Genomic DNA, 288358 nt, shown 5'->3' on the forward strand with positions numbered 1-288358 from the left:
CTTGGGAAAACAGCTTCTAAAAATGCACCATTTCATTTTCATAGAAAAGTGAAGGGACAGAATACACAATCACCTTTACAGCAAGCCATCATTGTTAGAACAAAGGAACACAGACTAACAGTATAAATCAAAGAGCAGTAATGGAACAGGAATGCACAGCTTGGCAGGTTAAAGCAATTAGTAAACAACAAAGGTGGCTTTGAGGGTATGAAGCTCACTTTTTGGCTTAGCTGGGTAATATCAGCTGTGGAGTCTTAGTCACGCTTTCAGCTAGAGATATTTATAGGCTGTAACACTGGCTGTAATGCTGAGTATTCTCTTTTGTGGTATACTTGCATTTTCTCTGACTAAAAAGTGGAAAAGTCTTCAAATGAAGATAAACCATGGGCATGGCTATCTTTCAGTAATTTGAGAGCAACCATGCTGTCTTACACATGAATGTGCTGCCAATGTCTATTCCAGTCTCTGGATAGAGTGAATCCTGAAAAAAAAGTTTACTAAACAAATGTATAAATAAAACATAAATAAACAAATGAACAAATGGCCATGTGGGACAGAAAACCAGTCTAGTACTACCATTCAGGAATTTAATAACAGGCTTTCAACATTTTTAGGTCTGTCCATTGGGTTATATCATCACCATTCATTCACCTACTGATTTCATTTCAATAACCATTCCTTGAGTGCCTGCTGTTTGTCAGACATGCCAGATACTATCCTATATACCAGACAAATGGATAAAAATTAATAAAATAGTCCTTAATGAGTTTTTAAAGAATGTTTAAACTATGATACAATATGATAATGACACAGGATTTTTCTCAGCCACTTTGCCAGAGTGGAGACATCCAGCTGGTGATGCCCCTGCCCAAGCCTTGCTTGGGCCCAAGCTTGCTGCAGGATATGCCCCATCTACTTGGCCCACTGGGCTATGTCTGTCTTGCACTGTGGTGCAGATCCCATGGCCACTGTGACTGCACACTCAGCCCCTGCCAGGAAGGGGTGTATGAGCAAGCAAGTCAGGGTCCAGTCCGCCATTCCAAGTGCTGCTGCTCCTTCCCATCATGTGGGGCAGCTGCCTTCCATCTGCAGAGGGTGGAGGGCCACAGTGTTACAGCCTTCTCTGTACCTGCATTTGGTGGGTCCCTAGTTCTTGTCCCAAGCCCAAGAAGAATGAGGTTATGCAACAGTTGAAGGGTGAGGAGGGCAGAGAATAATTTTATTGAGCTACAAAACAGTTCTCAGTGGAAAGGGGATGTGAAGGTGTTTCCCTACCGGAAGTTGGGTGGTCTCTCTCTCAGTGTGGCTGAATCAGGGACTCTTATGGGCTCAAAATGGGGAGTGTGTGCTGATTGGTGTGTGAGTATGCAAAAAAAGGCTAAAGCTAAGACACACTCAAAGGTGAGCATGACAGTGTAAAAAATCAATTAGGGAAGTGTAGACATATGTAAAATAGGTGAAGGGTGTGGATCAATCAGAGGAAATCGCGCCAAAAGGGAAGAGAGGTTCTTAATTTGGCCCATGGTTTTACCAAGGACTTGTAGTTAGGCTTTAAACTGTCTTCAGCTTGAAAGTCAGGATTCACTGTGGAACCGCTCCTGTCTGCCTAGGATTTGTCTGCCTCTTGCCACTATCGTTCTCCCCTCTGAAGAGGTACATCTAACTGCTGTTAGGATAGGGATGATGACCCATCTTGAACTGCTTCCTGCTGACAGGGGATGCTGTTTTGGGAAACGGCAGTCAGATCTCTCTCAGAGGCCTATCTAGGGGTCCCCGGTAAAAGAAAGCCATCATCTGAAGCTCCGGTTGCATGACTGTTTGGAGTGTGATGGACTGGAGGCAAGAAGAAAGAAACCAGGCTATTAGAAGACACATGTCAAAATGAAACAAGGGGGTAAGGACAGCTTAAAAATCCCGAGGCTGCTGACATGCCCAGATAACTGGTAGCTATAAGTATGCCTGCTAAGATTTGGGTGCATGGAGTTTGGCTTTGCTTAGCTCCTTTGGTCTTATTTTCCCAAAAAGAAACCTCTGGGTTATGGGCATCCTATTTACCCCATTATCGGGCAGGATTTTTAGCATAATTGCCCAGAACTAGAATATTGATCCCAATGTTTACAATAATGCCATGACAAAATTTAGCAGAAATTTCTAAGGGTGGTCCAGTGGATGGAACAACAAAATCAGTCATATGAAGAAAGTTTGGCAGAGAAAGTTTTTTGTTTTTGTTTGCTTTTTTAGGTATGTAAGTGTCCTGTATTTGACATGTTTGTCCTAAATATTAAGAGTATTCTGCCTAGAGAACACAGAGTCTGCAATGCCATGGAATCCTCAGAGAACAAAATGCTAGTAACAAATAAGTTCAGAGAACAATGAAAAATTTGAAATATTTACAAAATATCCATTTCTCTCATAAATATCCCCACCCCCACGGGACACACATGAAGAATTAGTGCAGGACCAATGAACAATATGATAGGGATAAATAGCAAAAGCTAATGGATAGAGCTAAGCTGGAGGAGCTTATTAGATTGCTAAAGGTTTTAAAGCTCATAAAGGTGTGCTTACATGGTAGATGACCTCATCTGAGTTAAATAGAAAATGTAGCTTACTGAGTACCCCACTAGGTCATTCTGTTTACAGTTTGGTTTCTTTATCTATTAGCACCTGGTTTCACCCAAGTAGAACCATTTTTTAACCTGTGTGAGAAGGGAGTTTCAAAGTTTCTTTAAACCACAGAGAAGCATTCATTTTTGCTACAAGGAAGACTTTGTATTCTTTCATTTCCAGTGGTGACAAAAACCTCATGTGATAGAATGTGTTGCCTGAGATGCCAATGTCACAAATTCCGCCATCTACCTTTGTCCTGTTGTGACTTTTCTTAAAAGACAAATTTGGAAGTAAAACTCCAGTTTTTACATCTTTTCTATTGGCTAGTGAATCCATATGGAAATGAAGAATTAACAGCCCTGAACCAACCAACTCAAAATCTCAGTGTACCGACTTCAAAAAGAATGCAGACTCAGAACTGACATTGTCTAATGTGCATGAAAAAAAATGCAGCAGTGAGAAAGACAGCATAGTGTCCTTTCTGGCCCTGGCCTGTGGAATCTTTTGGTGGTGTACACTCAACCAATTCCACTATTACACACCTGGTTTCAAGGCTTCTGTTCCCCTTGGAGAATCCGCTCATTAGTTACTACCAAATCCTCTCATCCGATCAGCACTGTGTTGCCTTAGAAGCTTGGAATCTACTGTTCAATTGTGAAAACACCAGACTGTGCACACCAATAGATGGTGCAAATGCCCAACACACTTGTCTGTCTTCTTTCTCTTTATTTTATTTTATCTTATCAAAAATGTTTTAAAATGCAGATTTAAAAACTCTATTGGGCCAATATTCAGAGGGCCATATGTTTCCCCTCTGCCTAGTCTCTAGTGCTGGGTTCGTGCTATTTTTACGTATTTTATGGAAAAGAATAGAAGAATGATAATGGGTGTTGACATCTATACCATGGTGATTTATAAACTGACCCATTTACATTTTGAAAAATAAAGATCCAGCCACACACAGTGGCTCACACCTGTAATCCCAGCACTTTGGGAGGCCAAGGCGGGTGGATCACCTGAGGTCAGGAGTTCGAGACCACCCTGACCAACATGGAAAAACCCCATCTCTACTAAAAATACAAAATTAGCCGGGCATGGTGGTGCATGCCTGTAATCTCAGCTACTCAGGAGGATGAGGCAGGAGAATCACTTGAACCTGGGAGGCAGAGGTTGCAGTGAGCCAAGATCTTGCCACTGTACTACAGCCTGGACAAGAGCAAAACTCCGTCTCAAAAAAAAAAAAAAAAAAAAAAGAAATTAAATAAATAAATAAAATAAAAAATAAAGATCCACCTGTACTGACAAAACGTCAGTAAGAACTTTTTAAGATAAAATTTCATTCCCTTAATGTGTGTTCTTTATGCATTCTTACAAATTCCATTTAGGGCTTTAAAAATAACATAATTTTAACAAAGCATTCTTACAAACAACAGACATGTTTAAGAGCATTTTTCTACTATCTAGTCAATCAATCCCAATCTGTCTGTAAAGTATATTTTTATATTCTTTGCTCTTTTAGGTGTGCAACTTTCAGGAGACACATGAGAATCAGAAACAAACAAACAAAATATAGACAAAGAGTAAAACCAACCTTCCAATGTTTAGGAAGCAAGTTAATGCTAAAATGGAAATTTCTTAGCACACTTTCAGCGTAACAATTTGGGGCATTCAGTCAAAGAAGAATACATTGTTTTTCCCTTCCCTCCTAATCTTAACTGAATAAATTTGGCGTGTGTATGTTCTTTTAGATGTTTTCATTGTCACGTTTGTTTTCAAAATAGAACAGAAATTATAGAAGTACTGTATTTTTTCATATAGTTATTCAGAGTAATTTTGTGGCCTAGTCAAGATTTGTGAAGAGTTGCTCCTCCCCTATCCCTGATTCAACTGCTTCCAAGCTTTTGTTCTGCTAGTGTTGATTTCTGCTTAAACTGGTAGTTATCCAGTGCCCTAATATTTTCTCCTTAGAAATTAAAAAGCTGTCTTCAGGAAAAAGCTGATAACCTCATTTTTTCTAAGGGTATAAACAACCAACAGTTCAAAGCACTATCCTATCAAGGGATATTTAAATTTTAATGATCACAAAAACTCATTCAGACTGAATATTTCTAATGTTGCATTCACAGGCACTGTCAAATGGTAAAGGGAATTTGCATAGAGACTCTTGGGATGTGACTCATTTCAACTCTCCTGTGTGCTATTCTGTCTTCTAGGAAAGACAGTTCTGAGCATGTGTGTGGCCAGCACTATCAGTGCTAGGCATTCAATCTTAATGTTTTCTACATAAGTGTCACCTTAATCTTTTGGAAATAACTAGTGCTATGGATTGAATTGTGTCTCCCTGCCACACACACCCCCGATCCTTCCACCCCCAACACACACAAAAGACATGTTTAAATTTCACCTCTAGTAACTCAGAATGTAACATTATTTTGAAATGGGGCCATTGCTGATAAAATTGGTTAAGGGAAGGTCATACTGGAGTAGGGTGGATCCTTCATCCAATATGACTGATATCCTTATAAGAAGAGGGAATGCGACGTGAAGACACACAGGAAGGACACCCTGTGAAGACTGAGGTGGATTGGAGTAATGTATCTACAAGCCAAGGAGCCCCTGAGGATAACTGAAACTGACAGAGGCAAGGAAAGATCATCCCCCAGAGGCTTCAGAGGAATCATAAACCTGACAATAACTGGAATTTTAGACTTCTGGCTTCCAGAAATGTGAAACAATACATTTATTTTATTTCAAACCACCCAGTTTATGCTACTGTGTTACGATAGTCCTAGGAAACTAATGTAGCTCTTGATTTCACCTTTCTGTTTCCCTTCCCTTCCCCTTCCCCTTCTCCTTCCCCTTCCCTTCTTCCCCTTCCCTCCCCTCCCTTCCCTTCCTCTATCTCTCTCTGTTTTCTTTCTTCCTTCTTTTTTTCTTCCTTTCATTTATTTATTTTTGTCATCATTTATTTGTTTGAGTTTCTCATTGACAAAGACAAGGAAGGAGAACATGAGAAAACAAATCAAATCTCTTTTTCCTTCTACATTAAAACATCAGGAAACTTGCTCTAAGTCATGTCTCCTCTATGGACTTCAACTGTCTGTAAAAATATTTCAAAAATTTTAAGTTTTAATTTTTATATATTTAAAAATGGTAGAATTATTTATTCAAATGACACAGTGCTCTCAGCATGTAAAATAGATTTTGTAATTACCTTTCTGGTTTGAAGTAGAGAAGGGACCTCAAACCATACAATGTAGCCTCCTGTTATCATCATTTTCTATCCTAGGTGATACCAAAAGTACCATCATGGTTTCAGCTATTTTATTTGCATAACGTTTCCAATAATTGATTGGTATATAGTTAAAAACATCTAAAGGAAACTCTCTGAAGAAAGAGAAAAATAAAATATTGGTTATTACTATTTGGTGAACATACCCAATTATGAGCACTGTAAGTGTATGGCTATTTCAACTATGTAACTTGACAAGGAGGAAGAAAAAAAAAGAATCCCTGTTTTTTGCTTAAGTACTCGGTCATTGGGAATAATAGCCAATCTTTCTGCTGAGGAACCAAGTGGGATCATCAAGTCAGGAGAGTCTTTGTTTGTTGTGAGACAGGGTCTTGCTCTGTCACAAAGTTGGAGTGCAGTGGTATGATTACGGCTCACTGCAGCCTCGACCTCCCAGACTCAAGCAATGGTCCCACTTCAGCCTCCCAAGTAGCTGGGACCACAAGTGCATGCCACCATGCATGGCTAAATTTTTTTTTTGGCTTTTTTGTAGAGACAGGGTCTTGCTATGTTGCCCAGGCTGGTCTTGAAGTCCTGGGCTAAAGCAATTCTCCCACATTGGCCTCCCAAAGTGTGGGCATTACAGGCGTGAGCCACTATGCCCAACCCATATATGTTGAATGCTATGAGTATCAGTGCATTACAGGTTCTCATTGAATCCTCTGAGATAGACATTATTCTCCCATTTGACAGAAGTAGTCACTGAGGCTGTGACTCAGATTCAATAGTATGTTCACAATCACCTAGAGAGGCAGAGAGCCAAGATCCAAAGCCAAGTCTGAAGTTCACACATTGCTATACACTGCTCCCACAATGTATGAAAAGTAGAAATCTGATTTTGTGTCATTTACTTCCCTCCCTCTTTTATTCTACTTTTTGTCAGGGTAAGTTCTCTGATAACTATGTTGGGTGAGATAAACCCAGGCAAGAGAGTAATTATGGCTCTTCTGAGACTTTTGCGGGAAACACCAATAGTGGGTCAGAGATATAAACATTACAACAGGTGGGAGATACAGCCACCTGTGTAGTTAGGTTTGGCTGAAGAGATAATCAACTGTACTTTCTCCTTGCTGCAAAAAGAGTTTTGTTTTCACCTCTAATCTATAAGGACAGGCATCATATTCAGAGCATATTACCAATGTGGTGCTAAAACAGCAAGCATTTCCTTCCCTCATTCCATACTTTCACATTCTATATAAAGTTATGCTCACATGGCACTGAAATAGACATTTTTATGTTCTACAAAAATACCACTGCAACATGGCAAAAATGCCATAACTTGAAATAGATTATCTTCTAAGATTAACTTTGCCGAAAGAACAATTTTTTCCCCCACATTCATTCTGTAATCTTTGAGTCCTAGAAAAACTGACACTAATTCCCCACTCCTCTATACATTCTGAGGTACCCTTACTTTGACTGTCTTTTTTAGGAAAGATGTTGACCATGTGAATTCAAAGCAAACCACTTTCTAGCTATGTAAATTTAGAGTATTTACTTAAACTCTCTAAGTCTCAATTACACACCTGTAAAATAGGTATAATAATTTTAAGCGACAGGATCATTGAAAGGACAAAATGCTTCATGTAGTGCTTAGATTTTAAAAAGATCTTATTTCATACTGGGTCTTATTGCTACTTCAATTAAACATTAATTGAACATCTACTATACATGTGCATTGTGCTAGATACTTGGGAACAAAGATTATTAAGGTATTCCCAAGCCACAGAGACCTAACATTCTAATGAGAAGGACAAACAGATAAACAGCAAACCATAATGCATTGTGATAATTCTCCAAAAATATCACTCCTTTGGGATCTCAGAGGAAGAAGTGACTGACTGCTAAGAAGGACAGGGCATGAAGTCTGAGAGTGAGGTGGAGAAGGATTAGACATGGATTTATAGACAAAGTAAGAGCTGCAGAGAGTCTTGAAAATCTCAAGAACTGTGTTTTCTGAAAGGAGAAAAGGGGATGAGACACAGAAGTTGAAACATTACAGTATTTGGGAATAGTGGTGAATAAGCCTGCAAAGCAGTTTAAAATGATCATAGACCTTTTATGGCATTCTTGAGGCCTAGCCTTGGTTTATTCACATAAGTTTTTAAGGAAAGAAAGAAAATGATAAGGCATAGATAGAATAAGTATTAAACTTGTTGAAAAAGCAAAACAGCCTGGCCAACATGCTGAAACTCCGACTCTACTAAAAATACAACAAAAATAGCTCGGTGTGGTGGCACACACCTGTAGTCCCAGCTACTAGGGAGGCTGGGGCAGGAGAATCACTTGAAGCCAGGAGGCGGAGGTTGAAGTGAGCCAAGGTCATGCCACTGCACTCCAGCATGGGTGATAGAGCGAGACTCCGTCTCAAAAAAAAAAAAAAAGGAAAAACAGGCTTACAAGTTTAATGACCTATGTTTGTCTAGCAGTTTTAGGGTCTAGCAATCAGCAGAAATAGTGAGCAGTTTGGATTCTAATACATATGTCAAGTGTTCAATCTTGAATGAGCATGGTATAATTTTAAGTCATAGGTAATTAAGCCATGTCCTCAGCCTATGGAAATAGATAACAATGAACATTTCAAGGAGATTTTTTGCCATTTTCAGAGACCGAAGATACACTGATGATGATTATCAAGTGAGTTGTCACATTTCAAAATTACTCATGGAAATGTTCCTAATTACCTGTCTTAGTGTGCTGCAAATAACAGCCTCTAAATTAGTAATGCTTAGCATGGTTTAACGAGTAGCCTTGACATCTAATTCTCTCATAAGATGTGGATGCAACAGAAAAAAAAGAGATTTTTCATCTTAAAACAGAGGCAGTCCACAGCCTTAGCACTTTGTTCACAAAGGACATACTCTTCTACCTAAGCTTCTTACATGATAAAATGATAAAATTGACTCCTCTGTGAAAGTCTATTCTGAAATGTCTTTGGAAACAACTAACATATCGATGTTCCTCATAATTCAGATTTGAGGTTTTGGCTGCAGAAAAGTTAGAAAAGAAAGTTTGCCCTGTCATTCAATTAAGAATTGCCATTCATTTATTTTGTAAGTTGGCAGATTAGCATCCCGAATATCCAACCTTGAAATAGGAAAGCAAAATGAGTAGGCCTTAGAGAGAAAGGATTTTCAGTTGAGATTACTTTTCCAGGCAAATTGTGATATAGCAGAAGAGAACAGCCTTTCTGGTCTTCTAAGCAGGGACAGTCTCACTTTCAACATTTTCTCTGTGACCTGAGCCCTGTCACCTGTCTTTTCAGACTTTAGTTTTCAAATCTCTAAAATAGGGGACAATATTATCTAGCTACCTATCGTATTATCAGAATTAAATAACATTAGCCAGGTGTGGTGGCTCACACCTGTAATCCCAGTGACCTGTCAGGCTGAGGAGGGAGAATTGCTTGAGGTCAGAAGTTCAAGATTAGCCTGGGAAACAAAGTGAGACTCCATCACTACGAAAAATTTTTAAAAATTAGTCACGCATGGTGGATCTCACCTGTGGTCCCAGCAAGGCTGAGGTGGGAAAATCACTTGAGTCTAAGAGTTCAAGGCTAAAGTAAGTCATGATTGTGCCAGTGCATTCCAGCCTGGGAGACAGAGGGAGGAAAAAAACCAAAAAGAAACCCCCTAAATAAAAAACAAACACCAAAAAAACACAGAGAATTAAATAACATTATATGAAATAACTATACATTTTCAAGTGCTGTAATATTACTATCTCATAATCAGGTAAAAAAATCATCAATCTTGGCTTTATATTTGTCTCATGTCTCTTCCTCAATTTCTTCTACTAATGTATATTTATTGTATTATAATACATTATATCTACTATGTTATATATATTATATATAATACATTATATCTAGTATGTTAATATGTTATATTATACATAAAATATATTCTACCTATATTAACCATAATGTATAATATATATAATATATTATAATATATGTTATATATTATACTCACTACATCTATTGTAATATTGCACACATATACACACACACATAGACATACTTTAAAAATCCTTTAATCAAGCATTTAATTATAATCATGATTCTTTTACTACTTGTCTCACCTCAGGAGAAAAAAACAGACATACACACATAGACACACAACAAATTTAATTTTTCCAAATGTCATTTTATCATTTAAAAATATGAGATTTTGATTAAATATTTTCTAAGATTGTTCAATGCATTAGCTTGTTTTGATTATAATTTGACCACCATCCCTGAACCTATTTTTGTCCAAATACCTAAGAATGTATTTAATTAGCAATATGGAGAAGAAAAAAATAAGATAAATATAAAGGAGAAGCTCTGAAGAAATGGCTACAGAAAGAGAGTTAGAATCCAAATTTCAAAAAAGAATGAAGCTGCAAAAGACAAACTGTTCTTGGTCTCTCCTTCATCAAGTATTTCATCAGACCTCCCTATAATTGCATTAAATAGACTATGCTTGCTTACAGCTGAATCAAGCTAATCACAAATAAACAAGCACTTTCAGGAGGTTGCTCAAAATATGAACCTATTGCCTACAGTAAAAAAGGCATCAAATTACTGAGAATTTAGATTGCACAGCTAGAATATTTGCAAATTGTACTTATTATTTTATTTTTCACTTTCACAGTTCCCAGTTATTTAAGTTGTGCAAACTTAAATATAGGAGCTGTCATGAAAATTAGGTGCTGCAATGAGTAAAACTAAAAACACAAAATTTTAAAACTCCCTGGAACATACATTTTTGGTGGAAGAATCAATATCTAGCTTATGATTCTTCTTTCCACTGTTTATTGTGATATTTGTCAGTGGGACTACATAGAAGACTACTAACAGAGACATAGCAACTCGAAGCACTGAGTTTTGCCAACCCTAAAATTTAAACAGTGCTGGGTATAATATCGTGATGTTACTACCAAGAGCCCCTGAATTAATATCAACTGACTAATGATTCTGTGCTCCAAACCTGTATGACAAATATGGTCAACCTTGTCGGCATTTACTTTGCAATGGCAGGGATCATTTAGGGAGTTGGTTTTGTGCATTGGCAAGTACCATGTTTGTTTATTTTTTAAATTTTTTTCAGTAGCTTTAGGGGTACAGTTGGTTTTTGGTTACATGGATAAATTGTACAGTGGTGAAGTTTGGGATTTTAGTGCATCTGTTACCTGAGCAGTGTACATTGTACCCAATAGTTTTATTCCTCACCTCCCTCCCATCCTTCCCCTTTCTGAGTCTCCAAGTGTTCATTGTAATACTTTGTATGCCTTTGTGTATCCATAGCTCAGCCCCCACATACAAGTGTGAACAACATATTATGTATTTTTATCATCAGAATTAACTCCTTTCTTTACTCTTAACATAGATCTTGAAGCTAAGGCTATTGCTGAGTTTTACATATCTAAAATCCCTTGTAACATGAGAGGAAGAAAAATACAAGTTTGTATAATTTCTTCTGTCTTCTTCTCCAAGACAATATTATGGAAAACAGAAAAGACTCCTAGAGCAGCAATTTGCGGTAGACCATGGAAAGCTACTGGGTGTGTTCAGGATCTATTGTGCTATGGCAAGAACATATTGAGAGCATTATTTATATATGTATTAAATTTCAAGGTTATATGTTATTTCGAATATATTTTAGACTGTAGATATTATATTAGTGTAATCATATAGTTGACCCTTGAATGTTTGAACTGCACTGGTCTACCTATATGTGGATTTTTTTCAATAAATATATTATAAAGTTTTTGGAGACTTGTAACAATTTGAAAAAACTTGCAGATAAACCATGTAGCCTAGAAATATTTTTTAAAATAAAAAAGTTAGGTATGTCGTGAATGCATAAAATAATGTGGCTATTATTTTACCATTTACTACCATAAAATATATACAAATCTATTATAAAAAGTTAAAATTGATCAAAACTTATGCACACATGGCACTATTTTAGTTGAGAGAAATGTAAACAATGTAAAGATGCAGCATTAAATCATAACTGTATAAAATTAACTGTAGTACATACTGTATTATTGTAATTGTTTTGTAGCCACCCCTTTTGCTATTGCAGTGAGCTCAAGTGTTGGGAGTAGCCACTTAAAACACCATGTGATCCTAATTATCTCTATGTGAACAGTTCATCTCTCCAGGAAATTACATATTTCAGTAAAGAATGATCTCTCATGATTCTCACATATTTTTTATTGCCTTTAATACAATACTGTAAACATTGAATAACACCAGAGATTTTATACAAAGTTGCCACTAGTGATGCTGGGAGTGCTCTCCAGAAGCAGAGAAAAGTCATGACATTACAAGAAAAAGTTGAATTGCTTGATATGTACCATAGATTGAGGTTGGCAGCTGTTGGAGACATAAGCTCCAACTGGAAGTTGGAGCTCTAAATGAGGGTTGCCTGACATTTCAAAACTAATTACTCCAGTGTAAGGACCACTGTAAAGAAAGGAAATTTCTGAAGCTGTTGCTACAGTCACACCAGCAGGTGGAAAAACCTTGTACATTTGCAAAATACCTTTTACCTCATATTAAAAATGCAGTTTTTATGTGGATGTAGGATTCCTATAAGAAAAGCATACACATAAACTCTAATATGATTCGAGAAAAAGTGAAGTCATTATAGGACAACTTAAAATATAAGGAAGGTGAAAGATCTAAAGATGGAGAATTTAATGCCAGCAAAGGATGGTTTGATAATTTTAGATAGTGGTTTGGCTTAAAAAATATCAAGAGAACAGAAGAAACAGTTTCTGCGACCCAAGAGGCAGCAGATGAGTTCCTATATGCCATTAAGAAAATCATTGAGGAGAAAGAATATCTTCATGAACAAACTGTTAATGCAAACAGAAGTGCCCTATTCTGGGGAGAAAAAAAGCCACAAAATATATTTATTAGTAAAGAAGAAACATGAGCAACAGATTTTAAGGCAGAGAGAAATAGCCTAACTCTACTATTTTGTGCAAATGCAATGCAGTGAGAATTATGATCATTACTGCCCTTATGTGTAAAGCTGCTACCCTCTGAGCCTCAGAGGGAAAAGATAAATACTAGCTGCCAGTCTTTCAGTTATACAACAAGAAGGCCTGGACAATGCCAGAGAACCCTTTTTCTAAATTTATTCCATTTATGCCTTGTCCCTGAAGTCAGAACATGCCCCTGGCTATCAAGACCCTCTTGAGTTCAATGTCAAAGGCAATGAAGTGGTTTACTTGTCCTAAAACACATCTTGAATTCAGCCTCTAGAACAAGAGGTCATTAGGACTTTTAAGTCCCATTAAACACAGTGTCTATGAAAGGGATTGTGAATGCTATGAAAGAGAATCCCAATGAAGAGAACATGATGAAAGTCTGGAACGATGACACCATTGAAGATGTCATCATTGCTATAGAAAAGCCATGAAATTTATCAAGCTTCAAACAATACATTCCTGCTGGAGAAAACCGTGTTCAGATGCATATGACTTCACAGAATTTACAACAGAGCCAGTCAAAGAAATAATAAAAAGATTGTGGATATGGCAAAAAGGTGGGATGTGGTAGGGTGAAGGGTTTCAAGATACAGATCTTGCAAAAATGCCTGAGCTAATAGACACCACAACAGAGAAATTAAGAGAAGATGACTCAATGGGAATGAGTACTTCTGCACCATCCCCAGATGATGAGGAAGAAGATGTTAAAGAACCAGTGCAAGAAAACAATTGACATTAGACAATCTGGCAGAAGGATTCCAGTTATTCAAGACTGCTTTTGACTTCTTTCATGACATGGACTTGTCTGTGATACAGACACTGAAATGAAAGCAAACAATGAAAGAACGATTGGTACTATATAGAAACATTTGTAGAGAAATGAAAAGGCAAAAATGTTAGACAGAAATTATTACGTGTTTCCATAAAGTAAAAGAGAATGTGCCAGCCTCGCCTGTCTCCTTTTCCACCTCCTCTACCTCTTCCCCTTCTGCTACTCCTGAGACAGCAAATCGACCCCCTTCTCTTCCTCCTCAGCCTACTCAACATGAAGATGAAAATGAAGACCTTTATGATGATCCATTTCTACTTAATGAATAATTAATATATTTTATCTTCCTTATGATTTTCCTAATAACATTTTCTTTTCTCTATCTTATGTTACCATATAAATACAGTATATAATACAGATAGCATACAAACATGTGAATCAACTGCTTATGTTATTGGTAAAGCTTCAGATGAATGAAGGCTTTATTGTAGTCTATTAGTAGGTAAGTTTTAGGGGAGTCAAAAGCTATATGAAAGTTTTTGACTGTGCAGGGGGGTGGTTCCCCTAATCCTCATGTTGTTCAAGGAATAACTAATTATTAATATAATGTATAATAAAGTATACATAAATTGTGGTACATTAATTTTCTTTGTAATTATGCTGACTAATGATGAATGTTCAGGAACCAATGCTCTGCAGCAGTTCTCAGGACTGTGAATCTTTCCTAATAAATATAAAAGTAAAATTAATAGGAATGGATTGGGAAAAACATATTTTCAATATATTTCTTGTCCTAGGTAGCTCAGAATTTATTTATGGTTTTTCTACACTTAAGATCTAGGTAAGATTAGCTGAAATATTGACTTTCCATGTTTTGTGCAAAACCTATTGCCCTTCAGACCTTTCTGAAAATTTGTGAGAGATTTTTACCCATCTGAAACATCCTTCCATGTCCACCAAATTTTAGTAAATCCCCAACTGAAGTCACTGTCTGTAGTGTCTTGCTTTTTCTATACCTTTATCAAATCAGGAATGACCCTGTTAATTGATTTTTTAGTAGTCTTTTGTTTGCCCACACATTTCTTTCCCATTTGAATATCAACACCCTGAGAGGCAAGATAACATCTGTCTTGTGTTCCATAGCACCCTTAGTGACTACAAGAATATTTGGTTCCTTTCATTTTACTGCAAAAGACTAGATGCCTTATCATGGATTGGCAACCTTTTCATAGAAATGGTATTTTGGTCAACATTTTTCTAGAATACAACAGAAGACTGTGGGAACAAAATGCCAACTTAAATGAGCTGCCAATTATTATATTATGAAATGTAGTTAAATTATAGTGTGTATCATAAATAATTTATTAGTAAAAGCAAAAATTCATGAGTGATATTTTAAGGTATAAATTAGAGTTGATTAAATATATATATTTCTAATTTGCATATGAATATCCTTAACTGAGGGTGGAAAAATGATGGTTTTAAGTTAGGATTCCATAACCTCTGAACATTCTTTCATATGCCAATGCAGTCTACATGAGAGCACTATTTTCACTGTGTCTAATAGAAAAAGAATGTATAGTAATCACTATATCAAAGCACCTGCCCACAATAGTAAATACTGTAAATTGCTTTGCTTTAAAATGTGTTAAGATATTATTCCATTTGTGCTGACAGTAGGCTCAATCCTCAGGAAATTGTTTAAGCAAATTAATCTAATATGGATAACTATTATAACTAACATTTTTGTAGTGAGATATTTTACGTAATAAACAGAAAAAATACAACAAAATAAGCTTAAACATGCTCTACAATAGAAACAAAAACCCATAAAATACATAGAAATGGTCTGTAAGAAATAAGCAGAATATACATGATAAAGAATTGTTTTCTAATCTACAGAATGACCTATACAATTAGATAAATTAAGAGATTCTTTTTTTCTCAACCTCTTTCTCTCAGTTGACAACCCAACACACTTCAATGTAATACCAGACAAATTGCGACTGTGAATCTACTGTGTAGCCAAAAAAGTAAAAAGTATATTATACAAATGCTTTTATCTTAAAACCTTTTTAAAATACTAAAACATTTCATATATTTGTGTTTAGACATGACATATATCTTATGTACAATAAAATACTTTAAGATACATGGCAAAAGCTTAAAATATATGTTTTATAAAGTCACATGAATCAATAGAAAAATTATATAAACCCCTCAATAGAACATTAACAAAAGGAATAATAATTTTTAGCAGATATGCAAATGATCAATGCATTTATTAAATGTGGTTGCCCTCATTAATTAAGTATTGCAGATTTAAACAACAACATGATAGACTTACAAAGCAAAGATTAGATTTACAATACTCTATATAGGAAATTATTCTGGTAAATAATCGCTCTCACACTTTGCTGACAGCAGTGTAAATCTGGCCATTTTTACATTTTACTTCTTCCTGTAATACATAAATAGGTGTGCCTACCAGTGATAAAATTCCACTTAAAGAAATTTATTCCAAAGAAATAATTAGACAAATTTGCAAAGATTTCATAAAATGATAATAATGGCTAAAATTTCTTGATCTTACTATATATAAATTATCTAATTTAATCATTAAAAACTCTGGGCGATGTATATCTATGTTATCCCAGTTTTATAACTGAGGAATCTAAAAATGATAGAAGTTCAGTAACTTTCTCAATCTAACAATAATTGTGACATTTAAATCAGGCTGTCTATATCCTTATCAGGTCGTTAAAACCAGGTAATTTTTATGAATATAGTTAACTGGCTTTTAGCCTCCATTCCACCCTTCTTCTGGGACTTTCTGTGCTGTGGAATCAGAGAAGCCTACTGTCTGTACTGTGGAATCAGAGAGTCTATAATTTTATAGATTATAGACTGCCTTGAAGCTAGGATTACGGGTATGATGGGTTCATCTAAGCAGGTGCAGTACCATGACATTTGGAAAACGGGAGTGATCTGGAGACTATGTAATACATATTAGCTCCTTCCATGTTCTGCTGGCAACTACAGTGTAGGAGCATTCGGTTTCTAGTGGCAGCATCCCAGGCACCAATCACTAGTCTCGTGGATGCTGAGAGGCAAGCCCCATGGCCTGTCATTGACAGTGTACATCTTACTGTGTGGCAAAGCTCTGGGTACACCGTTCCTGGCTCAGCAGCTTCCTGATACTTAGATGACAGCTTGGCAAAATTTTCTCGGGACACACAAGTGAGGAGGCAGAAGCACCGTCTTGACTCTGCAGATCATAGCCGAAGTTTTCTAGTTCTCGGGAAAAAATTTCAGTGGGGGCTGCTTCCTGACATATGGATCACAAATAAGGCACTGTCCTCTTGGAATTAACAGACACAAGGACTGCTTCCTGATAGCCAGACTTACAGATTGAGAGAAAAATAGCTATTCTCCTAATGGGCCTATTCCCTGATATTGTCTCAAAATTATTTCTGTAGGATCAGTCTAGAACTCACTTCTGTAGCCATGTTAACAATTTTGATAAAAGCCTAGAGCTTTCTCTTTTCTGAAATTAATCACTGGCTATACAGCTAGCCTGGAACATGCATTGAGTTTAATTGTAATGTTTAATAATTTAAATCATTAAGTTTATGTAATGGGGAATCAGATATACAGATATATTTCTGTACAATGGAATGTAATGCAGTAATTGAAATTAAAGTCTATTAACATGAAAATATATCTAGAACATAGTATTGAGTTTTTAAAACACAAACTATAAAATAGTGGCCATTTATGTACGTTTATATGTTTAGAAAACTATGGCAGGATACATAATAAAATATGAATAATTATCTTTCAGTATTACTATATGGAGTAATTCTCACTACCTTCTTTAAAGTTTTTTTATATTGCTCTAATGTGAATTTTTAATGAGTACAAGTGCTTTAATAATAATAACAAAAATGAAAACTAGTTTCATTTTGGGTGAAAAAAAGAGACGATGTCATTATCCTATCTTGGGTGTGTAGAATAGCTTACTCTCACTATTCTTCTTTCACTATCTCTAATCTTTTTATATATAACTTTATAATAGTTTAATTGTGCAAGCCATACTCAATTCTTTTAAAAGAATATGAGGTTTTAAAAGCCAGGATTAAAACTGAATACTCATTATATACTTGTTTGCAAACTACCTCTTAACATGTGGCATCTGCTTGTCTTAGTATATTCACTCTGCACAGCAATCTTGCCAAGACATTCCACATACATTGAATGTAGAATACCTTTCTACTTAATTGCACAATTACGTGTTCTTGGTATCAAAGTTAGAGTTCAGAGAAGTTTATGAACTTTCAACACTCCCTCCTCCAATTCTTCCATGTGTCTAATATAATCATTTTTTTCCTTTTCTTCACCTACACATTAAGCTCTGGGAAATAAATGTGAAAAACCAAAGCCCTATAATCCGAGCAGATATAAGGAGAAATTGCACACTTGCTGACACTTGAAAATTTCAAGGTTTGGTTGGCATTGCTTATTGATCATGGAAATCATAGCTTCAAATAGAGATATAATTTGTTTCTAGGGCCCGCAGTAGCTGACAGTATAGAAAGGCAATGATGCTCACTTTTTGCAAATATTCCTTTCCATGTTTACTACTACCAAGACTATCAAAATTTTGGGGTTCTTGTCTGAGCTAATAAGAATCAAGGGGAAGCTATAGACACTTAACTTTAGCTCTCACATGTATATATTTTAACCTTTAACCAAGTAACACTAATTCTCAAATTCGTGATTTGGTTTAGTTGTCCTACATTGTACCCATTAGTCCAACTTCCCACTCTCACTTTCTATTATAATAAAAATCCCAAATCAGTGTTTTAGCTCAGTCAGGTAGGATTGCAAAAATACCTGTCTTATGGTATTACCATAAATAGTTAGAACCATTAACTGCTTAAGATATTTCTTCTCCCAAGGAAATATTTCTCAGATTTTTTGAGCTACTAATTCTGTCTCAGACACCCTTTGTCTATTTTTTGAAGCTCTTTAAAATATAGCAGTTATAACCTTTAACTTTATTTTTCTTGTTTATATCCATCACTGATCTGCACACTCCTTGAGTTCAAGGAACATCTTTATGAATCTTTATAGTCCTCACTTTTTATCATTTCCTGGCCAGTAGTTCCTGAAAGTGCATCCGCATTTTAAAAGATTATTTTAACTAAAAAAATGGAATATCACCTGTGTTCTTGTGGTAGCTAATGGTGAAATGTTGGAAGAAAAAGGGATAGGTAAAAATAGTGATTGTTTGAATTAAATGCCTACTTAATACCTAACATTTTCAAATCTCATATTGTACAAAAACAAGTAAAAGACTGGCTGGCTTACAGCTAAATGAAGTCTTTTAGTTCACATTGTTTGTATGTCCTTCAGAAAGATTATGCAAACTTTAGAGAATGATGAGAAAGTAGAGAATATTCAGAAGTAGGTAAAATTGAAGGATAAACCTTTTCCTCATTTTCCTTGTCCCTTATATCTTGGATACATTCTTCCATACTGTCTCAAGCCATCCGAGAATTTGTTCAAAGACAAGGAATTTAACTCACCCCATGTAGGTATTAGTGTGGCAGATGCTACAACCTGCAATTCTACAATGTCTAGTAGAATCTTTTAAATCAAAATGCAGCCAATAATTCTAAGAATGACACATATCTGGTAAAATAGGGAAATCATTCATATATATATATTTTAACATTTAACATATATATATTAACATATATGTATATAAGTACATCTCTCTTGCATGAAAAGAAATCCAGTAAGTATAAGCAGAAGTAATTGAGTGGAACTTCCAGAACTGTACTTTTTTTTTTTTGCCCTTTCCTTTTTTTTTTTTTGTCTTGTGATGGAGTTTCGCTGTTTCACCCAGGCTGGAGTACAATGGCACAATCTCAGCTCACTGCAACCTCCACTTCCCGGGTTCAGGAAATTCTCCTGCTTCAGCCTCCCGAGTAGCTGAGATTACAGGTGCCCACCACCACGTCTGGCTAATTTTTATATTTTTAGTAGAAATGGGGTTTCACCATGTTGGCCAGACTGGTCTCAAACTCCTGACCTCAGGTGATCCTCCTGCCTTGGCCTCCCAAAGTGCTGGGATTACAGGTGTGAGCTACCACACCCAGCCCTCCCCTTCTTACTGACTTCAAAGACAGTCTGGATGGCTATGTGTCTAGCAGGTATTTTGTACCATAAGTTGAACTTCAATATGAAAAATGTACACAAAGCCTTCTATAACAGAAAGATACAAGGAAGCTTTGACTCTTTTGAGCCATCATAGAAGCACTGGACTTATTGTGGAGGTAGAAAAAACAATAAAACCTTTTATTGTTAAAACGTGTTCAGACTTTATTTATTTATTTATTTATTTATTTCAGTGTTGTGGTCTCACAGTGAAACACAGAGGCTAACTGATAAGAGTTCTGACTTCTCTTTTCCTTGTCTATCTTTATTGGAAGCTGAATTTAGCTAGTCCCTGTCATCTGAATTTTAAAGCTACCACATATTTAAGTACTACTGAATCTTCCTATATTTTACTCATTTTATTCTTACGCTTCATCTTTTTCATTTTTTTCCTACCATTACCCAACTTTGTAATAATTTTTGAATCAATTCTGAGTTTTCTACATTCCTTCAATGCAATTGTAATTGTAATGGTAGTGTGCCAAACTATTCTATTGAAATTTTTATTACTTGGTGCCATTTGCTTAAATTTTGTTTTAAAGAATAATGATAAACTGTCCAATAGAAAAAGAGAATAATTTCTCTTGAACTTAACTTTCTGTCTCTTTTTTTTTCCCAAGTAAAACAAAGTTTTTATTCCTATAGAGATGTTCATTCAAAGGCCTCCAAATATCAAATTTTAATTAAGACAACATTGAAAACCTCAATTCACCATCCCATTAATCGATGCATAGCATTGTAAAAGGATTTGCCCAGGGTTATAAAACTTAGCCTCAACTATTGGCTCCATACTAATACACAGGCAACAGCAAAGTCCACAATTCCACATTCTGTGTGAATGCTAAAAGCTTTGTTTTCACCAGTCACTTCTTAGCTAGTATTTAACTCATCACTTTGAAAACCACTTTGATAAGCAGATACCTTAAGCACTGAGGGAGCTGTTAAAAAAAAAAAAGCCTAAATTTCTGTTTCAGCTTTTTAAAATTCCATTACAGAACAGTTACTGAAATGGAAAATATATCAGCTGCTTATATAGAAATTTTCTTAGAGAAAGAGGGGAATAAAATCATGTTTTTCATCTAGATTACTCAGAGAAATACATCCTCTTCGGGAAAGGCAGGGGAGAAAAAAAAAAAAAAGCTAGTGTTGTGGCTATCTGAGCATTCAGATAGCTTTTATTTAATACCCCAGACTCTTATTTAATACCCTCTGTAAATCTTAGTAAGAGATTAAGTACACGCCAAACCCATTTATATGGTTATGGTTATGGTTAAGTAGATTTTAAGACATTAAACTGAGATAGGAAAGTCTCAGGAAGCTGTCTTTATACACACAAGAAATACACATTTTTGTGCACTCACAACAGAAGTTCATGTGCTCACACATTTTAAGAGTTTATCAGAGATGTATCTATTTTTTTCTATGTAAACACATCTCACTTTAAATTACCTAAATTTGATTTCGTTTTCAGTTTTTCATTTACTTTGGTATGTTTACAAATAAGAAATAAATTAATTTCCACTGTTGCCTTCCACGTATGGCCTGTTAGCAAATACATCTGGCTGGTCTATTGATAAAGAAACCAAAATGAAAGCTTACATGTTTTTACCTAAGTTTCTACAGCAATGTGTCAGAAAAACCTACCATATACAGCCTGAAATTCCCAGATCTTTGACATTATGTAGGTCTAAATACGACTTTTTTCTAGATGTCTTAATCACATTCATGGACACCAAGTGTCCTTTAATCCTGATGATGGATGGCGAAGGCTGATATTTGCTTGATGTCACATGTTGCTTATGTTAGCCCATGAATTTAGAGACAACACCTCCTCAAACTACTTGAGGATGGAAAAATACCTGCTACCTATTAGTAGCTGATACTGCAAGTTCTAACAACATTCATCCATTCATTCATTTTTTCAAAATGTGAATTTCAAACTTCTTTTATTTGCCAATTCCTATTCAACATTCTGGGCATACATACATGAAAGATGTCTCCAAATTCAACCTCTCAGAGAGCTCCTTCCAGCTTAAAAATTATATTACTGTACTGTAATTATTCTACCTGAAGTATTGGTCTCACTGCCTTTCTTAGAATAAATTTGTTTCTTTCTAATAGGAGCAATAGCTAGAAAGCTCAAATACACAGAAAAATTGCAATAAGAATGAAAAGAATACCCACATGCTCTTTAGACACAATCATCAATATTTTGCCCCATTTGTCTTTATATATAAACATTTATGTTTATATATATATATATTATTTACGTATATATTCCTAATATACTTATTTTTCTGGAGCTTTTGAGATTGAGTCATATATCATGCCTCTTTACCTTTACTTTAGTGTATAACTCCTTACACTGGGATATTCTCTTATATAAATACAAATGTCAACTTAAATTTAAACAGGATACATTTTACTAATCTACCATTCATTTTCCAATTTTGTTCAATTGAACCACTAAAGTCCTTTATAGTATTTTTTCCCTCCCAGTATAGAAACTGGTCTAAGATTTTATATTGTATTTATTTGTCATGTCTTTTAATCTACTTCAATCTGGAGTATTCCTTCAGCATTTCTTTGTCTTGCATAACATGGACAGTTTCAAATCGGACAGATAGTTCTGAATAATGCAGTAAATATTTTTTGTTTTAACAAAATGCTCTGCATTTTGAGTTTGTCTGATGTTTTCATATGGGTAGGTTCAGGTTATGCATTCTCAGCTGGATTACTACATGTGATATTGGGTCCTTCATAGGGTATCATATCTGAAGGCACACAAGGTCTATCTGCCCTCCTCCACCCCTCTTAAATAAAGTTTTATTTTGGAATTATTCCAAATTTACAGAAAAGTTTATAGAGTTCCCATATACCCTTCTCTCAAATCTAAAACATTAAAATAGGCACATTACAATTAAATAAACTTCAGACTACATTTGGATTTCCCCAGGTTTTCTAGTAATTTTTTTTTTCTGTTCCAGGACCCAATCCAGGATAGCACACTGTGTTTAGTAGCCATGTCTCCTTATGGCTTTCTCCTTTTTACATACATCTCTCCCTGTTAAAACTACATCAGATTCACTGTCTATATCACATTGCCATGATCTCCTATGGTGAGTCTTCACATTCATTGACTAAGTGAACACATAGTTGTGATGTTTCTTTCCATTTCAAATTTCCTCACAAAGTTAGATGATTTTATTGTCCATTAGGAGTCATTCCAAGTTCTAAATACAGTATTTCTTTCTTTCTTTTTTTTTTTTTTTTTTTTTTTGAGATGAAGTCTAGCTCTGCTGCCTAGGAGTACAATGGCATACTGATCTATGTCAGTATCTCAGCCTTTCCTTGTTTGTCATGACTTGGACAGTTTTGACGAGTGTCATTCAGTTATGTTGTAAAACTTCTCAATTTGCATTTTTCTCAGGTAATTTCATTTTTATGTTAATTTTAAATACAAAAGTACCTGATTTATCTACCGCATTGTTGCTATTTCTTTCCTTGATACTAATACAGAGTCTATAGGAAGAGACTTTAAAACCATAAAACTATTCTGCTTCTTATCAAAACCCCTTACCTAAATTCAGCATCCAGTGATGATTCTTGACTGAAGCAGTCTATAAAATGATTGTAAGAAAATAAGACTTCCAACTCCACCATCCCCTCCAAATATATCACTTTTATTTGGCATTCTATTGTAAGAAAGAACCCTCTCTCCTCTCCATCTGGGTGTTTTCTTTATTGTTGTTTTTAACTAATGGATTTACATTTTATGAATGGTTTACATTGTCCCTCATTATTTTGATGCTCAAAGTGTCCAAGGTTTTTCCAGAAGAAGCCCTTTCATGTAGGCTCCCAGGTCCCTGTGACATGGCCCCATCAAATCTACCAACATTACTTTCTGATATAACAAAGCAGTTCCAAGTTCATCATAACCCATTCCTGCCCCAATCCTGAAGTCAGTCATTCTTTAAGAAAAAGCCGTTTCTTAAATCTTTCCTGTAACCTGCAAAACAATGCTTCGTAGTAAAAGCTAAATTAGTGACATCAAATACCTTTTTAGTGGCAACACTTCTGTTAAATTTGACTCGGTCTACTAAATATATACTAGAAATTACATAGACATTTCAAGCTCAGACACTAGTTGGGACCTTCACTCATTTCCACTACATTAAAACAACATTGTATAAAATAAACATTTAGAACCTTGAGGATAGTTAATTATACATTTTCCTGCATCCTATTAACACCAAACTCAACTGAACACACAAATCTTGCAAGTTAACTGTGTTTTCTTGCAGCCATTCCCATATGCTGTCTATCCACATCCCCCACCCACCTCACTCATAATAAATTGTCCCACTCTAACCCCACCCAAAGCATTTCTCTGTGTGTGTCTAAGGTATTCTTATTTCTTCATAGAGCACTTTGCTCCAGTCTACCTTAATGGAAACATCTTTTGTTTTTTTCTAATGGCAGACGCCTATTTTCCCGTTCTCCAAAACTAGTCTCCAAATAAGGGGCACAAAAGCTAAACAATATCATGGCTTCCGATTTCCAATGCTGACATTGCTTTCTCCTTTTTACATACATCTCTCCCTGTTAAAACTACATCAGATTCACTTTCTATATCACATTGCCATGATCTCCTATGGTGAGTCTTCACATTCATTGACTAAGTGAACACATAGTTGTGATGTTTCTTTCCATTTCAAATTTCCTCACAAAGTTAGATGATTTTATTGTCCATTAGGAGTCATTCCAAGTTCTAAATACAGTATTTCTTTCTTTCTTTTTTTTTTTTTTTTTGAGACGAAATCTAGCTCTGCTGCCTAGGAGTACAATGGCATGATCTTGGCTCACTGCAACCTCTGCCTCCCAGGTTCAAGTGATTCTTCTGCCTCAGCCTCCTGAGTAGCTGGGACTACAGGCGCCCACCACTAAGCCTGGGTAATTTTTTGTATTTTTACTAGAGACGGGGTTTCACCATTTTGACCATGCTGGTCTCAAACTCCTGACCTCGTGATCCGCCCGCCTCGGCCTCCCAAAGTGCAGGGATTACAGGCATGAGCCACCATGCCCAGCCCTAAATACAGTATTTCTTGTATCCACAACTACAATCTAAGTAAACTCTACTTCAGTTTACTAATTCTCAACAAAATAAACCTAAGATCTCATATTTAAATTGATTCAGCTATGAAATAAATTCTAATACATATTTTAAAAAATCGTAACTAGTTATTAATCCTTCCATCTCTCTCTCTCTCACTCCTTTCTTTCCTCCCTTCTTTCCTTCCTTCCTTCCCTCTCTCTTTCTCTCTCCTCTTCTTTTAAACTGCTTTTCATCAAACGGACACTCCTTGTTTTCTTCCTTTTCATCAGCACTATTTTCATCTTGCTTCTTCACCTACCCAGCTTTCATCTTAATTTTTATCATTGCCTTAATTTCTTACAGCACTATAATCACTGAATGCCATTGTCTTTCCACCATACCCACACCGGAAATCTCAAACTCTGGTTAAATGCAACTATCTCCCTCACCCTGTCTATTTATGTGGAATGCAAACACATAAAATGGCAAAAGTATGCAGACTGATATCAGATGTTTACAACTTGTAGTATCAGATGTTACTTAGTCCTACCTGGAAATCATTTTACTTGTTGAGAATCAGCTTCATCTCCCAGTTCCTTCAATAACTATTCTAAATTTTTACTAAACTAACTTTGTCATTTTTATAGCATATTAATTATCATTGAAAGTAGAACAAAAATAGACAGTATGAAGCATTACTACCCTTCGCTTTTTTCCTAAGCCTACAAATGTATCTCATCTACACAAATCGTATGCTTTAGCCTCTGCATTAGGTAAGGTCTTCATCCTCCTATGCAAAGCCTTCCCTCTCCCTATGCTCTCGGTCATCACCATGGTCTCTGCTTCGTTTCTCTTCTGCACTTTCAGCTTCTTTCTGTCAACGGGCTCCATCCTTTTTGCCTCTAAAACTGCTAAAGGCTCTTTCATTCTAACAAACAAACAAACAAAATCTCCAAGAAACCTCTGGTCTTTCAAAAGTAGCACTCTCAGTGTTTTATTCCTTTCTAACCATACTTTTTGTGAAAGAAAATATTTTAATCCCCTTTTTCTAACCTTTTAATTCACAGACCTTGTCAATGATTTATGGAGTCTGTATCTACCTCTGAGTTGCAACATTTCTTCATATAGTCACCAATGACCACCTGATTGGAAATGTATTGATCCTGTTCCTTTTTTTTTTTTTTTTTTGAGACGGAGTTTTGCTCTTGTCACCCAGGCTGGAGTGCAGTGGCACGATCTGGGCTCACTGCAACCTCCACCTCCCGGGTTCAAGTGATTCTCCTGCTTCAGCCTCCCAAGTAGCTGGGATTACAGGCACTTGCCACCAGGCCCAGCTAATTTTTTGTATTTTTAGTAGAGACAGGGTTTTGCCATGTTGGGCAGGCTAGTCTCGAACTCCTGACCGCAGGTAATCTGCCCACCTCGGCCTCCCAATGTACTGGGATTACAGGCATGAGCCACCGCACCTGGCCAATCCTTTTCCTTTTTTTATACTTTCTTCCTTCTTCTTTTTTTTTTTTAATCTTCCACCTCTCTCTGACATTTGTGCTGTTGATTGCTCTCTCTTTTCTCTTGTATTTCTTTTTTCCTTTGTAATTTTTCTCTACCTTTCTGGCCACTCTTTGTTTTCCCACTTAACTATCATCTTAATTGTAGAAATACTGTTGTTTATCTTTGAACAATTATTATTCTTTTATCTTCGTAATCTATATTCTCTTGAGTATTTTTATCCAATCACTTTTATAGCTCTAATTACTTCTCTATATTCCTGATCACAAAGTACTTATTTTAGCCTCTGTCCCTCACCCAATATTCAGAAATTTGCATCTTCCGTCTACAAGTGTTATTCATTTAGATGCCCTGATAGGACATGAATCCAAGATTCCTTAACCAGATTATTTTTCCCTCTTCCATTCCCTATTGATTCATTCTTTCATGGACCCTCTTATGGGGAATGGCATCTCCACAGTGGCAAAACGAAATCTTCCCTCTTCCTTAAATTCCCAAATTCAATACTGAATCTCACATAAACTCCTGATATGTCTACTTCTATTTATTAGCATAGTTTCCAATGTCTTAGTTTGTGGTCTTGCCTGTTTACTCATCAGTCCTTCAAACCCGTTTTTTTTTTTTTAAAGGCAATTTCCCTCATCTTTCCAAATATATTGATTAACTCTGTTATCACATCTTGACATGACCACCCAGGCTATGGAAACCAATAGACCTGATTGGGTGCCATCACCTTGGCTCAGGCTCTTTACTTATATAACAAAGGCAGCAGAGCACCAGACTCTTACAGTAGATGACCCATATGTGCAGAAGACCCCATCCAGTCAGCCTAGCACTTACTTAACCCACAAGCCAGGATACCTCCAGCCAATTACCAACACTAAGAGACTTTACTTTCCTAGAATGGAAGCGAGAGAGTGTTTGTAGTCCCCCAAACCTCAGAGTTCAACACTTAGTCTTTTTGCTGGACTGGGTTTATAGCTTAGCAGTGAAATTTGTCCACTCTGCTTAATATTTATTTTATATTTTTCTCCTTAGTGATATTAAAGATTAAATGCTATTGCAGAACATTTATAATTTGGCTTTTGTTTCTCTTTCAAACTTTGTATCTCACAACTACCTTTTACCAAACATTTTCATACTCTGCATTCCCTTTAAAACAGTAGCAGTGATATTTCCCCGCAAGTTGTTTTCCACCTTCATCATGCATGTACCTTTAATTTCCAGGTTTTTACCCATTCTTTACAAACTTATACAAGCATCTACTCTTTCCTGGAGTTTTCTTGTTACCTCTAGGAAGTGCAAACTACTTCTTACTCTGTTCCACCACTCTCTATTATACAAACATTTATTACTTGGCTTCTTGCTTTCTATCGTAATTTACAGTTTTAAGCATGTATACTCTATGAGAACGTAAAATCTTTCATAGCAGGGTACATTTCAATGCAACTCTAAATCACCATCCTTGGCACATGTTGCCTATCCAATAAATGTTTGTTTGATAGCTTTGAATAATCTAATACAACCAGTCAAGATATGCGTAAGGGAAGGAGATTTTTGGCACCAGTAGAACATAGAGAGGCTTGAAGAAAAAGTGGTACAATTGACCCTCATATGTCCTCTTTAATTTCCTATCAGTATTTAGCACAATGTATTATTTAACCACAGAACAGTTTATTGTTCCATTTTATTAAATTTGACTTAATACAGATGAGAAATTTGTGTTTTATTGAAAAAGAAGGAGGACTTTCTGAATATAAATTTACCTAAATGACTCTTTAGTGGTTACATGATATCAGCTTAAGAGGAATTTCAGAATGCTTATATTCCCTTCTCATTTTTCTCATTGTACTCCTTTAACTTCCTTTTTTACTCATATATCCTTTTAATAGTTCTGATTCATCCCTTTTATTCCATATCATCCTTCTTAATAGCAGCGTATCAGGTGAGTCCTTCAAAGATTTTACCAGGAGTTCTCACCTCTAATGTATCAGCTTTCTAATGTTCAGATCAATTAAAGTTATTCCCTTGTTTAACACCTTTAATGTTTTGTCATTACTGATTGAAAAATTCCAAACCCCTTAGCTTTCACCATTCCCTCCATGTTTTTGTCCCTACGCAATTTTTCAACCCCAATTTCCTCAGTTTTCTCCTGCCGTATGTCATGCTCCAGACAACTTTACAGTGGTTTCAGACTTTGATGCTTTAGTATACACAGCTGCCTGTCTCTGAAAAGCCATCCTGCCATTCAGCTTTTCCTGTTTGTCTTAGAAATTAGGCATCATGGTGTGATGGGATGGGGGCTGAGAAACGTTGGCTTTGGAGAGAATCCTGATTTCAAACTCCAGCTTTCTAAAAGGTCAGCTTTGTGGGCTTCAGCAAATTTCTTTTTCACTTCTTTGCATGTTAGTTTACTTATCAGCACAGTTGTGAAAATGTTTAACTGCCAAATATCATGAAGATTAATTCATGTAAAGCATCTTCCACCTTGAAGAAATTCAATGATTGTCTCTCAATACCATCACTTTGCTCAAGTGCTCCTTAATTTTTGAAGTTGTGTCCCACCTGTATTAATCCTTTTCTTCTAGTACCTACCACCATTTTACACTTATCTCAAATTAATTACTGCAATTTCTTGCTAAACTTTTATTTGTCCTGTTATATTGACGGAGGATGTTTGCCTTATTCATCATTGTATTTCCTGAGTTTACCAGAGAGGCTAGCATATTTTAGTGACTCAACAAACAGCTAATGAAATGAAAAAAAATTGTCCTATTAAAATACTTAGTTTAAAACTACAGAGAAGTGCAAATAGATATAAAATAACAAATGCATGTCATTTGAAATGTACCAAAAATATAAACATAATTTATCATTATTTAATTTATCAATATTTTCTTCAATGGCAAATGCAAGTTTAAAATATCTGAGAAGTTCTTAGCATTATAATCTTGGTAATGGTAGTTAACCCTCATTCAAGTCAATACCATTCCCACATTCAAGAAACTGTCTTCTGAATTAGGTGAAATTGCTAATGGGAAAGACATTATTTCAAGACCATTTTCTCAGCACAAGGCTGAAATCGGATGCTCAGTTGGATCAATTATATTCTAATTGCTCATTACCCTTTGAATGCATGAACAGTAATTTGTTTTCAATGAAAATAACACAAGGTTAGTTAAATGAAAAGAGGGCCCAACACACAGAGGCACACACAGTATATGCTGTGATTTAATAATAAACATGTTCATGTAACTGTTTAGAAAATTCAATAAATTCCTTAGCTGTTCAAATATTCTAGATTTTAAAAAGACACTGTTGACTCAAAAACTAAAATAAGTGAAACGTTTAGTATTTTGACAAAATCTTTGGTGGCAGGGAAATGGGTATTTTCCAAAAACTTTAGTATTATTTATAATTTTTTGTTACTATTAGTTTATTTAAATTCCATTTGTCAATAAAATTAAAGTTCTTTATTCTATGTCAGATTTTCTACTTGGCACTGGGGCGGTGTGTTTATGAGTAAAACATTTCTTCCTAAAATGGAACTATTCTGTATTGGCTTTGGTGACATTTGTTTTTAAACATTCATGGACAAAAATAATGTGGAGATTTATATAACAGTTAATAAAAGTGAATCCTTAATCTTATCCTTAAGGAAAAAAAAGATAATATACTTCTCTATAAAACTACTTTTCACTGCCATGTCATGAGCATCTTCACATGTCAGCACATTTTTCTAAGCCAAGACGTGTGTTCTATCTAATAAGGTTGAATGGTCACATGCTTTTTAATGAAACTAACTCTTACTGATATCCATTTAGTTTTATTTGACTTGTTATGCATTTGTTTATTCCAACCTTTTATTATTCTAAATAATCTTATTGCTACAATGACATTCTTTACATACATTTCTTACCTGTCTAATCACTTTTATATCATACATTTGTAGAACCAGAGTTGCTTAAATAGATCACTCTGCAGAAAATTGTATCCTTCATATATATTATATTATGTAACATAATGCCTATAGCTGTTTTAACAAAAAAATATTTTAATCATTTTATTTTAATCATTAGGCTATGAGGTAAAAATGATATCACATTTTAATACTAATATATCATTTTTCATGTCTAGAAAGAAGTTTAATTTCTTTATTTATCTTCCAACTTTAGCTATTATATATTTGCCTTGCAAAATTTTACTCATTTTCTTGTTAAACTGTACATCTTTTTCTTTTTGGCTCTATTTTTATGCTATTCAGGATTGGAAAGTTCTTTCCAAACTCATGATTATGATTATAAAATTATACTTTTTAATTTTTCCATAATTATTTGCATACCTAGGCTCTATCTCTTTATACATCATATTTATAACATATACTTTCTTAGAAAAATATGCATTTCATCCAAATTTTCACACTTATTTGCATATGGAATTAGGGGTGCTGTTCAGTTCTGGATTTCTTTTGGAAATATTAAACTACTCTATTTCTCTGAGAAATAATACATTGATATTTCACCCAATGAGACTTAAGTTTGCTTTCTACTGCATCATAACCTACCCTCTACTGACAGGTACAGAAATTGGTACTGGAGATGAAGAACTACTGTAAAAAAAAAACTCCCAAAATAGAAGGTACTAGTTTAAGAAGCTGAAAGGAGTCAGTGAAGAAATGGTTACTGGAAGCTGGAAGGATGGAATTTCATGTTATCTAATTGTGAAACAGTAAAACCATAACTCACAATAATTTCAAAGGCAGTACTTATAAACTTTAGCTCTAAGATAAGAGAATGGAAAAGAGGATTTTGACAGCATGTGGGGAATGCTGCTGTCTGCATTAGATAAGGTAGTAAATGACCGAAATGTACTGAGAAAATAATAGGTCAATTTGCAAGAAGAAATGAAAGAGAAGAGAAAAGGTCCACAAATAAGAGGAATTTCACAGAATGGAAGAGGCAACTTCTTCTGAACACCAAATAATAAAAGACAAAATTGAGAAATACTTTGAGTGAAAAAAGCTGATAAAAATCCAACCTAGAAATAAAGACGCAATCTAGGCTATGGGCTTTACACCCTCTTTTAGAACCACTAAATAGATTAAAATGCTTCAACTAGACGAAATAATTCAGTAAAAAAGAAACTCAGAATGTCTCTTCCACGAAAGCCAAAAGACCTAAAATTAAGTTGAGAGAGAGAAGACAAATAGAGGTAAAGCATAACTTATGTATTACATATATATTCCATATTACACACACACAGAGAGAGAATCTAAAATACTTGTCTATAAAATAACCGTTGGTATGACTATAATTCCATGGGGATAACAGAAATTTCCTGACAAATTTATATTGGTAAAGTACTGTCAACGTATAGTAAAATATAATGTGATTGTCCAGGAATTAAAATGACAGCTTGGTCACCAAACACTTATGCCACAAGTGAGCTACGAAAATTGCTCCTTCCTCAAATAGGTCATTTTTCCAATGCTCACTTTTCATATGGCTTACAAAAATAAACAAAAAGAAGTTCTGTGAGGTCACAACCAAAGGCCACAGAGAATTAATGGGTAAGCCTCTTCCAGAGAAAATGGGGCCAAATAAAGGATTATTTTCTACTCTAGAGTAAGATGCCCTGGAAAGTCTGCCTAGAACTTACAAGTTACTACAGGCCAATGGATGCTATGTCACCCTTTATTCTCCTTTATAAATGGTAAGCATTATCTATTCCATAGTATATTTTGTTTGTGTGAGTTTCAATTAACTTGCTTTTTTCAGTACATTAATTTCTACATCAAGGTGATTCACAGAAAGTAGTATGACACATCATTCCCATTTAGAGTGAAAACTGTGCACCACCGAGAGATCTTGGACTAATTGATTCTGAGACTGGGTGGGATTTTGTTTTGTGTGTCTTGGTAAGTGGCAGAGTATAAATTGCGGGAAGGAGAACGAGCCACATGTATGTTGATTAGAATAGAGGACTCTGGTAGCCATCAGTGTTCTTCAACAAATATTTTTCACTTCCCTCCTTCCAGGTACCCTTGAAAGTTAGCTGAGGTCTTCTTGTAACTGACTATGGCCAATGCAACATAAGTAGTAGTAATATATAGCACTTTGGGCCAAAGCTTATTATAGCCAATATGCATATCAATGTATATCTTCCCATTGTTTCAGTGATTGGGAAAAAATGAGTTGAAATAAAACCCACAGCCATGTTCCCTTTGTGACAATGATATGTAGATGCTCACAACCGTCTTCCACTGACTCAAACTAGATATGTAGCATGAGCAAGAAAATAAACACTTCCGTTACCTTAATCTACTTAGACTTGGGTGTTTGTCTTCTATTGCTACAACATATTCTATCTCAAGGGACTGAATATCATACAAAGCATTTCTTCTAATTATTTTAATGTCCTCTTCTTCTATGGTTACTTCTAATTACGGAGTATTCCAAAATTTCACTGAAGCATTCACATTTATGTATATTAATGTATGAACTAGCAGTTTCTAGTATAAAACTAAGATTAATTGTATAAAAATTGATTTAAAGCCAAAAAGAAAGCATAATAAACACTTCAGCAAAATTCTATCCCTATCTCTGAGACACTCACTTTATTCACTTTCTCTTCTATGTTTCAGAAATTTGTACAAATTAATTTTGTAGACTTTTTCAACAAGAGAATGAGCAAAAAAGCTCCCGTAATTTTTGTACTAAACTTGAAGTAATATATGTTAACTTCTTCTGGTAATAAATTGCTGTGTTGGCCTATATGTCAGTGAAGCCAGTCCACAGAATAAAGTCAAGTTTCTGTATCTTTTCCTAAATTGATATTTTTGTCATTCCATATAGTGATCCTTGCTACTCTTTTCTTTTTCTCTTCATTTTATTCTAACTTCCTTTTCACTTTTACTACCATCATGCTCAAGTGACTTTTAAATTACTGTTGCTTTTAGTTAAATTGTCCCCAGATTATTTGTTTCAATTAATTTATCAATATACTTATCCAAGATGTAAACCTTATGTTTTAAAAAACACTTAAACATTCATTTGTTGTAAACAATACCAAATATTTCCCATTGAGGGCCAATGTGACTGAAATAATGTATTACTACCAGTTCAGATTAAGAAAGTTTGAAAATGGTGGTCTATTATGCTGTATTTTAATTTTCATATATTATGAAATGAACCAGATATATTTATATATATCATAGATATATTTAATTTTCATATATCTATGAAATAAACCAGAGCGACTCAATGAACAATAGCATTATTCATATGTTTTAAATTTGCATAAATTAAGGCTATAATAGTCAGAAATGTTTTAGTTGCAAATGATCAAAACTCAATTCAAAGTGGCTTTAGTTAAAATGATTATTATTCTTTTTACTCTCATTCAAATCCAAGTGTCCAAAAATACATGAGTAGAAATCAGTCCCTGTCTCTTTCCATGGTTTACTCTGTGTTGACTTCGTTCTCAAGTTAGCTCTTTAGATGTGGTGCCAAAAGTAGCTGACAACAACTACATGACAGTGTGGCTGGTTTCATGTCAAGAGAAGAGGACATCAATGACATCACACTGCTCAGAACAGCACTCAATTAAAACTTAAAAAGTGTTTATTTCTGGAGTTCTCCAATTAATATTTTTGGGCTATGGTGAAACCATGGAAAGTGAAACCACAAATAAGGGAGAACTACTATATGTAATATGCAAAATAAAACCTGCTGCTTTATTAATTGTTAAATTCCTCACAGTATTCAAGAGCAAAAATATGGCTTAAAGCTTCAAAACATTAAAATCGAATTATTCTGACATCAAGTAAGCTTGGGCGGCAAGTTAAAGATTCAAGATGAATTAAAAATATGCTCTACTAAAGTCAGATATAAAACTGGAGTTAGAATAAATAGTGCTTTTTGATATTGAAAAAATAATGAATAAGGAATTAAATGTTATGAAACTAAACTTAACCTGACAGTATTTTCCTTAAAACCTTGTTCTCTGGGATTAAAAGATTTCTAACTAATTTTTAATATTGTATTTACCCGAAGAAAATTATTCTATTTCTTGAAGAAAACTTTATTTTTCAAAATGATTGATAGCAAGTACAAATGTAACCCTATTATTAATGGCTGTGAAAACTGTATATGTGAGATTGACATGATATTGTTCACCTGGATCAGTATCTTCTAATAACCGGTGAAGTACGTAGAAGATAACAAATTACATCTTTTTTTTTTTTTTTTTTTTTTTTTTTGGAGACAGGGTCTTGCTTACTGTAAGCTCAAACTCCCAGGCTCAAGGGATCCTCCTGCCTTGGCCTCCCAAGTGCTGAGATTATAGGGATAAGCCATCATGTCCAGCCATAAATTATATCTTGATAGCTCACCATATATACAGTGGAATGCAAATATTAGAAAAACCAGAATGCTCTTGTCAGCATTTACTTTTTAGGAATATAGATTTATTGTCAATCGAGAGGATTAAGTTTATTTTGTATATCAGTTAGTACTAAGTGCTGCAGCAGAACATATAAATAAATAAACACCAGTATTCCCTTCCTTTTATGAGTTTCTAATCTGATAGACAAGACAAACTCCACATGATAAGACTTGCAAACAAACATTCTAGATAGCAAAGAAAGGAAAGAGTATCATGTTGATAAAATCAGATATTATAAATCAGGAATTTTGGTGAAAGGAGCTGAGTGTGACTTTTATTTTTATACTTTATTTTGTATTTTTATTGGAACATGAACAGAAGGGGAAAAAGAGGTTTTGTTTTACAGGTATTATCACCATTATCAGTGTACCCTCCTTTTTTTCCCTTTACTTCCTTAGCATCTCCATCAATTATGTCACTTATTTAACTTTTCCGTCCCTGTAAAACACACACACACACACACGCACGCACACACATTTTTTAAAGTTTTAATGGAGGGACAACTGTCTCTTTTCTCTTTTACATCAAGCTTCCTGCAGACAAAGTGCTCAATATCTGTGAAAAGATAACAGCATTTAGATGACCAGTGTAAATCAATTTGCATATTTTCTGTCTATCTAAATGGTGGAAATTTTTATCCATGCTAAAATACAGTGGTTTGGGAATAAAGACACAGAGGCCTTACTGTAAGATAGTTAGAAATATAACTTTTGCTGAGAATGATGGTTTCCAGCTTCATCCATGTCCCTGCAAAGGACATGAACTCATCCTTTTTTATGGCTGCATAGTATTCCATGGTGTGTATGTGCCACATTTTCCTTATCCAGTCTATCACTGATGGGCATAGAAAACCAAACACTGCATGTTCTCACCCATAAGTGGAAGTTGAACAATGAGAACATATGGACACAGGGAAGGGAACATCACACACTGGGGCCTGTCGGCGGGGTGAGGGGCTAGGGGAGGGATAGCATTAGGAGAAATACCTAATGTAGATGATGGGTTGATGGGTGCAGCAAACCACCATGGCACATGTATACCTATTTAACAAACCTGTATGTTGTGCACGTGTACCCCAGAACTTAAAGTATAATAATAATAAAAAGAAGAAATATAACTTTTTACAAGCTCTTTAAATGTTTTTGTAAAGACCCAGGTAAGAGTTCAAATAGCCTTACTCATGTATTTCATATATTTATGTGGGAACAGTAAGAATAAATAAATATAATATTTAGTGCTATAATGAGAGCAAATGTCAAAGTTAGTGCTTAAGTTGTGTGTTTACTTTATCTAGGATGTTCAAGAAGGCTTCTGATACAGTTTGGCTGTGTCCGCACCCAAATCTCAACTTGAATTGTATCTCCCAGTATTGCCACATGTTGTGGGAGGGACCCAGGAGGAGGTAATTTAATCATGGGGGCTGGTCTTTCCCATACTATTCTCATGATAGTGAATAGGTCTCACGAGATCTGATCAGTTTATCAAGGGTTTCTGCTTTTGCTTCTTCCTCATTTTCCTCTTGCCACTGCCATGTAAGAATTGCCTCCCGCCATGATTGTGAGGCCTCCCAGGCCATGTGGAACTGTAAGTCCAATTAAACCTCTTTTTGTTCCAAGTTTTTGGTATGTCTTTATCGGTAGCATGATAACGAACTAATACAGTAAATTGGTACCAGTAGAGTGGGGCATTGCTAAAAAGACACCTGAAAATGTGGAAGCAACTTTGGAACTGGGTAATAGGCAGCGGTTGGAACAGTTTGGAGGGCTCAGAAGAAGACAGAAAAATGTGGGAAAGTTTGGAACCTCCTAGAGACTTGTTGAGTGGCTTTGACAAAAATGTTGATAGTGATATGAACAATAAGGTTCGGTCTGGGGTGGTCTCAGATGGAGATGAGGAACATGTTGGGAACTGGAGCAAAGGTGACTCTTGTTATGTTTTAGCAAAGAGACTGGTGGCATTTTGCCCCTGCCCTAGAGATTTGTGGAACTTTGAGAGAGATGATTTAGGGTATCTGGCAGAAAAAATTTCTAAGCAGCAAAGCATTCAAAAGGTTAATTGTGTGCTGTCAAAAGCACTCCATTTTAAAAGGGAAACAGAGCACAAAAGTTCAGAAAATTTGCAGGCTGATGCTGCAGTAGAAAAGAAAAACCCATTTTTTGAGGAGAAATTCAAGGTGGCTGCAGAAATTTATATAAGTAGCAAGGAGTCTAATGTTAATTCCCAAGACCATGGGAAAAATGTCAGAGACCTTGGAGTGGCAGCCCCTCCCATCACAGGTCCAGAGGCCCAGGAGGAAAGAGTGGTTTCGTGGGCTGGGCCCAGGGTCCCTGTGCTGTGTGCAGCCTAGGGACTTGGTGCCCTGTGTCTCAGCCACTCCAGCCATGGCTGAAAGGGACCTATGTAGAGCTCAGGCTGTGGCTTCAGGGGATGGCAGCTCCAAGCCTTGGCAGCTTCCACGTCATGTGGTGTTGAGCTTGCGGGTACACAGAAGTCAAGAATTAAGGTTTGGGAACCCCTGCCTAGATTTCAGAAGATGTATGGAAATGCCTGGATGCCCAGGCAAATGTTTGCTGCAGGGGCAGGGCCCTCATGGAGAACCTCTGCAAGGGCAGTGGGGAAAGGAAATGTGGAGTCAGAGCCTCCACATAGAGTCCCTACTGGGGCACTGCCTAGTGGAGCTGTGAGAAGAGGGTCACCATCCTCCAGACCCCAGAATGGTAGATCCACTGACAGCTTGCACCGTGCACCTGGAAAAGTCACAGACATTCAATGCCAGCCTGTAAAGCAGCCGGGAGGGAGGCTGTACCCTACAAAGCCACAGGCGTGGAGCTGCCCAACACCATGGGAACTCACCTTTTGCATCAGCGTGACCTGGATGTGAGACCCGGAGTCAAAAGAGGTCATTTTGAAGCTTTCAAATTTGACTGCCCCACTGGATTTTGGACTTGCATGCGCCCTGTAACCCCTTTGTTTTGGCCAATTTCTCCCATTTGGAACAGCTGTATATACCAAATACCTGTACCCCCATTGTATCTAGGAAGTAACTAGCTTGTTTTTGATTTTACAGGCTCATAGGCAGAAGAGACTTGCCTTGTCTCAGATGAAACTTCGGATTGTGGACTTTTGTGTAATGCTGAAATGAGTTCAGATTTTGGGGACTGTTGGGAAAGCATGATTGGTTTTGAAATGTGAGGACATGAAATTTAGAGGGGCCAGGGGTGGACTGATATGGTTTGGCTGTGTCTCCACCCAAATCTCAACTTGAATTGTATCTCTTAGAATTACCACGTGTTGTGGGAGGGACTCAAGGAAAGGTAATTGAATCTCGGGGGCCCATCTTTCCCCTGCTAGTCTCATGATAGTGAATAAGCCTCACGAGATCTGATGGATTTATTAGGGGTTTCCACTTTTGCTTCTTCCTTATTTTTCTCTTGCCACTGCCATGTTAAGAAGTGACTTTCACCTCCTGTTATGATTCTGAGGCCTCCCCATCTGTGTAGAACTGTAAGTCCAATTAAACCTCTTTTTGTTCTGAGTTTCAGGTATGTCCTTATCAGCAGCATGAAAACAAACTAATACAGCTTCTATGAGGAGGTAACATTTGACTTGAAACCTGAATAGAAATAAATAATTCAACTGTGCATTATTTGATTATCTGAGCAGGCTCATATTTCATCTTCAACCACTCAATTTATTTCCCAAGCTTCTAACTCTTTCATCCAGATGAAGTCACTCAACTTAGCAGAGAGAACAGATGCTTCTTCTCTTTGCAGTTATTCCATTATTATTCTTTACACACAGAGTTATTATTGCAACTCACTGTCTATTGGACAGATTTCATACTGTAACGGGAACAATAAAATTATGACTTGGTGACAGACCTACTTTATTGCCAAGGTACGTTGTACCTCTCCATTAATTTCATTGTTTCTCTTCTTTCTGTCTGTCATTTTTCAGGAAGCAAACAAAAGTGATGCTTTCAATTGCAAGCAGAAATAAGAAAAATAAAGAAATTCAAAACAACAACAACAACAACAACAAAAAACTGCTTCTCAAAGATCCTTCAAGTCCTGGCAGTCCAAATTGCAAAAACTGTTTAAAGCCTTACCACTCAATATCAAATGAAAGACATGGAATATCAACAATGATTTATCTTGTTTTTAGAATCTTCCAAAATCTGCTCCTCGGGTTATCTCCATTATAATCTTAATCCTAAGAACAGTAAAGTGTGTGTCAATAAACATATCTCTAAATTTTTAAAAAAATGGGAAAACTATTCATGAAGGAAAATAGTACAGTTTTTGTGTGTTTCTTCATAAAAAGTTTGAATGACAAGAGATCAAATAATTACATTGTGGTAGATATTAAGTAGGTCTAACAACACAAATTTTGGGGTTTCTACTTTGTGCATTTTACCTTATAATGAGCAACCTGATATGTTCTTGAGGTGTATAAGCCAGAGGGAAAACAGAAAAGCTCATATAAAATAGAAAAGAAATAATTAGGACAAAAAACAGGAAGGGGAAGAGAAATTATACATGGAAAAAGTTAAAGAAAGGATGCATTTTGAAAATCTGTTCTCTGAAGCATCTAAAAGTGCAATAAAATCATCAAAACTGAGACTAAAAAGAAATATGAGGCCAGGCGCGGTGGGTCAGGCCTGTAATCCCAGCACTTTGGGAGGCCGAGGCAGGCAGATTGCGAGGTCAGGTGATCAAGACCATCCTGGCTAACACAGTGAAACCCTGTCTCTACTAACAATACAAAAAAAAATTAGCCAGGCGTGATGGCACGTGCCCGTAGTCCCAGCTACTCGGGAGGCTGAGGCAGGAGAATCGCTTGAATCGGGGAGGCAGAGGTTGCAGCGAGCTGAGATTGCACCACTGCACTCCAGCCTGGGCGACAGAGTGAGACTCCATCTCAAAAAAAAAAAAAAAAAAAAAAAAGAAATATGGGATGTTTGAAGTCTGCACAATCAAAATGAGAATTAAGATTCATTGAACATATATGCATAATGCCAAGTGAATCTTGTATTATCACTTTCTATGTGCCATGTAATATGCTAGGAACATTCAAATACATACTTAACTAGCACTTAGAACCCCAAGAAATATGAATTATAACTGTGTCTCAGAGAATTTACACGAATTTCTCAAGTACTCAGGTGGTAAGGAGTAGAAGCGAGGTAGAAGAGCAGATCTCTTTATCTCTAGAGTTGATGCTTTTTCTGCTATATCCTGTTGTCTTTTAGTGATACACCCCTCATGCCAAGTACAACCCAAGCCAATTTGAACTGTCAGTCAATTCCTAAGCTTTAACTTGTGCCAGACCCAGTGGTCATCAGGTAAACTGATAAATTTGACCACACAGTCAGTATCTCTCTACACCCCTCATCTAAAATATTCACCTAAAAGTCATATACACTCCCATCAACCAGTGCCTCTGCATAAGGAAACTTCAAAGGGGTGGTAGCAGGGTGAAGGTAAGAGGAATAACCTAAGCTAATGTAATACATACTCTGAGCAAATTATTCAAGAAGAAAAAAACATACTAATAAGTGATTATAAAAAACATGTTGGCTTAAATGATTACATGAGTTTTAGTCCCTCTAAATCCTTAAATCTTTTCTACAATGAGAATAAGAGATTTGGAGAGAATTGCACTTCAACTTAAAACCAAACACCAAAAACAGAAACCTCGGCACATAACTCTTCATATTTGCAATAGGGAAAGCAAATGACATGGACATGTCATTTAAATAGGCAACAATCTAAATATCTGATTAAACATAGAAAAAACAGATCTAATAAGTAATTAGTTAGATCAAGACCACATGTTTGTGTATATGTGTATGTGTGTGTGTATGTGTGTATGGAAGTTCAAATTTGCTACATATGCTATGTGTGTACCTCATTTAATCATTGCTTACTCAAACAGGAATCACACTCTTTTATTTGAATAAAAGCCTTGTAAATGCAATTCTTATCTTCTTAACTCCAAATAAGTATATTTTCATTTACTGTTTTATTTGCGTTAGATCTAAAGGTTTTCACATGGAAAAAGAAGTAATTTAAGAAAGAAAATGTAGCAGTATCAAAAGATGTGTTGCAAATCAGAATTTATGGGTCATAGTTGGTGATACATGCTAAAAATAATATATCAAACAACTAATACACCTGAAAAAAGTATGCAAAACACAAGATTTTGAGGCATGACAGGAGTGAAAATAAACTATTCACAACATAATACTATAGTCTGGTAATTATAGTTTAAATAACTGGAGCAAATTCTTGGCAAGAGCAATAAAATAGATTAAGTAAAATACCTAACAGCATTTATTTTGGGTTATATAATTCTGCCATAGTGTTATAAAGGCTTATTGGGTAATCAAATGTAGCAGTAAAGAGATTCATAGTTCAATTTCCCTGGGAATCACATTTTTTTAAAATTTTGCTTTCTAATCAAAATAATGGTAAATTTTATTTAAATAATGCTCTATGTATACATGCATTATGCTCTAGATAGTAGAGATAATAACTTGTACCAGACCCAGTTTTATATTCTCTATATGTTCTCTCCTACATGACCAAATTATATTTCTTATCCATACATGAACTCAACTGCAAGGATAGACTCAGATGTTGGTAACTGGAAGCTATAACTGGCAAAATACTGAGGTGACTGGGAACCCTGCCATGGACTAAGGGACCTGCTCCTAGGTCTGCATTGAACCTTCGTGTTGGTCACAGTGAAGTTTCTACCCTATAGGGCTACTAACAAACTAGGAAAAACTATAAATAGTGGGCAAATGATGTGTTAAATAATATGTTACTGAAAACAATAAGAAATCTTTGAGATACATTCCACTTTAGGTTTATAAAAATGTCTGAAAGGTGAATTATATTTGTTTCTTTTTCTAGAGCTGAATGGTTAAATCTGGCTATAAAAGTAATTGAATAATTACCTTTGCAAACACTCCCATTGCATGAAGAATAACAATTCATGCTGGATACAAGTAGAGAATATTGGTTTTTATTGCTATCTCTTTCCTTAGAAAGAGAGTGGATGGGGTTATAAAACATTTTGTGGGCTTGTACATTGTACTTTCTTGTGAAATCCCTGTATATTTTGGTCCTATATGAAAAATACATTATATTAAAACTCAGAAAGAAGGCAAATACTCCTTCTAATACTCTTTCCACTTTCTTCAGATCATGAAGAGGATAATGACAATGTCTTACAGACCTTTATTTGATACTTACAGCTATCTAATAAAGTAAGTATGATTTGCATTTCCATATAGAGAAGTATATGCTTGCAGGTGATAAATAACATGTCCAAAGTCATGTGGTTTGAAAATTCCAAAGCCAGATTTTAAACCTATGCCTATTTGATCATAAACACCACAACCATAAACAATATACTGCCTTTAATACTCTATAAACACTATGATCATAAATAATACAATACTGTCTTGAATACCTACGTGCCTCATAAAATTTATCACCCCATTATATGCTCACACTTAGCATTGTGTAAAATAGATGCTCAATGATTGTTTATTAAATTGAGTTTGGGTATGTTGGCTCACAGCTGTAATCCCAGCTACTCAGGAGGCTGAGGCTGAGCCTAGGAGTTCAAGACCATCCTGGGCAACATAGTGAAACCTCATCTCCACAAATTTTTTTTAAAGAAAATGAGCCAGGGTGGTGGCTCCTGTCTGTAGTCCCAGCTCCTGAAGAGGCAGAGGTGGGAGCATTGCTTGAGTCTGGAAAATCAAGGTTGCATTGAGTCATGATCACGCCACTGCACTCCAGCCTGGGCAACAGAGCTGTATGCTGTCCCAAAAAAAAATATATATATATAATGAATGAATGAATGAATGAATAGAGTTTGTTTTGCACATTTGTGTGTTTTTATTAAAGAATTTGATATTTGGTAAAATTTCCTACAGCAGTGCTTTGCCATAGAAAAGATGTTTTAAAAATACTCAGTGAATGAATAAAGGGAAAAAATAAAATGTTTAAAAGGTTTGTGTTGTTTTCATGGCAGCCTTGTTCTTCTCAAGTGTTGGCAGTCAGCTCCCTTCGTTTAGCATTTAGTTTTAACAATTAGGGCACAGGTAGATGCATGTAACAGAATGTCCAAATAGTAATGGCTAAAGTCATGAAGACGTAAGTTTTAGGTAAGCACTCAAAAATGTGTTCAAATGCCCACAGTCTTTCTTTACCCTCTGCCATTGTCAATGTGTTAGCATAGCTACTGTTGTCTGTAAGCTTGTCAGAGCATAGTTAGAATATGGCTGAGAAAGCTCCAAGCATCATTAACCTTATCAACCATGTTCAATATACAAAGAAGGGAATGGTTTTTTTTTCTGAGATTCTTTATATGCAGATAAAAATAACTTTTCATAATTTCCACTTACTGCTGAATACCAAAGATCCCCTCTTACATCAATTGACAAAATCTAGATTCCATACACATTCTAAACCATACATTAGATGCAAGGATTGGGATCACTATGCATGATTAAGAGCAAGCATTATGTTCTGTGACTAGGGGAAAGGGGATTATTTTCTCTAAGATTTTTTTTTGACTGGAAGAAAAGTGGGGCAGAACTAATAAATAATTTTTGGTAGTCAATTATCAAAGTCCATTTCATTTAAAGTTAATTTGTCCATTTCATTTCACAAAGAAATAGGACATTGTTTTGCCAAGCTTACCTAAAGTGCAGTGGTGCCATCTCAGGTCACTGCAACCTCTGCCTCTTGGGTTCAAGCGATTCTCCTGCCTCAGCCTCCAGAGTAGCTGAATTGCCAGTGCGTGCCACCACACCTGGCTAATTTTTGTATTTTTTAGTAGAGACGGGGTTTCGCCATGTTGGCCAGGCTGGTCTCAAACTCCTGACCTCAAATGTTCTGCCCGCCTTGGCCTCCCAAAGTGCTGGGATTACAGGCGTGAGCCACCATGCATGGCCAGTAGTCCCCACTTTAAATTCATTTAAAAAAATACATTATAAACGTGTGAAAGTATTTTCTGCGTCTATTAGATGATCATGTGGATTTTGTTTTTATTTATGTGGTGAATCACATTTATTTATTTGCATATTGTTGGATCCCAGAATAAAGCCTACTGATCATGGTGAATTAACTTTCTGATGTGTTGCTGGATTCAGTTTGCCAGTATTTTGTTGAGAATTTTTGCATCTATGTTCATTACAGATACTGGCTTACAGTTTTCTTTTTTCATCGTGTCTCTGCTGAATTTTGGTATCAGAATGATGCTGGCTTCATAGAACAAGTTAAAGAATACTACGCAGTCATAAAAAACAATTAAAATCATGTTCTTTACAGCAACATTGATGCAGCTGGAGTCCGTTATCCAAAACTAATACAGAAACAAAACCAAATATAGCATATTCTAGCTTATAAGTGGGAGCTAAATTTTGGGTACATCTGGATATAGAGATAGGAGCAATAGACAATGGGGTTTACCAGAGGGGGGAGAAAAGGACAGGGGCAATGGCTGAAAAATTAACTATTGGGCACTATGCTCAATACGTGGGTGATGGGTTCAGTTCTAACCCAAACTTTAGCATCATGTAATATACCTTTGTAACAAACCTGCACATGTATCCCCTGATTGTAAAATAAAAGTTGAAAAAAAAAACCCAGAAATAAATAAATGAATGAAAGATGCAGGTTGAGGCTGTTTTTGTTACTCTACTACATTTAACAACATATCATGTTTTCTCAACATAACTTGTTATGTTAACACAGAACAAATTTAAGTTGTAGATCAGGCAACTGGGCCAAATGAAATTACAAAATACAATTTGTAAAGACAAACAGATACCCACTGACTTCCAAAACTAAATGCTTTTTTGTTCACACTACCCTTAATCCAACAGAAACTTGACAAGGAAATTATTATTATTCAATAATTGTACATGTGAAACCTTGGAGAGGTTAGCTAAGTAAAAATTATCCACCCAGCTGGCTGGTGTTCATGCAGTTATCCTGCTTCCCATGCAACTACATCTAAAGCCCATCCTTTCTCTGCTCTACCGTTCTAGTCATTCACATTGCTAGCCACTATAGACAGCTATCCTGGAATTTATTTTATTTGCAAACTTTCGAATGCCACCTGCTCCTGAAATAGTTATAGCAGAAACTGGCTTAGCTATAATACAGTTTCAGTGTCCAAAGTACTTCCAACTTGTGTCAAAGACAGGGGTGGGGTAAAGTGGGGGCATGGAGCATTAGTCATTTCCATCAATATGACAACGAGGTGACCAAGCGTGGGCTACACAAAACAATTTTATTTCCACAGCTGGACTCCTTGGCAGCATCTTCCCAACACAGTTCCTTGTCACATCAGTTTCCCAGAGCATTCAAACATGTTCACTTTTGCCTTAGGCTGGTGTGCAACTTGCCGCTAGTTTGTCCTTCACTCACATTTCTTTCTCTGAGGGAGACGAGGGATTATTCAAGAAACTGGACTCAAGCTAACCTGGACAAAAGAGTTCTACTTGGATTCTTGGAAAATAAATGATTCCTCCACCTATTTTTTAATCAAAAAGATCATATCATGCTTACATCCAAATTTTGTAGTCCTTATTAAAAAGCTTTTGGAAATGTCTTTTACTTAAGCAACAGAATTGCTTATTCACTATCACAAATCTTTTCAACTGAAAATATATAGAAGACTATTAGGGACAATACATGCACATATAAACAAGATAAAATTAATCATTCCTCAAACAAGAAAGCTTTTCAGAATCTTTCATCTGATTTGTCCTATTTTGAATTCCCCTTGGCTCAGAGGGGGAAAAGTGGGTTAACAGACAAAACAAATCTTTGAAACTGACCCAAAGTGTCACTCCTCTCCACCCCACCTAGAGGTCGCTTTGGAAAATGTACATTTTCAGATGACTGAACGTGATTACAGGATTATCATGTTCTGTCTGCCATAAAGGCTGTTTTATTAATGAATAAATTACAGGTTCTTAAAGATATAAAAGGCTCTGGGTGATACGGCTCTTATATCATGTCCTGCCTAGGTAGTCTCTATATATTTTAGCTATTCCAAACAGCTAGCCATTCCCTGGGAAAGGAACAAAATTTGTATACCCCTAAGCCTTTACATGCCTCCTTCCCTAATCAACTCCTTTCCATAGCTAACTCCATTTCACATAACAACTCTGTAATCGCAGTCAGAAAAATCTTCTTTCATGCCCTTCAGTGAGGAGAAATCATTCCACATTTACATTTCTATAGCACGCTGGTATGGTCTTAAATTCTGTTATTGTGCTTTCCCTACTTGTATGTTTATCTTCCCCACTAGACACTACCTTGAAAACAAAAGCTATTTATTGTCTTTACATGTTCTCATAGTCTAAGGCAGAATCTGGAAGACTACATGCCTATAAATTTTTCTGAAACAATAGTAGATGAAACTAACTCTTGCATTTGTTTATGTGAGAGAAGCAGTTGAAACAGGAAACGCTTGTGCCCATCGATAATCGTGTTTCTCTTGGGCTTCCTGGTAATAAAGCATCTCTATGGGTAATAGGACCTTAGACTAAGTTCAAGCAATACAATCTGCAGCCTGACTCTAAAACCTCTAGCATGATTCTTCTGCTTTTTCTATGCTTATCAGCCAGTTAGAGGCAAATGATCCAGAATCAATGTCAGACATACAAGAAGAAAGAACCATGCTTTTCTGAATGAGTCAGTGTTAACAGTCCAGACTCCAAGGGACTTAGTGGAAGGAGCCTATCTTCCTCAAAGACTTGGCAGAATACAGCCCCATGCTGATTAATTTATTTGGGCCATGATGTGATTAAAACAAACATTCATTATGTTATGATATTGAGACTTGAAATTTGTTTCAGAAGTGAGACTTAAAAATTAATAAAAGATTTTTCAGATACTCTAACAACACAGGCAAGTTAATTTTATGTAACTTACACTACATAAAATTATGTTAATTTACACTACATACATTTATGTTAATTTTATGTAATTTTATACTATAATTTTACCTACATTACATTCCTTGGTCACTTATCCTCACTCTACATTTTAATTTCAAAATTATGTGTTACACCACTGACCTCTCTGTGAAGCGTTTGGCAGATTGAACGGAATCAGGAAACCTCTCCAGCAGCATAGATACAATATTGTTTTATAAGTCTTTGTTCTAATTTATGCTTTAAAATGAGACAGGGAGGCAAAAGGATGCTTGTAGATCACTTATTAATAGCAGTGTTACATTTCTTGCTCCTTTGGGGTAGAGAAATTATATTAAACGAAGAAAAATAAATATACTATTTTAGCTTCTTACCTACAAAATATCTACCTGCTGTACTGCAAAAGAATCACAATGTTTTTCATAGCATTCTTATTTCACTAGCTTTATGTTTACATGTTTTTATGTGGCTTTCTTCTGGGATGTGAGGGCCAGGAAACTGCAGGCAAAGTTTATCTGCTACTCTCAGCAACCTAATTATGTGAGTTCTCTTCATACAACTGCTTTTTTTTGCCTCAAAGGCACTAATGTTTATTTTGTTTTTTCTAAATTTTTGTAAACTGATTTTAGTTTTTTATTTTACAAAAAAGATCTAGCTTGTAGATCATTTAACACATAGTTTCCATCCTCATTCTGGAAGAGTGGGAGGTATTGCTCTCTGGGGACATTCTCCACTTCAATCTCACATCATCCACTCATCTCTCTCCCACAATGGGTGAGATAATCACTTGGAGAGACGCTACTGATTGCATTGTATTGTCTGAACAAACAGCATGGAGGTAGCAAACACTGAGAATTATTGTATCAGCCACTAACATTTCAACACCATGTGAGAAGAAGGAGATAAAAATGGGCCACTCTGTCATCCCAGTACCTTCCAAAACCATCAAGAATGCTTGCTTACTCAAACCACACATAGCATTTTCTTATGTCAGGCTAGGATACAAGCTCTTTCAGAGTTAGACTTTAAGAAACTACTTGTTTAAAGCAGTATGTACCCAAAATAGGCAGTAAAATAAGTTTTAAAAGAGCAGATTGCCAGGCAGAACTAGTTGCTAAGAGAAAGAACAAAAATAGACAGAGGCCATTTACCACCTGTATTATTAGTGGCCTAGTTCAATACATTGATCTAGCTCTCCTCTGTGTGGAAGAAAAAGTCATAGTTTTTTCTTACCCATTGCAAGGTTTATGGTTGGGACTGCTATAATAAAAGACAGATTAACAAGAGAAAAGCAAGAAAAATTGTTTAACATAAATTGTGTGTGACACAAGTGCCTTCAGAACTGAAGACCTAAATAAACAGGGAAAACTGTGTATTTTTGTGATTAAGTTTGATGAAGAGTGGACAATCGTATAGAAGTGTAATTGAACAAGAGAGGGTATAATGTAATAGTAATAAACTTGGGGAATTAGCAAGGCCTGTTTGTTTGCCAAATTCTTTTTTGTGTGTGTCTGTGTTTTTATCTCTTTCCTCTCCGAAATGAGGGTCTTATGACTTACTTAAGAGGAAAGTTAAATAATTATTTTATTATCTGCTTCAGGGGAGAATGACAGGACAAAGTCAAAGAGACTTTCCTGCTTCTGCTGTTTTTCAAATGTCAAGCTGATATATTTTGGGGTAGTGTGTCCTGAACCTTGTCACCTCTATTATTTCAAGTGTCTCCTAACTGGTTTTCCTACTCCTACTCTAGTTTTCTACATTCTATTTTAGAAGCAAATGGGTAGAAAAAATGTCATACCTTTCCTCACTCATCATAAAGGTCACTCATAGCCAACACTTGTAGAAAAAAAGATTAACAGAAGAAAAGCATAACAAATTTATTTAGTCAAAGTTTTATGTGATATGGGAAGCTTCAGAAATGAAGATCCAAAAAATGCAGGGAAAACTCTATTTTTATGCACAGATTGGATGAAGAATGGGCAGCCATGTAGATATGTGCTTGGACAAAGGGTTTGACCTAATGGTAATGAGCTTAGCGGAGGAAACCTAGCTAAGCCTGTTTGTTTAAATTCCTCTTGGCCTCTTTGTACAGCATTCCTTCCTCTGGGTATAGAGGAGGACCCCTATGGAATGAGGGTTTTATGACCTACCATCAGACAAGGTAGAGGAGAAAATTTCTTTATGTTCAGCTCCTCTACAGGAAAGGGTGGAGGGGTGGAATAATATTTATAGGCTTTATGGCTTGCTTTGAGAGAGAGGGCTTATAATTTCTCTGACCTACCTTGTGGAAGACAAATTCTAGTTTCTATGACTCATGCAAGGGAGAAAGAGTGGTGGGAGACAAGAGGGCAGGAAAAGGTCAGAAAGACTTTGCTTCTGAGGCCTTCCAATCTCCTTTAGTTCAAAGGACTCAGCGTGCCAATGCCATACTTTAGAGTATCATTATCTGAGCCCCAACATTTTCAACATAGCAGCCAGAGTGTTCTTGTTAAAATATAAGTTAAATCACACAATTTCTTTGTGCAAAACTCTGCAATTACCTTCTGTATTCGTTTCCTATTGCTGCTATAACACCAGAAACATAATGGCTCAAAGCTACACAAATTAGTTCTATAGTATATTAGTCCATTTTCACATTGCTATAAAGAGCTACCTGAGACTGGGTAATTTATAAAGAATAGAGTTTATTTGGCTCATACTTCCCCAGGCTACAGAGGAAGCATGGCTGGGGAGGCCTCAGGAAATTTACAATGATGGCAGAAGGTGAAGGGGAAGCCAGCGCATCCTATATGGCTGGAGCAGAAGGAAGAAAGTGAAGGAGGAGGTGCTACACTTTTAAGGAACCAGATCTCATGAGAATTCGCTCACTGTTATGAGAACAGCAAGAAGGAAGTCCACCCCCATGATCCAATCACCTCCCACCCCTCCTCCAATATTGAGGATTAAAATTCGACATGAGAGGGTGGGAATACAAATCCAAACCATATAATATAGTCTCAGAATTCTGGAGGCTGAAAGTCTAAAACAAGTTTTATGGAGCAAAAAATCAAGGCGACCACTACACTCCTTCTGGAAGCTAGTGGAGAATACATGTCCTTGCCTTTTCTCTGACCTTCTCCTGTCTCCCCTGCTTCAATCCTGTTCTACCCCATGGCTAGCTACAGGAAGTAGAATCTGTCTTCCCCAAAATGGCTTATAGAAATCAGAACCTCTTTTCTCCAAAGCAAGCCAACAAAAACTAAAAATACTACTCTAACTTTCCTTCTGCCTTTCTGTATAAAAACTGCTCATAAAGAAATTATCAGATATATCCTGTTTCACTGTAGGTCATAAGACCCCTAATTCAGACAAGGCCATGCCCCACACTCAGAAGGAAGGAATGATGCTCAGAGAGGCCAAGGAAAATGTAGACAGACAGGCCTCGATGGGTTTCCCCACTCAGTCTATTAACATTAGATCATGCCCTTTTGGGCCAATCCTATTTCTACATGGCTGTCCATACTTTGTTAAACCTAAGGACAAAAGTAGACAACTTCCTCCTGTGTCTTTGGATCTTCATGGAAGGCTCCCATATATACACATCAAATAAGCTTGTATGCCTTTTTTTCCTATTTAATCAATCTACCTTATCTCAGTGACTGCTCAGTGAACTTTTAGGGCACCAAAGGCCTTGGCGCCTATACTAGCTCATAAGGGCCACTTGCATTTTTTGGCTTGTGGCCCCTTCGTCCATCTTCAAACAAGATTACTCTAATATTTGCTTCCTTAGTCAAATCTTTTACTGACATTGACTGTCTTTTATTTTTATAATAACCCTTGTGATTATATTAGGTCCACTCAGAAAATCCAGGACAATCTCCCATTTCAAGATCCTTAACGTAATAACATTTTCAAATTTCCTTTTCTTATATAAGGTAATCTATTCACAGGTTCCAGAGACTAGACCATGGACATCTTTTGAAACCACTTTCTATATAATATACTTTATCATCTCAGTCAAATTGAAAACGTTAAAACTGTCTTTCAATATTTTTGAGCCTACAATAGTCCTGGCAAATACATGTCTTGACATACTGCTGTGGACACTCTAAAAGGAAAAAGGATAACTATTCAAAAAACCATGCTAGACAAAATATAGAATTAGACTCCTACCTGACGCCATATAAAAGAATCAACTTAGATGGTATAAAAATCGCTTTATAACTCAGGGTAAAGAAGAAAATAATGACAAACCTCAATCTAGGAGAAGATATTTGCAACACAAATAACTGACAAATAATTAGTATCTAGAATGAATAAAAATATCCCTATGGATTAATATAAAAATTGGGCAAAAACCATGAGCAGGTACCTCAGAGAAAAGAAAATAAATAACCAATAGAAATATGAAAAGTTGCAAGATTACAGTAGTAATCAACAGCATTCAAATTTAACTCACATATATTATCCTCTCAAAACAAAAATGAAGAATTCTGATGATATCGGGCATGTTAGAGAATGTGGGACATTAGGAACACCTTGTTATGCTAGTGGGAGCACAATCTTATATATTCACTTTGAAAAAGAAATTAGCAGTGTTTTGTAAAGCTGACCATGGTATGCCAACCAAAAAGAAAATAAACTCTAAGATATATAATAAAAAAACTCTTGCACGTATACCCAAATATGCAAGATTATTCATAGGAGCATTGTTTGTAACAGCAAAAGCAAATAAACCCACAAAACTACAAGTAACCCAGATGCCAATCAACATGATAATACAAACATTAACTATTCAAATATTTACACAATGTAGCATTATACAGCAATAAAATAAACCACAGTTATATTCAACAATGTGGATGAATCTGATGAACATAGTATCACTGAAAAAAGTCATAGAAGACTGAATATTATAGTAATTTTATAATGCTCAAATAAAACTAATGAAATAATATTTATTATGAAAGTATGTATGTATGTTTGTGTGTGTGTTACATATTTTAGAAAACAATGGAATTATAAAATTTAGAATAGTTACCTTTGAGGGCTAGGCAGGCAATGAGGTGAGATTAGGGAGGAGCACAGAGGTGGATTCAATATTACCAGGATATTTCAGTTCTTAGGTTTGAAGGCTGGTACCCAGATATGTGTGTGCGTGTGTGTGTGTGTGTGTGTGTATATATATATATACACACACACACATATATAGACACACATATAGACACACATATTTATATACACATACATACACACACAAATGCATATATATGTATCTTTACATACCTATATACACAAATGCACATATATGTATCTATATATATACACAAATGTATATATGTATCTATACATACATATATACACAAATGCATACATATATATCTATACATACACATATACACATACATATATATGCATATAATGTATGTATTATACGTAATAAACTATTTAAATATATACAAGAACATTCCTGTAGTCATGAGAATTGTTTGGGCATGATAATATTAGTAATAACAAAGTATATCTGAGTGAATATGTTACTGGCGGAAGGTATTCGAGTTACCTGTGGTGAATCAGTACAGGCCTGCAGCCGCCTCAATTCTTACCTCCTCAGAAGAAAGAATTTGACTGAGGGGCATAAGGTAGAAAAAGAAACCAAGGCAAGTTTCAGAGTAGGAGTGGAAGTTTATTTAGAAAGGTTTTAGAACAGGAAAAAAAGGAAAGCACACTTGAAAGAAGATGTATGTGAAGGTCAAGTGTGGTGTTTAACCTTGATCCTAGGGCTTTATAGGCTGGCCCCTTTCCCATGATGCTTCCCCTGGGGTGGGCTGCCCACATATACACTGCCCTCCTTGCCCTTGAGAGGTGAGCACGTAGAGTGTGTTTATGACAGTGCATACATGACCATCGAAAGCTTTCTTCTCTTTTCCAGTGGTGTGCCCCCAGAAGGTCATACTCTACCATTTTGTCTCTTAATGTGCATGCCCAGGAAGTTCCCTCTCTCTGGCATCGGCATTCAATTAACACTTCAGTGCAGCAGGTATGGACCATGAGGGAATGGTCAAACCATCACCCAACATTCCTAGTGAATGGGGGAGAGCCCTCTCCTGCCCTGCTTATGCCTGTCTAACTACCTGTAACAAATACAGTGCTGAAATCTAGGGTAGTGGTAGTGAAATTAAGATGATTAATAGATTTGAGAAATATTTTGGAGATAATATTGTTATGTGGAGATTGAACGCTGAGTTTGATGGTGGGAATATATTTAATTTGGCCTCCAGATTTTTCCTGGAGCAGCTGGTTTTATTAATGAATTAATTTAACTGAGATTTAGTATCATCTGAAATATTTCCTCCACAGAGATATATTTTTTATCCCTATCTAAGGGGACTCTGCCCACCTCTAGGCTCACTTGTTATTTACCTCATCCTGTTTTACTTTCTATACAACACTTATCACTGTTTGAAATCATCTTATTTACTTAGTTGTAAACATGTTTATTGACTTTCACTTCCTGCCTGAATGTAACTTTCCTGACCAGAGGGCCCCTGTTTGTCTTGTTAAATACGATATTACAAGCACCTGACAAAGAGAATGGCCTACAGGAAGAACTCAATAAATCTTTAAATGAAAGCAAGAAAGAAAACAAGATGACTAGTGAGGAAGAAAGAAAAAAAGGGAGGCAGCCAGTGAGGATGGAAGGATGAACCAAAGAAAGGAAGAAATGAAGAAAGGAAGAAATGAAGGAAGGAAGAGAGGCAGGAGAAAGTGAGACTATTACTTACAGTCTAAAAATTAGAGAAAGTTTCAGTGCAAAGACACAAGAGAACTATAATGAGCACAGAGTAATTGCACTACTCTGTTGGAGCTCAAAAACCAATACCCCCAAAATATGGCATTTTGGCATGCCGATCTAAAGAAGTCTCAAGGTCTCTCTGACTTCCCCTGCCTCTACCACACCCATCATCTCTCCCAAAGAGGCCGAAGTTCTTTTATCTGACTAAGATCTAGACCCACATAGGAAAACAATTGTTCTTCCTTCCCCTTTCTGATATCAATTGCAGAGAAAGACCAAGATGCGACCATACCTGAGTAGACCTTTTACAAATATAATGTCCGTCTGGAAGGACCATTTAAATTCCAAAGAAAACCACTTACAAGTTAATCTCTGTTCCCTATCCAATCATTCTACCTAGCAATCATTTATTTCTCCTCAATAGAATTCTTCTTCTCCTCCCTCCCATAATCTGTTTTGCCAGAATCCAAGCAAAATGGTGTCAAAGTCTGGGTAACTCATTGGGAAGTTGGGTCTTCATTCTGAAGGCTGAAAAAAAGTCTGCATACATGTTACATTATACATGTATACACATTAAATAAATTTGTATGGTTTTTGTTCTATTGGTCAATCTGCCTCATGCCAGTGAATTTTCAGTGAACATTTAGGGGGCCAATGGCCATGACCCCCACAATTCCTTAAAGGATTTAAAGTATATTCCATGGTGTGTGTGTTTGTGCATGCAGACACATGTGGATGTAGATGTGTGAATAAATAGTAAAAAACTAATGACATTTTCATAACTTACTTGTATTTGAATCACCCTAACCAATTTTTTAAGTTATATTTATAGGTAAAATATGAATCTACACTGGAATCATGATACAAGTTGACCACAATGATCAAAGCAAAGTCTGGCACTAAAACAAAAGGAGGATTAGTTCATCAAATGAGATTCATGCAAATCAGGGATCTTACCCAGGCTTTACCAATAATTACCAGGATACAAGTAATCATGAGGCATAAGCAAAGCAGGTTTCCTAGATATGACATTAATTGGGAAATTAAGACTCACAATATTTTGTAGCCACAAAGGTAAACATACAACGCCTTCGTTGCATCACATAACTGTGGTAGAGATAATAATGTTTGTTCTACCGCATATCAATTAAAATTACAATAAAACTCTCCATTTCTTCCCAACAGAAATGGCTTTTTGCAGGTATCACATATTCTGAGAGACTGGGTGGTAATTAGGGAATGAATCTTTTGCATATGAAACTGTCATGAGTGGTGCAAGATTAGAGACAACTGGGTCCACACATGTTTGTATCCTTCCACAATGTCAGGCTCTTACTGATGCTATTTCAATCACAAAAGCCATAAGGTACAAGGAGTTAAGGAGGCAATTCTCCTTAGTACTTCCAATTCACTCAGTAGACAGAGCCGCAGGCACGCAGGCTCAAGCCACTCCACAAGTCTGTTAGCAGTGGTGAATATTTACAGGTCTACAGCAACTTGATTCTTGCCTCCTCAGAGGAAGGAATTCATCCGAGGGGCACAAGGCAGAGAGACCAAGGCAAGTTTTAGAGCAGTAGTGAAAGTTTACTCAAAATTTTAGAGCAGGAATGAAAGGAAATAAAATGAATTTGGAAGGGGGACAAGTGGGTAATGTCAGGCCTCTGAGCCCAAGCTAAGCCATCTTATCCCTTGTGACCTGCATGTATACATCCAGATGGCCTGAAGCAACTGAAGATCCACAAAAGAAGTGAAAATAGCCTTAACTGATGACATTCCACCATTGTAATTTGTTTCTGCCCAATCCTAACTGATCAATGTACTTTGTAATCTCCCCCACCCTTAAAAACGTTCTTTGTAATTCTCCCCACCCTTGAGAATGTACTTTGTGAGATCCACCCCCTGCCCACAAAACATTGCTCCTAACTCCACCGCCTATCCCAAAACCTATAACAACTAATGATAATCCACCACCCTTTGCTGACTTTCTTTTTGGACTCAGCCTGCCTGCACCCAGGTGAAATAAACAGCCTTGTTGTTCACATAAAGCCTGTTTGGTGGTCTCTTCACATGGACATGTGAGACATTTGGTGCCAAAGACCCGGGTCAGCAGCACTCCTTCGGGAGACCAGTCCCTATCCTCACCCTCACTCCATGAAGAGATCCACCTATGACCTCAGGTCCTCAGACCAACCAGCCCAAGGAACATCTCACCGATTTTAAATCAGGTAAGCAGCCTCTTTTTACTCTCTTCTCCAACCTCTCTCACTATCCCTCAACCTCTTTCTCCTTTCAATCTTGGTGACATCCTTCAATCTCTCCCTTCTCTTAATTTCAATTCCTTTCATTTTCTGGTAGAGACAAAGGAGACACATTTTATCCATGGACCCAAAACTCCAGTGCTGGTTACAGACCCGGGAAGGCAGCCTTCCCTTGGTGTTTAATCATTGCGGGAACACCTGCCTGATTATTCACTCACATTTCAGAGGTGTCCGACGACGTGGGGACGCCTGCCTTGGTCTTTCACCCTTAGCGGCAAGCACTGCTTTTCTGGGGGGCAAGTACCCCCTGACCCCTTCTCTCCTTGTCTCTACCCCTTTTCCACTTTCCTGGGGGGCAACCACTCCCCACCCCTTCTCCACTTTCCTGGGGGACAAACACCCCCCCACCCCTTCTTTCCATTCCCCACCCGTTCTCCACTTTCCTGGGCGACAAGCACCCCTAACCTCTTCTCTCTGTGTCTCTACCCTTCTCTTTAAACTTGCCTCCTTCACTATGGGCAACCCCTCCCACCCTCCATTCCTCCTTCTTCTCCCTTAGCCTGTGTTCTCAAGAACTTAAAACCTCTTCAACTCTCGCCTGACCTAAAACCTAAACACCTTATTTTCTTCTGCAATGCCGCTTGACCCCAATACAAACTGGACAGTCATTCCAAGTAGTCAGAAAATGGCACTTTCGATTTTTCCATCCTACAAGATCTAAATAATTCTTGTCGTAAAATGGGCAAATGGTCTGAGGTAACTGATATCCAGGCATTCTTTTACACATCGGTCCCTCCCTAGTCTCTCTTTCCAATGTGACTCATCCCAAACCCTCCTTCTTTCCCTCCTGCCTGTCCCCTCAGTCCCAACCCCAAGTGTTGCTGAGTCTTGTGAATCTTCTTTTTCTACTGACCCATCTGACCTCTCACCTCCTCCCCAGACTGCTCCTCCTCAGGTTGCTCCCCGCCAGGCTGAATCAGGCTCCGACTCTTCTTCAGCCTCTGCTCCCCGACCCTATAACCCTTCTATTACCTCCTTTCCCCACACCCGGTATGGTTTACAGTTTCGTTCTGTGACTAGCTCTCCCCCACCTGCCCAAAAATTTCCTCTTAAAGAGGTGGCTGGAGCTGAAGGCACAGTCAGGGTACATGTGCCTTTTTCTTTATCAGACCTTTCCCAAATCAGCCAGCTTTTAGGCTCTTTCTCATCAGACCCCACTAAATTTATACAGGAATTCCAATATCTAACTCTGTCCTACAATTAAACCTGGAGTGACTTAAATGTCATCCTAACTTCTACCCTCTCCCCAGATGAATGGGAAAGAGTTTTTTCTCTAGCCAATCTCATGCTGACAACCACCGGCTCCACGAGCCATACCTCCAGGAAGGCATTAGAGCAGTTCCCCAAGGGGACCCCCAATGGAACTATCAGGCAGATTGCCCAGGTATAGCTAGGCGAGATTACATGATTTCCTGCCTAGTTGAAGGGCTTAAAAAGGCAGCTTACAAAGCTGTTAATTATGACAAGCTTAAAGAAACTACCTAAGGTAAAGATGAAAACCCAGTCCAGTTCAGGGCCCGCTTAGCAGCAACCCTTAGATGCTTTACCGCCCTAGACCCAGAGGGGTCAGAAGGCCACCTTATTCTTAATATGCATTATATCACCCAATCCGTTCCTGACATTAGGAAAAAACTTCAACAATTAGAATCTGGCCCTCAAACCCCACAAGAGGAATTAATCAACCTTGCCTTCAAGCTGTACAATAATAGAGAGGAGGCAGCCAGATGACAACGCATTTCTGAGTTACAATTACTTGCCTCTGCTATGAGACAAAACCCAGCTGCACCTCCAGCACACAAGAACGTCAAAATGCCTAAGCCACACACGCCTAAGCTGCAGCAGTCACACATTCCTACAAGACTTCCTCCATCAGGATCTTGCTTCAAGTGCCAGAAATCTGGCCACTGGGCCAAGGAATACCCACAGCCCACAATTCCTCCCAAGCCATGTCCCATCTGTGCAGGGACCCACTGGAAATCAGACTGCCCAGCTTGCCCAGCAGCCACTCCTAGAGCTCCTAAAGCTCTAGCCCAAGGCTCTCTGACTCCTTCCCAGATCTGCTCAGCTTAGCAGCTGAAGACTGATGCTGCCTGATCGCCTCGGAAGCCCCCTGGACCATCACGGACACTGAGCTTTGGGTAACTCTCACAGTGGAGGGTAAGTCCATCTCCTGTTTAATCGATACGGGGCTACCCACTCCACATTACCTTCTTTTCAAAGGCCTGTTCCTTTGCCCCCATAACTTTTGTGGGTATTGATGGCCAAGCTTCAAAACCCTTAAAACTGCCTCACTCTGGTGCCAACCTGGACAACACTATTTTATGCACTCTTTTTTATTTATCCCTACCTGCCCAGTTCCCTTATTAGGCTGAGGAATTTTAACCAAATTATCTGCTTCCCTGACTATTCCTGGACTACAGCCACATCTCATTGCTGCCCTTCTTCCGACCCAAAGCCTCCTTTGCGTCTTCCTCTCATAGCCCCCTAGCTTAACTCACAAGTATGGGACATCTCTACTCCCTCTCTGGCAACCAATGACATGCCCATTACCATCCCATTAAAACCTAATCACCCTTACCCCACTCAATGCCAATATCCCATCCCACAGCATGCTTTAAAAGGATTAAAGCCTGTTATCACTTGCCTGTTACAACATGGGCTTCTAAAACCTATAAACTCTCCTTACTATTCCCCCATTTTACCTGTCCAAAAACTGGACAAGTCTTACAGGTTAGTTCAGGATCTGCACCTTATCAACCAAATTGTTTTGCCTATCCACCCTGTAGTGCCCAACCTGTACACTCTTTTGCCCTCAATACCTTCCTCCACAACTCACTATTCCGTTCTTGATCTTAAAGATGTTTTTTTCACTATTCCCCTGCACCCCTTGTCCCAGCCTCTCTTTGCTTTTACCTGGACTGACCCTGACACCCATCAGTCCCAGCAGCTTACCTGGGCGGTGCTGCCACAAGGCTTCAGGGATAGCCCTCATTACTTCAGCCAAGCTCTTTCTCATGATTTGCTTTCTTTCCACCCCTCTGCTTCTCACCTTATTCAATATATTGATGACCTACTTTGTAGCTCCTCCTTTGACTCTTCTCAACGAGACACCCTCCTGCTCCTTCAACATTAATTCTCCAAAGGATATTGGGTATCCCCCTCTAAAGCTCAAATTTCTTCTCCATCCATTACCTACCTCGGCATAATTCTTCATAAAAACACATGTGCTCTCCCTGCTGATCATGTCTAACTGATCTCTCAAACCCCAACACCTTCTACAACACAACAACTCCTTTCCTTCCTAGGCATGGTTGGATACTTTCACCTTTGGATACCTGGTTTTGCCATCCTAACAAAACCATTATATAAACTCACAAAAGGAAACCTAGCTGACCCCATAGATCTTAAATCCTTTCCCCACTCCTCTTTCCGTTCCTTAAAGACAGCTTTAGAGACTGCTCCCACACTAGCTCTCCCTGACTCATCCCAACCCTTTTCGTTACACACAGCCGAAGTGCAGGGCTGTGCAGTTGGAATTCTTACACAAGGACTGGGACCACGTCCTGTAGCCTTTTTGTCCAAACAACTTGACCTTACTGTTTTAGGCTGGCCATCATGTCTCCGTGCAGTGGCTGCCATCACCCTAATACTTTTAGAGGCCCTCAAAATCACAAATTATGCTCAACTCACTCTCTACAGCTCTCATAACTTCCAAAATCTATTCCTTCCCCACATCTGACACATATACTTTCTGCTCCCTGGCTCCTTCAGCTATACTCACTCTTTGTTGAGTCTCCCACAGTTACCATTGTTCCTGGCCCGGACTTCAATCCAGCCTCCCACATTATTCTGGATACCACACCTGACCCCAATGACTGTATCTCTCTGATCCACCTGACATTCACCCCATTTCCCCATATTTCCTTCTTCCCTGTTCCTCGCCCTGATCACATTTGGTTTATTGATGGCAGTTCCACCAGGCCTAATCGCCACTCACTAGCAAAGGCAGGCTATGCTACAGTATCTTCCACATCTATCACTGAGGCTACCACTCTGCCCCGCCTCCACCACCTCTCAGCAAGCCAAACTCATTGCCTTAACTTGAGCCCTCACCCTTGCAAAGGGACTATGCATCAATATTTATACTGACTCTAAATTTGCCTTCCATATCCTGCACCACCATGCTGTTAAATGGGCTGAAAGAGGTTTCCTCACTACACAAGGGTCCTCCATCATTAATGCCTCTTCAATAAAAATTCTTCTCAAGGCTGCTTTACTTCCGAAGGAAGCTGGAGTCATACACTGCAAGGGCCACCAAAAGGCATCAGATCCCATTGCTCAGGACAATGCTTATACTGATAAGGTATCTAAAAAAGCAGCTAGTGTTTCAACTTCTATCCCTCACAGCAGTTTTTCTCCTTCTCATCTGGTCACTCCCACCTACTCCCCAAATGAAACTTCCACCTACCGATCTCTTCCCACACAAGGCAAATGGTTCTTGGACCAAGGAAAATATCTCCTGCCAGCCTCACAGGCCCGTTCTATTCTGTTGTCATTTCATAACCTCTTCCATGTAGGTTACAAGATGCTAGCCCACCTCTTAGAACCTCTCATTTCCTTTCCATCGTGGAAATCTATCCTCAGGGAAATCACTTCTCAGTTGTTCCATCTGTTATTCTACTACTCCTCAGGGATTGTTCAGGCCCCCTCCCTTTCCTACACATCAAGCTCAGGGATTTACCCCTGCCCAGGACTGACAAATTGACTTTACTCACATGCCTCAAGTCAGGAAACTAAAATATCTGTTGGCCTGGGTAGACACTTTCACTGGATGGGTAGATGCCTTTTCCACAGGGTCTGAGAAGGCCACCACAGTCATTTCTTCCCTTCTGTCAGACATAATTCCTCGGTTTGGCCTTCCCACCTCTATACAGTCTGATAACGGACCGGCTTTTACTAGTCAAATCACCCATGCAGTTTCTCAGGCTCTTGGTATTCAGTGGCACCTGGTTTTACCTCAAACTGCCACCCTTAAGTCTTTCTATAAGTGGATATAAGATCTTCAGTGACAAAGTACACTCCAATACTTTCACCCTGATGAAGTCCTATTCTTTACTTTTATACTCACTCTTATTCTGTTTCCCCTTCTTATGCCACCCTCTATGTCTTCCCAGCTATCTCCACCACACTATCAATCTCAGTCACTCTCTCCTAGCCATTTCTAATCCTTCTTTAACAAACAATTGCTGGCTTTGCATTTCTCTTTCCTCCAAAATTGCTGAGGCCTTGACTTACTCACTGCTAAAAAAAAAGAGGACTCTGTATATTTTTAAATGAAGAGGGTTGTTTTTACCTAAAATCAATCTGGCCTGTATATGACAACTTAAAAAAACTCAAGGACAGAGCCCCAAAACTCGCCAACCAAGCAAACAATAACGTTGAACCCCCTTGGACAATCTCTAATTGGATGTCCTGGGTACTCCCAATTCTTAGTCCTTTAATACCTGCTTTTCTTCTTCTCTTATTCGGACCTTGTGTCTTTCGTTTAGTTTCTCAAAACTGCATCATACAAAACTGCATCCAGGCCATCAACAATAATTCTATATGACAAATACTCCTTCTAACAACCCCACAATATCACCCCTTACTACAAATCTTCCTTCAGCTTAATGTCTCCCACTCTAGGTTCCCATGCTGCCCCTAATCCCACTTGAAGCAGCCTGAGAAACATCACCCATTATCTCTCCATACCACCCCCAAAAATTTTCACTGCCCCAACACTTTACCACTGTTTCATTTTATTTTTATTATTAATATGAGAAGACAGGAATGTCAGGCCTCTGAGCCCAAGCTAAGCCATCATATCCCTTGTGACCTGCATGTATACATCCAGATGGCCTGAAGCAACTGAAGATCCACAAAAGAAGTGGAAATAGCCTTAACTGATGACATTCCACCATTGTAATTTGTTTCTGCCCAACCGTAACTGATATATGTACTTTATAATCTCCCCCACCCTTAAGAAGGTTCTTTGTAATTCTCCCAATCTTGAGAATGTACTTTGTGAGATCCACTCCCTGCCCACAAAACATTGCTCCTAACTCCACCACCTATCCCAAAACCTACAAAAACTAATGATAATCTACCACTCTTTGCTGACTCTCTTTTTGGACTCAGCCTGCCTGCACCCAGGTGAAATAAATAGCCATGTTGCTCATACAAAGCCTGTTTGGTGGTCTCTTCACACGGACACGTGAGACAGGTAACTAGAGAGATTCAAGCGCCTGGTTTGACCTATGACTTAGGGTTTTATAGGTTGGCATGCTTCTGGGGTATTGAATCTCTCCTCCCTTGATTTTTTTGTTGAGGCAGGCTATCCGCATGCACAGAAGCCTGCCAGCACCTGGGAGGGGCCGCATGCACAATGTGTTTACTGAAGTTGTGTGCATGCATATTTCAGTCATTTTTCTCTTATGAGTCAAGCATTCCTAGAGGAAGGTCATATACCAATTAAACTCCACCATGTTTCCTGTTAGTGTGCATGCTTGAGTCCACTTGACCAACTCCTGAGATCTTATTGGAAAGCTGCTTATCACCAGCTTCAGATGTTGCCTGTCTATTGGGAAAGATAATGCTGGTGAGGATGTGAAGAAAAGGAAACCCTCATACACTGTTGGTAGGAATAGAAATTAGTACAACCACTGTGGAGAACAGTTTGGAGGTCTCTCAAAAAGCTAAAAATGAAGCTACCATATGATATAACAATCCCACTGCTGGGTATACATCCAAAAGATAGGAAATCAGTATATCAAAGAGATACCTGCGCACCTATGTTTGTTTCAGCACTGTTCACAATCTCTAAGATTTGGAAGCAACCTAAGTGTCCATCAGCAGATGAATGAATAAAGAAAATCTGGTCCATATAAACAATGCAGAACTATTCAGCCATAAAAAAAGAATGAGATCCAGTCATTTGTAACAACACCAATGAAGCTGGAAATCATTATGTTAAATGAAATAACCCAGACACAGGAAGACAAACATTGCATGTTCTCACTTATTTGTGGGATCTAAAAATCAAAAGAGTTGAACTCATGAACATAGAGAGTAGAAGGATGGTTATCAGAGGCTGGAAGCGTGGTAGGGGGCTGAAGGGAAGGTGGGGATGGTTAATGGGTACAAAAAATAGTTAGAAAGAGTGAATAATACTTACTATTTGATCCACACAACACGATGACTATAGTCATTAATAACTTAATTGTTGGCTGGGCACAGTGGCTCACACCTGTAATCCCAGCACTTTGTGAGGCCGAGGCGGGAGGATCACATGAGGTCAGGAGTTTGAGACCAGCCTGGCCAACAGGATGAAACCCTGTCTCTACTAAAAATACAAAATTAGCCGGGCATGGTGGCTCATGCCTGTAATTCTAGCTACTCAGGAGGCTGAGGCAGGAGAATTGCTTGAACCCGGAAGGCAGAGTTTGCAGTGAGCCAAGATTGCACCACTGTACTCCAGCCTGGGCAACAAGAACAAAACTCCGTCCCAAAATAATAATAATAATAATAATAACTTAATTGTTCATTTAAAAATAACGAATCTAGTAGAATTGGATTGTTTCTAAAGCAAAGGATAAATGTTTGAGGTAAGGGATACTCCATTCTTCATAATGTGATTATTTCACATTGCATTCCTGTATCAAAACATCTCACGTACTCCACAAATACATACACCTGCTACGTGCCCACAAAAAAATTAAAAAAAACAAGTAAAAAACAAAAACAATACTTGATGAAGAGCATTCAGCAGGATTCCTATATTAAGAATATTGTCAGGGCTCAGATCATAAAGCACCAAAATATGGCACGTTGGCAATCAAAAAAGCTACAGAAGGAGGAAGGCCACTCTGACCTTCCCTGACTCTTCTGTGTGAAGCATGGTCATAGAGAATCCTTCTCTGATATACCTCACCTGAATGTACGGAATAAGACCCTCATTCCAGAGGGGTTTTGCCCCATACTTGCAAGGAAGGAATTCTACATAGGGAGGATAAGAAAAATCTCAATAAACAGGTTTTGCCGAGTTACCCTCAGTTTATTACCATTAGGTCATACCCCCTTTGTTGTCCAATTAATTTCTACAGTTTCTACATGACTGTTCACTATTCATCTAACATAAGCCTAAAAATAGACAGTTTTCCCTGTGATGTTGGGTCTTCAATTGTGAAGTCTTTCATGTCACGTAAAGCTTGGTTAAATACACTTATTAGGCTTTTCTCTTATTAATCTGTGTTTTGTTATATGGGTGTCAGTCATAACTCTCATGATGGGTGAGAAAAACATGTTAATTTTCTCCCCTAAAGTGTCATTTTGCCAAAGCTCAAAGAGCCTTCTTTATCTCTAAGTTGCTTGCTTATTAGCAGGTTCTGTAAGAAATTTTAGGTAATTTTTTTTTACAGTGATGAGGTGTGCTTTTTGGTTGTTCCAGACTGTGAGTTTCAATAAACTGACTAGTTCTAAAATTTTGCACAGACTTATCAACTACTCTCTATTAGCCACATTGGTAATTATAGTCTTACCTCCCTCTGAGAAAGCAACAATCATGTTCTCACTTATGTAGTACACTAACTTGCACTTACTGTGTACGAAGTCCAAGTCCAACCTCACTAGATAATGCAATTTCCTTAAGAAAATAGCACTGTGGCAAATGGTAAAGGCATACTGTGTTTTATTCCACACAAAATGTAAATTGTGCCTGGCTGGACTAATAGATTTGAACTGGAAAGCAGACATTAGTTACCCTACAAACCTCCCTTGGTCTACTATACTGTTATTCTTTCACATTTCAGATACAGCTAAGACATTTGGAGGAATCACTTTGTTTCATCCTTGATCATCTTTTATTGACTCAAGAAAGATTTAGTTTTGTGTGTTGGCTTCAGAAGACTTTTTTTTTTTCAACCTTTATTTTAAGTTCAAGGGTTCATGTGCAGGTTTGTTATATAGGTAAATTCGTGTCATGGGGATTTGTTGTACAGATTATATCATTACCCAGGTATTAAGCCTAATACTCATTAGTTGTTTTTCCTGATCCTCTTCCTCTTCCCACCCTCCACCCTCCAGGAGGTGCCCATGTCTGTTGCTCCCCTCTATGTGTCCATGGTTCTCATCATTTAGCTCCCACTTATAAGTAAGAACATGTGACATTTGTTTTTCTGTTCCTGTGTTAATTTGCTAGGGATAATGGCCTCCAGCTCTATCCACGTTCCTGGAAAAGACACAATCTCATTCTTTTTATGGCTGCATAGTATTCCATGGTGTATATGTACCACATTTTCTCTATCTAGTGTATCATTGTTGGGCATCTAGGTTGATTCCATGTCTTTGCTATTGTGAATAGTGCCACAATGAACATATATTTATGACAGAGTGATTTATATTTCTTTGGGTATATACCTAGTAGTGGGATTGCTAGATCTCATGGTAGTTCTGTTTGTAGGTCTTTGAAGAATCACCACACTGTTTTCCACAATGGTTAAACCAATTTAAACTACCACCAACAGTGGATAAGCATTCCTTTTTCTCCATAACCTCGCCAGCACCTGTTATTTTTTGACTTTTTAATAATAGCCATTCTGACTGGTGTGAGATTGTATCACACTGTGGCTTTGATTTGCATTTCTCTAATGAGCAGTGATATTAGGCTTTTCTTCATGTGCTTACTGGCCACACGTATGTTGTCTTTTGCAAAGAAAGAAACATGCCCACTTTTTAAGTGAGTTGTTTGTTTTTTTCTTGTAGATTTAAGTTCCTAATAGATGCTGGAAATTAGACATTTCTTAGATGCAGTTTGCAAAAATTTTCTTCCATATTTTAGGCTGTCTGTTTACTCTGTTGATAGGTTATTTTGCTGTGCAGAAGTTTTTGCTTTTGTTGCGATTGCTTTTGGTGTGTACAGAATAGTTTTAAAGAGGGAGTTAGTGGAATTAAAAACTTCAGGCTCAACCTTTTTCTCAATCAGAACAATGATTCATTAGTGTGTCCCTGGAATTTTCTGTTGCTTAATGTTTAATATAAAGATGGCTTGGGCAATTCCAAAGCTTCTCATTTAGCATGGCCAGTTAAACTGTACAAAGGATGGAGTTGGCTTATATCCCTGGTGGAAAGGATAAGGGCCACATGTCTATTTGAGCATAATATCCATCTCAATTATACACCCAGGTAAAGGCAAGATCAGAACTGAATAAGCTCTTCAGTCATACTTTCTAATTCCTAACCACACGCCTGCCTTTGTTTCCTCTACCATGATATTTCCACATCTACACTGTTTTGCCTTGGTGTCTATGATAGCATGACTATACCTTTCATACGCATTAAAGCACATTCAGCATCCATATCTATCGATACCAAGAAGTTTTGTATATCTTCTTTGGGCCACTTCTTTGCATATAACTAAGATCTCCTGCCAGGGGTTTCACAGACTATTTAATGGAAAGAATACATTCATCTTTCTGTTTATACACTTTTTATTCTAAATTACAGCACTCATAAGTAGGTACTGATAGAAGAAAGAACAAATTTGCTAAAGCAATTTAAAACGGGGTGGGGAGTGAATCAGGTTCAGTTCACTCAAAATGTTACTGTGTGCTATCAACTTCTTAGTGAAAATCCACCAACTTCTGTGTTTTCATACATTTCTTCTGTTGAGGCTCAGAAGATGACACCCCAAAGTTTCACGTTTGGGCATGCTGAGTATTTTGAACTGAAGGAATGCAGCCTCAGAAGCAAAGTCTTTGTGGCCTTTTCCTGCCCTTTCTCCTGCTTCACTTTCTTTTCCAAGCCAAGCCATAGAAACTAGAGTTCATCTTCCACAAAATGAGCAATAGATACTAGAATCTCTCTTCTCCAAAGCCAGCTACAAAACCTAGAAATATTACTTTAAGCCTTCTTTCCTGTTTTTCTGCGTAGGCGCTGGTCATTAAAAAATTATTTTCCCTATCCTGTCTGATGGTATGTCATAATGTGTCCAGAATTTGTTCCTTCTTGTGCGTTCTTGGTCTCGCTGACTCCAAGAATGAAGCTGCGGACCCTTGTGGTGAATGTTACAGTTCTTAAAGATGGTGTGTCTGGAGTTTGTTCCTTCAGATGTTCAGATGTGTCTGGAGTTTCTTCCGTCCAGTGGGTTCATGGTCTCGCTGACGTCAGGAGTGAAGCCGCAGACCTTCGCAGTGAGAGTTACAGCTCGCAAAGGTAGTGCAGACCCAAAGAGTGAGCAGCAGCAAGATTTATTGTGAAGAGCGAAAGAACAAAGCTTCCACAGCATGGAAGGGGACCCTAGAGGGTTTCGGCTGCTGGCTTGGGTGGCCAGCTTTTATTCCCTTATTTGGCCCCACCCATGTCTTGCTGATTGGTCCATTTTACAGATTGCTGATTGGTCGGTTTTCTGTTTTTACACAGTGCTGATTGGTGTGTTTACAAACCTTTAGCTAGACAGAAAAGTTCTCCAAGTCCCCACCCAACCCAGAAGTCCAGCTGGATTCACCTCTCAATAAGACCCTCAATTCAGAAGGGTCCTGCCCCATACCCAGGAGGAAGAAACGCTACAGAAAGGCCAAAAAGAATATGAACAGATAAGCCTTGCGGCATTTCCCCAGCACAGTCTACTGGCATTAGATCACTCTCTTTTTGTCCAATCAGATTTCCACATGGTTGCTCATGCTTCATGAAACCTAAGCATAAAAATAGACAGTTTTCTGTGGCCGTGGATCTTCACCGTGAAAGCATTCATGTCATGCAAAACTTTGATTAAATCAATTCTTCATGATTTTCACCTGTTAATCTGTCTTTTGTTATAGGAATTTTGGTGATGACCCTTATGATGGGTAAGGAAAGGGATCACATCTTTCTGACCCTACACTTCAAAGCAAAGTCATATAAAACCTTCACTCAGTTGAGCTAGGTGTTTCCCCATCCCCTCACATTGTCAATTCTTTCCTTTTATGCCCTTTTTTGAATTGCTAAAAGAAAAAAAAAAATTGCCCATAGGCATGCAATCAGATTGTCTTGATAATTTCTCTTCTGAGTTGTACTCTCTGTCTATTCATTTAGGCTGAGTTCATGAGTCTAAGTTTATTTCTTCCAAATTCTAATGGTAACACATATCTTCCAATATTTGCTTTAAGTTTTCACCACCTAGTACCTCAAATGGATAGGCTGCCAATTGGCATCAGGTCCTCATGAGATTTTTTCTTTTCTTTTCTTTTTTCTTTTTTTTTTTTTTTTTTTTTTTGACATAGAGTTTCACTCTTGTTGCCCAGGCTGTAGTGCAATGGCACAATCTCGGCTCACCACAACCTCCGCCTCCTAGGTTCAAGCGATTCTCCTGCCTCAGCCTCCCAAGTAGCTGGGATTACAGGCATGTGCCACCATGCCCAGCTAAATTTGTATTTTTAGTAGAGACAGGGTTTCTCCATGTTGGTCAGGCTGGTCTTGAACTCCGGGCCTCAGGTGATCCACCCGCCTTGGCCTCCCAAAGTGCTGGGATTACAGGTATGAGCCACCGTGCCAAGCCGAGACTTTTTTTCTATCCTCCTCCTTTTGTTACCTAAAAAGCACTTTTGTCATCATGACATGTGAAATTGAAAGACACTGTTGCACACAGAACCCATCTGACATAATGCAATGAATCACATTTTCAAATCAGACTCACAAGAATTAGATGTCTTATCCTCTATCAAGACTTACTAATAATTTCAAAGATACAAGTAATTTTGAGGCACAGGCAACGCAGGGAGAAGATTCAATCAACCAGTGCACGTGCAACACCCCAGGCTCTTTCTTACTACATCAAAATGCATTCTGCACCAATTTAGCATGGGAGGTCTCCAAGAAATGTTTGCAATTACATGAATTACAAAGAAAGCCATTTAGGTCATAAAACTTCTCTTGTATCCCCAGATAGTTACATTCTTTAGGGGACATTTGCCAAGGAACCTTGTTTCATAAATTCATAGATTCCATATTTGTTTTCTGTTTACAAAGTTAGACACAGCTGGTACATCTTTTTTTTTTTTTTTTTTTTTTGAGACAGAGTCTTGCTCTGTTGCCCAGGTTGGAGTCCAGTGGCGTGATCTCGGCTCACTGCAAGCTCCACCTCCCAGGTTCACGCCATTCTCCTGCCTCAGCCTCCCGAGTAGCTGGGACTACAGGCACCCACCACCATGCCTAATTTTTTTTTTTTGTATTTTTTTTTAGTAGAGATGGGGTTTCACTGTGTTGGCCAGGATGGTCTCGATCTCCTGACCTTGTGATCCACCCACCTTGGCCTCCCAAAGTGCTGGGACTACAGGCACCCACCACCACGCCTAATTTTTTTTTTGTATTTTTTTTTAGTAGAGATGGGGTTTCACTGTGTTGGCCAGGATGGTCTCGATCTCCTGACCTCGTGATCCACCCACCTTGGCCTCCCAAAGTGCTGGGATTACAGGCGTGAGCCACCGTGCCTGGCCAGTACATCTTTTTAAAGCATCCCATAGGTAAGGATATTCCAGCTAGTACGTACTACGCCACTGAGTTTGTTTGCTAGTAGTTTTATCATTCGTCTGTTCACAGGTATGTTTAACTTAATCACTTGCTGTATTATTATTTCTTTCCAAGGGAGTTAGCAATATCATTCATCTTATAACAGCCAGTGCCCCAAAATATTATTTGTATTTTACCCAAACAGCATGCCAGTAACCTAACAAATGGTGTCTAAAATATTAAATAAAGTATGACTAATGAAAACTAATTTCAAACCACTTGTTGACCAACAGTTGTCTTTGCCCATTATTCTTTGTGATCACCACACAGCTACTGGGCCATTGAGAAAGTTGGACAATTGAACTCAAAATTAGGTTTTTCTTTGGAAAGCTAGCATGTCATTTAAAAGCACATGGAAAATGGGTCACATGTGGACAGCCAACAAAAGCAGATTATAGTGAAGTCAAAACAGACAGTGTCAACTGCTCTTAAGGGCACCTGTCCAAAATGTTACCAGGAATTTGTCAGTGCTCCAAGAACAGTGTCCTTATGTTGACAACTCTCATGTGTTTCTAAAGGATGGAGGTGGTTTGTAAGCATAAGTGTAACAGAAGATCAGGTGAGAAGTTCCAGATAAAGCAAACAGCATTCAGTAAAATGGTCTGCTAAAATGATCTGAAGAATTCATATTTTAGATCCAGTGGTTTAAAATGTGTGTCCGTTGGTTATTTAAACACACTGTATTTGGTTATTTCACCATATTTTGTTACTCATTAGAAAATATGGTATTTAGAGACAGCTTTAGAGTGATTTAAGAGCATATTCTACAATGAGATCAGTGTATTTTATTGCACTTGTACAATTTCAGACAAATGTTTCCACATCAGCATCATATTAGACTCTTTCATCACATTATAAAAAATTTATAAATTTCTTTTGGTGTGTTGTCAGGAAACACAACTAATTTTTACTAATAAAGTAAAAATTTTTTGTATAAGAATTTTATTTTGTACAAGAATTTTTTGTACAAGAAATATACAGCTGTACATTTCTCGAGAACAAACTCTATGTCTGTTTTTATGCATTATTGTATCACCATTGCCTACTACAGGGCCTGGGATATAATGAACAGTCAGTAAATATTTGATTAGTGAATAATTCAATGTTTCATCAATATGATGTAGTTATTTAGAGAGAAAAATCAATTAACTTTTTAGTAGACATTCCTCACTGTAGTTCAAGAAACTTATAGCTTGACATTGACTAATCCCTTCGCTATATTAACTAGCTTTCAAGACATAGTTTCTAGAATGATGCTGCCTAATATGGTAGCCACTAGCTACATGTAACTATTTATATTCTAATTAAGTACAATCAAATGAAATAAAGAGGGAAAATTTTAATTAGGTAATGACATGTGCATGCTATACTGATGTAAGAAAGTAAATAAATACAAATAATACCAAGCTCTGGAGTAATTTTCTAGTTTTCTCTTTAAGTCTCACTTACCTTCAGTTTACCATACTTATTCTCTGAAAAATTAAATGACTTTTTGAAAGTTGAATGCCTAAATTATTTGTAATTATTAGTGGCCAGCATAAAACATTTAGCTTTTCTTATAAAGGTATATTTATTTTACATTTAAGTTGTATTTTTAAGAATGTCAGCTCTATGCTACTTAGGGATTAAATCTGCCCTCCTCACCACTTCATCCTCAGAACAGTGCTTGGCACATAGTATCTGGGAATTTTTCTGTATAAATACATGACACGGTAAAATTATGTGTATATTCTTATAAGACATTGGACATGCTCATAAGAACTATGCTTCTTAATTTTTAAAAATGTATGCTAAGATATATCTGAAAAAGTGAAACAGAAAATTCCATAGTACTGATTCAGTGATATTATTTATTGTTCCCTATATAAATTACCTTAGCAGGTAGGGCAGCACAGTGTCCAGGATGATAGATGGATTTTTCTTTTTAATGTTTGATGTATTCGTGTCAAAGTTGGGCTGTTTAATGTAAATACCTTGACCTTATACACTAATATACTATTCCACTCAGATTTAAAGATCGATCCCCAGATACAGACAAACGGCTTCCTTTCTTGTAAAATTCAGGCAAGAACTTTTGGGGATCTGTTTAACATAGTGCTTTTTGAAGCAATCATAGAGATGTGACACAGACAAGATTTTGCAGACTAATCCAATATCTTCATTTTCATATAGTAAAACAGACGCCCAAAGAGAAGTGATTGATTTTGAAACTGCAAAAATCTCCATAAGAGAGGGTTAGGAGAAACATACCTTGACCTTGGAAAATTACTCACTCCTAAGAATTTATCTTTTTATCATCAGAAATTTGGATTCGTTTTAATACAAAACAATTCTTAAAAATGTAGCCCTTAAATAAAATTCTATCTTAGGGATAATTTGTAAAATTCAATGTAATTTTAAGTTAGTAGATTTTTTTGGACTAACAATGTTAAGTAAAATAAGTATGGTTTCCTCATAGTGATACCTGAAAATGCATCCAAGGAAATTTTTGCCACCACTTAATACAAAATGGCTTATGTGTTCATTTATTTATTTACATATTTTACTTTATTTATGTTTTCCTCTGATAACAATTTCTAAATGGAAATTTAAAAATAAACCTTCTGGCTAGCCATATGTAGAAAGTTGAAACTGGATCCCTTCCTTACACCTTATACAAAAATTAATTCAAGATGGATTAAAGACTTAAATGTTAGACCTAAAACCATAAAAACCCTAGAAGAAAACCTAGGCAATACCACTCAGGACATAGGCATAGGCAAGGACTTCATGTCTAAAACACCAAGAGCAATGGCAACAAAAGCCAAAATTGACAAACGGGATCTAATTAAAGAGCTTCTGCACAGCAAAAGAAACCACCATCAGAGTGAACAGGCAACCTACAGAACGGGAGAAAATTTTTGCAACCTACTTATCTGACAAAGGGCTAATATCCAGAATCTACAATGAACTCAAACAAATTTACAAGAAAAAATCAAACAACCCCATCAAAAAGTGGGCAAAGGATATGAATAGACATTTCTCAAAAGAAGACATTTATGCAGCCAAAAAACACATGAAAAAATGCTCATCATCACTGGCCATCAGATAAACGCAAATCAAAACCACAATGAGATACCATCTCACACCAGTTAGAATGGCGATCAATAAAAAGTCAGGGAACAACAGGTGCTGGAGAGGATGTGGAGAAATAGGAATGCTTTTACACTGTTGGTGGGACTGTAAACTAGTTCAACCATTGTGGAAGTCAGTGTGGCGATTCCTCAGGGATCAAGAACTAGAAATACTATTTGACCTAGCCATCCCATTACTGGGTATACACCCAAAGGATTATAAATCATGCTGCTATAAAGACACATGCACAGGTATGTTTATTGCAGCACTATTCACAATAGCAAAGACTTGGAACCAAGCCAAATGTCCAACAATGATAGACTGGATAAAGAAAATGTGGCACATATACACCATGGAATACTATGCAGCCATAAAAAAGGATGAGTTCATGTCCTTTGTAGGGACATGGATGAAGCTGGAAACGATCCTTCTCAGCAAACTATCGCAAGGACAAAAAACCAAACACCACATGTTCTCACTCATAGGTGGGAATTGAACAATGAGAACACATGGACGTAGGAAGGGGAACATCACACAACGGGGCCCGTTGTGGTGTGGGGAAAGGGGGGAGGGATAGCATTAGGAGATATACCTAATGCTAAATGATGAGTTAATGCGTGTAGCACACCAACATGTCACATGTATACATATGTAACAAACCTGCACGTTGTGCACATGTATCCTGAAACTTAAAGTATAATTTAAAAAAAATTAGTTGGGCATGGTGGTGTGCACCTGTAGTCCTAGCTACTAGGGAGGCTGAGGTGAGATCACTTGAGCCTAGTGGTTGGAGGCTGCAGTGAGCTATGATCATGCCACTGCCCTCCAGCCTGGGTGACCTCACCTCAAAATAAATAAAAGTAAAAAGTAAAAAATAACAATATTGTACATTTCTTTTCTTTTTTTATTTTTACTTTAGATGGAGTCTTGCTCTTTCACCCAGGCTGTAGTGCAGTGGTGCAATTTCAGCTCACTGCAGCCTCCGCCTCCCTGTGTTCAAGTGATTCTCCTGTCTCAGCCTCCCGAGTAGCTGGGACTACAGGCACCTGCCATCATGCCTGGCTAATTTTTTTGTATTTTTGTAGATACAGGGTTTTGCCATGTTGACCAGGCTGGTCTTGACCTCATGACCTCTGGTGATCTGCCTGCCTTGGCCTCCCAAAGTGCTGGGATTATAGGCATGAGCCACTGCGCCTGGCCGTAATATTGTATATTTCAAAATACAGTAGCTAGAAGTGAGGATTTTGAATGTTCTCACCCCCAAAGAAGCCATAAATGTATGAGGGGATGGATATGCTAAGTACCTTGATTTGGTTTTTTTACACAATGTACACAGGTACCAAAACATCACATGGTACCCCATATTTAGGTACAATTATAGGTTGCTGCAAAAGTAATTGCGGTTTTTGCTATTACTTTTAAATGCAAAAACCGTAATAAATTTTACACCAACCTAATACTACATGTCAGTTAAAAACAATTTTTTAAGTGGCTCTGTATTTGGGGGAAAAAAATGTGGGAGCCAAAAAATAAAAAAAAAATAAATAAACTTTCTCTGGCCCAAAAAGTTGTATCAGTTGTGAATTTTAAATCTTTACCTATTATCTCATCTCTACTACTGCAACTTAAAACCAAGCTGCCAACAATATTTACTGCCATATTTCCACTCTCTTAATTGGTCTACCATTTTCATTATTCTACCCTATGATTCTGTCTCCAAATAAAAACATGAGTCATGACAACCCCGCTTAAAATTCCACGATGGTTAGCTGACCTTTCTTCAGTTGTCATACTCTTTCCCACCACTGGGCTTTTTGCATATATTATTCTTTCTTTTTGGAGAAATTCTGCTTTGCATCCTTGCACATGGGTAGCTCCTTTCCACCCTCTAGTCTCTTTTTTATGTCACTTCAATCAAGAAGCCCTCACCTGCATCCGAGGTATATAAAGAGGTTCCACCCAATGGCTCCATGTTCTTTAGCTCAGCCCCCCATGTGTGTTTCCTTCATAACACTTATTGCATGTGCAGCTCTTCTTTTATACATATTGATTGAATGTTTCTATTTTCCTCCCAGCTGTACATTTCTTGAGAACAAACTCTATGTCTGTTTTTATGCATTATTGTATCATCGTTGCCTACTACAGGGCCTGGGATATAATGAACATTCAGTAAATATTTGATTGGTGAATAATTCAATGTTTCATCAATATGATGTAGTTATTTAGAGAGAAAAATCAATTAACTTTTTAGTAGACATTCGTCACTGTAGTTCAAGAAACTTAAAGCTTGACATTGACTAATCCCTTTGCTATATTACTAGCTTTCAAGACATAGTTTCTAGAATGATGCTGCCTAATATGGTAGCCACTAGCTACATGTAACTATTTATATTTTAATTAAGTACAATCAAATGAAATTTAAATATCAGTTCATTAGTTGCACTAGCCACATTTCATGTACTGAAAATCTATCCCACATATGGCTGATGGCTACTGTATTGGACAGCACCGAATATTTGTTATCAAATAAAGACCTATTAAAAAGTTTAGAGACTTCACAATAGTGCTTTAATGTATTGATTTAAAATAAAAAATAAAACTACCACGGATCTTAGGCACTGGAGTATAAGGAGAGTTCTGTGAGAATAACAACTGAGATACTCAATATTTGAGAAGATTCAAAAATACATTTGAGTTCCTATCCATACCAGACTTTATAATAGATGTCAGTGCAAGTGGTAAAATAGTCATGGCCACTGCCCTCATGTGTCTTATAATATATATAAGTAAACAAATTAATACATATACATTGTACCCTATTTTCCTCTTCTTAATAATAATATCTACATTATGGATTTTTTCTAAGGCATTCACTTAAAATGGTGTTTAGCGCACAGTAAGTATTCAATACATATTGGCTATTATTACTTTTAGGGATAAAAGTATTACTATTGTAATGAGAGTGATGAGAGAAACAAAAACAATGAAATTTTAGAGTATAATGGCAGGGCAAGAGGGGAGCTGGGTGAATCTACTGGGCTAGGGTCGTCTGAAACTGTTTCTCTGAAAAGGTGATATTCAAACTATGAGTGATGAGAGGAGGCAGCGTTGAAACAGTGAGGAGAAATATGTTCCAGGTACAAAGAAATTATATATTTTAAAAAAGTAAGAGAGTGTAATTATTTATTTGTTTATTTGGAAGCAAGGTCTCCCTCTGTCACCCAGGCTGGAGTACATTTGTGCAATCACAGCTCACTACAGCCTTGACCTCCTGGGCTCAAGTGATGCTTCCATCTCAGTCTCCTTAGTAGCAGGGACTATAGGCCTGCACTAATATACCTGACTAGTTTTTAAATTTTTTGTAGAGACAGGGTCTTGCTCTGTTGTCCAGGCCAGTCTCAAACTCCTGAGCTCAAGTGATCCTCCTGCTTTGGCCTTCCAAACTTATGGGATTACAAGCGTGAGCCACCATGCCAGGCTGAGAGTATAATATTGTAGGGATTAAAAAGAAGCTAGTGTAGCTGGACCGAAATAACAATAGTGTAGGAAGCCATGAAATGAATCTAGAGAGGTAGAAAGTACTTGATTGTGGAGTCCCTTCTTGAATATGTTTGGGGGTTATGAAACATATTGTTATTTTAAGTGCACTTGGAAGCCATTGGAGGGTTTTACATAGAGGGCAAACATAATGTGATAATGTGCATTAAAACCTACAGGTGGGTTGGGATGCAGTTGCTCATGCCCATAATCCCAACATTTTGGGAGAACAAGACAGGAGGACTGATTGAGCCCAGGAGTTTAAGACCATCCTGGGCAACTAAGTAAAATCCCATCTCCAAAAACTATAATTTAAAAAATTAGCCAGGCGTGGTGACATGCGCCTGTGGACCCGACTACTTAGAAGGCTGAGGTAGGTGAATTGATTGAGCTTTGGTGGTCAACACCACAGTGAGCCATGATTGGGCCACTGCACTCCAGTCTGGGTGACAGAGCAAGAACCTGTCTCTAAATCAATCAATCAATCAATCAAGCTGACTGGGTACAGATGATGGAAAGGTGATTACAAGAAAAGCAGAGACTACATTTATATGTAAATGTATGATAAGTGGGCTCAGTAGACTTAATAGCTGTGAAGGTACATTTGTCAGCTTTGCTGTAATAACAGACAACCCCTGAAAACATAGTGGTTTTTAAAAACAAAAGATTATTTCTACCTCACATTATATATGGGCTGCCTCTTTGCTGTAGCTCCATTAAATTCTAACTGTGGCTCCGTACTAGGCTGTGGATAGGCTGCAGCTTTGTTCCATGTCTTTGCATTTTGGGACCAAAACTTGAAGGAGCAATATCAAATGAGACATGTCCATTCTTAAAGCAGGTGGCAGAAGCAAAAAGGTAATAGAAATATAAAATGACTATAAAAGTTTCTGTGCAAGTTCCCTTAGTTTCTTTCCATTGTTGAAAAGAAGTTACTTGGCTTCTTTTCTTCATAAAAGCCAACATTCGAGAGGTGAGGAGGAACTCTAAATACAGGACGTAGGGACCATAGACTATGCCAATGAAATAAAGTTCCCCAAGAGAATATCAATGCTTTCCCTGTCCTCTGTATGTATACACTTTTTTAAAATAATACATTTTCTTTATTCCTGCTACAGCTTTAAGCAAGAGGTATCATCTCTATTCATAAATTAGCATTTACATGATATGCTTTATAAATATATTTCAAATTCTCATCCTGAGTTGAGAGATATTTCATTGATATTTTTGTGTACTACCAATAAGAAAGAATAACATTAGCAATAATAGGGATGATTTACTGGATGATTACTTTATGCTAATCACTTTACCTACATTACCTTAAATGTATATCAAAACCCTTCAAGGGAGGTATTTTCCTCCTTCTTACACTCACCCCAGAATAAACTGGGGTTTATGGAGTTCAAGTTACTTGCACTAAGTTAAAGGTAGTAACGATTGAGCTGAATCTAATCCTGAATCCAAAGCCTCTTATGTACAGTGTCACTAGCATTTCTTGATCTGTACCTTGATGGAACATGTACATATGCTCTGGAAGAGAAACAGAAGTGTCTCAATGAGTGTGCTGTATAATTAGAGCCAATAAGTATACAAAAACATTTTTCTTGTTAGTATGTTTTTGTTACTTTTAGCAAAGCATAAGTGATAAGGTTTGGCTCTGTGTCCCCACCCAAATCGCTCTTTTTTTTTTTTTTTTTTTTTTGAGGCAGAGTCTCCCTCTGTCACCCAGGCTGGAGTGCAGTGGCACGATCTAAGCTCACTGCAACCTCTGCCTCCTGAGTTCAAATGATTCACCTGCCTTAGCCTCCCAAGTAGCTGGGACTACAGGAGTGCACCACAACACCCGTCTAATTTTTTTTTTCTTTTTGTATTTTTAGTAGAGATGGAGTTTCAACATGTTGGTCAGGTTGGTCATGAACTCCTGACCTCAAATGATCTGCCCATCTCAGCCTCCCAAAGTGCTAGGATTATAGGCATGAGCCACTGCAACTGGCCCCCCAAATCTCATCTTGAATTGTAATCTGGACTGTAACCCCTGGGTCTTGAGGAAGTAACCCCAGGTGGGAGGTGATTAGACCATAGGGGCAGTTTACCCCATGCTATTCTCATGATACAGAGTGAATTCTCATGAGATCTGATGGTTTTATCAATGGCAGTTTCTGCTCTCTCTCTCTCTCTCTCTTCTGCCACAATGTGAGGAAGGTACTTGCTTCTCCTTAGCCTTGTGCCATGATTGTAAGTTTCCTGAGGCCTCTCCAGCCATGTAAAATTGTGAGCCAATTAAGCCCCTTTCCTTTATAAATCACCCAGTCTCAGGTATTTCTTTATAGCAGTGTAAAAATGAAATAATACAGAGAATTGGTACCAGTAGAGAGGGGTAGTGCTATAAAGATAACCACAAAATGTGAAGGCGACTTTGGAACTAGGTAACAGGCAGAGACTGGAACATTTTGGAGGGCTCAGAAGAAGACAGGAAGCTGTGAGAATGTTTGGAACTTCCTAGAGACTTCTTGAATGGTTTTAAACAAAATGCTGATAGTGATATGAATGACGAAGTCCAGGCTGACATGGTCTCAGATGGAGATGAGGAACTTATTGGGAGCTGAAGCAGAGGTCACTCTTGCTATGCTTTAGCAAAGAGACTGGTGGCATTTTCCCCCTCCCCTAGACATCTATGGAACTTTGAACTTGAGAGAGATGATCTGATATTGGAACTTATGTTTAAAAGGCAAGCAAAATATAAAAGTTTGAAAAATTTGCAGCCTGACCATGTTATAGAAAAGAAAAACCCATTTTCCGGGGAGGAATTCAAGTAAGCTGCAGAAATTTGCATATGTAATGAGGAGCTGAATGTTAATAACCAAGACAATGGGGAAAGTGTCTCCAGGGCACATCAGAGCTCTTGGCAGCAGCCCCTCCCATCACAGGTCCAGAGGCCTAGGAAGGAAAAATGATTTTGTGGCAGTGGGGGTCAGTGGGGGGCGCTGTTCTATGCAGCCTCAGGACTTGGTAACTTGGTGCCCTGCATCCCAGCTGCTTCAGCCCCAGGTATAGCTAAAAGGGGCCAAGGTACAGCTCGGGCCAAGCTTTGTTAGCTTCCATTTGGTATTGGGCCTGCAGGTGTGCAGAAGACAAGAGTTGAACTTTGTGAACCTCTGCCTAGATTTCAGAGGATGTACAAAAATGCCAGGATGTCCAGGCAGAGGTCTGCTGCAGAGGCAGAGCCTTCATGGAGAACCTCTACTAGGGCAACGCAGAGGGGAAATATGGGGTTGAAGCCCCTACACAGAGTCCCCACTGAGGCACTTCCTATTGGAGCTGTGAGAAGATGGCCACCATCCTCCAGACCCCAGAATGTTAGATCCACCAACAGCTTGCACCATGCGCAAAGAAAAGTCACAGGCACTCAACACCAGCCTGTGAAAGCAGCAACGGGGGCTGTACCCTGCAGAGCCACAGAAGCTTAGCTGCCCAAGACCGTGGGAGTCTACCTTCTGCATCATCATGCCCTGGATGTGAGACATGGAGTCAAAGGAGATCATTTCAGAGCTTTAAGATTTAATGACTGTCCTGCCAGGTTTTAGACTTGTGTGGGGCCTGTGACCCCTTTGTTTTTGGGCAATTTCTTCTATTTGGGATGGGAGAATTTACCCAATGCCTATATCCCCATCGCATCTTGAATGTAAATAACTTGTTTTTGATTTTACGAACTCATTGATGGAAGATACTTGTCTCAGATGAGACCTTGGACTTGGACTTTTTAGTTAATGATGGAATGAGTTAAGACTTTTGGGGACTGTTGAGAAGGCCTGACTGTGTTTTGAAATGTGAGGATATGAAATTTGGGAGGCATCAGGGGAGGAATAATATGGTTTGGCTGCTTGTCTTCACTCAAATCTCATCTTGAATTCTAATCTGAATTGTAATCCCCAGGTGTTGATGGAGGAACTTGATGGAAGGTGACTGGATTATGTGGATGGTTTTCCCTATGTTGTTCTCATGTTACTGAGTGAACTCTCATAAGATCTGATGGTTTTATCAATGGCAGTTTCCCCCTGCTCTCTCTCTCTCCTGCCACCTTGTGAGGAAGGTACTTGCCTCTCCTTCATCTTCTGCCATCATTGTAAGTTTTCTGAGGCCTCCCCAGCCATGCAGAATTGTGAATCAATTAAACCTCTTTCCTTTAAAAATTACCCAGTCTTGGACATTTCTTTAGAGCAGTGTGGAAATGGTCTAATACAATAAGTATGCCATTTTTGTAATTAAGATGTCCACTATTTAGGGCCGGGCGCAGTGGCTCACACCTGTAATCCCAGCACTTTGGGAGGCTGAGATGGGTGGATCACCTGAGGTCAGGAGTTCGAGACCAGCCTGATCAACATGGTAAAACCCAGTCTCTGCTAAAAAAAAAAAAAAAAATTAGCTGGGTGCACTGGTGTGTGCCTGTAGTCCCAGCTACTCGGGAGGCTGAGGCAGAATTGCTTGAACCTGGGAGGTGGACGTTGCAGTGAGATCACGCCACTGCACTCCAGCCTGGGTGACAGAGCGAGACTCCATCTCAAAAAAAAAAAAAGATGCCTTTTATTCATTGACCATTAATTTCAAGTCCTGAAAAGTCACCAAACATATTTTTTAATATTTAGAATGTGGCAAAAAAGAATATAATTTTGACATAAAAATATATCTGAAATTTGTGGAAGAGAATACTCTGATCTCTTCGCAGATTATGTCCCTAAATTACTCTATAGCTGACAATCTCTAAATTCTAAGATGTAAGTTATATATGATTAATGAATTAAATGAAATGTCTTAAATAATCAATGTTTAGACAATCCAGACCTCTGGCTCTACATGAGAGAATTTCAGATGGTTTAGTAGACCATTTTAGTGATTGCTGTTTATTTTACTGGAGCTTTTACTTCGAACCTGATTTTCTTTTACATTTATACTTCATTTGCTGAAGACGCATGAGAGCTGTCAACATGAGAGCACTGCTCGCGGCTTGCCCATAAATCCCTGGTAACATTTTAGACAGGTGCCCATAAGAGGAGGTGATGCTGTCTGCTTTGACTTCACTATCGCCTGCTTCTGTTGGCTGTTCACATGTGGCCTATCACTCATATGCTCTCAAATAATCTCGGCTTGCTTTCCACAGACGAGTTACCCAACTTTGAGTCCAATAGTTCAAATTTCTCTGTGGCTACTGCCTGCACAAGAAGCAATAATGGACAGAGGCACTGGTTAGTCAGCAAGAGATGTGTTATCTCATTATAATCTTGTGAACAACCCACCGAGGTGTGATTGTACTCAATTTTCAGATGAGAATACTGAAACTCAAGAGAGTTTACACTCCATACTCAAGGCCAATGGACAACAACGACTACCACAGTGGATTGTTCAAAGAATTATAATATGTTAACAAATCTATAAGTGTAAACTGCAGTACTTTGTATATTTACTTCCATTTTCTGAAGAAACTAGAAAGGCTGCCAACAGTCTATTGCTATCTTACCATACTTCACTGCAAATCTAAATACCTTCAACACTGTTTCTTTCCAATTTAGTTATTAACCTAAATATGTTGGCTTACTTGCACATAAAAGATAGCAGTGATAAATATGGAAAACAAGTACAGTTGTAAATACAGTAATTTACCCTGGGAGAAAAAATGGTGGCCATCTTTTTGAGGTCTGCATTCCTAAAAGGATTTTGCATGTTGATAACATCAATTTTAAAGAAATGCATAAAAACCTTACCAAGTCAAAAAAAGACAGATTTATATCAATTTATGTCTATTTCAATCAGTTTTAACTAGGTACAAGACAAGGTTCCTTTAGTCAATATGATGGGAGAGAAAACAACTGAACCCATATTTAAAATGACCTTTGCTAACACTTCTGGATTGTCACAAAACTCCTCTATTTGAATTCTCAATTAACAGTTCACTCTTACTTTCTCGTTGTAGCACTTTTAATATTTTCAGTTACAGTATGAAGAAAAAATTAACAGAATGTATTTTTAATTAAAAATATTAAATTTAGGGCAGAAACCAGTTTTGAGAATCACAGATTATATCTTGCTGTGTACTTATTCTGGGCTGTTATTCACCCCACAGGGGTTGCATATGGAGGGCCTATGAAAAGGCTTCAAAGAGTTCATGAACCCCTGAAATTTTATAAAAATATATTTGCATATTTCTCAGTATGGCTTCATAGCTTTCGTTAGAATCCAGCACGGCTGGAAAATAACCAGACACTTGTTTTCCCTCAGCACCTGTGCTAATTTAAAACTTCAATTAACATTTTTAAGATGCTAAATACAAAATTCAATATCCAAATGTTGGTACCATATCTGGATAGAGCAGAGAGAATGACTGGAAGAAATGTCTTTATAACAAAGAAATTCAGAATTCAAAGAAAGCTTAAGAATAATCTACCACTGTATATAATCTCAACTTGATTTCCCATAACTCATCCGTAGTAGATATTTACTTTATAGAAATCAGTGTACATACTTTGTTTTAAACACTGTAAATATTTTGTTTTAAATGAAATATGTAGTTGCTTATTTAAAAGTTAATATAAATAATAAGCACCATTTGGAGTGACAGCTTCACAAAGAGCAGCCCCAGGAAATGACTCCTCAAAAAGAATAAGTGACTCTTTCGTACCTGCTCAGTTTATTCAAAGGTTGATCATTTCACCAGACAGCAAATTACTGACTGATTTTACCATGCTCTCCTATCACAAGAAATTAGGTACCACATAATATAATCCACCACTTTCAAAATAAAGAAAATAAGTAATATCACATTTGCGTGACTTAGTCATTCAAGTAAAGGCAGAATTTTTATCCTGAAATCTTGAATTTGAAATCATTTGGTGTTTTTATCACACTGACAGACTTTATCAATTACCTTGAATTTTTATACAGTAACTTCTATCTATAAAAAACTCTTCAACCTCTTCCTGGTATACTTAAAATAAAATAATGATAGAAATACATTTTGTTTTCTTTTGTTTTGTTTTTGAGATGAAGTCTCACTCTTGTCGCCCAGGCTGGAGTGCAATGGCGGGATCTCGGCTCACTGCAACCTCGGCCTCCCAGGTTCAAGCGATTCTTCCGCCTCAGCCTCCCATGTAAGTGGGACTACAGACACCTGCCACCATCCCCGGCTAAATTTTGTACTTTTAGTAGAAATGGTGTTTCACCATGTTGGCCAGGCTGGTCTGGAACTCCTGATCTGAGGTGATCCCCCTGCGCCGGCCTCCTAAAGTGCTGGGATTAACAGGCGTGAGGCACCGCGCCTGGCCAGAAATACATTTTTTAAAACTCTAAACTTAACCAAATAGCTGCTGCATAATCAATCACTTTCCACTTCCTCACATTTGTTGCATGCCTCTCTACATGATTACTATTACAGTCCAGCTACATTAGTCTCTTCTAATTCCTCAAATATGACAAACTCTTTTCCTTGAATATCTTGTCTCTTTGTTTTTGAAACACAGTTCTCCTCATGGTCTTAATGTTGCCTCTCTCTCATCATTCATAGTTTGAATGTCAGCTCTTCAGAGAAGCCAAGTCTAGACCATCCTAGCTCAGTGGATTCCCCCATCTCGCTTCCTCTATTGCCATCATGCTCTATTATTTTATTGCTTTTGTTTCTTTCACTATTTTATCACAATTTTAACACACATTCCAAAAGAATAAGTGGCATATATCCACCCTGCCAATTTAGCCATTAGCAGGGAAGAACCTACCATGAGTAGAGAAGTTGACTGAAGCTAAATAAATTCTGTTTAAGGCACAAATATTTATATATCACTCAGGATAAATTGTTTGTAATTTTATAATTCTGAAGTAAATTTAAATAAATACATATACATATATGTGTGTGTGTGTGTGTGTGTGTGTGTGTGTATATATATATATATATATATATCTGAGTGGGGGAAGAAGAGAATACTGCTTAGATAACCTCAAATGAAAATCTTCAGTAGTTTCGGTATTTTATATTTTCAGTTGTAGCATCAGAAACTAGCATAATGTTAAACAAAAAATAATTAAACCATAATACCCTAAACTACCATAGTGACAAATAATGTTTAGTAATATATCCCTAATAATATCCAGGACTCCTGTGGCCTACTATCTGTGAGGTACATTTAAAAGCCAAGAGTAATGGATCATAACTCCATTAATTACCCACACTTTAAAAATGTTTAAATAGTATTTCACAAACATCTTTAAAGCCTTATTCTTTTCCTCTTCAATATTCTCTTTCGAGGCCGGGCGCGGTGGCTCACACCTGTAATCCCAGCACTTTGGGAGGCCGAGGTGGGCGGATCACAAGGTCAGGAGATCAAGACCATCGTGGCTAACATGGTGAAACCCCGTCTCTACTAAAAATACAAAAAATTAGCCAGTAGTCCTGGCGCCTGTAGTCCCAGCTACTCGGGAGGCTGAGGCAGGAGAATGGCGCGAATCCGGGAAGCGTAGCTTGCAGTGAGCCGAGATCGCGCCACTGCACTCCAGCCTGGGCGACAGAGCCAGACTCTGTCTCGAAAAAACAAAAACAAAAACAAAAACAAACAAACAAACAAAAACTCTTTTGACCATCTCACAAACAAAATTCTCAAAACTCCTTCACACAACTAGCCTCGGATCTTTTTGCTTTCTTTCTTTGCCTGAGCTTCTTGTTTTACACATAATTTTAATTTCTAGAGAATGTTTTCTCCCTTTTCTAGTGCTTTCACTCATTATCTTTCTGATCCCATTTTATTCCTGCATCTTTTCCAGGCCCCTAGTTTATCATCATCAAAGTCCAGCAACAGCCTGAAAAGTGATAACTCTTCTCAGAGAGATGAAGAGCAAGGAGGAAGACGAGTCTACTTGGGCACATGCTGAAGGTAAAGGTGTGAAAGTTTTCACAGTGCTTTATTTTATCCCTGCTCCAGAACTCATACTAGAAAGTTATAATGACATCTGTGTATTTGCCAAATGAGTATTTCATTCCATACTACAACCAGCCAGAAGACTTATCTCCTCATTAAGAATCAGTTAAAGACCTGTTTTACTATTTCATTTTTGCTACATGACTATTTACTTACACGCAACTGGAAAAGCAAAAAGACTAAGCAATTATGAAATCAAAACAGGCATAAATGATTCAAGAAAAGTGTAGGTGAAAATTTTTTGGAGTTAAAAAGTATAATTACAAAAAATTTTTTAAATTAAAGGAATAAACCTCAGATGCTATTTCAGAGAAAAATAATAAAGTTGTTGTAGCACTGATTCACCAAGAATGCATTATAGAGAAAAATAAAAAATACAGAAGAAGATTAGACACCAGTGAAAGATAGACCAAAGACTCATGTATATGGACCAATAAAATGAAAAAAAGTGTTGTTAAAATAATCTTGAAGAAACACACAAAAGAATTATCCACGAGTCTTCATACTAAAAGTGAACACTGAACACTGAGCATGAAAAATATTTATTTATACTCATATGTCTCATGGACAAACTTCAGTACATCAAAGATTGAAATAAAATCTTAAAACTAATCGAGAAAAAATCAAATTGCACATGAAGTTGTGACAACTGGCCTGGTACTAGGCTCTTTTTTAAACCATAATATCTTTTAAATGCTGCCGAAAATATCTTCAGAATGCTTGTATCTCTTAGAATCTAGTATTTGATACCAACTGAAACAATTATCCAACTGAGGGCAAAATGAAGATATTTTCGGACATAAAAATGCTAAGAGAGTTCACACTTACCAACTAAATGAACACCCAAAACTAATTCTTCAGAAAATGTGAACACAGAGAGAAGAGGAAGAATATCAACAAAAATTGTGAACATAGAATATATTGACAAATGTAAATTAACTATAGACTGTAAAGTAACTATTTTTTTTGTGTCCAGAAAATAATAAAACTAAACTTTAAACAAAATTTTTTTTATTTAAACAAAACTTTTTATTTTTTCCTAAAGCCTGTTTTTATAGGCTGGGTGTGGTGGCTCACACCAGTAATCCCAGCACTTTGGGAGGCTGAGACGGGAGGATCATTTAAGCCAGGAGTCTCAGACAAGCCTGACCAACATGGTGAAATCCCATCTCTACTAAAAACAGTATCAAATTAGCTGGGTGTGGTGGCAAACTCCTGTAATCTCAGCTACACAGGAGGCTGAGGCAGGAGAATTGCTTGAACCTGGGAGGCGAAGGTCGCAGTGAGCTGAGATCGCGCCACTGAACTCCAGCCTGGGCAACAGAGCAACACTCTATCTCAACATAAATAAATAAATAAATAAATAAATAAATAAATAAATAAATAAAATAAAAACACAGAAAAATTTTGTTTGTATTTAAAATGTGGTGATACACAGACAAATAAATAAAAAATAATTTTAGACTTTTAAAATAAAAAATATATGGTCAGTTATGAATGCTAAATACAAATCTATATAAATATATAGTTTTGAATATACATTATGTATGTAAAAATATAACAATGTGTGTGTGTGCATGTGAAAAGAGAGAGAGTGAATAGAGACACAATCTACAGTTTCAAATTAGCAGAATGATAACCAAAGAGGTGAAGAAAAATAGAGAAAAAGGTAACCAAACTAACAAAACACAGAAAAAAGGAGCAAAAAAGCCAATGTCTAAGACTGATAAGATTGTTGATAAAAGAGAATAAAAGATGCTGATAAATATTATTAAAGAGGAAAGGTATACATAAATACCAAATGGAACAGACCTTAGAAAGAGTTAATACTATGAACAAATTTATGAAATAAATTTATAAAAAGTTAAAAAAAAAACTAAGATAAATCACTGGAAATATTTGGAATTAGCAAATAAACTCTAGCAATAATTAATGACCAAACAGAAATAATTTGAAATTATTTTGTATCAGGAAATCTGTGCATATGGATATGCTGTATACAAAAATAGGCACTCTCAAACAACAAAACAAAGAAAGCCCCTCTGAAAAATGCTGTTGGGTGATTTAGAAATGTTCTCTAATGATAATGATAGCATTAATAGATATATGAGTTTGAATAAAATTATTTTCACTAAATGTAACTGGGAAAAAAGCCATCCCTAAATTAATATGTTATGAAATATTGAATTAAACACATATGCATAACTAATATAATATAGCATGTATTTGTTTTGATTATCTCATGTACATTATTAAACATCCAAATTTACAAGTTAGTAAAAATAGGAAACCTCTTGTTTGCAACTTCATTTTGAAGAAATGTGGGGCCACTTGATATTGAGTTTATTTTGCATTTGTGCATTTAGAGAACTTGTTTATTACTTGTTTTTGATAACTGAGATTTTCTGACATTTAAGATTAAACAGTGACTGATAGGAATGAAAGAAACTTTCTTGAGCAATTTGATGGTATCATCAATTCAGCAAAGATTCTCCTCCTTAGTGAAGCAAAGGTGAGAGTGATAGATTTTCTTAGTGAAATGATTTTCATGCTTATTTTCAAGGATTTCTTGCCTGTTAATTTTACGTAAAATAAATTCCTCAATTATGTATCTAAAGGTATCAGTTAGTATTTTCTCTTCTCTGTGTGCTCCAGAATAGCCAATTTAAACAGGGTTGTTTTTTTAAAAACATGAAGGTTAATATCCAGGAAGTGAATTCTCACCACATATTATTTACTGGTCATTATTTTTAATAGCATTTTATTATTATTGAAAACAAAATTATGATAGGTAGTTCTGCGATAGTTAGCAAAAAAATTTGAATTTCAGGTAAATAATAAATGAAATACACTTCTAAACACATTGCGATGTTGTTATTGATTTTCTAAAATTCAAAGTTAACTGAGTATGTTTATTTTATTTGGCAACCTTAATTATAAATTGCTGCAAACATAATCAGCATACTTCTTTACTCTTTTTGGAGTGCTCACCTGACCATTATACTCTTTTTCATACAGATATACGTTTAGTCTCCTATACAGAAACAGACACACAGACACACAGACACACACACACACACATACACACACACACTAATATTAATAAAATACATCCGGTTGGTAGTTGAGGAAGACCTGAGGCCTAAATGATTTGGACATAAATAAGCAATTGACAACAATGTCATCTTTATTAGTGATACAACTGACACTGGGGAATGTGGTTTAGTTGGACAACAAGAGTGGCTTTTTCAATAGTGAATTTCAGATTTACAAAAACCATCATAAGCAGCCCTGATCAGTCAGAGATTATTCTACATGGCGAACTTAACGCATATGTTTAAAATATGTGATTTTTGGTTAGTACTAAATACATAAGGCTAAAATTATTTTGTGGATGTTTCTGGTGGTACAAGCAACCTAGCTCGGGAAAAGGGAAAGGGATGGCGAACCTTAGTCTCAGATCCTTATTTCCAATCCATCAGTCAGATAGACCCACCATGTCTTTGGGAATATGTGAGATTCTCAGAGGCTTGGAGTAGTTAGGGTAAATTCTGCTTTGAGGTAATTTGCAAAGTAGGAAGGAAAAATCCTCATCAACAAATGCTAATCTTGTTTTCACAGCACTCCTTTGTATACTAAGGTGTATTCATCTATAAATGAGTGGGACAGGCTATATTGATTCCTTTCTGGTTCAATTATTTCATGACTTTAACAAATTTTTTCTCTACCAATCACCCCTGCCATTATCAACATGAGGTGGTCATATGTTTTAATGAGATAAAAAACATTAAATATGTAAATTCTATTTCTATATGAACTGCATGCAGTTGAAAGATATTTCTATAAAAATACATAAAGTGCAGAACGATTACAATTAGATCTTCAAGGAGTATTCTCTACTATTAGCCATTATTCATCTTTGTGTCTTCTGCTAGAGCTAAGTAAAAGTCTAACAAATTTTTGGTGAAAAAAAGAAAATAAGATAGGAGGAAGTGTTTGGTTTTTGGCTGTCATATGACATTTGTAAGTGCATCAAACTTTGAAATGCATAAAATTGCAGAAAGAGTGCAAAGGCTAACATTAGCACCATGTCCCAACATAATATCTCTAAAAATTCATTTCTCATGTAAACCATGACAGTCTGAGTTATATCTCTGCGGATACCTTATTACTGTAAGTGGTAAGTGGATGCAATAAGGAGAAGGCAAAATGAAATAGAAACAGGACCCCCACTGATTCATTATAACAGGTGTTTTTTTCACTTTTTCATGACTCCATTTTGGTGATTCAAAAATTATTGTGCACTTTTCAATGTATCTATAAAAGACCAAGTTCACAGTAAACAACTATATTGATTTCTAAGCATAAAGATCAAAATTAAGGTTTTTTTTTTTCCTTTTTTGTCTTGCCCATGACTCTATAACCAATGTGTAATTTTTACTAATGTTAAATCTAAACTAGTAGCAAAAGTGACTTTGTTATTGTTTTGGTGTGATATTAATATGGACATGAAAAAAGATTACTCAACTCATGTGAGGTTGTAAGTATACCATATTAATTATGATATGATATGAATAACTGAAGAATATTGTCAAGAATTTATGAAATTTAGTGTATGTAATACACATAGTTACATAAATGTCAAATTCAAATATCAGAGGTTAAATACATATCATTTAATCTCTTAGCTTTCAAAAGATACTGTCTTATGATGCAAATGATTACAAAATCAAAATAGTACCTGCCAAGAAAAGTTTATATTTAATTGAAAAAAGGCAACTCTTAGACTAACAGACTTTATCAAAGTTGGTCTTTTTCCCCCTGAAACCATAAGCAAAGAATCCTTTTCTTCTCTTTTCCCCATAGAGGGTTTTAAGTTTTGCCATATGCTCTTTTTACCTGCTCATAGCTTACCCTCTTGTCTCTCTCTCTCTCTTTTTCCATTTCTTTTTTTTAAAAAAAATCCTATAGCTTTGTTGCTTCTCACAAGGTGCCTTTGACTAAAAGCCACTTTCCTAAAAAGTCAACCCATTGCCCTCTTTCAAAATAAATCCAATTTCCTTTATGGAGCTCTATCTGATCAAACTGAAGAAAAGAACCTTTTTTTTCTTCCTGTTCAGAAGACCCCATAAGAAGTTTGCTTTATTCCAGTTTCTGATACAGGCAGAACTTAATTCTATTGAGACAAAATGAAAAGAAAATTAAGGCATTATTAGTTTCTACAAAGGCTATATTGTTTCTCTGATTTATAGATTAAAAATTAGAAATATCACACTTCTATGAAAAAACATATTTTGATCCATTTATGCACTCATTACTTTAAAAAAGATTATTACCATTTTATAGTGGTAGGTGAGAAGTGGAGAGCAGATAGCAGTCAGTTGCCTGTATCATATTAAGTACAACCTTTATATTTTAAATTCTAAATTCAGTTACTCTCATTGCCATACAATATTTCTCTTGTCCCTTATATAGGCATTTTAGACGATAGATTTTGCTTTACATGCTGTAATTGTGTTGTCAATTAATTAAAGACAAAGGACATCTTTGGAAGAAAGCAATATCTTTCATTGGCCAGACCGTAAGAGAAACTACACATCACAGAGGGAACTGATATAACAAAAGCAAAGTCAATAAAAACCTTAAGTAGTTAGAAAAACTAGCTTTGTTCTCTCCACCACAGATGATATGAAAAATATAATGAAGCCTTATTTCAGAAGATGTTACTTTTCGTGTCTTATTATTGCTATGCCTCTTTTTCTGTTATTCATTGAAAGATGCTAATTGTATAGGATAGCGTTTTACTTGTGTAGTGAGCTCATCTTCCAACCTCAAATACATATGCCAATACTAGAAGTTACACCCTGTTGTGTCCCTTTTTTTATAATACCAAGAGCACCTAGCATATTGTCCTAGTGCAGGCATGCCTCAGAGATATGGCAGGTTCAGTTCCAGAACATTCCAATAAAGTCACACTATGGTTTGGTTTCTCAGTGCATACAAGAGCTATGTTTATGCTATAGTCTATTAAGTGTGCCATAGTTATTTTTTAATGTACATCCCTTAATTTCTTTTTATGGCTAAAAAATGCTAACAATCACCTGAGCCTTCAGTAAGTTGTAATCTTTTTGCTGGTGGAGGGTTTTGCCTCTATGTTGACAGCTGCTGACTGATCAGAGTGGTAGCAGCTGAAGGTTTTGTGGCTGTGGCAATTTCTTAAAATAACAATGAAGTTTGTGGCATGGATTTACTCTTTCTTTCATGAAAGATGCCTCTGTAGCATGCCATGCTATTTGATAGCATTTTACCCTCAGTAGAACTTCTTTCAAAATGTTGAGTCAATCCGTGCAGACTCTGCTGCTGCTTCATTAACTAAGTATATGTAATATTCTAAAGCCTTTTTTGTCATTTCAACAATTTACACAGCATCTTCAGCAGGAGTAGATTCCACCTCAAAAAACCACTTTCTTTGCTCATCTCTAAGAAGCAACACCTAATCCATTACTGTTCTATCATGAGACTGCAGCAATCCATTCACATCTTCAGGATCCACTTCTAATTCTAGGTCTCCTGCTATTTTCCCCACATGTGCAGTGACTTCTTCCACTGAAGTCTTGAACCTCTCAAAGTCATTCACGAGGGTTGGAATCAATGTTTTCTAAACTTTTGTTAATGTTGATATTTTGACCTTCTCCCATGAATAACGAATGTTCCTAATGGCATCTAGAACAGTGAATTCTTTCCAGAATTCAATTTACTTTGCCCAGATTCCTCAGAGGACTCTATCTACGGCAGTGAAAGTCCTACAAAATGCATTTCTTAAATAATAAGACTTGAAAGACAAAATTACATTGATTTATGGGCTGCAGAATGGATATTTTGTTAGTAGGCATGAAAACAACATTAATCTTACATATCTCCATCAGAGCTCTTGAGAAATCAAGTGCATTGTCAATGAGCAGTAATATTTTGAAAGCATTTTTTTTCTCTGAGAATAAGGTCTCAACAGTGGGCTTAAAATATTCAGTAAACCATACTATAAACCAACGTGCTGTCGTCCAGGCTTTGTTCTTTTATTAATTAAACACAGGCAGAGTAGATATAACGTAACTCTTGAGGGCTTAGAATTTTTAGAAAGATAAATGAATACTGGTTTCAACTTGAAGTCACCAGCTGCATTAGCCTCTAAAAAGAGAGTCTGCCAGAGGGTGGAGCCAAGATGGCCGAATAGGAACAGCTCCGGTCTACAGCTCCCAGTGTGAGCGACACAGAAGACGGGTGATTTCTGCATTTCCATCTGAGGTACCGGGTTCATCTCACTAGGGAGTGCCAGAAAGTGGGTGCAGGACAGTGGGTGCAGCCCACCATGTGCAAGCTGAAGCAGGGCGAGGCACCGCCTCACTCGGGAAGCGCAAGGGGTCAGGGAGTTCTATTTCCTAGTCAAAGAAAGGGGTGACAGATGGCACCTGGAAAATCGGGTCACTCCCACCCTAATACTGCACTTTTCCAACGGGCTTAAAAAACGGCACACGAAGAGATTATATATCCTGCACCTGGCTCAGAGGGTCCTACGCCCACGGAGTCTCACTGCTAGCACAGCAGTCTGAGATCAAACTGCAAGGCAGCAGCAAGGCTGGGGGAGAGGCGCCTGCCATTGCCCAGGCTTGATTAGGTAAACAAAGCAGCCTGGAAGCTCGAACTGGGTGGAGCCCACCACAGCTCAAGGAGGCCTGCCTGCCTCTGTAGGCTCCACTTCTCGGGGCACGGCACAGACAAACAAAAAGACAGCAGTAACCTCTGCAGACTTAAATGTACCTGTCTGACAGCTTTGAAGAGAGTAGTGGTTCTCCCAGCACGCAGCTGGAGATCTGAGAACCGGCAGACTGCCTCCTCAAGTGGGTCCCTGACCCCCGAGCAGCCTAACTGGGAGGCACCCCCCAGTAGGGGCAGACTGACACCTCACACGGCCGGGTACTCCTCTGAGACAAAACTTCCAGAGGAACGATCACGCAGCAGCATTTGCGGGTCACCAAAATCCACTGTTCTCCAGCCACCGCTGTTCTGCAGCCACCGCTGCTGACACCCAGGCAAAAAGGGTCTGGAGTGTACCTCTGGCAAACTCCAACAGACCTGCAGGTGAGGGTCCTGTCTGTTAGAAGGAAAACTAACAAACAGAAAGGACATCCACACCAAAACCCATCTGTACGTTGCCATCATCAAAGACCAAAAGTAGATGAAACCACAAAGATGGGGAAAAAACGGAGCAGAAAAACTGGAAACTCTAAAAAGCAGAGCGCCTCTCCTCCTCCAAAGGAACACAGTTTCTCACCAGCAATGGAATAAAGCTGGACGGAGAATGACTTTGACAAGTTGAGAGAAGAAGGCTTCAGACAATCAAACAACTCCAAGCTACAGGAGGAAATTCAAACCAATGGCAAAGAAGTTAGAAACCTTGAAAAAAAACTAGACTAATGGATAACTAGAATAACCAATGCAGAGTAGTCCTTAAAGGACCTGATGGAGCTGAAAGCCAAGGCTCCAGAACTATGTGAAGAACACAGAAGCCTCAGGAGACGATGAGATCAACTGGAAGAAAGGGTATCAGTTATGGAAGATGAAATGAAGCGAGAACGGAAGTTTAGAGAAAAAAGAATAAAAAGGAATGAACAAAGCCTCCAAGAAATATGGGACTATGTGAAAAGACCAAATCTATGTCTGATTGCTGTACCTGAAAGTCACGGGGAGAATGGAACCAAGCTGGAAAACACTCTGCCAGTTATTATCCAGGAGAACTTCCCCAATCTAGCAAGGCAGGCAAACACTGAGATTCAGGAAATACAGAGAATGCCACAAAGATACTCCACGAGAAGAACAACTCCAAGACACATAATTGTCAGATTCACCAAAGTTGAAATGAAGGAAAAAATGTTAAGGGCAGCCAGAGAGAAAGGTTGGGTTACCCACAAAGGGAAGCCCATCAGACTAAAAGCGGATCTCTCGGCAGAAACTCTACAAGCCAGAAGAGAGTGGGGGCCAATATTCAACATTCTTAAATAAAAGAATTTTCAACCCAGAATTTCATATCCAGCCAAACTAAGCTTCATAAGTGAAGGAGAAATAAAATCCTTTACAGACAAGCAAATGCTGAGAGATTTTGTCACCACCAGGCCTGCCCTAAAAGAGCTCCTGAAGGAAGCACTAAACATGGAAAGGAACAACTGGTACCAGCCACTGCAAAAACATGCCAAAATGTAAAGACCATCAAGGCTAGGAAGAAATTGCATCAACTAACGAGCAAAATAACCAGCTAACATCATAATGACAGGATCAAATTCACACATAAAAATATTAACTTTAAATGTAAATCGCTAAATGCTCCAATTAAAAGACAGACTGGCAAATTGGATAAAGAGTCAAGACCCATCAGTGTGCTGTATTCAGGAAACTCATCTCACGTGCAGAGACACACATAGGCTCAAAATAAAAGGATGGAGGAAGATCTACCAAGCAAATGGAAAAAAAAAAAGGGAGGGGTTGCAATCCTAGTCTCTGATAAAACAGACTTTAAACCAACAAACATCAAAAGAGACAAAAAAGGCCATTACATAATGGGAAAGGGATCAATTCAACAAGAAGAGCTAACTATCCTAAATATATATGCACCCAATACAGGAGCACCCAGATTCATAAAACAAGTCCTTAGTGACCTACAAAGAGACTTAGACTCCCACACAATAATAATGGGAGACTTTAACACCCTCACTATCAACATTAGACAGATCAATGAGACAGAAAGTTTACAAAGATACCCAGGAATTGAACTCAGCTCTGCACCAAGCGGACCTAATAGACATCTACAGAACTCTCCACCCCAAATCAACAGAATATACATTCTTTTCAGCACCACACCACACCTATTCCAAAATTGACCACATACTTGGAAGTAAAGCACTCCTCAGCAAATGTAAAAGAACAGAAATTATAACAAACTGTCTCTCAGACCACAGTGCAATCAAACTAGAACTCAGGATTAAGAAACTCATTCAAAACCGCTCAACTACATGGAAACTGAACAACCTGCTCCTGAATGACTACTGGGTACATAACGAAATGAAGGCAGAAATAAAGATGTTCTTTGAAACCAACGAGAACAAAGACACAACATACCAGAATCTCTGGGACACGTTCAAAGCAGTGTGTAGAGGGAAATTTATAGCACTAAATGCCCACAAGAGAAAGCAGGCAAGATCTAAAATTAACACCCTAACATCACAATTAAAAGAACTAGAGTAGCAAGAGCAAACACATTCAAAAGCTAGCAGAAGGCAAGAAATAACTAAGATCAGAGCAGAACTGAAGGAAATAGAGACACAAAAAACCCTTCAAAAAATCAATGAATCCAGGAGCTGGTTTTTTGAAAAGATCAACAAAATTGATAGACCACTACCAAGACTAATAAAGAAGAAAAGAGAGAAGAATCAAATAGACACAAGAAAAAATGATAAAGGGGATATCACCACTGATCCCACAGAAATACAAAATACCATCAGAGAATACTACAAACACCTCTACGCAAATAAACTACAAAATCTGGAAGAAATGGATAAATTCCTGGACACATACACCCTCCCAAGACTAAACCAGAAAGAAGTTGAATCCCTGAATAGCCCAATAACAGGCTCTGAAATTGAGGCAATAATTAATAGCTTACTAACCAAAAAAAGTCCAGGACCAGACGGATTCACAGCCGAATTCTACCAGACGTAAAAGGAGAAGCTGGTACCATTCCTTCTGAAATTATTCCAATCAATAGAAAAAGAGGGAATCCTCCCTAACTCATTTTATGAGGCCAGCATCATCCTGATACCAAAGCCTGGCAGAGACACAACAAAAAAAGAGAATTTTAGACCAATATCCTTGATGAACATTGATGCAAAAATCCTCAGTAAAATGCTGGCAAAGTGAATCCAGCAACACATCAAAAAGCTTATCCACCATGATCAAGTGGGCTTCATCCCTGGGATGCAAGGCTGGTTCAACATTCACAAATCAATAAACGTAATCCAGCATATAAACAGAACCAAAGACAAAAACCACACGATTATCTCAATAGATGCAGAAAAGGCCTTTGACAAAATTCAACAACACTGCATGCTAAAAACTCTCAATAAATTAGGTATTGATGGGACGTATCTCAAAATAATAAGAGCTATCTATGACAAACCCACAGCCAATATCATACTGAATGGGCAAAAACTGGAAGCATTCCCTTTGAAAACTGGCACAAGACAGGGATGCCCTCTCTCACCACTCCTATTCAACATAGTGTTGGAAGTTCTGGCCAGGGCAATTAGGCAGGAGAAGGAAATAAAGGGTATTCAATTAGGAAAAGAGGAAGTCAAATTGTCCCTGTTTGCAGATGACATGATTGTATATCTAGAAAACCCCATTGTCTCAGCCCAAAATCTCCTTAAGCTGACAAGCAACTTCAGCAAAGTCTCAGGATACAAAACCAATGTACAAAAATCACAAGCATTCTTATACACCAACAACAGACAAACAGAGAGCCAAATCATGAGTGAACACCCATTCACAATTGCTTCAAAGAGAATAAAATACCTAGGAATCCAACATACAAGGGATGTGAAGGACCTCTTCAAGGAGAACTACAAACCACTGCTCAAGGAAATAAAAGAGGATACAAAGAAATGGAAGAACATTCCATGCTCATGGGTAGGGAGAATCAATATCGTGAAAATGGCCATACTGCCCAAGGTAATTTACAGATTCAATGCAGTCCCCATCAAGCTACCAATGATTTTCTTCACAGAATCAGAAGAAACTACTTTAAAGTTCCTATGGAACCAAAAAAGAGCCCGCATTGCCAAAATAATCCTAAGCCAAAAGAACAAAGCTGGAGGCATCATGCTACCTGACTTCAAACTATACTACAAGTCTACAGTAACCAAAACAGCATGGTACTGGTACCAAAACAGAGATATAGATCAATGGAACAGAACAGAGCCCTCAGAAATAATGCCGCCTATCTACAACCATCTGATCTTTGACAAACCTGAGAAAAACAAGCAATGGGGAAAGGATTCCCTATTTAATAAATGGTGCTGGGAAAACTGGCTAGCCATATGTAGAAAGCTGAAACTGGATCCCTTCCTTACACCTTATACTAAAATTAATTCAAGATGGATTAAAGACTTACATGTTAGACCTAAAACCATAAAAACCCTAGAAGAAAACCTAGGCAATACCATTCAGGACATAGGCATGGGCAAGGACTTCATGTTTAAAACACCAAAAGCAAAGGCAACAAAAGCCAAAATTGACAAATGGGATCTAATTAAACTAAAGAGCTTCTGCACAGCAAAAGAAATCACCATCAGAGTGAACAGGCAACCTACAAAATGGAAGAAAATTTTCGCAACCTACTCATCTGACAAAGGGCTAATATCCAGAATCTACAATGAACTCAAACAAATTTACAAGAAAAAAACAAACAACCCCATCAAAAAGTGGGTGAAAGATAGGAACAGACACTTCTCAAAAGAAGACATTCATGCAGCCAAAAAACACACGAAAAAATGCTCACCATCACTGGCCATCAGAGAAATGCAAATCAAAACCACAATGAGATACCATCTCACACCAGTTAGAATGGCGATCAATAAAAAGTCAGGAAACAACAGGTGCTGGAGAGGATGTGGAGAAATAGGAACACTTTTACACTGTTGGTGGTACTGTAAACTAGTTCAACCTTTGTGGAAGTCAGTGTGGCAATTCCTCAGGGATCTAGAACTAGAAATACCATTTGACCCAGCCATCCTATTATTGGCTATATACCCAAAGGATTATAAATCATGCTGCTATAAAGACACATGCACAGGTATGTTTATTGTGGCACTATTCACAATATCAAAGACTTGGAACCAACCCACATGTCCAACAACGATAGACTGGATTAAGAAAATGTGGCATATATACACCATGGAATGCTATGCAGCCATAAAAAACGATGAGTTCATGTCCTTTGTAGGGACATGGATGAAACTGGAACCCATCATTCTCAGCAAACTATCTCAAGGACAAAAAACCAAACACTGCATGTTCCCACTCATAGGTGGGAATTGAACAATGAGAACACATGGACACAGGAAGGGAAACATCACACTCTGGGGACTGTTGTGGGGTGGGGGAAGGGGGGAGGGATAGCATTAGGAGATATACCTAATGTTAAATGACGAGTTAATGGGTGCAGCACACCAACATGGCACATGTATACATATGTAACAAACCTGCACATTGTGCACATGTACCCTAAAACTTAAAGTGTAATAATAATAAAATTAAAAAAAAAAAGAGAGTCTGCCTATTTTTTGAAGATTTGGAGCCAAGTATTGACTTCTCCTCCCTAGGTATAAAGGTCCTAAATGTCATTTTCTTTCAATAAAAGACTTTTTCATGTAAATTGAAAATCTGTTATTCAGTGTAGCAAGCTTCATTAATTGCCTTACCTATATCTGAATAACTCGCTGCAACTTCTCCATCAGCACTTGCTGCTTCACCTTGAACTTGTATGTTCTTTCATGAAACCTCATGAACCAACTTCTGGTAGTTTTGAACTTTTCTTCTGTAGCTTTCTCATCATTTTCAGCCTTCACATGATTGTAGACAACAGCTAAGTCCTGTTCTGGATTAGGATTGGCTTAAGGGAATGTTGTGGCTAGACTGATCTTTTATCCAGACCGCTAAAGTTTTCTCCCTATCACAATACGCATGTTTCACTTTCTTACTATTTGTGTGTTCAGTGGAGTAGCACTTTTGTTTCTTCAAGAACTTTTTTTGATATATATTCGCAACTTGGCAAACTGTTTGGCACAAGACGCCTACCTTTCAACCTAGTTCAACTTTCCACATGCCCTCCTCACCAAGCTTATTTCAAGCTTTTGATTTAAAGTGAAAGATGTGCAACTCTCCTTTTCACTTGAACACCTAGAAGCCCTCAAAGGATTATTAACTGGCCTAATTTCCATATTGTTGTGTCTTAGGGGAAAGAGAGACCTAAGGAGAGGGAGGGAAATAAGGGAAAGAGCAGTCACTGGAGTAGTCTGAACACAATGACATCTATTGATTAAGTTTGAAGTCTTATATGGGCTCTGTCTGTTGTGCCCCCAAACAATTACAATAGTAACATCAAAGATCACTTGTCACAGATCACTATAACAGATATAATAATAATTTTAATCTTTGAAATATAGTGAGAATTACCAAAATGTGACATGAAGACACAAAGAGTGTACATGCTGTTGGAAAAATGGCACTGATAGACTTGCTTGACACAGGGTTGCCACATGCCTTCAATTTGTAAAATGCAACCTCTGCGAAGCACAATAAAGCAAAGTACAATAAAAAGAATTATTCCTGTATTCATATCCATTCAATAAATATCTGTTAAGTGGATAAATAAAGTGTGTAATGACAAGTACTTACTCAGTATATCTAATATAAAACACAGCTCATAGTAGTTTTTAAATTATAGTCATTTAGTGAGTTTATACCTTAGACTGATCAGGTAAAAATATATATTTACAAATTCAAAACCATAGTTATATGAGACTTTATAAGATTATCTGAAAATACACATCAAAAATGCTACTAAGATACCTTTTTTTAAAAAAGCAGCGAACAAAGGGAAAAAAAGTAAAAAAGGCTCATCCGACCCCAAAAGAATAAAAATCAATGTGAACTGAACTTGTAGGGGGAGGGGGGAGGGATAGCATTGGGAGATATACCTAATGCTAAATGACGAGTTAATGGGTGCAGCACACCAGCATGGCACATGTATACATATGTAACTAACCTGCACATTGTGCACATGTACCCTAAAACTTAAAGTATAATAATAAAAAAATGGCCAAAAATAAATGCAATTCATATTTACACAGGATCTTTTTGAAGTTTCTGTGAACATATTAGTGTTCTTCAGTAAGTAGCAATTTGTTAATCATTCCTTATGCTCATTAAAACACTGTTGGCTTATCTTATGCAGCTCTACTCGTCAAATAAAATTTTACAAAATATATAGGCAAACCAATCAAACAAATAAACAAATAAACAAAAAAGCCAGTGTCCCTGCAGTAAGAATATAATGCTATAATATTCATCTTATACATATATGCCCATATTACTAATAAAGATTGAGAAAAATTTTGACACTAAGACATTCTCAACGTCTTGGAAAATGGATCATCAATAAACACTCATTCAAATCAAAAGTTTATTACTTCTGTAAATTATTAGAAATATTTGTTTAGATTTTTTATGTTTTGGTAGGCTTCTTGACTTGTATTATATTTTTATCGAAAAATATTCCAAGAAATACCCAAGTTCATGCATCTCAGACTCTATAGAGAGATAAGGTATGATATCCTTTAGTGTAAGTAAACTTCTGCAGTATATTTTAACTTAGGGAAACGTTAGAGATTCCCATTTCCAATTATTTTAAAGTTCTAAGATATATAAAAATTAAAAATATTTAATATTTATAATGTTTTTCTAGTAATTAATAGAAAAGCAGAAAGTTTTAAATAAAATTTTTAAAAAAATTTTTTGTTATTGTTAATTTTGGGTGCAGTTGATTCATAACATTATAACGTCACTCCTGGTAATGTCTCCCAAATACATAATTCAAGAGGGTAAAAAAGGCCGGGCGCGGTGGCTCATGCCTGTAATCCCAGCACTTTGGGAGGCTGAGGCAGGCGGATCACAAGGTCAGGAGATCGAGACCATCCTGGCTAACACGGTGAAACCCCGTCTCTACTAAAAATACCAAAAAAATAAGCCAGGCATGGTGGCAGGCGCCTGTGGCGCCTCCCAGCTACTCGGGAGGCTGAGGCAGAAGAATGGCGTGAACCCGGGAGGCGGAGCTTGCAGTGAGCTGAGGTCGCGCCACTGCACTCCAGCCTGGGCAACAGAGCGAGACTCCGCCTCAAAAAAAAAAAAAAAAAAAAAAAGAGAGTAAAAAAGCATTATTTTATAATGTACAGAGTGAATCAGATTATGTCATATAAGATGTCTCCTGCCTTCGAGAGTATAATATAAATTAAAATATGCTAAATATTTGTTGAAATAAACACAATGGAGGTGTGTTTAGAGCATTATAGATAACACAAGCTATAGAAACCAACCTCATTTTAAGTGACAGTGAAACTTGGTGTATATCTTGAAGCATAAGAAAGAGTTGGCTTTGTAGATAATGGCTTAAAAGTCATGCCAGGAAATGAGAAGATGTATACGAAAGCACGAGAGCGTGAATTCTAGAACTGATCTGACTGGGGACAGATAGAAAGATGAGGGCCATACACCAAAGGGCCTTTTACACCATCAAAGTCATCAACTCTCTTCCAAAAATTTATAACGGGATAAAAGCAGGAAAGTAGCCTGAGCAAATTTGCATTTGAGAAAGATGAATGTGGTATCAAAGTAAGGTTACTTTTTATTTTTTTTTTTGAAGAGAGAAATACTGATGAAGGAAAGATGAGTCTAAACCTAGTTAAAAAGAAAAAAAAATGTTTACACAAGGTATAAAAAGGGACTACACTAAGGAATTTTTAGTATGGAAGGGTCAATAAATTTTGAAGATAAGTATAGGGTAAAATGAACTAGAATTGGTAAAAATGTATAAGCTGGAGGTTAATGAAAGGGAAGAAAGGAATAAACAGATGTTTTGGACTTGGGAAATTGCACAGTGTCTCCTGCTATTCACCAAAATGAATAACTCAGGAGAAAATTTCAGATTTACAAGGTGAGGGATCAATAGAGTAAATGACAAGTTCAAGGTTAGAAACAATTAAGTTTAAGGTAGTATGAAGTGCCTATGATTTGTTTCCACAATACTATCACAAATAAAGTTCTGCTGGTCAAAAGATGTTAGGCTAAATTCGACAATCAGTTGTTTCTTCTCATAAGACAGTGGGTTGGCTGAGGCATTCTGCTGATTTGGGCTGGGGCTGGTTGATCTTAGCAAGGTTTTCTCCTGATCTGTGGTCAGCTAGGGACTTGGCTAGGGAATGGCTGAATTTAAAGAATGTTTGCAATTACAACTGCTCACCTCTCCATCTTTGACAATACCTTTGTACCACTTCCAATATCTAGTGTATGGTGAAGATGAGGCACCGGTGTTATGTAGATAAAAAATGTTCAAGTCTGTTTTATTAGCTATCATATCTACTAGACTGTAAAAATCATTTATTGTGATGATAGAAAATTAATATAAAAGGTAACTGGGAGTCAGATGGTAAAATCCTCAATAATTGTGAATTTATTATATAATGTGTACAAATAAAATTAAAAATTAGAATAACAGACTACTATAATTACAATCATGTAAATAAGTACAAAAGCAGCTAAAATTGGACAAAATTTTTAAAAGGAAAGTATCTTTTTGAAGTAAATGTATTAAAATTGTGGGTCAAAATGCTTAATTATTTTAATGTTATGACAACAAAAATATAACCTTAAAAATAATATATGAATTTTTTTTAATATAAAAATTTATGTTAAAAATAAAAATGTAAACTTGGCATAGTTTTACATAGATATAGAAAATTCACTTTATAGGATGCAAACTTAGGTCTTTACATGTAATTAAGAATAGCTGATGAAAAAGTTTATCTCTACAGAGAAATAAATTTTTCACCTTTTTATCTGAGAAAGTGGCTTTTTTAAAATAAAATTAGTTTAAAGCACTTAGAAGACGGGAATAGAGTGTGGGAATTTTAGCTCAAATCATAGATCAAAATCAACCACTAATTCATTTTTATCAAAATTCTTTAGAAGCTAGAGTGACTTCCTCAAACCAATAACATTCACTTTAGATTTTTCAATGCATTTTTAATTTCAGGCCAATATCGTCTACCTAGAAGAATTCTTTGCTCTTAACTTTTGTTTTGAAAATCACCCAAGATCCACTTAAAGAATTATTTATATTAATATCCTGCAAAATCTATTTTTAATATTACTCTCATCAGCAAGATAAGTTATCACTGAGTGTTTTCTATAGCTTTATGCAGGCAAGAGAAAAAGTGAGTGAAAATATTTGAAACACAAAAGAAAGGAACACCCAGTGCTCCATGTGAGCTTCCTACTGACTTTCATTGCATGGTAGAAAAAGCCAAACTGAGGTGACTTTAAAACTTTACTAATAGTCTGATTTTTGACATATCTTTTCATTTTATCGAATAGTGAAAGTGTTCCACAGTAATATTAAAATCTACATTCACAGCGTTTTTGTGAAAATTAAATAAGCATATAGTCTACAACATAGTACAGTTTCTGGCATACAAAAGACATGCATTCAATGGGGTCTTGCCACCACAGGAATCCAATTTAACTGAAATTGGTCTAATGATGTGGTACTAGCGGCATACTTCACCTCCGCTACCATCACCATTGCTGTCCCTACTGACGTCAAGGTCCTTAGCTGATTAGCTACACTGTACTGTGGTAACATCAAATGATCTCCCGCCATATTCTGAGCCCTAGGATTCATTTTCGTTTCCAAGGCAGGAGGTTTAACCAGCACTGTACTAGCTAATTCATCACAAGATATTGTCTTACATGACACATATTATGTTGTAGCCCATTTCCACTACGTCCTATCAATAGAAGCAGTATTCGCCATTACAGGAGGATTTGTCCACTGATTCTCCCTATTTTCAGGTTATACACTTAATCAGACCTATGCTAAAATCTACTTCACCATTATATTCAAAGGTGTTAATTTAACCTTTTTTTCCACAGCACTTCCTTGGCCTATCTGGTATGCCCTGACGTTACTCCTTATCCTGATGCATACAGCCGCATGAAAAATTATCTCATCCATAGGCTCATTTATCTAACAACAATTATACTACTCATCTTTATAATCTGAGAAGCTTTTGCTTCAAAACGGAAAGTGCTAACAATTGAACAATCATCTACTAATTTAGAGTGACTTTATGGCTGTTCACCACTTTACTACACATTCAAACAACCAACCTACATGAAAACCTAAACGAGAAAGGAAGGAATCGAACCTCCAGAAACTGGTTTCAAGCCAATCCCATACCCTCTATGACTCTCTCGATAAGATATTAGTAAAATTATTATATAACTTTGTCAAAGTTAATTTATAGGTTAAATCCTGTATGTCTTAATGGCTCATCCAGTTCAATTAGGCCTTCAAGATGCCACATCCCCTATTAGAGAAGAACTACTCACTTTCCATGGCCATGCTCTCATAATTATTTTCCTAATTGGTTCCCTGGTCCTATACGTTATTTCCCTAATACTCACAACAAAATTAACTCATACTAGCACCATAGATGCCAAGAAATCAAGACTGTCTGAACTATTTTACCTGCAATTATCTTAATTTTAGTTGACATACAGTCATGTGATGTGGATCTTCAGATTTCCCAGTGGTGATATGTGTTTGGAGGCAGGTTTTCCCTCCTCACACTTTGGGAACTCATGGTTTTTCTCCTGTTCCACAAAATTTGCAGTGGTGTGCCACTTTTTTCAAAGTATCTGTGAATTCTTTAGGTTTTCCTGGTATGTGCCTGGGGTGGTTCTTGGAGCAAAAGATCATGGTGTGAGTCTCCACATGCTATTCAGTCCATCCATGTGAGAGCTGCACGTTGGCCCTGTCTCCTATCCACCATGTCTCCTATCCACCATCTTCCTCCTATCTCTATGTATTTATATTTAACACGTTAAACCTAAAAAAAGCATCTGGCCATTTCAGACTGAAAGGTACCTTCATTTAAAGAGGAACCAGTCATAACACTTTCAGCTTCAATTTCAGAGGAGCATATGTTAAGAAACAAGCCTGCTTACACAAAATGTTAATATAAGAATAGAAAATAGGCCATGCACGGTGGCTCATGCCTATAATCCCAGCACTTTGGGAGACCAAGGCAGGCAGATCACAAGGTCAGGAGATCGAGACCATCCTGGCTAACAAGGTGAAACCCTGTCTCTACTAAAAATACAAAAAAATTAGCTGGGTGTGGTGGCGTGCACCTGTAGTCCCAGCTACTCGGGAGGCTGAGGCAGGAGAATGGAGTGAACCCGGGAGGGAAAGCTTGTAGTGAGCCAAGATCACACCACTGCACTCCAGCCTGGGCAACAGAGGGAGACTGTCTCAAAAAAAAAAAAAAAAAAAAAAAAAAGAATAGAAAATAATCTGCATGGATGTAGTATTGAACCAACACTTCTATACATAAACCAAATATTATTCATCATTCATCAGTTTTAGCAATTTTTCTTGCTGACAGTCCAAACATCAGCCAGACCACTACCAGCAAAGACCAATCACTCTGTTTTGACATGTGAGTTTAGATCTATTTGCTATTTTTTGTATACATTCCCTGAATATTTGTCTTCATAATATATGAGAAATATATGATGTCATAATTCCTTTTGGGATTCACTATTTGAGCTCCACTTTTCCATTCAGGAAACTGGAATCATAAATGGAAAAAAAAATTACTATGTAATGAAGCTTCTAGCATGTGCTGGACACTGTCCTAGATACATAATTGTCTCTTCAATCCTGAGAATGAAGCTTTATTGACCTCGCCCACACTGTTGGTTAGTAAGTGTGACATTGATCAAACAATTTTGCAGTTTAAACATTATATATTCGTTCATAAAATAAAAATAAATGAATATATAACATTTGAATTTTCTCAGATTCAAAAGATGGTACAGATAAATTAGGTCTTGAATTCAACTTTGTTGTCCTGATGTTTTTTACATATTCATTTCCATCTATTGCTTTCTAAATAGAATCCCCCTATAAATGTCCAATATCATTACAACTACTGTTATAAACAAAAAGTGAATAAAGAGCAAAGGAAAAATCATATGTTTCAATCATATGGTTAAATGAAAGACAAAAAAACCTCATGTTACAACAACAGTGACTTAGGTGAAACCGAAGCTACACTGAGTAAGTGGTTTAGATTAATGTGTGATATCCCAAATCTAACGCAGATGTTAATAGAATTGTGTGGGTTTTAAAAATTGTTTTATTTAAACAAAAAAGTTCCATGTACAATGTCTACAACAACAAACAATAAAATTTATAAACATGCTAATACTAAACAGAGTCTTTGATTTTTGGAGTTTATTTTGACAGTATTGTTTTAATGGCTTTTCCTAAGTATGCCTCATCTTGTTTGTCTAACATTGCCAGGTTTTGAAAGACTTATCTTTTCTCAGTCCTACCAAGAGTTAAATATTAAGGTTTTCTTCATATATTTTAACTTCATAGAACACTCACTTAAAGGAGAGAGAATGCAAGCTCATTATTATAACATCAGTTAGTTGCTGATATGTCAGATCATTCATATAGTCAACTATGAGTATTACAGGAACACAGCAAACAGGAGTTAACTTATAAATTTTGCATCTGGACATTGTAAAAGAAAAAAACTTGTTTTTGTTTTTTGTTTGTTTTACGTAAATCTCCAGAAGATTCCCAAGGAAAGCAATATTTAAAATAATAGAACTTTCCTTAGCTAATAATCAGATAAAGTATCCAGTTATCAAAAATCGATGTATGCACGTCTCTGCTTTAAAAACAGATTGAAATAAATCATTAAATTTTATTTGAAATTAATTTGGAACACTTCTGTAAATACTGGCAGTTGGATGTGACAGAGTTAGCTGTAACTGCAGATACAGATAGTGGAAAGAATATCATCCTTTTTCCTCAAAAAACATAACAGGAAATAAATTGTTTTGCTAATTTAATTTGGGAGATGTTTAAATGCATAACCTCCAGTGAACTTTGCAATTCAATAAATAAAATAACGTAAAATGATTTACTTGATAGATTAGGATCATCCTGCTTTTTAATTCCTATAATTGATAGATTATAAAGGAGAACCCTTTCTCAACATTTCAAAAACTTACCTTGGACCAATATATGAGGTACTTACAACCAAGTCAACTAAAGTACAAAATCATCTGTAGCTATCTTTATATATATAAAGGGATAAATATATATATATATCTCTTTATATAGATCTGTATATATCTTTATATATATCTATAGCTATAGCTATAATAGATATATATATTTAGATTAGTTCCTAAAAACACTATCCAGTAAGAGGTAGTGGGAATGTTAAATTTTACACATTTTGACAAATTGTTCTATAAAATAATTATAAAAGATTAACTCAACATAGCATACTAAGCATTTGCTAAGCATATTCATCCCACACAGTGTTACTTTAAAATAATTATATTTTAAAATATAATAAATACACAATAGTATTAAAAATAAGAAAGACTCATAATATTGAAGAGATCATCAAAGAGGAATCAGTTCTAGAGGAAAAATAATTAAATGATATCCCAAATTATTTGCAATAGAGAATGCAGTAGTCCATGGCAAAGACAGAGATACTTCAGTTTAAAGTTAATTAATAGTTGTATGATGAGTTGCAGAGGTCCCTGGAGTCAATGTTAGGGCGATTACTTGAAAAATTGCATTGAGAATTAATGCAACTATATTCTGCTGCTTTGTCTCTTGCTGAGAGTATTGTTACATACCAGAGTGAGAAAAACAGGCCAATTTATCTGTAATAACCCATCAGGATGTTGCATACCCGGAAGACAAATGATAGGAATGTTTTATCTGTCCTGACCTCTCTCTATATCAAGTAGTCAAGTCCTAGCAATATATACCTAGGACAAATGATACGAAAACATGAGTACTAAATTTTGGTGATCAATGTAACAAACAAAAGACATAACACCTGAAGAAGCAGGTTTAATAGAACAAAGCACTTAATGTAGAATTAGCGATGTAAATGTTCAAGCCAAAGGTTATGAAAGAATGCAAAATGCAATCTACACTAAAATGTAAGCTCCCCACTAGGACGTAAATTCTATAAAAGCAATTATTTTTCTTGTTTTGCTGACTTGTATTCCCAGAGCTGATACTTAGTAAATTCAATAAATATAAATGTTTATTGAGTGAACATATGTAACATAAAACAAAGGGATGGAATGTAGAAAGAAAAGTTAAAAAAAAATCTACCATTCATCTCCAAGTACTGTTAGAAGGGAAAATGTCCTATTGAACCCCAAAAGACCTCTCAGAACAAAAAAAGGACATAAAATCTTCTGAGGAATATTAACAAGTTTAATCAGTATAAGATGTTTGAGTATTCCGATTAACTCTTTTTAATTATCAGGCAATTCATTTCTATCCAAAAAAACAGGGAGTTCATTTTTTCAAATATTTTTGGATCACTACCCAAATACCACCATGTCACAAATCAGAACCAGAAGATATCAACTGCATGAGTCACACATCCCATGTTATCTGACTAGAATGCAATTAATTAGGAAATGAACAATTAAAAGAGAGCTCGAAATATCCAAACACTTAGAACTACGAATGTCTACATAAATTACTATCTTTATTACAGAGGAAAGCAAACAGTAACTGAAAACTACTTAAAAATAAGCTAAAATGAGAACACTGCATATGAACTATGAAATCTGTCCAAATCAGAACACCTAGGAAAATTTTATGCATACGTTAGGATACAGAAGACTTTAAATTATGTATATTGTCAAGATCCTAGAATAAGAGCAAGAGATGTAGAAGAGTGCTATTAAATGAGATTTTCATTTAACTCATCCAACCATTGAACATGTAACATCTTCCAGACACTAAAAAAATACTGGCTCACAAAATACAATGGCTACCAAAACCAGATACCATTTGTGACCTCAGTCAGCTTAGAGTTGATTAAGGAAAACAGATACTAAAGTGGCAAACAAAAATATACAAGTAAATAAATAAATAATAAAACAAAACAGATATCACAAAGAACATTCCATGGGAGAGTTTCACTTAGTAGAGGAAAGATTTTTCTTAAGAAATTGTGACAAGTCTGAGATCTGAAAAGTGTGTAGGTGTTAATTAAGGGAAGTTGAAGGGACAGGAATGCAGGAAGAAAGGAGCAGTAAGTCCAAAGGCGCTGGGTTGTGGAGGGATGTGACATACTACAGGAACTAAAGGAAGGCCTGTGTTGTTGGAAGACGACATAGCCTAAGGAGAAGCTTTAGAGAAAGTTAAAGAAAAATTACAAGGATTCTTGACTCTAGCAGGGGATCCAAGAAGACTCAGCTTCCACATCAGATATAACTATATCATTTACATTCTTAGGTCTAATCCAATGAGACCAAACACTGACACATCAAGTCATGCCAAGGAAATTTATTACTCACAGAAAGGCAGCAAGGACAAACAGAAGCCTGGGATTCATGGTGAGCAGCTCCCCCAAGGCTCAGGAAAGATCCCCAGTAAAGAGGAAGTCTCATCTGGTAATGCTGCACATCACGCTGCAGCTGAGGGACTCTGAAAGCAACTGGGTTGCTGAACACAGCATCGCAAGACATCCCATTCTGGCAGAAACAAGGACACAGCCTGAGTTGTTTCAGACATTTCCTCCTTATTTCATAATGTAGTATCCTACAGTTATTCTGAGAAACAAGCAGGAGTGGGGCTGAGCCAGATCAGCCAAGGTCATCTTGGAAACCTGCCTTCCTGCACAAGTTCATGTAGTGTCTTTAGTTCATGTTCATGATGGTGATCTTTACCTTAAAAGCAGTGTGAAACCACAGAAATGATGTAAGCCGAGGAAGAGGTATGATGTAGTCAGATCAGAATTTTGAAACAGGTCCTTCTAACTGCATATGGTAAATAGATTGAGGGGTGGGTTAGGTAGACTGAGCATAGAGCCAGTTAGGAAACTACAGTAATCCATGTGAGAAAACACAGGTGCTTTTCTGGAATGACAATGGGGGAGATAAAATGATCCAGGCAAAGTTGAAGGATATTTAACTGTTAAGATCAATAAAAGCACAAGCAATAAAATAAAAATCACAGACAAAAGATTCAATCAAAAGCTCTAAATAATTAGAAATAAGAGATATGTACTTTAATGAGAAACCATTTTCACATGTAAGATTGGCAAGCATTAAATGTTCAATATCAGCTACTGGCAAGTATCTGACATGCTAAGTGAGAATATAAATCAGTACAGATACTCATAGAGAGTAATCTGAAAGCATCAGTTAAAATTTTAAATATGCATTTTCTTATACCCAGCAATTCTATATCATGGTACAACCAATGGATGCATTTGCACATGTGAGAAGGAGCCATGTGTAGAACATTCATTGAAGTATTATTTGTTAATAGCACACACACAAAAACAAATGAAATTAGCTTAAAGTTTCATTAAAAGGAGTTTGGCTAAATAAGAGATAGACACACATAAATTTAATTAGAATCAGGAAATATTTTCACTGGATGGAGAACAGGTTGAGTGCCATAACAATGAGCTGCAAAACATGTGGAGTGTTATAAGCATGAGGCCTAGAATAATCATTTCTGGGTTCTAATTTATTCTCTTTCTTTTTTTCCCCATGATATTCTCTACTTTTCTTTTGTCATGGTAACCAATGTCTAGGTAATTTTTGATATTTGTTTTTCTGTTTAGACTGCAATCTCCAAATAGCAGAAATCCTGTCTTTCACTGTTGCATCCCTACCACCTAGACCTGTACCAGGCACATTATATTTAGTCAATATATGTTAACTATTAAATATATGTAAATGCTTGCATAAATGAACAAATTTATGAATGAATAAATAATCTTACTTTTGCCACTAACTTTCAAGCACACACATTTTTCAAGATTCATTTCTCTCAAGATTCCTCCTATAGAAATAAAGGCATTGGTATTAGATTTCTTAGTGCCTTTTCTACTTTAAAATTTTATAATTCGAAGGTGTTGCTTGTGTTGTCTCAAAAACTTTTTGCGAGGTTTATTTTTTTTATCGTAACATGATTTTAACTCTTTTATATTTCCACAGACAAGATGTAACCTACACAGAATTTCCTATGTTTGAACTTATGCATAAGAATCTATGTTTAAATAAAGCATGCTCAAATGTTGCTATATTACTGCTTCTAATAATATTTTAAATTATTTAATAAACCCATAGGCAAATAAAATCTCATAAGATTTTTAACATAAATGCACAGTGGAATATATAGTAGAGAAGATCTGAAATATCCAAGATGATCAGAGTGAGGATATCTTATTAAAATGGGCAACTGTGGCAAACAGGGACTGAGCAGAAGTTTTGGTTACTTTAGTTTCTGTGTTACTTTATGTTAATATGATCATAAAATAAAATTGGAGAGATGCTCCCAAAAACCTGTTCAATATTTTGGGATTGTGAGAGCCTATGCTTTCTTGTCTAGTTCACCATCCTATAACCTTGTAATCCCATAATACCACTCCAGACCTCCATACATGACATGAGTGAGTGGGAAGCACTTCAAACCAATTATGTAGTATCTTTCAGCTAAATGGCTCACTGGCACAGTCAAATGTCTCATTTTGCACTTCATTACATATTGGCCAACTGGAGCCTGAGAGGAACACTAATTAATGTAAACTTGTTCTCCAAGTCACAAGACTCTGAAGGCTTATTGGTTTATTTCTCTCTAAATACAAATGGAACATAAAGCATTCGGTCTGTCAGTATAGTTTCACATCACATTACACCATGGTGACATCTCAAATCATTCTAACCTTTTCACTGAAATATTTGTTTGCCTCTTCTCTAAAACATTTTGTCAACACATATGAATATACACTCAAATAATTATATACAATATATAGTAAAAATATAAAATCAGAGAAAAATTATTATTTATAAAAAATTAACTTTATTTCTTTATGATGTACTCCTCTCCCCCTCCATATCAGAAGGATTTTATATCCCTACTCCTTTTATTTTTGGGTTGGTTATATGATGATAAGGTTTTACATCCCAAATCCTTTTATTTTGAGGTTGGTTATATGATGATACGGTTTGGCTGTGTACCCACCCAAATCTCATTTTGAATTGTAGTTCCCATAATCCCCACATGTCGTGGGAGGGAACAGATGGAGATAATTGAATCATGGAGGCAGTTTCCCCCATGCTGATTCTTGTGACAGTGAGTGCGTTTTCCAGCAATCTGATGGTTTAATAAGGGTCTTCCCCCTTTGCTGGGCACTCATTCTCTCTCCCGCCACCTTGTGAAGAAGAAAGTGTTTGCTTCCCCTTCTACCGTGATTGTAAGTTTCCTGAGGCCTTCCTAGCCATGCAGAACTGTGAGTCAATTAAACCTCTTTCCTTTATAAATTATCTATTCTCATGTCTTTCTTTATAACAGTGTGAGAAGGGACTGGTACATATGACTTGCTATGTTTAATGCAATGTGAGTGGATGTGATATGTGCCAGCTCCAAGCAGAATTATTCATTGTCATTGAATTGTTGGCCACATTCCCTTTTCCTTCTTCTGCTAATCCATCCTCAAAACTAGAGAGAAAAAGAAGTAGAGTGTAGCCTGAAATCAAAATGTAAGGTGAGAAAAAAAAAAAACTTGTGGTTATAAATCACAGAGGTTCTGGTGTTATTTCTTAGGTAGCTTTGTGTCACAGAAGATAACTAATACAGTGTGTAAATGGAACAAATTATATGAATCAATACATTAGTAAATGTTGTGTTATGGAAATAAAATTTGTAATTGAAGTTTAAGATCTTTAAACCAGCAAATATTATTTTCCTACAGAATTTTGAAAAGAATCCTCCAACATTGATTTGATGAGTTGTTGTTGTTGTTTTAATGGTAAAGACAGCTGGTATTAGGTTTTTAATTAAAATCTTAGTTATATTTGTAAATATAATCACTGATTCATTTATTTTCAATAAATGATTTCCTACTTTGGAGATCATTTTCTTTCTGTGGGTAGATCACAGAGACTGTCACCTTATGTTTCTATAACTGAGCATTTCCAACCCTGAAAGGGATTGGCCAGGAGTTTTCTGAGATCCCAAATACATGTTTAGTTTAAAATTCTCATGTAAGTGAAAAATATAAAAATGGAAGGCAAGAAAAAGTACCTAATATGTCTGTGGCTTTGGCTGAAGAGGTTTCAAAGCAGAATTTAGATAGGTTGAATTATGGTTTATTAGGTGCTCTGAATTAAGTGAGTTTAGAAAATAATTTGGTCTTTTCACAATCAGAGATGAAAGAGAAGACAAAGATAAGAAATTCCATGGTTTTCAGAGTTGAAAGAGGCAACTTTTTGCATTCTCGTTTATAAAAGACTCTTGAGTTAAGACTCAGCCTCTGGGCAAAGAATAAATATGGTATCATTGCATTAAGTTGGGCCCCAATACAGTAAATCCTATCTGTTAGACAAAATGGCTCAGAAAAAGAGATCCAGCATATGGTTAGATGGAAGTCTGATAAGCTCAGAGTACCCTTAATTAAGTCTAGAGAGAGGCATATAGCAAAAAGAATTGGTGTTGCAATTGGCATATGGAACTGACTGGCATCAAGTAGTTTGAATTTTTTGAGGGAGCTCAAACTACTTGGGGGAGAAAATTTTCCTATTATAAAGTAAGGGAAATTATAACATTTTCCCGCAGGATTTCAGAAACAATTAGGACCAGTGACCGTTCTGCCCTCTCCTGCTTCTGCCCTTTTCTGAATGTGAGTATTCATGGGTAATGTTGCTCCCTTTCTACTACTGTATGTCTGTATTTTGAGTATTTTTAACTTACCTATCTGTGGATAACTTGTATTTTCAGTAGATAGATTCCTTGATCAAAAGGAGTTAAATACCAACCTCAGATTGATCATGAGATCTGGGACTTTTAGTCTAATGCGTGATTTAACTTTCTGGGTTTCTTGGAGAAGATACAAGTGTATTTTGTTCACAGGAGGAAAATAAATATTTGAGATAAAAAAGAAGCCAGGGGTAGAGTATATTATTTGTTCACAATCATCTATTTATTTTTCTACCTTACCATGCTGTTATATAAGCAGAATGTATTTTCCTGTTCCTTCACTGGATTTGGCCATGTGACTTGTTTTGGCCAGAAGAATGTGATCAATAATGGGACGCACCTTTCCCTAGCAGAACCTTTAAATGCTCTTGCATGTCATGACTCTGTCCTCTTTTAAACTTCTGTCCTGGACCATAAGAACAGCCAGGGTCACTGTGTACCAAAATAAAAAAGCCAAGCAGAGCAAACCGAAGCCAAGCTTAATCCTAGAACGGCCCAGGAGAACCAAGCAAGAGCCAGTCTGTAGCACTCAGGTCACATAAATAAGTAATATGTGTTATTGTAACAGATTGAGATTGCAGGTGCCTGTGGCCAGAAAGGGAGTTTCATTTACAACTTCTCTCTCTCATCCCTATTCTTTTATCAGCCGCTCAAATTTTATCCTTTCTTTCTCAGTCACTTTGAATGTGTTTTCTTTCTTCCTTGAATGCACTGCCCATATTTTCATCCCACATCCACTTTCCATACAGATTCTTCACCTCTCAAGTCAAAATCCACTTCCTCAGGAAAGCCCTTCTTGATCCTCTGGGTTAGGGTTTTTCCCTGTTACATTTCATCCTGTCACTTATATTTTCTTAAAACTAAACCCAATTTATATTTTTATGTTTTCAGTTATGCAATTATTTGAAAAACACTGGTCTCTCCAACTACACTGTAAACTATGTAAGAGTAGGAATTATGTCTTACACTCAGTCAGCATCTGAAACAGTGTTTGGTAACTAGAAGAAGTTCAGTAAATATTTATCTGAACAAATACATGTTAACAAGTTATATAAATAAATTTAAGCCTCACATTCTATGTAACTACTTATGTCTGGATATTGTTCTTGAGGATATAACTAATTTGTTTCCATTCATTGTGTAAACTTGAAATTAGAAAAGTGATTTACTGATAATTCCCATGAAATACTTCTCCCATTCAACGCTGTGTATGCGCCTGCTACTGCTACTCAACATGCTACTGTTTCTTGATACACAGTTTCCTGTTTCCTGATGCTTAGGACTACCTTGAATAAAGCCTTTGTGACACTAGAATGAATACTGAGATGAAACATAGATGGATCTTTTTGTAGAATTCTGCTCTAATTACCCTGCAAATATTAGAATGTTTGCAGGATAATATTTAAATTAAATTTTACTCTCAAATTATTTCATTTTTCAAAGAAAACCTTTTTCTGTTAAAAGCACACCTGAAATGTTCAAATAAAATCATTTGTGTGGTAAAGCAATTGCCCAGGGCAGTTTCTAAATAGAAGATAAGAAAGCAGTAGTCACTTTACTCTGAAAGGCATGTTCCAGAGATTTGTAAAATTTCTCTCCTCCTCTTTTACTGTGATACACCATAACTAAATTGTTTATCTTTTATGAGCTTCGATTTTCTCTTGACAATATGGTGGTAAGGGGCTTAAACATATGCTTAGTTATCAGAGAGCTATAAGGTTTTTTATTGGTTTCATACAAGTCACCATTATTAGTTGATCTTTAATAAAAATAACAGTAACTATTTCTTGCATTATTTTGAATATTAAATTATGTACCAATACATAGAACATGTAATATTTGCTAACATATAATTTTCTTTCAATGAATATTTTTCTTTATCATTTCCTGGAATCATTAGGATAACTAGATAAGACCCTTTAAACTGTGTCTAATGCAGAATTAATACGCAGTAAGCACTTTTCTCTCTTTTTCTATCAATCCAGTGTTACTTTATGTAAGGGATATTTACTATAAGTTTTATCTTTCTATTCGTTTTTACTTTAATAATTGTTTCATTGCTTATTTTTTAAAGTCTCAGAGAATGAGATTTGGATAATTTTATTTGCCATACAAGTTCAGTTTAAGTGTCTGATTTAAACCTTTTCTGGAAGCACCAGAATAAATCCTACATATGAGCCCTCCCATGTTTTCACACTGAAACATAAATTCCCAGAAGATCAAAATATGGCACATTTATCTTTGCAGACAATCAACATATCAATATGCCTAGAAGCAAAAGATAAATTTTCCCTGTGTTTGATCAATAGAGTAATAACTATAAGTGCTATGAATGAAGATAAAGCTATCTCCTCTATTTTCATATCCAACCACATTATTTGACTTGACCTCATCTGTGTCAGAGTATTCTATTACCTGACTACACATAAAGCAAAGAACATATTTCCTTTCATTGATTCTCAATTTCCTCATCATTAATTTCATTGACTGAGTAGCAGGCTTTGAAATTAAAGAAAAGTAAAGCTTAAACAGTGAACCCCAGTCAGTTTAGTATTCTTATCTTTTAAAAAATTATTTTAGCATTTTTTCATGAAAATGAAAAAGAAGATAAAAGAAAGAAAAGGCAAAACATACCTAATACTGAAATCCTCATTCTTGGAACAGTGCTTGATAATTATCAAATAACCTGTAAATAAGTAAAGTAAGATTTGTAAACAAAGCAATCAATACCCATACGCTATACATTCACCAGAGAGTCAACAGAGAAATAAATATGTGTTGGTGGCCAATTTGTACCAAGACTGCGAAAAATACTGGAGATATCTAGATGAAAAGTCTTTCCCCAAGAAACATGTAACTAAGTGGAGGTAACATGTTAATTATTACAGTGGAGCTACAGTACTGCAATGGAAAGAGTGAGGGGAAAGCAGCTATCTCTGGAGAGGGTAGGAGCTACCTAGAGCTACCTGGAGAATGCAGAGAGTATTTTATTTACTCATTTTCATATTGTTCTTTCTCTTTTATTCTCAAGTCATATTCCATTCATTGTCATATTATTCTAATGGTTAACATTTAAGCTAATTATCTTATTGATAATAGTAATTAAATAATTTTAATAAGGATCACCTTTGACACAGGTTGATAAATCTTTATCCTACCTCTTATATTAGTCCTAATTAGGTTGAGCTTTTTTCTGATTAAATTGTAATTGATTTTATAGCTCATGAATTTATTGAAATGCATGTGTCTGATATTTTAATACTATAGTCTTCATGTTTAGAATAATATTATGTTTAATAAAAATGTGTTGAACAAATCAAAGCACTATATACCTTAAATTTCAGTGGAAGAGGATTTTTTTTAAAGTACAAAAATTGCAAAACACAGTAATAAGCTTGGTGAAAAGTATAAAACAAGGTGATGCAATAGAAAAAGAAAGCGGCTATTTTAAGTAGAGGAAATAAGGAAGGTCCTGAGGAAGTGGCAACTGATACCAGGCATGAACAGCTAGTTGCATGAAAATCTTGAGAAAGAGCCGTGCAAGTTAAAAGAAGAGCCTATTTAAAGGCTCTTAAGTTGGGAATAAACTTGGCAATTTGGAAGCATAGAAAGAAGGTAAGTATGTATGAAAAAGAGTAAGAATAGAAGAATATTATCTAATATAATGTGTGAAAAGTTGAATATGGGTAGATTATTGTAGGGTTTTGTAGGCTCAGATAAAGAGTGTGAAGTTTCTTTTGAATTCAATACAGTGTCTTTGCTGCAATGGTTCTCAGCCAGGTAACAATTTTGCCTCCCAGGGTAAATTTGGCAGTGTGGACACATTTTTAGTTGATATAACTAGGAGGGAAAGGTGCTACTGGCATCTAGTGAATGGAAGCCAGGGATGCTGCTAAATATTTTACAAGACATAGGATCGTTCTTCACAACAAATAATTATCTGGCCTAAAAAGTCAATAGTATTGCGGTTTAGAAACCCTATTTAAGGAGACTGTAAAGAGATAATGATAAAGTAACAGTATCTAACTTACATTTTAATTAATCTGGATACTGGTTGGAAATTAAATTATAGAACACTGCACATCAAACTCGAGTGACAACAGAGCTTTGTAGTGATCAAAGAAAAGAAAATAAGATATAATAGCATTTATATCGATCACATATCTATGTAGTTTTATTTCTGAAAATATGACTTCACCTGTGTTGCACATAAATCCATCTAGTAAGTCATATTCTAAATTCTAATGCATTTATATCCTCTTCACCTCTTACCTCTAAAAGCCTTGCAGCTTCAACAACTTCGACAGTAGAAAAGACAAATCCATCCATCATTAACAGATTATTTAAGATTTCAGTGTAATTTCATATCAACCTTACCCCCAGCCCCAATACTATTTTTTATTTATTTTGTTTTCTTCAGGATCATAATTAATAAAACACGATATTTCTTCCTGTGAGGATTTATATCAGCAGAATGAGAATGAAGTGTGAAAGCCAAACACTCTCCATTAACTATTGTTTATACAGCATTTTTACTTGTCAAATGTTATTCACAGAAGAACAAAATATGATGGGGATATTTTTTCTTCTCCAATTCTAGGCAATTTGATTAAGTTGCTACGCATTCATACATCATTCAGTGAAAAATAGTATTTGAACTAAAGCAAAAAAGACAGAAAATAATTTTGATAGTTCAGAAAACAACAGAGCTTCTAGGAATTGGGAATTTTGAAGGAATTTTCAAATCTGCCATGTTCTTTACTTCTAAAGCCACTGAAAAGTGATAGGGATTCTTTCATTCAAAGACCTGCTAACCTGTGATGATTAATAGAAGTATGTCAGCCTGAATGTTTGCTCCTTTCAAAATCATCAATGAAACCTAATCACTAGTATGATGGCACTAGAAGGTAGAGTCTTTGGAAAGTGACGAGGTCATGAGGGCAGAGTCCTCATGAATTAGATTAGTGCACTTACAAAAGAGGCCCCAAAGAGCTGCCTTGACCCTTCCACCACGTGAGGACACAGCTAGAAGGTGCTATCCATGAACCAGAACGTGGGCCCTGAGCAGACACTGAAACTAACAGCATAATGATCACGGACTCTGCAGGCTCCACAACTATGAAAAATAAATTTCTGTTGTTTATAAGCCTTGTAGTCTATGACAATATGCCATCACAGCCCAGATAGATTAAGAAAACAGGCATTGTAGACGGCTACTCATTTAAATTTCAGTTCTACCATTCATTTGATTTTAAATGAAACACAGGTAAACTTCTTTGAGTCCCAGTTTGCTTTCCTATAAACTGAGAATAATATCCATTATTAAATAAGAAAATCAGACATGCGGTACATGCTGTTACTGTAACACCTAGGAGTTAGAAGATATCTTGTTATTCATATTTCTATTCGAATCATGTGGTCATTGTTGAATGGCCATGTTTTAATGAGTCAGGCACATTTTACTTAGCTAACTCTTCCTAAAATTGGAGCTAAGAACTGATTTGAATGCCGCTCATCTCCTCCCACTTTATTTTTCCAAGTGAAACATAAATTCAGTCATATTTATGAGCCCAACCCTGATCCTCAGGTGCCTTGGGTTACATTACTGGGATCTACCAAATGGTCAGTTTCTATCTGCTCAGTTCACAATCACAGGAAAGAACAAACTCTCTTAGTTATTTGACAATGGCAGAGACCAAAGAGAGATTGGACTTTTGGATATATATGTCTACAAGAAACAACCAAAAGAACAATGTATTCCCAAGAACAAATGACAATCATGTCACATAAATAAGTCAAAAGGAGGAGCTGAAGGGAATAAAATAGAAGGAAAATAAAAGTCAATCTTTATATTACTTATTCTGGGTTAAAAGTGTATGAATCAAAAATGTTTGATACGGTATTTGATTTAGTACTAATGAGTGAAGAGAATATTGTTTTCCCATGTATAGACGAGAAAACTGAGATTATAGAGAGAGGTTAAATAAGTTGCTCACAAGTTTACATGTACAAAATATTAGAGCTTAAATTTTTACCTGTTTTGTCTCCATAAAAAGCCAATGATATCTCTACTAAAGTACATTTTCTTTGCCTTGTAGTGCTATGTGAAATGACTTGTCAGCTAAGCATGGAACTTAATGGTACAATATATATCATCTTCAATTTCAATCAAATACTTGAAATATAAATTTAGACAAGGACAAATAAGGTAATAATGCAGCTTAAACCAAAAGTATGGCCGTATAAATTACACATCAGCAGCCACCAGTTATGATATACAGCAGGTGATTCATTATAATTCAACTCACCCTTAAGATTTTAGGAAGAAGAATAAGGCAAATCTACCCTTAGCCTGTGTGGTACTCATTAAAACCACAACACTATTTCTTCTACAGAATATGTGGTAATGTTTTCTAAGGCTAGTCTGATCAATCTTTGATTTTTCTCTTTAGGAATCTTGGAATTTAAGTAGAGTTATAAATAAGTGAGAGTAGTTCCCTCAGTTCTCAAAGATTCATTGTCTCATTTATAAGGAACATGTTTATTGGATGCTACATTCAACTATGGCTTTTCCTGAACTTTCCCTTTTTGAAAACACAAAAAGCATAAATCTTTGTAAAAAGGAGCAATTAAATTGCTTGAACATATAACATGGCTGAAAAAAATTACAGGAAATACTTTAAAGTACGATTTGTACAATTTGTAATATTTTTAACAGAGTTCTGGTATCTACCAATTTGTCCATAAAGAAGAATTTCAGTGAAATATTTTTACACATCTTGAATACAGACTTCCATTATATATCTTCTGAAACGGATAAGTGGCTTTGAATAATTTAGGGTCATATAATTTCTAGCAATCCTCATCCTTTAGGATATTGAGTTACAAATGAAGGCATACTTATATGCATATATATACATGTATACGTATGTGAAAAGAGCAATCTCCTTCTTACAACTGTATATGTAAGTAGCCTGCAAAGTGTTGGGGTTGAGTCATTGGGGAATTAAGGAAGTAATTCAAACTTTCTTTCTATTTATTTATTTATTTTTTTGAGACGGAGTTTCGCTCTGTCGCCCAGGCTGGAGTACAATGGCACAATCTCAGCTCACTGCAAGCTCCCCCTCCCGGGTTCATGCCATTCTCCTGCTTCAGCCTCCCAAGTAGCTGGGACTACACGCGCCTGCCACCACGCCCAGCTAATTTTTTTTGGATTTTTTTTTAGTAGAGACGGGATGGTCTTGATCTCCTGACCTTGTGATCCACCCACCTCTGCCTCCCGAAGTGCTGGGATTACAGGCGTGAGCCACCACGCCCAGCCAGTAATTCAAACTTTCTAAGTTTCTTTCCCTCACTGTTCATTGTACAAGTTTGACAAGATAATACCCTCTGGCTTCTAACTGTCTGACCTTTAGGGTAGTTTCCTCTGCTGAGTAATTTACTTTGTATAAGCCATCTTAGATCATCTCTATTTCCTAGTGCTCTGGGAAAAACAAGGTAAAAAGGATAAAAAAAATAAGCATATGGAGTAATTTTTCATCCTATGAAGACTAGACCATAGCCAATAACTATTCCCTTGATTCAAAAGAAAATCAAACAGCCCTCTCTTCCTCATCCCCGTGGAAAATTTCACCAGTAGTGTTATGGGATCCTTGGAGGGTCACTTCACCAGCTGGAAACCTCTGTGACCAGTGATGCCTTTGTCCAAGTTTTGCTCTGGCCTGCTGGGCTCATTCTGTCCACTCTGCCTGGCAGGCTTTGGTTGGCTTGCACTACCAGCCTGGATCTCACACCTGCCAAGGGCGAGCCAGGTGGGGAGTGGTGAGAGGTGTGTGAACGAGTGCGGGGTCCAGTCACTGGGCATAGCCAGGCATGCCAGCTGCTGCCATCGAGCAGGCAGCTCCAGATGCCAGCACGGGCACCAGCTCCTGCGAGGCCACAGCTGGGCCAGGCATAGCCAGGAAGCAGGAAGCTTCCACAGCTAGCACCAGGAAGTGTGGTGATGCCTGCAAGCTTGAGGACTCCAGGAACTACACAGCCCCAAAGATGGAGTCACAGCCCTGGCTCATGGAGCTCCCAGGTCTGGGCTCCCAGAAGGGTGGAAGCTCTTCTCTCCTCTTTATCCACAACATGGTGAGCAAGTGGCGTGTTTCAGCCCTGTTTGTGTTACAGCACATTTAGCCTCGCCATTCTGCAGGTCCTGAGTTCTTGTCCTACATCCAGGGAGAAGGTGGTACACAGATGAGTGGAGAGCGAGCAAGACAAAGAGGAGTTTTATTGAGTGATAGAATAGCTCAGAGGAGACCCACAGTGGGTAGCTCCTCTCCCTAGACAGGGTGTTCCAACCAATCAAAGCTACTGATGGCAGTGGCAGCCCATCTAAAGTGGCTGCTGCTGTGGCACCAGCTGCAGTGGGGTACAGGGGCAGGCCGCAGGTCCTCAGGTGCAGACGCCCAGGCGGGCAGTCCCTGGAACCTACCCCTGGGAGCCACCGCTACAGGGCCAGGCTGTGAGAATGTTCAGCTCTTAGCAGAGAGGGTAGCTCAGTTCTTAGCAGAGAGTGTAGTTCCTTTCTGTTAGGCAGGTTGTCTAGATGAGTGTTCAGCTCTCAGCAAAGAGGGTAGCTCCTCTCTGCAGCTGGTGATCCTGTTGTCTCTCCACCCTCTCCTCGATCTGGCTGACTCCAGGGTTTTTATGGGCCTCAGAGAGGAGGAAGTGTGTGCTGATTGGTCCATGGGCTGCCAAGGGCAGGCCCAAGGAAAGCACCACAAGTTCCCCCTCTGGTCAGCTGGACTAGTGGCCCAGCACCCAGGCTTCAGGCCTTCCCCAGCTCGAAGGTAGGACTTCACCAGGAACCCACTCTCTTCAGCCCAGGAGCTTATCTGCCTCCTGTGGCTGTTCATGGTGCCCAGGCTGTTCATGCCAAAGGGTGACTGCAGGCCAGCACTGGGCTGTCCTCAGCACCCCCTTGGCCTCCCTCCTGTGCTTGTTTGTGCCCAAAGTCCAGAGGAGGGCTGAGGTGGCAGGGGGCTGGTGTGTCAGTGCTGCCCTTAGCATGTGCACACATCGTCAGGCTGCAACATCATCCAGGCTCAGCCCTAACTTTGCTTCAAGATCGGAGCAGGCACCAACAGTGGGGAGAAGCCAGGCATTAGGAGCAGGCACTTTCAAACCTGCAGGGGAAAGGGGGGCCTTCCTGGGCCCCGAGAGTGCAGGGATGCCTGGGTCCACAGCAGCAGCTGGCTGGCTGCAGCTGCACCCTGGGAGCTCCTGCCTGGCTAGCTTGGAAGGGGCGGGGCTCTTGCTTGTCTCTAGCTCCCTCTGGCTCACGCACCTGTCCTGGAGATGATCGTGGGCTCCAGGTCCAGCTCTTGGGAATGTCAAACTTAGTGGTCACCATGATGCGGGGTAGATCCTGAGGATACGACCTCAGATGGCCCCACACAGAGCCTCTTTTCAAGGCTCAGGAACTTGGTACCATCAGCCGGGTGGGTGTGGTGGCTGCATTGCTGGCCAGGTCCTCCAAGGAGGTGCCACTCCCACTTCTCCCTGCAGGCACCTCAAGCAAAGCCTCAGCTCCACATCTCTGCCCAGCCCTAGCACTCTGTGTGAAAGCACTGGGCCCTACTCTGCCTCAGAGCCCCTCTGTACCCTCTCCCTCATGCCCAACTGTGCTACACGCCTGCTGGCAGGTGGCTCAGCCTGGCCCCATAGTGGTGGCTCCCAGGGGTAGGTTCCAGGGACTGCCCACCTGGGCACCTGAGGACCCGCGGCCTACCCCTGTACCCCACTGCAGCTGGTGCCACAGCAGCAGCCACTTTAGATGGGCTGCCACTGCCATCAGTAGCTTTGATTGGTAAAGACTCCTTGCCCAAGCTGCAACTTTTAAAAAACTTGCTTCGGCAAAAGAATATTCTAAAACTATTTTCTGAACATATTTTTGAATCAAAAAGTATTAACAGAACAAAGATTTTACATGGAAAATGAAACAAAAATTCCAAATTAATGTAGAAGATTATTAATGAATAAGGATAAATATTTAGAAAATTTTCAAACTGTATTTAAATTACTAAGTTTTGCAAAGGAAAGTTGTTAGATTCAGATCTCCCAGCCCATACCTATTGGCATATAACTTTAAAAAGATTGAACTTTTCTAAAGCTAAATTTTCTCAGTTGTAAAATGGATTAAATAAACATCAATTGATACTATATTTGATGGTTATTTATAAACTGTAATTGCAACATAAGTATTATGAAACTAAATATTATACATATACACATATATAAAATTGGTTGCATTTCTCTAAGTTTTTGAATGACTTATGAAATTGCTTAACTGGCAGTTTTATGACACTTAAAATAGACTTCTCTCATGCAAAAATATGTTTAGTATATTATTGTTTCCTTTTCCTAAATTCACATATATATGTGTGTGTATATATATGTGTGTGTGTATATATATATATATATATATATATATTTTTTTTTTTTTTTTTGAGATGGAGTCTCGCTCTGTCACTCAGGCTGGAGTGCAGTGGCGCGGTCTCGGCTCACTGCCAGCTCCACCTCCCAGGTTCATGCCATTCTCCTGCCTCAGCCTCCCGAGTAGCTGGGATTACAGACACCTGCCACTACACCCGGCTAATTTTTTATATTTTTAGTAGAGATGGGGTTTCACCGTGTTAGCCAGGATAGTCTTGATCTCCTGACTTCGTGATCCGCCCGCCTCAGCCTCCCAAAGTGCTGGGATTACAGGCATGAGCCACCACACCCGGCCCACTTTTACATGTTTTTGTGAAGCCTTCTGATTTCTGAAACAGAGGAAACAAACAAAATACAAAAACACTTTTATTCCATTTTATTGAGGCTTCTTTTTATTTGTGTACTTTTGGGGTTATATGAAAAAAAGCTTCTAATGCTAACATTAAATTTCTTCAGTGTATAAGCATCCCAATGTAAAACTGAACAATGAATACTGCAAGAGGAAATATTGAGGAGATATCACAATATCAAAAGTCTCGCATACCCAGATATCTCTGAGAAAATTATTTTTCTTTTCATGTCTTCTTAACTATTCTTTTTTTTCTAAAGTAGTTCTTTGGTACTTTGCCCTTTGCTTATATGCAAAGGGTAGAATAGTGATTACAGGAAATAAAGACTCCATTAGCTTGAGTGGTGCTCTTTGGCTGATAGGCATAATATTCTTAAACTACAGTAATTCACACTACCAGTCTCTACTAATGGAGAATCACTGCATGCATATCTATGAATGTCCTAAAATACTTTTTCTCTTTATAAAGAATTGGACAGAAGCAGGTAGGATATGAAGAATCATTTAAGTGCAGCAAGAAAGCCATTAGGATGATAATTTCCAAGTATTAAGAAAGAGATAATTAGCCTTGGAGAAGGGTCAACTTACACTTGTATATATGTCATCAGCTTACTTCTAATGGGGAAAAAGAGAGATTAAAATGCTCCAACCGATACCTAAAGAATTTCTTTTGTGGGGAAACACTACCTTCAGAAATAAGGTGGTTGGCAAAGTCTCTCAACCTAGCTAATAACATAAAATTTCAAGTGAGTTTTCCTCTTGTAAAAATGTATTTTTCAGATTTGAATTTTATGGAGTGATGGCTCAATTTTAAAATCCAAAATAGTACAAGCAAAAAAGAGATATTAAATAGAACCAGCAAAAGCATAAATAAAAAAAGTAAAAATATTGTATCTGTGCTTCTTTATACAAATTTTCTGTTTAGGGAATCAGTGAACTCTAAAGTTCCATGAGCACTAATTATTGCATTATCTACCAGCAGTAATTTATTTCTAAAGACCACTCTTACCTTCTTAAAGCAACACAGGATTGATTCAGAGTTTTGTAGACAGGCAGCAGTGATTCTTTTTTTTAATTTTTTTTAGGGGGGCGGGGTGAGACCAATTCTCTCTTTGTTGCTTAGGCTGGAGTGCTGTGGCACGACCTCAGCTCACTGTACAACCTCCACCTCCCGGGTTCAAGCAATTCTCTGCCTCAGCCTCCCTAGTAGCTGGGATCACAGGTGCCCACCACCATGCCCGGCTAATTTTTGTATTTTTAGTAGAGACGGGATTTCACCATCTTGGCCAGGTTGGTCTTGGACTCCTGACCTCGTGATCCACCCGCCTCAGCCTCCCAAAGTGCTGGGATAACAGGCGTGAGCCACCGCGCCCAGCCAGGCAACAGTGATTCTTAATCAAAGTTTACAGCCAAGGAAGCAGAAAAGCAGAAACAAACTGACTTAAATTATGAGCTAACTACATGAATTTAACTCTGCAACTAAGGCTACATCTCCTAAGTTAGATTTAAGCTATGTGAAGTCTAAGCCAGCATCATCATCTACAAGCGCAACATTTTCCACATCAAGAAGGAGAGCACGGACTAGCATCAGCACCAATAACACCCATAGAATTCCAGACTCACTGATGTCACTGGGACTTCAATGTTTCAGTCATTGCTTATGGAAACAACCTCAATGATTACAGAAAATACGTTTCAGTAATTGTGAGAAAAACTCATATATGTAGAAAAAATAGGTACCAATATTTAGGGGTTTAAAAGAACATATGAAGAAAACAATTACTAATACAGGGAGTATCCTTATTACCCTGCAAGAAAAAAGGCAAGGGAGATGGCATGACAATTCAGTGTCTCTAATCTTACTAGAAATCTCAAGCAAAGTTGTCATGGGCTGACTACTCATGGAAATTTCAGATAATAACTATCCCTTGTTTTCTTCAGTTCTTTATGATTTACAGCCATTCACATAGATTATTTCCCTTAAATTTCAAAATCAGGCAGGCAAAATTTGTACATCCATATTCCAATTATATAATTGAATACAAAGAAAGTCAAAATAACTTTCTTAATAGCATACAGATGCAAGTAATATATCTGAGGGACTTAAGCTAAGCTCTTTAGACTCCAAAGTGCTCTTTCCACTACTGCAAAATGTAAAATATTAATTTTACACGTTCTGGAAGCTCAGAGAGTTCATTGTGCATATAACCAATTGTATGTGCCCTGTGGCAAACACACAAAAAAGTAGAAATAGTAGGATTATTTTGCTGTAGTGAAACTTGTGTGTTTAGCAAATAGTAAGGAGGCTTACTATACTTCCTAATAGAAGTATTCATCCCAAAATGGGTTTGTCAGGTAACAAGAAATTGTAGTAGCTGTTAAATATTTGCCACTCTTCTAAAATAAGCGTATGATAGAGCAATTGATTTTTTAAGTTAAAAGGGGATTTATTAACATTCTAATATGAATCCTTTATTTTTACAGAGGAAGAAACAAAATCATAAAAGGATAAAGTGATTTTTCTAACATGTGTATATTTGTAAACTATTGGCAGACAATGCAATAAGGAAGGGGAATTCAAGTCCAGAAAAGATGGATGTATGGTCTGTGGAATTAATATTAATAGTTTAATTAAAAATAATCAGAGTAATATTTCCTGAGGGCTTTTCACGTGACAAAATCTCTGTTATGTTTTTCATGTCTTAGCTAAGAGCAATCATAAAAGGTGATATTATAATATCTAATTTGGAGATAATATCTGATATGGTTTGGCTCTGTGCCCCTAACCAAATCTCATTGTGAACTGTAGCTCCAATAATTCCTACATGTTGTGGGAGAGACCCAGTGAGAGATAAATGAATCATGGGGGTGGTTTCCCTCATACTATTCTCATGGTAGTGAATAAGTCTCATGAGATCTGATGGTTTTATAAGGGGAAACACCCTTCACTTGACTCTCATTCTCTCTCTTGCCTGCTGCCACATAAGACGTGCCTTTCACCTTCTGCCGTGACTGTAATGCCTCCCCAGCCATGTGGAACTGTGAATCCATTAAACCTCTTTTTCTTTGTCAATTACCCAGTCTCAGATATGTCTTTATTAGCAGCCTAAGAACAGACTAATACAATATCACAGACCTAAAATGAATAATATCTTTCCCATTGTCAAAAGATCAGAAATTCAGACCTAGCTTTCTAAAATACCCTTACACTCTGCTACAGTGGTGGAGTCAGCTTATTTCCAATACTCATCTTCAACCACTTCATTTAACACTTGGCCAGCCTGGATAGAGACTATATTTCACAGTTTCCCTAGCATTCGTAGTTAGTTATAGGACTAAAATTTGGCCAGCAGAATGAATGGAAGTGAGGTTTGCAACTTCTGTTTACTAACCTGACAGAAGAGACATGCTCTCTCTATCGCCTTTTCCCTTTCCAGCTGGCAGAATACTGGTAAGGTGGCAAGCTACGTTGAACAATGTGGATTGGACAGCACTCTAGTGATGATCCAGCCACAAGATAGAGGAGTCTAGTTCTCCACCCTGTATTGCCACCAGATTAGACCCAAATTGCTTACCACAGGACTTGAGAAAAATATGTCACAGCCTTGTTATACCACATTTTTTTTTTGACATAGTCTCATTCTGTCGCCCAGGCTGGAGTGCAGTGGTATGATCTTGGCTCACTGCAACCTCTGCCTCCCAGGGTTAAAGCAATTCTCCTGCCTTAGCCACCTGAGTAGCTGAGATTTCAGGTACCCACCACCATGCCTGGCTAATTTTTTTGTATTTTTAGTGGAGACGGGGTTTCACTATGTTGGCCAGCCTGGTCTCAAACTCCTGACCTCAAGTCATCTGCCCACCTTGGCCTCCCAAAGTGCTAGGATTACAGGTGTGAACCACTGCGCCCGGTCTACACCACTATTTTTAATCTTTCTTGGAGATGTAGGTCTGTATTATAAATAACAAAACTGCCTTTTGGTACACAACAGGATGCAATAGATTGTTCAAATCTGTGCAATAGTTTCATGAAACTGATTGAGGTGAACAATCTGACAGTCAATGACACCCAATGCAATGTGATGCCCTAAATCTGGTATTTTAAATCATACATTTATCTAAAGAAAATAACTCAGACACATTATGTGGCCCATTCTGCTTTATCCCTCAAAACTTTTTTTTCTCTTAATTGGCTAATTAACAGTATTTTAATAATAATTTTTAAAAACTTTGGGCATCTCTACCTCCATTCCTTGACTGCTATTCTGAACCCCTTGCCTGTTTAGAGTAATCCTCTGTGGTAACAGAATATTTTATCACACTTATCACCTTAAGTTTTTTGTTTTTGTTTTTGTTTCAATGTCTGTCTGTTTCCTTGCTACTATAAACTCCTTGATGGAGAAATCATCTTATATCCAACTTTGCATTCTAATTTCCTATAAATGTGTCTAACATATTGTGGGCAATTAGTAAATGTTGAGATTACTTGATTCATTTATGAAGAGGCTTTTGACAGGGGTATGTAAAACTAGCACTATACAGAGAAGTGTATGGGATGTTGCAGGTGACACGGACAGATAAAGCTAAATAGTAAACTGAAAAAGTTTAATATAATGATGGTATTAACCTTGAAAGCATTAGTTTCATCAGCAATACAGAAATAAAAAAGGGTTACCACATTCTGTTTTTGTTGTGGAATTATTTCCAATGATGCATTTCTAAGACAGACTGAAAGAAAGTCATTCTAAGAAAAGTATCAACCTAGGAGGATGCTAAAAGTTGTGTGTAGAAACCAAAGTGGTAGAGAGGCCTTTGATCAGAAGCCACACTCCTCATCAAAGCTTACAACGTTCTGCAGAATCCAGGGCTGTTACCTCTCTCCAACATCATCTCATTCATCACTCCTTTGCGTGTGTTCTGGCCACACTGACCTGCTTTCTGTTCTTGCAACACACCAACATTTTGGTGCATTCAGACCTTTGCTCCTGCTACCCTCTCCTCCGGTGAATTTCTTTTTCCAACATTTTGCTAGCTCCTTTTCATCTTTCATATTTTAGCTCAAAGGTCAATCTTCAGAAATGCCTTTCTGAGAAACTATTTAAAGTTTTCACATCCCCTCTCCCTAACCAAAGTTATATTTATAAAATACCATTTATTTCCTTCATAATTATTTTTTACAATTTGACAAATATTTTTATGTATTCCTTTAGTTTCTGTCTCCTGCTAAAATGACTGTAAATTCATATCAGTAGGTGCACTGTCTGTCTGGGAACACTGTAAACACTGTTTACTGTTGCATCCCCATTACCTAGAACCTAACTTGGCAGACAAAATATACTTAATTAGTTCTTGAAATCCATAATAATCAAGACCACGTATTTTGGGTCTGAGGTCTACACCTGACATAAGACTTGGCTGAGCAGTATTTGAGGAATAATGAAAGCAGCATACCGAGAATATGCTGAATGGTTAAGTTCAAAGAAAGAGGCTATAGTGAAAGGTGAGGATTAAGCGGAATGATACTGCGGTATCTGAATAGTGTTGCTAACAGATTTGTGTCACCCCCTCTTCACCCCCAATTCATGTGTTGAAGTCCTAACCCCAGTATTTCAGAATAACACTGCATTTGGAAATGTAATCTTTAAAGAGGTAATTAAGTTAAAGTAAGGTCATTAGATTAGGACAGGTCGTAACCCAACATGACTAGTGTCCCTACAAGAGGAAAGAATTAAGGCACAGACTTGCATAGAGGAAAGACCATGTGAAGACACAAAGAGAAGAAGGCCATCCATAAACCAGGGCGAAAAGTCTCAGAGGAAACCAATCCTGCTGACACCTTGATCTCAGATTTCTAACCTCCAGAACTGTAAGGAAATGAAGTTATGTTGATAAGTCCACAGTCTGTGGTACTTTTTTATGGCAGTCTTAGCAAATAAACACAATTGCCTATTTGAAAAAATTATCAAGAGGAAACAGAGAGTGAAGGAGACACCATGACATAAAACCTAACACTAAGCTAGGAGAGAAGGACCGTATTTAAAGCCATGTTCTTTGTAAACTGACACTAGTGGCAGTGTCTAGAGGGAGAGAAGGGAGGAGAAAGCAAAGGGTAGAAAGGCAAGAAAGGGAAGGGAACATGAAAGAACTTACACAGGAAGTTGATGCACGCTGAACAAAATGCTGGGTGGCCAGTAAGATGATGAGATGAGTGCTAACCCTAGTAAACTGTGCAGTTCATTTACAAAAAGGTAGTCATGATTTCATATTAAATGTAAAGTGAATGCTAACAACGCACTGGCATTATTTTCTCAAGTTATAACGACCACACAGACATTTCAAAGCAAGAGAGGCTGTTTTAAAGCATTTATTCTTAATCAAACACTACTTCCATACTTAGGTTGCAAATTCTCTAGAGTCTAATCACAATAAATATAAAACATCAAGCACCAGGGAATTTTAACTATCTCATCTAACAATGTAAACACCATACTTACAGAGCACTGTGAAAGAAGAAAGTGTTCTCTTTCTAAATCTGTAACCAGATGTGAGATTATTGCCCTTTGTTTCAACCACAATGATGATGGAAAGGAAGAAATTAATTGCAATTTTGATGAATGGAATGCCTGACAAATAATAGTTTTTACCAGATCATTGTTTTCACTTTTTAATTTCTATCCAGCAAAGCTTTATTTCAATGGTACATCATCGTAATTGCCGTTTTTGTAAACATCAAACTGTGCAGGTGCATTAGAAAACTCACGCTCTGCTGTAGATACAATGAACTAAAGAAATGTAGAACAGATAATAAAATTGCAAAATTTCTTTGAGCATATGGTGATATGCAGAATGTCTGCTCTAAAAAAGCCTGAAGTGTGTCTGGGCCTTCCAATCTGGTAACCAGCCTTATGCAAAAGCGCCTTTATGTTTCAATATTTGACCATTTAATAATTCAGCTCCACGCCATTCCCCAGAATTCAGTTCATCCCACCATATGTGCTTTACTTTAATATTAGGCTTAATGTACTTACATCCTTCAAATAAGCACTTAATTAGATATAGTCACTAGATTTCTCATGATTAATGGTTAAATATGAATTCAGGATGGGTTGGTCCATGAATGAAACATCTTGGAATATATCTTGGGATGCTGTGGCAAAATCAGCATAATTAGTGAGCCATGTTATTTCCCAAGAGTTTCTGCCATGAAACTTGAGATTAAACATTAAAATACATTTCTAATTCTTTAAGAGTGCACGTGAGTTCACTTACTCCAGGTCCTGCCCATGTTCCTAGAGATATATTCAATGTAGAAATGTGCATTTTAGGCATTGGGACTTAATCTTTACCTTTATTTCATTAATTCGTATATAAACTTAAAAATCCCTATTCAAGAGTAATATGTTTATTGAGTGTCTGCAAAAAACAAAAGACTGATAATACATGCAAATACTTTAACTTTTTAATAAGTGCATTAGATTAGTGCGTGATTCATGCAACTCAGCATCATCTGTAACAATAAACAAACATTACAAATATAGTGTTAGTTTTTGGTAACCAGAAATATTTTCTACCCAAAATTTGTCCCACTTAACTGTTAAGTTGCTAAACTTTCACTATTATTAGTTCACTCATTTGGGCTTATATTGAATTACTTCTTTGTTCTAAAACAATGGTTCTATCGACATTCAATCATAAAGTTCCTTTTTATGACTTCATACAATCCTAGCACTGGAAATATACTTAGTAGGATGTACTTAGTCAACCAATTGTATGCCTGAACCTCTTCTTCAACCTTTCTGTCAGACTAAAATCTATTCTCTCTTTGAACCTACTGCGTGGTTAAGAAGATACTTCAAATGTCAGATAGCTTTTTTTTTCTAATTTTAGAAAAGGAATTAGAAAAAAAAGAAAAAGAAAAGGAATTAGAAAAACATTTTCTAATTTTAAAAGTAATAGCTAAATTTTGCTATCCTTGCTAGTTTCTGGAGTGAGATACAAGAAATCTATATTTTTCTACATGATCACTTTTTTAATATTTGGAAATGCCTAGCATGTTCCAGTTTCCTTTTCTCTGTTCTGAATCAATATTGTTACTTCTTCAAAGGTTCCTTCATTGACATGGTTTCTTGACTATATATTCAATGAACTGAATAGATAAACTTAGAACGTGGCAGGTACTCTTCCAGGAGTTGGCTATATAGGGGTAAATAAACACAGCTCCTCCAACCATGGCTTATAGAATTTAAGGGAGAGAAAGAGAGCAAAAAACAAACAAACAAAAATGTAAGTAAATGTAAAAGTCAAACTGCCGATAAATGCTATGAAGAAAAAATCTGAGAGTTCAATGATAGAGAGTTAAAGCATCATAACTAGCTGACACATAGCCAGGCATAAAGAAGAAAAGTGGAGTTAAAGGAAGAATTTTGTTCCCAAGAGAGAAGGCACAGACAAATGACAAATTGGGAGAATGTATTGGAAATTTATACTCCAGGAAAACAATCAATATCCCTGATATTTAAACTGCTTTGAAAACCAAAGTGATCCATACAAAATCCTGTTAAAAATAAGATATTAATAGAAAAACTGACGAAATTTGAATATGATATATAGTTTGATAAAGCATTTTTACTGGTTTCAACAGTTGTACTATGGTTATATGATACATTAATATTAGGGGAAAGGTGGATGAAAGGTATACAGCAATACTTTGTATTATTTGTATAACTTTTCTGTAATACTAAAAGTAATAAAAAATAAAAAGAAAAAAATAAAGGGGAAAAGGACCAAAATATCTACCAAGGATGTGATTTTGCAGCAAAAAGTAGGCAAATGCCACTTAAATATGTCAAAAAATAATCAAATTTACTCATAGAAGGAGAACTGTATTAAACCTTCAGTAGGATGCTATTTTACCTTTGGTAACAGCTTGACAAAAATTTTAGAAGAATAATAAACTTCTAGGTAAATTTCTGAAAAACATGTAAATCTTTGAAAATCTATCTTTGTTTTTTAGACTGCAAAATAGTGCAACCACTATTTAGAGAAGGTGATGGATTTCTAGCAAAACTACAAACGTATTTACCTTATAAGAATTGCAATTATGAGAACTTATGAGAACAATATGTTGCACTTCTAAGAAATTATTATGAAGCTACACTTCCAAAAATATGAAACAACATATACACAAGCCTATTTCTTGTGGAATTATTTGGAAAAGCAAACTATTGGAAAACACAGGCATGCCATTTGTAAGAGACTGAGATGAAAAAGGTATAGTGCATTCTGATAAAGGGGTCCAGTGAAACTTAATCTAAATAAAGATCACTACAAACTGACATTAGTGTTTTTCAGTGTATATTGTTAAATAAGAAAGGAAACATATGGAAGAATGCACATAGCAGGCCACTTTTTAGTGAACTAGAAGAGGAAATAAAATATGTATATTCTTTTTTTTATTATTATACTTGAAGTTCTAGGGTACATGTGCACAACGTGCAGGTTTGTTACATATGTATACATGTGCCATGTTGGTGTGCTGCACCCACTAACTCTTCATTTACATTAGGTATATCTCCTAGTGCTATCTCTCCCCCCTTCCCCCACCCCATTACAGGCCCGGTGTGTGATGTTCCCCTTCCTGTGTCCAAGTGTTCTCATTGTTCAATTCCCACCTATGAGTAAGAACATGCGGTGTTTGGTTTTTTGTCCTTGCGATAGTTTGCTGACAATGATGGTTTCCAGCTTCATCCATGTCCCCACAAAGGACATGAACTCATCCTTTTTTATGGCTGCATAGTATTCCATGGTGTATATGTGCCACATTTTCTTATTCCAGTCTATCACTGTTGGACATTTGGGTTGGTTCCAAGTCTTTGCTATTGTGAATAGTGCTGCAATAAACATACGTGTGCATGTGTCTTTATAGCAGCATGATTTATAATCCTTTGGGTATATACCCAGTAATGGAGTGGCTGGGTCAAATGGTATTTCTAGTTCTAGATCCCTGAGGAATCGCCACACTGACTTTCACATTGGTTGAAGTAGTTTACAGTCCCACCAACAGTGTAAAAGTGTTCCTATTTCTCCACATCCTCTCCAGCACCTGTTGTTTCCTGACTTTAATGATCGCCATTCTAACTGGTGTGAGATGGTATCTCATTGTGGTTTTGATCTGCATTTCTCTGATGACCAGTGATGATGAGCATTTTCTTCTGTTGGCTGCATAAATGTCTTCTTTTGAGAAGTGTCTGTTCATGTCCTTCACCCACTTGTTGATGGGGTTGTTTTTTTCTTGTAAATTTGCTGGAGTTCATTGTAGATTCTGGATATTAGCCCTTTGTCAGATGAGTAGATTGCAAACATTTTCTCTCATTCTGTAGGTTGCCTGTTCACTCTGATGGTAGTTTCTTTTGCTGTGCAGAAGCTCTTTAGTTTAATTAGATCCCATTTGTCATTTTGGCTTTTGTTGCCATTGCTTTTGGTGTTTTAGACATGAAGTCCTTGCCCATGCCTATGTTCTGAATGGTATTGCCTAGGTTTTCTTCTAGGGTTTTTATGGTTTTAGGTCTAACATTGAAGTCTTTAATCCATCTTGAATTACTTTTTGTATAAGGTGTAAGGAAGAGACCCAGTTTCAGCTTTCTACATATGGCTAGCCAGTTTTCCCAGCACCATTTATTAAATAGGGAATCTTTTCCCCATTGCTTGTTTTTGTCAGGTTTGTCAAAGATCAGATGGTTGTAGATGTGTGGTATTATTTCTGAGGGCTCTGTTCTGTTCCATTGGTCTATATCTCTGTTTTGGTACCAGTACCATGCTGTTTTGGTTACTGTAGCTTTGTAATATAGTTTGAAGTCAGGGAGTGTGATGCCTCCAGCTTTGTTCTTTTGGCTTAGGATTGATTTGGCAATGCGGGCTCTTTTTTGGTTCCATATGAACTTTAAAGTATTTTTTTCCAATTCTGTGAAGAAAGTCATTGGTAGCTTGATGGGGATGGCATTGAATCTATAAATTACCTTGGGCAGTATGGCCATTTTCACGATATTGATTCTTCCTACCCATGAGCATGGAATGTTCTTCCATTTGTTTGTGTCCTCTTTTATTTCGTGGAGCAGTGGTTTGTAGTTCTCCTTGAACTCCTTGAAGAGGTCCTTCACAACCCTTGTAAGTTGGATTCCTAGGTATCTCAGCAAATGTAAAAGAACAGAAATTATAACAAACTGTCTCTCAGACCAGTCTGATTAATTCAGATTCAGGATTAAGAAACTCATTCAAAACCGCTCAACTACATGGAAACTGAACAACCTGCTCCTGAGTGACTACTGGGTACATAACAAAATGAAGGCAGAAATAAAGATGTTCTTTGAAACCAATGAGAACAAAGACACAACATACCAGAATCTCTGGGACACATTTAAAGCAGTGTGTAGAGGGAAATTTATAGCACTAAATGCCCACAAGAGAAAGCACGAAAGATCTAAAATTGACACCCTAACATCACAATTAAAAGAACTAGAGTAGCAAGAGCAAACACATTCAAAAGCTAGAAGAAGGCAAGAAATAACTAAGATCAGAGCAGAACTGAAGGAGATAGAGACACAAAAAACACTTCAAAAAATCAATGAATCCAGGAGCTAGTTTTTTGAAAAGATCAACAAAATTGGTAGACCGCTACCAAGACTAACAAAGAAGAAAAGAGAGAAGAATCAAATAGACGCAATAAAAAAAAATGACAAAGGGGATATCACCACCGATCCCACAGAAATACAAACTACCATCAGAGAATACTATAAACACCTCTATGCAAATAAACTAGAAAATCTAGAATAAATGGATAAATTACTGGACACATACACACTCCCAAGACTAAACCAGAAAGAAGCTGAATCCCTGCATAGACCAATAACAGGTTCTGAAATTGAGGCAATAATTAAGAGCCTATCCACCAAAAAAAGTCCAGGACCAGATGGATTCACAGCCGAGTTCTACCAGAGGTACAAGGAGGAGCTGGTACCATTCCTTCTGAAACTATTCCAATCAATAGAAAAAGAGGGAATCCTCCCTAACTCATTTTATGAGGCCAGCATCATCCTGATACCAAAGCCTGGCAGAGACACAACAAAAAAAGAGAATTTTAGACTAATATCCCTGATGAACATCGATGCAAAAATCCTCAATAAAATACTGGCAAACCGAATCCAACAGCACATCAAAAAGCTTATCCACCATGATCAAGTGGGCTTCATCCCTGGGATGCAAGGCTGGTTCAACATACGAAAATCAATAAACATAATCCAGCATAGAAACAGAACCAAAGACAAAAACCACATGATTATCTCAATAGATGCAGAAAAGGCCTTTGACAAAATTCAACAGCCCTTCATGCTAAAAACTCTCAATGAATTAGGTATTGATGGGATGTATCTCAAAATAATAAGAGCTATCTATGACAAACCCACAGTCAATATCATACTGAATGGGCAAAAACTGGAAGCATTCCCTTTGAAAACTGGCACAAGACAGGGATGCCCTCTCTCACCACTCCTATTCAGCATAGTATTGGAAGTTCTGGCCAGGGCAATCAGGCAGGAAAAAGAAATAAAGGGTATTCAATTAGGAAAAGAGGAAGTCAAATTGTCCCTGTTTGCAGATGACATGATTGTATATTTAGAAAACCCCATCAACTCAGCCCAAAATCTCCTTAAGCTGATAAGCAAATTCAGCAGTCTCAGGATACAAAACCTATGTGCAAAAATCACAATCATTCTTATACACCAATAACAGACGAAGAGAGAGCGAAATCATGAGTGAACTCCCATTCACAATTGCTTCAAAGAGAAATATGTATATTCTTGTGTGTACGTGCGATATTTATGCTTGTATTTGCAAAAAGAAATAGCAAAGATAAACCAGAAATTAATGAAATATGTTAGTTATAGAGAGTAGATGGACATAGGATGGAAGGACTAGGTATTAGAGTGTAACTTTTGGGTACACTTTTTTAAATGCTTTAAATATTGACTCATTTAAATATTTTGTATATTCAAAATAGAAAATGAACAAAGCAGGAAGAAAAACTAAATCCCCAAATTGACTACAAATAGAAATTATAAAACTTAATTTTATAGCAAATTGGAAATATGAAAACACAGATCAAATAATTATCCTGTATAACTGTTCAACAATTTACATCTCAAGAAATATGTTCTAACTTCAGAAAGGTCTAAAAGAAATATTGAGATTGATTTCTAGGTTTTTTGATATGTAATGAAATTTGTGGTGTGATTCAAAATTATATTTTATGTTTTGCAGAATAAAGCCAATGAGTACATATACAAATACTTTTGGAAACCAAACTTTTAACTGATTAAGAAGGTAAACACAAATGTGGAATGGAGGTGAGAACAAAAAAATGCTGTAAAATCAAATGAGAATGAATATACCAATATGCATTTATAGTTTGTAAAAATATGTTTTCTATATCTATCCACTGAAATGGCTTGGAAACTATGACACACTTGAGTATCAATAAACATATCTAGCCCCCAGATTGTTATTTCTAAATATCATTCCATTAAAAAATAAGAATAAAGAAATCAGGCTCTTTGGCAAAGTGGATAATTCTAGGTTAGGGAGAGAAAATATAAGGTGAGTTTAGAATACCTTGTTCCTGAAAACAAGAACCCAGTAGCTAATGAGATGAAACTTTTATAAACCAAATATGCGACACTTTGAGCAAAAAAATCAGTAATACATAAGGAAAATAAGTCATAACACAGAAAATAAAAATCATTCCACAGATTAATAGTGATGATAATAATAATAATAATAATAATAATAATAGAGAGGGACAGAGAGAGATTAAAATAGAAACATCTCCTTTACAAAAAAAGTTTAGCTAATAAATGTAGAAGAAATAAAAAAAAAAAAAATTGGCCAGGCTTGGTGGCTCACACCTGTACTCCCAGCACTTTGGGAGGCCAAGGCAGGTGGATCACGAGGTCAGGAGTTCGAGACCGGTCTGGCCAACAGAGTGAAACCCCATCTCTACTAAAATTACAAAAAATTTGCCAGGTGTGGTGGTATGTGCCTGTAATCCCAGCAACTCAGGAGGCTGAGGCAAGAGAATCACGTGAACCTGGAAGGCAGAGTTTGCAGTGAGCCGAGATCACGCCACTGCACTCCAGCCCAGGTGACAGAGTGAGACTGTGTCTCAAAAAAAGAAAAAAAGAAAGAAAAGAAAGACATAATAGAAAATCATATTGAAGAACTCAAGATCCACAGAACTACTTTCCAAAAAGAAAAAAAAAAAAGACTACTATGACAATATCTATTGGCCATCATCCTAATTAAGTGATCAAACTTGACATCATGAATATTGGGAGGCTAGATGTTACATGTGTCCAGAATTGATGCAATAAAATATACAAGCATTACCCTCTGCTATGGTTTCAATGTGCTCTCTCCAAAATTCATGTTGAAACTTAATCCCTGCTGTGGTTACATTAAGAGGTGGATTCTTTGGGGAAGCAATCAAACCATGAGGGTCCTGCCCTTATGAATGGGTTCATATCCTTATAAAAGAGGTTTTAGAGACAGTTTGTCCCTTTTTTTTCTTCCCATCCATCCCTTCCAACATGTGAGAACATAGCATTTTTGTCCTCCAGGGGATGTAGCAACACGGTACCATCTTGGAAGCAGAGACTGTGTTTTCACAAGACAACAAATGCCTATACCTTGATCTTGGACTTCGCAGCCTCCAGAACTCTAAGAAGTAAATGTCTGCTTCTTTAAAATAAACTGCTCAGCTGTGGGTTTTTTGTTGTAGCATCACAAATGGACTAAAACATTATTGTAATATTCTTTTCAAAAAGTTTTAATCTGAATCTAGTAGTGATGAAACAAATTAATAAATAGAGAATGTAAGATGTCCTACAAGATAACTGGCATTAACTCCATAAAAAATTATATGTAGTACAACCAAAAAAATGATGAGAGATATCTAGATTTAAAATACCTAATAAAACATACAAATGCATTAACTCTGATTAGATTTCAGATTTTAAAATAATAGGTAAATTTTTGGAAACACTAAATATGGACTATGTATTAAATTGTATTATTGAGTTAATGTTCCTTTTTTCTTTTTTGCTTATAATAGACATATATTAATAGTACATTTACTGGGTAGAGTGTGATATTTCCATACATGTATACAGTATATAATGTTCACATCAGTGTACTTAGCATATCCAACATCTCAAACCTTTTTTATTTCCTTGTTGTGATAACTTTCAAGATCTTTTCTAGATATCTTAAAATATACAATACGTTGTTGTTAGTTATACTTACCGTACTGTGTTATAGAACTCCAGAATGTATTCCTCCAGTTTAACTGTAACTTTGTGTCTATTGACCAACTTCTGTCCATCCCTCTTTCGTCTTCTCTCCCCAGCATCTGGTAACCACTATTCTACTCTCTACTTCTATGAGAACATAACTTTACTTTTTACTAGACGAAAAAGTAGTGCTGTGGTCATAGAGGCAAATATCCTTATTCTTATGAAATCCTCACTAAAGTGTTTTGCAATAAAACATCATAATATCTCAGTTTATTTTTGAAAGGTTAAGGAGAGAGAAAAAGAGAGTGAATGTTAACAGTTGTTTACCCATGTATGTAGGTGTATCAGTCCATTTTCATATGGCTATAAAGAACTGGCTGAGATTGGGTAATTTATAAAGGAAAAAGGTTTAATTGACTCACAGTTCTGCATGGCTGGGTAGGCCTCTGGAAACTTACAATCATGGTGGAAGGCAAAGGGAAAGCAAAGCACCTTCTTCGCAAGGTGGCAGGAAGGAGAAGTGCCGAGCAAAGGGGGAAGAGTCACCTTATAAAACCACCAGATCTCATGAAAATTGACTCAATGTCATGAGAACAGCATGGTGGAAACTGCCCCCCCACTTGATTCAATTACTTCCCATCAGATTTCTCTCCATAAACCATGTGGGGATTATGGGGATTACAATTCAACATGAGTTTTGGGTGGGGACAGAGCAAAACCATATCAGTGGGTGTTAGCTGTAACATTCTTTTCACTACTCTATAGGTTCAAATTTTTTTAAAGTAAAAAATTGGTGTAAAATAAATAAACTAAGCTGAGATTAGGACCACCCTCAACTACTTGGTAGGAGCAAATATACTATGCCTGAATGAAGAGATAAATATATGAAGTACGAAATTACTTCATCTGTATCTCAGCTGTCACTCACAATAGTATTTGATCACATGCATACTGACAGCATTCTGACAATTCTCATTCATTGTAATTTTAAAGTTGAAATAAAGTTTTCAGATCTGTGATATATTTATCAATTTAACTAGTTATCTGTGAAGAACATATGCTGTATTTTTGGATGCATCATTTCTTTTACCTACTACTTCCCCTTTAGGACACTTCCTCAAACTGTTACTCCATGAAGTTCTGGTTTATTACCGATCACAGTTCTCAAATACTCTGATACAAGAGTTCACACTTGATTCAATATGGAAAATTTGTTATATTCAATATTTCTACAGTCCATAGTGATCAGTCAAGTGACAAGCCTATAAAGCTAAACAAATCAGAGTACTTCTCTAAGATTTTATATGAAGCATGAGATTGAGATAATATTTTTTCCTCAAGCATTCCTATACTGTAAAGATGCATACATTCTCTGGATATTATCCCACTACCACTTTTAGATTCCCAAAATACTTGAGGATACCTGAAGTATCACATAACTATATAAAAACATAGTGGCAAGGAACAAATCAGAAGTATTCATCCTAAATATATTATAAAAAGCAGTTTAAATTCAGAAGACCTCTGCTTCTATTCCACGTCCCTATTATAGATAGGGATGGTACTTCCAAGGAGTATTAAATAAATATTACTTCTTTATAAACTCAATATATAATGTTTAACATAACACCTATGTTTAATATAGCCAATTACGCTCCTTATAATGAATGTAAAGATGAATTTGACAGCAGCTAAAGCATTATCGGGCCACAGAGACCAATTTGTTTATTTTGCTATTTTCCATATTTCTGAAGCTCACAAGAACAAAGAACAAGAAACAAAGGCGGCCAGGGAGACTCAGGAATACAGGTAGACAGAGAAACAGAGACAACAAGGCCTAATGACATTGTTTGGCCTTTTTTTCCTCCATTCCATTGGCCAGTGCCATTCCCTGATTGTACAGTTTTCTGAAAATTCTTTTCTTGGCAAAAGCTAGTTGGATTGAGTTTCAATTGTGTACAACTAAAAAAATCATAATACACAATAGAAAGCAGTGAATATTATTCATGTAGTTTCATTACCTCATCCAACATGCTAAATGTTCATCCAATGAACTGAAAAACTCTTTATTAAAATAGGGAAGCAATAATATAATTTCACTAATTCAGATCCAATTAAATTGATATATTTTTTTATTTTCACTAAAGCCAAGTAACACTATCTATTATTGGAGGCTCCAAACATAGACAACACAAATCCATGCATGGATATACCATTTATAATACATTTTATGGCCCACATTTAAATTACAGGACATTGGAGTTATATGGATTTATTTCTAGCCAGTTTATTTTTGTCTTTGTTCTTGTTGTGATCTCATGAAATGTGGAACACCAGGAAAAGAAACAATTTGCTTTATGTATCTAGATGATGCTTTAGCTGCTGTCAAATTTATCTTTGCATTTCTTAAAATGAATGAGGTGAGGGAATGTCAAGTAAATTAAACATCATATATAGATTTTATAAAAAAGTAAATTTCATACTTCTTAGAATTACCATCTACATGTACAATAAGAAAATAGAATATAAGCAGAAGCCCTCTGATTTTAAACTGCTTCTTTCATGTATTTATGACAAATGCTTCTAATCTGTTCCTCACTGATAAATCCTTACATCATGTCGTACTTTAGGTACCCCGAAGTGAATTTAAATACTTGGTAATTCATTGGTGAAGTCGATCAGCACTTATTTAGTGCGTATTGTGATCCATGTAGTATGCTGTCAACTGGAAAATTAAAAAATGAACAAGAGTCTCACTCACACTAAACTAGTGGTATAAACTGGTAAGCATAAGTAAATATAAACTGGAGAATTATAAACAAGCAATATGTCAGATGGAAAATGAGAAAAAACACAAAACATTTGAATTCCTTATGATTTTGCTCTTCAGTGACATTGAATTTTTTTTCCTTTAGTTTGAAGATGGAGAGAAAGTGATATGAGCACCTGGAAGCAATTTGCAGATAAACTCAATCATTTGGGGATGTATTCTTGCATTGTTTGCCCTTTTACGAAGGAGAAAGAAAGACAAAATTATATATAAATTAGGAGGGATGCTAGAAAAGAGCTTCCGAGATACCTAGATGTTAAAATCATTATATCTGCTGGAAATACTAGGCAGTACATAAATGTACATATCTATAATTTCTTCTAACCATTTCAATTTGGGAAATGTGAAGGAAATGTGACCTAAAATTGAATGCTAAAGATGAAATTTAAAATTATGTTTAGGGGACTATTATGGGTTGAATTGTGTCTCTCAAAAGTTCTCTTGAAGTCCTAACATCTAGTACCGGAGAATGTGCTCTTATTTAGTAAGAGTTGATTGAAGTTATGTTGAGATGAGGCAATATGGGAGTAAGGAAGGTCTCCAATCCAATATAACTATTGTCTCTAAAATAAGAGTAGAAGAGACACAGAGACACAGACACACAAGAGGAGAGTGTCATATGACAATGGAGGCCGAGACTGGTAGCTGCAAGTCAAGCCAGGAAATGCCAAGGATTGCTGGAAAACCACTAGCGGCTAGGAATAAGCAAAAAACTATTTCCCCTTACCTGTTTTAGTGACAGCACTCCCCTGCCAACACCTTGACTTCTTTACTTCTAGCCTCCAAAACTGTAAAACAATAAATTTCTGATGTTTTATGTTACCTAGTTTGTAGAATTTTCTAATGCCAAACCTAAGAAAGTAATACAGGCATGTAGTAAGATAAATTCTATGCCCTCTTTTATACATTTATGCAACAAAGAGAACCCAAAACACCATGGGGATGATCTTCTGTAGTATGTCAGATATGTACTCAGAAATTATATTTTGATGCAACCACCAAATACAAATATTGTCTGTAACAATACTTCAAAGTGTTACCTATGAACTTTCTTCTGAAAACTGCCAGAATAAGGAACCAAGTTCCTTACTTTTATGAGACAAGAAAGCTTCAAGGCCTGACAATCCAATGAGTTTTAGCTTTTATCTTTCCTTCATTTTGAATGTGTGAAAAAAATTCTTCAAACAGTTTATGAAATGTTCTCAGACCTTTGTTTAGATGTTAATAATAATTCTAGCACTCATACTGTCTCCCAACCCTAGGTTTTCAAATTTAGACTAAACAGACAGCACAGACACACACAAGTGAATAGTTTGCTAGTTTTGCAGAACTCTGGTTTCAAAAGTATCAATAGAAGACTATGAATTAAACAAGGAAGTTCAATAAAAATCTTTCTGGGGACAGTGATGTCAGCTAGATGGCAGAATAGGAGATCTCTCCAGGTATCTTTCCACAGCAACAATGATTTTCAGCCATCCGTGACAAAAATATCTTTGTAGGTGATTTGGGATTCAGGTATAAGGTTGTGAACCCCTGATGGAGCTCAAGGTCTAGAAGGGCCATTTTAATAGAGCATATCATTACCCAGGTGGCATGCATGCCAATCACAGTCCTGGCTCCAGACCCAAAAATGGCCCTGTTCCCCTGTGTATTTGGCTATAGTCACATTTGGCATTGGCCCTACTAAAAGAACTATCTACTAAGAGACCCAAAATAAGTCAGGCCCACTTGTGCCTCAAATGTCATGCCTGCCTATCTCAGTCCTGACTGTGGAGAACCCCGAAATGGTTCAGTAACTTGGCTCCAGCCCTACTTAGTAGTTCTGTACACACAGGGACTTTCTGAGAGATACACTTGTCTGTGCTGCTGAAACAGATTTGCTGACCTTGATCCCAGCAGATGGCAAAACATTTCTGTTATTCAACTATGGCCTTTCTCAGCTGCCCTCTGAGAGTAGTTCTGCACATCAGGGACCTGAAGGGAGATATGCCAATCTGTATCCCTGCGTACACTCCCAACAACTTTAGTCCCACAGTAGGTCATGAAACAGTTGGATAACTTAGCTCCAGCCCCTCTCATCTATGGACTGAGACATGTTTTCCTGGCCCAGATGCCCAGAGAGAAATACACTAGTCCATGCCCCCAGAGGAAGCCTGCAGATCCAAATATAAGCTGTGGCTGAAGCCGGCTTTTGACTCAGTTCTAGTCCCTCTCATTTGCAGTCTGGGGCTAGTAATACTCACCCAGAAACCCACACAATAACCCAATGGGAGTTCTTCCCGGGATCTAGAGTAAGCCGTATCTGTTCATGCACCTGGTAATAGGCATGCCATTACCAGGGTCAACATTCAGGACCCTGAAGTTGACACTTATCCCACTATATGCCCTACTGACCAAGTTACTGAAGGTAATTCAATCTACTTAGGGATTAGACAGGAACGATGCTCACTTGAGACCCTGGTAATAGGCCTGCCACCAGCAGATCCCACTGAGGACCCAGCAGCAACCATGTGACCCAGCTTCAACCCCACTCAACTGCAATTGCGAACACCATCACAACGTGGGTACCTAACAGGAGAAGGTCTTTACCAACCAAAACTAGTCCATAAAGATGGGAAGAAATGTTTGCTCTTTCATATACACAAATAATACCAATGTGAGTTTTACAGATAACAAAGTATCAAGCCATCATGACACTACCAAAGGAAACTAACACTCCAGCAATCAACTCCTAAGTGATAGAGATCTATGAATTTCTTGAAAAGAAATTCAAGATAACCATCTTGAAGCTCAATGAGATGCAAGAGAACAATAAATAAAAATTAGGAAAACAATGCATGAACCAAATGAAAATTTAATAAATAAAAATAATATTAAAAAATCAAACAGAAATTCTGGAGCTGAAGAAGAAAATGGCAGAAATGAAAAAATTCAATACAAACCTTCAAGAGCAGCCTCAATTATACAAAAGAAGGAATTAGTGTTCTCAAAGACAGGTCATTTGAAACTAAATAATTAGAGGAACAAAAAGAGGGAAAGGATGAAAAGAGTAAAGAAAGGATAAGGACATATGAAACACCACCACACATGCAAATACAGGCATTATGAGTATTCTAGTAAAAGAAGAGAGAAGAAGGAATAGAAAGCTTATTTAAATAAACACTGGCTGAAAACTTTCCAAATATTAGAAGGAATTCAAGAAGCTCAGAGAATCCCAAGCAAGATCAACCAATAGAGGAATACTCAGAGACACATAATCAAATTGTCCAAAGTCAAAGACAAGGAGGAAATCTTGAAAGCAGCGAGAAAAGAGACTCATCACATACAAGATAGTCTTCATATGGTTATCAGTGTATCTATTAGCAGAAACCTTGAAAGCCAGCAGAGAATAAAATGATATATTCAAAGGGCTGAATGAAAAAAAAAAAAAAGCTGCACCCAAGATACTACACTGGGCAAAGCTGTTCTTCAGGAGTAAAGAAGAGAATAGAAACAGCTCCGTTCTGAAGCTCCCAGTAAGACCAATGCAGAAGGTGGGTGATTTCTACATTTCCAACAGAGGTACCAAGTTCATCTCAATGGGACTGGTTAGGAAGTGGGTGCAACCCACGGAGAACAAGCAGAAGCAGAGTGGGGTGTCACTTCACCCAGGAAGTGCAAGGAGCCAGAGGACCTCCCTTCCCTAGCCAAGGCAAGCAGTGAGGGGTTGCGCTACCTGTCCTGGGTACTACACTTTTCCCACAGATTTTTGCAATGTGCAGATCAGGAGATTCCCTCATGAGTCTACACCACCAGGGCTCTGGTTTCAAGCACAAAACTGGGCAGCTGTTTGGGCAGGCATGGAGCTAGCTGCAGGAGTTTTTTTCAGACTCCAGTGGTTCCTGGAACTCCAGCAAGACAGGAGAACAATCCGCTTCCCTGGAAAAGGGCCATGGAGCCAGCAGTCTCACTCAGAGGGTCCCACTCCCATGGAGCCCAGCAAGGTAATAACCACTGGCTTGAAATTCTCACTCTCAGCACAGCAGTCTGGAGGTGATCTGGGACAATCGAGATTGGTGAGAGCAGGAGCATCCACCATTACTGAGGCTTTAGTAGGCAGTTTTCCCCAGATAATGCTAAGGAGACTGGGAGGTTTGGACTGGGCAGAATTCACCAGAGCACAGCAAAGTGGCTGTGGCCAGTTTGCTTCTCTAGATTCCTCCTTACTTGGCAGGCCATTTCATAGGAAATGCAGCAGTCCCAGTCAGGGGCTTACAGATAAAACTCTCATCTCCCTGGGACAGAGCACCTGGTGGGAGGGGCAGCTGTGGTTGCAGCTTCAGCGGACTTAATCTTTCCTGCCTGCCGGCTCTGAAGAGAGAGTGGCAGGCCCTGACAAGGGGGATTCTCCCAGCACAGTGCACTAGGTCTGCTAAGGGACAGAGTGCCTCCTCAAGTGGGTCCCCAGGCCCCTGTGCCTCTTGACTAGGAGAGACCTCCCAACAGGGGTCGACAGATACTTCATACAGGAGAGCTCCAGCTTGAATCAGGCCGGTGCCCCTCTGGGATGAAGCTCCCAGAGGAAGGGGAAAGCAGCACTCTTTGCTATTCTACAGCCTCCAGGTGTACATGGTCTGGAATGGACCTCCAGCAAACTGCAGGAGACCTGCAGAAGAGGGGCCTGAGGGTTAGAAGAAAAACAAACAAACAGAAAGCAACAACAAAAACAACACCAACAAAAAAGATCCCCCACAAATACCCCATCCAAAGGTCATCAGCCTCAAAGATCCAAGTTAGATAAATTCACAAAGATGAGGAAAAAACAGTGGAAAAATGCCGAAAATTCCAAAAGCCAGAATGCCTTTTCTCCTCCAAATAATCACAATTCCTATCCAGCAAGGGCACAAAACTGGATGAGATTGATGAACTGACAGAAGTAGGCCTCAGAAGGTGGGTAATAACAAACTCTTCTGAGCTAAAGGAACATGTTCGAACTCAATGCAAGGAAGCTAAGAACTTGATAAAAGGTTACAGGAACTGCTAATTAGAATAACCAGTTTAGAGAGAACATAAATGACCCAATGGAGCTGAAAAACACAGCACAAGAACTTCATGAAGCATACACAAGTATCAATGGCTGAATCTATCAAACAAAATAAAGGAATTCAGATATTAAAGACTACCTTGCTGAAATAAGGTGTGCAGACAAGATCAGAGAAAAAAGAATGAAAAGGATTGAACAAAGCCCCCAAGAAATATGTATATACTATGTATTTGTAAATACTATGTAAAAAGACCAAACCTATGATTGATTGGTATACCTGAAAGTGAGAGGGAGAATGGAACCAAGTTGGAAAACACACTTCAGGATATTATCCAGGAGAACTTTCCCAACCCAGAAAGACAGGACAACATTCAAATTTAGGAAATACAGAGAATGCCACTAAGATACTCAGTCAGAAAATCAACCCCAAAACACATAAACATCAGATTTTCCAAGGTTGACATGAAGGAAAAAATGTTAAGGGCAACCAGAGAGAAAGGCCAAGTCACCTACAAAGGGAAGCCCATCAGAATAACAGCAGACCTCTCAGTGGAAACCCTTCAAGCCAGAAGAGAGTGGGGGCCAATATTCAACATTCTTAAAGAAAATAATTTTCAACCCAGAATTTCATATCCAGCCAAACTAAGCTTCACAAGTGAAGGAGAAATAAAATCCTTTCCAGACAAGCAAATGCTGAGGGATTTTGTGTCACTGCCAGGCCTGCCTTGCAAGAGATCCTGAAGGAAGCACTGCATATGGAAAGGAAAAACTGGTACCAGCCACTGCAGAAACATACCAAAATATAAAGACCAATGATGCTATGAAGAAACTGCATCAACGAATTGTGCAAAATAACAAGCTAGCATCATGATGACAGGATCAAATTCACACATAACAATTAACCTTAAATGTAAAGGGACTAAATGCCCCAGTTAAAAAACACAGCCTGGCAAATTGGATAAAGAGTCAAGACCCCTTGGTGTGCTGTATTCAGGAGACCCATCTCATGTGCAAAGATACACGTAGGCTAAAAATAAAGGAATAAAGGGATGGAGGAATATTTACCAAGCAAATAGGAAAAAAAAAAAAAGCAGGGGTTGAAATCCTAGTCTCTGATAAAACAGATGTTAAACCAACAAAGATCAAAAAAGACAAAGAAGGGCATTACATAATGGTAAAGGGATCAATACAATGAGAAGAGCTAACTATCCGAAATATGTAGCTGCCCAATACAGGAGCACCCAGATTCATAAAACAAGTTCTTAGAGACTTACAAATACACTTAGACTCCCACACAATAACAGTGGGAGATTTTAACACCCCACTTTTCAATATTAGACAGATCAGTGAGATAGAAAATCAACAGGTATACTGAGGACTTGAACTCAGCTCTGGATCAAGTGGACCTAATAGACATCTATATAATTCTCCACCCCAAGTCAATAGAATATACAGTCTTCTCAGTGCCACATGGCACTTATTTTAAAATTGACTACATAATTGGAAATAAGACACTCAGCAAATGCAAAAGAACGGAAATCATAACAAACTGTCTCAGACCACAGTGCAATCAAATTAGAACTCAGGATTAAGAAACTCACTCAGAACCACACAACTACATGGAAATTGAACAACTTGCTCCTGAATGACTCCTGCATAAATAATGAAATTAAGGCAGGAATCCAGAAGTTCTTTGAAAACAATGAGAACAAACAGACAATGTACCAGAATCTCTAGGGCACAGCTAAAGCAGTGTTAAGAGGGAAATTTATAGCACTAAATGCCCATCAGAAAGCTGGAAAGATCTAAAATCAACACCCTGATATCACAATTAAAAGAACTAGAGAAACAAGAGCAAACAAATTCAAAAGCTAGCAGAAGAGATGAGTAAGATCAGAGCAGAACTGAAAGAGATAGAGGCATGAAGAACTCTTCAAAATAGACCACTAGCTAGACTAATAAAAAAAAACAGAAGAAGCAAATAGACTCAATAAAAAAATGATAAAGGGGATATCACCACTGATCACACAGAAATAAAAATACCACCAGAGAATACTGTAAACACCTCCATGCAAATACACTAGAAAATCTAGAAAAAAGGGATGAATTCCTGGACACATACACCTCCCAAGACTAAACCAGGAAGAAACTGAATCCCTGAATAGATCAATAACAAGTTCTGAAATTGAGGCAGTAATTAGTAGCCTACCAACAAAAAAAAAACCCAGGACCAGATGGATTCCCAGCTGAATTCTACCAGAGGTACAAAGAGTAGGTGGTACTATTTCTTCTGAAACTATTCCAAACAATAGAAAAAGAGGGACTCCTCCCTAATTCATTTTATGAGGCCAGCATCATCCTGATACCAAAACCTGGCAGAGACAATGAAAAAAGAAAACTTCAGGCCAATATCCCTGATGACATCAGTGCAAAAATCTTCAACAAAATACTGGCAAACTGAATCCAGCAGCACATCAAAAAGCTTATCCCCAATGAACAAGTCGGCTTCATCCCTGGGATGCAAGGTGGGTTCAACATATGCAAATCAATAAACGTAATCCAGCACATAAACAAAACCAAAGACAAAAACCACATGATTATCTCAATAGATGCAGAAAAGGCCTTTGACAAAATTCAACAGCCCTTCATGCTAAAAACTCTCAATGAATTAAGTATTGATGGGATGTATCTCAAAATAATAAGGGCTATTTATGACAAACCCACAGCCAATATGATACTGAATGGGCAAAAGCTGGAAGCATTCCCTTCGAAAACCGGCGCAAGACAAGGATGCCTTCTCTCACTACTCCTATTCCACATAGTATTAGAAGTTCTGGCCAGGGCAATCAGGCAAGAGAGAGAAATGAAAGGTATTCAAATAGGAAGAGAGGAAGACAAATTATCTCTGTTTGCAGATGACATTATTCTATCCTTAGAAAACCCCAGTGTCTCAGCCCCAAAACTCCTTAAGCTGATAAGCAACTTCAGCAAAGTCTCAGGATACAAAATCAATGTGCAACAATCCCAAGCATTCCTACACACCAACAATAGACAATGAAAGAGCCAAATCATGAATGAACTCCCATTTACAATTGCTACAAGGAGAATAAAATACCTAGAAATACAGCTTACAAGGGACGTGAAGGATCTCTTCAAAGAGAACTACAAACCACTGCTCAAGGAAATAAGGGAGGACACAAACAAATGGGAAAACACTCCTTGTTTATGGATAGGAAGAATCAATTTTGTGAAAATGGCCATACTGCCCAAATGAATTTGTAGATTCAATGCTATTCCCATCAAACTACCATTCACTTTCTTCATAGAATTAAAAAAAAAAACCACTTCAAATTTCATATGGAACCAAAAAAGAGCCCAGATAGCCAAGATAATCCTAAGCAAAAAGAACAAAGCTGGAGGCTTCATGCTCCCTGGCTTCAAACTATACTACAAGGCTAGAGTAACCAAAACAGCATGGTACCATGTAAGACATGGAGTTAAAAAACATTATTTTGGAGCTTTAAGATTTAATAGCTGCCCTACTGGGTTTCGTATTTGAATGGGGCTTATCCCCTTCTTTTTGGCCAATTTCTCCCTTGTGGAATAGGATCATATCCCATTGCCTGAACCCTCATTGTATCTTGGAAGTAACTAACTTATTTTTTATTTTGCAGTCTCATAGGAAGAAAGGACTTGCTTGCCTCAGATGAGACTTTGGACTTATATTTTTCAGTTGATGTTGGAATAAGTTAAGACTTTGGGGGACTGTAGACTTTGGGGAACTGTTGGAAAGGCATGATTGATTTTGAAATGTGAGAAGGACTTGAGATGTGGGAGGGGTCATGGGAGGAATAATATGGTTTGGCTCTGTGTCCCCATTCAAATCTCATGTTGAATTATAATCCCCAATGCTGGGGGAGGGACCTGGTGGGAGGTGATTGGATCATGGGGGGAAGATTTCTCCCTTGCTGTTCTCATGAGATCTGGTTGTTTAAAAGTGTGTAGCACTCCCCCATTTGCTCTCTCACCTGCCGGCCATGTGAATATTTGCTTGCTTCCCCTTCAACTTTCAACATGATTGTAAGTATCCTGAGGCCTCCCCAGCCATGCTTACTGCATAGCCTGCAGAACTGTGAGTCAATTAAACCTCTTTTCTTCATAAATTACCCAGTCTCAGGTAGTTCTTTATAGCAATGTGAGAACAGACTAATATACCAAGTTCCTGTGAAGCAGTTCATTTGGTCTCACTAGTCACTACCAGCCCTCCTTTGCTCCATCTGAATAGATTTCTTTGAAAAACCTTTACCTAAAAGCTACTCAGCTATGTCTCTTGCCCCAGGAAATCTGCTTAAATTCTAAGGCTGTTCTAGATATAAATTACTGTATAACAAACTACTCATTACTTAGTGGCATAAAATAGAAACCATTTTATTACACTCACAGATTCTGTCGTTCAGGAGTCTGGACATGGCACAGGATTATGGCTTGACTGTGTTCTCCATTGACTGGAGCCTCAGCTGAGAAGACTCAAATAGTTGGATATGACTGATTGGCTGGATACTTAACTCATCTGGAGCAGACTCATTCACAGATCTGACACCTAGGCTGGGATGACTCCTAGGCTGAGCTTGCCTAAGACAGTCTTCTAAATCTATAAATGGTCTTTGTATATGGTTTGGGCTTCCCCACAGCATGGTTGCCTCACAGTAGTTGAAATTCCATTATGGAAGCTCAGGGATCCATGAGACAGAACAAAAGCTGCATGGCTTTATATCTGCTAGCCTCAGAAGTCACAAAGAGTTTTTTGTTACACTCTATCGATAGAAGCAAAAACAAGTCTGTACAGATTAAAAAGGAAAGGACATAAATCTTATCTTTCAATGAAAGGAGCATCAGATAATTTTCGACTACTTTAAAAATCATCTCAGGGTTGCAAAACTTAGTAGATAAAAAGATGACTAATCATTTTGTACTCAATTCTGAATGTTCAAAGAAGAAACTTTATGGGAGGGCCAATGCAATGTGTGAAGAAGAGATGTATTGATCAGTTGGTGAGACCAGTGAGTCTTTCTAGTAACCTAATGACCCAGAAGGACACACGGCCATAAGAGGGCTTACTAGACATACATATTTATCCAAAACAATAGTGAAACTGGTTTTTTGTTTTGTTTGGAGACGGAGTCTCACTCTGTCACCAGGCTGGAGTGCAGTGGCACAATCTTGGCTCACTGCAACCTCCGCCTCCCAGATTCAAGTGATTCTCCTGCCTCAGCTTCCTGAGTTAGCTGGGACTACAGGTGCACGCCACAATGCCCAGCTAATTTTTGTATTTTTAGTAGAGATGGGATTTCACCATGTTGGCCAGGATGGTCTCCATCTCTTGACCTCATGATCCACCCGCCTCTGCCTCCCAAAGTGCTGGGATTACAGGCGTGAACCACCATGCCCGGCCTGATTTATAGCTGTAAATATGCATCAGACAATCTTTGGAAAGAATGAAAATCCTGAAGAGAATTTATTGTGCAGAACATTAAGAATAACACTAAAAATAAATAATCAAAAGTTATCATTTGTTGAAATTTTATTAGTTGTTAGGCACCATACTAATGCTTACCCTATTTTATTATTTTACTATTCCTCAGAACTATTTTGTGAAGTTGTTATAGTGATTCCCATTACATAGATTAAAACAGATCAGCAAGGTTAAGCAATTTGCTCAAAGTCACACAGCTAAATTTGCCACAACAAACATTTGCACTTCTGTTTTTCCAGCACTCAGAACTCTGATTCTAATAAATTGGTTTTGGTTAGAACTGATAAATTCACCTGTTCTAAAAAAGGCATAAGATGACTTTATTTTGAAGAAGGGCTTGTCCTGTAACTGAGGCAGGTAAGGTTAAGAACAAAAGAGAAAATAGTGATTCATGTACTTGGCAAATTGTACCATGGAAGCAGAGTTTGACTGTATTTCAGTCTGCTTTAGGTTAAGAATTCTGTGCTCCATAAACCTGTCTGTTTATAAAGTGCTATAACCTTTTACATTAATTTTGTTTTTTTGTTTTTGTTTTAGATTTTTCTAGAAAAGTTTCATTGAAAAACTCCCAACTTGGGCAACTGAGGGATTGGGAAATTGTGAAATAGCCAGACAGATACCAAGAGAGTTGGGGAGTTCAGAGTGCAAACACAGGCCAGATGGGAGGAGAGAGCAGCAGCCACACCAGCTGGAGATAAAAGCCCGACAGCTTATACAAAGAACAAAGGGTAATAACTTGAGAGCAGGAGAATCTTGATTGCTATGGTTGTGATTCCTCCTGCCTCAGATATTCTTTATACTCACACTGAGCTTCAGTTCTGACATTTATGTTTTGCTCGCTCCATCCCTGTGAAACCAGGACTCACTCTACTTAATTAGAAAAGAAACCTAAGTAAGCACAGGCTTTTATTTTTCCTAAATGGGAAAGGGGATGCCATAGATAACTGTTTTGTCATCAAGGCAAGATCAAATTGCTGACCCTCTAATTATATTGGGCAGAATAACAACGGATCTTACTGATGGCCTTCCTAATTCTGGAGCTCAGAAATCAAATTAAAATGGGAGATATTATGCTTACAAGCTAATTTGCCCAGAGTTCATTATATTGGAGGCTTACAAAAGAGCTTTGTGACTAATTACTTTGCACTGTCTACTTCCTCAATATTAGAGCTGATATCATCTATCTAAATATAATCAAATCAGATCAATGTCAAGTCAATGAGCTGACAGAACCAAGAGTAAATTTAATATATGGTTGAGTCTGAACAAGTTTAAACATGCATATACTTTAAAGTACATATGTGACATGTAGCTTTAAATGAAATGTCTAGTGTTCTGAAATTACAAAGTTATGCATGATACACTGATGTTTGCAGAAAAATAGTTATTTAATCCCAAAAAATCATATACTGTCCTCCTAGGTAACTCCTGCCCCTCATACCAGTATTGGATAAGAAGGAGGAGAAATATCAAAGCTAATTTGTGAGGGGGTTGGACCTGGTTATTTCTGTTAAATTTCATATTTTGAGCAAACTCTTTGAGATTTGTTTCTTTGGCATAAATATCCAAATTTTCAGATCTCTTCCTTTGTCCCTTCTTCACTTCAGGGTAGTATCTGCTGGTATAAGGGGTCTTATTATACACATGCAATCAGATGAAGAGGGACTCAAAACTGCTTTAGGTGTAGTTTGCCATTGTGTAGGCTAATGACTCCTGGAGTGTGACTGGTGATCCCAGGGTACTTGTTGCTATTCATTACTGATGTAACTTGTAATTTTGTTTCTATCAGTTTGGTCAGGGTAGGCATCTCTGTTGACAGGACTCCATATAAGCTCTTTCTCCTGCTCTCCCTTGGCTCTAGGTATGGCAGTGGTGTGCATATTTCCAGTCCAGGCTGACTATTGTTCAAGCCTTTTTGGCCCTCCTGTGATCCTACTCTTGTCCAAAGTCCGAATCTAGAGACATTCAGCTAACTCCCATGCTATTGTCACTCAGTATTAGTCCATTTTCTTTTCTTTTCTTTTTTTTTTTTTTTTTTTTTTTTGAGATGAATTCTCACTCTGTCACCCAGGCTGGAGTACAGTGGTATGATCTCATCTCACTGCAACCTCTGCCTCCCTGGTTCAAGCAATTCTCTGCCTCAGCCTCCCAAGTACCTGGGATTACAGGCACCCCCCACCATGCCAGGCTAATTTTTTGTATTTTTAGTAGAGACAGGGTTTCACCATCTTAGCCAGGATGGTCTTGAACTCCTGACCTCGTGATCCACCCGCCTCAGCCTCCCACAGTGTTAGAATTACAGGCATGAGCCACTGCACCTCGTGGCATTAGTCCATTTTCATATAGCTATGAAGAAATACCCAAGAATGGAAAACGATAAAGAAAAAGAGGTTTAATGGACTCACAGTTCCACATGGCTGGGGAGGCCTCACACTCATGGCGGAAGGCAAAGGAGGAGCAAAGGCACATCTCACATGGTGGCAGTCAAGAGTGTGTGTGCAGGAGAACTCCCTTTTATAAAACCATCAGATCTCGTGAAGCTTATTCACTCTCATAAGCACAGGAAAAACCCACCCCCATGATTTAATTACTTCCCACTGGGTCCCTCCCATGACATATGGGGATTATAGGAGGTACATTCAAAATGAGATTTTGGTGGGGACACAGCCAAACCATATCATTCCACCACTGGCCTCTCCCAGATCTTAGGTCCTCACATTTCAAAACCAATCATGCCTTCCCAACAGTACCCCTAAAGTCTTATCTCATTTCAGCATTAACTCAAAAGTCTACCTTCCAAAGTCTAATCTGAGACAAGGCCAATCCCTTGCACCTATGAACCTGTGACATCAAAAGTGAGTTAGTTACTTCCTAAATTCAACGGGAGTACAGGAGTTGGATAAATACCCCTATTCCAAATGGGAGAAATTGGCCAAAATGAAAGGGCTACAGGCCCCATGCAAGTCCGAAATTCAACAGGACAGTCATTAAACTTTAAAGTTCCAAAATAATCTCCTTTGACTCCATGTCTCACATCCCGGTCATGCTGATGCAAGAGGTGGATTCCCAAGGCCTTGGGCAGCTCTGCCTTTGTGGCTTTGCAGGGTACAGCCCTCCCAGCTGCTTTCACAGGCTAGCGTTGAGTGTCTGTGGCTTTTCCAGGCACACAGTATAATTTCCTAGTAGATACACTATTATGGGGTCTGGAGGATGGTGGCCCTCTTCTCACAGCTTCATGAGGAAGTGCTCCAGTGGAGACTGTGTGTGGGGGCACCAACCCAACATTTCCTTTTTGCATTTCCCTAGCAGAGGTTCTCCAAGAGGGCTTTGCCCCTAGAGCAAACTTCTTCCTGGACATCTAGGCATTTCCATACATCCTCTGAAATCTAAATGGAGGTTCTCAAATCTCAATTCTTGACTTCTGTGCACTCACAGGCCCAACACCACATGTAAGCTGCCAAGGCTAGGGGCTTGCACCCTCTGAAGCAATGGCCTGAGCTATACCTTGGCCCCTCTTAGCCATGGCTGGAGCTGAAGCAACTGGGATGCAGGGCATCAAGTCCCAAGGCTGCACACAGCAGGGAGGCCCTGGACCAGGCTCAGAAGACCATTCCCTGCTCCCCCAGACCTCTGGTCCTGTGGTGGGAGGAGCTACTGTGAAGGTCTCTGACATGCCCTGGAGACATTTTCCCCATTGTCTTGTGATTAACATTTGGCTCCTCAGTTATGCAAATTTCTGCAGCCAGCTTGAATTTCTCCTCACAAAATGGGTTTTCCTTTTCTATCACATCATCAAGCTGCAAATTTTCCAAACTTTTATGCTCTGTTTCCCTTTTAAACATAAGTTCCAATTCCAAAGCATATTTTTGTGAATGAACAAAACTGAATGCTTTTAAGAGCACCCAAGTCACTTCTTGAACAATTTTCTGCTTAGAAATTTCTTCCACCACATACCCTAAATCATCTCTCTAAAGTTCAATGTTCTACAGATCTCTAGGGCAGGGAAAAAATGCCTCCAGTCACTTTGCATAGCAAGAGTAACCTTTATTCCAGTTCCCAACAAGTTCTTTGTCTCCATCTGAAACCACCTGAGCCTGCAATCCATTGTCCATATCACTATCAGCATTTTGGTCAAAGCCATTCAACAAGTCTCTAGGAAGTTCCAAACTTTCCCACATCTTCCTGTCTTTGGCGCCCTCCACAACTCTAGGAAGTTCAAGTTCCAAACTTTCCCACATTTTCCTGTCTTCTTCTGACCCCTCCAAAAGGTTCCAACCTCTGCCTGTTACCCAGTTCCAAAGTCACATCAACATTTTTCAGTATTTTAACAGCAGTACCCCACTCTATCAGTACCAATTTACTGTATTAGTCCATTTTCATACTGCTATAAAGAAATACCCAAGAGTGGGTAATTTATAAAGAAAAAGGGGTTTAATGGACTCAGTTCCACATGGCTTGGGAGGCCTCACAATCATGGCGGAAGGCGAAGGAGGAGCAAAGGCATGTCTTATATAGCAGCAGACAAGAGGGCGTGTGCAAGGGAACTGCCCTTTATAAAACCATCGGATCTTGTGAGGATTATTCACTATCATGAGAACAGCACAGAAAAAACCTGCCCCCCATGATTCAATTACCTCCCACTAGATCCCTCCTACTACATGAGATTGGGGTGGAGACACGGCCAAACCACATCACACTTCTAGAAGAAAACAGATGCATCCACATTATATAGGAATGGGGGCAAGCTAAAATCTGTTTCTCTTTTGACTTAACAATGCTGGACCATGAGTTTACGTTAAAAGATGACTAACACCACTAGCCTCCTTGATGCAATGATATTATCTGTCAGAGTTCTTTGTTAGATAAGGAGAAAAACTGCTGGCCTTCAGTGTTCCCTCCACTTAAGATGCACACATCATTCTCTCTGGTATGAGATTCTAATCCTTTGCTTTTTCATGTTGCCATTTAGTGTGCTAGCCTCATGGCTGAGTAATAAGCAGAGGAGGCTTCTTCTCAGGTATGTCCTATGACCTGAAAACAGAATTGGTTCTTGATGTGCTAAGACAATTTTAAAAATCCTCAATCTTTTCTCAAATCCTGGAATATAAACTCTTCTGTCTTATTGCAAAGTTATTTCTGTGAATTCTGGCAGCTGAAGAGCAGCCCTTTATTACTCTGCATTTTACCATTAACAATTCTGAACATTCCCCACTCTTTCCCTACCTGGACCACTCCTGGTAGTAGAAAGGTGTCTCAAGATGACTAAGGAGAAGGACATGAAGACAAAATAAAAAAACAGAAAGACACATTAACAACTACTAAAATATTCTCCCTTGTGTGGGTTAATTTCCACTTTTCCTCTTACTCTCTCCAAGAAGATCCATTTTTTCCACTTCGCTGCCCTACTCAGGTGACAGATCTCCACAGACTGCTTCATTTACACTCTCTTGCTCTCCACTGATTCTTTAAGCCAATGGGAAATATCAAAGAGATAAGAGAAAGAAAAGGAAGTGATGTCTACTTGTTTTCTCCTCACCCTTCCTGCCTCAGTATAGTTTTGGCAGAGTCTCCATTCCCTATAGTCATGGATCCATTTGGATAGTTCTGTTTCTTGACCCCAGGTGTATATAGTCCTCTCCTTGACCCTTCAGTACTAGAGGAGATGATTTCCTACTGTGGAAATGTCCTTGGGGTTTCGTCATCACTTGTTGGCTTCTTTAACTCTGCCCAATCTAAATAGTCTCACTTCAGTTTCTTATTTCCTACTTTGATTTTTACTGATATACCTCATTGCATTATCAATTAAAATAGTTCATTTATTTTTTTGAACAACTATGTATTGAGAATCTATTCTATGCCAGGCATCAATCTTAAGATAAGAATAATTTCTGCCAAAATAAAAAAGGAAGAAAGTATCTGTTTCTTGCTTCCTGCCAGAGGCTTTGCTCCCCAGCCTGCAGAATGGCCACACTGCAGGCTACAACCCTTTACAAGAAATAAAGCTCTTCTTTATGTACAAACCTCATCATTTTTCAGTTGACATGATTGAGGAGGAAGCTGGGTAATTTCCCCCCAATCTAAGATCTCCTGCTTTTAAGTTGAAAATTTTGGAAGTGTTATTTTTCTCCACTTCTTTTCATTTCTTCCTAATTCCTTCCCAGACCTTGTCTCAATTCCCTCAATTCTGGACCCTGAAGGGAACACCTCTGTTGGCCCTGGATTTAGGAGGTACCTTCCCATCCTTCCTGGTTCCCTCAATCTGGACCTCAGAGGGGTCTTCCCTGTCAGCCCCAGGTTTGGAGGGATTTCCCAGTCCAATTGGACTCAGCTGGTCCGTAAGGTTTTGTGAGGATGTTCACACAATGGATACTTGAAAGACTTCAAGTTAAGGTGAGTGCACTTGTAGAGAACCATACTTCTCTAAGGGAGAACATTTGTTCTAAGAAGACAGTACAGAAAACTGTTGTTTTTAAGGGGACAGTACAGAGAACTTTAGTTCTAAGGGGATAGAGAACTTTACAGTATAGAGAAACTTAGTTCTAAGGGGACAATCTTTGATTAGCTGCCATAAAGAACCCCAGTGGCTTACATGCTTAAGAACAATGGGAAGATATAACTTTTTTAACAAAGGACACATAATAGTATGATGGCTAGCCTTAAAAATTATCTTGATTAAATTAAAGAGCAAAATTTGACCTGAAACAAAGTTAAAATCCTTTGTAAGCTCAAACTGCATACTTCGGATGTCCTGAGGGAATAACAATGAAAGCCACTCTGCCTTGTGATGTTAAATAGTTAGAATTTTGTGATTTCACTGCCACAGCCCGGGTTTGATCCCCAGTCAGGAAACCCTTTTGGATTGAAATTTATGTAACTTTTGTCAATTATTGATCTTTTTCTCTTTCATAATGGCTGGCTTTTTATTTCCTGTTTTCTCTCTGTGAGGGCACGTGAGGCTTTTCACCTGTGTGTATAGATGGTCAGCTGGGAAGCTAAGATCCTTAAAAAATATGTCTGGACAGAAATGTGGGTTGTACTCCAATTATGGCTTGCAAAACTTTATTTGTCTTATGAGGACTACTTTGCACTTCTTTGGAGACATCTTGTGCATTGTTGGTTAGGTCACAGTTTTGGTTAAGGCTTATTGGTTTTCCTTGTGGGGGATTATGTTACAAGGCTACAGTAACCAAAAGGTCCTTGTGTTAGTACATTTTGAATACTGTGAAGAAATACCTGACACTGGGTAATTTATAAAGAAAAGAGGTTTATTTGGCTCACAGTTTTGTAGAATGTAAAGGAAGCATGACACCTGAATCTGCTCAGTTTCTGGTGAGGGCTTCAGGGAGCTTACAAACATGGCAGAATGCAAAGGAGGTACCAATGTCTTACATGATGAGAGACAGCAAGAAAGAGAAGAAGGAAGTGTCAGGCTCTTTTAAACAACCAGATCTTGTGTGACTCATTACCACAGAGAAAACCAAGCCATTCATTAGGGACCTGCTCAGATGAGGCAAAGACCTCCCACCAGGCCCCACCTTCAACAATGAAGATAATATTTCAACATGAGATTTGGAGGGACAAACATCCAAACTATATCAGTACTGGTACAAAAATAGACACACAGACCAAAAGGACAGAATGGAAATCCATGAAATAAAACTGCATGACTACAACCAATCAATCTTCAACAAATTAAAAAAAAAATAAAAATGATGAAAAAATACCATATTCAATAAATGATGCTGAGAAAACTGGCTAACCATATGCAGATAAATGAAACTGAAACCCTACTTCTCACCATATATAATGATTAAATCATGATGGATTAAGACTTAAATGTAAGACTTCACCTATAAGAATTCTAGAAGAAAACCTAGGAAATACTCTTCTAGACATTGGCCTTGGCAAAGAATTTATGACTAAGTCATCAAAAGCAAATTTAACAAAACAAACATTGACAATTGTGATCTAATTAAACTAAAGAGCTTCTGCACAGCAAAAGAAACTATCAACAGAGTAAACAATCCACAGAATGGAAGAAAATATTTGCAAACTATGCGTCTGTCAAAGAACTAATATCCAGAATCTATAAGGAACTTAATGAAATCAACAAGAAAAAACAAATAGCCCCATTAGAAAATGGGCAAAAGACATGAACAGACACTTTTCAAAAGAAGACACACAGGGGGCCGACAACTATGAAAAAATGTTAGACATCATGAATCAGTAAAGAGATGCAAATCAAAACCACAATGAGATGCTAACCTACAGCAATCAGAATGGCTATATTAAAAAATCAAAAAATAACAGATGCTGGCAAGGTTGCAGAGAAAAGGGAATGCTTACACAGTGTTTGTGGGAATGAAAATTAGTTTAGTCACTGTGGAAAGCTGTTTGGAGATTTCTCAAAGAACTAAAAATGGAATTACCTTTTAACCCAGCAATCCCATTACTGGGTATAAAATAAATTGCTCTACCAAAAAGATACCTGCATTAATATGTTCATCACAGCACTGTTTACAACAGCAAAGGAGTTGGAATCAATACAGGTACCTGCCAACAGTGGAGTGTGTAAAGAAAATGTGGTACCTATACCATGGAATACCATGCAGCCATAAAAAGGAATCAAATCATGTCCTTTGCAACAAAATGGATGCAGCTGGAAGCGATTATCCTAAGTGAATTAATGCACAAACAGAAAACCAAATACAGCATGTTCTCACTTATAAGCAGCAGTTAAACATTGGGTATATGCAAACACAAAGATGAAAAGAGACATTGAGGGTTCCAAAACAGGAGAGGGACAGAGAGAGCAGGGGTTGAAAAACTACTAATCAGTAACTATGTTTGCAACTTGGGCAATAAGATCATTAGAAGCCCAAACCTCAGCATCATCCAATATACCCACACAACTAACCTGCACATGTATGCCTGAATCCAAAATAAAAAAATAAAACAAAAAACCTGAGAAAAAAAGAAAGTTCTTCTTCTCATGGAGTTTCTATCCTATGGGGAAGACAGACAGTAAACAATAATTATTCTTAGATGACAATAATTTACATAAAGAATAAAAAAGGGTTGGTGCATACAATTTGATCGTAAGGAGAGTACGGTTTTCAAAGACTGGTAGTAAGGTATAAAAAGAATAAATAAATGTCATAAACTGAGTTGTGTCCTCCCTAAATTCCAGATTGATGTACCAACCTTAATGTGACTATGTGAAGATGAGAATTTTAAAGACATAATTAAGGTTAAATGAGGTCATAAGGGTGAGGTCCTAATCCAATAAGACTGTTGTCCTTATAAGAAGAGGAAGAAATACCAGAAGTGTGCATGAGCAGAGGAAAGGCCTTGTGAGAACACAGTGAGGAGGTGGCCATATGAAAGCCACGAAGTGAGGCTTCAGGAGAAACTGATCCTGCTGATGTCTTGGTCTTAGACTTTAGCCTCCAGAATTTTGAGTAAATAAATTTCTCTTGCTTAAGCCACCCAGTCAGTGGTATTATGTTATGGCAGCCCTAGCATAATAATATGGGGAACAAGCCGTGAGTTATTTAAAGTGAGACAATATGAAGTAAAAGAAATGGCAAGTAAAGTAACAGCCCTGAAGCAGGAGTATCCTTGGCAGGTTCAAGGAACAGCACCAACACAATGTCCCTTTAGCAGAGTAAACAAGGAAAAATTATCAACAGATAAGGTAGAGAGGTAATGAAGCCCACATCATAAATGGCCATGTAAGTGGTGACCCTTTGAGCCAGAAAGTCCCGACAGCTGAGTTGAAAACACACATTACAGGAGAAAGAGTGGGAAGAAAGAGATCAATGAGGAGGCAACTACAGTAAGTCAATGAGATACAAAGATGTCTTGGATAAGATATTATGGGTGGAGGTGGTTAGAAGTGGTCAAATTTTTTATTAATCTTGAAAGGTAACAGATTTTTAAAAATTTTTAATGGATTAGATATATGTTGTGAAGAAAGGAGAGTTGTCAAGGATGAAGGCTCAAGTCTTTAGCCTCAGCAACCAACCTGAGACATTTGCATTTACTAAGATGAGCAGACAACAGGAAGAACACATGTAGTTTAGGGCAAAATCAAGAGTTTGGATATGGGCATGGATAGCTTGACTTGCCTGTAGACATCCAAGTAAGTCAGATGCAAAATAGACAGTTGGAAATATGAATCTAAAATTGAGAAGATTGTATATGTAGCATAGTAAAATATAAACTGTGTATGTAAAATACTATATTAATGTACAAGGAGAGCAGCAAAGATAAATTATATCTGCCTCCAATAAGCCTTTAACTTTAGTAGACAATGTACATATAGTAAAGCACTGATGATTCTACTGAAAGTTACGATAAGGGAGAAGAGTACATTATGACCACAGGGATTTCTTTGGAATTGCTTACATGTCTCTTATACATTCAGTATCTGAATTATATTTATAAAAAAGCATTCATTAAAATATGCAATACTTTAACTTAGTATCTGTTTATTTGTTTTTATACAACATACCTTGTTTGTCCATCCATTATTGGTTAGAAAAGTACATTTAAAATATACACTCATTTAAATTCTTCACATAGAAATTTTGTCTCTGGCTTTTGAGAATCCTTAAATGTTAATATATAGTAATTATACATACTCTCTGAAGACAGCTAACTAGACTAACCTAACAGGATATCATACTTTACACAGAAAATTGTCTATATAGTGTGGGAGGTCGTTGGTAAGTGGGAAGGTTGGTGGTGAGACTACAGTGAGCTGAGTGTAGGAAATATTTTCAAACTCCTAAATCACAGTTTTAAACTGAAACTAAATTTAACTTTTATTTTATTTACATACTTATTTATTTATTTGAGACAAGATCCTGCTCAGTCACCCAGGCTGGAGTGCAGTAGCATAATCACAGCTCATTGCAGCCTCAACCGCCCATGCTCAAGCGATTCTCCCACCTCAGCCTCCTGAGTAGCTGGAACCACAGGTGTGTGCCACTGTGCCCAGCTAATTATTCATTTTTTGTAGAGACAAAGTCTTATTATGTTTTCCAGGCTGGTCTCAAACTCCTGGGCTCAAGCGGTCCTGCCGTCTCAGTCTTCCAAAGGGCTGGGATTACAGGGATGAGCTGCTGCACCCAGCCAATCATTACAAAGGAGTTTAGGTTTTCAATTGACTACACTTAAGGAGATTTGGTTGTCTTGGATATAATTTTACTCTTAATAGTGATCCTTATCTAAGCATCAGCTTTTTACCACTGGTTTCCGTGCTATTCTTATCTACCCTCCATCACCTGATGGGTGGAAATTTGTATACCTTAACATTAGTTGATCTACAATCAACTAGTTTAACTCAGCATAACCAGGTATTTTCTAGTTTAACTATTTATGGGTGTTTCTAGTTCTTGTGAATATTATGCAATTTAAATTCCTGAAATGATGATACTAGGTATATTTGACAGCAGGTGTATTAGTTTGAGTCTACTGAAGTACAAAGCCTGATGTGAGGACACTGGTGCAGGTAAATTGTTTGAAAAGTTCCCTTAGAAATTAGGATTGAAGAATCTGTAACGGCAAGCCAGAAAAAAAGTAAAAGTTTATGTTAAAATGTTTTATGGGGCCAGGCATCGCGGCTCATGCCTGAAGTCTCAGCACTTTGGGAGGCTGAGGCAGAAGAATCACTTGAGCCCAGAAGTTCGAGACTGGCCTGGGCAACATAGTGAAACCTTGTCTTCACAAAAAATACAAAAATTAGCCAGGCATGGTGGCGTGTGCCTGTGGTCCCAGTTATTTGGGAGGCTGAGGTGGGAGGATGGCTTGAACCCAGGAGGCCAAGGTTGCTGTGAGATGAGATTGCACCACTGCACTGCAGCCTGTGTGACAGAGCCAAATCCTGTCTCAAAAGAAAACAAAATGTGTTTTGAGAGCCACTGGTGCAGGCTAAAGGGTCTTGATTCTGCCAGTACCCAGAGAAGCTAGCATTGGTCTAAGATTTTCTTTATAACAACAAAGGACTAAGACATTTATCCAAGGGGATATGACATGGGTCATCAAAAGTTATTGCTACACTAGTTAAGTAAAAATCTAACCACGTTCATAACTCTTCTGATGCAAAGGGTATAAAAATAAAATTATCCTGTGGGATCACAGAATACAATAGATTCACAGTAAACTAGAAAAAAAAAATCATCGTCTCTAACAAGGGTCTTTCAGCCTGTGATCTTGCCAAACTAAAATTCAGAGATTAAACAGTTCCAAAGTTAATGTAGACACTCATCAAGGTTCCTAGAGCTTTCTATGTTTTCACTCTGCCACCTTAAACATGTCACTGATGACTCCTCACGATCACAAGATGGCTGCAGCATCTCAGGCATTACATGCAGACATTGAAAGAAGAAAGAAATATTAGAGAAGTGGGTTAGCTGTTGTGTAGGCAGTCGATATTGTCTGCCAGAGAACAGGTCTCACCATATTTATCTGTTTAGTGTCTATTAATTTGGCAAGATTAAACTAATATCAAAAATGTACTTTTATTTACAACAGATAACATTTGATGCCAACACAAAAAGTATTTACTTCTTGACTTGAATAATGTATTCACATTTCAAGCCACTATCTTTTATCTGTGCCTTTTTGATGGACATTTTGATAGCTCTAAATCCAAATATAGATAATCGCATGTGTCAGATCCCAAATACAATTTAAAGCCTCGACACTTAAAGCCTCTCTTACCATTATGAATGGATGCATTCCCTAGTCATTATCCCTTCCAAGTCTCATATTAGCTTTCACCAGACAAGTATACTTTAAATAAAGCTGAAGCATAATGCTAGATAGTCATCTGCAGAAAGGATGAGCAAGTTTGTGATTCATTTGCCTTTTTAATCTGTGCTCTCCATTGGAAGCCTCTGATACTGACAGTTTGAAGAGATAAATTGAACAACTGCGGTCATTACACAGAGATATACTCAAGTGCATCAGAATATTCTTGTCTCCTCTTTTAATTTACATAATTTCTAAATGTGCTAAGAATGGAAAGTATTGTTCTTTGGTGGCAGTTTTTACTATAGAACAATCAGCAATATAAAACAAATTTTGGCTTAACCAGAGTTGAGAAAGTGATTGCCGTTACGTTTTGTTCATATCTGTCTTGTCAGAAACTTCTCTCTTGAATGCAGCTGTTTCCATTAACTACCACAGGCACATTTGAAAATGACCCAAGCAACAATAAGAATCACAGAGGAGCATATAGCTTGGGAAAAATAGTTTTTAGTATATAGAATTTTTTTAAAAAGATGCCTTCACTTAAGAACGGAAATAACGTGAGGAGAAAGAAAGGGAAAAAGAAAGAAGGATACAATGGAGAAAGGGAGAAAGAATGAGAGAGGAAGAGATGAAAGATATAAGAAGAAGAAAATAAAGAAAAGAGTAAGCTAGGAAGTTAGGAAGTAGATGAAAAAGATTGAAAGACATTGAATGAAAAGAGGAAAGGAAGAGAATGAAGGAAAATATGTAGGAAGGCAGGTAGTCAGGAGAGAGAGAAAGAAGTGAGATCTACGTCAATATTCAGATCTTTTCCCTGTTTCTTATTGCAAAAATATTAGGCTGGGTGTGGTGGCTCATGCCTGTAGTCCCAACAATTTGAGAGTCTGAGGATCCCTTGAGGCCAGGAGTTTCAGACCAGACTTGGCAACATAGTGAGACTCTTTGTCTCTACGAATAAATAAATAAATAAATGGGTGTGGTGTCCCATGCCTGTAGTCCCAGCTACTTGGGAGGCTGAGATGAGAAGATCGCTTGAGCTCAGGATTTCAAGGATGCAGTGAGCCATGATTGTTCCACTGCACTCCAGCCTGAGCAACAGAGCAAGATCCTGTCTCAAACACACACACACACACACACACACACACACACACACACACACACACACAGAAAACATTAAACTAATTTAACTTACACATCTGATATGGTCTGGCTCTGAGTCCCCACCCTAATCTCATCTTGAATTGTAATCCCATAATCCCTACGTTCCTGGGAGGGACCTGGTGGGAGGTAATTGACTCATCGGGGCAGTTTCCCCCATGCTGTTCTAATGATAGTGAGTGAATTCTCACAATATCTGAGATGGTTTTATAAAAATAGGACATTTCCCTTACTGGCACTTCTCTCTTCTGCTGCCATGTGAAGAAGGACATGTTTGCTTCCCCTTCCACCATGATTGTGAGTTTCCTGAGCCCTCTCCAGCCATGCAGAACCGTGAGTCAATTAAACCTCTTTCTTTTATAAATTATTTAGTCTTGGATGTTTCTTCATAGTAGCGTAAGAACCCACTAATACGATCTCATTTCTCTAGGAAGTGTTTTCTTTAATATAGGAAAAAAAAAAAAAAAAAGATTGGCTTCAAATAGAAAAAAAGCTCCCTAGGCTCTATAGTTCCTCTCTTTCCTTCTTAAAAATCAGAGGGATAAAAATCTTCAATTATTTTTCTTTAAAACATCTCTATCAAGAGCTATAAAAAGACATTTAGTATAGGAGTTATCAAAGTTTTTGAAAACATCTGAATAACATTTAAATTAAAAACTACATCTAAATAAAAAGGTGGTAACAACATTGAATAGTTCAGTAGAATGAGCATAAACGTTCACAGCTGAATTATCTGGGTTCTCATTCTAGCTTGTCTGTGAAAATGTGAAGAAACAACGAGGCTTTTGCACCTCTAATTACTCCATCAACGCAATAGAGTTAATACCACTAATTTCAGAGATGTTTTGAAGACTTGATGATATGATGCAAATCTAAAGCACGGCCGAGGTTCCAGCCAGTAGGAGCAGTTTAGTTTCTTCAATGTGCAGGTTGTGCATTTTTGTATACTTATTTTTTGATTCATAAGATATTTATCAAATACTTTCTAATTGCAAGTCACCCTAGTAGGTACTAGAAAGTGGCTTTTCAGGTTTCACCTGGATAAATAAAAGTAATATTTTTTTCTGTTGGAGGGGAGCAAAGTAATATTAAATAAAAGATGCTTTACACTTTAGGTGTTAGGTTGGTGCAAAAGTAATTACCATTGAAAGTGATGGGAAAAACCACAATATTTGTCTAAATATAAATTTTAGTATATCTTCCATCCACTGGGCAAATAATCATGACACACATTATAAGAGAGCTGTAGTTTATATCACATTATATTTAGTATATCAATGTATATAATTAAACATCTATGTTCTCCCGTAAAATGTAAACTTTCAAATTTTTCACAATAGTAAGAATACCATGTTGTATGTAGAAAGATTGTTGATAAATTACTAGAGTCCTCTTACTAATTCCATCTAAAATTGACAAACCAGAGAATTTATCACTCAGTCTCCTGTACAGTTTTAGCTGAATTTTTGAAAAAGTATAATGTAACTAAAAAAAGTGTTATTTATGGCCTGGTTTCAAATTATCACTCAAATGCAATTAAGTCTACTTCTTTGTAATATAACAAATAAAAGAGAAAGCATGTACTCCAAGTTCTTTTCTTTTTTTGAGACAGAGTTTCGCTCTTGTTGCCCAGGCTAGAGTGCAATGGTGTGATCTCGGCTCACTGCAACCTCTGCCTCCCAGGTTCAAGTGATTCTCCCGCCTCAGCCTCCCAAATAGCTGAAATTACAGGCATGTGCCACAACGCCCAGCTAATTTTGTATTTTTAGTAGAGACAGGGTTTCTCCACGTTAGTCAGGCTGGTCTTGAACTCCCGGCCGCAGGTGATCCACCCGCCTTGGCCTCCCAAAATGCTGGGATTACAGGTGAGAGCCACCGTGCCTGGCTTACATATACTCTAACTTCTTTAAGTTAGATTACAACTGACAGATGCTCCTTAAGAATACAAAAGAGCTACACATAAAGAGATGAAAATTTTTGGAAATGCAATCAAAACAAAGATATAGACACTTTCTTACATTATATGAATTATAAATATATAATATGGGATTGAACTGGTTCTTAAAATTTGTATGTCATTTATTTAAGCAGTATTTAATAAAGTATTAACAAAAATTATTTTAATTATTAGTAAAATATGGCTGGGCGCGGCGGCTCACGCCTGTAACCCCAGCACTTTGGGAAGCCGAGGCGGGTGGATCATGAGGTCAGGAGATCGAGGCCATCCTGGCTAGCACGGTGAAACACCGTCTCTACAAAAAAAATACAAAAAAATTAGCCGGGCTTGGTGGCAGGCGTCTGTAGTCCCAGCTACTCGGGAGGCTGAGGCAGGAGAATGGCATGAACCTGGGAGGCGGAGCTTGCAGTGAGCCGAGATCGCGCCACTGCACTCCAGCCTGGGCGACAGAGCGAGGCTCCATTAAAAAAAAAAAAAAAAATTATTAGTAACATGTAAAGAATATTATTTCATATTTTATATCACTTTTTTGCAACTTGCAAAAAGGAAAAATCTCTATAATTAAAAATATTGAAGTTAATTTATGGTTTCAAGCCCGTATTTTTTAACAGATATGAAGATTAAAGTTAGTAGTTCTATACATGTAAGAAATATTTTAAAGTAAATGTTATTTTAACACATATTTTAATGCTTTATGCTTTAATCTGTTGCTTCTTTACTTATATTATGAACACTTTCAATTTCTTTTGATAATTTACTTGCCATTATTTTCCATAGTACCCCATTGAAAGCTCATAGTGAAAGCACTGGAAATAAAGTCAGGCATCTTTGCTTCAAAATCAACTCTGGTAACAAGATCATGTATTGAGACCTTGGCAAACTTTTCTCCCCACTGAGCAGTTACTTCATCTGTTAGCCTCACAGTGTTGTTCTGAAGATTTAATGACGTAATGGATGTAAACATGCCTGAAAATTTGCATAAAACCATATATTCTCATTTATAAAGCAGTATAATACTTCAGTATTACAACAAATACATACTCTACCGGTGTTTAATTCTCTCTAATCTTTTGAAGTTTAAACAGAAGAAGAGTAACATATTTTATCAAACAGTACATCTAATTTAAGAAGAAACCCTCAAACAAACCCAACACTAAAACTTTTTCTTCCTCTTGCAACATTGAGAACTCCTGAAAGTATAAATGCTTCTTTTTAACCATTTTCACTTGTACTCTGGTTTATCTGTAATAATATAAAACTATTTTCATCAGAAATGTTGCATAATTTTAAGTTTAAATATTCCAATTGTCTAGTTAAAAAATTCAAACTGTTTAACTGGGTAACAACCACTTAAAATAATTTTTCTGTGCACACATTAGTGGCTGGGTTTCTCCAGTATGCCAGACACAACTTGTTTTTCAGATTTAGGATTGAACCACTCAAACTCTAACCCTATATGTGATAAGGAGTGTAGTTGGTCCCAATATTTATAGGAATTATTGGGGTCTTAGATAGCTCCTAATTATTTTTAGATTTTCTTTCCTGCTTCTGTTGCATTAATGAGATCATTCTGCATTTGCTTCTTATGTGTATTGATCCATTTCTGCAATCACACATCTCAGGCATTGATTTAAATCCAATCATCCCCAAAGTTCCAAGATCTCTAATATATACTTTGGCAGCCTTTACCAAAATAGTGCTGAATAACAGAGTTGGCAGCAATGAATTGGAGAAGAGTAATACTATGCATATTAAAATGTGGACTCACGTGCAGAAGACTGAAACTGGACCCCTTCCTTACACCATATACAAAAATCAACTCAGGATGGATCAAAGACTGAAATGTAAAACCGAAAACTATAAAACCCTGGAAGATAACCTAGGCAATATCATTCTGGATATAGGAACAGGCAAAGATTTCAAGACGAAAATGCCAAAAGCAATTGCAACAAAAGCAAATATTGGCAAATGGGATCTAATTAAACTAAAGATCTTCTGCACAGCAAAAGAAACTACCAACAGGGTAAACAGACAACATACAGAATGGGAGAAAATTCGCAAACTATGCAACTGAGAAAGATGTAATATCCAACATCTATAAGGAACATAAATCTACAAGAAAAATAAACCCATTAAACAGTGTAGAAGGGACATGAACAGTTATCAAAAGAAGACATACATATGACTAAAAAGCATATGTACAAAAGCTGAACATCACTGATCACTAGAGAAATACAAATCAAAACCACAATAAGATACCATCTCATAGCAGTGAGATGAGTATTACTAAAAAGTCAAAAAATAACAGGTGCTGGTGACATTGCAGAGAAACAGAAACACTTATACACTGTTGGTGGGAGTGTAAATTAGTTCAGCCATTATGGAAAACAGTATGACAATTCCTTAAAGACCTAAAAAGAGAACTACCATGTTATGCAGCAATTCCATTACTGGGTCTATCCCCAAAGGAAAATAAATTATTCTATCATAAAGACATATGCATACATATGATCACTGCAGCACTACTCACATAGTGAATAGCAGGACATGAAATCAACCTGAATGCCCATCAATGGTAGACTGGATTGAGAAAATGTGGTACATATACACCATGGAATACTAGGCAGTCATAAAAAAGAATGAGATTATGTCATTTGCAGGAACATGGATGCAACTGGAAGGCCATTATTCTTAGCACACTAACACAGGAACAGAAAACCAAATACCACATGTTCTCACTTTTAAGTGGGAGCTGAATGATGAGAACACATGGACACATAGAGAGAGGGGAGCAACACACACTACAGCCTATTGGAGGGTGGAGGATTGGAGGAGGGAGAGGATCAGAAAAAATAACTAATGGATACTAGGCTTGATACCTGGGTGGTGAAATAATCTGTACAACAAACCCCCACTGATATGAGTTTGCCTCTATAACAAATCTGCCCATGTACCCCTCAACTTAAAATAAAAGTTAAAAAAATTCCCAGAAAACAAACAACAAAAATATGAGTTCTTGGATATGCCTTAACGCTGGATTGTAACAATGATGATAATAAGAAAGGCAAACATTTATAAAGACTTTCTACCAGGTGCAGTGGCTCATGCCTGTAATCCAAGCATTTTGGGAGGCCGAGATGGGAGGATAGCTTGAGCCCAGAAGTTTGAGACCAGCCTGGGCAACATAGCAAGACCCTGTCTCTACAAATAATACAATAATTAGCTCGGCACAGTTGTGTGTGCCTGGAATCCCAGCACCTCAGGAGGCTGAGGCAGGAGGATCACTTGAACCTAGGAGTTTGAGAATGCAGTGTTCCATGGCATCACTGACCTAGGATGGGTGACAGTGCAAGACCTTGTCTCAAAAAAATAAGAAAAAATAATTTCCATGTGTCATATGCCAATCACTGTCTCACTGTTTTGCATATAACACCACATAGCAGCCCTATAAAGCTGATAGAAGACTATATTTATCTCCATTCTTTACTAGAAAAAAAAGTGAAGCATACTGAAATAACTTACCCAATTTTTAAGAACCAGAATTCATGACTTTAGAAGATGCCTTAGAGTGGCCATACTGATTGTCCTTAACGGCATTAGAACCCTACATGAAATGCTGCAGTGGGGGTAGAGCAGGGTGACACCTCTCCAACACAGTTCAATCTCAGCATCACAAATGTGGATTACTGGAGAGGATGTGCTCCATAAAGTGAGGTAAGAGAGACACACAAAACCGTAAGTGAATTATCCTAGTCTAAAACTCGTAACTTGAATGTATCCAAGCCTCTGGATCTAACTGTCAATCTACCAGAATTTGATGGGAAAGAAGAACAAGCTAATTCACGTAATGAAGAAGCAATCACTCAAACAGAGAGCATGAGAGATTCTAAACAATAAATAAACGTATTTCTTCAACAAGTAACTTAAAAGGAGGAAGAGCACTATTATAGGATAGAATAAAAGAGACTTAAGAAACATAATAATTAATTAAAGGTAATATTTTCACCTTGTTTGAAGACTGATTTGAACCAAGCAAGTGTACAATAAACTCTGTGAATCAATTAGGAAAACTTATGTATCAGCTGATATTAAAGAATTTGCATAAATTTTTAAAGATCAATAATATCATGTTGGTTAACTAAAGAAAAGGAAAAAACTCTATATCAGTATGTGAGTCTTTACGAAAGAAGAAAATGTCTAAAAATATAAAGTAACATACTATCTGGGATTGCTTGAAAATACTCCAGCATTAAATACACACACACACACACACACACACACACATATATGTGTGTGTATATATGTGTATATATATGTGTGTGTGTATATATGTGTGTGTATATATATGTATATATGTGTATATATATGTATATATATACATGTATATATATATGGCGCTTGTATGTTCATTGCAGCACTATTCCGAATAGCAAAGACAGAATCAAGCTAGATGGCTGTCAACCCTGAACTGGATAAAGAAAATGTCGTACGTATGAGACCATGGAATACTACACCGCCATAAAAAAGAAATAATGAAATCATGTCCTTTGCAGCAACATGGATGTAGCAGAAGGCCATTATTCTAAATGAATTAATGAAAGAATAGAAAACCAAATACAGCAAGTTTTCTCTCACAGGTGGGAGCTAAACACTGAGTATACACAGACATGAAAATGAGACAATTCACACTGGGACTACTAGAGAGGGAACCTTGGGATGGGGATAAAGGTTGAAAAACTACCTGTTGGGTACTATGCCTACTCCTTGGGTGATGGGATCATTCATACACCAAACTTCAGAGACACATAATTTAACCATGTATCAAATCTGCACATGTATCCCCTGAACCAAAAATAAAAGTTGGAAAAAAAAAGAGAAAGGGAAAATACCTGAAACAAACTGACAAAAAGCTGATACTTGTTGAAACTGAATGCAGTGTAAGAGAGTTTTATTACATTATTTCTACTTTTTATATTTTCAAAAATTTCATTTATAAAAAAAGATTTTTTAACGGCCCTAGAGCGATCTCATACAAAACTGCTAACAATACAAATTTAGGTAAACTATGGTGAAAATTGTTATGCTCCCGATATTTTCTGTGAGTTGGATGTGTCAAGCTAAAATTAAGTTAAATCACATAATTTATATATCAGCAATACTTGGAAATTAACCATAATATTTTTAGAAGCTGCCAGAGTAAGTAAATATAAAATCACACTCATGGTTGCCTTCTGAAAAGCTGTATATATTTAACCTTGGGTTGACCTATAATATGTACTCTACTTGTAAATAATTTCAAATTGTATATTTCAAAAAATTATATTGATAAAAAATATATAGCTAAAAATTGATAAATTCTACAGTAATATATATGCACATCTAATAGTTCCTTTATGTAATAAGTTCCTAATATGTACTAAGTACTGTGATAAATTGTTTAACAAGGATAATGATGTAATGCTGTGCATGCCCCCAAATTTTTAAATTTATTTGACAAAATAACATATTTTCAAAACAAGCACTACATATATATATACATATACATACATGTACCCATAGATATATACTGTATTTACACACATAGAGATATACTCATGTAGATCATGCACAGTATTTGTAATTTTTATTCAATACAATATATATAATTTAAGCCAATAAATTAGCATTAACTAGTCCTTGTTATATCAATTAAGTTTCATCAGGTAGGTTAGTTTCAATCGCTTTACATACTCATGAAAAGAATTAAAATAGAAATTTTTGCATTTCATGATTTAATGTTCTATCATATTGAATATTTGCAAAATTATGAATATATACATAAAAGTAAGCAAATTATAAAAACACCCAAGAATAAATAAAATATATACTGTCTCATTTTAGAGTCCACATATTATATTTCTCATAATACCATACAAATAATCTTGATAATTACATTCTCTTCCCACTTGATGGATAAAGAATTTAAATCAGATGAGATTTCCACATAGTATATACACAAATGAGGAGTTATAAATATATAAAACAGAAGGGAAATATAGGTAAAATTAACACAAATCTATTTTAATCATTAGTCAAGTGTTAAGCATGAAAATATTGAGTATAATAAAAAAAGAATTGTAAAGTCTATATAAAAGTGTATAAAACAATTACTTGGACCTTAAAAATGGGATAAACATATGAAACAAAATATAACAAAAATTTAATTAGTGACATTTTTTAGAAATTTCACTTAGACTTTGGGAGGCTAAGGCAGGTGGATCACCTGAGGTCAGGAGTTCAAGACCAGCCTGGCCAACATGGTGAAAACCCATCTTTACTAAAAATACAAGCTGGGAGTGGTGGCAGGCACCTGTAATCCCAGCTACTTGGGAGGCTGAGGCAGGAAAATCACTTGAACCTGGGAGGTGGAGGTTGCAGTGAGCCGAGATCATGCCGTTGCACTCCAGCCTAGGTGACAGAGTAAGACTCCGTCTCAAAAAAAAAAAAGTCACTTAGAAAATATATATATATTTCACCAATTCTAGTGATATTTTAATCATAATGAAGTTGAGTAGAGAAATCCTACAGAGATCAAATCAACATTCATTTATTCACCAAACATTATCAAGCTCTGGGCTCTGAAATGTGCTTTCTACCCTAGGCAAAACATTTATCCTCTCTAAAACTCAACATCTTACGTTTAAAACTAGCATCCATTACACAGAACTATAGTCAAGATTAAATGCAATGAAGTACATCCTATCTATGCCCTGAAATATACTAACAATTAAAAATGTCATTGGTTACTATTATTTACCATCCATGTGTTTTGTGTTGAAGACATGGAGATCAAAGTAGTCTTTAATACCTAGTGGACATCCAGTGGAGTAAGGGCTACATCAATGTGAAATACTTCTAGACTAACTTGGTGAAAATGTTCTCAGCTTTCTCCCACATATACAGATTTTTAATTTATTTTTATTTTTATTTTTTATTACTTTAAGTTTTAGGGTAGATGTGCACAATGTGCAGGTTTGTTACATATGTATACATGCGCCATGTTGGTGTGCTGCACCCATTAACTCTTCATTTAGCATTAGGTATATTTCCTAGTGTTATCCCTCCCCTCTCCCCCAATCCCACAACAGGCCCCGGTGTGTGATGTTCCCCTTCCTGTGTCCATGTGTTCTCACTGTACAATTCCCACCTATGAGTGAGAACATGCGGTGTTTGGTTTTCTGTCCTTGTGATAGTTTGCTCAGAATGATGGGTTCCAGTTTCATCCATGTCCCTACAAAGGACATGAACTCATCCTTTTTTATGGCTGCATAGTATTCCATGGTGTATATGTGCCACATTTTCTTAATCCAGTCTATCATTGTTGGACATTTGGGTTGGTTCCAAGTCTTTGCTATTGTGAATAGTGCCGCAATAAACATACGTGTGCATGTGTCTTTATAGCAGCATGTTTTATAATCCTTTGGGTATATACCCAGTAATGGGATGGCTGGGTCAAATGGTATTTCTAGTTCTAGATCCCTGAGGAATCGCCACACTGACTTCCACAAGGGTTGAACTAGTTTACAGTCCCACCAAGAGTGTAAAAGTGTTCCTATTTCTCCACATCCTCTCCAGAACCTGTTGTTTCCTGACTTTTTAATGATCGCCATTCTAACTGGTGTGAGATGGTATCTTATTGTGGTTTTGATTTGCATTTCTCTGATGGCCAGTGATGATGAGCATTTTTTCATGTGTCTTTTGGCTGCATAAATGTCTTCTTTTGAGAAGTGCCTGTTCATGTCCTTCGCCCACTTGTTGATGGGGTTGTTTGTTTTTTTCTTGTAAATTTTTTGGAGTTCATTGTAGATTCTGGATACTAGCCCTTTGTCAGATGAGTAGATTGCAAAAATTTTCTCCCATTCTGTAGGTTGCCTATTCACTCTGATGGTAGTTTCTTTTGCTGTGCAGAAGCTCTTTAGTTTAATTAGATCCCATTTGTCAATTTTGTCTTTTGTTGCCATTGCTTTTGGTGTTTTAGACATGAAGTCCTTGCCCATGCCTATGTTCTGGATGGTATTGCCTAGGTTTTCTTCTAGGATTTTTATGGTTTTAGGTCTAACATTGAAGTCTTTAATCCATCTTGAATTAATTTTTGTATAAGGTGTAAGGAAGGGATCCAGTTTCAGCTTTCTACATATGGCTAGCCAGTTTTCCCAGCACCATTTATTAAATAGGGAATCCTTTCCCCATTTCTTGTTTTTCTCAGGTTTGTCAAAGATCAGATAGTTGTAGATAGGCGGCATTATTTCTGAGGGCTCTGTTCTGTTTCATTGGTCTATATCTCTGTTTTGGTACCAGTGCCATGCTGTTTTGGTTACCGTAGCCTTGTAGTATAGTTTGAAGTCAGGTAGCATGATGCCTCCAGCTTGGTTCTTTTGGCTTAGGATTGACTTGGTGATGCAGGCTCTTTTTTGCAAATAGTTTGTCTTCTTGTTTTCCTTTTGAGTTTCAAAGCAGAATCCTCTTAGAAAGGAGACAGAGGAAATTAATGCTTCCAGAAATTGGATGTGTTTATTATGAATATGAGAATAATAGATGTTCCTGGGCCAGGATTTGAATAGTCTTGTTCCCAGTTTTCAGTCGTTTGAATCATTCTCTCCAGGGAAGTCACTGGCCTACACTAGGTGTAAAGTTTTTGGAGCAAAAAAGATAAAAACAAAACCCATTGCTAATGCATGCTTATGAGAGACACAGTGGTCTCATTAAAACCGAAGCTTTTTAAAGCCATAATTTCTCAGGGCTCATCCATGTTAAAACCAATATTTTCCATTTGAGCTTATTTCCTACTCATCTAATTGGAGGGCTCTTGTCAGTACCTATTTCTGAAGCATCTCTGATGTAGTGAAAATGATGTTGAGGACAAAATGGCTATGCTAGTATCAATATGAAATTCATTTTATTTTTATTGAAGTAAGCCATTCAGGCAAATCACTTTTTTTAACCTGGCACTTTACTAAGAACATATCAAGGTGAACAACATATACGTACTTATAAAAAGGATAGTTATCTTAAAATACTTCCAGGGATTTTTTTTGTAGGTCTATATTAAATTATGGAGATTTGGGCAAAAATCATTCAATTTTAAAAATCCAATATTCTGTATACTTCGTCCCTAAATTGGAAAACTGCCCAATTTATTCCTTTTATGACAATATTTCTTGATAATGAGAGCCTAGTTTAATACACAGTGATGATGTTCAAAGGGGGAGATTTCTTATGATTTTACCAGGCATGTCTATATCTTGTCAACTGATTTTGAAATTGAGTTTCATTATGTTGTCTTTGTTCCCTCCCTCCCCTTTGACAACACTGGCCTAATTCAATAACAATGTCACAATAATCAAATGAAGTTTGGTTAGACATTAAAAACAGGATTTTTATTTGGTGTAGATACTTAGAATCATTAAAAACACTAAAAATAGAACTTTATTTTCCCATATTTCTTGTAGGGCACCCAGAGTCTCTTGAGAATCCATTTTATTCCTGGAAAGAGAAGGTCTTACAACTGCCTTTCTAATCATCAGAAACAAGACAATGAGGGTGCTATGCATTGACTGTTCTCTCACTGCATCAGTATTTCTATACTGAGTACAAGTAATCACAGACTCAGCAGCTTAGGACAACACTTATTTATTATCTCACAGTTTCTGTAGATCCGAAATCCAGGCAGGTCCAACAGAAACCTCTGCTCAGGATCGCCCAAGGCCAACATCAAAGAACCAGAACTATTCCTCTCCAGAGGCTCTGAGGAAGAATCTGCTTCTCACTTTATGTAGTTGGCAAGATCCAGTTCATTGCATCTCTTGAACTAAAGTCCCTATTTATTACTCAGTGTCAGCTGGCATGTGGAGGGAGAGGGTATTGCCTCTGCTCTGCCCCTTAAGGCGAACTCTATTTCTTCTAAAATTGCTGTCATTATATTCAAAACCAGCAATGGCACAGCAAGTTGAAATTTCCATGATTTCCCGTTCTGCTTTTGTTTTTAAGGGATGGTACAATTACATTAGATCCACTTATATAATCTCCCTTTTGCCATATAAGTAAAATTGGGCAGTTTTCCAATTTAGGGACAAACTATACTGAATATTGAATTTTAAAAATTGAATGATTTTTGCCCAAATCTCCATAATTTAATATAGATCCACAAATATTCGAAGTATTTTAAGCTAAGAATTATGTCTGTTCTATACATAGACAAAATAGAATTGTCTGTTGTCCAATTTAAAGGACAATAGACAAAAAACATTAAACAGGTATTGTGCAACCAAATTTTCTACATACTTTCTACCCTAGAGATGCCCAAATATATATTTCACTAGCATACATGACGGTTAAAAATCTAAGCTTTTGGGTCAACTAGGCCTAGGTTCAAATTCAAGCTCAATTTTTTATTAATTGTGTGATTTTGTGATCGCATATTTTTATCTCTAAAATGAACGCAATGATATTACCTATCAAAAGGTTGTTGAATTGATTATGTGAAAGAAAGCATAGCAACTAATACAACAATTAACATATAGAAGGCACTAAATGATTCTCACATGACTTAGAGTCTTGCGAACATAAACAGCATTTATTCAGCAACTCCTAGTATGTTCCACCTAGTCCTGCAGTTAACTTGTTCCTCTCTTTAAAATCCTTCTGTTCTCAATCATACATAACAAAAATACCTTAAGTATTTCTGTGAATGCCCATCTCCAGAAGGTTTCAAGAATGGTAAGAAGTCAAATGCAACCTTACACATCTGTACACAGCCTATGTTACTTGTAACAAGCTGCATGTGTAATTTGACAAACTCATTCAAAAGCTCCATATTTCAATTGTCCACGTTAAGGTGTCTTAATTGTGCTAAATCTTTAGTGTCAGAATATCTCATTCACTAATAGAACAGTTGTCTGTAAAATCCCATACAGTATCAGTTAAAATTTAGTTCAATACGGAATTGGAGTAATGGCATTTACAAATTTTTTCCCCCAAAAGAATAAGAAGAAAATCACCAGCACCATTTACTTGCTTTCCATTCATTTCACCTCTGCATCTGGAGCAAAGTAAGAGAAGGAAAATGACATCAACACTAAAGTGCTATAAATCTTGATTTTTTAGAATACTGACTCCTGACCTCACGGGGGCTGTTCATGCAACACCAGGGATTGTCTTCTGCATACATTTTCTCTTTTCTTCCTAATCACTGATCACTATTCACTTTCACTCCTGGAAGTCACAACTACATTTCCTATTGCAGCCTTGATTTTATTGAGTATTTTAAGCTAACAATTTAATCCAAATGCTTATTAAACTCTTTCTGGGAAAGTAAATTAAATTATTTTAGTAAAACTAGACTTTTATTAGTACACCAGTAAGCATGTAATGTTTATTACAGCTCAGAGATTTCAGCAAATACCTTTTAACTGAACTTATTTTGTAGCTGTCCCCTAGCAATTTTATTAAATTCAGTGGTAATTAACGATTAGGCACCTAGATGAACTGAGTTGAATATTAGTGAATGATAGGTACATTAACTATGGAGAAATACTGACGATGAGGTGAGGAAATGCAGGAATGGACTGATGAAAATAATGTTTAATTTCAGCAATATCATCCATGCTCATGGACTGAAATATCATCTATATGCCAACAACTTCCAAATTCACATCGTGCCAAGACTTATCTGAGCTTCAAGCTACTTGAAAACTTCTCTTTAATGCATTATATGTATCTCAAGCTTCATGTACAAGAAGTAACTAACATTTTTGTTAAAACATTCACCCCTAGTCTTTCTCATCTTAAAAATAAAAATAAAGAGCAAATACCAATCAACCTAGTTCCTTAAGTGAAAACTGTGTTAATTTTTCTTGATTATTTTTTTTAAATCACTTCTCATATCCAATACACATTCAAGTTCTACTGACTTAACCTCGAAAGACACTTTGAAAACAGCACAGTTAAGTAGACTCTCCTTTTATCTTTACTACTCCACAAGCCAATCCTAAAACAGCACTGACAGTGACCTTTATAAAACATACATTTGAGGATACTAACTGATAATCTCCAATCACATCCTATAGGACTTAGAACAAAACCCAAATCCCTAACCCTTGCCTACAAGGCTTTGTAAAATCTGGCCCCATGTTATACCACTATCTCACTTGTTCCTTATATTCTAGCTTTATTGTCCTTCATTCTGGGCCTTGAAAATAGCAAGCCTGTTTCTATACTGTGGTCGTTATATTAGGCCTTTCCTGTTCCTGGAATGTTCTGCCTCCAGATCACTTCATGGCAGCTCTTTCATGTTATTCAGACCTTAGCTTTACTGTATCTCACAGGACTGCAAGGTCCTCTTTGAATACTCAATACCTCCTAAGCCACTTTCTTGCATATCATCCTGTGACTGCACTCGTCTTGAACAGATATTAACTTGCTTTTGAATTTGTTCATTCTTTGATTGCTGCATTACCCCCTCCATTGCCTATTAATAGAAAACAAGCTCTATTTCTCCATATCAGCAAGTACTTTTCTATTTTGCCCCTTACCTCCTTAGTATCCCTTTGATCTGTGACAGACAATAAAAACTTTTAAAATTTATAAAATATAATTATTATTTAAAAAGTTCTTCTTCCATTTCCTGACTCTTAATTTGAAATTAAAAATAGTCCCCTATATCTGAGGCTAAGACAAATAATCGAATGCTATATTCTCCTCCCTGTAAGTTTTCAAAAATAAACTACCAGGTACAGTGAGTATTCTTTAGCTTTGTATTCAAGGCTTTTCAGGATCTCTTCAACCTATGCTAATTCTCTCTACTTTTTTTATGTTACATTTATTCTATTCAAGCTGAATGATTCCATTTTCTCGTAGATGTGCTCCTGTAATATTTTATCTTCAAACATTTGTTATTACTGTCCTCTTTTCCTGGAATCTCCTTCTTCTCATGCCCACATTTTGATATTTTTGACCTTTAGAAATAGTTCCAAGGCATTATAAATAGACTCAATATATTCTTAAAATATTAGTCGTAGACTTTTTGTTTTTGGTAAATTCATACTTCTGGGCATCAGTTGCCTGATTTTTGAATTAAGAGGTTGAACTCCACAAAATGACATATGTATGGACCCTGGAATGTATCACTACAGCATGAAGGGGAAATAACAGCCTTTTGCATAAAGGTTGCTGGAAGTTACCTAGATGAGAAAAAACTCAAACTCATGTGCATTTTGCACTAGATAGAAATTATTTGCAATTTTCTTGAATATAATCTACACATTAACTGTAATTTATGAGTGTAAGAGCTTTTATTTAATAGTAACATCAAACAGGTATACTTATATAGATCATTTAATAATCTACTGTGGAGGTTTCAGTATAAATTTCAAAGAATATACTGGGAACACTTTTGCATTATTTTCAAGCTATAAATAATTTTTCTTAATGACCCTACCAATTTGATAATAAATAACCTTCAAAGTTTATCCTTGATCACAAAATCAATAGCCCCAATATGCTTTGGCTTACTTATTTATATAGCTGTTACAAGAATTATTAATTAACCATATAAACCTCCTTGAGGATACAGTATTGAGCACAGTACAAAGCAAAAAACTAACTTCTGTTTCAAAATTTTATTTTAAAAATCTCAGATTTGATATTGTAAAAGCCTGTGTTGTTACATTCTCCATCGTGAAGCTAATCAAGCAATGAAAGTTTCTTCACTAATTTCTCCCATAGTGCTTTTCAGCTTCAGTGAATTCCTTTCTTCTGTTTTCAACTTGAATTACCATACTAGTCTAATTTGTCCAAGGATTATCATTAATAATAAAAAATTGCAACCTTATATGAAAAGGTTTCTGACCTAGCAGTTTATGAGACTCTCTCTCTCTCTTTCTGTAAAGATTAACACAGCAACGATTCTCAAACTTAAGTCTCAAGAGCTCTTTACACTATTAAAATTTTGTGAACATTCCAAAGAGTTTTTATGGTGGGGGGTTATCTCGAAACATTTATGGTAGTGGAGGAGCCAAGATGGCCGAATAGGAACAGCTCTGGTCTACAGCTCCCAGCGTGAGCGACGCAGAAGACAGGTGACTTCTGCATTTCCAGCCGAGGTACCGGGTTCATCTCACTAGGGAGTGCCAGACAGTGGGCGCAGGTCAGTGGGTGCGCGCACCATGTGCGAGCTGAAGCAGGGCGAGGCATTGCCTCACCTGGGAAGCGCAAGGGGTCAGTGAGTTCCCTTTCGGAGTCAAAGAAAGGGGTGACAGACGCACCTGGAAAATCAGGTCACTCCCACCCGAATACTGCGCTTTTCCGACCGGCTTAAAAAATGGCGCACCACGAGATTATATCCCGCACATGGCTGGGAGGGTCCTACGCCCACGAAGTCTTGCTGATTACTAGCACAGCAGTCTGAGATCAAACTGCAATGCAGCAGAGAGGCTGGGGGAGGGGCGCCCTCCACTGCCCAGGCTTGCTTAGGTAAACAAAGCAGCCTGGAAGCTCTAACTGGGTGGAACCCACCACAGCTCAAGGAGACCTGCCTGCCTCTGTAGGCTCCACCTCTGGGGGCAGGGCACAGACAAACAAAAAGACAGCAGTAACCTCTGCAGACTTAAATGTCCCTGTCTGACAGCTTTGAAGAGAGCAGTGTTTCTCCCAGCACGCAGTTAGAGATCTGAGAACGGGCAGACTGCCTCCTCAAGTGGCTCCCTGACGCCTGACCCCCGACCCCCGAACAGCCTAACTGGGAGGCACCCCTCAGCAGGGGCACACTGACACCTCACACGGCAGGGTATTCCAACAGACCTGCAGCTGAGGGTCCTGTCTGTTAGAAGGAAAACTAACAAACAGAAAGGACATCCACACCAAAAACCCATCTGTACATCACCATCATCAAAGACCAAAAGTAGATAAAACCACAAAGACGGGGAAAAAACAGAACAGAAAAACTGGAAACTCTAAAAAGCAGAGTGCCTCTCCTCCTCCAAAGGAACGCAGTTCCTCACCAGCAACGGAACAAAGTTGGATGGAGAATGACTTTGACAAGCTGAGAGAAGAAGGCTTCAGACGATCAAATTACTCTGAGCTATGGGAGGACATTCAAACCAAAGGCAAAGAAGTTGAAAACTTTGAAAAAAATTTAGAAGAATGTATAACTAGAATAACCAATACAGAGAAGTGCTTAAGGAGCTGATGGAGCTGAAAACCAAGGCTCGAGAACTACGTGAAGAATGCAGAAGCCACAGGAGCTGATGCGATCAACTGGAAGAAAGGGTATCAGCAATGGAAGATGAAATGAATGAAATGACGTGATAAGTGAAGTTTAGAGAAAAAAGAATAAAAAGAAATGAGCAAAGCCTCCAAGAAATATGGGACTATGTGAAAAGACCAAATCTACGTCTGATTGGTGTACCTGAAAGTGACGAGGAGAATGGAACCAAGTTGGAAAACACTCTGCAGTATATTATCCAGGAGAAATTCCCCAATCTAGCAAGGCAGGCCAACATTCAGATTCAGGAAATACAGAGAACGCGACAACGATACTCCTTGAGAAGAGCAACTCCAAGACACATAATTGTCAGATTCACTAAAGTTGAAATGAAGGAAAAAATGTTAAGGGCAGCCAGAGAGAAAGGTCGGGTTACCCTCAAAGGGAAGCCCATCAGACTAACAGCGGATCTCTCGGCAGAAACTCTACAAGCCAGAAGAGAGTGGGAGCCAATATTCAACATTCTTAAAGAAAAGAATTTTCAACCCAGAATTTCATACCCAGGCAAACTAAGCTTCATAAGTGAAGGAGAAATAAAATACTTTACAGACAAAGAAATGCTGAGAGATTTTGTCACCACCAGGTCTGCCCTAAAAGAGCTCCTGAAGGAAGCGCTAAACATGGAAAGGAACAACTGGTACCAGCCGCTGCAAAATCATGCCAAAACATAAAGACTATCAAGACTAGGAAGAAACTGCATCAACTAACGAGCAAAGTAACCAGCTAACATCATAATGACAGGATCAAATTCACACATAACAATATTAACTTTAAATGTAAATGGACTAAATGCTCCAATTAAAAGACACAGACTGGCAAATTGGATAAAGACTCAAGACCGACCAGTGCGCTGTATTCAGGAAACCCATCTCACGTGCAGAGACACACATAGGCTCAAAATAAAAGGATGGAGGAAGATCTACCAAGCAAATGGAAAACAAAAAAAGGCAGGGGTTGCAATCCTGGTCTCTGATAAAACAGACTTTAAACCAACAAACATCAAAAGAGACAAAGAAGGCCATTACATAATGGTAAAGGTATCAATTGAACAAGAAGAGCTAACTATCCTAAATATATATGCACGAAATACAGGAGCACCCAGATTCATAAAGCAAGTGCTTAGTGGCCTACAAAGAGACTTAGACTCCCACACATTAATAATGGGAGACTTTAACACGCCACTGTCAACATTAGACAGATCAATGAGACAGAAAGTCAAAAAGGATACCCAGCAATTGAACTCAGCTCTGCACCAAGCAGACCTAATAGACATCTACAGAACTCTCCAACCCAAATCAACAGAATATACATTTTTTTCAGCACCACACCACCCCTTTTCCAAAATTGACCACATACTTGGAAGTAAAGCGCTCCTCAGCAAATGTAAAAGAACAGAGATTATAACAAACTATCTCTCAGACCACAGTGCAATCAAACTAGAACTCAGGATTAAGAATCTCACTCAAAACCGCTCAACTACATGGAAACTGAACAACCTGCTCCTGAATGACTACTGGGTACATAACAAAATGAAGGCAGAAATAAAGATGTTCTTTGAAACCAACGAGAACAAAGACACAACATACCAGAATCTCTGGGACGCATTCAAAGCAGTGTGTAGAGGGAAATTTATAGCACTAAATGCCCACAAGAGAAAGCAGGAAAGATCCAAAATTCTCACCCTAACATCACAATTAAAAGAACTAGAAAAGCAAGAGCAAACACATTCAAAAGCTAGCAGAAGGCAAGAAATAACTAAAATCTGAGCAGAACTGAAGGAAATGCAGACACAAAAAAACCCTTCAAAAAATTAATGAAACCAGGAGCTGGTTTTTTGAAAGGATCAACAAAATTGATAGACCACTAGCAAGACTAATAAAGAAAAAAAGAGAGAAGAATCAAATAGACACAATAAAAAATGATAAAGGGGATGGCACCACCGATCCCACAGAAATACAAACTACCATCAGAGAATACTACAAACACCTCTACACAAATAAACTAGAAAATCTAGAAGAAATGGATAATTTCCTCGACACATACACTCTCCCAAGACTAAACCAGGAAGAAGTTGAATCTCTGAATAGACCAATAACAGGATCTGAAATTGTGGCAATAATCAATAGTTTACCAACCAAAAAGAGTCCAGGACCAGATGGATTCACAGCCAAATTCTACCAGAGGTACAAGGAGGAACTGGTACCATTCCTTCTGAAACTATTCCAATCAATAGAAAAAGAGGGACTCCTCCCTAACTCATTTTATGAGGCCAGCATCATCCCGATACCAAAGCCTGGCAGAGACACAACAAACAAAGAGAATTTTAGACCAATATCCTTGATGAACATTGATGCAAAAATCCTCAATAAAACCGAATCCAGCAGCACATCAAAAAGCTTATCCACCATGATCAAGTGGGCTTCATCCCTGGGATGCAAGGCTGGTTCAATATACGCAAATCAATAAATGTAATCCAGCATAGAAACAGAGCCAAAGACAAAAACCACATGATTATCTCAATAGATGCAGAAAAAGCCTTTGACAAAATTCAACAACCCTTCATGCTAAAAACTCTTAATAAATTAGGTGTCGATGGGACGTATCTCAAAATAATAAGAGCTATCTATGACAAACCCACAGCCAATATCATACTGAATGGGCAAAAACTGGAAGCATTCCCTTTGAAAACTGTCACAAGACAGGGATGCCCTCTCTCACCACTCCTATTCAACATAGTGTTGGAAGTTCTGGCCAGGGCAATTAGGCAAGAGAAGGAAATAAAGGGTATTCAATTAGGAAAAGAGGAAGTCAAATTGTCCCTGTTTGCAGATGACATGATTGTATATCTAGAAAACCCCATTGTCTCAGCCCAAAATCTCCTTAAGCTGATAAGCAACTTCAGCAAAGTCTCAGGATACAAAATCAATGTACAAAAATCACAAGCATTCTTATACACCAACAACAGACAAACAGAGAGCCAAATCATGAGTGAACTCCCATTCACAATTGCTTCAAAGAGAATACAATACCTAGGAATCCAACTTACAAGGGATGTGAAGGACCTCTTCAAGGAGAACTACAAACCACTGCTCAATGGAATAAAAGAGGATACAAACAAATGGAAGAACATTCCATGCTCATGGGTAGGAAGAATCAATATCGTGAAAATGGCCACACTGCCGAAGGTAATTTACAGATTCAATGCCATCCCCATCAAGCCACCAATGCCTTTCTTCACAGAATTGGAAAAAACTACTTTAAAGTTCATGTGGAACCAAAAAAGAGCCCGCATTTCCAAGTCAATCCTAAGCCAAAAGAACAAAGCTGGAGGCATCACACTACCTGACTTCAAACTATACTACAAGGCTACGGTAACCAAAACAGCATGGTACTGGTACCAAAACAGAGATATAGATCAATGGAACAGAACAGAGCCCTCAGAAATAACGCCGCATATCTACAACCATCTGTTCTTTAACAAACCTGAGAAAAACAAGCAATGGGGAAAGGATTCCCTATTTAATAAATGGTGCTGGGAAAACTGGCTAGCCATATGTAGAAAGCTGAAACTGGATCCCCTCCTTACACCTTATACAAAAATCAATTCAAGATGGATTAAAGACTTACATGTTAGACCTAAAACCATAAAAACCCTAGAAGAAAACCTAGGCATTAACATTCAGGACATAGGCATGGGCAAGGACTTCATGTCTAAAACACCAAAAGCAATGGCAACAAAAGACAAAATTGACAAATGGGATCTAATTAAACTAAAGAGCTTCTGCACAGCAAAAGAAACTACCATCAGAGTGAACTGGCAACCTACAAAATGGGAGAAAATTTTCACAACCTACTCCTCTGACAAAGGGCTAATATCCAGAATCTACAATGAACTCAAACAAATTTACAAGAAAAAAACAAACAACCCCATCAAAAAGTGGGCAAAGGACATGAACAGACACTTCTCAAAAGAAGACATTTATGCAGCCAAAAAACACATGAAAAAATGCTCATCATCACTGGCCATCAGAGAAATGCAAATCAAAACCACAATGAGATACCATCTCACACCAGTTAGTATGGCAATCATTAAAAAGTCAGGAAACAACAGGTGCTGGAGAGGATGTGGAGAAATAGGAACACTTTTACACTGTTGGTGGGACTGTAAACTAGTTCAACCCTTGTAGAAGTCAGTGTGGCGATTCCTCAGGGATCTAGAACTAGAAATACCATTTGACCCAGCCATCCCATTACTGGGTATATACCCAATGGACTATAAATCATGCTGCTATAAAGACACATGCACATGTATGTTTATTGCGGCATTATTCACAATAGCAAAGACTTGGAACCAACCCAAATGTCCAACAATGATAGACTGGATTAAGAAAATGTGGCACATATACACCATGGAATACTATACAGCCATAAAAAATGATGAGTTCATGTCCTTTGTAGGGACATGGATGAAATTGGAAATCATCATTCTCAGTAAACTATCACAAGAACAAAAAACCAAACACCGCATATTCTCCCTCATAGGTGGGAATTGAACAATGAGATCACATGGACACAGGAAGGGGAATATCACACTCTGGGGACTGTGGTGGGGTGTGGGGAGGGGGGAGGCATAGCATTGGGAGATATACCTAATGCTAGATGATGAGTTAGTGGGTGCAGCGCACCAGCATGGCACATGTATACATATGTAACTAACCTGTACAATGTGCACATGTACCCTAAAACTTAAAGTATAATAATAAATAAATAAATTTAAAAAAAGTTACTGAAAAAAATAAAATAAAATAAAATAAAATAAGAAACATGTATTGTATTAGGCATTTTAAAATTATAATTCTGAAGATTTATTAATTCAATTTATAAAGCAATACTAAATCTATAACATGTATATATTTTATTAAAAATAATTGTTTTTCAAAAAAAAAAACAACTGTGGAAAAATTGTATCATTTTAATATTTTTATATATCTCATTATCTTCCATAATAAAATGCCTGCTTTTGCACTCAAATTGTTGATTGTGAAGTTTATGTAGAATACCTACTCTCAGTAGATACGTAATGGGGAAAACAAAGTGTATTTCAATAGCCTTTTTATATCATTGTAGATTTTCTTCCTCGAAACCACAACCAAAACATGATGTGTTATTTTTTAAAAGCTATTTGCAATGTGGAATATGAAAGCATACCAGTAAACTTTTCTGTTTCTTTAAAATTCATTGATGTATTCTATCTTTAGAATGTATCTTTTGTAGATGCATGCTGTTAATAATATCTTTCAGTAGTCAATTCAAATATACTAATTCATGAAATTGTATAACTCTTCCAAATGTAAATATAATTCATGATAAAATATTTAAAATCCTATTGGCTAATATCACCAGTGATGGCATCAGGAAAGTCTTTTTCTATTGGGAAGCACTTAGGATCATGTACGTGTTTATCAAAATTATATTTTTCACTTGAAAGTTTAAATTCCATCAATGGCAAAAAAACACTGCCAGTCTTTCCTTGATTTTATAGACTCATTTATTCATTTAAAGAAAATATTTGCTACATATTCATCTGAATAACCATAGTTTGCTATTTGTCATTCTGCCAAATAAAAATGGACAATAGTGAGGTCATAGAGATGAATGCAAAATAGCTAGCAAGAGCATAAAGATACTACTGAAAACACACTGAGTTAATCTCTGAATATGTACACATTCATATACAAAATGTATTACCTTAGAAAATCCTAGAAAACATGAGAACACCTTCCGTTAGTTGTCTAAGAAATACTGTCATCATGTGTCATGCATCCTCTAGGCAAATCTGCTGTATGCCCATAAAAAATGAGGGTGAAAAAAATCGCATCAGTTCTAATTACTATGAAAATAGTTTTGACCTCACAGGCACACATAAAAGGAACCTCTAGTTAGCATAAACCACATTTTTGAGAAATACTGGATCAGGAAAAATAAAGTACCAGAAACTTAGTTTAATTTCTGGAAATAGTGGGCATATTTGATATATATATTCTTGTATAACTCTATAAACCAATTAGAATCGAGTTTTCTTAAGTGAAACTGTAATATAGTTCATTCATACCCTCTGAAAGTAAAAAACTTTTACACTCATAAAATAAGACATAAAATCCATTCTATTTATAGATCACAGACCTATAGAGATCTTAGAGAGTTAAGCCAAGTTCAAGTAGACAGAAACACAGAAAAATCACAGGTTCAAATCTCAAGGAGCAGTTCTCCTTTCTAATGCGTGGCAAATATCACAGGCTAAAATAACATAGACTAAAAACTTGATTATTTGCCATCTCTTATCCAACAAAGTATAAATTCTATCATCCACCTGACTGAGAACACCAAATGGTCACATAAACTAGATTACAATCTCTGCTCCCACCAACATGAAATAAATGATCTAGTAAATCAGCTTCACATATGCACAGGGTGCTCTCTCTGTCATGCATGTGAGAGCCTAGCACTCCAACATAACATACAGAGAAACACAGGTCCCTGTTCTGTGTCATGGAAAGGGATATGGCTGCAACACACCAATATAATAATACACTTGATTAAAAAATTAAAACACGAATATTAGAAGAAAGAAAACAACTGTAGGCAAATAGAAAGTCAGCAAAAATAAAGTGCTATTGTGTAGCTTGAGAATCATTTCAGAGGCCATGAAAAGATTTGCCTGGGCTTAAATAGCCCATAAGGTGCACTTCTCAGTGAAGAAAATTTAATTGATTCTGGGCAGGTGAGTCCACGGAACTTTTGGTGGCTCTCCAAAACTGTCAAATCACAATTTTCAAACACTTTAAAATGTGATTAAATGTATGTCAAACTTACACAAATTATTGCAGCTGTCCAAAGAACATTTTGGGGAACAAAGTATTTATAGTCTACTTGAGAAAGCATTCCGAAAATCATGGACTGAGTTAGGAACAAAACACTTTAATAACCCACAGGGCTATAAAATTTTGATCTTTGGGGCTACATTTTCTACATAAAAGTGATTATCTGCATTCCTATTACAAAGGTCTACAAGTTAACATGTTATTTTAGTAATATAAGCTGTTAGTTAATAGCAAATAGTAAAATCAAACAAAGGTAAATTGTCCTAAAAACTAAATATTTCTTGGGTGATTTAAACCATTACTCAGTGAGATATTTAAAAGTCATACCACTCACTTTTTACCTTATTTCTAAAATTTAAATAATTTATAATATTTTACAATTTGCAGTAAATATTTTGTGATTAAAAAATAAAAATAAAATGTCTAAAATGTTTACGTACCCACTCAAACAACTACTAGGAAATGAAAAATGTTTTCCTAATATTTTGGGTCATTTTAGGCTTTAGAGCATTTAAATTGTAACATACTCAATGTTTATTTCCTTCGGAACTTACAAAACTGATTCAAGTATGGTTTTCATCTCAGAACTAGTGGGAATATTGAGCTCAGATCAACTACCCCGGTGATGTAATAACAAAACAAAAATAAATCTTAAAAGTCTTTTGAAAAAATAGAATACTATTGTAAATGTTGGGTACCAAATGAGAGAGCTTAAAACTAAAGTAATAAAAATGCACCTAGTTTTCTATCATTTTTTGAAGTCATATACGGAAGTTCAAAAATCATTAGAATGAGGGATTTAAGGATTTATAACCCAAGATTCAATTGGATGAATAATTAAAGCTTAATTCATCCATACAAAGAAATATCCAACTGTATTTGTTTGAGTGGTAAATTATTTATTATAAATGTTTTATTATAAATGATGAGTGTTCTAGTTTTCTTTTAGAATTGGTATAAATCTAGGCCATGAAAAATTTAGTTATTGACATAAGAAGAAAATGAAGTCAGTCTGTTGAAGTGATTCCATTCCAGTACCATAAATACAATTAATGTTGGTTTTAATCAGCTTTGAAGCTAAAATAAAAGTCCTTCAGAGAGCTCCATCTATTATTTCAGTATGGAATATTCTGCAAACAAGCTTACAGTATCTTGTCACTTATAATAATCAATAAGACATTTGACCAGTAATTCCTCAAATCCTGAGTACAATCTGCAGATTTAAAGGCCGGCCCTTTGTCTTAAATTCCTTATCTCATCTTATTCTAAATTCTACAGCAGAAAATTATCTCTAGTTCCTTTGCAGCTGTAAAATTGCAGTTTAACACAGAACACCAGAGGAAAACCACCCTTTCTTTCACAGCCTTGTCTCTAAATTGGCCTCAGTTGAACTCAAGGAAATAAATTATATTTACCAAACATTATAGATTATTTGGAGAAAAACTAAAGGAAGTGATGTCTAGAAATCGGAAAAACAATGTTGAAGTTAGAAGAAGAAAAACAGTAAACCTGTTGAAATGAGCTCATCACATGCTCAGCCAATTCCAAAATTGCACCTGACTTGAAGTGTGTCCCTTTTATGATTTAAGAAACATAGAACCTGATTAAAAGACCCACAGTGTATATATCCAGCCCTTCTAGGGAAAAAAAAAATCTCTTCTTAGGGTCTGGTTTGGGTCTAAAATTTCTATCAACCTTTCCTCATCCTTCATTCCATCAATCACATTTGCAGAATAAACTAGAACACAATTACATTAGTTAGAGTAAAGCTAGGTTTCCCAACAGAAAAGCCTTTGTGATTATACCTGCCTGGGGGAACAATCACAGTGTTACTTTGTCACCATTGTTAATAAGCTAGGCCTATTTACCAAACCTGTCACACCAGGTAAATAAGAAAGTTCAGCATTTTACAGACTTCCTATGAATCAAACTTTTAAATGAGTACCAACTTGAGAAAAACTGTTTATTGCTCGAATGTTCAATTCATTCATTCTGGCTCTGATCACATCAATGAAATGCACAAGTGCTCTGCCATACTAAAGAAAGTCCTGAGCTCACAGATCAATATACTTTCTGCTTCTGATCAAATTTCATCCCCGAATATTTAATCCTTTATATATTCAATAAAATCATCCAAAGATTCTGTCTAGACCTTTCATCTAGTGAAATCAGTTGCACCATATTTTGTTCTAATTCTGATGATTTAATGATTACATCATTTTAAAGTCAATTTTAACACGTTATTGTCATTGATATGAGAGAAAGCCTCATTATTTGGGTAAATAAGAATGGAGTTTACAGAGGTCCCTTGTTTGTCAACTAGTCTTTTCCTCTCAACTAGTCTTTCTACTCCTTTTCGTTATCTCTACTATGTTTTGGCTCATTTTTTTCCCACTTGTCACAATAATACAAATACTTTGTTCTTTCTTCATTTTTATCCTGTATTTTCTTAAATTCAGTGACCAGTTTCTATTGTTACTAATGTAATAGAAAGAACATTGATTATTTAAACTAATGAGTTTTCTTTCGTACTTCTGCTGCTTTTGTCTCTCTAGATTTCCTAACCCCTTGTTAAGAGAATGTTTATGTTCATGTTTACAGTTTGAAAGACTCAAAATTGTAAAAATTTCAGTCCTTTCCTAAAGTGTCGATAGATAGCTTTAGTTCAATCCCAATCAAAATCCTGGAAAGGTGTGCTTGTGTGTGTGTGAGATGTGTGTGTGTGTTTGTGATGTGTATGTAAATGAAAAGTTGATTCTAAAATTTAAGTACACTTTTAAAACAGGAAAAACTTGTCTATAGTATTAAAAATCATAAAGGGTACTCTTGGGTAGAAATGAATGGATGGGTGCACAATAGAGTTTTCTGGGGTGCTACTGATGTTCTGTCCCTTATGGCAGTGTTGGTTAAAAGTGTACGAAAGTGAACCATCTATGCATTTAGGATTTGTGTACTTTTCTGTATATATGGTATACTTCAACAAAAAATGTCAAAATTGAGAAAAAAGAATCTTCAACATTTTTCAGAAATCTTCAACAACACATTTCTTAAAATTGCAACATTTGATCTGGGAATAACCCTATTTCCTGATTGGTGTGTTGATAGGCGAGATTAATTTCAGCAAAATCCTTTATTCAGATTGGGTTATGCCCCTCAACCCTGCCAGATTTAGACCTCCTTTTCCTATTTGAGGTGAAACTACATAACCTCCTTCTTAAAACTTCAGGTTCTTTTTTATTAATTGCCAGACACACATACATGCACACATGCACACATTCACATACATCCTCTAAGGAAATACAATTATGCTTAGATTCACTGATGTCTAAATCCACATTAATAAAGAATGATTATTTTCCTAAAGAAAATAACCTGTAGAAATATCATATACCTTAAATTAAAAAAAACTTATTATGCAAAATAATTTTAACCTTCTTGAGCTTTATTTGGTTTTAAAAGACTATATTCAGAGACGTAATTGTAATATCATGTCTCTTTACTGTGATTCCCTCCACTGCAAACAACAACAACAACAACAACAAAAACACCATTTATGCTTGATTATTAAGATAATACAAAAAGTCTGCAGAAGCTCAAGGGGTTTTAGTTTTTCACTTACCCAAGATGGAAATAATTGGGTAATGCAATGCACACTGAGCCCCTTGTACATGCCCATATTTATTAACACTACCTTTATCATCATAACACGGCTCCCTGATCTATCGTTGAAGAGAAAGCCACAGAATATCTATGCTCTCTCCAGCCGGGAAAAATCCACAGGGGACATAGATTATTTTGACATATAAAAATTAAATTTATTTAAAAGGGAATATTACAAATTAATGGCAAAATATTTTTAAATATAGTTCTTAGAAAATTAGCTGAAAAAAGTCAGATAGTTATTTTATATCATAAACCAATAAAGCTATATTTATTCCAATTAAATAAGTTAAATTTGAAAAATAGTAATCTTAAAACACCAAAACCAATATAAACAAAATGTAACTCAATGAGGAAAGAAAATTAGAGGTGAATAGACTTATATATTTAAGTGCACACTTAAAAAATATTAGACCCGGCGTGGTGGCTCACATCTGTAATCCCAGCACTTTGGGAGACCAAGGCAGCCAAATAGATTGAGTTGAGGAGTTCAAAACCAGCCTGGGCAACATGGGGAAACCTTGTCTCTACAAAAAAATACAAGCAATTAGCCAGGCATGGTGGTACACATCTGTAATCCCAGCTACTTGGGAGGCTGAGGTAGGAGGATTGTTGGAGCCCAGGAGGGTGAGGTTGCAGTGAGCCATGATTGCACAACTGTACTCCAGCCCGGTGAGTGAGTCTCTATCTCAAAAATAATAAATAAAATTAAAAAAAATTGAGACCTCAGCCGGACCTGGTAGCTCATGCCTGTAATCTCAGCACTTTGGGAGGCCAACGCGGGTGGATCACGAGGTCAAGCAGTAAAGATCTTCCTGGCCAACATGGTGAAACCCCGTCTCTACTAAAAACACAAAAATTAGCTGCGCATAATGTTGCATGCCTGTAGTCCCAGCTACTCAGGAGGCAGAGTCAGGAGAATCGCTTGGACCCAGGAAGTGAAGGTTGCAGTGAGCAGAGATTGCGCCACTGCACTACAGCTTGCCAACAGAGTGAGACTCTGCCTCAAAATAAATAAATAAATAAATAAATAAATAAATAAATAAATAAATAAAATTCAGACCTCAGAATGGATACAAATACATTAAGAAATTTAAAACTAAGCTACAAATTGTATAATAAATATGACAAATAATTAAATTTTAAATAATATAAAAGTGTCCTAAACCTAAAACAGCAATAAATCAAAAAATAGATGTGAAAATTAGCATTTAAAAAATATTTTGCTTTTATACTAATCCAGTTACTTAATTTAATGCAATGAAATACTAGTTTCTGCCAAAAAAATAATTAACAGTAATACTCATTTCAATAGAAGATAGAGCAAGATCAGAACTTTTCACTGCTGATGGAAGATTACATTTTGCTGCAAGCCTGGAAATCATCTGGGGACTCTTTGCAAAGAGAACAAAAATATGTTCTACCTTCTGTCTTAGAACTAAACCTCTCAAAAATTCATTTTGAGTTAAAAACAGAGGTGTAGTAACTTAGGTAGAGAATAGGCATTATAGAATTGTGTTAAGGAATAAAAAAAGGAACCAATGTATAAAATAATAGGAGAGATTGTTCAGTAGTTTATGTTGTCCATATGTTATTGAATGTTATCCATCAATTGCATTATACTTTTGAAGAATATTTAATATAGGCTAAAGCTTAAGCAAGTAATTTTCAATAAAAGATGCAACAATAATGAATTTGCAGATGACAAGTTTATGCCAATTTTATAAATAAATGTAAGAGATATTAAGACATTTACCTTTATTTCTATCTACATATAGTCTATGCATCTATCTATTTATTCCATTTGTCTACTGAAAACGTTTTCAACATAAAAATGTTAATCCATGGGTGGTGAAATTATCAGTGATTTAATCTTCTTTTTATACCCTTTTATTGTCCAATGTTTCTTAGAGAGCATTTATCTCCTTTAAAATCAGAAATCAAATGTTAGATAATTATAATGAAAACAAATCAACTTATACCTCAAGTTTTTTCACTTCTGCTTTTTTAAAAATCACGTTAGATTTTGTTTGTATGTTTTTGTACAATGTAGCCTGGAATTAATGCATAGATTAGTACTGTATGAAGGTCAATTTTTATGTTATTCAATCAATAGACTTTCTAGTTTATGTAGGGGCTATTCCTCAATTATAGTCCACAAATATTTATTTATTCAAATGTCTGAAAGTTCATCAAGAGTCTTTACTTTTTCCAAGTCTGTCACTGATAAATCAGTTTCTCAAAATACAGTTTTATGAGAGATTTTTGTTACCAAGATCTTCAAACCTAACAGAACTAAATTACATTTGACCTCATATATCTGCAAATAGCTGACAAAATTTATCACACATGAACAAATTACCTCTAAAAAGTTTTAAGTAACTACAACTTGTTAAAATTATAGTAGATATTGAAACTTTTTACCATACTTTTATTCTAGAAATTTATTTTAAGTGGAATCTGATCCTTTTCTGTTTCTTCCTACAAGTCGAAAATAAAGTCTATTTTACCATAACATAACCAACGATTTTAAAGAAATTATTACTTTTTCTATAAATCAGTGGGTTCTGTGGACATTGCCTTCATGAACTTTACCATCCAGTCTTCAAAATCAGCATTAGAAAGGGACACAGGATCCAAGATCAGCCTTTTAATATCCTTTGTTTATGTGAAAATCATTTCCTGAAGCCTAGCCAATCAAAACGGAATAAAATTGGATGTACACCAGGATCGAGTATTTCTGCCAATGTTTCCTTTCTGTAAATAGCACTAAAAAAGAAACAGATGAAAATATCTCTAGAATCTGCTTAGATCCTCAAATCAGGGGTCACCTGAAAACTCTTCTATCACATAGATAATTGTCAGAAGCTGTATATTATTTAAGAACTTTCCAAACAACTCCATTTCTTACTGCAAGTGAACTCAGAAGAACCTGCATGGAGTTTTCAGAGATACTCAGCTGGACTCACATATCTGCATTGTTATTTCTATCTATATGACCTTTAGCCTATTTTTCACAATGTTCCCTCTGTTGAGTCCTTTATCTTCATTTCTGCATAGTAAACATTTCATCTTCCAAAACATACCTCACAAGCTATTAGGTTGGTGCAAAAAGAATTGTGGTTTTTGCTATTAGTTTTAAAGGCAAAATCTCAATTCTTTTTGCACCAACCTAATACCATTTTGTACACATGTAAACACCCTTTCCCTTGAACTAAGCATTGTATTTCTTCCCAATTACAGACCTGATTTTTATGTCTTTCTTTCCTTTCCATGTGCTGTATATATTCTTTGAACAATCTATTGAGATCGTTTGCCCATTTTTAATGTTATGTGCCTTTGTATTATTGAGTGTTAAGAGTGAATTATACATTCCAGATAAAAGTTCTTTATCAGATATATGATTTGCAAATATTTTCTCCTATTATATGGTTCATCTTTTCACTTTCTTGGTGCTGTTCTTTGAACATAAATTTAGAATTTAGATATCAAATGTACATATTTATACTTTTGCTACTTTAGCTTTTGGTGTTATACCTAATAAGTCCTTGTCAAGTCCAAAAACCTGAAGATTTACATTTATGTTTTCAACAAAGAGGTTTTTATATTTTGCCCTTACATCTAGGTCTTAGATACCTTTTTAGTTATTTTTTGTTTATGGTGTGAGGTAGGGGTCCAACTTCATTTTTTACCCTGTGGATATCCAGTTGTCCCAGCACCACTGTTGAAAAGACTACTCTTTTGTCATAAAAAGGTCTCAGAACACTTGTCAATTACATTCCATTGATCTATACGTCTACCCTTGTTTCAGCACAACATGTCTTAATTACTGTAGGTTTGTACTGTACTTTGAATTCAGGACTTGTGAATCCTCCAAATTTCTTCGTTTTCAAAATTATTTTGGCTATTCTGGGTCTCCATAAGGTCCATATTACTTTTAGGATCAGCTTGTCAATTTCTACAAGAAACCAAGTGAAACTTTGTTGGGGACTGCATTTGAACATACACATTGATTTTAAAAAATATTTGCATCTTAACTATATTATGTTTCTATCCATGAAAAATGTTTTACAGCTTCACAGTATAAGCTTTTAACTTCTTTGTCAAATTTATTTTTGAGAATTTAATTTTTGATGCTATTTTAAGTAAAATATTTTCTTAATTTTATATTTAGATTGTTTGTTGCAAACATATAGAAAACAATCTTTTAATTTATTATTATTCCTATGTCTCAAGAACTTGTTTAACAGGCTTAATAACTCCTATCTTTTTTAATGGATTTTGTTAGATTTTTTCATGTACAAGATTATATCATCTACAAGTATAGCTTTATTCTTCCTCTTTTCTATCTAGTTTCACAGTATTTCTTCTCCTTGCTTAATTATCTTAGATAGAACATCTAGGGTGATATTGAAGAAAGCTGATAAGAGTGATCATCCTTCTTCTGTTCCTGATTTTAGAGAATACTTTCGGGTTTTACTATTAAATACGATGTTATTCATTTTTCATTGATGCTTTTTATCAGGCTGAGGAAACTTCCTTCTATTACCTCTTGTTGAGTGTTTTTATCATGAAGAAGTATTGACTTTTGTCTGCATCTGAGATTATTGTGTAGTTTTTGACCATTCTTTTGATATATTATCTTCATTGCTTATCATATGTTGTATCAAACCTTGCATTCCCAGAATTAACCCTATTTAACCATGATGTATATTTCTTTCATATGCTCCTGCATTTTATTTGCTAATATTTCATTGAAGATTCCTGCATCTATAATCATAAAGATATTGGTCTTTAGTTTTCTTTCCATGTTTATCTTTGTCTGGTTCGGATATGAGGATAACATTGGCCTCATAGAATGAGTTGAGAAGTTTTCCCTTCTCTTTTAATTTTTGCAAGATTTTGAAAACATGGCATTAATTCTGATTTCAATGTTTGGCAGAATTTAACAGTGAAGTCGACTAGGTATATCCTTTTTCTATGTATGTGTAGTGTTTTGATTACTATTTCAATTGTTTTACTTGTTACAGACCACTTCAGATTTTCTATTTCTTTTTGAGTCACTTTTAGCTAATTGGGTTTTTCTAGAAATTTGTCCGTTTCATCAAAATTATCAAATTTATTGTCACATACTTTTTGTTTCTTAAAGCTGTCATAATAGATTACCACAAAGTTGGTGGCTCAAAACAGCAGACATTTATTATCTCACGGTTCTGGAGGACAGATGTCTAAAATCTGCCCTCCAGTTGTCAGGAGAGCCACATTCCAGAGGTTCCTATGGGAGAGATAATGTGCCTTGTCTCTTTCATCTTCTAGTGGGTCCTGGCATTCCTGTGGCACATAATTCAACTTCTCTATTCATCTTCCCATGATCTTCTTTTTTCTGTCTTCCCTTCTTTTATAAGGACACTAGAGCTTATTTCAAAATCCTTAGTTTAATTATATCAGCAAAGACCCTTTTTCCAAATTAGGTCACATTTACAAGGTATGGTGTTTAGAATGTGGACATATTTGCTGACTCTTCTGTCAATTTAAATTTGCTGTTGACCCCCTCTAGCATAGTTTTAATTTCAGTTATTATATTCTTCAACTCCAGAATTTTCATTTTAAAATAATTTGGTTTTATAGATATTCTATTTAATGAAATATCATATCTTCTTTTAATCCTTTAATCCTTAAGCCTCTTTTGCAGGGGCTACCATCCCACCCACTAGACTTTTGTTCAGAGTATTCATAAAAACAACATTAGTAACATTTCATCTTTCATTCCTAATTTGAGTATTTTGAGTTTTCTCTTTTTCTTTCATCAGCATTGATAAGCATTTGTCAATTTACTTCCTCTTTTCAAATAATCAATTTTTGGTTTTGTTTATTTTTTCTATTGTATTTCTGTATTTTATTAATTTTTCTCTGATGTTTATTATTTAATAGCTTCCTACTTTAGTTGCCTCTTTTTTCTACTGATATAAGGCAGGTTAGGTTATTTTTTGAGGTCTTCTTTTTTAATATAGCATTCACATTTGTATATTTCTCTGTAATCACTACTTTAGCTACATCTTGTAAGTTTTGATATGTTGTCCCTTCCTTTTGAGTCACGTCATCTTAAAATATTTCATATTTGTTTTTGATTAGTCCTTTGACCCTTTGGTTATTTAGGTGCATGTTGTTTAGTTTCCATACGTTTGTGAATTTCCAGTATTTCTTTCACTATTAACTTCTAAATCTATTTCATTGTAGTCAGAGAATGTAGGATTTCGACCCTTGTAAGTTTATCAAGGATTGTGTGAGTAGCATCGGCCTATCAAGAAAAATTCTTCATGCCCTTGAGAATGTGTCCCACTGTTTTTGGGCAGGCAAAAATAGAATAACGCATTCTACTGGTTGTCTCTTAGCCATATTTGCTTTATAGCGTTATTCAAGTCTTCTATTTCGTTATTTATTCTCTGCTTAGTTATATTCATTATTAAAAGAGGAATATGGAAGTCTTCACTACTGTTCAAATTCTATTCTCCCTTCAATTCTGTCAAGGACGCCTTCATGTATTGTGGTCTGTTTTTATATATGTTTGTATTTGTTACATCTTTCTGATGGATTAATGCATTCATCAATATAAAATCTACTCTTTCTCTTAGTTACATTTCTTATTTTAAAGTCTACTTTGTCAGACACTAATACAGCAAGCTTGCTGTTTGCTTTTTCCATTAATTTATTCTGAAACTATCCATATATTTGAAACTAAGATGTGCCTCCTATAGACAATATAGAACTGGAGTATGTTTTTGTTTTTTGTTTTTACCCAGACTGGCAATCTATAATTTTTTATTAGATTGTTCAATCTACATACTTTTGATATAATTATTGAGATAGTTGGATTTATGTCTGGCATTTTAGTGTCCTGTATGTCTTATATCTTGTTTGTTTTTCTATTTCTTCTTTATTTTTTTCTTTAGCATTAAGTATTTTCTAGTATAATATTTCATACTTAAATGGCTTTTAAACTGTATTTTTAAATTTATATTGGTTGCTCTAGGACTTACCAAATACATCTTAGTTTACCATGATCTAATTCAGATATATAATAACATACTGCTAGTGAGAATAGATGTAACACCTGTATATTTCTATTTCTTCTTTTGCATTTTATACTATTGTTATTTGTATTACACTGATACATGCTACAAAACTAAAAATGCTTTGTTGTAATTATTATTAATAAAGAACTTCCTTTAGGCTGAAATTTCTTCCAAAGCAGTGTGTTAGCAACAAATCAGCATCATTTTTTATTTGTTTGGCAATGTCTTTATGTTTATTATTTAAAGATAGATTTTCTGCTTATAAATGTCTTATTTGTCTTTCTGTATTCTTGTTTCTTCACTTTGAATATGGCATCCTACTATCTTCTGCCTTCTGTTGTTTCTCATGAGGAGTTGGTTGTTAATATCATTGAGGCTTCCTTGCATATTATGTGTCATTTTTCTCTTGCTGCATGCAAGATTTTCCTTTTGATTTGGCTTTCAGAATTTTTATTATAATGTAGTCTTTTGCATTAATCCTACTTAGAGTTTTTGAGCTTCTTGCATGTGTATATTGTTTTTCATCAAATTTGGGACATTTCATTATTATTTATTTTTTTAAATAGTCTTTCTCCTCCTTTTCCTCTCTCTTCTCCTTTTGTTACTCCTATTACCTATCTTTTGGTACACTTTTATATTTCTCTGAAGCTCTGTTTATTTGCCTTCTTTATTTCTCTCTGTTCTTCAGATTGCATAATTGCTTCAGTCTACTAGTTTCCTGATGCTTTGTCAATTTAAATTTGCTGTTGACCCCCTCTAGCATATTTTTAATTTCAGTTATTATATTCTTCAACTCCAGACTTTTCATTTTTAAATAATTTGGTTTTATTGATATTCTATTTAATGAAATATCATATCTTCTTTTAATCCTTTAATTATTTAAATATATTTTAAATGGAGTTTTGAAGTATTTTTTAAATCCCATACTTGGACTTCTCCCTGGCAGTTTTGTTGTCTTTTTTTTTTTTTTTTTTTTTTTTTGGTAACGGAGTCTCACTCTGTCACCCAGGCTGGAGTGCAGTGGCACAATCTCGGCTCACTGCAAGCTCTGCCTCCCAGGTTCACGCCATTCTCCTGCCTTAGCCTCCCAAGTAGCTGGGACTACCGGTGCCTGCCACCATGCCTAGCCAATTTTTTGTATTTTTAGTAGAGACGAAGTTTCACCATGTTAGCCACGATGGCCTCAATCTCCCAACCTCGTGATCCGCCTGCCTCAGCCTCCCAAAGTGCTGGGGTTACAGGTGTGAGCCACCGCTCCCGGCTTCCCTTTTTAATAATATGCGTGAACCAAGACCTCCTTTTTCTTTGTATGCAATCTAATATTTTTGTTGAAAACTGTACATTTTAGATACTATATTATAGCAGCTCTTGATGCTGATCCTACCCTTGGTTTTTGTCATCATGTGATTGCTTGTTTAGTGGGCATTATGGGCATTTGCACAGTCATCATGAGATAACAGTAGTTTTAATAGGGCTCTCTTTGTTTCTTTTCTAATCTTTCAGTTAAGCTGTCTGCTTCTATTGTCATCACACCCAATTTTTGGGCTCCACTAATTGATGGTCGATTGATCTATATTTTTAACAATCGCTAGAGTTATAAATTACCCCACGGGCTTGATCCTATTAAATTTGAGCCCCTTTGTAAGGGCAGTTTTTGAGGACAGCTTGAGGAGTTTTGTTTTGTTTTTCCTGAATATCTGGGAGATTTTTCCTTGCTGCCTCTTTTCTCCATTCTCTAGCAGACTAACTGGCTTATGGTTTACCATTTTGCTCTCGAGAAACTATCAGTCTGCTCTTAATTGCTAACAACAAAATTGCCATTTTAAAGAGTATCTTTAGTCTTGAACTTCCTTCATATCCTGGCTCAAATAAAGTTATTCCTTTAGGAAGAGCCTCAGAGCACTCTCTCCTTATGGCTTACCTCTCCCTGAGGGCAAAATCTATGGTTCACTTTTCAGGAGCTTTCGACAAGGCCTGTGGCTCACTTCTTTTGGAACAACACTCCTTCTTTATGACCAGGGTACAGATTGACTCTTCCCATCTTCTCAGCTTGCCTTTCCAAGTGCAACGCATTCCTCCCATGAGCAAGCTGAGATGAGAGTAATCAGGCGCATCCTACTCTTAGCTGCTGCACCAGACTATAGCTTCCATCCTGAGTGGGAACTGGGTGGAGAACCCCTAATCTTTCGGCCACATTTACATTGAATTTGGTCTCAGAAATGCAGAGTTAAGGCATAAAAAAAGATGATGGGGGCATGGGAAGAAAGAAAAGCATAACCATCCTGCCTCTCTCTGCAAGACTGACTGTAAGCTAAAGGGAGAAGCCCTGGTTTTTGGCTACATCTGATGGAATGGAGTATCTGTCATGCTTAGATGGAATGATAGAGGGAGCAGGTCTCAGCTCAAGTTTTATTGATTGCCACTATTTTTAATTGAAATTTCACAGAATTTCTTTAATAAATAAGTTTTCATTTGCTACAATAACTTATGGTAATTTCCAGAATCTTAAATGGTTGTTTGTTTTATTTTATATATTTTTTTAGTGATGATAGTTTCACAGGGAAGTGGACCTGCAGGGCTCTTCATATAAACATTTCAAATGTTTCTGGTCAATTGACTTTTAGTATTCTCAAAATAAATTTCTCACAACGCAAGCACATAATGTCTCATTTTAACAAAGGAGGGTAATGATGGACCAAGTAAAGGTGATGAGAAAGGTTGAAGAGGAAAGGAATGAAGCAGAGAGAGAATAATTAAAAATTGCTTACTGTTTTTTTTAAAAGATGGAGCTCTTAAAATCACTCTCTTTGGAAAGTCTACTTTCCATTTAAAAAAAAATTGCACCTATGTATACCACCCAAAATGTACATATCTTGCAAGTAATTCCCAAAACACCGAAGAAAGCTTTCCACAGAGACCACAGACACCATGAGTTAGAAAATTCTATATTAGGGCCAGGCGCAGTGGCTGACGCCTGTAATCCCAGTACTTTGGGAGGCCAAGGCGGGTAGATCACGCGGTCAGGGGATGGAGACCATCCTGGCTAACACAGTGAAACCCCGTCTCTACCAAAAACACAAAAAATTAGCCAGGCATGGTGGTGGGCGTCTGTAGTCCCAACTACTCGGGAGGCTGAGATAGGAGAATGGCGTGAACCCGGGAGGCAGAGCTTGCAGTGAGCCGAGATCACACCACTGCACTCCAGCCTGGGCAACAGAGCAAGACTCCATCTCAAAAAAAAAAAAAAAAAGAAAATTCTATATTAGACAATTGCATCTTTAAGGGCAGAAAATCTATCCTATTATCCTATTTATATTTATATTCTCTGTAAGATAAGTATTGTTCCAGGCACATGGTTGTTATTTAGTAAAGTTTTGATGAGAAGTGAATGAACACAAAAACCAGAACACACACACACACACACACACACACACACACACACACACGATGGCAGCTTTTCAGGAATTTGTGATCTCATTGCAGGGAGAAAAATCTTTCTACATTAAAACTTAGAAATAGGGCCGGGCATGGTGGCTCATGCCTGTAACCTAGCACTTTGAGAGGCTGAGGTGGGCCCACTGCTTGAGCTCAGGAATTCGAAATCAGCCTGGGCAACATGGCGAAACCCTACCTCTACAAAAACCCACAAAAGTTAGCTGGGCATGGTGGCACGTGCTTGTAGTCCCAGCTACTCTGGGGGCCATGCTAGGAGGATTACCTGAGCCTGGGGAGGTTGAGGCTGTGAGGTTGTAGTCAGTCATGATCATGTCATTGCACTTCAGCTTCAGTGACAGAGTGAGACCCTCTCTCAAAAAAATAAAGGAAAAAAATAAAAGAAAAAATAACTGAACAAACAAATAGTAAACTGATCCATGGGGGACAAAATTAGATAGAATTGCTTAAAGTGAGTTTGGAGATGTTAAGAAAGCTGCTATAAAATTGAAAAAATAGATATTAATATTTAGTTTTGACATTAAAGAGTCTGCATTTAATGTTTATATACAGAAATAAAAATAAAGTCACAAAATTAAAATTCCAAAGAGATAAATTTTTGCCTTTCTAAAATAAATCTTCATTTGAAATGGTGGGCATGATGGGGGAAAAAGGCAACACAAGGTGAGTGGCAATGTGTAATGAGATAAAGAAAAAATGAGAGGTTATGAGAAATGATGTGAGAAAGTAAAATTAATCATGGTTTAACCAGCCTCAGAAAGACTTTTAAAATTCAGGCTTTTGCTTTATAGTGGCTTGTTTGCTCTCTGAGGAGTGGCCTTTAGAAACCCATTGAAGTTTAAGACATCATCTGAAGATGAGAAGCACTTTTTATTCCTTATTCCTTATTTTACCTTCACTCCTCACCACCCTCACACATGTATTAGTGGGAGTGTGAAGATGCTGGGCAAGGTTTGCAGCAGCCATGTGTCCTCTGTGGGCAGATATAGAAGGATCACTGAAGGACAATCACTAAATTCACATGGCTTTATAATATTACCAGAGCCAAAGCAGAAAAAGGTATACTTAAATTTACTACATTCTTTTTTCTGTGGTCACGTTTTTTGTTTTTTTTTTTTTTTTTTTTTTTTTTTTTTTTTTTTTTTTTTTTTTTTTTTTTCCTGGAGACAGAGTCTCACTCTGTCATCAGGCTGGAGTACAGAGTGGCATGATCTTGGCTCACTGCAACCTCTGCCTGCCGGGTTCAAGCGATTCTCCTGCCTCAGCATCCTGAGTAGCTGGGACTACCAGCTTATGCCACCATGCTTGACTAATTTTTGTATTTTTAGTATGGTTGGGGTTTCACCATGTTGGCCAGGATGGTCTCGATCTCTTGACCTCATGATCCGCCCACCTCGGCCTCTCAAAGTGCTGAGATTACAGGTGTGAGCCACGGTACCCGGCCTGTGGCCACATTTAAAACAAATACTTGTTCAATTATGATTAAATACATACATTATTTAAAACTGAGCTTGATAATCACACCAAGCTTGAAAATCACACTGTTTTAAGCATCTGCTATGGACTCAGTGTTTGTGCTTCTCTAATGTTTATATATTGAAGCCCTAATCCCCAAGGGGATGGTATTTTGGGGTGGGGCCTCTAGGGGGTAATTAGGTCATGAGGGTAGAGCCTTCATGATTGGGAATAGTACACTTAAATATAAGAAGAGACACAAGAGACAAACTCCCTCTCAGCCACATGAGGAGAGAGCAACAAGGCAGCCATCTGCAAAACAGAAACAGGGCCCTCGCCAGAACTGAATCAGCCAGCCCCTTAATCTTGGACCTCAGACACAGCTTCCAGAAGTAAGAGACATAAAGTTCTGTTGTTTAAGTTACCCCGTCTGTGGTATTTTCTTATAGTAGCACAAGGGGACTAAGACATCATCTACCATGGTGCCACAAGGTAGCAGGAACATAAATACAGATGACTATTTACTGGGCTGGTTAAATGCCCATAAAACCTACACTGCTCCATGTAAGTGCATTTCCTCTTTTAAAATAACCTCATTTGGTGGTAAACTGAAAGTTTGGAAACAGTGGTGATGAGCAGAACACTTCAAAGAACCTTGAAAAAATAGTTGAGTAAAGGTTCACATCATCAAGACAAAAAATAAAGTCTTCTGGGACAAGGGCCACTTCTTATTCATCTTATTCTAAGCATAAAGCAAAGAACCAGGAAAAACATGGTCACTAAATAATTCAGTCATTGGTGTCATAGTTTATTCATTTAACAAATATTACATTCTCCTATGGCAAACCTTCTGAATGTGGGGAAGGAGAGGAGATATAGAGAAAGGAATCATATGTCTTTTTAAGCAAATAGACATTTTATTTCTGTAACACAACCCACCTTCCCTTTTTCCAAAGAACATGAGTTCACCTAGGCCTTCAAAGCAGAGGACAAAAGCTGATAAATGACAAGGCAAGGGGTTGCTAGAAAAATAGATTATACCCAAGGCTCTCCTCCTGGTGACTCAAACCCCTGTTCCCAAGTCCTCCCTCAGGCCTGCCACATGGAGCGAGCTAAAGACATGGAGAGGGGCTGGAAACCGAAAAGCCAACCCCATTGAACAAAGGGGAAAGGAACCTGTCAGTGAAAAGGCCTGGGAAGGGTGTGGGGTGGAGTGAGCTTTGCTCCCAGACTGAGTGTTGGAAAAGAAAAGGGGAAGATCTAGTGATGAGGAAAGTTTTGATGAATAAATAAGTGTACGAACCTGTAAATTCAAAGAGAGAAGGGGAAGAAAATCAGGTTTGTGAAAAAGATTTGGAAATAATCAATTTGTTTTATTTCTTTTGCTCATATTGTCAGTATCTTAGATTTACAGAACATTATCTTACCTCATAACCACATTCCAAAATGGTATTAAAATAACCATTTCATAGATAAGTAAGGCTTAAGATAGGTAATTGTCTAGCCTAGAGATCAAGTGGGACCTTGTACCCAGGTTGTGGCATCATCTTTTGTTCTCTACTGTGAAAGGCAGTGTGTCTTCACAACTGTTTAAAGAAAATCTGTCAGGGCTCTATCCCTGTCAGGTCTCTTCCAGGATAATAAGTCCAGTAAAAATAATATTGTACTTGGATTTGAAAGCTCTCAGGCCCTATCTGGCATTGCTACTGAGTAGCAGTGCTTCTATGGTCACACATAGTATAATATTCAACTTCCTCATTTCTGAGAAAATGTCTTCAAGCTTCTACCCGACTTGCCTCAAGAGTCAGTCCTCTAGCATAAAGAGAGGGTAATGTGGGTTGTACTTTAATTTCTTTTTGCATTGTCTATTTTTCAGTATTCTTTGAGGTGTTTTACTTATTGCTACTGATTCCAAAGTCTTGAATTGGGGTAACCTTAGGATCAGGGCCTGTCTGAAATTCCTGGTCATTGTGTGTTCACAAGGATTCAGAACTCTTCTGAGCACTGCCATTGGAGAGGTTACTTTAGGGAAGGACACTATTTATTTTACTGTACTATATTTTTGTTTTCCATGACCCCATTATATGAAATAGACAGGTATATAAGACTTAATTAAAGGCTTGAGAAAATGAAAAGTAATTACACCAGAGGAGTAGAAAAGAGAAATGTACCATATGATTTTCTGAGGGGATGCATTCAAGTGGTTAAGCTCTAAGGAGATATGTGAGGAGAAGGAGGGATGTGGGGAGAAGGTCAATTTACAGAAAAAGCCTATTTTATTTCATTCATAGTTTTCCTTCCTCCAAAAATTGATCTGACCTCTGTTATTTCACTAACCCCCTCTACTCACAAAAATTTGCCTCATGCCAAGCTCGATATTCCTTGTTTCTCTTAATCAGAGTATTCCAAATTAGATTAACCTACTATGGGTATGTTGCGAGAGCTTTAGAAGGATAATCAGGGCTTCCTACTTAAAGAAAAGTAAATTAATTACTTTTTTAAAGTACAGGAAAAAAATCTATTCTGCCCTGATTTGATGACAAATGATATAAATCATTTATCAATCTAGTAACTTTACATTTCAGAATGTATTGCTTTCACCCCCCCTTAAATGGTACTATTTATAATCTTAATAACCTACAGTCAGCACCTATTTATACTCTGCATGAAAATTTGCTTTCCCCATCGACCTTGGAGTTCACTGGCTCATTTTCACATCCTTCAAACAGCAAGACCAAAATTCCTTCTTGTTTTGCTCTTCTCTTGGAGAGATCCAAGACAGGTATTTTGTGGATGTGCTTACCTTTCTGCTAACCTAACCCCTCAACCCAGTGCTTTTCACCTTTGTCTACAGTTGTTACGCTGATCGGCATTGGAGCTGCAACCAATTCACTCTTGATCATCACCCAAAGTCTTATTTCTCTTTCGCATAATCGTCATTGCCTGCACTTCTGCTAATTATTGGAAGTTCTCAGGCAGCTCAGGTGGTGGTACTGAATTTACCAGCAACACATTTCAGGGCATGAGCTCTTCCTGCAGCAAGTGTTTGTAGCTGGGTCACTACCTACCTCCAGTTCTTCGGTATTCATCCTTCATTTTTCTAAGTAGCTATGGCAATCTGTCCCTTCCTTACAGTTGTGTTCATAACATAAAGCTGGATTTAGGTTCTAGTGTTAACCGAGTTTGAGTTTCCACACTTAGCTCCTTGGTGGTAGAAAGTCCCTTCATCTTTATTTGGATCCTTGTCACCTTTTATCATCCCAATCTCTTTTTTGAGCTTAGAAGGTGAGGGCTGAGTCACAGCGATTTGACCAAGGATCTGTTCCCTTGTTTTACTGTTATGAAAATGTGGTCAAAATGTTTAAATAAGTGAAAAAAAAGCCCTAAAAATGCCATTCCCTATCAGTGGATCCTGACTTCAGGATATCCTGGTTCATCTTCGTGTGACTTCTCACTATGCCATTTTGATTTCTAGTTGTCTTGAAGCAGTAGATGATTCTGCAGTTAGTGAACCTTATAAATTCCCATTCACTTCACATTTAGAGACATTCAACTTATGATGCTACACTTCCCGGATCCTTATCCCACCAATATTCTGTAAAGTTCATGTACGTTTTTACAATAGAAAGAGTCCAGTTGCACATTTGGAATGCAAAGTTTTACCCACCTCAAAGTATTGTGAAAGAAGAGGTTACCGATCTAAATTCTTAGTCAAAAGTTTCCAAATCAATGGGAATTACTTGTTCTGGAACTACAACTTTTGGAGCCAAGAGCCATGAGAAATGGCCACTTGACTGGCTTTATATTGAAGGTATACCATATTTAAAGGTTCATTTTGGGACCTTGGATTACGCATCATTGCGTGTTATGGAGATTTGCATTCAGTTCAAGTTTTTTATGTCAGGAACACCAAAATAAGTACACACTAGAAACCAAATTTATTTGGATTATTATATCTGGAATTTTAAAGCTCCCACTCCAGTAACATATGGGCCGCTCTTACTATAATTTTCTAATATTTAAATGAGAAGGAATTATATAATGGGCTAAGCCTCTGCCACAATGCCAAGAATCTGTGATGTCTAAAAGTGGAAGAGTGAATGAAGTCATAACACCAAGGAGACCTGATGTAACCCTCAAGAAACTCCTGATGAAGACCACTCCCTGACACCCAAGGAGCTTCCTGACTTCCCAGTATCACATGGGAGGGTTCTCCCTCCTGCCTCCTTCCCGCCATGAGTAGCTGATAGTGCCTGAGAGCCTCTTAAGACCTGCATAAACTCACATCTTTTAATAATTATTTCTCTTTTTCTATTTCTAGCAAACACACTGTTTTTACATTCATAATAGTGATAAAAATTTTCCTATTTCAAGAAATTTCAATTAAAAATGAATACATATAAAATAGTAACCAATAGTAAAAGTTGTATATAACCAACAGAAAGGTTGAAATTCAAATAAGTGCATGAAAGTAGTCTTGGAGCTTTATGAAAATCAAAGATTGATGCTTAAGGAATCTAAAATAAGGATAACTCCTTATCATATGACTTTAACATACATTTTCAGTAAAAACCTTAGAGTGGTTAGAAAACAATATAGTCATGGAGAACATACTCTGGCTTTACAGTTAAGGCCAAACACAGTTCAAATGCAATACCTTTTTAATGAGACCTTGGGCTCAGGGTTCTCATTTGTGGAATAGGATCCTTACCTCATTAAATTGGTCTATGCATTAAGTGACATAATGCCTATAATATGAAGAATATGTAGATGCTGCTTTTCCATTCCTCTTGACTACCCCTAGAATATTATATCAGCTGTTTTCATTTTCTTAATGACATGAATTGAGAGTAGGCCACAATTATTTACATTGTAATTATTTTTGTAATGTTCTTGTAAAATAAGAAAACAGTTCTATATTAATTCTCTGTATTGTTGTGGCACAGATAAATAAAAGTGTAAGTCAGTGGAAAAAATAAAATTGAAGGCCAATCATAGATGGCAGTGGACACACCTGTTGAAGCCAAGTAAGTAAACTAACAAAACCGAGAAGGGTATCCAGTGGGATGTTTAAGCCCACATATATATTTCCCTGGTTCTAACAGTTAATTCCAGCTTACCACAGAGTTAAGATAATTGCTGATTCTATTTTTTGTTTGTTCTTTTCTATTGATTTTTTTGTTTGATTTTTTTTTTACTTTGTTCACAGATGATAAGTTATATTACTTTGGTAATAATAAAAATTGGACATTTGATTTTATGGTCAAAACATTTGATAATCTCTATCAAACAGATTATAGGGATCTATTCTTTTTCAGTGGAGGGAAAAAAGAATGTATGGTTTTATTAGTGCTTTTTTTTTGTTGTTGTTGTTGTTGTTTTGATATGGAGTCTTGCTCTGTCGCCCAGGCTGGAGTGCAATGGCATGATCTCGGCTCACTGCAAACTCTGTCTCCTGAGTTCAAGCAATTCCCTGCCTCAGCCTCCCGAGTAGCTGGGATTACAGGCGCCTGCCACCACACCTGGCTAATTTTTGTATTTTTAGTAGAGACGAAGTTTCACCATCTTGGCTAGGCTAGTCCTGAACTTCCGACCTCATGATCCACCTGCTTCGGCCTCCCAAAATGCTGGGATTGCAGGCGTGAGCTACGGCGCCCAGCTATTAGTGCTTGTTTTTTAACTTGTTTGCTTATGTGTCAGTTTATATCAATTAAGAATTGCATACCCATCAAGAAGGAGAACAGCTCTTTGGAATCTGAACAAGTAATTAAAAAAAATGTGGCCAGGAGCGGTGGCTCACGCCCGTAATCCCAGCACTTTGGGAGGCCGAAGCGGGTGGATCACGAGGTCAGGAGATCAAGACCATCCTGGCTAACACAGTGAAACCCCGTCTCTACTAAAAATACAAAAAATTAGCCAGGCGAGGTAGCGGGCACCTGTAGTCCCAGCTACTCGGGAGGCTGAGGCAGGAGAATGGCGTGAACCCCGGGAGGCGGAGCCTGCAGTGAGCCGAGATCTCGCCACTGCACTCCAGCCTGGGCGACAGGGAGACTCCGTCTCAAAAAAAATAAATAAAATAAATAAATAAATAAATAAATAAAATGTTTGTGTGTACTTTTGACTTGTGGTATAAGTTGTAGAACTGAAAATATAAGTTGTCTACAATGTAGTAGAATCTTTGGGAAATAGCTAAAGCAGTGTTTACAGGGAAATTTACAGCACTAAATACCCATAGAAGAAAGCAGGAAAGATCTAAAATCAACACCCTAACATCACAATTAAAAGAACTAGAGAAGTAAGAGCAAAGAAATTCAAAAGCTAGCAGAAGACAAGAAATAAGTAAGATCAGAGCAGAAATGAAGGAGATAGAGACATGAAAAACTCTTCAAAAAATCAATGAATCCAAGAGCTGATTTTTTAAAAAGATTGACAAAACAGACCGCTAGCCAGATCGATAAAGAAGAAAAGAGAGAAGAATCAAATAGACACAATAGAAAATGATAAAGGGGATATCACCACTGATCCCACAGAAATACAAACTGCCATCAGAGAATATTATAAACACCTCTAACGAATAAAATGGAAATTCTAGAAGAAATCGATAAATTCCTGGACACATACACCCTCAAAAGACTAAACCAGGAAGAAGTCAAATCCCTGAATAGACCAATAACAAGTTCTGAAATGGAGGCAGTAATTAATAGCCTACCAACCAAAAAAAGCCCAGGACCAGGCAGATTCACAGCTGAATTCTACCAGGGGTACAAAGAGGAGCTGGTCCCTACCATTCCTTCTGAAACTATTTCAAACAGTAGAAAAAGAGGGAATCCTCCCTAACTCATTTTATGAGGCCAGTATCATCCTGATACCAAAACCTGGCAGAGATACAACAAAAAAAGAAAATTTCAGGACAATATCCCTGATGAACATTGATGCAAAGATCCTCAATAAAATACTGGCAAACTGAATCCGGCAGCACATCAAAAAGCTTACCCCTCATGAACAAGTCAGCTTCATCCCTGGGATGCAAGGCTGGTTCAACATACACAAATCAATAAATGTAATCTATCACATAAACAGAACCAATGACAAAACCACATGATCTCAATAGATGCAGAAAAGGCCTTCAATAAAATTCAACACCCCATTCATGCTAAAAACTCCCAATAAACTAGGTATTGATGGAATGTATCTCAAAATAATAAGAACTATTTATGACAAACCCACAGCCAATATCATACTGAATGGGCAAAATCTGGAAGCATTCCCTTTGAAAACCAGCCCAAGACAAGGATGCCCTCTCTCACCACTTCTATTCAACATAGTATTGGAAGTTCTGGCCAGGACAATCAAGCAAGAGAAATAAAGCGTATTCAAATAAGAAGAGTGAAAGTCAAATTTTCTCTGTTTGCAAATGACATGATTGTATATTTACAAAACCCCATCGTTTCAGCCCAAAATCTCCTTAAGCTGAAAAGCAACTTCAGCAAAGTCTCAGGATACAAAATCAGTGTGCAGAAATCACAAGCATTTCTATACACCAATAATAGACAAACAGAGAGCCAAATCATGAGTGAACTCCCATTCACAATTGCTACAAAGAGAATAAAATGCCTAGGAATACAGCTTACAAGGGATGTGAAGGACCTCTTCAAGGAGAACTACAACCACTGCTCAAGGAAATAAAAGAGGACACAAACAAATGGAAAAACATTCCATGCTCATGAAGAATCAATATCATGAAAACAGCCACATTACCTAAAGTAATTTATAGATTCAATGCTATCACCATCAAGCTACCATTGACTTTTATCATAGATGTAGAAAAAACTACTTTAAATTTCCTATGGAACCAAAAAAGAACCCATATAGCCAAGACAATCCTAAGCAAAAAGAACAAAGCTGGAGGCATTATGCTACCTGACTTAAGGCTACAGTAACCAAAACATCACGGTACTGGTACCAAAACAGATATATAGACCAATGGAACAGAACAGAGGTCTCAGAAATAACTCCACTCATCCACAACCATCTGATCTTTTACAAACTAGACAAAAACAAGCAATGGGGAAAGGATTCCCTATTTAATAAATGGTGTTGGGAAAACTGGCTATGCATAGGCAGAAAAATGAAACTGGACCCCTTCTTTACACCTTATATAAAAATTAACTCAAGGTGGATTAAAGACTTAAATATTAGACCTAAAACCATAAAAACCCTAGAAGAAAACCTAGGGAATACCATTCAGGACATAGGCATGGGCAAAGGCTTCATGACAAAAACACCAAAAGCAATGGCAACAGAAGCCAAAATTCAAGAATGGGATCTAATTAAACTAAAGAGCTTCTGCACAGCAAAAGAAACTATTATCAGAGTGAACAGGCAACCTACAGAATGGAAGAAAATTTCTGCAATCCATCCATCTGACAAAGGGCTAATATCCAGAATCTACAAAGAACTTTTAAGAAATTTACAAGAAAAAAACAAATAACCCCATCAAAAAGTGGGTGAAGGATATGAACAGACATTTCTCAAAAGAAGAGATTTATGCAGCCAACAAACATGAAAAAAGCTCATGATCAATGGACATTAGAGAAATTCAAATAAAAACCACAGTGAGATACCATCTCATGCCAGTTAGAATGGCAATCATCAAAAAGTCAGGAAACAACAGATACTAGAGTGGATGTGGAGAAACAGAAACACTTTTACACTGTTGGTGGGAGTGTAAATTAGTTCAACCAGTGTGGAAGACAGTGTGGTGATTCCTCAAGGCTCTAGAACCAGAAATAGCATTTGACCCAGTAATCCCATTACTCACGATATAGCCAAAGGAATATAAATCATTCCACCAGAAAGACACATGCACACATATGTTTATTGCAGCACTATTCACAATAGCAAAGACTTGGAACCAACCCAAATTCCCATCAATGATAGACTGGATAAAGAAAATGTGGCATGTGTACACCATGGAATACTATGCAGCCACAAAAAAGGGTGAGTTTATTTCCTTTGTAGGGATATGGATGAAGCTGGAAACCATCATTCTCAGCAAAGTAACACTGGAACAGAAAACCAAACACTGCATATTCTTACTTATAAGTGGGAATTGAACACGGAGAACACATAGACACAGGGAGGGGAACGTCACACACTGGGGCCTGTCAGGGAATGTGGGGCTATGGGAGGGACAGCATTAGGAGAAATACCTAATGTACATGATGGGTTGATGGGTGCAGCAAACCACCATGGCATATATATACCTATGTAACAAACCTGCAGGTTCTGCACACATATCCCAGAACTTAAATTATAATTTTTAACAAAAGAACAAAATATAAGTTGTGTATGTGTCTGTGCATCTGTAGTTGAGTAAGACTTTTACATTTCATTATAAGTGTGAAATGTTTCCTACCTTCAGGGGTTAAAAATTTGAATATAGTATTGCTTAAATTAGCTGTCTTCTGATTATTTTATAAATATAAATAAGCATAGATAAAAATTTAAGTATTTCAAAATTTCCCAGAAAATAAATGGAATGGACTCACAACACTTTAAAATTATTGAGACAAATCTTTATCACAGAAACTGATATCTTAGAAACATTTTAAGAATCCAAGAATAATCAAGATGAATTTTGCAAATTATGCTATCAATAATTTTGTATTTAAAATATTAATGATAGCTATATGTCAATTTTTTGAGTTTCAATATGGAATAAAATGTAAACATTTTATAAGATTATATACAAGATATATTTGCATGATTTCTAAAGTTTTCTTTTATGTGAAATTTGGATTTGTTTTCTCACTAAGAGGTAAATTAATCTGAAATTTCTAAACTTGTACTGGATTACCAATATAAGACGTATATAATGTTCAAGATCATAAAAAATGTAAATGTAGATTTAATTAAGTGGAATCATAATTCTGACAAGCTTACAAAGTATAAATATGTTTTGTACTATATTATAATAAATATTATTTCTAAGATCTTTAGATAACTAAAATTCATGAACTAATATTAAAATGTTAATGGATAACCTTTGGATTTTCAGATAATTTCTTTTTTTTTTTTTTTGAGACGGAGTCTCACTCTTTCGCCCAGGCTGGAGTGCAGTGGCGCGGTCTCGGCTCACTGCAACCTCTACCTCACAGGTTCATGCCATTCTCCTGCCTCAGCCTCCCGAGTAGCTGGAAATACAGGCAACCACCACCATGCCTGGATAATTTTTGTATTCTTTTAGTAGAGACGGGGATTCACCATGTTCACCAGGATGGTCTCAATTTCCTGACCGCATCATCCGCCCACCTCGGCCTCCCAAAGTGCTGGGATTACAGGCATGAGCCACAGCACCCGGACCCCTGGATTCTTAGCTAATTTCTAAGGGATATTAAATAGTGAAAGATGGCTTATAAACATAATTTTAATTTTATAGTTTCTTATTTGCATGTGGTATGGAGTGGCCATCTCTTTGGGTAATGTTAATGAACCTTTTCATTCTTATCATTTTGACAGGATGAAAAAGGGATACATAAGGCTATACTTATGTGTATTTATGAGCTTGTCTTCTACAATCATGATTATATATGACAGACAATTCTCAGTACTATTATCCAGTTGCTTTCTTTGCAATAAAAGATAGTTATTTTAGTTAAGAGTCATAACTAGGGAGGAGGAGCCAAGATGGCCGAATAGGAACAGCTCCGGTCTACAGCTCCCAGCGTGAGCAACGCAGAAGATGGGTGATTTCTGCATTTCCATCTGAGATACTGGGTTCATCTCACTAGGGAGTGCCAGAGAGTGGGCGCAGGTCAGTGGGTGCACGCACCATGCGCAAACCGAAGCAGGGCGAGGTATTGCCTCACTCGGGAAGCACAAGGGGTCAGGGAGTTCCCTTTCCTAGTCAAAGAAAGGGGTGACAGATGGCACCTGGAAAATCAGGTCACTCCCACCCGAATACTGCGCTTTTCCAATGTGCTTAAAAAACGGCGCACCAGGAGATTATATACCGCACCTGGCTCAGAGGGTCCTATGCCCACAGAGTCTCGCTGATTGCTAGCATAGCAGTCTGAGATCAAAATGCAAGGCAGCAGCGAGGCTGGGGGAGGGGCGCCCGCCATTGCCCAGGCTTGCTTAGGTAAACAAAGCAGCTGGAAAGCTCGAACCGGGTGGAGCCCACCACAGCTCAAGGAGGCCTTGCTGCCTCTGTAGGCTCCACCTCTGGGGGCAGGGCACAAACAAAAAGACAGCAGTAACCTATGCAGACTTAAATGTCCCTGTCTGACAGCTTTGAAGAAAGCTGTGGTTCCCCAGCACGCAGCTAGAGACCCGAGAATGGGCGGACTGCCTCCTCAAGTGGGTCCCTGACCCCTGACGCCAGAGCAGCCTAACTGGGAGGCAACACAACAGACCTGCAGCTGAGGGTCCTGTCTGTTAGAAGGAAAACGAACAAACAGAAAGGACATCTACACCAAAAACCCATCTGTACATCATCATCATCAAAGACCAAAAGTAGATAAAACCACAAAGATGGGGAAAAACAGAGAAGAAAAACTGGAAACTCTACAAAGCAGAGCACCTCTCCTCCTCCAAAGGAACGCAGTTCCTCACCAGTAACAGAACAAAGCTGGACGGAGAATGACTTTGATGAGTTGAGAGAAGAAGACTTCACAAGATCAAATTACTCCGAGCTACGGGAGGACATACAAACCAAAGGCAAAGAAGTTGAAAACTTTGAAAAAAATTTAGAAGAATGTATAACTAGAATAACCAATACAGAGAAGTGCTTAAAGGAGCTGATGGAGCTTAAAACCAAGGCTGGAGAACTATGTGAAGAATGCAGAAGCTTCAGGAGCCGATGAGATCAACTGGAAGAAAGGGTATCAGCAATGGAAGATGAAATGAATGAAATGAAGCGAGAAGGGAAGTTTAGAGAAAAAAGAACAAAAAGAAACGAGCAAAGCCTCCAAGAAATATGGGACTATGTGAAAAGACCAAATCTACGTCTGATTGGTGTACCTGAAAGTGACGGGGAGAATAGAACCAAGTTGGAAAACACTCTGCAGGATATTATCCAGGAGAACGTCCCCAATCTAGCAAGGCAGGCCAACATTCAGATTCAGGAAATACAGACAACGCCACAAAGACACTCCTCGAGAAGAGCAACTCCAAGACACATAATTGTCAGATTCACCAAAGTTGAAATGAAGGAAAAAATGTTAAGGGCAGCCAGAGAGAAAGGTCGGGTCACCCTCAAAGGGAAGCCCATCAGACTAACAGCTGATCTTTAGGCAGAAACTCTACAAGCCAGAAGAGAGTGGGTGCCAATATTCAACATTCTTAAAGAAAAGACTTTTCAACCCAGAATTTCATATCCAGCCAAACTAAGCTTCATAAGTGAAGGAGAAATAAAATCCTTTACAGACAAGCAAAGGCTGAGAGATTTTGTCACCACCAGGCTTGCCCTAAAAGAGCTCCTGAAGGAAGCACTAAACATGGAAAGGAACAACTAGTATCACCCACTGCAAAATTAAGCCAAAACGTAAAGACCATCAAGACTAGGAAGAAACTGCATCAACTAACGAGCAAAATAACCAGCTAACATCATCATGACAGGATCAAATTTACACATAACAATATTAACTTTAAATGTAAATGGACTAAATGCTCCAATTAAAAGACACAGACTAGCAAATTGGATAAACAGTCAAGACCCATCAGTGTGCTGTATTCAGGAAACTCTTCTCATGTGCAGAGACACATATAGGCTCAAAACAAAAGGATGGAGGAAGATCTACCAAGCAAATGGAAAACAAAAAAAGGCAGGGGTTGCAATCCTACTCTCTGATAAAACAGACTTTAAACCAACAAAGATCAAAAGAGACAAAGAAGGCCATTACATAATGGTAAAGGGATCAATTCAAAAAGAAGAGCTAACTATCCTAAATATATATGCACCCAATACAGGAGCACCCAGATTCATAAAGCAAGTCCTGAGTGACCTACAAAGAGACTTAGACTCCCACTCAGTAATAATGGGAGACTTTAACACCCCATTGTCAACATTAGACAGATCAATGAGACAGAAAGTCAACAAGGATACCCAGGAATTGAACTCAGCTCTGCACCAAGTGGACCTAATACACATCTACAGAACTCTCCACCCCAAATCAACAGAATGTACATTTTTTTCAGCACCACACCACACCTATTCCAACATTGACCACATAGTTGGAAGTAAAGCTCTCCTCAGCAAATGTAAAAGAACAGAAATTATAACAAACTGTCTCTCAGACCACACTGCAATCAAACTAGAACTCAGGATTAAGAAACTCACTCAAAACCGCTCAACTACATGGAAACTGAACAACCTGCTCCTGAATGACTACTGGGAACATAACGAAATGAAGGCAGAAATAAAGATGTTCTTTGAAACCAATGAGAACAAAGACACAACATACCAGAATCTCTGGGACTCATTCAAAGCAGTGAGTAGAGGGAAATTTATAGCACTAAATGCCCACAAGAGAAAGCAGGAAAGATCCAAAATTCTCACCCTAACATCACAATTAAAAGAACTAGAGAAGCAAGAGCAAATACATTCAAAAGCTAGCATAAGGCAAGAAATAACTAAAATCAGAGCAGAACTGAAGGAAATGGAGACACAAAAAACCCTTCAAAAAATTAGAGAGTCTAGGAGCTGCTTTTTTGAAAGGATCAACAAAATTGATAGACCACTAGCAAGACTAATAAAGAAAAAAAGAGAGAAGAATCAAATAGACGCAATAAAAAATCATAAAGGGGATATCACCACCAATCCCACAGAAATACAAAATACCATCAGAGAATACTACAAACACCTCTATGCAAATAAACTAGAAAATCTAGAAAAAATGGATAAATTCCTCAACACATACACTCTCCCAAGACTAAACCAGGAAGAAGTTGAATCTCTGAATAGACCAATAACCAGATCTGAAATTGTGGCAATAATCAATAGCTTACCAACCAAAAAGAGTCCAGGACCAGATGGATTCACAGCCGAATTCTACCAGAGGTACAAGGAGGAACTGGTACCATTCCTTCTGAAACTATTCCAATCAATAGAAAAGGAGGGAATCCTCCCTAACTCATTTTATGAGGCCAGCATCATCCTGATAACAAAGCGTGGCAGAGACACAACCAAAAAAGAGAATTTTAGACCAATATCCTTGATGAACATTGATGCAAAAATCCTCAATAAAATACTGGCAAACCGAATCCAGCAGCACATCAAAAAGCTTATCCACCATGATCAAGTGGGCTTCATCCCTGGGATGCAAGGCTGGTTCAATATATGCAAATCAATAAATGCAATACAGCATATAAACACAACCAAAGACAAAAACCACATGATTATCTCAATAGATGCAGAAAAGGTCTTTGACAAAATTCAACAAACCTTCATGTTAAAAACTCTCAATAAATTAGGTATTGATGGGACATATTTCAAAATAATAAGAGCTATCTATTAAAAACCCACAGCCAATATCATACTGAATGGGCAAAAACTGGAAGCATTCCCTTTGAAAACTGGCACAAGACAGGGATGCCGTCTCTCACCACTCCTATTCAACATAGTGTTGGAAGTTCTGGCCAGGGCAATTAGGCAGTAGAAGAAAATAAAGGGTATTCAATTAGGAAAAGAGGAAGTCAAATTGTCCCTGTTTGCAGACAACATGATTGTATATCTAGAAAACCCCATCGTCTCAGCCCAAAATCTCCTTAAGCTGATAAGAAACTTCAGCAAAGTCTCAGGATACAAAATCAATGTACAAAAATCACAAGCATTCCTACACACCAATAACAGACAAACAGAGAGCCAAATCATGAGTGAACTCCCATTCACAATTGCTTCAAAGAGAATAAAATACCTAGGAATCCAACTTACAAGGGATGTGAAGGACCTCTTCAAGGAGAACTACAAACCACTGCTCAAGGAAATAAAAGAGGATACAAATGGGAGAACATTCCATGTTCATGGGTAGGAAGAATCAATATCGTGAAAATGGCCATACTGCCCAAGGTAATTTATAGATTCAATGCCATCCCCATCAAGCTACCAATGACTTTCTTCACAGAATTGGAAAAAACTACTTTAAAGTTCATATGGAACCAAAAAAGAGCCTGCATTGCCAACTCAATCCTAAGCCAAAAGAACAAAGCTGGAGGCATCATACTACCTGACTTCAAACTATACTACAAGGCTACAGTAACCAAAACAGCATGGTACTGGTACCAAAACAGAGATATAGATCAATGGAACAGAACAGAGCCCTCAGAAATAATGCCGCATATCTACAACTATCTGATCTTTGACAAACCTGAGAAAAACAAGCAATGGGGAAAGGATTCCCTATTTAATAAATGGTGCTGGGAAAACTGGCTAGCCATATGTGGAAAGCTGAAACTTGATCCCTTCCTTACACCTTATACAAAAATCAATCCAAGATGGATTAAAGACTTAAACGTTAGACCTAAAACCATAAAAACCCTAGAAGAAAACCTAGGCATTACCATTCAGGACATAGGCATGGGCAAGGACTTCATGTCTAAAACACCAAAAGCAATGGCAAGAAAAGACAAAATTGACAAATGGGATCTCATTAAACTAAAGAGCTTCTGCACAGCAAAACAAACTACCATCAGAGTGAACAGGCAACCTACAAAATGGGAGAAAATTTTCGCAACCTACTCATCTGACAAAGGGCTAATATCCAGAATCTACAATGAACTCAAATTTACAAGAAAAAAACAAACAACCCCATCAAAAAGTGGGCGAAGGACATGAACAGACACTTCTCAAAAGAAGACATTTATGCAGCCAAAAAACACATGAAAAAATGCTCACCATCACTGGCCATCAGAGAAATGCAAATCAAAATCACAATGAGATACCATCTCACACCAGTTAGAATGGCAATCATTAAGAAGTCAGGAAACAACAGGTGCTGGAGAGGATGTGGAGAAATAGGAACACTTTTACACTGTTGGTGGGACTGTAAACTAGTTCAACCATTGTGGAAGTCAGTGTGGCAATTCCTCAGGGATCTAGAACTAGAAATACCATTTGACCCAGCCATCCCATTACTGGGTATATACCCAAAGGACTATAAATCATGCTGCTATAAAGACACATGCACACGTATGTTTATTGCGGCATTATTCACAATAGCAAAGACTTGGAACCAACCCAAATGTCCAACAATGATAGACTGGATTAAGAAAATGTGGCACATATACACCATGGAATACTATGCAGCCATAAAAAAAATGAGTTCATGTCCTTTGTAGGGACATGGATGAAATTGGAAATCATCATTCTCAGTAAACTATCACAAGAACAAAAAACCAAACACCGCATATTCTCACTCATAGGTGGGAATTGAACAATGAGAACACATGGACACAGGAAGGGGAATATCACACTCTGGGGACTGTTGTGGGGTGGGGGCAGTGGGGAGGGATAGCATTGGGAGATATACCTAATGCTAGATGACGAGTTAGTGAGTGCAGCGCACCAGCATGGCACATCTATACATATGTAACTAACCTGCACATTGTGCACATGTACCCTAAAACTTAAAGTCTAATAATAATTAAAAAAAAGAGTTATAACTAACATGGGTTATTGAGACTATATGAAAAGCAATGATGATTGAGGAAAGCCATGTGTATGTAAAGCTGAGGTTTTGTTTTTCTAGGAAAAAAGAGAGTAGTTTTATCTTAAAATGAAATACAAGTTTGATCTAGAATAATAAAATAAGAAAAAACACAAAAGTAGGAAACTTTAGTGTGTATAGCAAGTAGGAGAAGGTATGAAGGATGTTAATTTTGTTTGCCTTGGTTTAATATATCTAAGCCTGAAAAAAAGCTGAGATAATTTACATTTTGGCAAAGTTCACTGAGTTTTGATGAATTTATTCACCACATAATTTAAGGGGGTCAGTAATCAGGGTAGGTGGTCATGCCAAATATTTATCAATATGAAAGTGAAATGTGACTTTTTCTGTTAAGTTGATACGTAAGCATTAGAAACTCTAAAGGTATAATAAAATATCATTGTTTAATCTTTTAGGTATATTTTCCACATAGCAAAGAGTCTATATCCCATTGAAAAACGTTCTTTGCTTAGTTTTCATTTTATTATGCAACTGGCTAATTTTTTAAAAAATTCCTCACTTACGAAAACCCTAAAGTTTCTTACAAAACTGTTACTATCTTTTGTGTTTATTTAGAGCATGCCATCACTTTGATTAAAACAATAACCAAGTGTTTTTTCTCAGGACCCTTGAGCCTATCTTGAAACATAAAGTCTGCTTTATTTTGTCGGGGAGGGAGAGGGTTGCCTAAAGTAGTAGATACCAAATTTAGAAAAAAATTAATTAAATTCAGGAGCCTTGCCACCTCCCATAGATTTCCTAGACAAACCCCAAAATTTGTTACTTCACCTTGTGGAAAAAGTTGATAGGAATAGTTAGGTTTGTTTGCTGTGTTTCATATTTTATTAGCCCAACATTATTGTAAAATCCGTGTGGGAAGAATTGTCAAAGTAGAAGAAACTGCTTTCCTGTAGTGAAAACTATATGGGCAAAATACTATTAAAATGAATATTTCAAAATTTTACACTTAATGGGGATTTTTCAATCCTTTCACTGTTATATATATTTTACCCTAAGGAGAAACACTGATCAAACTCCTCAAATAGCTGTGTTCTAAATTCCAATAGAGAATCTGATTTCCCCCTTTCTAATATTCTAGGTCACTGTAATCATTTAACAACAAACTAAATAGGTTTCTGTTTTCCACTGATGTTTGCCAGAAAGGCTTGCTACAAAGTACAAGTTAGAATTTATGCCATGTACACACAAAAAACAGCCATCACAATGCATGTGGAACAAACTGCATCAAATATTCTAAATCTTTGGTGCTTCAATGAATAGATACTTAGAAGAGGCTCCAGGCTGACAATGTTTAGAAAATATTCATACGGTATCAGTTGACCAACTCAGTATTTCCAGGACTTTTCACTCCCTAGAGGCAGATCTACTTCATGAAAGCAAATTGCTTACCTAGGTTCCATAGTTGCAAAAAGTATAAATGACTGAATGAAATAATGAGGACAATGTAATTGTGGCTATTTGTTTAAACTATTGTTGGTATTATCTTATTGCTCTAATTATACACACAGACACACACACACGAGGAAGCCCTTTTAACTCTTAATATAATAGTGATAGGGAAAGGAGGCAGGCAGATTCCTTGGCAGACAGGGACAGGTCCACAGTGAAACCCAACCTTCAAGCCAAAGACATCCTAAAGCTTCAAAACTGAGCTGCCAATTTTAGGTAGAGTCCATGACTGGAATGAGAACTTCCTCTATGCCTTTTAGCCAATCAAATGGTGCTTTTTCCAGGCCCACCCATGGATCAATCAGCATGCATTCCATCATTCTGAGCTCATAAAAACCCTGGACTCAGTCACACAGGTGGCTACCTGCTTTTGGGCCCTCTCTCACACAGAAGGATACCCACTTTGGGTCCCTTGTCATTGTCAAGAACCTTTCTGTCACTCAATAAAATTTTTCTCTCCCTTGCTAACTCTTCAGTATCTGAGTACCTCATTCTTCTTGGTCACAGGACAAAAACCCAGAACCTGCAAAATGGTAGGTGTAAAAAGAGTGATAACACTGTAACCCTCCTTCCTAGTTGCCAAACAATGGGGGGAGAAAAAGCTGCTGGGCACCACAAGATCCCATTCACCGAGCTGCAGGCAGTGGGACAAAACAAGCTGTGACATGCCCCCACTTGCCAAAGCTGCATGCAGGCAGCGGGAATGAACAAGAGTTGTAACACTTTCTGGGCTATCAGACCTCAGGAATCCCTGAGCAAAAGTTGAAATGCCCCTTGAGGCTCTGTGTTGCCAGCATTTTCAACTTTCTGGACACCACCATAATTCCTGTTGTTTAGATGCCGGAGGCCAAGGTGGAAGCCAGTTGCAGCATGCCTGGACCACCCATGATCTGAGCACAGAGACATGGCAGGTGGAAGATGTGATCTGGGTTGGTAGCGTGAGCCAAGAACAGCCTCACAGGCCAAGTGGGTACAGCAAGCCCAGCAGGCCTGAGCAAAGCCTGGGCAGAGGTGCCACTAGCTACAGAGATTTTCAGCTGGCAAAGTAGCACTGAAAGAATCCTGTTGTCATTTTGCTATGATTTTCAAAACTGAAATTAACCATTTTTAATGAACTTTGCTCCTCATTACTCTTCAGATTTGGGAAGAAACTACTTTACTAAACCTTGCATTTCAATGGCAATGTCAGTATTACACAGACTCAATAAAAACCTCTTCTTTTTATCAATGTATGGAATTAGACAAATGGACTTATAGTTTGACAAATTTATTGTGCAACCAACATCATAACTATAGTTTCACATTTGAGAACAATTTTTATTTAGCACGTTATGACAAGTATTTTATTTAGAAACAAGGAATATTTTGCCCAAGATGAAATAACACACTGAAATTGCCCTCCAGCCCCAAACAAACAAACAAAAAAGCCCCAAAGAATGTATAAACAACATGGTTGTCAAGACACTGGCTACAAGCAATTTTGATGTAAGCTAATACTCTATAGGAGATTATCTATAGTTGCTTATTTTTCATCCTTTATTCATCATTCAGTTTCTAACTGCATCTGAAACTAGTTTGTCTCAGTCTCAACCTGATTTCTAGCAATTCAATTCAATGTCTAATCAGCTTACACCTTCAGTACTTGTACTCAGTAAGGTAGGAGTGGTATAAATTTGACTATGACCCAGTGATGTATATGCAAATAATTTAAAGTTCAGTAGAGGAAACAATCACAAAAATAGTCAATAAAAAAACAAAATAAGTATGTGGTTTTAGATAAATAAAACAATTTTATGGAAATTACTATATGTTGGGCAGCATTCAATTTTATTTTATTTATAATTTAATTATTTTATTTTATATTATATTTTAGTTGACATAGGTCTTGCTACTTTGCCCAGGCTAGTCTTGAAATCCTAGCCTCGGTCATGGAGGTGGAGCCAAGATGGCCGAATAGGAACAGCTCCAGTCTACAGCTCCCAGTGTAAGCGATGCAGAAGACGAATGATTTCTGCATGAATGATACTGAGGTACCGGGTGCAGGACAGTGGGTGCAGTGCACCGAGCCTGAGCCGAAGCAGGGCGAGGCATCGCCTCACCTGGGAAGCGCAAGGGGTCAGGGAATTCCCTTTCCTAGCCAAGGAAAAGGGTGACGGACGGCACCTGGAAAATCGGGTCACTCCCACCCTAATACTGCGCTTTTCCAATGGTATTAGCAAATGGCACACCGGGAGATTATATCCTGTACCTGGTTCGGAGGGTCCTACGCCCATGGAGCCTCGCTCATTGCTAGCACAGCAGTCTGAGATCAAACTGCAAGGTGGCAGCGAGGCTGGGGGAGGGGCGCCTGCCATTGCTGAGGCTTGAGTAGGTAAACAAAGCCGCCAGGAAGCTCGAACTGGGTGGAGCCCACCACAGCTCAAGGAGGCATGCCTGCCTCCATAGACTCTACCTCTGGGGGCAGGGCATAGCCAAACAAAAGGCAGCAGAAACCTCTGCAGACTTAAACGTCCCTGTCTGACAGCTTTGAAGAGAGTAGTGATTCTCCCAGCACGCAGCATGAGACCTGAGAACGGACAGACTGCCTCCTCAAGTGCATCCCTGACCCCCGAGTAGCCTAACTGGGAGGCAACTGCCAGTAGGAGCAGACTAACACCTCACACAGCGGGTACTCCTCTGAGACAAAACTTCGAGAGGAACGATCAGGCAGCAACATTTGCTGTTCACCAATATCCACTGTCCTACAGCCTCCGCTGCTGATACCCAGGCCAACAGGGTCTGCAATGGACCTCCGGCAAACACTAACATACCTGCAGCTGAGGGTCCTGACTGTTAGAAGGAAAACCACCAAACAGAAAGGACAACCACACCAAAGCACCATCTGTACGCCACCACCATCAAAGACCAAAGGTAGATAAAACCACAAAGATGGGGAAAAAACAGAGCAGAAAAACTGAAAATTCTAAAAATCAGAGCGCCTCTCCTCCTCCAAAGGAATGCAGCTCCTCACCAGCAACAGAACAAAGCTGGACAGAGAATGACTTTGACGAGTTGAGAGAAGAAGGCTTCAGACAATCAAACTACTCTGAGCTAAAGGAGGAAGTTCAAACCCATGGCAAAGAAGTTAAAAACCTTGAAAAAAGATTAGACAAATGGCTAACTAGAATAACCAAAGCAGAGAAGTCCTCAAAGGACCTGATGGAGCTCAAAACCACGGCATGAGAACTACGTGACGAATGCACAAGCCTCAGTAGCCAATTTGATCAACTGAAAGAAACGGTATCAGTGATGGAAGATCAAATGAATGAAATGAAGCAAGAAGAGAAGTTTAGAGAAAAAAGAATAAAAAGAAACGAACAAAGCCTCCAAGAAATATGGGACTATGTGAAAACACCAAATCTACGTCTGATTGGTGTACCTGACAGAAAGTGAGGGGGGAATGGAACCAAGTTGGAAAACACTCTGCAGGATATTATCCAGGAGAACTTCCCCAACCTTGCAAGGCAGGCCAACTTTCAAATTCGGGAAATACAGAGAATGCCACAAAGACACTACTCGAGAAGAGCAACTCCAAGACACATAATTGTCTGATTCACCAAAGTTGAAATGAAGGAAAAAATGGTAAGGGCAGCCAGAGAGAAAGGTCAGGTTACCCACAAAGGGAAGCCCATCAGACTAACAGTGGATCTCTCAGCAGAAACTCTACAAGCCAGAAGACAGTGGGGGCCAATATTCAACATTCTTAAAGAAAAGAATTTTCAACCCAGAATTTCATATCCAGCCAAACTAAGCTTCATAAGTCAAGGAGAAATAAAATACTTTACAGACAAGCAAATGCTGAGAGATTTTGTCACCACCAGGCCTGCCTTAAAGAGCTCCTGAAGGAAGCACTAAACATGGAAAGGAACAACCGGTACCAGCCACTGCAAAATCATGCCAAATTGTAAAGACCATCGAGGCTACGAAGAAACTGCATCAACTAGTGAGCAAAATAACCAGCTAACATCACAATGACAGGATCAAATTCACACATAACGATATTAACCTTAAATGTAAATGGGCTAAATGCTCCAATTAAAAGACACAGACTGGCAAATTGGATAAAGACTCAAGACCCACCAGTGTGCTGTATTCAGGAAACCCATCTCACGTGCAGAGACACACATAGACTCAAAATAAAGGGATGGAGGAAGATCTACCAAGCAAATGGAAAGCAAAAAAAGGCAGGGGTTACAATCCTAGCCTCTGATAAAACAGACTTTAAACCAACAAAGATCAAAAGAGACAAAGAAGGCCATTACATAATGGTAGAGGGATCAATTCAACAAGAAGAGCTAACTACCATAAATATATATGCACCCAATACAGGAGCACCAAGATTCATAAAGCAAATTCTTAGAGACCTACAAAGAGACTTCGACTCTCACACAGTAATAATGGGAGACTTTAACACCACACTGTCAACATTAGACAGATCAACGGACAGAAAGTCAACAAGGGTATCCAGGAACTGAACTCAGCTCTGCACCAAGTGGACCTAATACACATCTACACAACTCTCCACCCCAAATCAACAGAATATACATTCTTTTCAGCACCACACCACATGTATTCCAAAACTGACCACATAGTTGGAAGTAAAGCACACTCAGCAAATGTAAAAGAACAGAAATTATAACAAACTATCTCTCAGACCACAGTGCAATCAAACTAGAACTCAGGATTAAGAATCTCACTCAAAACCACTCAACTACATGGAAACTGAACAACCTGCTCCTGAATGACTACTGGGTACATAACAAAATGAAGGCAGAAATAAAGATGTTCTTTGAAACCAACCAGAACAAAGACACAACATACCAGAATCTCTGGGACACATTCAAAGCAGTGAGTAGAGGGAAATTTATAGCACTAAATGCCCACAAGAGAAAGCAGGAAAGATAAAAAATTGACGCCCTAACTTCACAATTAAAAGAACTAGGGAAGCAAGAGCAAACACCTTCAAAAGGTAGCAGAAGGTAAGAAATAACTAAGATCAGAGCAGAACTGAAGGAAATAGAGACACAAAAAACCCTTCAAAAAATCAATGAATCCAGGAGCTGGTTTTTTGAATAGATCAACAAAATTGATAGACCACTAGCAAGACTAATAAAGAAAAAAAGAGAGAAGAATAAAATAGACGGAAGAAAAAATGATAAAGGGGATATCACCACTGATCCCACAGAAATACAAACTACCATCAGATAATACTATAAACACCTCTATGCAAATAAACTAGAAAATCTGGAAGAAATGGATGAATTCCTGGACACATACACCCTCCCAAGACTAAACCAGAAAGAAGTTGAATCCCTGAATAGACGAATAACAGGCTCTGAAATTGAGGCAATAATCAATAGCTTACCAACAAAAAAAGTCCGGGACCAGATGGATTCACAGCTGAATTCTGCCAGAGGTACAAGGAGGAGCTGGTACCATTCCTTCTGAAAATATTCCAATCAATAGAAAAAGAAGGAATCCTCCCTAACTCATTTTATGAGGCCAGCATCATCCTGATACCAAAGCCTGGCAGTGACACAACAAAAAAAGAGAATTTTAGACCAATATCCCTGATGAACATTGATGCAAAAATCCCCAATAAAATACTGGCAAACCGAATCCAGCAGCACATCAAAAAGCTTATCCACCATGATCAAGTGGGCTTCATCCCTGGGATACAAGGCTGGTTCAACATACGAAAATCAATAAACGTAATCCAGCATATAAACACAACCAAAGACAAAAACCACATGATTATCTCAATAGATGCAGAAAAGGCCTTTGACAAAATTCAACAACCCTTCATGCTAAAAACTCTCAATAAATTAGGTATTGATGGGACGTATCTCAAAATAGTAAGAGATACCAATGACAAACCCACAGCCAATATCATACTGAATGGGAAAAAACTGGAAGCATTCCCTTTGAAAACTGGTACAAGACAGGGATGCCCTCTCTCACCACTCCTGTTCAGCATAGTATTGGAAGTTCTGGCCAGGGCAATCAGGCAGGCGAAAGAAATAAATGGTATTCAGTTAGGAAAAGAGGAAAATAAAGTGTCCCTTTTTGCAGATGACATGATTGTATATTTAGAAAACCCCATTGTCTCAGCCCAAAATCTCCTTAAGCTGATAAGAAACTTCAGCAAAGTCTCAGGATACAAAATCAATGTGCAAAAATCACAAGCATTCTTATACACCAATAACAGACAAACAGAGAGCCAAATCATGAGTAAACTCCCATTCACAACTGCTTCAAAGAGAATAAAATACCTAGGAATCCAATTTACAAGAGATGTGAAGGACCTCTTCAAGGAGAACTGCAAACCACTGCTCAATGAAATAAAAGAGGATACAAACAAATGGAAGAACATTCCATGCTCATGGGTAGGAAGAATCAATATCATGAAAATGGCCATACTGCCCAAGGTAATTTATAGATTCAATGCCATCCCCATCAAGCTACCAATGACTTTCTTCACAGAACTGGAAAAAACTATTTTAAAGTTCATATGGAACCAAAAGAGAGCCCGCACTGCCAAGTCAATCCTAAACCAAAAGAACAAAGCTGGAGGCATCACACTACCTGACTTCAAACTATACTACAAGGCTACAGTAACCAAAACAGCACAGTACTGGTACCAAAACAGAGATATAGACCAATGGAACAGAACAGAACCCTCAGAAATAATGCCACATATCTACAACCATCTGATGTTTGACAAATCTGACAAAAACAAGAAATGGGGAAATGATTCCCAATTTAATAAATGGTGCTGGGAAAACTGGCTAGCCATATGTAGAAAGCTGAAACTGGATCCCCTCCTTACACCTTATACTAAAATTAATTCAAGATGGATTAAAGATTTGAATGTTAGACCTAAAACCATAAAAACCCTAAAAGAAAACCTAGGCAATACCATTCAGAACATAGGCATGGGCGAGGACTTTGCATCTAAAACACCAAAAGCAATGGCAACAAAAGCCAAAATTGACAAATGGGATCTAATTAAACTAAAGAGCTTCTGCACAGCAAAAGAAACTACCATCAGAGTGAACAGGCAACCTACAGAATGGGAGAAAATTTTTGCAATCTACTCTTCTGACAAAGGGCTAGTATCCAGAATCTACAATGAACTCCAACAAATTTACAAGAAAAAAACAAACAACGCCATCAAAAAGTGGGTGAAGGATGTGAATAGACACTTCTCAAAAGAAGACATTTATGCAGCCAACAGAAGAAAATGCTCATCATCACTGGCCATCAGAGAAATGCAAATCAAAACCACAATGAGATACCATCTCACACCAGTTAGAATGGTGATCATTAAAAAGTCAGAAAACAACAGGTGCTGGAGAGGATGTGGAGAAATAGGAACACTTTTACACTCTTGGTGGGACTGTAACCTAGTTCAACCATTGTGGAAGTTAGTATGGCAATTCCTCACAGATATAGAACTAGAAATACCATTTGACCCAGCCATCCCATTACTGGGTATATACCCAAAGGATTATAAATCATGCTGCTATAAAGACACGTGCACACGTATGTTTATTGCGGCACTATTCACAATAGCAAAGACTTGGAACCAACCCAAATGTCCAACAATGATAGACTGGATTAAGAAAATGTGGCACATATACACCATGGAATACTATGCAGCCATAAAATAGGATGAGTTCATGTCCTTTGTAGGGACATGGATGAAGCTGGCAACCATCATTCTCAGGAAACTATGGCAAGGACAAAAAATCAAACACCACATGTTCTCACTCATAGGTAGGAATTGAACAATGAGAACACATGGACACCAGAAGGGGAACATCACACACCGGGGCCTGTTGTGGGGTTGGGGGATGGGGGAGGGATAGCATTAGGAGATATACCTAATGTTAAATGACGAGTTAATGGGTGCAGCACACCAACATGGTACATTTATATATATGTAACAAACCTGCATGTTGTGCACATGTACCCTAAAACTTAAAGTATAATAAAAAAAGAAAAAAATCCCATTGTGAGGTTGCAGGGTCAGGGTGGTCCACGGTCAGTGGTTCAGCACGTCTGATGTCAAGCTCATTCTGTGCTGGGCATTTATCCCCCTTCCTCAGAGGTGAGGAGGCTGAGGCTCCAAGAGGCTGAGGGTAGTGTCCAGGATCAAACTTCGTGTTCCCATATGCCATATGATGTAGATGGTAGAAATGGGCAGGGGAGTATAATAAATAAAAGGAGTATATGAGAAGAGCACTGTCTTCACCTCCCACCACTGTGGCCACTGATAAACCCTGGCCTGGCCATGAGCCGGCTGATACTGGGGCAAAGTGGACTGTGCCACCCAATCCTGACCTGCATGACCTGTGCATAGCAGGGGCAGCTGGGCACCACATCTTATATCACCATATCCCAAGCAGGAGACTCTCCCCGGGACAGTTCACACATCACCAGCCCAACAGCAACCATCAGAGACTTTGCTATCCTAAGGGCACAAATAGCATTTGCAGTGTCTTGGCTTTGAAGGATCCACCCTAGTTCTCCCCACACCCCCTGCCGAGTCTAGGCATCTCATCCCCAGAGCCTAGACACAGGTTCCCTGCTTAACAATAAAACTTTTCCACATAGTGCTCAACCTTCGACTTCATACGCTTTATTTTTTCCTTACCTCCATCCACTAAATAATGCCCTCTCGCCCACTGCTGCCCCCATGGGCCAGAGGAAGGTACTAGAAGGACAACAGCTACCTATGACCTTAGTTGAATGGAAGGTACCTCCTGTCCTCAGCAACCTTTTCCCTTTCCAAATCACATCTCTTTCAACCCAAGAAAGAGGACTCTTCCCATACAAATCCCCAAGTGCCTTGTGTGGAGGTGCGAAATATGCTCAGTGGGGCTATTTTAGGTCGCTGGAGCATAACCCTTTTTTCCACCAGAGAAATAAAACACATTGCCATTAAAACACACTGCCATTAAAAACAGCATCAGACCTTTAGTAATCTCTGTAATAATAAATGGGGCAATTACATTTTACATTATTGCAGTGGATTTCATCCTGGCACTTGAAAACTTGCTTTCAATTTTTGAACCAGTAAATACTTCTAGTGGCAGTGTATTCAAGCCGTCATTTGAGCTAGAAGACTGATGATGATATAGACAGTTGAAGACCATTACAACTTCTGCTGCAGTTACTTTATCTTCTCCATCCCAATTTATCTTAATTGAATACCTGGTATTTAAAGGATAAATGCTTGAGGGGATGGATCCCCCATTCTCCATGATGTGATTATTACCCATTGCATGTCTGTATCAAAACATCTCATGTACCCTATAAATACACACAACTACTCTGTACCCATACAAATTAAAAAGTAAAACATTAAAAACATAAAAAAAATCCTAGCCTCAAGCAATCCTCCTGCCTTGGCCTCCCAAGTCCCAAGTCCCTGAGATTATAGTCACGAGCCACCACATGTGTACTTTTATCCACAGCAACCCTACATTTTATTAATGTAACCAGGCAGATGAAGGAACCTAGGTTCAGAAATTATAAAATTGGTAGGTGAAAGAATGAAAGTCCATACCCAGTTCTTCCCTTTGTATTTATGATCAATATAGATAAATTAAAATATAATCTAGATAGCCACTAGAATTTTTCGTGTGTATGTCAGTGGCTTTTCAAGCTAGACAGTAAACTCCCTAGGAATCAACATTTTCATATATTTTATAAGATTTTATTGTGCTCACTTAAAAAGTAACTTATATATGCAAAGTGCATAATGAAACTCAGTTGTCAACTGACTGTAGCCACAAAGAACCCATTTATTCAAGGAGCCTAGAAGAACCTGACATATCTGAGAAGTGTCATATTTTTACATGAATTACCATCTTTTCTGATGTTTCTGATTAGAAGGGCAAAGTGTGAATGAGTCATAGGGTAACAGCTATTTTTCATTCACAGCAAACGCTGCTTTGGAGTTGGATCTTAGATGCTGATTATAAGAAAGTATATCCTTATGCATCAGAATTGTATATTCTTGAACAAGCAGATACGTATTGTAGAATATATTTGCTTCTGTACTCACCAAAAATACCCTGCATTGTTAATACCAGCTTTTGCACTTCAGTTCAGTAGTATTTAATAAGTAAAGATTAAATGATTATTTTTTAACTTTTAATAAGTAAAGCTATATCAGAAGTTAAAATTCTTAGATAAAATTTAAAATTATTCAATGCTCTGAAAATTATAATAATAAATAGTAAAATAAGTGTGTAGCAAATATTGTAGAAATAATGTAACAATGAATAAGGGCAAAATACTGCCATTTTTACATCATAAAGATATAGAGAAAATGTATGTAGCAACATATTTTTTCTGACTACTCCACCCCAACACCCCCACACAATTTGCAATGAAGCCTCAAAAACAGTGTAGTAATAACAATAACTCATCCAAGCTAAGATGCATATAATTAAATGAATTGTAACAGAAAGATGATGAAGTCTTTCATCATTTTTGAGGCTGTCACAATTACTGGCAGAATAAAAGAATATAATTTAGGTCTGTGTTTTGGTTATACTTTTTTAATTGTTCTGTTTTTACTTGCAGAACAGTGGAAGCACTGAAATACTTTACTTCATTTTTCCTTATTGTTGCCTTAAAATTAACATTTTCTCTCAAGTATGCAAATGCTTGTTTTGCTAAACCTGAGTTTTACATTGGTGGCTACAGGAGGCTGGGAAAAGTAGAGTAGAGGCAGGAGAAAGAGGGGTTGTTTATGGGTATAAAAATACAGTTACATAAAAGAAATAAGATCTAGTGTTTGGTAACAATAGGGTGACTACTGTTAACCATAAATATTGTATATTTCAAAATAACTAGAAGAATAGATTTGGAATGCTCCCAACACAAATTAATGATAAAAGTTTGAGATGTTGAATATCCCAGTTACCCAGACTTGGTTATTACACATGGCATGCTTGTATTAAACTATCACATGTACAAGTGACTATCCATAAAAATGAAAAAAAAAAAAAGTAAGGTTATGAAACATACCTGGGTGCATTCCCTAACTCTGCCACTGTGGGAACTGGGGCAACTTGTTCATAGATTCTTCATCTGTAAAATGGGGATAATGCTATTTTGTAGGGTGTGATAATGGATTAATTGAGATGGCTGGTACAAATAAATACTAACTGTTAGATCTGTCAATATTTTTATCTGTAACTTCCAATTTCTCAAATGAACACATACTACTTTTATAATAAAAGTCATATAAAAAATGTAAACACATATAGATTTCTAATTCATAATATACATGCTTAAATGATTAGAAGGGAAGTATACTGATGTCAAAGGTTTACTTTGAAATGCATCAAAATATAAGATGGTTGATGGTGGATATACTGCAACTTTGCTATGTGTTTGGAAATATTTATAATAAAATGATGGAAAAATAGAAACCAGGGCTTTCTCAGAGTGAGATTGAGATTATGCTCTATTAAATGTCTAGCTCACCTTCCAGATAAAATAGCATATATAAATTAGTTCTTTTTGAAGCAAGTATTAGGCAAAATGCTGCTGGTTCAAAAATTGATACTTCCCAATTGTAAATATGCTTTTATTTGTTTTTAAAAAACAGTTTACAATGAAGATACAATTAAACTAACCTTGCATTTTGTAAAAAAAAAATTAAATAGGAAATACTATTTACCCCATTATTTTCTATGGCAAAGTATTCATATTCCAGAAAACAGATCAATTTGATAATGTTCCAGCAACCTAAGATTGGTTGATAAGTTAGCTAAAAGACAAAGAAACTATCTTTGTTTTTGCACCTACTAGTTTCCATGTAAATTGCTAATTGCTTTTTCTAGATTAAACCTCAAAACTTTTCTGGGAATTAGTCAGAAAAATGACAACATTGGGCCAGGCACAGTGGCTCACACCTGTAATCCCGGCACTTTAGGAGGCTGACGCAGGTGGAACACAAGGTCAGGAGTTCAAAACCAGCCTGACCAAGATAGTGAAACCCCGTCTCTACTAAAAATAGAAAAAAATAGCCAGGTGTGGTGGCAGGCGCTTGTAATCCCAGCTACTTGGGAGGCTGAGGCAGGGAATTGCTTGAACCCGGAAGGCAGAGAGGTTGCAGTGAACCCAGATCCTGCCACTGCACTCCAGCCTGGGTGACAGAGTGAGATTCCATCTCAGAAAACAAAAAAAACAAACAAACAAAAAAAGAAAAATGACAACATTGTGATAAGCTAAGTTTTAGACAAAGATCACAGAACCAAGCAAAAAAATCAATCCGAGATGCATTTGACATATTCGTAGTCATTATACTAAAGTCTATGACTTTACATACTACATTTATAAGGCCTCAAAAGACAAATATTTAAAGTAATAATAAAATAAACCATACAAATCTCAGTGGATTAATCCAATAAAATGTGTTGCCCACTTACACTGAATATCCAGTAATGTTCATGTGGCAATTCTGGGATTCAGGGTGATGGAAGTTCTGCTGTTTTGCCACATCTTGCAGGACATTCAGTCTTTTGGGTTGCACAGGCAGAGAAATAAAGACATGAAGCACATGACTTTATCAAACTCCAAGAGGACTAAATATTTGGTAACATTACTCTGCCATAAATACATATGATATTTTACAGCTGGAGAAGACTTTAGTGAGGATTTAATGAAATTCATTTAAGTTTGCCTGACGGAGCCCATTCTTTCTTTTACCTATTAAGAAAAGAAAGAATCTAGAAATTACAGCACTCCAAAACCTTATTCTTGAACTCGTATGAAGGAAAAACATGTATGAATATGTATCTAAATATCTGTGCATGTATGTATTATGTGTGTGTATGCAAGCTAAATCTTACTCCAAGGGTAGGATGAATTTAGTGCATTCCCTATACCCCAGAAAGGCTTTCTTTACTAAAGAGTTTATGGAATTCTTAGCCTAAGAGTTAAGGTACCATCCCAAAGCAGCTGACTATGGTTGACATTTGTTTGGTTTCTGGACAAGCATAACACAGCATGAAGATAATAAAGATAAACTGTTCTCATCAAAACCTTGTCAATACCTTCCATCTCAGCCTAAATGTTGAAGAGCAGAGCACTAGCAGAGTCTGAAATGTCTTTGCATTCCAAAATTAAGCTATCAATCCAATTAAATCATTCAGATTGGACTCTTGAATGTTTACATGTCATTTCTGCCTTTTGCTTGTAAATTCATCCTATTACAGTCTCCATTTCTAATATATCAACTGGTTGAATGAAGAATACAAAAATCACATTATTTACAATAAATTTTTGTGTGTTCCAATTTGGTTTTCAAACTCTTTCAAAAGTCTTTACCCAAGTATTAATTTATTCATTTCAAGTACTATTCGAAATACTCTGTATATGCCTACCATCATCTCAAATGCTAAGAATATAGAAGTGAACAAAAAAGGCAAGGTCTCTGCACATGAGAAGCTCAAAGTCTAGAGAAAGATGTATTATATTATAGTTATATCAGTATAATATATAAGTAAATGAATAAAATAGTTGATTAACAAAATTCCTAACTTTCACTGCACCATTCCTTGAGTAGTTTCCCTGTATGCTCTGTTTGGATTCTCTTGCCAGTGCTACAGGAAATTAAAATACACAGTTACGTTTTTAAAGCCTCCATGTTTCATTAGGACATATCAAGTTGTCTTTATATAAAATCTTTAAAATACTTTAAATCTCAAGTTTCCTGAAACCATAGTTTTCTAGGATCTGGAATTATTGCTCACATAGTCTACCTTGGTATTCAAGAGAAATTGGTTCCAGGATTATGCTCCTTACCAAGATCTGCAGATGCTCAAGTATCTTATATAAATGGTGTGGTATTTGAATATGGCCTATGCACATCCTCCCAAATACTTTAAATCATCTCTGGATTACTTAAATATGTCTAAACATGTCATACAGTCTAAATCTTATGTTAATAGTTGTTATACTACAATATTTTTTACTATTTTATCATGTTTGGGTATGAATATTTTTCATCCAAGGTTAAATCTGCACATGTAGAACCCGCGGCTATGGAGGACCAACTATATATGCAAGTACCCTCTTTTTGAGATAACGTCATTTTCTCAGACCCTCTTGGTATTATTTTATTTTTATTTGTTTTATTTTCTTAGGTTTTACAAAATCTACTCAGAATGAGTATAATTTTTCTATGTAGCCATAGGAAATACTGGAAATAGAGCTGTTACTAAAATTCGACATGGCTGGTCACTAAGGGAATCCTGAAGTCTAGTAAAAAATGACAGTCTCAGGTTATCATTGAACTTGGATGATTTCACTGTTCACCTAAACATCCAAGGTCTGACAAAGAACACCATATCAGTGTTTAATATTCTTGGTTACAGAATTAGATATTTTTTTCATTTCTTTACACCAATGCTCTACTCTATTAAAAATTATGTGTATAGATACAGAGATTCGGTTATATGGAAAACAATATTTTAAAAGAGTAAAACAAAAACATGCAAACAAACAAACAACCTAACAAAACGAGACCCTGGTTTGATTCAGAACTGTTTAATTTTGAGAGCCCCAGACCTAAGCAGTAATGGTTCACAGAGAACACATTATATCTTCATATGAAGTAAAATCAGAAGTTATTTTACATTGCAAATATAAAATATTTTTAACCCAATAAATAAAAACAAAGGCGACACTGTAGTACACCTTTCAGCCATCATAGTACTAATTTTGCCACACTCCTAAAATTGTCCATGCACTTGTTTTCACCATTCCCTCTTAATCCTATTTGTAACAGTCATTCATTCAATTGGCATTATGCAATTGCTGTTAGTAACAACAGATGTTTCTCCTTGGCTGTTTACTATCCCCTCTTATTTTGGTGACAGCATCTTGATATTCCTTTGGGAAAATCATCCCTTTTCAAATTTTTGAAATAATGATTTGAAGGCCTAGACCCACCTCCTTCTTCCAGTATTGAGTGCTAGATTATACCTCTCCAATAAGCATCTTTTTATTTCTACTAGTCAACATACGTAATTCCAAATTGCTCATGGATCAACAATGAAATTTGTAATTATATGAGGCAATAATACATTTATTGCTTTTTTTCTTAAGACTTCTTAGGATATCAATTAGAGCCAAACAAATTCTGACCAATAAAAGTAACTATGATGTGGCAGATACCACACTAATTTTTACATATTAGTTTCCAAGGTTACTAATACGTACGTTCAAAAAAATGAGATCATCCAATACTCTAAAATAAAACAAGCTACATTATTGTGCAGTTATATATTTTAATATGCTTTCATCTGCTCTTTTTCTTTGACTGTCATAATAAACATAATTTCATAATGACATCAGCTACTCCATTAAATGTTTTGGGAATGTGGTTGACAAAGCTTTTGCAAGGATAATTACATTACATTTTCTTTTTGTTTCCTGCACCCTAGTTTCTCTTCATAATTCTTCCCCCTATAGCTCACTCCACTTAATATCCTGGGCTGGCCAATTGGAATCTGTTAGGGGTCTGTAGTTCTATTCATGCCATGTTTTTATTTATTGCTAAATAATGTCAGGAGTTTTATTTCAAGCATAAATGAAAAAGTCCTGATTTTTTATGAAAACCGAGCATTACAAAAATATGATTCTTCCTAGCTATCCTGTGGAAGAATTTTAGGGTCGCATGTTAGGATTGAAATGAAAAACAGGTAAGACCTCACATGGTCAGAGGAGTCTTTTGCCTATAGAACCGGCTCTGTTGAAACTGCTTTCAGATCCCACACTGGCTGAAGATAAACCTCATGTAAATCTGTGGTAATGGCAGGGGATAAAAATAAGGAAGAGTTCTTGGCATTTATATTCCTCACTTAGGCCACTTCCCTAGACCTAAAATGAACATAAGCATGTGCTTGCACTGTGGTGTTTCCATTTATTTCAAAGCAGACATTATCCTTTTCATTGTGCTTATTCCCATCATGACTATTTTTCTATTTTTCATTGAATGGGTGCCTTATGTATTGCAAAGAGCTTAACATTTGTTCTCTTCTTCAAAATCTTCAAAACTCCATGCCCTTCCTCTTTTTTCATATGCCCTACCGTTTCCTTAAACGAGCCTTTGTATTTCCCAACACAGTTATGAGCCAGCAGGATGCTGTTTCAAAAAGGGTGGAGGGCAGGGAGTGGAACACTTCATATTTCCCTTCAGTATATTAACTGGAAAGCTCTTCCAGTCAAGTGATGTACTGAGCCACTTCAACCACTGCTCCTCTGACCCTAATGCTTCAAGAGGGAGCTCGAATCAGTTCCTATTAAGAGAGACACATAACAAACAACCCCATCAAAAATTGGGCGACGGACACGAAGAGACACTTCTCAAAAGAAGACATTTATGTGGCCAACAAACATATGACAAAAAGCTCATCATCACTGGTCATTAGAGAAATGCAAATCAAAACCACAATGAGATACCATCTCACACCACTTGGAATGGCGGTCATTAAAAAGTCAGGAAACAACAAATGCCGGCGAAGATGTGAAGAAATAGGAATGCTTTTACACTGTTGGTGGGAGTGTAAACTATTTCAACCATTGTGGAAGACAGTGTGGAGATTCCTCAAGGATCTAAAACCAGAAATATCATTTGACCCAGCGATCTCATTACTGGGTATATACCCAAAGGATTATAAACCATTCTACTATAAAGACACATGCACACGTATATTTATTGTGGCACTGTTCACAATAGCAAAGATTTGGAACCAGCCCAAATTCCCATCAATGATAGACTGGATAAAGAAAATGTGGCATGTGTACAACATGGAATATTAAGCTGCCATAAAAAAGGATGAGTTCATGTCCTTTGGAGTGACATGGATGAAGCTGGAAACCATCATTCTCAGCAAACTAACACAGAAACATAAAACCAAACACCGCATGTTCTCACTCAGAAGTGGGAGTTCAACAACGAGAACACATAGACACAGGGAAGGGAACAGCACACGCTGGGGCCTGTCGGGGGGTTGGGGGCTAGGGGAGAGATAGCATTAGGAGAAATACCTAATGTAGATGATGACTTGATGGGTGCAGCAAACCACCGTGGCATGTGTATACCTATGTAACAAATCTGTACGTTCTGCACATGTATCCCAGAACTTAAAGTATAATAAAAGAGAGAGAGAGAGAGAGAGACATAAAGCTGCCATTGTCACAAATTCAGCCAGTAATGGAGAATGTGGTAATTAAATTAAGATGGCTGTTTGGGAGAGAGTTTGCTTTATAACAAAATCTAACAGTACTGAAATTCACTTTCCCACTTTACCAACTAATGCAGCAGCTCAGGATCTAGTTATTTATATTCAGCGTTCCAAGTCACCTTGCTATGAGTTGTCTCCAATTGCCAAAAGTTCGCTAGAAAGAAAAAAATTCATACACACGCACACACACATATATATTCACAGGCCTATAGTAGGAATACAAGAGGTCTTAGAAAAGCATCTTCTCAGAAAATAAGGAATGCTTGAAGTGAGTGAGCTCTGGGACACATACCAAGAGGGAACTGCGAAAGACTTAATCACGGAACAATTATCTTCAGTTTTGCTCTATTACTAAATTAGCCTCACACCAAAATGTCCACAGATGTTGGGAAACAGCCTGATAACTAGATCTGTTTATCAGATTCACTGTTTGGTCGAAGAATGCTCAAACAATGCACAAGATCAATGCACCAGGCTGCATATTGAAATCCCTTGACCAGCCTTAAAAAAAATTACTGTACTTAGGTCCTATCCCTGGAGATTCATATTTAATTATTCTTGAGGGCAGCCTTTAAATTGGGACTTTGAAAACTCCCTGGTTAATTTTTATGTGCAGCAGAGGCTAAGAACCAATGCACTACCTAAATTTCTTGTTAGTTTTTTTTTTAATAAGTTATTTTGTCTGGTTTTCAAGCAGAGCTTTTCAAAAGCTCATTTAAGGAAACAAAGGCTTTCTATGTGAAGCCTTAATACAACAGAAGCTTAAAGATGAAGGAACTTTAAGTAGGCAAACAGAGACAATGTATCAATGCTCATCTTCCTACATCTTCTAGTTCCTGGACATTTGAGTAGAGCCTAGAGGAGTCATCCTTATCCTCAACTTAGATTCAGGACTTGCATGTCTGCACAATAGAAAGCCCCTCACTGATGATGTAACAGATTCATTGTTTCCAGCCAACCTCTAAAATCCAGACTCTGATCTGTTATGCTCTTCAACAAACTGGGATCAGAAAATTTTAGGCTGAAAAAAGAGAACTGTCTTTATCCACAACATGGTTCTCAGCTATAGCGTCCACCATCTACAAATATGATGTGAGTCACAAATAATCTTTATCAAGAAAAATAAAGATGGGTTCTTGTTAAAGATGAGAGAATAAACACACATGTCCACTGCAGTTTCCTTCTAAATTTCACAGAAATAAAAGTAAAGTGATTTAAAAAAAAAAAAAGAATTATCATATAAGGACAAATAAAGTGGCAAGGAAAAAATATGGAAATGTAAAACAGATGGATAGTGGTAACAAATTTAGAAGACCAGAGAAGGCTGAAACTTAAGATAGCCAGAGAGAAAGACAAACAACCACCTGCTTTGCATTGGATTATCCTAGAAATGTGCAAGAATTTGCTGAACTACAGACCTCCGCAAATGGGAATGTAGGGGACAAAAACCTACAGAATAGTTTGAAAGTCTGTTTTAAAAAGTTGTTTAGCACTTTGATCTTCACCTGCCTGACTCAGAACTACAATGGCCCTTTCCCTGCACAAGAAGAGAAATGAATGTATTTTATCTAGAAAGATTCAATAATAAGTAAGTACTTTGAACTGGTCAAACACGAGGCACAGCTGAGGGCAATGTAATGCAAAAAAAGCATGAATGAGAGCTTAAATTAATGCCTAGGTTAAAAAAAAACAGGTGTATCACATTTGGAAGCATGCTCTTGAATTAGAATCTCAGCTTCATATCCAACAACCTCTTAGGTAAGTTAGTTTTCTTCTCTGTGCCTCAATTTATTCATCTAAAAAACCAATATAATCATAATTATTGGATTAATGTAAAGAATGTATGGATAAATGTATGTAAAATAAATATTCCAGTGCTTGGCAAACAATAAGCACTATATATGTGCTAACTATTATTTTTACTTTCTACTTGGGTCACAGAATAATGACAGAGAAGTTTATATAATCTATGGCCAGAGATGGGAGATTTTTCCCAGAAGGGAAAATATTCATATGTATATATACATAATTGTATATTTAATATACATACACAAAAAGTTCCTGGCAGTTTTGGTCCCCAAATACAATTTGTCAACCAGATAAATCTAGAGTGAAGCCCACGAGTGAACTGATCTCACTGACTTATAGAACTTCCACTCAGCTTTTTAGAACTTATTAATTAAATGCCAAATACCAATAGATATTTAAGCACATTTTCTATCAGGACATATAGAAAACAAAACAGATTTCTAAAAGAGTTTTGGGGTAAGTGAGAACAATGCAAGGAGACAAAGTGCAAAACGAGCTAAAATTAATTTTTACAGAGAAAAGAAAGAACACATTGTACATATGAAAATAGGCACGCCGTAAAAAGTAATATTTAGAGAACAAAACCAGCCCTTGGAAATTTAAAAATATAGTAGAAAAAATTAAAACTCAATACAAAGGTTGGAAAATAAAGTTGTGGAAATCTCCCAGTAAATATAATAAAAGAAAAAGAGATAAAAAGGAGAAAGAGAAGAGAAAATTAGAGGATCACTACAAAAGAACCAATTATCTGAAAAGTAGAAGTGACTGGCAGAAAAAAATTATAAGAAATTACCATATATGAATTCAAGAAATTTGTCTAGACTGAATGAAGTGCAGACATTTTAATCTACAAAATGTCTACCATGGTTTCAGCACAATGAATGAAATCTGTATTAATAAACATCACCATAATTTTCATGTAAGTGAAGGCTTTGAAAAGACATTAAAACTTCTAGTGAGACAACCAATTACATAACCAGTTATTGAAATACTGTTTTGAAAAAATGTATTTTTCTTCATTGAACTTAGAGACAAATTTTCTTTAACCTATCTTTCTATATGTGCATTAGTTTATTTCTCAACTTTTAATTTTGCTTCATTGATCTATTTATCTATTGTTGGCAAAACAAACAACAATACCTACCCCCTCCCCACAAACACACACAAAAACCACTGGGATAATTACTGAAGCATTATAATATGATTTGCTATGTAAAAAGCCCTCTAATTTATTTTTTTTTATTTTGGCTGTTTTCAACCCTTTGTTTTTCCATGTGAAGTTTTTATGTCCTGTTTCATTAAAAAATGATTACTATGTATATTAGAATATATTTAAGAAATAAAATAATATCAGGATAATTTACAGCTTTAAATATTATAAATTCCTGTTCATGAACATGGTATATCTATTTAGTATTTTTTTAAAATTAATGAAGTTTTATTATGTGTACATAAAAAGTCTTAATACTTTTCATTACATTTATTCCTAAGTACATTACATTTTGTTTTTGGTATAACTTTCTTTTAAGTTTTTTTTTTGAAACAATTCTCAAACTTATGGAAAGACTGCAAAAACTGTTCAAGAATATTCTTTCCTGAGCTTTGTTGAGACTAAGTTGCCAACACGATGCCCCTTATCCTCAAATTTATTGTTATGCATTTTCTACAAACTAAGAAATTCTATATAAGCAAAACATAATCATCAAACTCAAGAAAGTAACACTGATACATTACCAAAAAAGGTTCAGGTACTATAAATAAAAATGTAATAGTTCTACTGTAGCTCATAATAGTGGTATGGAAGTGATTATGCATTTTTTTAAATAGACAAAAATAATGTGTCCTTTTAAAATATAATGTGCTCTCACATTTTTCTCTTGTCTGTGAGATTTATAAAGAGGGCTAGTATATATCTTTTCTTCAAAGCCAGTGATGCCTTCATGAACTTAAAGGAGACTGATCACTTTTCTCCAAGGTTATTTGCACCTGTCACCTTCACTTCATCTTGAATTCTATTTATATTCTGTTCTTATATGGCTTCTAGTGGCTTTGTCTATATTATCCTATCCATTTTGCAGAATATACAAGAGCAGAACGATAATATGGAAAATTTTCATTTAATTTCAACATAGATACCAGAGGGAAGTTGGAATGTGAAGTCCTGCCACCATAACTATGATGTGGACCAAGAATCATTGTGCTTTTACACTAATTTGTGGTAATTTAAGCAATGATCATGTTTCAGCACTGACATGGAGGGAAATGGATACTTATGGAAGTAGATGTGGTAATTAGGATAATTGTTCTCTATGGCTTCTGGCATCAAAACTCTTAATTTTTCAATTATTTCTCTTCAGTAAGTGAAATGTACTTCCACATTTTATTGGTATTGAGGTAGCTCATGGGACTTGCTTAGAACAATGATTATAAGTTGCTCTAATTTAAGAAGAGGCTTAAATTGCATCTCATTTACATTTCTGTGCTGTGCTCCTGTGACCCACTATAAGAGGAGCATGCCCCAGTAAGTCTAAGGAGAACATGTGGGAATGTGGGGACAACCTCAAACCAAATCACAGTCTGGCACCAAGCCTCACTGACTCCAACTTAGATAAGTAGAATCACAGCATATCTGCAAACTTGTCAGGAAAAAAAAAAAGCCACATCTTATCTTTGAGCTTTACTTACTATTAATTCATTTATACTATCAGATTAATATACTGATATGCCGTAGGTTACTAGAAGCAGCATATCACTTATAATCCAGATCCACCTGGGACTGCATAAATTAACAAGAAGAAGCAAGATCATTTATCACAAATTTTAAATATTGATAAACATAGTGTTCATGCAGTATGTCAGAAGGCATTTGATGTAAAAAAATTGCTATTTCACTTTTAACTTTTAATTTACTTGACATTGTATACCATACAGATTTACATGTACTAAAAATACTCGATTACTCACCTACATGCACACCTTCAATATACAAAGCATAGCTTTTAAATTATTTTATTTGATCCCATTTGCTCTTATATGTATAGAAATGCAATATTTCTATCGAATCTAATAATAAAAATATACATGCTTCTGATGTCTGTGCTTTTTATTAGATTTTTCTATTCATTCTTACTATATTTTGCAAAACGTCATACTGAAGTAGAAAGAATGTTTTCAATGATCCCTCAACTGCCTTGTAGGCCTACAGACCAATATAAATGTGTCTTCCAAAAATATTTTGTGATAAGAGTAGTGTACCAAAGAGAAAGGGGCATGTGAAATATAGAAAGTGGTGCCGATGTCAAAACCTGAAGTTATAGTAGGTACTGAAGTCACATGTGTCTTTGCAGATGGCACTTTGTGTTAAGAGAAGCAAGCCCACTGATAATTGGACAAAATAATAGCCACCTAGAAAGGCCAATTATGAGGCAAAACTACATCATCCCATGCAGAATCTATAAGAGGAGAAGGAGGAGGAGAATAGGAAGAGAAAAGGGCGAGAGAGGAAGAGAAAGAGATAGATCAGCCAGGGTTGTTAGCTATAAACAATAGAATCTACTCTGGCTACTTTCAGCAGCCTAGGCCTTTGCAAGGGATATTAGGGTCCACAGAATGCCTATGAGTTCCAACAATATACTGAAGTCACTACTGGTAAAACATCTAAGTACACCTTTCTACAAAGTCACCATTGCAACTTTGCTTCTCGTCTTTGAAGCTAGGGGTGTTGAATGGTAAAAAACCAGCCACAGCTGTTCCTGAAGAAGCAAATGCATCAGAACACAGTAACGTGAACTCATGTGGAAGATCTATAATGATACCTGTGTGTTACCCTGCTGATAGAGGACTTCTGGAAGAAATATTTAAAATGATAGTCATAGGAAACCAAGAAATGCCAGAAATTAAAGATTTTTTTGAAAATTTCAGAAACATACTATATTAGTTATCTATTGCTGCAATAATGCTATGTGCATACATACCAAAATACATGTGACTTTATACATATATGTGGATTTCAAAACACTGTTCTGTGTGTTGGCTATAACTCTCCTGGGCTCAGCTGAACTTGGCTCCAGGCTTTGGGTTGCGGTCAGGTACACTCCAAATATCTCCACATTCTCCTTGGATCATCAGCTACTAGGAACATGTTCTTCTTGTGGCAAATCACAAGGGCAAATATGAGCTACCCACACTATATGAATGTCTTTCAAGCTTCTAGTTACATCATATCCACTGACATCTTTTCCATCATTCAAAACATATCATGGATCAAGTCAACATCAATGAGAAAGGGAAATATGATCCACTCACTCAAAAAGAAGTATATGAAGTCACAAAAAAAGGAAATAGATACAGTGAAAAATGGCAGATAATTATCCAATTTTACTACCCCTAAGTGTATTGGAAAATGTTCACTTCCTTGTAAGAACTAATGCCCAGGAATGTTTAATAATGCTTAAATTAGAGCAAAAGTACTGTAGTTCTCAGTTAAAAAAAAAGATTTTATGGCAGGGCTTTACCTTGCTCCTACAATCTTATGGTGATATTATCTGGAAAGTTCCTAAATTAAGGCTTTATTCTTATAACTATCATGGGATATGAGACTATTGTGCAAAGCCACCAGAAGACACAGGAAGGCCAAATGTGCATAGAATTTAAGAAGTAATCAGACCGGCATGTTGACTCACACTTGTAATACCAACACTTTGGGAGGCCGAGGAAGGTGGATTTCTTGAGCCTAGGAGCTTCAGACCAGCCTGGACAACATAGTGAAACCCCATCTCTACCAAAAATACAAAGAGTTAACCAGGCATGTTGGCATGTACCTGTGGTCCCAGCTACTGGAGAAGCTGAGGTAAGAGGATCACCTGGGCCCGGGAAATTGAGGCTGTAGAGTGACCCAAGGTCACAACACTGCACTCCAGACTGAGAGACAGAGTAAGACTCTGCCTCAAAAAAAAAAAAAAAAAAAAATCTAAAGTGTAGAAAAGAAATTGATGAAAATTTGCCTATTCTCTTCCAAAGCCATCCAAATATCCTTACAAAACGACACACAGACAATATAACATCTATCTTAACTGTTTAAATGATCTGTTTTAATAATACTCATAGTAGAAAAACCAGAGTAAAGGAGGCATATTAACAGGAATGGAAGAAAAAAATTTAAAGCAGTTTTATCAATCACAGGGTATTTATTTTACTTAATCCAAAATGAAGTAAGTAATACCATACTTTCAAAGTTTAACTTTAGTAATTCATAAATAGCCAACTTGAACAATTGAGCCTATAAAGACATAGTCAAATTTAACTTACATTTTCATGATAGAAATAAGTATCAGATCCAAGAATTTTCTATGCTTCAAACTTCTTTTGGTGAAAAATAAAATTCAAATCATTCTATCAAATGTGTAAAATATTCAGTGACACTTTTTTAAAATGCATGATATAAATGCCATTACTTCATTGGATTATTGTTCTTAAATTATGAGTCATAATGATTTGTACATCCTCTCATCTTCCAAACATGATTTTTTCCCCCTGTGATGTCATCTTTAATTGGGAAAAAAAAAAGACCTAGCTTCCTTACATAGCAGCTTTAAGATCATTGAAAACAAACCAAAATATCTGAAAAATAAGCAGGTTCACTATTTATTCACATTGAAAGTTGGGTCTCAACTGTTTTCTTTTATGTAGAAACATGAAGAATTTGTTGCATAGTTCAAACATTATTGGCAGAAAATTTCCTCACAGTAAACATCATACATAAATCCAATTCTTAATAATCAGAATTTATATTATCATATGAATAAGCACTACTTGAGGTTTTTTCTGTTAATTGGTTTATCTCTTAGAATAAAGAAAATGGTATTTAATACACTAGTCTTTTCATAATTCATACATTTTGCTGTATCACTAAGTACATTAGTTGGATCTGCAGATTTTTTTTTTTCCATTGCAAAACTTGATCGGTGAAGAAATCATTAAGTTGATTTACATTCTGGAAGAAAATCCTTAATCTGGGTATACTCAAAATATTGTCATGTCATTGCAGCTGCACCATCAGAACATACATCTATAACAGACTTACTTGATGACAACATCTTTTTTTTTTTTTTGAGACAGAGTTTCACTGTCTCCCAGGCTGGAGTACAGTGGCGCGATCTCAGCTCATTGCAAGCTCTGCCTCCCAGGTTCACGCCATTCTCCTGCCTCAGCCTCCCAAGTAGCTGGGACTACAGTAGCCCGCCACCACAGCCGGCTAATTTTTTGTATTTTTAGTAGAGACAGGGTTTCACCGTGTTAGCCAAGATGGTCTCGATCTCCTGACCTCGTGATCCACCCGCCTCGGCCTCCCATAGTGCTGGGATTACAGGCTCGCCTGGCCTGTTGACAACGTAATTCTTAATAGTTTTATACAAAACAGAGCTAGTTGTGTATCTAGGCAATGAAACTAAAGAAAAAAAATGTCCTTCATATTACTATCATGTTCAAGGTATACATATAATAAGTTATATTAGCAATGTCTGTTCATTACTTAAGTTGTAATGAAAAACATTTTGCTAGCTTAACGTGTGCCATGACATGGCTTCCGTATCACTGCAAAATTATTTATATGTTCATCTCTGGTGGCACTGGAACATGGTACTTCTTGCCCTGGATTACTCACTCCCAACATTTTTAAGAAAATAATATTGGTACACACTTTCAGTAATATCTGAAAAGCCTAAAGTTATATTTTAAAAGTAGCCAGCAAAACCACAATGTAAAATATTGAATATCTGCTTTTGTCTACTTTTTAGTTCAATTTCTGCCAAATAATTTAGATTTTACATTGTGTCTTTATGTATTTGTAAGTAAGCTCTACTTGAGTGGTTATTTCTGTATTAATTAGTTTATCTCTTAGAATAAAATGTGGTGGGTTTAATATTTAACAATTAAATATTACTGCAAAATCATATTTAACATTAGGGAAACTAGTAAAGGCTCTTGGTCTTTATGTGGAATGACATTTATCATATGTTTTGTTACTACTGTCCTTTTCAGAAAAAAATATGTTTTTTCAGAATTTTAGTAATATTTCCTTTGCCACTGGTAAATTAGAAATAGAAACAAAGCAAATTATTTTAAAATAAAGAATCATACTATCCTTTTAAAAATGTTGTTTGGGAAATGGCGCAATATTAAGACAGAACAATCTTACCCAGTATGGGTAGAAATAGACCTACATCCCAAGGTCCCTGGCAAATCCCCTTAGATTCATATTTTAATCCTGCTATTGCTGCAGTATCCAACTCCACGCAGGCTTCAACCAGTTTCACACAGCTGCCTTTTAGCATTGCCTTTTCTCAAATACTGCACACTTCTCATTTCCCACTTAACCACAGGAAGTACAGGAGAGTTATCACCCTGTAGATCAATGCCTAGCCAAAAGGTGTGGGGGAATTAGAGATAAATGAGTACTCCTTTTTTTCAGGGCAGAAGGTCCTGAGCTATGTCTTTGTTTTAGTCCCTTTGTGCTGCTATAACAGAATACCTGAAAGTGGGTAACTTATAAAAATCAGAAATTTATTTTCTCACAGTTTTGGAGGCTGGGAAGTCCAATGCTATGGTGCCAGTAGGTTCGGTTGTCTGGCAAGGGCTGCTCTCCATTTCCAAGATGGCAATTTGATGTTGCATCCTCTACAGGGGAAGAATGCTGTGTCCTTACATGGTGGAAGGCAGAGAGTAGGTAGAGAAGAATGCTGCATGAAGCCTCTTTTATAAAGGCCTTAATCCCATTCATGAAGGAGGACCCCTCGTGACCTCATCACCTCTTAAAAATCCCACCTCTTGCAGATCACGAGGTCAGGAGATACAGACCATCCTGGCTAACAGGGTGAAACCCCATCTCTACTAAAAATACAAAAAATTAGCCGGGCGTGGTGGTGGGCGCCTGTAGTCCCAGCTACTGGGGAGGCTGAGGCAGGAGAATGGCGTGAACCCAGGAGGCGGAGCTTGCAGTGAGCCGAGATTCTGCCACTGCACTCTAGCCTGGGCGACAGAGCGAGACTCCATCTCAAAAAACAAACAAACAAACAAACAAAATCCCACCTCTTACTACTGTCACATTGGAAACACTTCAAATTTTAAGGAGACACATTGAAATCATAGCACTCTTTAATAAGACTTCTCTAAAGGTCCTGTAGAACAGAGCAATCAGTTTTTTCAAAATTGGCTACTGCTCTCCCTCCTTCCCAATATTCTACTCAGTTCCTCATTCCTGGTCCCCTGGATTATGTTCCCAAGTAAATTATGTGCACAAAAACCTTTGTCTCATGCTGTGATATTAGGTAATCCAGCCTAAGAGAGCCACTAACACTGTCCAGGAATAAAAACGTATGGATTCTCCCTTATCTAGTCTATTATTCTTTGTTCATCTGCTTTGTTCTGGGTATTTTAAGAAATTCAAATATAAGATTAAATTCAACTCTAAACATTTGAAAATACCATTCTCACAGTTCCCAGAAAGTAATATTTTCCCCTCTCACACAAAAGATATTATAAGAAACAAAAAATATGTTTTTCTTCTGCATGCTTACACTAAAAAAAAACAAAAGAAATTCTTACTTTTCTCATCTACTGTCATCGGACTTTCTACATTTCCAATATATGTTCTAATTTGGCAATCTAAAGAGAAAGTGAGGCTATACAATACATCTAAAAAGATCACAAAATGGCCCCAGCACACCTTCTTTAAAATGTTTTTCATATTGAAAGCAAGACATAACTTTAGCTATTATATAAGTCATAAATTTATAACCAATGGATATTTGCCATTTATTCAACAAATATTTATGGAATACCCACTACATTCTAAATATTGTTCTTATTGCTGAGAAATATTAAAGAGCCAAAAAATGTCCTATATTCACAGAGACTAAATTCTAACTACAGAGACAAACAATAAACCTGAAAAATAACAACTACAAACAAAATTATCCAAAAGATAAATAAGATGAGGCAGGGAGCAGTGGCTCACGTCTGTAATCCCAAAACTTTGGGAGGCCGAGGAGGGTGGATCACAAGGTCAGGAGATCGAGACCACCCTGGCTAACACGCTGAAACCCTGTCTCTACTAAAAGTACAAAAGAAATTAGCCGGGCGTGGTGGCGGGCGCCTGTAGTCCCAGCTACTCAGGAGGCTGAGGCAGGAGAATGGCATGAATCTGGGAGGCGGAGCTAGCAGTGAGCCGAGATCGCACCACTGCACTCCAGCCTGGACGACAGAGCAAGACGCCGTCTCAAAAAAAAAAAAAAAAAAAAAAAAAAAGGCAAATAAGATGAATGCTTAGGGGAAAAAAAGCAGAGAAAGAAGATATGAGATTGTTAACATGGTGGTGAGGGGCGGAGTAAGGAAAATAAAAAATTAAGTTGGCAAGAAAATCCTCACTAAGAAGGTAAGACATTTAGGTAAAAAGTCAAAGTACATACATATATATATATATATATATATATATATATATATATATATATATATGCGGCAGCCAGCTGTGCAATCAGTTTGGGAAAGAGTGCTTCAGACAGAAGGAAAAGGTCACACAGGAAATGTTCCACAAGGATGCCTGATGTGGTGCAGGAGTAGCAAGGGTGTGAGCGTAACTGGGATGGAGTGAATCCAAGCAGAGGGAGGTAATACCAGCACAGCGATGGGCAGTGAACATTAGGTACAGAGTCACAGATTGCAGCTGAACTTCTGCTTCCATTCTGAAATAAGAAACCAGTAGTTGATTTTGAGCCAAGGGAAAATATGACCTGATTTCTATTTTAACAGAATTACTCTAATTATTTGAATAAGAATAGACTAAAAGTGGGATGACAATGGGAGAAGGTAGACTATTTAGGAAGCTATTGCAATAAGCCAGGCAGAGAATCATTGTGTCTTGAACAGATAACAGTATATATGGAAGAAAGTGTTTGAATTTTGAATAGAATCTGAAAGTAAACCAAGATGATTTGCTCAATAATTGGTATTTTAATAGGATAAAGAAAAGTCAAGAAGGCAAGGGTAGTGCCAAAGTTTCTATCCTGAAGAACTAGAAGAAAATACTGAGCACCTACTGGGAAATACTTCACTTTGGGGGGCCATGAGATAGGAAAAATTATAAGCTTAGTTTTGGAAATCTATTTTCCAAACATAGCAACAGATGTCTTTAGAGTATCTGTTAGACACCCCAGAGAACATGTCAAGAAGGCTGGTGGCTATATGTCTACATAAAGAGTAACTTCAAAAATGTTTTAGGAAAATTTGTTTAGTGATTTTAGCTATTAATACATACAAACCTCATATTGCCTTGTGTTCATCTTCTAAGTGCTTGAGTATTCATAAATTTTATTAAATGTATTACTCTTGGCAGGAGGAAAAATCAAACTGAGAAAGGTTATTCTTGCACTGTCATCTATCCTAGGACCAGCTTGAATCCACATTTTCATTTTACTTTTTTTTGGAAATGTAGTCTCACTCTATTGCCCAGGCTGGAGAGTAGTGGCACAATCAATCTCGGCTCACTGCAACCTCTGTCTCCTGGGTTCAGGCGATTCTCCTGCCTCAGCCTACCAAGTAGCTGGGATTACAGGCAAGTGCCACCACCCCTGGCTAATTTTTGTATTTTTAGTAGAGATGGGGTTTCACCACATTGGCCAGGCTATTCTCGAACCCCTAAACTCAAGTGATCCGCCAGCCTTGGCCTCCCAGAGTGCTGGGAATACAAGCATGAGCCATGGTGCCCGGCCACCATTTTTTTAAACAAACTCATTTTACCCCCTTATTTCATGATTTTCACATGATATATGACTTCCTCTGACTTACAACTTTTTTTAAATACTTGTATAATTTCTTTAGATTGAGAAGATTAATGTTTTTAGCTTTGGTAAATTTTTAAAACTTTGTTTCAAAAATACGTAAGACCTATTTAAGTTTAATCTTACTTATCTTCAGTAAAAACAATTAAAAACATTGACAGTTCTCTTTTGCCATATCAAACACTTAAAAAAATAAAAAACATTAATAAAGTAGTTAGAGTTCATGAATGTCAAACAAATTCTTTCTTTACTTACATGAAGTTGCAAAATTTCTGGAAATCATTTTCATAAAATAGTTGGCAAAATGTTCTAAGGCAGTAACAATGTAAGAAATCCATGATAGATTGAGTGAAACTACTAAATGATAGGCAGAGAAACTTATGTCACTATATTATCCTTTTTGGGTTTACTTGTGTTTTATCGATTTTTAATATTGACAAATATTGTATTTTTTTAATCTGGTCTGCAGTTACAATTAAGTATTCTCAGCTAATATTTACAAGTCAAGGTCTCTAACACTAGAGAAACTGAAGAGGTTATATAACTAATCTCAAATAGTCCTAAAGAATGATTTTACTTTTTGAAAAAGAATGTTGGTATACCTGAATTAGCCAACGTTCAGAAATTAAAAATTTTATGTTACAGAATTAAAAGCTCAGTGTGAAGTGTCTAAGTCTAGCTATTTGAGCAAGCAGGCAAGGATCTGCTCTCAGTTTCCAAATGCCTACAGAATAAATATGTGGCTTAAGAATGCCAAGAAAAAGACCTACTTATTTCATCCTTTGGAAAATTCAACAATAAAAACAAGGAAATTCTAGCACTGAGTTCCCTGTAGAAATTTTTGACAAAATCTATCACTTTGAACAAATGGGCCAGTAACCATCAAGAATAGAAGAATTCCAAAGTATCACTGGGTCTTCCAAAAAAAAAGCTAGAAACAGACATCTAAAAAAAAAAAACTTATGAAAAATATACAACGAAGTAAAACACCATAACTCCTGTGCCTTCTTCATACAAATATACACACACACAATAAATAACTTACATTTCTGTGCTTAGCAACGGAGCGTTTGCACTTTTGAAGGAGACATCAACACCTATGACATGCAGTTATTTGTGATGAAAATACACTTTCTACATTTCATAGTAGTTACGAGAAAATAAAACAATACATGTCAAGCATGATTTTAAATTGCATATGCTATTTGCTGCCCCCTAAGCAGGCAGAATCAAGTAGCTTGGCAGTGAGTCAGGGACCACCCAGTATTTGTATCTCAATAAGAACTGCTCAGACTCCCTTCTCATTGTCAAGGGTCTATTGTCCTTGTACTCACAAACAGAAATATTTTCAGCAGAACCATCTCTGCAAAGACACAAGAAATATCTATACAGAACTGAAGAATTCAAAACTGCCAGTATTCTCAATTAACAAACTATCACCTCAAAAAGGTCATTCCTACAGTATTTCTCACCAGGTTTGGAGCTACTGAGATTAAATCTTTGAAACCTGGCCACAACAAATGACAGATTCTGATTGCAAAGCCTGTTGCATAACCCAGGGTGGAAAAAAAATATATTTTTTTATGCTTCCTCACTCTCTACTTTAGGTCATACTTTGCCTACACTCTAATCCTTCCAATTAAAAATTAAAGTGTATGGCATCTAAATATCCCCTAGAGTATTTATTTGCATAACATTCATGTATCTTTTAATTTTCATACAACTGACAGCTAGTAGATTGGAGTGAAACAATTATTTCAAATAATGCCAGCACAACACTTTTCTATCCCCATGGAGAGCACTTGTGTCAATTAACAAGAAAATTCCATCATAGGAGAAAATGATGATTCTTCTGGTGCCAAATGTAGGCCAAGTGTAGGCAGGAACCATCCCTAGGGTATGAAGAATTTAAATAATTGTCTCGTGTATCTGGCTTTGTGACTCTCATAGAATGAGCTGTTTTACAGAACAGACACTGTGGTGGAAGAAGACGGAAAAGAAATCTGCTGAGTATTATCCTACTAACCACGTTTAATGGTGTCAGAGTGTAGACAGGATTAGAAAGTCTAAACCCTGTTCTTGCTATTAGTTGCCCCTGAGAGAGATTAAGTGTGGACAAAATTATTACTAACCAGAGTCTTGATCCAAATTTCAGGATAAGGTCTTGGTGAACATGCCATGAATGAACATCTGTTACATTTCTAGCTAAAAGTCGAAACGAAAATCAACCCAGATAACTTACGTAGTCATTGTTTTCTCCAAGCTCCATACCCGTAAGTGCTAAATGCTAAAACTTTAGAAGAAATGTTGGAAAGATACATAACTGTTGTTATATTTATTTTACAATTGTCAATATTGCAATCTTTCATTAAAATAAGATACAAAAAGAAATCTTTGAACATGGGCTGAGATTGTACATGTGATCAATATCTACAGATTAAATAAAGCATAACTTTTATGCCCAAGTTGACATCATGCTACACCCTAAACTAATGCCTACCACCTAATATTGATCTTTGGTGCTTTAACATAGTAAAGGCAAAACAGATAAAGAAAGATGGCGTACATAATTACCATTTATTTGCTGAGGATTCCAACTGCTGACTCATAAATTCAGTTGCCTAGTCAACCTCTCCCCTTGGATATCTAATAGACATCCCTGCCTCAAAATACCGACAACTAAGATTCTAATATGCCCAACATAGAATGAGCTCAATTCAGCTCATTTCACATTCTTCCCAATTTCAGTTAAGAGTATCTGAATCTTTCCCATTTCTTAGGCAAAAATATTAAAGAAATACTTGACTACAGTTTTTATTCTATACTCTACGTCAAAGTCATCAACACATCCTATCTGATCTATGGCCAAAATATATCTACATCTGATCTATTCTCACCACTTGTACTAGTATCACACTTGTCTAAGTCACAATCATCTGCCATAAAATTTACTTCCTTCTTACTGGTCTCTTTCCTTCTATTGTTTCAGCCTATTCTGAACACAGAAATGAGGCATTAAAATACGTCATGACTGGCCCCAAAATTTCCCAAAGTCTTTGATTTTGGATAGGAGAAGTGGCATTCTTTAATATACTCACTAGGGTTGTGATGAATAATTTTACCTGTCAGCTTGAAAGGGTCAGGGGCTCCCCTGATATTTTGTCAAGCATTATTCTGGGTGTTTGTATAAGAATGTTTTCGGGTGAGTTCAACATTTAAATCTATAGACTGAGTAAAACCGATTGCTTTTTCTAATGTGGGTGAGTCTCATCCAATCCCAGGACAACCTGAATAGAATATAAAACTAACCGTTCCCCAAATAAAAGGCAACTCCTTCTGCCTGTCTTCAAACTGAGACATGAGACTTTTTCTTCCTTCGAACTCAAAGTGAAACACAGGCTCTTCTTCAGTCTTGAGCCTGATGATCTTTGGATTAAACTACATCATCAGCTCTCCTGGGTTTCCAGCTTCCCAGCTGCAGATATTAGGACTTCCTGGCATCTGAAATCATGAGAGCCAATCCCTTATAATAAATCTCTCTCGCTAACTCACTTGCTATATATTTTATTTATCTAGTTTATTTCCTCTCTCCGCTCACTAGAATGTAACCTATTCCTTTACATGGGTGGCCATAAGCAGTGTAAAATGAACAGACATGGTTTTCTTCAATCAGGAATAGTAAATATATGTTTATAGAGAAAAAAGAATGAGAGAATGATTAATTGGATGATAAATAGAAGGAAGGTATATAGGAGATAAAACAAAGAGGAAAATAGGTAAATTTAAAAGTAAATTTTAAACAAAGTAAACATAAAATTATTTATACTTTCCAAACAATGAAATACTTCAAACATTTATATCTACCATCATTAACTTTTTTCAAAATTATATGTCCTACTTTCCTAAGTACTTTTTCAATATGTGATGACAACATAAAAATTTCTGAATGTGAAATCACATACACATAATCAAAGATGATGTTAGAATGTTAGAATCGTACACTGATTCTTTTGTTTCCAAATGCCTGAAGAAAGTGTATACTTTTTTCTCTGAATGGGAATATTCAATCTAGATTATCTGTCCCAAATTATCTTATGAACGATACCAGGTATTTTATTTTTATAAACTTATGCTATCAAAAATTAACTTATTTGCTATTCTAATTGTCAATGTTCCTTTCTAAGATAGACACTGAAAATGCCAACTTCATTTTAAATTTCAAACTGATTTTATAAAAAAAAAACCTTCATTAATGGACTCATGATTTAATGAGTTTTTTAACAACGAAGAATAAATCACACTTTCTACTTCACACATATGCAAATTGAATTCTATGTTAAAAGTTCATTACATCAGAAATATAATTAAACTGAGGTTTGAAGCATAGTTTTTATTTTTCTGTCTAAAATAATGATTAAGAGGTTTCCATGGAAATAATTCTGTACTTTAATATCCAATGTAAATAGCTATTGATTCAGGCATCTGTTGAGATTCAGAAGAAAGTTAGCAAAATGGCTCAAGTATAATTGGATTATATGTAGAGCCATTTCTTTTATCTTTTGGTTCAGACAGGATCCAAATATGATCCTTTATGATTACCAATTATTTCAAAGATAACTAGGAATTAATATTTTTTCATATATGGAGACCATGCAATGCCAGAAATCCCATTTGACTAAGCCATTAAAATGTAAGGAACTACTCACTGAAGTTTTCTCATTACTAAAATAAACATGGCTCAGAATTGCAGCTTTAGGACCTAGACAGGTGCAAAATTTTCCAAAAGCATTTTTTTCCTCAGAACCAAAAATATAAGTATTTTATTTTAAAAGAATTGCTGAAGACTACATTAAATACCTAAATTTGTCATGGCCCTTCACCAGTGAGCAGTAATTTACAGCTGTTAACAGAAGTTGTTTTTTAGTTCTGAACATTTATTGTTTAAAGAAGGGATTTATTTATCTCATTTTGATATTTGTGAAACTACTATATTTCCTTCATTTTACACTTTCCTTGCCTTCTTGAAATATATAAAAGCAAGAAAAAATGTGGATTGTTAGATATTTACAGTCTTCTGCCACCCCAAAATTCACACGCACACTGATATAGTCTGGCTCTATGTCCCCACCCAAATCTCATCTTGAATTGTACTCCCATAATTCCCATATGTTGTGGGAAGGACCTGGTGGGAGATCATTCAAATCATGGTGACAGTTTCCCCCACACTGTTCTCATGATAGTGAATAAGTCTCATGAGATTTGATGGTTTTATCAGGGTTTCCACTTTTGTATCCTCATTTTCTCTTACCACTGTCAGATAAGAAGTGCCTTTCAACTCCTGCCATGATTCTGAGGCCTCCCCCAGCCATGTGGAACTGTAAATCCAATTAAACCTCTTTTTCTTCTCAGTCTTGGGTATGTCTTTATCAGCAGCATGAAAATGGACTAATACAGTAAATTGGTACCAGAAGTGGGATGTTGCTGAAAAGATACCTGAAAATGTGGACGCAACTTTGGAACTGGGTAACAGGCAGAGGTTGGAAGAGTTTGGAGGGCTCAGAAGACAGAAAAATGTGGGAAAGTTTCAAACTTCCTAGAGACTTGTTCAGTGGCTTTGACCAAAATGCTGATAGTGATATGGACAGTAAGGTCCAGGATGAGGTGGTCTCAAATGAAGATGAGGAACTTGTTGGGAACTGGAGGAAAGATGACTGTTATTATGTTTTAGCAAAGAGACTGGTGGCATTTTGCCCCTGCCATGAGGATTTGTAGAACTTTCAACTTGAGAAAGATGATTTAGGGTATCTGGTTGAAGAAATTTCTAAGCAGTGGCCAGGCACCGTGGCTCACGTCTGTAATCCCAGGACTTTGGGAGGCTGAGGCAGGCAGATCATGAGGTCAGGAGATCACAACCATCCTGGCTAACATGGTGAAACCCCGTCTCTACTAAAAAAATACAAAAAAAAATAGCTGGGCATGGTGGCGGGCGCCTGTAGTCCCGGCTACTTGGGAGGCTGAGGCAGGAGAATGGCGTGAACCCAGGAGGTGGAGCTTACAGTGAGTGGAGATCGAGCCACTGCACTCTAGCCTGGGCAACTAAGCAAGACTGTATCTCTAAAAAAAAAAAAAAAAAAAAAAAAAAGAAATTTCTAAGCAGCAGCAAAGCATTCAAGAGGTGACTTGGCGGCTGTTAAAGGCATTCAGTTTTATAATGGAAGCAGAGCATAAAAGTTTAGAAAATTTGCAGCCTAACAATGTGATAGAAAAGAAAACCCCATTTTCTGAGGCAAAATTCAAGCTGACTGCAAAAATTTGCAGAAGTAACCAGGAGCCAAATGTTAATCCCCAAGACAATAGGGAAAATATCTCCGGGGCATGTTAGAGGTCTTCACAGCAGCCCCTCCTATCACAAACCCAGAGGCCAAGGAGAAAGTTGTTTCATGGGCTGAACCCAGGGTCCCCATGCTGTATGCAGCCTAGGGAATTGGTGCCCTGCATCCCAGCTGCTCCAGCCATGGCTGAAAGGGGTCAACGTACAGCTTGGGCCATGGCTTCAGAGGGTGCAGGCCCCAAGCCTTGGCAGCTTCCACATTGGGTTGAGGCTGTGAGTGCACAGAAGTCAAGAACTGGGGTTTGGGAACCTCCACCTAGATTTCAGAATCTGTATAGAAACCCCTGGATGCCCAGGCAGAAGACTGCTGCAGGAGGCAAGTGCTCATGGACAACCTCTGCTAGGGCAGTGCAGAAGGAAAATGTAGGGTCGGAGCCCTCACACAGAGTCCCTACTGGGGCACCACCTAGTAGAGCTGTGAGAAGAGTGCCACCATCCTCCAGATTCCAGAATGGTAGATCCACTGACAGCTTGCATGGTTATGCCTGGAGAAGCCACAGACACTCAACACCAGCCCATGAAAGCAGCCAGCAGGGAGGCTGTACCCTGCAAAGCCACAGCGGTGGAGCTGCCCAAGACCATGGGAACCCACCTCTTGCATTGGTGTGACCTGGATGTGAGACCTAGAGTCAAAGGAGATCATTATGGAGCTTTAAAATTTGATGGCCCAGCTGGACTTCAGACTTACATGGGCCCTGTAACCCATTTGTGTTGGCCAATTTCTCCCATGTGGAATGGCTGTATTTACCTAATACCTGCACCCCCACTGTATCTAGGAAGTAATTAGTTTGCTTTTGATTTACAGGCTCATAGGTGGAAGGGGTTTGTCTTGTCTTAGATGAGGCTTTGGACTGTGGACTTTTGGGTTAATGAAAATGAGTTAGGACTTTGGGGGACTGTTAGGAAGGCATGACTGGTTTTGAAATGTGAGGACATGAGATTTGTAGGGGTCGGGGGCAGAATGATATGGTTTGGCTCTGTGTCCCCACCCAAATCTCATCTTGAATTATACTCCCATAATTCCCATGTGTTGTGGGAGGGACCCAGTGGGAGATAATTTGAATCACGGGGACTGTTTCCCCCATACTGTTTTCATGGTAGTGAACAAGTCTCACAAGATCTGATGGTTTTATCAGGGGTTTCTGCTTTTGTATCTTCCTCACTTTCTCTTGCCACTGCCATGTAAGAAGTGCGTTTCACCTCCTGCCATGATTCTGAGGCCTCCCCAACCATGTGAAACTCTAAGTCCAATTAAACCTCTTTTTCTTCCCAGTCTCGGATATGTCTTTATCAGCAGTGTGAAAATAGACTAATACATACACACAGACACACAAGTATTTCTGCAGTATAAGTTCTGCAGTAAGCCATGGTTGGAACTTCCATTTGGAGAAATTAAACTGAGCTACCAAAGAAAGGAATAGAAAAAAAAAAATGGAAAGGAATCCATGACTTACCTGAAAATATACGATCACTTTTTGTGTCATAGGCATTTTTGACGTCTTCTCAACCCCTAGATTTCCCCCCACTACACACACACACACACACACACACACACACACACACACACACACACACACAGAGCAAAGAGACTGGGCCACTCTGCAGAAAGCTCAAAGATGCAGCTAATAATAAAAATGAATTACTCTACATAACTGAATGTAATGTAAACCTGGATATAATGCAATATCTCCCCAATAACCAGTGAAAATACTTAATATTTTATTGATTGACATGTTTGTTACAATACCCTTTTGAAAAGTATAAGACAAATTATATATTTAAGATAATTAATTTCATTATATAAAATATACAAAAGTATATGTCATATACAGTAGGAGAGTAGTTTACAAATATTGCCATTTTAAACAATTTTATTTCATAAATTTATTGAAACACTCCTTGTACTTTTTCAACATTAGCACATGGGTCATTACTGGGTCTACTTTTTCAGTAACCTAGGTTTTTAAAACATACCATTTTTACTTTCATTAAAGTTGCATGAAATTTTGCACATTACTTTGGGAGGCCGAGGCGGGCGTATCAGGAGGTCAGGAGATAAAGATCATCCTGGCTAACACGGTGAAACCCCATCTCTACTAAAAATACAAAAAATTTGCCGGGTGTCGTGGCGGGCGCCTGTAGTCCCAGCTACTCAGGAGGCTGAGGCAAGATAATGGCATTCACCTGGGAGGTGGAGCTTGCAGTGGGCCGAGATCGCGCCACAGCACACTGCGCTCCAGCCTGGGCGACAGAGCAAGACTCCCTCCCCCACCCAAAAAAAAGAAAGTTTGCATATTACATGTTTCCATCACCTGAACTTTTATTCCAAGCCACAAGTACACATGGTAGAATAGGTATATCTTTTTCTTATCATGTGAGGTTACACTTGTGAGTTCTACAATGCAACCACTTTATTGTTATTTATAAGGGATCTTTAAAATACTTACTTAAAATTTCTGTCTATTCTTGCAATTGTGAGATCAATCACAGGGTCACAGGGAATAATCACTAAATGCGACATAAATTTATTTATTTATTTATTTATTTATTTATTTATTTTGAGACGGAGTCTCGCTCTGTCCCCCAGGCTGGAGTGCAGTGGCACAATCTCGGTGCGCTGCAAGCTCTGCCTCCCGGGTTCACGCCATTCTCCTGCCTCAGCCTCCCGAGTAGCTGGGACTATAGGTGCCTGACACTATGCCTGGCTAATTTTTTTGTATTTTTTTTTTTTAGTAGAGATGGGGTTTCACCGTGTTAGCCAGGATGGTCTCCATCTCCTGACCTCGTGATATGCCTGCCTCGGCCTCCCAAAGTGCTGGGATTACAGGCTTGAGCCACCGCCCCCGGCCAATTTATTTCCTTTTTTTTCAATGTTGTTACCTTGATTGTGTCAGGTGGCTTTCTGACACATTGATTGAAGTAATTTCCCATAAATAGATTTTTCCGAAACAAAACTTTGTTATTCAAAAATAAAACAACTGAAAGGTCACTGGTTTCTGTCAGAAACTTATAAAAGATGTCCTGAAGGTAAAAAGGGGACAAGGGTATAGGACAAGAAATGTTATAGTATGGCCTATATGCTGCTTTCTTAGAATTTCCTAAATACCAGATCCTTCATCTCTACCTCAATGTAAACTACACCTTTGTAATAAGAAAGAAAAGTTGTACAGTAAGGAGGGTATTTGATACGGTTTGGCTGTGTCTCCACCCAAATCTCATCTTCACTTGTAGTTTCCTTAATCCCCATGTTTTTTGGGAGTGAGCTGATGGGAGATAATTGAATCATGGGGGCAATTACCTCCATGCTGTTCCTGTGATAGTGAGTGAGTTCTCACAAGATCTGATGGTTTTATAAGGGGCTTTTCCCTATATCCACTGTACACTTCTCCTTGCTGCCTCCATGTGAAGAAGAATGTGTTTGCTTCCCCTTCCACCATTATCGTACGTTTCCTGAGGCTTCTCCAGCCATGCTGAACTGTGAGTGAATTAAACCTCTTTCTGTTATAAATTACCCAGTCTTGAGCAGTTCTTTATAGTGGCATGAGACTGGACTAATACAGTATTCTAACCAAAAAAAAAAGTTCTAGTAGGTGGTTTTGTTTTTAATGGGCCTATTCTGGGGCAAGTTAATACATCTTATTTTGTTTTGTTTTGTTTAAAAATGTAAAGAACCTCAAACAGAAACAAAATTTTAACTGTTTTCTATTCAGTTCTGCCTCTCTCTCCACAGCCAGGAAGTAAGAGCTGAGTTTCTTCTATATTGTCTTTAAAGATTAATAACATGTTGTGAGTTTTACATTTAGCTAAAAAAATGTGGCTCCATTTATCTTTGGCCTTCTACCACCCAAAACAATTAAGATTTATCTAGGACATTTGCAATAATAAAATTAAAACTAAACTCAATCAATTTGAAGTCAATACTACAAATGCTTACTGATTTTAAGTGTTTGTCTTGACTTTAAATGGCAATTTAATCAAATGGGTTTCCTTAGCATTTCCTAACTATAGGAAAAATTTGCTTTCTTTTTTCATGAAGGCATCTGAAAGAGAAAACCCAGCATATATAACTAACAACCCAATGAGATGTGATAAGGAAAATAAACAAAACAAAATAAAAACGTATTCAGTGTTTCTCATTTTAAAAAGCTTTCAAAAACATACTCCTCAGAGAAAAGTGATTACAGCAAAGTATTTGTGTTCACAAAAATATGAATTGCCTAGAAAGGCAGAAATCACTGTTTCTGTTCCTCTGATTTTATATCCTTATTGATCAGAATGCTGTAATTTTCATAGCACTGGAGGGGAAAAGACAAGTAAGAGTGCAATTATTTAGAATAGAGGTTTGGGAGCAATTTTTATAATCAATAACCCAACCCTAGACGGAATAGAAAGTAGTATTTAAAATGGTATTCACAGGAGATTCAGTAATATTGATTTGATTCTGTTTGAGCACATTTTATAAATTACTCTTCTCATTGAATCTTATTTGTATAATTATTTTTTATTTTAAAATCTTACTTTGCAGCGGTTACCGAGAAAAAGCCCTCCAAAGTTAGAATACCTTCCTTTATATTTAAAAAATAAAGTCAGCCTGTGTTTCATGTAGTAAGGTATTATGATTTGTTTTTAAACTTGTGTTCTGTGCTCAGGAAAGAGAAAATGATTAAAAATAGGTGGCTTTTGACAATATACAAGTAGGCGTAAGTCTTAACTTTAAAAAAAATTCGAGCCGGGCGCAGTGGCTCACGCCTGTAATCCCAGCACTTTGGGAGGCCGAGGCGGGCGGATCACGAGGTCAGGAGATCGAGACCATCCTGGCTAACACGGTGAAACCCTACTAAAAATACAAAAAATTAGTTGGGCGTGGTGGCAGGCGCCTGTAGTCCCAGCTACCTGGGAGGCTGAGGCAGGAGAATGGCGTGAACCCAGGAGGCGGAGTTTGCAGTGAGCCGAGATGGCGCCATTGCACTCCAGCCTGGGTGACAGAGCAAGACGCCGTCCCCCCAAAAAAAAAAAAAAAAAAATCAACCTCACATTTTTTTTTTAACTTTATGTGTTGTTAATACAAAAGAAACAAATAAAAATTGATTTTTTTTTCTTAGGGTGCCCTGTCTATGATGTCCCAGGCATAAGGAGAACTAAGTTGTTCCCTTCCCACCTAGTCTTTTTGAGTGAGATTATTAGTTTTCTTTAGTAAATGGACCAACCCATCAGGAGAACAAACTTGAATAATTAAAAAGAATAAAATAATTTATATGTTTAATCATACAATTGCCAGACCTCCAAATGAAAAAAAAAAAAAATCTATCAGTATTATCTTTTTACTCTCTTTCAACTGAGATTCCCTCCCTCCTTCCCAAGTGTATAAATTTGGTTTCTTTTCTGTGGTTTTCTTTTTAAAATATATAATGCATTTTATACAGTTTTATTTTCTTCTTTGCAGATGTTCAGCATCATCAGGATTATTTATTGGATCACTAATAACTGTGTTAATTGGAGAAATCGAATGACATTTTTCTTCCTCAGCAAGAAAACCTGAAACAGGTGAAAGAAGTAAAGGTGGAAAAGCAAAGATTCCAATAGGTAAATGCTTGTGGAAAGGCTATTTGTGGCTTCCCTGGTTTCCCTTTGGTACAACCTTTTAGGATTTATCCCCATTGTAAAGAATGTATATTTCTTTTACCATAAGAAAAGCTCTCTGGTTGTCATGAATTTCTATACTGTTCCTTTTTCAGAATAAATTCCCTTGAATTGAGTTGTGGAAGAGATAGTCAAATATGACAGCCACTCTTCTAAAGAAAAGTAAAATATCATTCCAGTGAAAAAAAAGTAAATTTTGATTGTGAAATTTAGTGAAAAGAGACCAGGGCTTAAGTGACCAAAGATGAAAGTTTTAGTCCCAATTTGTGACCTTAAAAATTTGTATAATCTTGACCAAGCACGGTGGATCATGCCTGTAATTCCAGCACTTTGGGAGGCCAAGGCAGGTAGATCATGAGGTCAAGAGATTGAGACCATCCTGGCCAACATGGTGAAATGCCATCTCTACTAAAAATAGAAAAATTAGCCAGGTGTGGTGGTGGGCACCTGTAGTCCCAGCTACTCAGGAGGCTGAAGCAGGAGAATCACTTAAACCCGGATGGCACAGGTTGCAATGAGCCAAGATTGCGCCACTGCATTCCAGCCTGGAGACAGAGTGAGACTCTGTCTCAAAAAAAAAAAAAATTCTATTATCTCTCATCTAAAAATTGAGTATTGAAGTAACTATGAAAAAGGATGTCCCAATGATTAAGGATTAAGTGAAATAATTATTGTAAAAATGCCCTGAAAACTCTACTGTTAATGTACATCATTGTCATTCTCATCCCTCTACTAAGGTTAGTTGCATGAGGTTAATCCAGATATTTTCTACCCTCTTACATTTGTAAGCCTATATGTATATGCAGAGCCTAATTTAACAGGATTACCTAGGCCAATTATTAAATAATATCAAGAAATATTTTAGAAAATCACCCTTTCATTTAAATTAATAATATTACATGCTCTTATACAAACTCTTTTCTTTGTAAGTCTCTTTTTTCTAATATGCTGCTTAGTATCTGTTAGTTATAAAATTACCTTTGAAAAAGTATTCTTAACAAATTATCCTCAGTGTAGTGATTTACTTTCAGTAACTTAATTTCTGGCTTTGGGTTTGGCAGGGAGAATTATAACTGCTACTTCCGGATCTCCAAACATGCATTTTCTTTGGATTTACTAACAATGCTCCTAAACTCTGCTCCATAGATGTCTGTCTTCACTGACCCCATTTCTCCTGCACTAAGATGGAGTGGTGCCAAATAGGACAATAGTTTTGCCTGAGAAGATATTATGGCCTCAGGGGAGTGAACTGAGATACATCCTCCATTCCCCAGTTGAGGACCACAGCAGCCATCTGTTAAAAGCAGGTAATGAATAATGAAGTCTATCCTGTGAGGCAGGGATTATTGATTAGATTTTTCTCTCAATGAGGCACTATCCATCCCTAATTATCTTCTAATCTTAATTCATTTTCTTCAGTGTGAACTAAGTCAAAATCTAAAAAAAAAAAAAGAAAGAAAGAAAGAAAAAATACCCTAACATGATGCTGTCATAAACTTGGTCTAATATTCAGGCTCGTTTAACAGTGAAAAATAACAGAAATTCTAGTACTGTAGCCTAAACATTGATATTATGGTCTGAAATGTATGTTTGGAGACAAAAAAAAACAAAACTATTGGCTTCTCTAGAATATTGACTATAATATTTCTAAACAACTTTTTATTTTTTCTCAATGAAGCTGGTCCTTATACTTTTATAGTCCTGAAAGTGTTAAGCAAATACAGAATGATTACCTATAATTTAGATAGGTTTTCCATAGCAGTCACTCAGAAGATACATTTTCTTTTGCAGTACATTATAAATTTTTAAGCATCTAACTAGGAAGCATCAATTTACTTAAATTATAAAACGGCCGTGGACCACATAAATAATACAAATGGAAGTAGGTTAGAAATGCCCAAGGATTAAATGTAAGTTTTTGAAAAATATATTTTAGTGAGAAGAATAATAAATTATGATGTAAACTTAAGTTTCTGTCAATTAATACTTCCCACATTTAGTTTCTGAGTAAAAGATGTAATAGCTCACATTTATGAAACACTTACTATGCAAGTTTTTCACAAGCATTCAATATTCACAACATTTCTCTATCCAAATTCCTAAAAGAGTCTGAAACATATTGTTATAGTAAACATTTTTGAGTGAAAGCAACATTATGAGCTGGGTATTAATAACAACTTTAATTCATAGATTAAAAAAATTAGAATAATATTAAGGAATTAGCACTAAGTCACGCAAGTGACATTAGTGAAAACCTGGATTTGAATGCAGTTCTATTTGCCTCCAAAGTTATCTTACTTAACCTACTATCCAACGTCACCTTGTAGTAACTCACTGGATATTTACCACATATTACCCACACAAAAGATTCATGTCATACTTTCCTGAGAAAGCCACTGAGTAAACAGCCAACTAATAGTCAAATAACTATACTGTGGTTTTGCAAATTATTTTTATGCCAATTTTTTCAGTCATGTACAAAATAAATAACATTAATTCTGATTCTTAAAGTTCTGAGTAAGAATATTTTTTTCTCTGAAAATATAGAGCACAATGAAAGCAAATGAATAGAATAAAATGACGCTGATTAGTTTTCTTTCAATTAAAACAAATTTGTTCAAATATTGAATGGAAAATCAATTTGTAAAATCTCTGTTGTAATAAATAAAATATACATCAGTAACAAGTAAAATATTTCCATAAGTTATCATGCCTAAGTTGCTTTAATAAAATAGTGCTAGGCATATTTATTCCTTACAATTGATGCTTAAAACATCTGTTTTGAAAAATACAAAAACCTTTGCAGAAAGCCTTTTATAAGTCAAAGCATGCAACACTGTAATGATTCATGGTTTTAGGCTTTATCTAAAGTCTATTTTAGTTTTCTTTCCTTGGTAAGTTTTTCTAGGAGCATCAAGAGATATAAAAACTAGCCAAAGATAACCACAAGATCCTTTTATCAATGGGACATCTGAGTAGAATAAGATCACCTAAAGTTTCCCTTCTATTGGCTTATCTTGACCTCTTTAAATAAAATCTTTTTTTCAAAATATTTTCTACAAGGGTTCTTTTCCACAGGCAAGCATGCCAAAGGAAGAGAGAAGTAAGGGTGTTTAAAAAGAAGAGTTAATCTATACATTCAGCACATTTTTGAGTGCTTTCTTTAGGCCAAGCATTCCTCTGGGCTCTGGAGATTGATCAGTGAACAAAACAAAAATGAGAGCTGATATTCCAGGAGGCATGAGAGGGAAGGAGTCAGAGAAAAAACATAAATAGGCCAGAAATTGATGAGTACTGTAGAGGAAAATAAAGTACATGTTACGGACTGGATGTTTCTGTTCTCTGAGAGTCACGTTTAATTCCTAACTTCTAGTATGTCTTTTTTTTTGGAGATGGGGGCTCTAACCAAGGAACTAAGGTCAAATGAGGTCAGAAAGGTAGGGCTCTGATTCTATAGGTTGAGTGAGACGTCTTATAATAAGAGACAACAGAGAGCATGCTCTCTCTCTCTCTTGGCCAGCAGGCACTAAGGAAAGGCTATGTGAAGAGAGCCAGAAAGAGAGCCTTTGTCACAAATCAAATCAGAAAGAACCTTAATCTTAGACTTCCCAGACTCCAGAACTGTGAGAAAATACAACCCAGTCTGTTGTCTTTTGGTATGGCAGCCAGAACAGACTAACAGAGCAGGGTAGAGAGAATTGTGCCTTTGGTAAGAAAGTGCCAGTTTAAAGATAGGTCTCATTGTACTAGTGAACTTTTAGCCAAAACCCGAAAGAGGCATGCAAGAAACTTTAGAGGCTGTCTGGAAGAGGAACAGACCAAGTACAGGGAACATCAAGTGCAAATGCCCCGAGGGGCAAGTCTGTGTAGAGAAATCAGAAACAGAAAAAAACAAAAACAAAAACAGTATGTCCAGAGAGGAGAATAGTACAATAACATCCAGGAAGCAACCATACATCAGATCATGTAAAACTCTGTAGGCTGTAGATAGGACTGAAATTTGTTGAGAGTGAGAAGGAAACAATTAGAAGGTATTTCTTAATTAAAACACACACAGGTGGCTATGTGTAGAACTGACTTTTGGAGAGGATAACAAAAGAGTGGAATGTCATTTTAGAGGCCATTAAAATAACTCAGGTATAAAATGAGGCAGTCTTGGAATAGGACTATGGCAAAGGAGATGGTGAGAAGGTAGTAATATTTTAGAAATATTTTGAAAATAAAATTGAAAGCATATCCTAAATAGAATTCACAGGAAATGTGAGAGAAAGACAAGAGCCTAGGAGGACCCCTAGGATAACAATCAAGATCATAGAATCAAAAATGGTTTAAAATAGGAGAGAGATGAGAGGATGGTACCATATCATGACTGTGAAAAAAAAAAAAAAAGCAAAAAAGTCTCACAAAATTTAGGTACTAATAATTGTTTGGGGGTCTCATAAAAGTCAAAAATTTTTGTAGTTTGGACGCTAGAAAAAGTAAGCCAGGGCCGGGCACGGTGGCTCATGCCTGTAATCCCAGCACTTTGGGAGGCCGAAGTGGGCAGATCACGAGGTCAGGAAATCGAGACCACCCTGGCCAAAATGGTGAAACCCTATCCCTACTAAAAATAAAAAAGAATTAGCTGGGCATAGTGGCACAGGCCTGTAATCCCAGCTACTCGGGAGGCTGAGGGAGGAGAATTGCTTGAACCAGGGAGTCGGAGGTTGCAGTGAGCCAAAATCGCGCCACTGCACTCCAACCTAGCGATAGAGTGAGACTCCGTCTCAAAGAAAAAAAAAAAAAAGAAATAAAGAAAAAGTAAGGCAGAGGAATAAGAAGTAGTGGTTTGCAGCTAAGATTTTGAAAGATGAACGTTTCATGTTATATCACAGCCTAGGGGTGATTAAGTGGGTAGTTAAAGTAGTATGAGTAAAGATCATAAGAGGTTACAAAGCTGAAATATTAAGAAGTCAGTGTATTATAGGTAATGAATATAAATATGTTCAATACATTAAATTTATAGGAGAAATGCTAGAATTTTATGCAGAGTTTCCCCTCCACTGGAGAGGGCTTCAGCTTCAGGAAGATGGTGTGTTTGGTAAATAGCAAGGTTTCATTTAAGAAATAGAGATTTTTTTTAAACACAAAGAAAAGGAACTCTTAAAAGATTTCTCATGGGCACAGAACAGGGTTTGGAAAAATCATTGTGGCAGAGAGGTGCAGTGTGTGGGGCTGAATCAAAGTAGCACATGGCCTAGACAGAGCGATATGAGCATGAAATTCTCCATGGTATTATATAGCCTAGAAGGACTGAGCTTCTGTAAGTGACTAAGGTGCAGCAATATAAGTCATGAAAATTTCCTTATTTCTTGGAAATAAGGAGGTGGACAACTATTTTAAACAAGAGTCCTGAATATTTAAGCCCAATGGTATAGAAGCCTCATAGTAATTTGTATTTGTGAGCAATGTCAGCTAAGAAATGGAGCTTGGACCTGTCAAAGAATAACTCAGAACTATTCAGTCGTTAAAGAATAACTCAGCCGGGTAAGGTGGGTCACGCTTGTAATTCTAGCACTTTGGAAGGCCAAGGTGGGCAGATCACTTGAGCCTAGGAGCTCAAGACCAGTCTGGGCAACATGGTGAAACTGTATCTTTACAAAAAATACAAAAATTAGCCAAGCATGGTGGCAAGCATCTGTAGTCCCAGCTACTCCAAAAGCTGAAGTGGGAGGATCACTTCAGCCCAGGAAGTTGAGACTCCAATGAGCAATGATCATGCCACTGCACCCCAGCCTGGTGACAGAGTGAGACCCCATCTCAACAACAAAAAAAATAACTTAGATATATTCGTCAGATATATTATTTGAACATTTCAGAAAGTTTATATCCATACGTGGGAATTTGCATTTGAACTATTTTCTTCTTTTTTCTTTTTTTTTTTTTTTTTTTGAGACAGAGTCTTGCTCTGTCACCCAGCCTGGAGTGCGAAGGTGAGATCTCAGCTCACTGCAATCTCTGCCTCCTGTGTTCAAGTGATTCTCCTGCCTTAGCCTCCTGAGTAGCTGGGACTACAGGTGTGTGCCACCATGCCCAGCTAATCTAATGCTGCCACTGATCTGACAGGAGGTGGAGCTCAGGAGATAATGCAAACGATGAGGAGCGGCTATAAACATAGATGAAGCTTTGCTCGCTTACCTACCACACACCTCCTGCTGCACAGCCCAGTTCCTCCCAGGGGTTGGGAACCACTGCTGTAACAGATTTGGGCAAAGTAATCGAAATCCTTCTGGAAAGGATTACCACTTTCCAGGTGTTGTCATTATACTACAGCCTGAAAAAGTAAAAATAAAATCTAACAACTCTCTTCCTTTTGGGTACTTGCTTATATTTACTCCACCTAAATAAAGGTTGAGCTGTTCTTGGCCAGGTGCTGTGGCTCACACCTGTAATTCCAGCACTTTGGGAGGCCAAGGCAGGCGCATTACTTGAGGTCAGGAGTTTGAGACCGGCGTGGCCAACACGGTGAAACCTTGTCTCTACCAAAATTATAAAAAGTTAGCCGAATGTGGTGGCTGACAACTGTAATCCCAGCTACTAGGGAGGCTGAGAAAGGAGAATCGCCTGAACCCGGGAGGCAGAGGTTGCAGTGAGCCAAAATTGGGCCACTGCACTCCAGCCTGTGTGACAGAGCAAGACTCCATCTCAAAAAAAAAAAAAAAAAAAAAAAAAAAAAATTGAGTTGTTTCTCTACTTTAAGATAAAGGAGCAGATTGTTCTTGAATAATTTGTATCACTGAGGACAAGACTCCAGGGCAAAGTTCACTCTCTTAAGGGGGTGATTTAAGATACAGTGAGTCCTTTCACACTCTAAATCTCTATACCTTCCTTTTTAGATCATTTAGAGGTCTCAAGATTATCACTTTTCTACCATAGCCAGATGTGCTAGGTTAGCTATACACAATCACAATAATAAAGACATGCATTTAATTTTTATTTTGAAACTCATAGCAGGAGTTCTAGTGTTATTTGAAATAGAAATGCAAATTTAAACTGAGATATTTTACTTGATATTTTTTATATGAAGAAAAAAAAAAGGAGAGACAAAAACGGGACCATAGAAATTGCTCTGTGTTACTGCCCATATTTTTTTATTAGAAAATGCAGGTGTAGAACTCAGCCTTTCTTAGCTCCTTGTCACAGTGAGTTTTTTCTCCTGTCACACCTACTGAGTCAGTGGTGGATGAGACAGAGTAGTGCTATTAAAGAAATCAGCCAGCAGAAACAGTGTCCCCAGCAAAGACCTTTGACAAAAACTCACTTTGGTGCTAATGTTTGGCTCTGCAAGGACTATAGGCTCACTTTCAGCCTTAGAATCAAAAGATATAACCCTGGCATTTTTTTTTTCATTTTATCTTCATTTTAGCAGACATTTGTTCACTATTAACCAGGTAACAGGCTTGTCAGCTTTACAATTTAATTCTAAAGATGGAGCCAATAGGGAATAGAAAAAAAATCCTACATGCATATTTCATTTTATTGTGCTTTCCTTTATCGTGCTTTGCAGATATTGTGTTTTCTAAAAATTGAAAGAATGTGAAATCACTATGTTAAGCAAGTTTATCAGCAAAAGTTTTCCAACAGCATGTGTTCACTTTGTGTCTCTGTGTCCAATATTTCAAACGTTTTCATTATTATTTTGTCTGTCATGGTGATCTGAGATCAGTGACATTTGATGTTACTATTGTCATTGTTTTGGAATGCCACAAATTGTGACCACAGACTTCATCAATAAATGTTTATGTTCTGACAGCTCCACTGACTGGCCACTCTCTCTCATTCTTTTCAGGCTTCCCTATTCCCTGAAATAAAACAATATTGATTTTTCAAAAATATTGAAATTGGCCTGATTAATAATGCTACAATGTCCTCTAAGTGTTGAAGTGAAAGGACACCTACCATTTTTAAAAGAAAAGCTAGACATGATTAAGGCACACGAGGAAGGCAAGTCAAGAGCTGAGACAGACCAAAAGCTAGCTCTCCTGCACCCATTAGATAAGTTGTCTGAATAGGAGATCAACCTAGCCACGACATTTTCTTAAGCCAAAACATAATCCAGAGCAAGATTCTAGCTCTCTTTAACTCTGTGAAGGCTGAGAGAGGTGAGGAAGCTGCAGGAAAAAAGTTTGAAGCTAGTAGAGGTTGGTTCATGATATTTAAGAAAAGAAGCCATTTACATACATAAAAGTGCAAGGTGAAGCAGCAGGTGCTGAGGTAAAAGCTGCAGCAAGTTATCCAGAAAATCTAGCTGAGATCATTGATAAAGCGTGTTCCATTACACAACAGATTTCAGATGTACACAAAATAGCCTTCTATTGAAGCATGTCATCTAAGACTTTTATAGATGAGGAGGAGAAGTCAATGTCTGGCTTAAAATATTGGAAGGAAAGGCTGACTCTCTTGTTAGAGGCTTATGTAGCTGGTGACATTCAGTTAAAGCTAGGACTCACTCACCATTTCCAAAATCTTAGGGCACTTTAGAATTCTGCTAAACCTACTCTGCCTGGGCTCTATTAAAAAAACAATGAAGCCTGTATGATGACACATCTGTTTATAGCATGGCTTATAGAATATTTTTACACCACTATTGAGACCTACTGCTCAGAAAAAAAGATTCTTTTCAAAATTTTACTGCTCATTGACAACGCACTTAGTCACTGAACAGCTCTGATAGAGATGAACAAAGAGATTAATGTTGTTTTCATGCCTGCTAACACAACATCCATTCTGCAGCCCGTGGATCAAAGTCATTTTTACTTTCAAATATTATTTAAGTAAACACACTTCATAAGGCCATAGCTCCCATAAATAATGATTCCTCTACACAGCTGTCCTTAACCTTTTTGGCACCAGAGACTAGTTTCATGGAAGACAATTTTTCCATGGACAAGGGGGGAGGGATGGTTGTGAGATGATTCAAGCACATTACATTCATTTATTGTGCACTTTATTTCTATTATCATTATTATAATGAAATAAATACAAAACTCACCATAATGTAGACTCAGTAGGAACCCTGAGCTTGTTTTCCCGCAATTAGATGTTCCTATCTGGGGGTGATGGGAGACAGTGACAGATCATCAGGCATTAGATTCTCATAAGGAGAATGCAACCTAGTTCCCTCACATGAACAGTTCACAACAGGGCTCATGCACCTAGGATAATCTAATGCTGCCACTGATCAGACAGGAGGTGGAGCTCAGGAGATAATGCAAACAATGAGGAGTGGCTATAAACACAGATAAAGTTTTGCTCACTTACCTACCACACACCTCCTGCTGCACAGCCCAGTTCCTCCCAGGGGTTGGGAACCACTGCTGTAACAGATCTGGGCAAAGTAATTGAAATCCTTCTGGAAAGGATTACCATTCTAAATGTCATTAAGAACTTTTGTGATGCATGAAAAGTAAAAATACCAACATTAACAGGAATTCAGAAGAAGTTGATTTTGACCTTCATGGATGACTTTGAGGAGTTCAAGACATTGGTGGAGGAAGTCACTGCAGGTGTGGTGGAAACAGCTAGAGAACCAGATTTAGAAGTGAAGGCTAAAGACGTGACTGAATTGTGGCAATCTCATGATAAAATTTGAACAGATGAGGAATTCCTTGCTAGGGATGAGCAAAGGAAGTGGTTTCTTGGGATGAAATCTACTCCTGGTGAAGATGCTGTGAACATTGTTGAAATGACATCTAAGGCTTTAGAATATTATATAAACTTAGTTGATAAGGCAGCAGCAGCAGCGTGTGAAAAGATTGACTTTAATTTTGAAAGAAGTTCTACTGTGGGTAAAATGCTGTAAAAGGGCATCACATGCTACAGAGAAATCTTTTGTAAAAGGATAGTCAATTGATGTGGCAAATTTCACTGTTGTCTTATTTTCAGAAATTGCCACAGCCACCCCAGTCTTCAACAAATACCACCCCACTCAATCAACAGCCATCAACATCAAGGCAAAACCATCCACCAACAAAATTTACATCCCACTGAAGACTGGGATAATTGTTAAGATATTTTAGCAATAAAGTATATTTAAATTAAGGTATACAGTTTGGTTTTTTACACACAAAGCTATCTCACGCTTAATAGAGTGCAATGTAGTATAAACATAACTTTTATATGTGCTAGGAAGCCAAAAAACTTGTGTGATTTTCTTTATTGAGATAATTGTTTTATTTCAACTGACTGGTTCTGAAACAGCAATATCTCTAATGTATGCCTGTACATTCCCCTGAGTACTTCTCAACTTGCCAACCTAAATTTAAATTTCTGTTAAATGACTATAATACAGCTAAATTAATAGGTTTGTCTCACTTGCTAAAAGTTGACTCTAAATTTAATGCTGGAAAATCAAAACCTTGGTGCATTGGTGGTTCCTATTATTTATGAGAAGCTAAGAGTGAATTAATATAAACTATAACATATTCCTTGTAGGAAGGCTGTTAATCATGACCATGTTTTCCTTCTGTTGGTGGTGGGGGGTGGGCAAGGAGGTTTTTCAGAAGCAAGGCATATTTTTGTTATCCATATTTTGCAGAGAGCTCATTTGAATCATAGGCCTCATAGCACATGGCAGGAAGGCAAGTTATCAGGAACAAAGGATAAAATAGGCTTCAGGAATTTCTTAGCATCTTGAGACACTTTTAGAACCTTCTGTTTATGACGCCAGCTCTTTCTAGTATAAAACCAGATTGCTGCAATACAGTTCTTCCATATAATATCAAGAGAGAAATGAATTACTCAACATGGATCCAACAGACAAGAAAAAACACTGAATATGTCAGATCAGTAACTATATCCTTGAAAATAGGTAACTTTATTTATATATAATTACAATATTTGTATATTCAATGTGAGAAAATTAGACTACATGATTTCTAATGCCCTATTTTTAACTAACTATGATTCTATGATTTTACTTAAAAAATGTATTAAATGACCCAGGATTTTATAAAAGAGTGAATTTTTATATGTTTCATTAAATATAAGATTCTACTGTTTGTCAAATACGTCAATATTTTATTAATCATTAAGGAATTATAAATGCTGTCACATAAACCATAATATTTTATCACTTAGGCTTTTAAATTTAAACTTTTAAAATAAATCTTCTGTTATATATTCCTCTCGTATGAACATAAATAGAAAATTAGAAACAGAAAAAAAAGAATATGGTTTTCCTGAAAAATTATCTCATTCGAGGTCTTACTCTTCTAATTTTTTTGAATTGACAGAAAAAAGTACATACTTAAACTGTACAAAATATTATTTTGAAGTACATATACATTTATAATAAATAAATCTTGCTAATTCACATATAGATTTCTGCCATAGTTATTATCTTTGTGGTGAGATCACTTTACATCCACAGTCTCAGCATTTTTTAGCATAGTATATTGTTAAGTATAGTCACCATGTTGTACACTAGATTTCTTTATCCCTCTTATTTAATTAAAATTTTGTATCCTTTGACCAACATCTTCCTAACCCCCCTACTACCAAATACCCCATTCCCTGGTAACCACTATTTTACTTTCTACTTCTATGAGATCAACTTTTTTAGATTCCACTTATGAGTGAGATCATGTTGTATTTGTCTTTCTGTGCCTGGCTTGTTTCACTTATAATGCCCTCCAGGTTCATCCATGTTGTCACTGACGACAGGGTTTCCTTCCATTTTTATGCTGAAATAGTATTCCATTGTGTATATGTACCACATTTTCTTTATCCATTCATCCATTGATAGATACTTAGGTTGAGTGTGTATCTTGGCTATGGTGAATAATGATTCAGTAAACAGGGGAGTGCAGATGTCTCTTTGACTTACTGATTTTATCTTCTCTGGATACATATCTAGGAGTGGAATTGTAGGGTTACATGGTAGTTCTATTTTTAATTAATTGAGGAAACTTCATACTGTTTTCTCTAATGGCTATAATACTTGCATTCCCGCCAACAGTGTGTGAGAGTTCCCTTTTCTCTACCTGTTTGCCAATATTTGTTATCTACTGTCTTTTTGATAAAAACCATTTTTAACAGGTGTGAGGAGAGGTCTTATTGTGGTTTAATTTATATTTCCCTTATGATTAGTGATAAGCCATGATTTTTACCTGTTGATGATTTGCATGTCTTCTTTTGAGAAATGCCTATTCAGATCCTTTGCTCATTTTTAAATTCAATTATTTGTTTTTTTGTTAAGTTCCTTGTATATTTTAAATATTAACCTCTTATCAGATGTACAGTTTGCAAACATTTTCTCCTATTCTCTAGGTTGTCTCTTCACTCTTTTTATTAGTTTTTGTTTACTGTGCAGAAGCTTTTTAGTTTGATGTAATCTTGTATGACTATTTTTGCGTATGTTGCCTGTGCTTTTTGGGTCATATACAAATGTATTACCTAGACCAATGTCACACAGCTTTTCACCTTTTTTTTAGTAGTTTCATAAATTGGGGTCTTACATATGTTTTCAATCCATTTCAAGTTGATTTTTGTCTATGATATGAGTAAGGGTCTAATGTCATTCTTTTGCATGTGGATATCCAGTATTCCCAACACCATTCATTGAAGAGGGTACTCTTTCCCTACTGTATGTTCTTGGTACCTTTGTCAAATATCAGTTGGCTGTAAATGCTTGGATTTATTTCTGGGCTCTCTATTCTGCTCTCTTGGTCTACGTGTCTGTTCTTATGCCAATGCCATGATATTTAGGTTACTATAGCTTTGTAGCATATTTTGAAGGCACACAGTGTGATTTCCTCCAGCTTTGTTCTTTTTGCTCAAGATTGCTTTGGCCATTCAGGATCTTTTTGGAGGTCCATAAGATATTAGAATTTCTTTTCTAGCTCTGTGAAGAATGTCATTGGTATTCTGAAAGAGACGTTGTTGAGTCAGAAGATCACTTTGGGCAGTATGGATATTTTAACAATCTTAATTTTCCCATTCCGTGTACCCAAGATATAGTTCCATTTATTTGTGTCTTCTTCAGGTACTTCCATCAATAATTTTATAGTTTTCCATGTAGAGATATTTCATCTCTTTAAATTTATTCATAAGCATTTATTTTTTAACAATTATAAATGAGATTGTCTTTTTAATTTCTTTTTCAGATTGCTTGCTGTCAATGTATAGAAATGTTACTAATTAAAAAAAAATTTTTTTTTTCTTCAGAGGTGAGGTATTGCTAAACTGCCCAGGTTGGTCTTGAACTCCTGGCCTCAAATGATTCCCTGAACCTCAGCCTCCCAAGTGCTGGGATTACAGGTGTGAGCCATTGTGCCCAGCCTCACTACTAATTTTTTATGCTAATTTAGTATCCCGCAACTTTACTAAATTAGTTTAGTAGTTCTAACATTTGTAGGTGTTTTTATATGTAAAACTTTTTAGGGTTTTTTATATAAAATCATGTCATCTGCAAACATAGTCATTTTAATTTCTTCTTTTCCAATCAAGACACCTTTTATTTATTTTTTTCTAATTGCTATGGCTGTGGTCTCCAGTACAATATTGAACAGAAGTGGCAAGAATGGGTTACCTTGTCTTGTCCTAGATCTTAGAGAAAAACCTTTCAAATTTTCACCATTGGATATAATATTAGTTTTGGGTTTATCATATATGGCCTTTATTTCATTGCAGTACATTCCTTGTATACCTAATTTCGTGAGTGTTTTTATCACAAAAGAATGTCGAACTTCATTAAATGGTTTTTGCGCATCTATTGAAATGGTCGTATTGTTTTTGTCCTTCATGCTTGTTAATGGGTTTTAACACATGTACTGATTTATATTTATTGAGTCATCCTTGCATCCCTGTGATAGATAATCTTTTCTTCATGCTATTGAATTTGGTTTACCAGTATTTTGCTAAGGATTTATGCTTCTATGTTCTTCAGGGATACTGGCCTGTAATTTTCTTTTTTTTGTAGTGTCTGTTTGGCTTTGGTACCAGGATGCTGGCTTTGTAAAAGTTGTTTGGGGGTATTCTTTCCTCTTTAATTTTTTGGAAGAGTTTGAGAAGAATCGGTATTAGATCTTGTTTAAATGTTTGATAGAATTTAGTATGAAGCTATTAAGTCCTGAGCTTTTCTTTGATGGAAGACTTTTTAATAATGATTTAATCTACTTATTCATGATTGGTCTGTTAGCATTTTCTATTTCTTCATAATTTAGCCTTGGCTGGCTTTGTGTCTCAAGGAATTTCATTTTTTCTTGGTTGTCCAATTTGTTGATGCATAATTATTTGTAGTAGTCTCTTATGATCCTTTGTATTTCTGTAGCATCAGTTGTAAGGTCTCCTCTTTCATTTCTGATTTTTTTTTAATATTCTTTTCTTAGATAATCTAGTTAAAGTTTTGCTGATTTTGTTTACCTTTTGAAAAGCAATTCCGTTTTGTGGATCTTTTCTATGGTCTTCCTATACTTTGTTTTGTTTATCTCTGCTTTGATATTTAATATTTCCTACCTTTTACTAACTCTGAGGTACTTTATTGTTGTTTTCTTAGTTTTTTTCACGTGAAACATTAGGTTGTTTATTTGAAATTTTTCTCATTTTCTGATGAAAGCATTTATTGCTATGAACATCCCTCTTAGAGCTGCTTTTGCTGTATTTCATAGGGTTTGGTATATTGTTTGTCCATTTTTGTTAGTTTCAAGACATTTTTAAATATCCTTTTAAATTGTTTTATTAACCCATTGGTTGTTTAGGAGCATGTTGTTTAATTTCCATGTATTTGTAAATATTCTGAAGTTTCTCCCGTTATTGATTTCTAGTTACACATCATTGTGGTCAGAAAGATGCTTGATATAATTTCAGTCTTCTTAAATGTGTTAAGACTTGTTTTGTGGCCTAACATATGCTCCATATTGGAAAATGTTCCATGTGTAGTTGAAAAGAGTAAGCATTCTGTAACTGTTGGATAGAATGTTCTGCATATGCCTGTTAGGTCCATTTAATTTAGTGTAGTTTAAGTCCATTGTTTCTTTATTGATTTTCTGTCTGTATGATCTGTCCACTGCTAATAGTTGGATGTTGATATCTCCTATTATTGTGTTGCAGTCTATAGCTCCCTTCAGATATTGTTATATTTGCTTTCTATCTTTATGTGCTCCAATATAGGTGCATATATATTTACAATTATTATGTTCTCTTGATGACTTGACTCCTTTATCATTATATAATGACTTTTGCTGTCTCTTTTTTCATAATTTTTATCTTAAAGTCTATTTCATCAGATGTAAGTACAGCTACTCCTGCTTTCTTTTGGCTTCCATTTGCATGGACTATGTTTTTTTATTTTTTTACTTTCAATCTATGTGTGTCCCTTTCAGGTGAAATGAGTCTCTTATAGGCAGCATATAATTGGGTATTTTTGCTTTTATAAATCCATTCAGACACTCTATGTCTTTTGATTGGATATTAATCCATTTAAATTCAAGGACTTACTGCTATCATTTTGTTAACTGCTTTCTGGTTGTTTTATAGATCTTTTGTTCCTTTCTTTTTCTCTCGCTTGTCTTCCTTTGTGGCTGTTATTCTCTTGAATAGTATGTGTTGACTGCTTGATTTTTATTTTTTATCTACTCTATGTTTTTGCTTTGCAGTTACCATGATGCCTACGAAAAAAATCTTGTAGTCATAAGAGATTATTTTAAGCTAATAAAAAATTTTATCACCCAAAAAAAAAAAATAACTACTCTTTTACTCTATCCACTCTGTATATTGATTTTTCTATGTCATGATTTATATCTCATATATTGCATACCACTTTTAACAAATTATTATAGTTATCATTATATCTAGTAGTTTTGTCTTTTAACCTTTATACTAAAGATGTAAGTAATTTACACAATGCCATTACAGTAATAGAGTATTCTGAATTTGACTGTGTACTTACTTTTACCAGTGAGTTTTATATTTTCAGAGGTTTTGTGTTACTCATTAGTAACTCTTTAAGTTTAAAGAACTCCCTTTAGCATTTCTTGTAAGATAAGTCTTGTCGTGATGAACTTTATCAGCTTTTGTTTGTCTAGGAAAGTCTTCCACCTTCTTTTTTTTTTTTTGAGACAAAGTTTCACTCTGTCACCCTGGCTGGAGTGCAGTGGCGCGATTTCAGCTCACTGCAACCTCTGCCTCCTGGGTTCAAGCAATTCTCCTGCCTCAGCCTCCCAAGTGGCTGGGACTACAGGCACATACCACCACACCTGGCTATTTTTGGATTTTTATTAGAGTTTCACTGTGTTAGCCAGGATGGTCTTGATCTCCTGACCTCGTGATCCACCCACCTCGGCCTCCCAAAGTGCTGGGATTGCAAGTGTGAGCCACCGTGCCCAGCCCTCACCTTCATTTTTAAAAAACAACTTTTCTGGTTACAGTGTTCTTGGTTTAAAATGTTTTTCCTTCAGCACTTTGACTATATCATCCCACTGTCACCTGTCTTGTAAGGCTTCTGCTGAAAGTCTGCTGCTAGTTTTATTGGAACTCACTTATATGACATCTGCTTCTTTTCTTTGCTGCTTTCACGATCTTCTCTGTCTTTGATTTTTGACCATTATTATATTTCTCAGGGTAATCTTATTTGGATTGAATCTGATTGGAGACCTTTGACCTTCCTGTGCCTGGATATTTACATCTTCCTCCAGGATTGGAAAGTTTCCTGCTACAATTTCTTTAATAGCTTTTTACTCCTTTATCTTTCTTTTCTCCTTCTTTAACTTCTGTGACTCCTGTGACTTTGATATTGTCCCAAAAATCCTGTAAGTTTTACAACTTCTTTTATCTTGTTTTTTTTTCTTTTTTCTCCTTCGTGTATTTTCAAATAACCTGTCTGAATTGATAGCTTTTTTATACTTGATCAAGCCTGTTGTTGATATTGTATTTTTAAATTTTATTTTTTTATTTGGGGGTTTTTCATCTTCAGGATTTCGGTTGAATTTTTAAAATTATTTCAATTCCTATTAAATTTCTTGTTCTTGACACATTGTTTTTCTCATTTCATTGAATTATTTTTCTGTATTTTCTTGAAGTTTATTGAGCTTCTTTAAAACAGTTACTATGAATTCTTTGTCAAGCAATTAATACAGCTATAATCCTTTAGGGTCAGTCACTGGCACTTTCTTTTGTTTATTTGGTGGTGTTATGTTTCTTTGTTTGTTCTTGACCTTTGTAGTGGTGTGTCAATATCTGTTCATTGGAAGAAATATTAATAGATACTTATTACAGTCTTTGCAGACTAGTTTTGTCTGAGAAAGCAATGCAGCAGCCACAGTCCTGGGGCAGGCCAGAATCCTGAGGCAGCTGTAGCTACCATGCAACTGGCAGAAACTCAGGGCTTGCTGTAAGAGGTGCAGTGCCAAGGCATGCCAGAAGCCTGATTACCTGAGAACCACACTAACTTTCAGAAGTTGGACTAATACCTATGGATGCTATCTTTTGCCTTTTAAATAATTTTGTTTTAAAAACGAATTAGCTTTGCTTTATATGTTTATCAATTCTTTGGGTGGGGTAAAACGGAGCTTACCTAGGCTTTTAAATTGTAGTGAAGGCTATTTTTAAAAATAAAGTTTTGAATATTTGAAAAACATTTAAAAACTTGACATACCAGAAGCACATGATCACTGAGGATCATCTGCTGCTGATAATTGTCTGGAAACTAGGGCTGCTGAAGTCGGCCCAGTGGTTGTGCTGTTCAGAGATCAAGTCTGAAAGTCCTCTACTCACATTTATCTTTCTCCCAAGCAGACGGTATCTCTTCCAGGACTACATTTTGGAGCGCTGGTATAGGGTGAGTGTGGGTAAGGTAGAACTGCCCTTCCTATCCCATTCAATACGTCTTCCTACCCTGTTCAATGTTACATCCTGGTATTGTGATCTTTCACCTGCTTTAATTAGCTTTTAGGAAGGTGTTTTCATGTGTGAATAGTTATTCAAATTGGTATTTCTATGGGTGAGATGATGGCTGGAGAGTCCTACCCCACTACCTTGCTCTGCCCCTCTGGGATCTACACTTGAATCAGTTTTCAACTCAGAACTGTTGTGGTTCATGCTTTTACAAATGGTAACCTCTTTCGTGCTAAGAAAAGCTTTATTAATGTGGCATTTCTTAAAAGAGTGCTCCAGTCTTTATCTCTTAGAAGTCTTCTCAAGCCATTGATGTACATACTGTAACTTTTAGTACAGATGCTTTCAACAGGAAGTTTTGAGACAAGAACCAGGACATCTATTCCTTCTTCAAATGGCCCATCAATGGTTTGTAAACTGAATAGTCAAGTGATTACAGTTATACTGTCATGCAATCTGCAAAAACAATTTTACACAGTGCTTGACTTGACAGGTATGATGTGAAAGCCACCTTATAGAAAGTGACTGTATGACATAATCAGTTGTAAGATACATATGATTTATAAAATATTAAAATGTGTGGGAAGGCACCTTGGAACAATGAAATATAATATATGATACAATAAGTATTAGTTTCAGGGGATGTGTGGTCAAGATGGCCAACTAGAAGCAGCTAGGGTATGTGACTCTCAGGGGGAGAAAGAAAACAGGCAAGTAAATATAGCACCTTCAACTGAAACATCCAGGTATCCACACTGGGACTAATCAAGGAAACAACTTGACCCATGGAGAATGGAGAAAACCAAAAGGCAAAACAACGGCTCACCCGGGAGCAACATGGACCTAAGAGAACTTCCCCAACCCAGGGAAGCAATGAGTAAATGTGTGACCTAGAAACTACACTTCTCCCAAGGATCTTTGCAATCCTCAGTTTAGGAGATACCTGCATGAACCCACTCCACCAAGGACTTTAGTCTGACACACAGAGCTATGTAGATCAGCAGAGCAGCCACTAAGGCATGCATGGAGACCCAGGAGCTTTACATACTCTGGCTCTGGGCTTCCCGGCAAAAGTAACTGCAACTCTGGCAAAGTGGGAGGTTAGCGCTCTTTACATACCCCTAAGAAAGAGAATGAATCTATGGGTCTGAGCAGCAATAATCTGCAGGCCCCACTTCTACAACATCTCACCAGATAAAACCCACTGGCTTGGAATTCCAGCCAGGTACTCACAATAATGATGTGCCTAGCTGGAATGGAGTTTCCGGGGGGAGAGGTAGGCCACCATCTTTGCTGTTTGGGCAACTTAGCCATTCCAGCTTCCAGGCTTTGGAGAGCCCAAGCTGACCAGTGGTGGAAGCAGTACTCCTGCACAGCAACAGGTGCTCTACAAAAGCATGGCCAGACTGATTCTTTAAGTGGATCATAATCCCATTCCTCCTGACTGGATGAGACCTCCCAACCAGGATCTCCAGCCACCTCCTATAGATGTGTTGAGCCCAGCAACAGGCCCATAGCCCCATGGAATAAAGCTCCCAAAGAGGCAGGTTGGCATATTTGCTGTTTCACAGCCTTCACTGGTGATACCTCCAGGTACTGAAAAATCTGAGGTGACAAAAGACTGGAGCAGACCCCCAGCAAACCTCAGCAACCCTATGGAATAGTGACAAGTCTGTTAAAAGGAAAAAAAAATCCAAAGGTCAGCAACCTCAAAGACTGAAGGTAGATAAGCCCACAAACAAAGATGAGAAAGCATCAGCACAAGAATGCTGAAAACTGGCCAGGCACAGTGGCTCAAGCCTGTAATCCCAGCACTTTGGGAGGCCGAGGTGGGCAGATCACGAGGTCAGGAGATCGAGACCATCCTGGCTAACATGGTGAAACCCCGTCTCTACTAAAAATACAGAAAAAAATTAGCCGTGCGTGGTGGCAGGCACCTGTAGTCCCAGCTACTGGGGAGGCTGAGGCAGCAGAATGGCGTGAACCCAGGAGGCAGAGCTTGCAGTGAGCTGAGATCATGCCACTGCACTCCAGCCTGGGTGACAGAGCGAGACTCCGTCTCAAAAAAAAAAAAAAAAAAAAAAAAAAACAGAAAAACAAATGTTGAAAACTTAAAACTTAAAAAGAGTACCCTCTTTCCTCCACAGGATCACGTCACCTCCCCAGCAGGGGTTCAGAACTGCGCTGAGGCTGAGATGGCTGAAATGACAGAAGTGGAATTTAGAATATGGATAGGAACAAAGCTCAGTGAGCTAAAGGAGCACATTCTAACCCAATGCAAGGAAGCTAAAAATCATGATAAAACATTGCAGGAGCTGACAGACAAAATAGTCAGTATAGAGAAGTACACAGCAAACTTGATAGAGCTGAAAAACCAATTCAAAAGTTTCATAATGCAATCACAAATAATAGTAGGAGCACAGAACAAGTGGAGGAAAGAATCTCAGAGCTTAAAGACTGAGAAATAAGACAGGCAAACAAGAATAGAGATAAAAGAAAAACAAGGATGAATATAAACTTCAAGAAATATGAGATTATGCAAAAAGCTTGAATCTATGACTGATTGGTACACCTGAAAGAGATGGGGAGGATGGAACCAATTTGGAAAACATATTTCAGGATATCATCCATGAGAACCAGGTAGGTGGGCCAACATTCAAGTTCAGGAAATGCAGAGAACACCAGTAAGATATTATATGAATAGATCATCCTCAAGATGCATAATCATCAGATTTTCCAAAATTGAAATGACAAAAAAAAAATGTTAAGAGCAGCTACAGAGAAATGCCAGGTCACCTAAAAATGGAAGCTCATTAGACTAACAGTGGACCTCTCAGTGGAAACCCTACAAGCCAGAAGAGACTGGGGGCCAATATTCAACATTCTTAAAGAAAAGAATTTCCAACCCAGAATTTCCTACCTGGCCAAATTAAGCTTCATAAGCAAAGAAGAAATTAGATCCTTTTCAGAGAAGCAAATGCTAAGGGAATTTATTACCACCAGACCTGCCTTACAAGAGCTTATGAAGGAAGCACTAAATATGGAAAGGAAAGACTGTTCCCAACTACTACAAAAATACATTGAAGTACACAAACCAGTAATCCTATAAAGCAACCACATAAACAGGTCTACAAAATAACCAGCTAAGATCAAGACAG

The sequence above is a fragment of the Pan troglodytes genome, chromosome 9 (assembly GCF_028858775.2).
Source record: "Pan troglodytes isolate AG18354 chromosome 9, NHGRI_mPanTro3-v2.0_pri, whole genome shotgun sequence".
Classification (NCBI taxonomy): domain Eukaryota; kingdom Metazoa; phylum Chordata; class Mammalia; order Primates; family Hominidae; genus Pan; species Pan troglodytes.